This window comes from Nyctereutes procyonoides, unplaced genomic scaffold (assembly GCF_905146905.1).
Source record: "Nyctereutes procyonoides isolate TBG_1078 unplaced genomic scaffold, NYPRO_anot_genome, whole genome shotgun sequence".
NCBI lineage: Eukaryota > Metazoa > Chordata > Mammalia > Carnivora > Canidae > Nyctereutes > Nyctereutes procyonoides.
In genome coordinates, this window is record NW_026575155.1 from 15940149 (window position 1) to 16222524 (window position 282376).

A 282376-nucleotide genomic window follows, 5' to 3' on the forward strand; every position below is an offset into this window, starting at 1 on the left:
CCAATGTGACCCAGGGTGGCTCAGTGTGGTCTAGAGTAGCCCAATGTGACCCAATGTGACCCAGGGTGGCTCAGTGTGGTCTAGAGTAGCCCAATGTGACCCAGTGTGACCCAAGGTGGCCCAGTGTGGCCCAACGTGGCCCAGCATGGTCTAGAGTAGCCCAATGTGGCCCGAGGTAGCCCTGGCTCAGAGGTCACCTCTCCTGCCGGCTTGGGGCACCATCAGTGCATGCCTTGGCCTTGGGCCTGGTGGGTGTCCTGGGGCCCCCCTCCAGCCCACTGAGGTGAAGCCCCCACCAATGTCCAGTGCCACACCAAGCTCTTCCCAGCATCTTCGTCTCATTCACCCCCAAGGGCCTTCACTGTCATTGCCACTTTATGCAGGAAGAAACGGGGTTCAGAGCTCCTGGTATGCAGCAGGGGGCACAGCCAGGCTCCACACCCACGGGGTCTATAGTGGCCCGGGGGCCACTGTCCGCTTCCAGGCTTTGCCGCCTGTGTCAGAAACCCTGCATCGGGGGACACGCTGGATGGTGCAGGACCGCTCGTTCTGAGACCAGACTGAGTGTGGAAGCGCTGACCAAGAGCGTCAGGCCCGCTCAGATGACACCCGTCCACCATTCCGCTCGCCAGGCTCCAGACGTGGCTCGGCCACTGATGGGTGGTGTGACCTCAACATGGCTTCCCCCCCCGAGGTCCCCCCACTTCCTGGAGAGGTCCCGGCCCCCTCCAGCCCTGACCCAACCTGACCGGGCCAGCGGGAGCCCGTCAGAGGTGGGGGAGCAGCTGTCAGGAAGGAGCCCCCCACCGGGGAGCAGCCTGCGAGCATCCGGGACGCCGCTTCTGGGGTTCCTGGCGGGATCTGAGCCCCCGAGGCGGATTCCCGCCGTGCCCTCTCACATGCTGGGCAGCCGGCTTCCCACCGCAATCCTCTTCATCAAAAGTGCGCCGAGGGCCCTTGGGGGGACAGGACTGGGCCAAACGGGCCCCCACGGTGTCCTCTCAAAGTGCCACATGTGGCGACAGAAACAAGGATGAAGACTCTCCACGTGTGGACACACAGGATCGCCACGTGGAGACGCGGCCTGGCCAACCCTGCTGGGGACAAGCGGAGGACTCGGCCCGGGACCACCCCCTGCTCCCTCTGACATTGGGGGGTGAGGGGGGGACTCTTCCCAGGCAGAGCCCACACCCCGGGTGCTCCAGGCCACCATCCCCTGCCCCTCACCCCGGGGCCAGGAGCCAGACGGCCAGGGACAGCCCCGTGCCCCTCCAGCCCGCCCAAGTTAGGCAAACAGGCTGCCCCTGCCCAACCCTTCCTTCCCGTGGAAACCACAGTGAGGCTCCCGCCCCCGCTCACCGGCCCGCTGCTTCCCCGCGAGGGCATGTGCTGCGCCCCAAACTTCAGTGACCGGTCATCTCCTGATCTGCTGACCTCACCATGCGGGCAACAAATAAAAGCTAGATTTTATTTTATTTATTTTATTATTTTTTTAAGATTTTATTTATTTGACAGAGAGAACATGAGCAGGGGAGGCACAGAGGGAGAAGCAGGATTCCCTTCCCACGGAGCAGGGAGCCAGACGCAGGATTCGATCCCAGGATCCTGAGATCACGACCTGAGTGGAAGGCAGATGCTTCACTGGCCGAGTCATCCCCGCCCCCTGTACCCCAAAAGGAAGATTTTAAAACCCAGTGTGTGCAGGGCTGGCCCGACAATTCCTGCGTCCTGGGAGCTCGAGGTCAGGGCTCCAGGCTCCTCGTCCCTGACATGTGGCCCGCACTGCATCCGTGGGACCTGGGCCTGTGCCCTCGCTGGCTCCCCCACCCCAGGGCCCCACGGCCCACGTCCTCTCCTCATGGGGCAGCCTCCACCCCCCCACCCACTGGCCTCGGGGGCAGGACCCGTGAGGGGTCAGCTTCAGGCGTCCACAGAGACAGGCTGCCAGGGGGCAGGGGGGCTTCCTAAATACCCCCTGGGTCTGCCCCCTCCCCGGAGCCGCTGAGCGGCTGCGAGGGGGACGCCTGCCTCAGGACGGACCCCGGGACCAGGGAGGCAGCAGCATCGCCTGGGCCAGCCTGGCCGCCTGGGCTCGCTGCTGGAGCCTCGGGCTGGCCCGGGGTCCCGTCCGTCCCGTCTCGTCCCTCCGTCCGGTGTGGCGTCGCCCGTCTGCCTATGTTCCAGCTAGTGTGGCCGCAGCCCCGGGCAGCCTTAGCCCCGCGCTCCCTCGGGCCGTGCCGCCCTGGACCCAGCGGCCTGTGGCCCCCCGGTGTCCTCACCTGCCATCCTGTCCTGCCCCCTCCTCCCCTGATGCTGCGTGACTCAGCACCCCTAATCCCCAGAGCTCCGTCCTCCTGAGCGCCCGGGCTCCCTGCCCGTGCTGGAAGCCGGCGCCTGCATCTCCAGACTCCGTGTCGCTCATGCGGCGCTCCGACCTCCTGCGTCCACGCACCCGGTTCAGGGGCACCCTTGGGGCTCCCTGGGGTCGGAGGACTCGGCCCCCCTCCGCCTCCCCCGGCCCCAGCTGGCTGGCTCCCCACCGCATGGCCCGGGGACCATCTCCCAGAATGTGCCAGAACGGGAAGACAGCAGTGACAGAGGGAAGGGGTGAGAGACCCCAGCGTCTGCTTGCCTGGGCAAGGCCACTCCAGGGGGACATGGGGCCTCCCCAGGGGCAGGACAAGAAGGCAGACCTGGGGCACCCGGGGGGCTCACAGTTAAGCGTCGATTCTTGGTTTCGGCTCAGGTCACGATCTCAGGGTCATGGGATCGAGACCCGTGTCAGGCTCTGTGCTCAGCGAGGAGTCGGCTTGGGATTCTCAGTCTCCCTCTGCCACTCCCCCCACCGCGTGCTCTCGCTCTCTCTCTCTCTCTCTCTCTCTCTCTCTCGCTCTCTCTAAAGAAAAACAGAAGAGCAGGCCCAGAGGTTCCCCTTCCTAGGGGTTTTCCACAATCCTCAAGAGCAAAGAGCCGTGGCCTCAGGCAGGAGGGGTTGAGGTTCTTAGCTGGGGTCATGATGGGTCACGAAGATGCCCCCGGGGACCCCTGACTCCAGCGCAGGCAGGGCCACCCCACTCCACAGACCCGAAGGCGCAGCCCTGGACGCGGGCCGATGGGGATGGGACTTTGCCCTGTTGGTGTCCCTGGGGACGTCCCGGCCAGACACAGCTCCCAGGGAGCCAGCGTGTGTGGCGGCTTCGGTTTCCATGTGCGGATGTGACCTCAAAATGCTGGCAGCTCCCTTTCTGGTCTGAGTCCCCAGGACCTGCACCTGGGGCCCCAGGAGGGGTGGGAAGTGGATGACCCCAAGTGGAAGCCACACCCCAGCTCCGTGCTGTGGGATAATCCCCCAGGAGGGGGGGAGCTTGCAGCGCCCCTCGGAGCAGAGGCATTGTCTCCCCCGGAACCCCGGCCCCATAGCCTTCCTGGGGCAGCAGGTTCTGGGTTTGGCCCTGGACTGGGGCTCCCGCGAGTGGCAAGCCTGGGAGGCCGCGCAGCCAGACCCCTCACAGTCTGTCACCAGCGCAGCGATGTGGGCCAGGCCGCCCGGCACCCAGCTGGCACAGCACCCCTCCGCTGCCCCCTGCTCCTTCTCCGTCCTCCCCCAGGGGCGGCTACGTGGGCGCGGACGTTTGCCACACTCTTACGCGGTGGGGTGTTTGTCCTCGTGGGTGAAGTGCAGGGCACCGCGTGGAACAGAGTGTGCCGTTCTGCTGGACTTTGAGCCCACACGCCTTTTGAGGCACGTGGCTCTTTCGGTTGGGTTTTCGATCACATAATCCAGTAGGTTGGCCAGTGTCCCCGGCCCCTGCCTGGATACAGTCCGCGCCAAACCTCAGCGTGGGGACCTCGTCTGGAAACGGGGTCTTGGCAGGTGCAAGCAAGTTAAGAGGGGGCCTGGAAGGCAGACCGTGCCGCCGGTAAGCAGACCCTCCAGGACCAGCCAGGGAGGCGCGCTGGCCTTACTACGGGGGTGACTCCCCCTCCCAGGGAGGCTCAGCTGCACCAGCTAGCTGCAGGGCGGGTGGCTGGGGGGTGGGAGGTGGGGGGACAGCCTGGCCCGGCACCTCCCTCCGGGGCCTCCCCCCGTGGCTCCAGCAGAAGCAGGGCTGAGCCTGACCGCGGGGTGTGTGGTGGTGCAGGTGGTGCCGGAGGCTGTGGGCTCCAGGGACCCGAAGTGCAGGCCACAGCGTCAGGTGCCCACAGCCCCTGGGTGACAGTGACTGTGTGCCCGATTGGCCAAGGAGGTGGACTCGGGTGCCCCTTACCTGGAGGGAGAACGAGAAAGGCCAGGGCGCAAGATGATGGACAATCAGAAGCTAAGGAACAGCAAAGAGGAGGGAGGCGGGGCAGGGAAGCCATGGGTGCTCGAGGGGTGCGGGGGGAGGAACAAGGCCGCATGTGGGGGCTCCCACCCGCCTCCCCGGACGTGCCCCCTCCTGTAGCGAGCCTGCCCCCCGCCAGAAGCCCCGCCGGGTCCTCGCCAGCTGAGAACCCAGCCCTGATCCTCGCCGCTCAGACCCCATGTCCCCATCTGTAAAATCGGGGGATTTTGCTTCCGAGCCACCATGCCAGTCAGGCCGTGCGCCCCTGAGAAGCGTTTACGGGGAGCCCGCGGCCTCCTTTACAAGCGGGGAAATAGTGACGCGAAAGGTAACTGCTCGCCCGCCACCGGCCAAGCGAGCAGAGCCCGGCCTTCGGCAGAACCGTCTGGGTTTGTCCGTGTGCTAACGGCCCGGACGGAGCTGCAAGCCCTCCGTGTGCTGATAGCTGACCCCCCCGGAGCCGGGCCCCAAGGCAGGGGGCGCGGGGGACAGGAGGCCGCCTGGGCCTATCGTCCCGGGGTCTGGATGCCTTTCTAATTCAGGGCTTTCCTTAAATGGTCAAACGCGGCCTGGTGGCCACCGACCCCGTTATCAGCCCTGTGTTCGATCCCCTGCCACGTCCCGCTGTCCCCGGGGCACGTCTACAGGTGGGAAGGGCCGCTGTCCCCCAGCCCCGGGCGGCGCACGGCTGCACGACGTGGCCTGGGACGGAAACCGCTTCCTCTGAGCGCTCAGGGCCTGACCCCAGCCACGCAGGGCCCTGGAGCACACCCGGCCTGGCGGGGGGTGGGGTGGGGGGGACATGCCTGCTGGCAGCTCCAGCAAGTGACCAGACGTGTGCCCGTCACAGCGACAAAGTCACCTCCACGCCTGGGGCCCTGGGAAAGCAAGCACGTTTCTGAAATCAGGGAAGAGCCTGATTGGAAAGAGCAAGTGATCGATCTCAAGGGCTCGGAGCAGAGCCCGCGCAGGTGCGGCCAGTGTGAGGGGGACGGTCCCCCAGCAGCCCCCGTGGGGCGGTGACAGCGCAGCAGGGGAGGTGCCGACCGACACCGTGGGGCTGGGCCCGCGGAGCACTGGGTGTGGGTTTGCGTGTCCCTGGCCTCAGACGGTGCCGTCCCCCATCCTGCCCTCAACGACCCTCCTCTCTCAAGTGTCCCCGTGACGGCGCCGTCCATGCTGGACCTGCACACAGGCCGCCTCCCGGCTCTGGGGGGAGAAGGGGCCACATGGAGCCCCCGCCCCGGCTGGCCGTCAGGGGGTCCCGTCTCAGCAGGGCGCTCCCTGAGCTACGAGGGGCCCAAGTGTGGCCGGGACGGGACACCCCAGGCGCCCAGGGGGCTTAACGAACAGGGAAAGTAGGTCCCTATATTTATTTTTGTTAATATTTTATTTATTCTTGAGAGGCAGAGAGAGAGGCGGAGACACAGAGGGAGAAGCAGGCTCCCTGTGGGGGGCCCAACGCGGAACTCGATCCCAGGTCATGCCCTGAGCTGAAGGCAGATGCTCCACCACTGAGCCACCCGGGGGCCCCTAAGGTAGGTCCTTTTATGGGAGCTCAGGGGACCTCAATCCTGAGGAAGAGGTCAAGGTGCCCCCCATCCGGGTCACCCAAGGCCGGTTCAGAGCATCACCACAGCGGCAGGATCCTGGCTCCGAGGGAGCCCCTAACGCCGCCCTGCCCGTCTGCCTCTGCTGCTCCTCCCCGGCACCCCTCCGTCTCTCTCATGGCCCCCGACTCCCACTGGTGACCCCATCTCTACCCCTGAAGGGGAAGGTGTAGGCGTCTGGCTTCACATCACCGTGGGACGGGTTGCCCCGCACCCCCCACCTGTTGCCGTGAGTGTTGGGGGTACTGCCGAGCCTGGAATTCAAAGCCCGTCCGTCTGCAGTGGTGCCACCGGCCACCTGCCCCTCGTTCAGCCCCTGGCCTGTGCAAGACGAAGGTCCATGGGAATGAGCCGCCCCCACCCACCTGCACATCCGGTCGCCCGCCCACCTCCCCCCACCCCCTGCCATCCGCCCTCCAATCTGGGGCATGTGCCGTGGCCAGGGATGGGGAGAAGAGGGGCTGCATCGGGTGCCCTGGGGCCTCGCTCTACCCTCCCAGGAAGCCCTGGGAGTGCACCTGTGCAGAGCCCCGACTCGTGCCGTGCTAACTCTCTTGAGGTGCACCCTCCTTTCTGAAGAGGGCCTCCTGCCCAAGCCCCCGGGAGGAGGCCGCATCAGCCAGCTCCGAGGCACACTCCTGAAACAGCCCGTGCCCCATCTGCTGAGTCTGCCCCCAAGCTCATTCCCCTGGCCAGGGCAGCCCGCTGGGTCTTGACCCTTTACTTTCTGGAAGCATCTTCCCAGTGGGGAGGACAGAGAAAGCCGCGTTGGTCATCAAAGTATTAAGAAGGGAGAGGCCTCGGGACCGCCAGGGCTCGGAGGCTGGCCGGGCCTCGAGGGGGTGGACGTCCTTGCAGGTGTCCTCGCTCCATCTGCAGTGCCAGGCGCCAGGAGCCAATAGTCGGGCCACCTTGTGCCAAGCGCTGAGCTAGAGGTGGGGGGCGTCCTGGGAGAGCCTAGACACCCCGTGTCCTCCAGGAGCCTCAGCCCAGGAGAGGACACATGGGGGCCTTAGCTCCAAGCACGGGCTCCCGGCTGAGGACTAGGCCACGGCCCAACACCACCCAGCAGGTCTCCGCACGGGCCGCCCTGAGCCCCCACCTCGCCTCCCTGGCCCTCGTGCCCAGCCTAGGGCCTGCACGTGGGGGTCCCTCCTGGGACCTGCATCATGGCTGGAAGGAAGGGGGTGCCCGGGGGCCAGAGGCAGGAGCTGGAGAGAACTGGTAAGTGGCTATGTTGTCTGCTGCCCGTGGCACAAGCTCATCTCGGGCACGTCCTTAAACACGTGTGTCCCGGGAGCGCGATGGACACCATCCCAGGGCCCGAAACACAAACCGTACCAAGCGGAACCAAGAATGCTTGATGGGCACACACGCCAGGCACGTGTTTCGAGTCTCCTCCAGGCAGGAAGGGTCCCCGAGCCCCGCCTGGCCCTGGCCCGGCTCCCAGGAGAGGCGTCCCCTCCCAGCGACTCAGCGCCTCTCGTGGGCCATCCTGAATTGGTGGGGAGCGCATGGGGCAGGGGGTTCTGGCCCCACCCTGTGACCGGGGCCTAGGGCCGTGCTGCTGGGCGCACAGGGGCGTGCTGGCGAAGGGGGTCTGCAAACAGCACCGTCCCTCGGCCGAGGCGGGTGCTCTCAGGAGCAGGGGAGCGCCCCAGGAAGCAGCCAGCACCCTGAGGCCGTGTGCACCCCCTCCCCCGGTGTGGGAGTCCCCCCTTCTGGCCGGGACCTGAGCAGACCTGAGCGGGACCCCGGCAGAGGCTACGGGGACCCACCGGGGCGGGGTGGCCTGCTTGCTGATGATTCCCTGCAGGTGCCCGACAGGGACACAGAGCGGAGTTGAGGTGTCCGGGGGGCTCCCTGCCTTGACACCCCGGGGAGACGAGCGGAACCTGCTGAGGCTCCCGTGACGCGCGGAGCCACGAGGTATTCAGAGCCTTTCCCTGGTGACCCTCCCGCCACAGGCTCAGCAATTGCCAATTTTTCCGTCAGGGCTTCCCAGTCAGACACGCGGCGCTGCTGGAAGTGGCCCCGGGCCTGACGTCAGCCGTTGGCTCAACACGTGGGGCCGCTCGGTTGCGCGTGGCCCTGCGCCCGATGCTCCCGGTGCAGGTCCCCGCGGAGAGTCAGGGTCTGGCACTCCTTGGCTTGGGGGGCCCAGCTCTGCTCGGAGAGGGAGGGGGTTTGGGGTGCCCCATGCCTCGCCACCCAGCCCGGGGGTCCCCCGCACACGTGCACATGGCGCCAGTCTCTAGGCAAGTCTTGAGACCCCCAGCTCCGGGACCAAGGACTCGGCCCTCCAGACGCCCTGCGGGGGGACCCACACTGTCGACACCCCAGCCCTGCGGCTGGCCTCCCTCCTGACACTCCCCTCGCCCTAAAACCCTGTGTCAGTGGTTGCTGGCTGCATGGACGCACCCCTCCTTTCCGTCTACATCTGGAAGTGAGCCAACGAGGGCGCCGACCTCCAACCTCAGCCTTCAGGGTGTGTCTTGAAGGGTTTTTCCCAAATTAAAAAATAAAGTATAAGCATTTAAGGGTTACTTTATATTCTTGAGATTTTTTTTTTTTGAGAGAGAGAAGGGGGAGGGGCAGAGGGAGAAGCAGTCTCCCCGCTGAGCAGGGAGCCCGATGTGGGGCTCGATCCCAGGGCCCGAGGTCATGACCTGAGCCAAAACCAAGAGCTGGATGCTTAGCCAGAGGAGCCCCTCGGGTGCCCCAATATTTGACATTTACAACAAGTAACTGCTAACAGCAGATAAACTGAGTTTACTTGTTTTTTATTCTAAAAGGCACACTTTCCCCGGAGCCCTGGAACATTTGGGGTGCTGGTGGGACACTTGGGACAGAGGGGCCGATGGGCCTCGGGGCCGCGGGCAGGAGGGAGGGCAGGGAGGCTGGTCAGGGGCCTCGGGCCCCCCAGCGGCACCACTGACCGCTCCCAGGGGCCACGGCCACTTGCGTCCACCGAGGCCGCTCCCCGCACGCTCGCACCCTGCCCTCTGTATGGGGTCGTCCCATTTCCAGGGTTGAAGAAGGGATTCCTGGACCCACTTCACAGCCGGAGACACTGGGGTACAGGCCAGGTTCTTGCAGTGACCCAGGTCCCATGAGCAGTCAGTGGGGGCCGTTCCTCTCCCCTCTCCCGAGTCCCCCCAGCCCACGTCCCCGCAGGCCTCCTCCTACACCCCGGCCCCGGCCCCGCCTCCCTTCCCCCTCCACGCCTCGCACCCTGAGCTCTGGACTGACCTTCAAAGTGGAGGCAACTGTTTAAATATTAAATGGTCCTTGGAACACCCGGGCTTCCATTAAGACTGAATCAAAAGAGAAAAATAGGCATTTTAAAGATCGCTGCAGTTCTGAAAAGCCGAATTATCGATGTCTGTGTTCCGGGGCTGCATCCACGTCCTCCTCCCGTTGGCCGCGGGCGCCTGGCGGCAGGGCTGCTCCTGGGTGCTCCTCTCGGGGCGTTCGGGGCGCCCTGGCTGGGAGCGAGCGCGGGCAGGGAGGGGACACGCACCAGGCCCGAGGGGCGTCCAGCCGGCCTGCCTGTGACAGGCCTGGGGTCCCGATGTGCGGAGCGACGGTGCTGCCCGGGAGGGCCCAGGGTCCCCGCCATGCCTCCTCGGTCACCCAGGCCAGGAGCGGCTGGGAGCAGCAGGCCAGCGTCCTGCGTGGGGAGGGCCGTGGCCGCTCCGAGCACCCTCTGTCCTCTGCCAGCTGCAGGCCTCGCGCTTTCTGCACAGAAACGAGAATTTCCTTCATGAGGGACGTTTTGCTTAGAAAGTCCCCTAAAGGATGTCGGAGGAGGGTCCTGCACCCGGCCCTGCCCGACGGCTTCACCGCCTTCTGTCTCAGGTGCTGAAACAGGCCCAGGTGACGGCGCCAGAGGACAGGCCAGTGCCCTGCAGGTGCCCGTCGGCGCCCATCCAGGCCCGGGCTGTGAGCAGCCTCAGGGAGCCGCATGGCTGCCACGTGCCATGTCCCACCGCATGCGAGCCAGGGAGAGACGCAAGGACACAGGCCCAGCCGCCAGCTGGGAGGGACACCAGGATGGAGAGGACGCCTCCCTGTCCCACTGGCCACACCGGGGTCGCAGTCACCGGGAGGCCTGGCTGGAGAGGTGTCCCGGGCCTCGGACCTCATGACACCTGTGCCCTCGGCCTCCAGCGTCTCAGACGCACCCAGCACGTTGCGCCTGGCCATTCCTTGTCCCGTGAGTGACAAGCCCCCCTCTGTCTTCCATCTGGCCGCCTCTCCTTCCCTGAGCTCGGGACCCGGGGGCAGGTGGCCTGGCACCTCCTAAGGTCCTCTTGTCAGCTCCTCTTCTGTCCCTCGCAGAAGGATGTCCCTTCCCCAGACTGCTCCACCCAGGGGCTTCTGGGACCAGCTTCCGAGGCATCCCTGACCCTCCTGGGCACAGGGCAGCCAATCCCCAGGGCCTCCCAGCCAGAGGGAGGAGGCGTCCAGCCCACAGCCCTGAGTAGACTCTGTCCGGGGTGTGGGCAACCAGGATGCATCACTGGGCCGCGACTCTAGCCTGACCCCTATCGCCCAGCCCAGAGTGGCCAGACGTGACTCTGGGGCTCATCCAGGTCATGGGGCCGGGGCTCCAGGGCATGTCCACTGTGACCTAGTCGTGCACTGAGCCAGCCTGCTCACCCTCCCTGTGGCTGTGGCAACAAAGAAGATGCTTCTTTGTCCCCTCTAGGCCTTAAATAACTGGGTGACCCCAGATAGTTTAGGCTTGCTGGTCCAGCTAAGTCCACACCCTGCATATTCCTCCCCTCTACTGGGGTCAGTGGGCCCCCCAAACATCCCACCAATACCGCTCCACCACCGCCAACAACACCTACACCAACACCAACGAATCTACATCATCAGCACCAGCAGCAACATTTTGCCAACATCGCGGCCACCATTAACCCCACTGCCATTGACACCGCTGCCATCGCCACAACCCTCAGCTCCGGCAAGGGAAGCCTGGCACGCAGAAGTGCCCACCATTCATTCTCTCATTTGATACACGGGGTCTGCCTTCATTTGCAAGTCTTCGCGGCCAACAGCTAGCTCTACCACAGAGGCTCCAGACGGGCACCCAGCCCAGGAGCTGTGGGGAGCCCCAGGGAGCCAAGGGCCCAACCACACCCTGGCAAGCAAGAGGGTGACAAAGAAGGCTCCCTCCCTCCCGCTGCCTCGCAGGTTGGAAAGGCAGTGAGTCAGGAAGGGCTATGCTGTGCCCTCAGCTGTGTCGCTTCCTAACGCTCCTCCAGTCACTGCATTCTTCTGGCCAGCAGCCACCTGAGTGCCATGGCTTATCCCCCGGTGCCCCGGGGCCATCCCCACCTGCCACACACACAACATGCATGCAACAGCCCCAAGACACACACACACACACAAGATATGCACAACTCACACACACCACCCAGCACACACGTGCACACGTGTGCTATGATATTTTGTGCCTATGTGAATTGTGTTGTACTCTGATAAGCTGTCCTGTTGAGGCCTAGGACTAAGGCCATCCCCTCTGCAGGGATGGAACACACTGGCTCCACTGGCCAGAGGAGGGAGTTTTATCTGTCAGCCCTGGAGGAGCTGCAGACCCTGGAGAAGCTGCTGGCCCTGGAGAAGCTGTGACCCTAGAGAAGCTGTTGGCCCTGGAGAAGCTGTTAGCCCTGGAGAACCTACTGGCCCTGGAGTAGCTGTAGACCCTGGAGTAGCTGCTGGCCCTGGAGTAGCTGTGGCTCTGGAGAAGTTGTAGGCCCTGGAGAAGCTGCAGACCCTGGAGAAGTTGCAGACCCTGGAGAAACTACAGGCCCTGGAGTAGCTGCTGGCACTGGAGAAGCTACAGACCCTGGAGAAGCTGCAGATCCTGGAAAAGCTGCAGGCCCTGGAGAAGTTGCAGACTCTGAAGAAGTGGCAGACCCTGGAGTAGCTGCTGCCCCTGGAGAAGCTGCTGGCTCTGGAGTAGCTGCAGACCCTGGAGTAGCTGCTGCCCCTGGAGAAGCTTCAGACCCTGGAGAAGCTGCCACCTCTCACCCTTTCCCGTCTATCCTAGGAGGCTGAGACCTCTCCAGGTATAAACCTCCTTGAATGGTAAGCAGAAAATCACCCCAGGCACTAACTCCACCGCCTGAGGACAATCAGGACTGGTTTGTACAGACTCACGTGCAAGAGAGAAAAGCAGCGAAGCAGCCCGGCCTGCCACACCCTCGCCTGGCTCCAGGGTTTCATGCACCACATCCTCTGAAAAGAATCGGGTGGGTTGAGGGTGTGTGATTCCAGCTCTGTGACATTCTGGAAAAGGCAAAGCACAGGAGACAGCAAACAGATCAGGAGCTGCGCGGTGGGGGAGGGAGGGGCGGCTCCGTGGAGCACAGGCCTGGGGGGCAGGGCCTCCTCCGTATGATTCTGGAATGGGGCACACACGTCAGCCTTCATTTGTCAATATGGCCCGAGGAATGAACCCCGCGGGAACCGTGGCTTCGTAAGAGCGCACAGACCCGGGCTCAGGGATTGTGAGGAGCAAGGTGGGGCCCACAGGGGAGGGGTGGGGACTGCACTTTCCCATCAGATCCTCTGCAAAGGGAAATTCCTATAAAAGGAACTAAGTCCATTACTTTGAAGGAGGAGGAGGAGAACCAGGCTGCAGCCCGGCCACCCGCTGCCCCCACCCCACCGAAAACCTCCTGCACCCCCACAGACACAGCCCACCCCTGGGAGCCTGGGCTCAGTGCAGCGGAGACGCCAGCCTGTGAGCAGCCCAGCTCTAAGGAGCCGCCTGGCACAGTCCCGGCAGGCGGGCAGGCGTCCCGGGGACTCCAGGCTGGGCCTGGGCAGCCTGCCAGGCCGGGGCCCGCACGTGCACACACGTTTGCTTTGACAAATCGCCGCGTGGCTCCGTGGTGTCAGATCCTTGATGTACGGGGCGCGGAAGACTCCGGCTCCTACAGCTGGGCCCTTCCGTGATGCGCAGTGTTCGGGGCCTCGTGGGTAAGCCCCGCTCCAGGCTGTGTGCCGCCAACCAGGGCCGCGAGCTCCAAGGGGAGGCGCCGTGTGCCCCAGGCCTGCCCGCGGGAGCCCTGTGCCTGCAGTCCTGCTGACTGAGCCTATAGCCCGTGCCCACCACCGCCCCACCCACAGCCACCCTCGGCCTCGGCTCTTGGTAGCGGGGCCTGGGTCAGAAGACCTCCCTCTAGTGTGCCTAAGGCCCATCTTCCTGAGTAAGTTCATTTTCCTAAGCAAACAGTCCCCACTCCCAAACCTATTCTCTCTAGATCATTCCTTCAGCCAGCTTTTTCTCAACCAGGATTCCAGGACAGAAGGAGGCCCCTACAAAGAAATGACCTGAGTGGCCATGTTCTGGATTCACCCAGGGTGGTGGGGGACCCCCCACGGGGGCAGACGGTAACGCACGGGGGGGTCTCAGGGCCCGGGCTCTGCTCTCTCTTGGATCTCAGCGCAAGGACCTCCCACTCACCCTCGCCGCAAGAACTGCCCACAGGCCCCACCTCCAGACACCGTCCCGTTGGGACTGGGGTCTCCACGTGAGAATCTGGGAGACAGACGCCTTCAGACGGCAGCAATCACGAAAGCGTGGCGGCCCTCCCGCCCTCCCGGCACCACAGGTTCTGTCCCCTTCGGCCAAGGCCATCCTGCCCTGACAGGGAGTTCCGAGCCCACTGGCAGCCGCGGCCGCGGGGAGCAGGTGGCGGCCGAGCACCCAGGATGTGCGCCTGGTCTCCAACCAGCTCTGATCCGCTGCCTGCCGCCCGCACCGTGTTCTTGCACGGGTCACCGTCCTCCCAGGAGAGGAGCTGCCGGTGGCCCCCGGCCTCTCGGTGCCGTGTCCCCAACAGGACAGAAACGTATCTTTCAGTGGTGTCTCTTAGAAAATACCCAGCAACAGACGGCTGGAGACTAAAGCCCTCCGACACCCCATCTAAGTGACCCCCCTCCCCGGGGAGAAGCCCCAGGGGGACGTTCCTAACTCCACCCACAGCGAGAGTCCCGGGTTCTCCCCCGCTCCCTGCTGCAGAGGAGGCCACGGGGGAGGGGTCCGGGGCTCGCTTTTCCCGGGACAGGAAATTTAAATGTCTTTAGACATGGCAGGAATCACGGATTTCACCCAAAGGACACGCTTTCTTTGATGTCACGTTGGATCACAAATCACAAAGTCCACGCACGATCAATCTTTGGAAATATCCAAACACAAGAAGAATGCTGGGTGGTTTGTTTAACCCGAGTGTGGCCTGGTCTTCCAGGAATCCCTCGGTTCCGCGGGGCCTTGGGCGCGCAGCTCCGGAAGTGGACGGGCCGGCGGGGAAGCACGGAGCCACGGCCCCCCCACGGCGGGCGGCTGCTGGCGCCCCGCTCCCTCCCGGCCCGGAGCTGTGGGGCTGGGGTTCTGTTGACCTGCTTCACCCCGGGCTCGAGCGCAGGAGGCGGGTTAGAGAATCCCCGGGAAACAGCTCACGGGAGCGCCGCCCTCCAGAGAGCCCCCCCTTCCCAGGGACGCCCCTCTGCCCCCGGGGAGCCTGTTCGGGGAGCAGCGGGGCTCACCCCCAGTCAGGAACACACCCCTTTGCATTTCAGTCCCTGCTGAAGACTTCCTGAAATCTGCTCCCTGGCTCGGCAAGAAAAACAGAAAGCCGAGCTGACGTTTCAGGTGTCTGGAACATTCCAGAGCTCTGGTCCGACTGCTCAGGGCCAGAAACACATGCTGACCATATCCTGACCTCAGGACGGCTCCATGAAGTTAATATTGATTTTTTCTTAGCTAAATCCCTTGCATTAAAAAAAAAATTTTTTTTTGAGCTTTCCAATGTTTTCCCTCTTACTTCTGGAAGCATTTATTTCGGGGCCAAACTCCAAGCTTCCAGCCCCTGGGAAGCCCCCTTTGCCTGAACTTGGACCTGGCGGTCGCGAAGGCCCATCTCCGCGCCTCCATCCACAGGAGCTGTAAACCCGCACATGCACGTGCCACACAAGCGCACCACACACGCACACTCATGCAGGTGCCGTGCATGCTCATGTAGACACATGCCACACACGTGTACACACAGGCACACGCCCACCGCATGTGCCACACACACACTGCACATGTGTTGCTCATGCACACCACACAAACACACACAAACCTCGCCTGCACACTCACTCACACCCTCATCTCCCTCAGTCTGCCCCGAACCTGGAGACCTACCTCCGTGTGCCCACAAGAAGCCTCTGGCTCCGAGGGCACCCGTGTCTCTCCCCACAAGGCCCTGCACCCCCAGTCCAGCCCCGCCCATCCCACCCTATAACCTTCCCTGCACCCTCTGAGAAAACAGGTGTCAGCAGAGGCCCACAGGGCTGCCTCTTGTCCCTGCCTCCCGCCATAACGGGCCCCAGCCTCCTGAGAGCCTGGTTCCCTTGCACCCTCCCACCATGGAGGGCCCCTCCCTCACTCCCTCCACGGGACAGGGGTAGGGGCTCCTCCTGGCTCCTCCTTGCCACCCCAGACCCCGTTCCTCCATCCTCTCTGAAACCTTCATCCTGCCATGCAACCTTATAGACGATACTCTGTCCAGGTGACATATCTCTGGGATGCGTGGGACTGTCCCACCCCCAAGGCACTGGCACTTGTTTCTGTCACACTTGCCAACTCCACCCCGGTTCCTGAAGAAGCCGGTGTCCACCTGACAGCCGTCCCCACCCCACCTGCTAGCCTGCTGACCTCACCCTGCCTGCCGCCCTCCCTGCCCGCGGGGTCCTAGAGGGGTCGTACCCAGGCACCACCCGTCCCGTCCCGGTAGTCCTGTCTCTCAGGCTCACTCCCCCCGGAGCCCAGGACCATTGGTCCCTTCCATCCTGTGTCCCCGCCTCCCTCCTGTCCCAATGGAGACACATCGTAGGAAGAACTTGGAGGTGGACAGAGTCCAGGAGGGCACACAGGAGGGGGGACGAGAAAGGGCTGGAGTGTGTGTGTGTGTGTGTGTGTCTGTGTGTGTGGTGTATGCCTGTGCATGTGTTTGTGCTGTGTGTACGTGTGGTGTGTGCGTGAGTGTGGGCATGTGCCCTGTGTTGTGTGTGCGTGTGTGCGTGTGCACACAGGCTGTGTGGGCGTGGCCCACGGGGAAGCGAGCGCGGAGTGAGCGTCGCTGGGTGCTGGCTATCGGCCCCTCCTCCTAATGGGACTCGGGCTGCACCGGTGCCCCCAGGGGAGCGGAAGTGGGGATGCCAGGCCCCTGGGGGCAGCCGTTAAGCCCCCAGAGTGGCGTGGTAGGAGCACCAGGGATGTGGGTGGAGAGGACTTGGGCCGGGCCGGGGCAGCTGCTGCTGCTGGAGCAGGGCCCGTGAGTCCCCGCAGGTGGGCCTGGCTCCGCAGTCCGGCGCGCGGAGAGGCGGGCAGCGCGCACCTGCTGGGGGTCTGGGCCTGCAGAGCGACGGGCCATGGAGAAGAGCCCGAGCTGGAGGGTGACGGGGACCCGAGGTCGAACAGCCACCGCCAGCCTCTGCTTGGTCCACAGACACTGACGGCCTCCTGACGTCGCATCACCGTCCCCAGGACCCACTGGGGGAGGAGTCCCCGGAGGGAGCAGCAGACAGGACGATGCTGGCGGGATGAGGCGGGAAGGGGCCCCAGGGGGAACACACCTGCCCTGCGGGCAGAGGAGCCCCAGACAGGGGGACGGAGGGACTCCCGGGACACAGCGGGGAGCGCGGGTAGGCCGGTCCCCACCCCTCCCACAGCTCCTGGGCCTCGCAGAGCCCCTGTTCTTCCCTGCCTGTCCCCCCAGCCTGCTGTTCCCCGCGGTCCCATCACCCTTAATGTCACTGCCCCTGAGACACAGGGCCACGGAAACAAGTAAGAGTCAATCGACCAGTGAGCACACCGCTGAGCACCTGGGAGTCGGTGGGGGGGGGTCGGAGGAGGGGACGTGGCAGCTGGGCCAGGAAGGCGGGGGGGTGCGGGGGCTTGGGTGGGGGCCTGGGTGCCCAACAGACATGCAGGGGCCCCCGGGTGACAGGACTCCTCTGCTCACAGAGGGAAACCCAGCTCGGAGGGGCCTGGGCCAAAGGGAGCCCGGGGGTGCAGGCACCCCACTCAGGCCAGCGGGGCCACCACTTCGGGGTGCTGCACCCAGCCTGTAGCTGCAGAGCAACCCCAAGACCTCACATGTCCCACCTCCAGCCCAGCCATCTCCACCTGCTGGGGCGACCCCGCACACCTCCTGCCAACCTCTGACCCTCCAGGCCTCACCTGAACTCTACCCGGTGGCGTCGGGGAGACGCTCTGACCCACACCCAAACCCCGACCAAGCCTGGCGTGGGTCTCAGGGCTCTGGGGCGCCTGCCTGGAAGGGGTGCCGTCGCGGGGGTTCCCATTCCAAGGTGCAAACACGTGGACTGCACGTGCTCTGTGGTTCGAGGCACGCGTGCACACGTCTCAGTCCTTTTGCTCTCAGCGCGATGATCGGTGACATTCTTCACAGAAAGGACTTCCTGGGGACTTCATCCCAGCAAACCTCGCTTTACGGAAGCACGGCTCTGCGCGCAGACTTTTTACGATCTTTGTGTGGCCCCGACATAGCGAGCCTACTGTTGGCGGCTGAGGCCCTGAGAGGCCTGGAGGGAACAGGCCAGCTCCGACGTGCGCTTAGCAGCTAGCTGGGGGGTCTGACCTGTCCACTTCTCTCTGTGTGTAGAGCGGAGGGTGTGTGTGAGGGCTGATGTGTGTGCACGTGTGTGGTGTGCTGTTGATGGGCATACGTGTGACGGTGGGCTCATGTGCAAGCGTGCATGGCACATGCAACACGTGACCATGTATGTGAGTTCGTGTGTGACTGTGGGTACACATGTGAGTACATATGTGTGCACACTGTGGGGCATGTGTCCAATCCTAAGCGTGTGTGTCGGTATGACTGTGTGTGAGTTCACGCGTGAGCGAATATGGAGTGTGCTTGTGGATGCGACAGGCATGACTATGTGTGTGAGTTCGTGTGTGTGACTGGGTACATTCTTGTGTGAGCACACGTGTGCACATTGGTACACGTGCACTTGTGTGTGAGCATGTGCGCACATGCAACGGGGTGTGTGTATGTGTGTGTAAAGCACACTCAGGCTCCTTCACAGTCTAGTGTGTGTGTCTGGAGCATTTCTACTCAACAGCACATGAGCCGTCACACCCTTGGCCTCTGGCCCCGGGGAAAGCCCACTGGTGGGTGTGAGCCATGCAAACAGGGCCCAAGAGCACAGATCCCCCTCCTCTCCTGGGGCTCCCGTTGGCACCGGCCCGTCCGAGCCAGGGCACCCGGGTGACTTCGCAGCTCCTCCAAGACGGGCTGCCCTACCCCGGCTGTCAGGGCCCGGTGGGCAGCCCCCAGGAGGGCCACGGAGTCGGAAGGGCCAGGTGCCTTGCTGCCCTGTGTGTGGGAGGTCCAGAGCCCCCCGGGCACCAGCAAAGAGGTGTCCCAGAGTGTTCTGGGGTTCTCCGACTCAGGCAGCATGCTCGTGGCCACGTGGGTGCTTCCTGCCACGGCTAGGCCAGCTCTGTGTCCTCCCAAGGACGCCCAGCCCCCGTGGGTTCCAGGTTCAAAGTGGAGAGGTCTCTTCCCATGCATTTGTTCAGAACTTTAAGGCTTTTTTTCCCCTAAGAAAGTAAAAGGAAACAGGTTTTCCTCCCATTGTGCTGGCAGTTGGTGTTCCTCCGAGTTTTGCTCTGCCAAGAGGAAAGCTTGAGGCTTCGCCCCCGGATCAAGGCCCCATGGCCTCAGAGGCTTCCCACAGATGCCACTTCCTCACCACCCAGCTCGAGAACATGCCTGCAGGTCAGGGAAGGACCCAGATGGCTCAGCCGGCCCTGCACCACCCTTCTCGAGCGGCAAAACCGGCCTCTGGTGACCTCTCAGGGCCGTGCCTCACCTCCACCTCCCTCTTCTGCAGCTGCCTGACCTGCCCTACCCCGATCTGGCTTGAAGACCCTCCTCTGCAGCCACCAGCCACACCTGCTGTTGCCCACCCTCCTGCGAGGGCAGGTCTGCCACCTGGGTTCCGTCCTGCAGCGCCTTCAGCACCGCATGCCTGCATCCCCTCCCATGAGGGAATGAGACGGAGACCGCCCTGCAGGTTGACGTGTTTCCATGTCAGACCACAGAGCCTGCTTCTGAGTCCCCATCACTGACACCAACATGTGCTTAGTGTCCATGACACAAGGGCATCCTTGATGCTTCCAAGAGATCAGCTGGCTGGGGTGTGACCTCACAGGCCAGGGTCCTGAGCCAGCCCCATGGGAACCCCAGCATGAAGGCCGTGAAGCCCATGTAGACATGATCCTTCAGTCTGGAGCTCCCAGGGTATGGGAGGACTTGGGCAGGGATGGAGGGATTATGGGATTATGCAGGAATTTAACCACTATTTATATGATTTATATGAAAACACACACAGACCTTGAACAGCCAGGACAGACAGGTCACAGGGACAACCACAAGTCCCCCCAGATCACTTGACACACAGGGAGCCACAAAAATTCTCAAGGGAATGACAATCCATAGATGCCACCCCCTCGATATGACCCAATGCTGGAACCATCTGATAAAGACTTTGAAGCACCTGTTATAACTATGCTCCACACAGTAAAGGAAAATACATTTGAAGTGAGTGGAAAGATAGAAATCCTGTAGAGAAACAGACACTACAAAAACCAACTAAATAGAAATTTTAGAACTGAAAGATAAAAGATCTGAAATTAAAAAAAAAAAAAGCCACATCATTGAGTGGGCTTCGTAGCCGAATGGCAGTGGTTGGAAAGGAGAGTGAACATATGGAGAGATCCCTAGAAAATTCCAGCCTGTATGACAGAGGGAAAAATAAGCTTGAAAAAAGAAAATGGGCAGAAACTTAGGGTTTGATGGCACGATAGCGAGCAGTCTGCCATTGACACCACAGGAGTCCCGGGGGAGAGGAGGGAAACAGGGACACAGAAAAATATTTGACGTAATAATAGCGGAAAATGTCCCAAATCCGGGGAAAGGCAAATGGGCAGTTTTAACAAGCTCAGCAAATCCCAAACAGGCTCCATTTAAAGAAAACCACTCCCAGCTGCATCACAAGCTGCTCAAAAACAAAGCAAAACAAAACAACAAAAACCACGAGGATCTCATGAACCCAAGAGAAAAATGATGCATTACCCTGTAGGGAGGAGCAATTCAAGGGACCATCGATTTCGCCTCCACCTCATGGAGGCCACAAGAAGCCATCGTGGAGAAACCTGAAATGCAGATCGCTAAGGAAAAGAGGTTGGTGCGGAAGGCCACACACACACGGTACGCTTCCAACTCGGATATTCTGGAAAAGACAGAATGACAGAGACAGGAGAAAGGTGGCTGGGGGTTGGGCAGAGGGCAGCGAGCCTACTCCGTAAGATACTCTATGGTGGCCACGCATGGTCGTTCTGCATGTCTCCAAACCGCAGAAGCATGACACCAGGAGTGAACCCTACTGTCAGCCGCTGGCATGGTTACTAGTAATAATGGGGCAGCACTGGCCACCAGTTGTGACAAACATGCCCCGTTCCAGCCGGTGGGGTGACCTCCAAGCAGGGGAGCAGGGAGTGTCGGCACCTCCCTGGCTTTCCAGCTCAATCACTCTGCAAACATAAATCTACTCTAAGAAAGACCATTAATTAAAAAGAAATTAGGCACAAAGTAGACCAGAACAAACATCTTTTTTTTTTTTAATTTAAATTCAACCAGCCAATGTCTAGTACATCATGAGTGTCAGAGGGAGAGTGCGACAGTTCATCAGTTGCCTGTAACACCGGGTGCTCATCCCATCCCGTGCCCCGCTCGATGCCCTCCCCCCACCCCCGCCCCTCCAGCGACCCCAGTCCCGGAGTTCAGAGTCTCTCATGGGTTTTCTCCCTCTCTCATTCCTTCCCATTCACTTTCCCTCCTTCCCGTGACCCTCTGGGCTGTTTCCTCCAGTCCCCGTGTGAGGGAGGCCGTGGGATCATGTCTCTCCCCAGCCGACTCGCCCCCCTCGGCATCATGCCCTCAGCTCCCCCCACGTCGGTGTAAATGGCGAGATCTCCCCCCTCTGATAGCCGAGTGACACCCGGGGTGCGCAGGGACCACGTCTCCTCCCTCCAGCATCTGTCCGTGGATGTCGAGGCTCCTCCCGCAGCGCGGCCCCCGTGGACACGGCCGCTGGGAACGCGGGGGTGCAGGTGCCCCTGCAGCTCACCGCCTCTGGGCTGGTCGGTACCCAGCAGTGCAATTGCCGGGTCGGAGGGCAGCTCCGTGTCTGGCTCCCCGAGGCCACCCCCCCACCCCGTCCCCACGGTGGCCGCCCACCTGCGTTCCCACCAGCCGCAGAGAAGCTCCCCTTTCTCCACGTCCTCCCTGCACCTGTCGCCTCCTGATGGTGGCCGTCCTGATGGGCGTGCGGGGTGGGTGCACGTGGTGCTGGTGTGTGTCCCTGACGCCGAGGGATGGGGAGCATCTTCCCGCGTGTCTGGGGCCCCGTGTGGGTCTCCTCTGGAGACGTGTCTGCTCACGTCTTCACCCATTTCTCGACAGTCAAACGTGTCTCCCAACGATGTGGAGGCAGGGGGCAGTGGACAGTGAGTCTAGAGGAGGGGGAAGCGTCTGGGGGCTCATGCACATTATCCGAGGCAGCCTTCCCGGGGCGCGGGGGGGCGCGTATCACAGGCTCGAAGCAGCCTCCACGGCAGACACGCGGAGGTCAAGCAAGGAGCCAATTGCTAAGTTAAAATGGAAAACGACAAAATACTGAAGGAGGGAGCGGTGAGGAGCGAGGCAGGAGCCCGAGTGGACCAACACACCGAGGGAGGAGCCCGAGTGAGCCCGGCGCCCGCAGGCACCGCTGTCAGGGCCTCAGCTCAGGGCCCAGAGCACAAGGTGACCGGCAGCTCGGGCTCGTGGGAAAGCCCCTGGACAGCGCCTCCACGCTCACGTGACCCAGAGGACCTCGATGTCGGGACAGGGGACAGCTCTTGGCAGGTACGTCCTAGAAGGGGGGCCGGAGCCCCGGGAGATGGACGGTGAGCCTGCTTTAATCCAGACTCGGGTCACAGTGGGGGGCAGGGCTGTTTGGGGGCTGGTGGGTCTCTGGCCACTGCCCTGGGGGTGCCCTGTCACCCCAGGTGGGTTCACCTGCCATTCCCCTGTTGGGGGAGTGGCATCCTGGGGTCCCGTGCCTCTCCGCGGTGGTGGAGCCAAGAGTGGGTTCTCACGGCCATGGAGCTGGAAAGCACAGGTGGTCCCGGAGCACCCGCGAGCACCCCCACTTTCCATCCTGACTCATTGTTGGCTCCCTGAGAACATCCCATGTCTGGTCACTTGCTGGGGGTGCAGCTTCCGGGCTCCCTACCAGCCGTAGAAGGAAGCTGGGACCAGGGGTGGGGGGGCACCTGCTGGTGGGCTGGGGACAGGTCCCTGCACACCCGAGGCCAGGCCTGGGCACTACCCACCCTCAGGCCGCAACCCCAGGGCCTCTGGGGATGCAGGGAGGACTCGTGGGCATCACCTGGGTCAAAATACTACTCTAGAAGGTGCCAGCGTGAGGCCAGGGGACCCCAGCAGGTTCTCCGGAGAGGCAGCTGGCGACAGGAGCTCACAGGGACCCACGGCCGCCGAGGGCAGGGCACGGCCAGCGTGGACAAGCCACAGACCTCTGCCTGTCTGGGGGCTGAGTCCCAGGAAGCTGGAAGATGGGGCTCAGCTTCCCAAAAAGAGGCCTGTGGCCACTTAGAAAAATAAAACTATTTTTCTACGTCTGCCGTCCTGGGACAGCCCGGAGTGGGGGCCGTGGGGGCCTCGGAGCTCCCTGCTTGTCCAGGGAGCACAATTCAGGCAAAGGGCCAGCCCCCTCTGAGGACTGAGAATAAAACACAGCACCCCGTTCTCTGGGTTTGCGGTAACCGTGGGAACCGCTGGGTCCGCGTGAGCGCCAGGGGACCAGATGGGCCGGAGGCACAGAGAGCCTCACACAAGGGATGGAGATGCTCCCGGGGGTGGGGCAGGGGCGCCTGGGTGGGAAGGAGCCCAAGGAGGGACGGGGGGCGGGGCGTGTTTGGGGCTCGGCTCCTAGGGAGCAGCCCTGCTGGGGGACGCTGTCTGGACCCCACTGGTCCCACCAAGTTGGGAGACCTCTGGGAGCCTCCCCAGCACACAGCACAGCCAAGGGGTTCAGGGGGCACCTCCTCCTGCCAACTGGCTTGGAGGCATGCTGGTCCCCCAGGCTGTGCACATGTCCTGACCCCCCGAGCCCGTGGGTGAGGCCTCATGTGGAAAAGGGGTCTTTGCAGATGTGACCAAGTTAGGGACCTCAGGATGAGCTTCCCGGGACCCCCGTGGGCAGAAGAGAGGGGCCAGCGCAGGCCTCCCCGCCCCGGTTAGGGCAGGTGGTCAGCCGCGCAGGCGCGTGAGCCGTGTGAGCGCGGACAGCGGGACGCGGCTGGGGCAGGGCCGGGGCAGGGCCGGGGCGGCCTCCTGGAGGCTCAGAGCCTCCCTGGCTGAGCACTTTCTCCGCCAGGGCCGCCCCGCCCAGAGTCCCTTTCCTGCCAGCCTGCCAGCCGGGGCTTTCCGCCTTACTCACCGCGTTCCCGGGGCTCGGCCACGTGGCTCCCCGCCCGTTGGTGGCTGTTCCGACTTGCCCGGGGCTGTGCGTGTATCTTCACGCCGCTTATGTAAGGAGGACTTGATGCCACCAGCAGGCTCTGTGGTCCCAGGGAGGCTGGCAAAGCGGAAGCCTGCCCCCGGGCCCAGGGTCTGGCCAAAGCCCGGCACCCGTCAGAGCACCCAGCCCTCCCCACCTCCCGAGGCAGCCCCCTCCCTAGCTCTGCCTTCCTCCCCTGCCCTCGGTCTCAGGATGGGGGTGGGGGGAGGCCTGGCCAAGAGGCAGACCCACCGGCCGCCCTGGACTGTGATGCTCGAGGGGTCCAGAGGGAGAGGACCCCCGAGAGGCCCTACCCGGGCCAATGAGGCAGGAGAGGGAGGCTGGCTGGGGTGGGGCCCCCAGAGGCAGAGGCTGAGGCAGGATTCCTGTGTGGGAGGTGACCCTGAGCCCCAGGAGGTGAGTGGGGGAGGGCAGGACATGGGGTCCGCCCGTGGGGGCCTTGGGGACACCGTGGCCACATTCAAGGGCTGCCCGCCTGGAGAGAGGAAGGTGTTTCTGTCATGGCCAGGGGCTCCTGGGCCCGGGGGAGGCTTCAGGCGGCCGTCAGCGTGTCCGGGATGCCAAGCGCTCCGGGACCTACCCTCCCCAGGCTGCAGGGACAGAGGAGGAGGAGCTGCTCCAGCGGTGAGACAGCAGAAGAGATGCAGTGGGGACGGGAGCAGCTGCAGGGGGACGGGGGAGGGATAGCTGGCTCCTCCCGGGTTCTTGGCCAGGCCCCCACCTGCCCGTGAGATCGCCCAGGCCCTGGGCTTGGGGGTGGCTCTAGATCCCGGGACTGGAGCCCCAGAGCTGAGCTCAGGGCCGGGTCTGGCGCCCCACGTGGCTCTCAGAGGCCGAGAAGCCGGGTGTCAGGGGGAGGCCACGCCCAGGCCGCCGCAGGGGTGCGTCCAGGTGCAGAGCCAAGGGCACCTGGGCACATCTGGGGTGCCGGGGGGACCCTAGCCGGGCCAGCCTTCCCAGCTGTCCCCCGGACAAGCCCCCGCCCAAGTCCCCCCACCCCGTTTCCTATGGTCAGGGGCTCGGGGCCAGGACGTCTCGGCCCGGGACCGGCTTCCAGGGAAGGCCGCGCTCTGGCGTGGGCGCTCAGCGGCGCAGGCGCCGTGTCCCCGGGGTGTTGTCTTGCCCGCGGCTCCGGAAGGGGCTCTCCTCTTCCTGGACGCTCCAGAGGCCCAGCTCTGCTGCATTCCCCAAATAGGAAGTCTTCTGCGAGCCGAATCGACTCCATTTCGGCAGGAAGCGTCATTCCCTCAAGGGCCGATGGGCCGATAAGGAGCCAGGGGGAGCCTCCGCAGGCCTTGGCCCAGAGAAGCCGCAGGAAGGAGCCGCCGGCAGGGAGGACGGGTCCCGGAGCTCGGGCCACCACGCCGCTGGCCCTGCGCCCCCGCGGCCCCTCCGTGCTCAGCGCACCGGCCGATCCCCAAGGACAGAGAAGTCCCCAACAGCGGAACAAGAGCCCCTCCCTGCAACAGTCCCACTTGGAAATATTATGACGCCCCCGATCCTCCCACGACGGGGAAATTGTTCTAAGCAGGAAAGGTGTGAGGGCGTGTCCGTGACGCTCACCCGTCACAACCTCCCGTGTGGACTCCCTCCGTGGGCGCCACGACATGGGACCCTCGGCCTCCGGGGCTGTGGTCGTGTCTCGGACATTGTTAGCCCCACGCGTGTTTGGAGGGACTGCCTCCGCAGGCAAAGGCGGCTGTCCTCCATCCCGGGCACCAGGTCCCTCTGCCCACACGGGGCCCTGACGGGGAGACAAGGGGCCCAGCCCTCGGGCAGAGCCAGGCCGGCTCGTCCACGCAGACAGTGCAGTCTGGGGGCTCCCGGGGGGCACAACGGTGGAGCGTCTGCCGTCAGCTCAGGCCGTGACCCCGGGGTCCTGGGATCGAGTCCCACATTGGGCTCCCCGCAGGGAAGCTCCTCCCTCTGCCTGTGTCTCGGCCTCTCTCTGTGTCTCTCATGAATAAATAAATTAAAAAAGAACAGTCCGGGTTGCCGCGGCTGCTGCTCTGATTATTCCCCCGGCCCCTCCTCCCCGGTCCTGCTGCCCAACCTGGAGACACCACGGGCTCCCCGGGCAGCAGCCACGTCACCACGGCCTCTCGGCCTCGAGGGACGCCGCTGGGCCCCCAGGACGGTGGCAGTGGACACGAGTGGGGGCTCTGGGCCGGGGCGCTGCCGGGGGAGTGCGTGGGCTCGGGGACACCCCGGCCTTCCAGCCCCGGGCCACACCCCCGAGGTGCATCCTTGGGCGGGACCCTTGCCCTCCGCGCCCAGCGCCCTCGTCTCTGGAGGGGCCAGGGAAGCAAGCGCCCGCCCGGCCGCCCCGGGAGCCTCCGGCAGCGAGATCAAGCCCCTGCCCGGCCGGCAGCTCCGGTTTGTTGGCACCGTCCCCAAATCGGCCCCCGACAGCCATTTGTAGGTTTTGCAGGGTTTGCCTTCTGGAGCCCGCCTCTTTCAGGAAGGGGATGCCGGGGCTGAGGGGCCCCTCGCGGGACGGGTGGGGGGACAGGGGCGGTGTCGAGGCAGCCCTAGACCAGAGGGGGCAGAGGGCCAGGCAGCCCATGAGGGGGCCCGTGAGCACCACCCCGGGGCTCCGGGGGGTGGGGGCAGCTGAGAGCGGCCCCGGGCGGAGGACGAGGTCCCGGGTGAGTTCCCGCACACCCTCGGGCACCGCCCACAACTGCCCCGGGAGGAGGAGGCTGCGAAGTGGGATTCTCAGGGTGCAGGTGCTTGCCCGGGACCACGTCACAGAAAGGGCAGAACCAGGGGGCCTCGCACACGGGGCTCCTGCGCCCCCAGCACCTCCAGTCGGGTTGTCCCACGTCCTCAGTCACCGTGGTTTGCCCAGGGCCACACACCTGGTCGGCGGGGACGAGGCTTGAACATGAGCCTCTGGGACTCCCTGAAAACTGGTGGCCCAGGAGCAGGCAGGGCTGAGTGGGGAGGGAAGCGGGGGGGTCCCTGCTCCCTGGACGGAGGGAGGGCGGGGTGGGGTGTGCGGGTGTCCAGGTGCGGCCCGGCTCGCGGTGACAGAGCTCGGCCCGGGCGGGGGGCCGGGTGGAGAGAACCCAGGGGAGCACACGGCGCGGCCAGGGGCACAGGTGGGCAGGGGGAGGAGGAGCTCACCCTGTGAGGGTCACAGAGGCCCCTGGGCCAGGTCGGAGGCCGCGGAGTCCCACGGACGGGGCAGGCGAGGGACCCCAGCGTGGGAGGTAGCCCCCGTGCACTGTCCAAGGCCGCCTGGGAACCGCTCATGCCCGGGAGTGCCCCCGTGGGCCAGGCTGGGCCCACTTGGCATGTGACATCACTGCCGTCACCCATTTCCACATGAGGAAACCTATCGGCCTGGGAGTCACAGGACCCAGGACTTTCCCTTCATCCAGAGGGACAAGCCTGTGGGGCCCCTAGCGACATAGTCACACAAACCCCCCCGGGCCCGGAGCCCTGGCCAAGCCCCAGGACTGACGTGGAGCCGGGGTGGGGGGTTCCAGTGACTCTCAAACTCCCCCCGGTCCCAAAGCTCCGTCTCCAGGCTCATCACCAGGTAGGACAGGCTCCTGGGCCCAGGCCGGGTTGGCCGCTGGCCACGTGTGTGAGCTCCGGCCGGCTCTGTCCCACAGGCCCGGGTCCCTGAGCTGGGGCGCGGGGGGCAGGGGACGGTCAGCTCCAGACTCGGGCAGACACCAGACAGCCCGAGTGTGAAAGAGCAGGGCCATCGGGGTGACCTCGTGAGTCACCGTCTCCAGAGCCAGGCCTCTTGCCATCCTGGCCCGGCCTGGAGGAGGGTGACGCAGTTTCCAGGGAGAGGAGCCCCAGCCTCCGTGCCGGGAATGCCCACGCCCAGGGTACGCCGCGTGCCCGCGCTCCACCGCAGACAAGTCCCGGCCTGCGGGGGCCGCCCTGCATTCCCGGGGCCGGAGCGCCACCCCGCTCTCAGCACGGGCCGTGCGGGCACCCTGGACTCGGAGCCCCCACCCCGGGCGGCTGCCCTGGGCGCACCCCCACCCACACGCCGGGGGCTCTGGGCCCGGGGCGCTGGTGCCAGGTGCTGGGCTGGGGGCGCCTGGGGAGAAGAGCTGTAACCAGCCCGCGTCGGGCGGAGGGGCCGGGAGCTGGCACCTTCCCATCGGGCCTCCGCGGACCACCGTCCAGAGGACGACACCCGAGCAGAGCCGAGGTGTCTTCCATTGGCCTCCGACTGGACACGGATGGCACAGCCCGTGGGATCTGGCCCGCGGGAGCCACGGGCGGGCTGATCTGCCACGTGGGGTGAATCTCGGGGCCTCAACGTCCTTATCAGGGACGCGGGCGATGGAGTCCACTCTGGGGAGGGCGGCACGGCCCAGGGAGAGGGCCCGGGCCGGGGCGGGCGGTGCATGTACCCCGAGCCCCATGAGGGGCGCGGGGGAGGCGGTGCTCGACACCAGGCCAGGAGTCCAAGCGAGCATCCGGGTTTGTGGGCACCCTGGAGTCTCGGGGAGCAGCCCTGACCGTGTCTCCAGCCCGCTGCCAGCCCCGCCGAGTCACCCCGTCCACGTGCCCCCTCCCTGAGTGTCCACGCAGGTCGCAGGCTCAAGGTCATTCCTTGGCAGAGCTTGGCCGCACACTGGCAAGGCCTGAGGTCCCCAGGAGACCCCGTCAAGGGCAGGAGGGGGCCGGACACAGTGGGACCCCGGGGCCCGGGCAGGTGGTGGGAAGTGGGTGGGGCTCGGCTGCGCCCCCGCGTCATCAACAGCTTCCGATTGTTGCCTAGAAACTTTGTTCTACCTTTTCAGCCACCAACACACCCCTTGTACGGCTGCGATCAGTCCCGCCCTGTTCCACAGCCGGTGGCATCTGAGGCGTCCTGGCTGTCACCCTGCACCCGGTAACGTGTTGCCTGCCGCCCACAAAGGATGACGGGTGACTTCCTTCCGCCCCTGCACCTGCCGGGCGCTGCCCTCCTCCTGTCATCCCACCCTTCATTCTGCACCTTCTCCGGACATGCCGAGGACCCAGGCCCTCCTGCCTGCGGCCCCGTCCCTCGGGGACAGCCCGGCCTCGGCCGCCTCTGCCTCTAGAGGTCCGGCGAGTCCCAGAGCTGCCTGCAGCCTCCACCCACCGCTTTCGCCTTCCGCCAAACCAGCTCGGCCGCCTTCCTCGAGCCGCATCCACAGACTCGACAGACCCACTGAGCACCCCCACTGGAGACGGGCCCCCACGTGCCAGCATCGCGGGAGAAGAGTCTCGGGGCCGGACCAGGGTGGGCCCTGGCACATCTGCCTGGAGCAGGTGCACAGGGCGAGGCAGGGGAGCCACGCGGGGCAGGCCCCAGGCGCGGACACTGACGCCCCGCAAGCCCCAGCACCTGTCACCCTCCCGCAGCCCTGTCACAGGGTTCAGGGGACACAAGCCCAGGAGGCCGCGGGGTTCCCCTGGGCTCGGGCTGGGACCACAACAGGACTGTCCACACTCATCAGTCTCCCCGGAGGCCTCACAGACACATTCAAGACTTTGGGAGGGTCTGGGAAACGGTTCGGAGCGAGAGACAGGACATCTGTTCTATGAGAGCCAATGGCCTTAGTTGGCCGGGACGCCAACTCTCTAGACGATCCGTTCATCCAAAACGTCACAGGCGCCTGGGCTGGGGGTGGGGGGCTCAGTCGGCTGAGGGTGTCATTTGGGCTCAGGTCATGACCTCAGGGTCATGGGATCAAGTCCCCAGTTGGCTCCGGGGAGGCTGCTTCGCCCTCCGCCCCTCCCCCTCCTGTGTTCTCTCTCCCTCCTCCTAAAAAAATAAACAAATAAATACATAAAGAACAAAACAAAACAAAAACAACTTCAGACCAGTATTTAAACCCAGTCCAGGCAGTTGGCTGCAGCCCTTGGCCGGCAGGGGCAGGAGCCGGGGCTGAAAATTCTGGCCAGGATCGAGGGCACATTCAAAAGAAAAGACAGTGAGTCAGGCTGGACCAATGCCTATGGGCAAGAATGGCTGCCGTAAGGCAGCAAGAAAGAAAGTTCTGGGACGTTGTGTCATTCACCAAATAGATCTCTTGGGTTCCTGCAGCTCCGGGCAAACAGGCTTCAGCGGACGGACCTAATCCTGACGATGCAGCACACAGTAGGGTCCCCATGGTTCCACCTCTGCCAGCTGTGTGACCTCGAGCTGGTCACGCTCCCTCTCTGGGACTCAGTTTCCCCCTCGCAGGTGTAGTAAGGATTCAGGGACGTCACACAGCCAGGAAGTCCCTGGAGGTCAGTAATGCTCCTTGCAGGGCGGCTCCCCGCCACCCTGTTCCTTCTGTCCACCACCCCCACCGGCCCCTATTGCCCCAGTATGACATTCAGGGGGCTCGTGTGCAGAAGCTCCCCGCCAGCTGTAGGGAAGGGGTGGGCGGAGGGGGGCTCCCGGAGTCCCCAGAGCAGCTCTCTCCTTTTTCCCCCTCCCTCCTCCCTCCCTCCCTCCTCCCTCCCTCCCTCCTGCCCCCTCCCTCCGTCCTCCCCCCTCCCTCCCCCCCTTCCTTCCTTCCTTCCTCCTTTTCTCCCATTTCTGTCCCTACCCCGTCACCCGGTGCCCAGTGCCACCCTTCGAGCAGCTGTGCTGTCACCCCGGAGCACAGCCGGCCCCGTAGCACTGTGTCTCGCCGGCGTGGCCTTTGGAGACATGCAGTGGGGGCACCGAGGTGCCCAGCCAGGTGCTGGCCCGGAGCCGGCTGGAGTCCCACCTGTGCTCAAGTCCCCGTCCCCAGCTCTGCTTTCAGAGGGCCGCAAAGGAAGATCCGAAGATCCGTCTCTTCTACATAAAACAGTGATGGATGGGCAGCCTGGGGGGCTCAGGAGTTTAGCGCCGCCTTCGGCCCAGGGTGTGATCCTGGAGACCCAGGACGAGTCCCGCATCGGGCTCCCTGCGTGGAGCCTGCTTCTCCCTCTGCCTGTGTCTCTCTCTCTTTCTGGGTCTCTCATGAATAAATAAATAAAATATTTTTTAAAAAGTGAAAAAAACAGTGTTGGAGATGCTCTAAAAGTGGGTCATGGTTGTGGCTGCCTGACTTGGTAAAGTCACTAAAATTCATCCGCGACACCCCTAAAACAGGTGGATTTCATGGGATAGAAATCCCACCTCGATAAAGTCGTTGTTGAACCAAACGTCCACAATAGGCCAGAAGTTCAAGCAGGGGGAGCCCGCAGGGTGGGGGTGCAGGCGCCCCGGCCCTGCCCGCCTGGGCGACCCGCCGCAGCCCCCCTGCCTCGGCCCGTCCGCAGCCACAGGCCCTTCCTTTCTCAAGCGCCGTTCTGCAGCCCAAACAAGAGGAACCTAAACAAACAACACAAGCGGCCCGAGCGCAGCGGCGGCGGCGGGCTTCCGGCTGCGGTGGGGACACTGTGTCGGGGCCCCCGCGGCTCTGTGTGCAGGGAGGTGGCCGGCTGCCAGTGCCCGCAGCTGCACCCTGAGGCCCTCACCCCCGGAGGGGCCGTGAGCCCAGGGCGCCTCAGTGCAGGGGCCCGGCTGCCGGGCGGCTTCCCGCACCTCCCACCCTCTCCCCGGGCTGGAGGCAGCGCCCGGCCCGTCCGTGCCCCGGTGCCCAGCGGCGCCCACCCAGCGGCTCAGCCCCCGAGCCAGTAGGGGGACTGACGGGTGGCCACCGTCCCGGGGTGCGCGGGGAAGCGTAGGCAGGGATGCTCAGGGGCACCCGTCCTGTTAGCTCCTAACGCCGTACTGATCAAGCTTAATATAAAAGCACAGGGAGCCTCAGGATCGTTTTCTTGCCGTTCAAGGCTCCAGCGGAAGCCCCGACGGCCGAGCAGGAGCGGCGCTGCCAAGCGCGTCGGGCCTCCTGCACAGCAGATAAAACGGACACAAGCAGCATCGCCAAGACGATGGCCCCGGCCGCACGAGGACACCCTCCCCGACCCCCGTGTTTACTCTCACTCTGCATCTTCCTCCTCGCCTTGGTTTTAAACCTTCCTGGCAAAAATAAAAAATAAAAATAAATAAACCTGGCTTATGGCTCTGCTTGCTTTAACATTTCCCTGGAATTTGGGTGATACGAGGTCGATGCTTCCTGGGGACCCAGAAGGAAGGGGTGACCCTCTCAATGAAGAGCGACGATGGGAAGGATAACCCGCCTACCTGTTGGCTGATTGCCTGATTTTGGACTTTTTACTAAGGAGTTGTCAAGACAGACGCTAATGTGGAGACAAGGCTGTCACGCCGACGGCCAGTGTCAACAGCGACCAGTGGGCCATGGTGGCTCCTGCCCACAGCCCACCCACAGCCCGGCCCCGGGGGGACACCCCCACCCAGACCAGTCCCGCCACTGCACTGCACAAGCACCTCTAAGGACAACTCTTTTAAAAACTGATAATAAAGACTCCTCACTCTGGGAAACGAACTGGGGGTGGTGGAAGGGGAGGAGGGCAGGGGGTGGGGGTGACTGGGTGACGGGCACTGAGGGGGGCACGTGACGGGATGAGCACTGGGTGTTATTCTGTATGTTGGCAAATTGAACACCAATAAAAAATACATTTATTATTTAAAGAAACACTGATAATATTAACCACACCCAGAAATGAAACGAACAGTTTCTTAGTGGTGTCAGAGGGCGGACTTCCCGCCCGACTCACGGGTGCTGCAGGAGAGCCTCAGCGTGTCGCTACGCTGGGCTGATGGGAGTCGGTCCCCGGCAGGCCAGCGGCTGCGCTCCTGGCTCTGACTCCCGTGGATGTGGCCGAGGGGCCCTCGCGCTGCAGCCAGGACGGGCCTCTGTCCTCTGAGCTTCTGGAAACCAGCGGTCCCACGGGGAGCTCGACCCCAGCCAGGATTGGGGTCTGTGCCTTCCCAGGGTGCACGGCGTCTGGCTGGCCCTCGCCTTGAGACGGGCTGGAGGGCGGCCGGAGGGGGCGGCGAGCTCAACCATCCTGGCAGCGCCCACACCCGGGCCGCCTCCTCCCTGGGAGCCACTAGGACGTGGGGCACGTCCGGGTTTCACGGGAAGTTGCAAAACGGCAATATCTGAATTCCACGGTTCAGGTCATCGGTGTTTGCTGGCTTTTTTCTCTTTTTTAAGATTCTGTTTATTCATGAGACACACAGAGAGAGGCAGAGACCCAGACAGAGGGGAAGCAGGCTCCGTGCAGGGAGCCCAACGCAGGACTCGATCCCAGGACCCCAGGGTCACGCCCTGGGCCGAAGGCAGACTCTGGACCACTGAGCCCCCCGGCGTCCCTCTTGTGTGTTCGCTGATTTTTATGAAGAATTCTCTGTCGTCAACGTGTTGTTTGCCAGGAAAGACAGGACGGAGACTTGATTCTGGCGCCCGTTTCCAAATACTGAGTCGGCTCCCCGGCATCCTGCTAAGCGATTAACAAAGATAAATAAACAGGACGACGGCACTGGGCACTGGTGAGGGCTGGGAAGGAGGGAGGTCAGGCGCAGAGGTGCGTGCAGGGCCCCGGGACAGGAAACCTCACCTGGCAACGCGAGAATGGGGTCAGAGGGAGTGAGCGCGCGACCCTTGTGGAGTTCCAGAAACCCCGTGTCATGTGCAAAGGTCCTGAGGCAGCAGAGAAGCCCAACTGCTCCAGGCTCGGCAATAAAGACCGCGGGGCTGCAGAGAGGGGGCCGAGGGCTGAGGGCCCACAGTGACGCACAAGTTGGGCAACCGGGGAGCACACGGGTCCTGGTCATAAGTGTAGACGGAGGGAGGCCCCTAGACCAGCCCTGGAAGGAGTGGGGGAGGCAGGGCCAGACCAGCAGGCTATGGGACCCAGACACCTCGAGCAGGGGAGGGGGCGGCGAGGGGGGCAGGCTGGGTCAGCGAGGACTGGACCTCCAGCCAGGTGGGGGCCCCTCCTGCCCAAGGCTGGACAGTGAATGAAGGGGGCACACGGGGAGCATGGTATAGACGGCTCTCCCAGGACTGGGGGTGGGGGTGCAGATGTCCCTGGGGAAGCAAGGGTGGGAGCCAAAGATCTAATGGAGGGTCACAGGGACAGGTCACCTGGCTGCAGGCAGGGGGTAGTGGGGACGGGGGGGGGGTGACCAGACTGGGAATGGGGGGGGCGTGGGGTAGTGGGGACCAGGGGGGAACAGACTGGGGTGGACTGGGGGGCAGGGGCAGTGAGGCGAGGCCGGGGCTGACAAGAAGCAGGAACACAGGGGCGAGGTTTCCGGGGCCAGCCGGGCAGAGGGAGGGGGATAACGAAGTTTCCAGGCAGCAGGACCTCGACTGGGACCATGTTTGTGGCTGAACCGGGGAGCCGGCTGGCAGGGCAGGAGGGGGTCCGGCACCCCAGAGGGGTGCGTGGGGGTGGGGGCTGGGAGCCCAGAGGGGCACGCTGGGGGGGGCGGGAGCCCAGCAGGGGCCACTGAGCTGGGTGGGTGTCCGCGGTGCCATCAGCTTGAGGGCACCCAGATGGAGGGTGAGCAGGGCTGGCTTCAGGAAGGAGGGGCGGGGAAGGCCTGGGAGCCCCCACCCCACACAGTCCCGAGGGGACGGGGTGGGGGGCGGCAAGAAGGCCGCAGGTGGTGGCTCATGGCTCCCTGAGCACAGTCCCCTCGGGGGGCCATCGGGCCGTGTCCCCTGAGCCAGCCCGTCCTGCAGGCCACATCCCCTGAGCCCCGTGAGTCCCCAGCCGGGGCGGGGGCACAGTTGCGGGGGCCCAGCACCTGGGGAGCCCCGATGGTGTCCTCTCCTGCCCACAGCAGCCCCCCAGCCCCCGCCCTCCTGCCCGGCCTGACCCCGTGGTGCCCGCTGTACAGAGACAGATGCGGGGCTGAGCGGCTCCCCTGGCCCCGCCACGTGTTGCGAGCAGGAAGGCCCCGGGTGGGTCTGTGTAGGGGACGCCCCTCCAGCAGAGGCTGGCCTGGGGGCTCCCGGGGCGACAACACCCCACCTCCGGGGCTGGTCCCCCCCATGGCGAGGGTCTCTGAGCGGCTAGAGAGGCTTCGGGGGAGACGCCGTCTGGCACAGAGCCCCAGAACCCCTCGGGGTCTCCCAGGTGCTAGGAGCCCACCGAGGCTTATGCACCACAGGCCCCCAGGACCTAACCTGAGCTCTGTGTCACTGAGGTGACCCCCCAAAGCCCCTGGAGGACCCGGGGGGGTGGGGGACCTAACCCGCGGAGGGAGGGGTGAGCCTCAGGGAGGGGCTGGGGCCGGACTGGCCAGTAACTCAGTGAGTCATGCCTGGGCAAGGGGACCGCCACAAACCCCACTAGGACGGGGTTCAGAGGCTTCCAGGCTGGCGGGCGGGGGTGCTAGGAGGGCCAGGCCGTGAGAGGCGTGGGAGGCCCCCCATGCAGACCTCAGCCCCCGCCCCGGGCCCCATGCGCCTCCCCAGTCCTGTCCTTTATCATAAATCCAGCGAGCCAAGCGCTTTCCTAAGTTCTGTGACCCAACGGTGTACCGCCAAGTGGGACGGCAGCGTGGGGACCTGGGGACCCGCTCCTTGCACCTGGCATCACAAAGGGGCGTCCCGTGGGGCTGAGCCCCCAGCCGGGGGGCAGCACTGCGTTGACAGGTGGGACGCGAGAACCGACTAGAACACAGGAAACACGGGCCTCCCCTTGCGGGTCCGTCACCCGCCGGGAGTGCAAACGGGCGGCTGCAGGTCCTGCCCGGGAGAGGGCTCAGGGCCACAGCCCCCCCCGGCTGCCCTGGCCGGTGACGGGGAGCCCACCCCCCCAACCATCAGGGCCACCCCGCTTGTCCTGTCTCAGCCCGGGAAGGGCCCCCCGCCGGTGACCCACCAGAGCCTGGGGTCACGAGCCAGGCCGCGAGGGGCCGACCCCAGCCCCAGAGGACAGTCCACCATCCTGGACCCTACCTCCCGCCAGGCGCCTCCTGCGCCCTCTCTCTGTGTCTGCCGCCCCCCATGCACAGAGCAGCCCCTCCCGCGTGGGTCCTCTCACTTCAGGGCACATGGAAGGGGACACTGAGGCCTGGGTCACCCGGCCAGGTGCCCGCGCAGGGACGTGGGGGCTCAGAGCATTAGTCAGGGCAGAGCCCGACCCTGGGAATAGGCCCTGGAGGTCCCCGTCCCCAACAGGGGCCACATGCTCCCCGCTGGCTGGCTGGGGCACAGAGCGCAGGCGGGTCGGGACCCCGGGATCACGGCTGCCGTGGCTGGCATGGGGCTCTGGCGAGGGTGCCCTCGCCCGGGGTGGCGGGAGGTGGAAATCGGCACTCGGTGGAGCTCCTCGGCCGGGCGGCTGCGTTTCCTCCTCCCCACGGCCCTGGCTGGCGAGCTGGGTGACGGCCCCAGTTCGCAGAAGACCCGGCCCCCGGCCCGGCCTGTGGGTGGGGACAGATGGACGGCCACAGGCCTCGGCCCCCTCTCCTGGCCCTTGGTGCCTGCCCATGTGTGATGGCGGTGCTGGTGGCTCTCAGGGACCTCTAGAGTCACGGACGATGGGGTGGGACTGAGCACCTGCTCCAACGGGGACGAATGCTGAGGACACTGTGTGCAGGGACACCAGCCAGTCATGGGACAAGTCCCTGGAGGGGGGATCCAGAGACAGGGTGGGGGTGGCAGGGGGCACCGGGGGTGCTGGGCAGGGACGCCGGGGGGGGCGCCGTGGGGGGCTGCTCCAGGGTCTCCATCCCAGGCACCTCGCCCAGCCCCGTGTCCCCTAGCCCACCAGGGCCCTGGCACACATGCCACCGCAGCGGCCATTTGGCCTCATCCAAGGGCACCCAGGCTGGCCCCGCCACTGCCCCATAGGAAGGCCAGCTCGACCGGCCGACACACTGGCTCACTCGGGAAAGCCTGGCCACCAGGGACCAAGACCCGTCCACCCCACGCGTGCGGCCATGATCCCCCTCCCAGGGCTGGGTCGTCGGTGCATGTACCCGGGCTTCATGTGTGCGCATTTCTATGCAGGCAAGTGTCCCCTGCAGTGTGCGTGGGTGCAGCCTGTGTGCACAGCGTGGGAGCATGCACACTACATGCATGTGCTTGTGCACGGAGCACACATCATGGGGACATGGGTGTGTGTGTGTGTGTGTGTGTGTGGAATGGCCTCTGGGTTCCCAGGATGTGTGAATTCAAGCCCTCGCCTGGTGGCACCACACCTGCCAGTCTCCCGTCCACCCACTCCCACGGGGCCAGAAAGCACGGGCAGGGGCTGGTGGGGTTTGGGTGAGGGCCAGGCAGGGCTATGCAGTGCCCTGTCCCCCAGCAGCCATCCTGGCGGGGGGTACAGCCTCTGCCTGGGGGCGATGGGCTGCAGGAGGGACCCCCTTGACGGCCCTATGACACTGGGAATTGCCAGGCACCCCGCCTCCAACGTTCTGTGAGACTGTCGCGGGGGGCTTGGCCAAGGGCACAGCTTGGACAAGGATGTGACCAGGCCGGAGGCAGCCCCACCCAGGCCCACGGTCCCCTGTGGGCTCAGAACTGGGAAGCCCTGGCAGCGGCACCCGGCTGTTCCCAGGGGCAGGGAAGGGAGAGGCGGAGGCTGTCATCAGCCGCTGATAAGAGGATGGGGGCCTGGTGAGGTTCAAACAGCCCCCGGGGGTGGGAGGGGCTGGGCGCCCCTGGATGTGGGTGCAGGAGGGCCGCTGCAGGGCTGGGGCGGGAGGTGGCGGGCCGGCCCTCCCTGGACCCACCCGCACACGCGTGCCCTGCAGCCTGAGAGCAGCTGGCTCAGATGCGCCAATACGAGCGGAAGCCGCCGGAACGCGGACCCCCGTGTGTTCAACACGAGAGGCCCGTGAAGGTGGGCGGAGGGCGGGAGGCCAGCCCCGTGATCACCCACCCACGCGGGGGCCGAGCTCAGAGCGGGAGACAGGGTGGCGGCCACAGCGCCCGAGCCCGGGCGCCCTGCAGCTCTGCTTCCATCGCCGCCTCGCAGATGGGAAAGCGAGACCCACGTGGCTCCAGCAAGGGCAGTCGGGAGAGTCCCCCGCAGAGTCCTCGTGGGACCCCGGGCGGCCCGAGCACACCTGCCATGCGCGCCAGCGTCCCCGTCAGCAGGGCTGTGCCCCCACACGGGCAGGTATGTCCAAGGGCCCCGACCCAGCCCTGGCGGAGTGCGGGGGGCCCTCGGGGCCGTGCTCCCGCTGCCCAGGGCCCCGGGCCTCCGTCTGCTGTTCTGGAACGTGAGCGGCGGCCAGCGTGGCCGTCCCACGGCGCGAGGACACCGGAGCTGCCCACTTCTATTCCCCAGCTCCTTCTTGGGCACTTCTGGGGCAGGAGGAGGACGGGCTGACTCCGGAAACCTCAGAGGGTGGGACCCTGGAACCAAGATCCTTTCAAAGAGCAGGAAGTCCTTGGCCGGAGGGTGGGGCTTCCCTTCGGGCTCTGAGGCCCTGACCGCCAGGCCAGGCCCGGGACTGGTTCGGACCTTCAAAGGGACCCGGAGCTGCCCCGAGGGGTCAGCACCCACCTGGCTGCCGGCTGCCTCTCAGTCCCAGCGTGGGGAAGCCTTTGCCATAGGACGGGCACAACCAGACGGTGACCCCTGGCCCCCGGGGCCCCGTGGGGTCGCCAGGTTGTTAGGGACACACCTGAAGGCTCCGAGCGACCCTGGATACTGAGAGGCAGGGACCGTCATGCGCGCCCCGCCCCCGGGCTGTCCACCTGGGGCCTCTGCTGCCTGACCGCGGCCACCACGCTGGGCCTCCAGACCCTCGCACCGGCCCTAGCAGATGGCAGGTTGTCTGGCCTCCACGCCGCCCCAGCCGGAGCTCCCAGACTTTTCTGTGAGTGATTAGCGCCCCTCGGGCACCGTCTGCCGCACGCAGAGCTTCAACAGCATCTCACACCAGACCTTGCCCCTAAATGGCCAGTTTACAACAGTCTGGCTCAACCTCAGGTCGGGACCCTCGGGCCCGAGAGCCACTGTGTCTCACCCCAACTTCCCTGGACCGGGCAGGTGAGGGGCAAGGAGCCCCCATCCCGGCAGCTCCGCTGGGGCCACGGGCTCAAGGGCTCAAGCCCCCCCCCCCCGACGTTGCTGAGTGACCCGCACCCCAGCCTCCAGCAGCGGGGTTTTCCCCGCGGTGGTTTTCAAATCAATGACAAGTTTCCTGCAGCAGAGGCAGCTGGACGCGGCGACCCGGCGTCTGCAAGCAGGTGGGCGGGGGGATCTTTTCCTTCTCGCAGCCTCCAGCGTGGGGCCGGCGAGCCCCGCACCTCAAGGACCTTCTGGGCCTCCCACACCCTGCGCCCCACCGGCGTGGGCTCCCTGCGCTGCGGTGCTGCCCTGGGGTAACCAGGAGCTTCCGGAGCCACAAACCATCCTCACCGCTGCAGAGAACAAGCTTGTGGGGCCCCAACAGCTCCTGCTGGAGGGACCCGGGGCCCACACCCGTCCCAGCCGGAGAAGCAGCCACCTCCCCCTCGCTCCCCAGCACACATGCACATGTGCACACACAGGCACACACAGGCACACGCAAGGCAGGTGTCCCAGGGCCGTGAAGGTGACTGGGAAGGGTGGCCGTGAGCAGGGGTCTCCAGTGAGCGGCCTGTCTGGACGCCCTCCATTCAGCTCCTGGGAGTGGGGACCTGTGTCCGCAGAGCGCCGTGTCCAGCTAACGGAGCCCCAGGCTCGGGGGCAGGGGGGTGCCCTGAGCCTGGAGTCCCTGCACACCAGCACCCTAAGAGATGGCAGCCCCATTTTCAGGGAACCTATGGGGGCAGAAGGGGTCACCGAGAGACCCCTGATGCACAGGTGACAGGTGGAGAGGCCCTGTGTGTGTTCAGTCTGCAAACCATCACAGCGGGTCATGTCCCGGCTAGAGGCCAGGGCTCTCGGTGACATGATGGACGTGGTGGGTGCCCGTCCAGAGGGAAGACACGCGAAGTCACATGTCAGCGTTCCGGGGCGGCTGCGACTTGCAGCTCCAGGGATGAGGGTGTGGGCGCGGGGGGCATCTGTCTCAGGCTGTCCCCAGCTTCTGGTGCTGGCGTTCCGCGGCCTACGGTATCACCCCCACCTCGGCCTGCGTCGTCACATGGTGTCCTGCCTGTGGGCCTGTGTCCCAAGGTGCCCCGTTCATATGCACAAGCCAGTCCCATTGGATTAGGACCCCTCAGACGAACTCACAGCAAAGATCCTCTTTCCAAATCAGGCCATGTCCACGGATCCTGGGGGTTAGGACTTGAGCATCTTGGCGGGGGGGGGGAGACGTGACTCAGCTCTAACAAGTAATAAATTCCCAGGAAACATGTTAAGGTCAAATTCCCGTAAGTGCTTCGAAGAAAAATCTGGCGACCAGGGTGACCGGGTTCTGCCTGGAATTCAGGAGGCACCATCATTAACCTTGGTTGTTCTCCCCGCCTATGGCGCCCTGCGGCTTGGGGCCCCCCACGGAGGGCTGGGGGCACCTCGCAGGAGCCCGGGCTGGCGGGCAAGGGCGGGGGGCTCGTGCTGCCAAGCGGGGCCACGGCGCTGCGACAGCCAGCCTCCTGCTGCCCCGGACACGGGCACCCCTGGGTCCCTCCCCCAGGCCCCCTCTGACAAGCCACCATCCGCGCCGGGGACCGTGGCTTGGATGTCAGGTCCTGCCTGCAGTCCCCTGCCATTTCCAGCGACTGCCCCGGCCCCCTCCCGGCCCCTACCCCAGGAGCCCGCTCCGGGAGGCCCCAGACTGTGAGTCTTCCCGGGAGGGAGGAAGCAGGCCTCACACCGCCTTCTCCAGCTGCAGAGACGGGGCTCTGAGGTGCCGGGGGCGCAGAGCTCTGGAATGGGCCTTTTACGCAGCGGGAGGAGGTGCAGGGTCGGAGGGGAGGGGAGGGGAGGGGAGGGGAGGGGAGGGGAGTGGAGGGGAGGGACTGGCCGGGTCAGCTTGGGGAGAAACCTATAAGGCTTTGAATCCACTGTGTGGCCACAGGGCCCCGAGCCTGCACCTGCTCCTGGCAGCCCTGCTGGGCGTAGTGTGACCCCCCACCCTTCTGCACCACAAAGGCTGTGCTTTGCCAAATTCTTTCCCTCAGGATTTGTATCTCCTTGTAATAGCAATGTACCAAGTGGATGGAAGTTTCTAGAAATTATATATACAGCGGGAGAAAACTCGGAGTATTAGGAGCATCCCTTGCAAGGGCTTTTCCGGAGCCTCGGCACCCCTCCCTCCCCGCTCTCCTCCGCCTCCGCCCCGACCCCAGTCGTGTCCCCGAACCCACGACCTGCTTCCTGCCACCAGTGATGAGTGCGCACTTGCCGAACGTACACATGGCATCACACGGTGCACGCTCCGTCTGGCCTGCCTTCGCTTCATCAGCGGTCTTGGGCTCCGTCCCACCGTGGCGCCCCCTGGCCCCCTGCGCCTTCCCCCGGGCCAGCCCTTCATCTCCCCAGGCATGTTTGTTTGGTTCCTGGTTTGGGGCGATGACAGACGGAGCCCCTAGAGCACGTGTGCACGCGTCTTCCACGGGTCGGTGCTCTCCTTTCTCTACGAGTGCCGTGGTCAGATCCTGTGCCCGCCGTGTGCTCGGCTTCTAAAGAAACTTCCAGACCGTTTTCCTAAAGAGGGCATCCGTTGGTCCTCTCGCCAGCAAGGACTGCGAATTCCCGCTCAGTCCCAGCCGCGTCCGCCCTTGGGAAGGTCAGTCCTGTGGATCTTAGACTTTCTCATTAGTGCGCGGCGGCATCTCGCTGTGGTTTGCACTCGGTTTCCCGGGTGACCAATGACGTGAACCTGTTTCCCTCTTCGCTGTCAGTGTGTCTTTGGTGAAATGTCTATTCATATTTTTTGCCCTTTAAAAAAAACAACTGGGGGATTTGTCCTCCTGTTTGGGTTTAGGGCATTCTCTGCATACTCTGACGTAAGTCCTTCGTCACGTACGTGCTTTGCAAAGACTTGCCTCCCGGTCCGTGGCTTGTCATCTGCTTCTTAACGGAGGCTTCGGAAAAAGCAAAAGTTCTTAATTTTGATGGGGTCCGACTCATCCGCTTTCTTTCACGGCTCACGCGTTTGGTGTGGTAGCTAAGGAATCTTCCCCTAACTCACAGTTATAAATATTTGCTCCTGTTTTCCTCTAGAAAGGTTACAGTTTTAAGGTATATATTTAGGTCTACGATGTTGAGCTATTGTTGAGTACATGGCCAGAGGTACGGGTCAAAGTTCCGTTTGTGTGCCTTTGGACACGCAATGTGTGGGAAAGACCCTCCTTTCTCCACTGAACTGTCTCTGCACCTTTGTTGAAAGTGGTCCGTCTATTTCTGGGTCTGTTTCTGGACTTTCTATTCTATTCCATCCATATATTGTCTTCCCTGATGTCAACATGCACTGTCTTGATTGTGATAGTTTTTTAAATTTTTATTTATTTATTTATTCATGAGAGACACACAGGGAGAGGCAGAGACACAGGCAGAGGGAGAAGCAGGCTCCCTGCAGGGAGCCCGATGTGGGACTCGATCCCAGGACCCTGGGGTCACGCCCCGGGCCGGAGGCGGACGCTCCACCGCTGAGCCACCCGGGGGCCCCAATTGTGATAATTTTATATTAAGTCTTGAAACCGGGATCCCTGGGTGGCGCAGCGGTTTGGCGCCTGCCTTTGGCCCAGGGCGCGATCCTGGAGACCCGGGATCGAATCCCACATCGGGCTCCCGGTGCATGGAGCCTGCTTCTCCCTTTGCCTGTGTCTCTGCCTCTCTCTCTCTCTCTGTGACTATCATAAATAAATAAAAAAATTTAAAAAAAAATTAAAAAAAAAAGTCTTGAAACCAGGTGATATATGTCCTCCAAACTCATTCCTCTTTACCCCATTTAGACTAGGTATTGTAGGACTTTTACATTTCCCTAAGAACTTGATAGCCCACTTGTCAGCTTCTGCAAGAGTCTGATACGACGTTGGTTGGGATTGCTCTGGGGGAGCAGATCTATTTGGGGAGAATGGACATCTGAACACAACTGCATCTTCCCATCCATGAACATAGTTCATCTCTCCATTTATTTAATTCACCTTAACTTCCTTCTGCGATATTTTGTCAACTACAGTCAGAACTTGCACATTTTTTAAAAAGATTTTATTCATTTATTGATGAGGTACACAGAGAGAGGGAGAGAGAGGCAGAGACACAGGCAGAGGGAGAAGCAGGCTCCGTGCAGGGAGCCCGACGTGGGACTCGATCCCGGGACTCCAGGATCACACCCTGGGCCGAAGGCAGGTGCTAAACCTCTGAGCCACCCAGGGATCCCTGAGAATTTGCACATTTTTTTGACAAGATCTATCTCTAAATATTTCATATTTTGGGTGTTATCTTTTATTTAGATTTTGGATAGTCTTTGTTGCTTGTAAACAGAATACACAGTACTTCTGCACGATGATCTTGTATTAACCTTGCTACGTTCACTAGTCCCAGAAGTCTTCTGCACATTTTTATAGGACGGCCCAGACACTGGGTTCTTATTGCACAGAAAGACAACTAACTACTTCCTTTCCAATCTGGATGCTGTGTTTTCCTTTTTCCTTCCTGTTGCACAGGGTGGGATGTTCAGAATGATGATGAACCAAAGTGGTGAGAACAGACATCCTTGCCTGCTCCTGACCTCATGGGCTGAATCGTGTCCCCTAACGCTTCCTATTATGTTGAAGTCCTAACCGACAGCACCTCAGAAGGTGAGGCTCTTTGGAAATAGGGTCACCGCCGATGTTGTTGGTCGTCCTGGAGAAAAGGGACCCTAAACCCAGTATGACTATGTCCACGAGAGCGTGGACACAGACGTGCACACGGGGAGAAGGTCGTGTGAGGATGAAGGCAGAGGTCCTGGTGATGCACCTACAGGCCGAGGACCAGCAAACACTGAACGCTGCAGGGGATCCTAGAACAGATTCTCCTTCACAGTCCCAAACGGGGCCAACCCTGCCCACACCGGGATTTTAAACGTCCAGCCTCCAGGATGTAAGACAATAAACCACTCCTGCTTAAGCCTTCCAGGGTGTGGTGCTGGGTTACAGCAGCTCCAGCAGACTTAAGGTGGGAGAACATCCAGGCCTGCACCAGTCAGTGGGTATCAGCTGTGAATTCTTCATAGATGCCCTTCATCACGTTGAAACCCTTCTACTTGCAAATAAAATAATAAATGAAATTAAATGAAAAGTGGTGCTGATCCGTGTCCAGGTGGCATGGCCTACCAGGTGTGCTCACTCCTCTCTGCAGCTGCACTCCGGGGTGCTGCTCACTCCGCCTGCCCACAGGACACGGTCAGTGGCCACTGTCCTCCTGCCCCGCCCGGCCGTGGGGACACTGGGGCACAAGCTTGCTTTGCCCCGGGGGGCTCCTTGGCCTTGGGCAGGGCAGTCTCCCTGGCCTCCGCCACCCCAGCTATGACACGCCACAGCAAGGTGCTCTCCGTGGCACGAATGCAGCTCACCTGCCTGTCGTCCGGCCAAGGCAAAGCCGCCCACAGGCGCAGGTGCGGCATCTGCTCCCCCGGACTGAGCGTGGACCACGGAGTCAGCAAGCAGCTAGCTCCTCGTCCAGCGCACACTTGCGGGGAGCCCCCAGAGGCGGTGCAAAGGGCGCGGAGACCCGGGCCTGCGGGCCTGGAGCTGCTGTCCCCAGAGGCAGGCCTGTCAGGGTGACGGTGCTGGTGCTGGTGCTGTAGGGGCCGTGGTGGGCAGGGAATGAGTCTGGTGCAGGGAGCCTGAGGCGCCAGCTCTGGGGTTTCAAGCCTGCAGCGTCAGGGGCCCCAGGTTTCTGCAGTCTTTCCTGGGACACATCTGCCTTCCTGGGGGGCTCGACAGTTGGCCTGGAGAGTGTCCCCCGGGGCCCCCGAGTGTCAGAGTCCAGTGTGGCCCCTCTGCCAAGCCGCAGGGACCCTCTTGCCCTGACCCTGGTGGAGCGTGGCTGAGGGACACTCAAGGGAGCCTCAGAACGTGGAGGGGTGCTTCCCAGGCTTCCGGAAGTAACGTCCTCCCATCCAGCCACCCACCCACACAACCCTAACCCGAGACCCTGGGTGGTCCCGGCCTGGGGTCCCCCACACTCTCCCTCCCGCCCTCTCAGGGGGAAATGCTGTTGGTTTTGAAAGTAGCCCAGAGGCAGGCCAGACAAGCAGCAACATGCTGCGCAGAGGGTCCCGGGGCCCTGGCCCCCCACCCACCAGGGCTCCGAGACGCCCCGACCCCCGCTGGAAGCCCAGGCTTCTCTGCAGGCGTTCTCTCCGCCCTGGCCAAGCACACACGCCAGCGGAGCGGCTCCGGGGGGATGTCCGTGCGCCCCCGCCCCGCCGGTGGAGCTGGCACGTGGGGGCGCCGCCGGGACAGGCAGGGCTGGCTGTCTGCCCAGCCAGGAAGAGCTTCCTGCCCTACTGATGGCCCGGCTCCGGCGAGATCGCCTTTCAGCCGCGACAAAGGCTGGTAATGGAGGTGCTGGCCCAGAAATGCCCTTAAAAGGCCGAGGCCGGCCAGGCTCCGCGTTCCCAGGGGGAGCGCAGGGGGCCACGGGGGCGCCGACCAGGGCCGCCCCAGGAGCAGTTGCTGGTCACCATGGCGACGGCTGCGCTGGTCCATTTATAACTCCTGCTGGAGCCTGCGGCCCTGCCCACACCCTGCACACCTGGAGCCTGGTGGCCCCGCTTGTCACTGGCCTTCCAGTCGGAAAACAGCCACCTTCACCTGCCACTGACCACACTCCTGGTTGCCGCTGCCAACCGTGTGCTGGGGGCAGGCCAGGGCCCTTCCCTGTCCCGACCACCTGCTGGAGTAGGTGGGGTCAGGAGTGAGCTCTGGCCTTTATCCGGGTGAGATCCGGATCCTGAACCTTGCTCAGAGCTCCTCCAGCCCTGTGGCCTGTCTGCTGCGTACCAGCTCTCCTGCCCCCGGGCCTTTGCACAGCTGGAGCTGTCCCCTGTGCCGACCGCCCGTGCCCTTCATAGCTTTCACCCAGCAGCGAGGTGCCCTGCGCCGCCCTGGTGTTCACTGGGGCAGCCACCAAAGGACCAGGAAGGGGAGCGAGGGGGAGAGAGAACGGTCGGGGCCATGGAGGCTCCTCCAGAGAGCAGGGTTCCAGGTCGCTCAGAAGCGAGGCAGAGGCAAAGTCCCCACCTGGGCCCAGCCACGGGAGGGTGCGAGGGTAGCACCGCTGCTGCCGCTGCAGGGCAGGGGCGGGCAGGGCCTGCGCTCCCTGGGGCTCCCCTCACCCCCTCCCTCCCTTGCGTAGCCTGCACTGTGTCCCCAGGCTCCCACCCTCCTGCAAGCCTCCCTCTGTCCCATCTGGGCCTTCAGCCGATGCCCCCTGACCTCCCGGGGCCCCCCAGCGACCAAAGGACAGTGTCTCCTGGGGGACAACAGACGCCACCCACAGCAAAGGCCAATCCCACCGCCCCCCTCGGGCCCACGTGGTCTCGGCGCCCCCCGCCCAGCCCCGCAGGCTCAGGGCCGTCAGGGTGAAGCCTTGGGGCCCAACCCCAAGATCCGGAGATGCAGAGGCCACTCAGCGAAGGCCGCGGGGCTCGGGGGCTCGGGGGCTCGGGTCCCGGCCCCACCCCGCAAGTCCTGAGACTCGGTTGGTGTACGCGGGAGCCTGGGCGCCCCAGCCCGAGTCGGAGCGTCTCCTTTGAATCCGGTGCGCTGGGGAGAGGCCTGGGCTGCCTCCGGGGACACACTGCTGCCCGCGGCCTTGGCACCACCCCGCATCCCCGCCAAGCCCCCCACCCCCAGCCGGGCCCCTGGCCTCGCAGGCTCCTCCGGCCCCACCGGCCCCGCGTGCAGCAGAAGCCGCCCGAGCCGTGGCTCCTCGACCCTCGCGTGGACGCACCTCTCGGCTCCCAGGGCACAGCCCGGCCCCCACCTGGCCCCCAGCCTGGCCCCGTGCTTCCTGGCCGACCTTCCGCAGGAAGCCCGGACAGCGACCCCGTTTCCCCGGTTCCCGGGGGCGGCAGGGCGCACAGTTTGGGGCCCTCCCGGCAGCCTGGCCCCAAGGACGAGGACGTCGCCGCTGCCCTCCGGGAGCCGCCGAGGCCCCGCGCCGCCCGCGGTCCGAAACCTGCCAGAGAGGACGGCGGGGAGGGCAGCCTGCCCGGCTCAGCGCGAGGATGGAGGCTCCCCGCAGCCCCCCACAGCCCCCCGCAGCCTGCCCGACACACGGACACGCGGCTGTCGCTGGCAGGCAGGAGTCCCCGGGCAGACGGAAGACAGATGGAGGACTCCGCCCTCCCCCTGCCGCGCGGCCTGGGTGAGAAACAGAGGCCTGCGCCCCTACGGGCAGGTCATGGGGTGCGGGGGGCGCCCAGGCTGTCCCTCCTCCTCCCGCCTCTCCCGGAACCAGGGGCGCAGAGCCTCCACTGGTGCCACACCTGCACCTGTCCATGCAGGCGCCCTGCAGCTTCCGGGACACGGCGGCGGGTGCACCTGGTGCTCACCCAGGGCCCCCGACCCTGGCCCAGCCAGGCAACCTGCGCCCGCACCGGGCCATCAGCCCCTCTTTGTTCATCACGTGCACCATCCACCGAGGCCGGCTCGGTCCTGGGCCGGGCTGCGCGGTCCCGGCGTGAGGTCCCTCTGCTCTTCCCGTCAACCGAGCTGTGGGGCATGGGCGGGGCCGAGGCCACTGAGCACCCACAGGGCCTGGGGCAGCTCTCGGCCCCCCACACCCCCCCGCCATGGCACCGACACCTGCTACACCTGACAGGTGTGGGGACGACTGACATTGAGCCCCTCTTCCCGCGCTTACGTCTGCCCGCGACTGCCACCCGTGTGTCCACGGGGTTGTGGATCTGCCTCGGGTTTGTGGGATCTCTTTTTATGCACCGACCCTGTCGGCTCAAAGTGCTGTAGACCCCTCTCCCGGGGTGTGGCTGCTCCTGCATCCCCCAAGGGGGGCTCGGCAAACTGACGACTTTAGGGCGCTCCAGGCTGCCTCGCGGCCCAGCTCGGGCTCTGAGCAGCTCACCCAGCACCCCTCAGCGCAGGGGCAGTGCTCCCCTCCTCCTCCTCTGCAGATGTGGAGGCCCCTCCCTCCAGGGGAGAAATCGGTCCTAGGAGAGGACCCTCCCCGCCTCCACCACCCTCCCCACCCCACCCCCCACCCCCCCCCCCTGCAGAGAGGTCTGCAGCCAGACCTCTCCGGGGCGGCTTCCCCGGGGTGACAGCTGGGCTGGGAAAGGTCTCTGGGGGACATCTCAGAGGGGGAAGGGCACCCCAAAACAGACCAACCACACACGGCCAGGGCTCCTCAGCGGCCCAGGCTGGACGGAGTCCCCAGGAGCCGGGGCCACAGGACCCTCAGGATGGTGGCAGGCCGGCGGGGCTGACCCGGCAGGGGCTGGAGGCTGGGCCAGCCCAGGCGGCCCCCAGTGCTGCTGCCAGTGTGAGTGTGGGTGGCCCTCGAGGACACAGGCCCTGGACTGGCCTCCGCGCTCCACACTGCCTGTCCTCACAGCATGTGGCCATCGTCTCGGCCCTGCGAGCACATGAACCCAGGCCCGCGGGGTCAGCGTGAAGGGCAGCGGGAAGACAGGGCAGCAGCTGCAGCAGGAGAAGCCGGCTCCCGTGGGGCTCCCAGCTGTGCCCACAAAGCTCTGGTCCTCCACTCACCGCCACCAGGACAGGGACGGGACGGCCGCAGGGGAAGGGAACAGCACCTGTGGGGCCGAGTGGGGCTGTGGTTATGGTCCCTGATCTTCCTCAGTGCTGCCCAGCCCCTCAAACAGTGCAGCACAGTGTGGGGGGGAGGTGGGATGGAGGGAGGGGGTGATGGAGATGGAGGGTAGGGATGGAGGGTGGGGAGAGGTGGGGATGGAGGGTGGGGATGGAGGGTGGGGAGAGGTGGGGATGGAGGGTGGGGATGGAGGGTGCGGTGAGGTGGGGTTGGATGGGGGGAATGGAGGGTAGGGATGGAGGGTGGGGATGGAGGGTGGGGAGAGGTGGGGATGGAGGGTGGGGATGGAGGGTGGGGTGAGGTGGGGTTGGATGGGGGGAATGGAGGGTGGGGATGGGGGGTGGGGTGGAGGTGGGGATGGAGGGTGGGGATGGAGGGTGGGGATGAGGGTGGGGATGGAGGGTGGGGGGAGGGTGGGGATGGAGGGTGGGGGATGGAGGGGTGGGGATGGAGGGTGGGAATGGAGGGTGGGGATGGAGGGTGGGAATGAGGGTGGGGATGGAGGGTGGGGGGAGGTGGAGTAGAGGGTGGGGATGGAGGGTGGGGGGAGGTGGAGATAGAGGGTGGGGATGGAGGGGAGGAGGGAGGAGGGATGGAGGGGGGATGGACCACTGAGCTCTCAAGGCCTCCGAAGCCTGTGCTTCTTCCCAGCTCAGGAAGGGTGTGTCTGGGCAGCGTGTGGGTCGCTGGGGGGAAGCCGGGCAGGGCAGGGAGGGCTGTTCCCGCCTTCCCTGTCCTTGCCAGCAACACCCGCCTCCCACGCAGCCTCCCACGGCCTCCCCAGGACGAACTCCCCTAGTTCCAGGTGGGCAGGGCACCGGCTGTACTGCTGCTCCAAGCTCTGGGGGACAGCATCCATCCCATTCCCTAGCAAAGCCAGGAAGCCGCCTTGCCACCCTGGCAACCCCCACTCCGGGTGCTCTAGTGGAGACCCCCTGGGGAGGGTTCAGCTGGGGCTTGGACACAAAACCTGAGAAAGGCAGCAATCCTCGAAGGAGAAGCGGGGACAGAGTCCCCACCCCCCACCCAGTGTTGCACATGCATAAGTGTGGCCCATGCCCACCCGGGGGCCAGACACCTGTGGGTCCCCTCGGAAGCCTCTCCTGTAAGCCCAGCAGGGAGCAGTGGAGCCCCCGGGAGGGCATGCCCACCTGTGAGCAACCAGGGTTTCCAGGTCAACCTTTGAGAACCTTCTTCCTTTGCGTCTCCTAAGAAAGTCACTGTTGTCGCTCCGGGGGCAGGAGAAGAGGGGATGGTGCACTTCGAACTGCAGAAAACTGCCGAGCGTGGGAGGGGACGGATGGGTCTCTGCAGCGCCTGGCACAGCCTGGCACCAGCCAAGCCATCACACAGGAGAGGAGCTGTCGACAGGGCAAGCTCCACCAGCCTCCTCCAGAAGGTGCCTGGGGTGGATGCAAGGTTCACGGGCAGCTAATGCAGAGCCCGGGTGAGGCCCCACAGCACAGAGGGGCCGGGCAGGTGCGGCGTCGGCTGGGCAACTCGGGCCTGCCAGCCGCTCAGCCTGCCACCCTCCACACCCCACTCCATCCCTGCTAACGGAGAGGCGGGACAGGAGGGGGCTGGTGGGGGGGTCCCCAGGTGGCACAGCCCCATGGTGAGGTGGCCTGCCCCCTGGCAGGGTTCACTCAGCTAATATTCCGTGCCTATGGGTGCCAGGCAGGTCCCGGGCCGGAGGCCCTCCAGGCCCCTCTCTCAGACAGGACACAAAAGCCGCATAAGTAGCAAGAGCCGTGCGGGCTGGTGCAGGCATCCCCGGTGCTTGGGGCAGCGGAGCCCGGGCACGACAGGTGGGCCGCATGCCCGCTCCAAGTGCCACGGGACATCACCGAAAATGTCTAAGCAAGGGGATTACGTGGTCAGGTCTATGTTCCTAGAAGACGCGGCTGGCTGCTGGGTGGAGAGCGCACAGGGCACCGTAAGGAGGGACACTGAGTGGGAGCCCAGGAGGCCCTGACGCCGCCACACACGCGGCCCTGGGCCCGGGTCATCGCACCTGCTTTTCTGCCAGCTGCTGCCCCCAGCGTTGGGTGCGGCGGTCCCCCCGGGCAGCACCCAGCCACCGAGCTGGTCCAGCTCTGCCAAGGGAGTGTGGCAGTGGGGGAGCGGGTGAGGGCTTGCGAGGGGGGGAGGCCAACGCTGGCCCCAGAGGGGTTTTCTCAGTGGGAGAGTGGGGCAGGCTGGGGCGAGCTCAGGCCCCGCAGCCCTGGCTGGAGTGGCCAGAGTGGGGGTCCCCGAGCAGATAAGCAGGAGTGTAGGTGAGGGCGGGCAGTGACGCCTGAGGGGACCAGTCTTATGGGCGGGGGGAGGGGGTCCGGCTGAGGGTCTGGGTGACCTGGGTGGCAGGTGGGACTAGTGCCCGGGACCCGTGGCTGATGCTTTCGACGGCTGAGCCACGGAGACGAAGCGGTGAAGGGGCAGGGCCACGTTCAGACGGGAGGCTCCGGAGAGGCGGGTGGAGCAGGAGCTTTGCCCCCCTGCGGGACTCCAGTTAACACAGACACAGGCGCCCGCACCCCGGCCAGCCGCACAGACTCCTGGGCACGGGGCCCTCCCTTCCCTCCTGCTCCGGGCTCAGCTGTGCGCGCACCTCCGGCCTCTCTCCAGACTGCCCCCTGCCAGGACCGAGAACCCCCCCGGCCTCCTCCCGCTCAGAGGCCCCGTCCTGGTGGGCAGGACCCCGCGGAAGTGAATCGGGGAACATGAGGGACGGGGTCGGGACGGGGCCCCGAGATGTCGCCATGGCCCTTCCTGGCCTAACTCGGAACAGGTCTGCAATCCCACGTGTGAGCCCAGGACTAGGATGTTTGTGCGCACACGCGCTCGGCCCTCCCAGCTGTTCCCAAGAAGGGCTCCAGCCTGCAGGAAAATTCTAGTAACCAGCTTTCTAGGAAGTGGCGGGGGGTGGGGTGGGGAGGACAGTCTCCGGGAAGGACAGAGCTCAGGGAGCAGCTGGGCAAGGGCAGTACGCTGCTGGAACATTCCGCTGCCAGGGAGCAGGAAGGCCCGGGGTATCCTTGCTCAGAGCACCTTCCCTGCCGAACGCTGGCCTTCGTGCCGGCCCTCTCTGCCCTCCGACCCTGAAAGGCCTGAGGACCCGACGCCTGTGTCCGCCGGCTGCGCCACGGGCCGCCTCCCACCCGCTGTACCAGCAGGAAAAGCCCTGGCGCCAAGGAGACTTCGGCCACGAAAGAAGGGCCCGTGGGCCCATTCCTGCTGCTCCTGTCACTCCGACCCTGTCGGGGCGTGCCCGCCACGGTCCCCAGGCTGCCACACGAGAAGTGGGGGCTGGGGAGCGGGTCTCGGCAGGCTTTACCTTCAGGAGTGTGAGCCCTGTGGCAAGGTGACGTCCCTTCACTGGCCTGACCTCCCATGCAGGGTCACCGCAGGGCACGACCACCCACGTAGGCCCAGTAATTGTCCCCCGAACCAGGCCTCCCCACAGCAGCCACTGGCCGAGTTACAGCACGAAGCTCAGACATCCTCAGGGGCAGGAGAGAAGCGGGGGCCCCAGCAGGAGACCAAACGCTGAGTCCAGCGCAGTCCCCGCGTCCCCGACTTCCCCGGGACGTCCTCCCTCCAGAACGTCCTTTCCTCGGGGCAAGCGGCCCTCATGGGACGTGGTGCTTCCGTGGTCCACACGCCGGGCCCCGAAGGCAACGCCTGGTGGAGAACCCAGGACACAACCCGAGGCCACGCTGGGGCCCGGCCAGCCTGCCAGCACCTCGGGGACCCCAGCTGCCTGCTCCCCACCACCTGGCACCCCACCCTGTCCTCTGCTCAGAATCCGCCTTCCCACCTGCAGACTCACCCCGACTCCCCGACTCTGCGCCCCTCCAGCCCTGGCTGCCTTGGTCGAGGCAGCTGCCCCTTTCTGCTGTGCTGCTCCAACGTTACATGGTGTTCTCGGATCACGGAGGGACGCGGGCTGTGGAGGCCTGTCACCGTGGGAACGTGCTCTGGTCTTCCGGGCGGCAGTTCCCCCCGGGCCCCCATTGTCCCCGCCGTCCACCGCCCGCTGTGAGTACAGTCCCTGTTCACAGACTGCTGCGGTGGATAATTTGACCCCCGCCCCTGGGAAGACAGTACCTACGGATCTGTAAACAACAGAAACAAGATGAAATGTGGTTGGTTTTCTTGGTGTGCACATCTTCCAGCCCCTGGGAACCCGGAAGCAAAAACGTGGCCCCTTCACCCAGCCAGCAGCTCCAGCCCTGCTGCCCCGCACTTTCTGTTCTGGAAGAGGAAACTCCGGGGGCTACCCCCCACTCCAGCCCCCCCAGTCGGCGCAGCAGCCCCCCGGGGGAGGCCGAGCCCTCCCAGCACAGAAACATAGCTTCCCTCTGGGTCGAGGCTGCCTCTCCTGAGCAGGGCAAAGCGTAACCCGGAGCCAAATGTTCCAGAAGGACTTGGAAAAGAGGAAGCATGTGCTGCTGAGCAGGGCAGGAGTTGCGAATCTGTGGGACAAGCGAAGCCACCAGGCTGCCCGAAGTGCCGTTGTGCAAGCTCGGTGGCTGCAGCCAGACTGTCATCTCTGGCCTGGGGATTAACATCGATGCAGATGGTGTGTCTTGGCCCAGAATCCGTGTGACTAATTGCTCGACAAACAGGAAAGCTTTTCACCTGCCCAGAGCTCGGTCAGGGTTTCCTACCAGATGATAGCATCAGGAGCCCGAGTACAGGCAGTTTTGTTCCTTGCCGGGAGTCTCTCCTGCTGTTGACGTCAACAGAACAGAAGGCAGTACCCGGTCTGGATGGGTGCGGGGCAGGGAGCTGGTCAGCAGGCATCTGGGCCTCCGGGACAGGGACGCTCAACCCAAGGCTGGGGCCTCTGGCCTGAAGATAGGGCTCTTCTCCCGGCAATTTCCAGGAATGGGATTTTTTCCAGCACAGCAGAGAAAACAAGATAAGGTTGTAGGACAGCGGGGAGTAGAGGTAGCCGCAAAGAAGGCTGGTTCTGCCTCAGGTTGGCCTGCAGCCCAGCACCCTAGTCATTCTGTTGCCGGTTTGTTGGGTGTTTTTTTTTTTTTTAAAGATTTTATTTTATTTATTTGAGAGACAGAGTACTTGCATGCACCAGTGGGGAGGGGGAGAGGGAGAGGGAGAGGACAGAGAATCTGAGGCAGACTCCACACTAGGCGTGGGGCCTGATGTGGGGCTCGATCCCAGAACCCTGGAATCATGACCTGAGCTGAAACAAAGAGTAGGACGCTCAACCAGATGAGCCACCCAGGTGCCCCTGTTGCAGCTTGTAAGAGCAAACACAAGCCTGACCTAAGCTGGCCCCGAATGAGGAGGAGTTTCAGGTTTGTCCTGTAGAGCTCAGAGATGGCATCTGCCCCTGTCACCATCTCCTTAGGCCTAACCGATGTCAGACCACAAGTCCTCATGGTCTACAGCCAAAAATAAACAGATACACATCCCCAGAGATCGGGATGTAAATGACTTTGGTGTCATTAAGGGTCCTGTCCCCATGGAGCCTCTGTTGAGCACACAAACCCCAGACCCCTCCAACATGGGGACTCAAAGGCAGGGGAGAGAATGAGAGGGGTCCCCTCTGAACCCCAGTCCAGCCCCCTTGGTGGAGCCACATGTGCCCTGGAAAGCCTTACTATGGACAACCTTAGTTCTATGCACGAAATGCTTGAACACATCAGACAGAAAACCATGACCCCTTTGTGACCAACCCTCCACTCAAGACACAGGTCAGGAAAGGCAGCACCAGGCCAGCCCCGGAGGGGGACTCAGTGACCCAGCCCCCTTCTCTGCGCTGCCTGCTTGACAATGTGCCCGAAGCAATCTCCCAGGATGCTGCTGCTTCTGGATTTTTATTCTTATATGTGCTTGCCCTGTACTCCTGGAAAGAAACCTACACACAGAGGCTCGGGCTTTCGTATTTGCAGCCAAATTCCCACTAGGATTTCACAGGCTTGGAGAACAGACATAACCAGGCAACCCAGCTGGACCAAGGGTCAGGCTCAGCAGTGAAGGAAGGTACAACAGACGCCACACACGGGCACAGCTCCCCCCAGGCACAGGCTCCCCCACGGGCACAGGCTCCCCCCAGGCACAGGCTCCCCCCAGGCACAGGCTCGCCCACGGGCACAGGCTCGCCCACGGGCACAGGCTCTCCCACGGGCACAGGCTCTCCCACGGGCACAGGCTCCCCCCAGGCACAGGCTCCCCCCAGGGACAGGCTCCCCCATGTGCACAGGCTGCCCCAAGAGGCACAGGCCCCCACACAGGCACAGCCCTTCACACACCCCCTTGTGCACACACGATCTGCGGCCATATCCACTCACTGACCTGTCGGGACGTCATTACAGAGGCTGACCTATGTCCACACCTGAGTCGGGCACGAAGTGTGTAGTATGAGGGCAGGCTTGTGGGAAGGCCCCACGGCGGTGTGTACGTGGGAGGGGACGGGGAGAAGCAGGTGGCCGCTCAGCAGCAGGACCAGGCACCACAGGAAAGTGGCGGTTGTGGTACTAGCTGGAGCCACCCCCGGCCACCCAGGGGCTCAAGTGAGCACCACAGCATGAGGACCCCAGGAGCCCAGGGCCTCAGCCACCGCCCCAGAAAGGCCTCTCCCTCCTCTCTCCCAGGGAGCCTGGACTCTGAGAGAAGGGAGGAGGTGCTGGGCCTCACCAGTGGGTGTGGGGGCTCCAGTCCACAGGGGAGGGGGGCTGCCTCTTTCACCCAAGGGCAAACCTTCCAGCACAGCCCCCGGGGAGGGGCTCCCCCAGAGGCAGGCAGAGCCAGGCAGGGGCTCCACCCTGCTCCCCACAATGCTTCTCAAAGGCACCTCATTGCAGACCAGGAGGACCTGAGGAGAGAACCCCGAGGTCTTGCTCCCACACACCCCAGGCTGCTATGCTGGCAGGATCACAGCCCAGCTGGGGCAGAAGGCCCCGCCACCCCCTGTGCCCGGCCAGAACCAAACAGAAACCACCTCTGACCAACAGGGATCTAGGCCACCATATGTGCCCCTGCCCCCAACCCCGTAAGCAGGGGGTACACGTGGGCGAGAAACTCATCTCGATGTGAGAAACCACCTCCCACTCTCCTAGCTGGAGGAAGTATGCTCAAATGCTACAGCGCAGCTCTCAGACTCCCCCCCGCCCGCGGCGGGAGGCAGGCGGGGGAAACACTGATTCATCTAGAAGAGTGAACATGCCAAGTACAACGCATAAAGGCAGCCAGTGTGCGAAGTGTTTATAAAGATTGCCATGAAAACGGTTCACCTCAAAAAAGCAGCTTGGATGCTTAAGAGGTGAGTTTCCGGTCTCGGGAAAGTGTGCATTCTGTGAGTTCGGTGCCAGCAGGAGGAACCTGCCCCACTCTGCCCTAAGTGGTACCTTCCAAGCTCCCGCTGTCCTTCATCTCTGCTCCATGGGCATCGAGTTAAAGATGGGAAAGAAAAGCAAAAGCGCCAGCCCTTCTGCATGGGGTCTCCTCTCCCCGGCCCCCACCGCCCTGCCCATCAGCCCCAGCCCAGCCCCAGCCCGGCCTCCGGGAGCTGGCTCGCTGGCCTACAGCAGGCAGGAAGGTCTCTCTGCTCCAGGCCCGTTGGCCTCCGCTCTAGGGGATCTCAAACAAAGAATGACACAGAGAAATAGCCAGTGTTCCCAGCAAAGGTAACAGACTACAGTGACCCCAGGAACCAGCAGGCTGGAGACAGAAGGACATACTTTTATAAACTGACCTGCAGACACTGAACAGAACCTTTTAAAAATCAAAGTTTTCAATACTGATGATTAATCTAGGTCTCTCCCTCCGTGTTATCTGCCTGTTTCCATGCAATCAGGCAGCTACAGGAGCCTGTCATGGATCCCAATGTGTGGTCCAAACGCCACCTGGGTGGGTGGGCAGAAGGGGTAACTGGTGGCCATCACTGCAGTGTTCTATTTCCCCTGCCTCTCTGCCGGCCACAGGAGCCCCAAGGGACCGAAACCACTAGTCACCAGAACTGGGAAAACCCAGGAGCAGGATCAGACCCTGGCCTGGAGAACGGTGAGCACAGGTGAGCATGGACGCACACCCAGCGGGGAGAGGCTGCCATGAGGCTGTGATCTCATCAGCTCAACAGCCTGGGCTCCCCCTCCTACCTGCAGACAGTGAGTGTGAGGACTGAGCTGGAGCAAAGTGGACACAAGCCCCGGCGGCCGCCAGAAAACCAATGCGTCCAGCTACAGGGCCAGCTCCCAGGGCCTGTGGGAGGCCTTACAGTCTCACAGAAGTCATGGCGCTATCAAATGCCTGTCATGCCACAGCCCCATGTCATGTGATTCTCACACCCAGGGCAAGAGGTCACCTACCCGACACTGACGGGGTCCCCACAAATGTCGAGAGATTGTGCTTTCATACACATCTGTGGAGAGCAGCTCACTGCACTGGCTAAGCACTCCAGGATTCCTCCATTGCTAAAAACGTCTGCCGTGAGGTCTGCAGTCCAGGAGAGAGTGGACCCGGGACAGCTGAGGAGCTGACGGTGCAGGTGGCTGAGAGCAGAACTGGCAGTGAGCCGGCTGTCCTCCACCCCACAGGGACACATCCCCTCTGCTTCACCCATGCTCTGCACGACACACGTGCGGGGCAGCGAGTCAGGTGCCAGGTCCACCTCCAGCCTGGGTGTGGAAGTACAGGTACTGGCCCAGGGCACCAAGACTGCAGCCTGGGGAGGCATGTGTCTCACTGGTCTTGGTATCGTGAACCCCTGTGGCTTACGGTGGTGGGGCTGGCAGGTAACCACTAGGCTGAAGCCAGACAGTGTAGCCACCTACTGATCCTAAAAATTAAATCTATTCTTTTTACATCTTAAAAAGGACAATCAGATATTGCTCCTGCCCCCAACTCTCTAACAATGCACCATCACACAAAGCAAACCATAAAGTCTGTCCCATGCTGGTACCCAGATGCTCCCTGCTATCTTCAAACTCACCCCAAACAAGTGCTGCAGGGCCCTTGCCCCTTGCACCTACCCTTCCTGCTCCCTGGATTCTTCTCTCAGATGTCCAAGAGTAACTGTTTGCATAAAACCATTTATTCTAAAAAGCTGAAGTATGAATATGCCTTCATTTTTATTTATTTTTTTAGTCATTTTGGGCTAGGTATGTTCTAAGAATATTAAATATGCATCCTTGGTGGGAGAGTAGCTGCTGAGGAAGCTCTGCTAGGAACAACTTAAAATCCTTACAATACTCACGAAAAACACCAAAGGCTCCTAAAATATGAGTATAACATACACGAATCTTTGTGTTTTGAAAATCACACTTGTAAAAATATTTCCAAATGACAATCACAAAATTCAACAAATGGTTGGGAACACTGGAAATCCACAGGCAAAAAAATGGAAGGTGGGCCCTTACCTCACACCATATCCAAAAATTGATTCAAAATGGATCTAGGACCTAAACTGCAGAGAGAAAAACAATAAAACTCTTACAAGAAAACATAGGGGAAAATCTTCATGACTATGAATTTGGCAATGATTTCTTAGTTAAGGTATAAAAAGCACAAGCAACAAAAGAAAAACAGATTGACTTGATAAAAATTTAACTCTTATACATCACGGGACACTATCAACAGAGTGAGAAGACAACCCATAAAACGGAGTGAATATTTGCAAATCATCTATCTGACTAGGGATTGATATCCAGAATATATAAAGAGCTCCTGGAACTCAACAAGAAGCAGCAAACTGCACAATTCGAAAAAGGATAAAAGACTTGAGCAGACATTTCTCCAAAGTAGATATGCAAATAGCCTGTAAGCACATGAAGAGATGGCTCAACATCACTGGGTCATCAGGGAAATACAGATCAAAAGCACAATAAGATACCACTTCACACTCATAAAGATGGCTGTAACAAAAACAGAAAATAACCGGTGTTGGCAGGGACATGGAGAAACAGGAATCCTCGTGCACGGACACTGTTGGGAATGTAAAATTGTGCAGCTGTTGTGGAAAGCAGTTTGGCAGTCCCTTTAACAGTTAAACATAGGACTACAGTGTGACACAGCAATTGCACGTTTAAGTATACACCCAGCAGTCTTGAAAGCGGAGACTCCGAGACCTGTGCGCCAGTATTCACTGCAGCATTATGCCAACAGTCAAAAGGTGGAAACAACCTATCAACAGATGAATGGATAAACAAAATACGGCACAGGCGTACCTTGTTTTATTGCACTTTGCTTTATTATCCTTCACAGATACTGCTTTTATCCTTTCTTTTTTTTTTTTCAACAAATGGAAGGTTTATGGCCTTCACCAAGTCTACTGACACTATATTTCCAATAGCATTTGCTCATTTCATGTCTCTGTGTCACATTTTGGTAATTCTTGCAACATTCCACACTTTTTCATTATTACTACATTTGTTGTGGGGAATCTGTGACCAGTGATCTTTGATGTTACTACCCTACCTGTTTTGGGGTGCCCTGATCGCACCTATATAAAATGGCAAACTTAGCCAGTAAGTGTTGTGTGCATTCTGACCGCTCCACTCACTGGCTGTTCCCCCATCTCTCCCTCTTTCCTCGGGCCTCCCTGGCCCTGAGACACGGTATTGAAATTAGACCAATGAATAACCCTATGATGGCCTCAGAGTGTTCAAGTGAAAGGAAGAGTTGAACGTCTCTCGCTTTGAATAAAAAGCTAGAAATAATCAAGCTTAGTAAGGAAGGCATGTCAAAAGCTGAGACAGGCCAAAAGCTAGGCTTCTTGCACCAAACAGCCAAGTGGCAAATGCGAAGAAAAAGTTCTTGAAGGAAATTAGAAGTGCTACTTCAGTGAACACACGGATGATAAAGTGAAACGGTCTTATTGCTGATGTGGAAAAAGTTTGTGTGGTCTGGACAGGTCAAACCGGCCACAACGTTCCCTTAAATCAAAGCCTAATCCAGAGCAGGGTCCTAACTCTCTTCAATTCTGTGAAGGCTGAGAGGTGAGGAAGCTAGCAGAGGTGGGTTCACGGGGTTTAAGGAGAGAAGCCGTCTCTACAACGTAAGCATGCCAGGTGAGGCTGCAACTACTGTCGTAGAAGCTGCAGCAAGTTCTCCAGAAACCCTAGCTAAGATCATTATGAAGGTGTCTAAACAACAGGCTTCCCAGGTAGTAAAAACTCTCTTACATAGGAAGAAGATGCCATCTAGGACTTTCATGGCTGGAGAGGAAAAGTCAATGCCCAGCCTCAAAGCTTCAAAGGACAGGCTCTTTTGTCAGGTGCTAACACAGCTGGTGAACTTCATTGGAAGCCAATGCTCACTGACCATTCTGAAAATCCTAGGGCCCTTAGCAATTATGCTAACCAACTCTACTCTGCTCAGGCTCTATGGATGGAACAACAAAGCCTGGATGGCAGCACATCTGTTTACAGCATGGCTTACTGAATGTGTTAAGCCCATCGCTGAGACCTACTGCTCAGAAAAAAATATTCCTTTCAAAATATGACCACTCATTGACAGTACATCTAGTCCCCCGAGAGGTCTGCGGGAGATGTACCATGAGATTACTGTTTTTAGGCCTGCTAATACAACACCCATTCTTGCAACCCATGGGTCAAGGAGTAATTTTACCTTTCCAGTCTTATTAAGAAATCTATTTTGTAAGGTTTAGCTGCTATGGATAGTGATTCATCTGACGGATCTGGGCAAAACCAACTGAAGACTTTCTGGTAAGGATTCACCATTCTAGATGCCATTAAGAACATCTGTGATTCGCGGGAGAGGTCAAAATATCAACTTTACCAGGAATGTGGAAGAAGTTGATTCCAGCCCTGGAGGAGTTAGAAGGGCTCAAGACTTTAGCTGGGGAAGTCACTGCAGATGTGGTGGAAAGAGCAGGAGAACTAGGATCAGAAGCAGGGCCTGAAGATGGGACTGAGATGCTGCAATCTCAGGATCCAACCTGAACAGACGAGGAGCTGCTTCTCACTGATGAACAAAGAAGTGGAGTCTTGAGATGGGATCCAGGGCTGGTGAAGATGCTGTGGAGACTGTTGGAATGACAATGAAGGATGTCGAATATTAAACACTCTTAGTTGATAAGGCGGCAGCAGGATGTGAGAAGTTCTCCTGTGGGTCAAATGCTATCAAACAGCATCACAGGCTACAGAGAAATCGCTCCTGAAAGGAAGAGCTGATCAATGTGGCAAACTTGATTATTGTGTTATTGTAAGATGTGCGTGGCCATCCCACCCTTCAGCAGCCACCACCCCAATCAGTCAGCAGCCATCAGCATCGAGGGGAGACCTTCCACCATCAAAAAGACCACAACTCCCTGAAAGCTCAGATAATGGTTAGCGTATTCTAGCAATAAACTGTTTTTCAGACACAATGCTACTGCACACCCAACAGACTACAGTGCGGTGTAAGCGTAACTTCTACATGCACTGGGAAACCAGAACATTAGACTCCCTTTATTGCCATATTCACTTTGTTGTGGGCACCTGGAACTGACTCCGCAATATCTCCAAGGTGTGCCTGCATGCAGATACAATGGAATGTTATTTAGCCATGAAAAGGAATGAAACTGAGACATGATACCACCTGGCTGGCCCTTGAAGACTTTGCATCCAGTGAAATAAGTGGGCCCAGAAGGACAAATATTTTATGAGCCCACTTATAGGAGGTATGTAGAGGAGTCAAATTCATAGACAGAAGTGGAACAGAGGATACCAGGGGCTGGGAAGAGGGCAGCCGGGGAATGAGGGGATCTTGTTTAATGGGTACAGAGTTTCGGTTTCGTATGATAGAAAGTATTGGACATAGACGGTGGTGGTGGTTACACAACACTGTGAATGTACTTAATGCCACTGAATTCTACACTTAAAAACGGTCAAAATGGTAATTTTATGCTTATCTTCTACGTCTATGTGGTAAATCCTGCCACAATTAAAAGACACTTGAAGAATTACAAGTGAGAAAAGACAAGTCTTCATTTTGCAACGTGCACTAGCACATTCAAAGGACTCCTTATTCTACATCTGGAGACAATTTTAAATGTGCACACTCTCAGAGGAGAGGGACAGCTGTGAGCCTACAGACGAGCTCGGTGAAGACGCAGGTGTACCAGCTGTGTCTTGACCTCCCCACCTGAGCCTGGCCTGGAAAAGCATCTACTGGGTTCGTCACTCCACCGTCCGAGCCAGCATACTCCCGACAGGGTGCTGTATCCTGTACTGCGTCCCGTACTACACCAGGACATACACCCAAGACTCTACTCTGGTCAGAGGAGTCCTGCTCGGGTAGTCAGCATCCACGGCATAGGAGAAAACAGCAAACTTTGTCTCAGGAAATTAGTAAGTCTACGGGAGTATTCATCAACCTTTCCCCCTTCAAATTAATGTCATGGCAGGACAGCTCACAGCAGGACTGGTTAGAACCAGTGCAACAGGCACATTTACGACTCTCATTTGCACCCTTCTTTGTCCCTGGTCTGAGTGCCGGCCTTAGGCTGGTTTCAAGCCCCAGACCTGCGATGCTCTGCTTGGTGTTCCAATTAATTTTGAAATCCTCTGAAATAAGTTAAAGGCATGGGGCTATGTAAATATCCGGGATGAGGACTTCTCAACCCCACTCTGCGCCGTGCACAGACCCAGCTATGGAAAGCCAGCCTCAAAACTGCAGCATGGGTCTGCTTCTGAATGAGGATCTCTGAGCTCCGTGAGCAAGAGGGCTGCTCTGAGCACCGTCTCGGGCAGGATGGGGTGGCGTGAGGCCTGGCTGCTGCTGGCCTGACAGGCTCCAGGCCTTTACAGACAAACTGACAGCACCGTGGAGAAACAGTACCTCAACTTAACGCCAGAGGAATTCTTTAAAAGAAAATAAAATTAAAAATATATGTGCTATTTTACTGCTTTTGTTTCTGATTTTAAATTCACAAGAGACCCAAACACTGCCAAGCACAAGCTTTTATACATACTTTTAAACTGAGATTTCGTTAGAACTCATGTGTCCCCCTTGACCTTCACATGAAAAACAGAAATATTAGAAAGGCTAAGCCATTCCTTAAGACTGGCTGTAAGTACTTTTCCACTTTTCCTGTGATAGATACTCCACACATGGCGTTTGTCATGCGTTTCTCCCTGAAGGAGTTTTCATGAGGACTCCTGCTATCCCTATAACACTTCAAAATTAGGAGAAAAAAAAGTATCCTTCTTGATCACATCCATCTACTAATTAGCTAAGCTATACAACACTCATGTTTGGCCCAGTTCTGTGTCTCTATACACTGCAGATCCCGTTTTTGGCAGGAACAGACCCAGCATTTCTAGAGGCAGCACAAGCTCATTACACTAGTTTATCTCCCATTACCTTATCAAACAAATACCCGAAAAGAAAATACCATGCTCGAAAAAGTACAAACACACAACATCCTCAATTTTATTCGCCAATAGTCAGACCTACAGAACCACAGCACACAGATGGATGGATTTCTGCACCCATGAATTTCAAACTGCCTCTTACAACAGCTCTCTGGCTTCGATGAGCTAGCAGTGCTCCGCAATCTGTCGGCCTGAGAGTCAGCACTGTGTCTTCCTCCAAGCCTCTGGCTTCAGCTTCAGCCATAAACTACACATTGCCTATAAGATCCACTTCTAAGAAGAATGAAATTACTCTAACATGCCACACAGCAGAAACAGCTTATAAACGTATATTAGGCTGCCACCATCAGGGGATGACAGCTCTTTCCTTCACTCTGAGAGGATGCCCAGAGCCCAAGGGCCCGCAGCGTCACTGTGAGGGAAGCAGCACAAGGGAGGAGCGAACGTGTTCCCTAATGTGACTTTATAGGGTGATGTGGATGGAACTTGCACTCTGGCACGCACGGTGTCTGTGAGAAATGAAGTGGATCCCTCTGTCCTCTCTGCCAGTGGCCTAGGTGTGGTTGAGAAAGACACACATGGTGAAGGGATCCTGGGACACACCCACCTATGTCATGTGAAGAACTGCAACCAACTGCATGGACTCTAATCTATGAGGCCCTTTTCATGATATTTGTTATAGGAAAAATGGGACTTCTGAATGTATAGCCAAATGGCCCAGAACAATGGAAGGAGGGTTTTTTTTCTACCCACCAAGCACATGCATTATAATATACAACTTCCTAATAGCAAGTATACATTTCAGAAAACAATAGTAGTGCACATCAGTGACTCTTCTGGCTTTCTTTATTCAAAAATAAAACAGGCACAAAAAATAGAACTAAAATGTCCAATGTCACCTGAAATAGCAGGTTCACCAAAAGGTTTAAAGGTAAACTTGCATTTTAGGGTATTAATTATAACTAGAGAGAGAATGAATTGTTTTTCAAAAAAATGTATCTCAGGAAAATGCTGACCAATGGGGCAGATGGTTATTTCATCCCCTCTGTATGGGGAACCCACAGGTGTCAGAAAGTCTCCTGAGCAGCAGGAGCCACTCTAAGACGGCCCTCTTCTAGGTGCAGGACATGGGCCTTTCTGGAAGACTGCCCCTGGGCCAGGTTAGCCAGCCACCCACAGGAAGGAAGTTCTGTGGTTCTTCGCTTCCAGGAAATTGTGTGGATACAAACACGTTCACGTCCCTCTCGAGCACTCACATTCTACCATCTAGAACACATGGCGCACAGTGATGGTTTCAGAACACAAAGTGGGGGCCTGGGGGAGGGGAAGGGACACACCAAGCATCCCTACACATCACGCTCCAGGGCGCGGAGGTCGTCCAGGAGCTCCTGGGCCACGGTCTGCAGGTGGTGGTTGCGGCTCTTGGCCATGGCCAGGATGCGCTGCAGGGGCAGGGAGCTCCGGAACTCAGAGGCCGACTTGGATAAGACTTCCGGCTCCAGGACCAGAGACTGGACGAGTCGCAGTACATGAAGACACACTTCTGCGTCTGGGTCTGGGGGAGAGAGGGAATGCTTCTGGTTAGAATGAGACTCTACAGGAACGGAGGCAAAGTCTATTCCTCCAGAGCTCTTGGCCCTTCTGAATGACAGGTCTGACTCTCCAGCAACTACAAGCTGAATGAGAAACAGTGTTACTCCAATGTAAGAGCTCCACTCATAAGAGCAACACAATAAAACTCAATGACCATCTATTTAGTGACATCCTGTCTTCAAATATTACTCATAATCAGATCACTTTAATATTCTGAACTAAAAGCACAAGGGCCTTTCATGGTGTTCTAATTCTGTCCACATAAGATTGTTTGAAGAATCATTACTTCATTTGTATTCTAAGTACATCAACCCCTCAGAGGCCACGTACAGGTACGGCAGCTCTTGGGGCCCCCAGGTCCCACAGAGTCATAGGCTACAGTATGCACAGTGTTGCCATGTTCCTGAGGAATTCTCTCTGGAGTTCAGAACCTGGTACCCTGCATGGACTCTAGCACCACTAAAACACAGCTAGATGCAAATAGCACAACACAAAGCTACGCTCTTAACCAGGATGGATCCAACTCTCCTTACTGCTTACTCCTCCCTACTGGGAAACTTTAATATGCCATTGATCCACTTCTTGATTAAATATCATAATTGGATCCAGGCTCAACATCGGTACCTCTTTCTTAGCACTACACTTAAACCTTTTAAGAAGTAAGCGTGGGTTGTAAGAGCAGACTTAAGTCCTCAGTGGGAAGTGTCACACACCAAGGCCATCCACAGGCTTTTGCTGTTGACCCAGGGCTCCCAGGGCAGAGTGAAGACTGCTGTGCTCTACCCATGGAGGGGGCAACTTTCCCTAGTATGGGCTACCAAAGGCCAGGTGCAGAGTGTGGCTGTCACAGGGAGGAGGCCTGGGAAGGCCCTACCAGCCAGACACAGATAACAGGGGCTGAACTGAGATGACAAACAGCTCCCCTCGTCCTCCAGCATCAGCTCAGCAAACATTCAGCAGCCAGTAAGGACAGTCTACAACTGGGACAGGAGCAAAGTAAGAAACAGACACAGAGGGAAGGTCAACAGTGAGGGGCGAACTAGGGCACTGAGGAAACCACTCAGGCACCTCAGCCCTCACCCTCACTCAGCACAGGGGAAAGAGAGGTATTTGAAGCCCATGGTACATAGAAGGCAAGCACAGCAACAACAAAACCCACACTCATCTCATCCCACACCAACAGCCCAGCAGAATGAGGCATGGCCATGTCCACAAGTCAACACCAGTGACCTCATTCTCTGCTGCAGTGGCTGGTACACCGCGGCCCAGAGGCCAAATGCAGCCCAGGAACGGTTTCTATACAGGCTGTGAGCTAAGAGGGATTTTTACATTTTAAAGGGATATTTTTAAAAAGAGAGATAGAGAGAAGAAGAAGAATATGCAGCAGAAACCATATATGGCCCTAAAGCTTAAAATATTTACTCTCCAGACCATTACAGAAAAAGTTAACTCTACTGCCCTGCACATAATGTCCAACGTTCAATCAGAAATGATGATGACAAAGCAAGGGCGACAGAAGGCCCAGAGTCGAGCAATAAAGTAATCAACAGAGCCAGACTGGGAGATGACCAAGCCACATGAACATCTAGAAAAGGAATCTGAAATAAGTATGATTCATAGATGGAAAAGCACTGATGTAGGGTTCCTACAGTACACCCCAAGCAGTGTAGTATTATTTAAAGATTATATTGTAACCCTAGGGCAAATAATAAGAAAAGTTTTTAAAGTGATAAGCCAACAGTGTAGATAAAATAAAATATTCAAATAATCTATAGCAAACAAAAAAAAGAGGAAAAAATAAACTAGAGATATTTTCATATTTCTTTCTATATACATTAAATGAAAACTCTATAAACACACTGATTGGAAGACAGAGAGTGCATAAAACAGTAAGACCTTACTATACATTGTCCACAAGACACCCAAGATAAATATAAAGACAAAAGTTAAAAGTAAAAACAAATATTTAAAATATGCCGTACAGGGCAGCCCCCGTGGCGCAGCGGTTTAGTGCCGCCTGCAGCCCGGGGGGTGATCCTGGGGACTCAGGGCTCGCTGCATGGTGCCTGCTTCTCCCTCTGCCTGTGTCTCTGCCTCTCTCTCTCTCTAGCTGTGTCTCTATGAATGAATAAATTTAAAAAAGCTTTAAAAAAATAAAAAATAAATAAAATATGCCGTACAAATACTACTTAAAAGAAGGCTACAGAGCCTATATTACTACCAAACAAAGTAGACTTCAGAACAAGAAATGTTACCAGGACTACAGAGTGACACCGCTTAATTATAGAGAGGTCAACACAACATGAAGACATAATGGTCTCAATTATGTATGTACCCAACAAAAGAGCTTCAAAAGACACAAAGCAATATATGATAGAACTCTATAGGCAAATCTATTCACAATCAGAGTTGAAAACTTTAATGCTATTTCCATTACTGACATAAGAAAGGAAGGAAAGAAAATCAGTTAAAACACAGAACCCCTGAATAACACAAACTAATTGAGTTTAGCAAGGTCAGCATACAATGATCAATTGTATCCACATATCGGTAACAATACAATGGGAAAGGAGTTTTTTTTAAAAAAAGAATATCATTTACAATAGCACCAAAAACATAAAATATTTAAGTATAAATCTTACAAAATATGTGCAAGATTTGTATGCTAAAAACCATAAAACACGGACATAAGAAATTAAAGACAACCTAAGTAAACTGAGAGATATAACACATTTATGGACCAGAAGACCCAATATTGTTACAGTGTCAGTCTCTCCAGTGATCTATATATTCGGTGCAATCCCAATCAAAGTCCCAGTAAGGCTTGTTTGCAGAAATCAACAAACTGATTCTCAAATTTATTTGGAAAAGTGAAGGAACTAGGACAGCCAAAACAATTAGAAAAAGAAAAACTGAAAGATTCAGAGTACTTGATTTCAAGACTTAGTTATCAAGACAGTGTGATATGGTGAAGGGACAATCATAGAGACAAATGAAATAGGATTAGAGAAACCTGGAACAGACTGCAATTTTGTAAAATCTCAACAAACACATAGATGCAATTGATATATTTTTTAGAAATGCATTTTAATCGAAAAAATAGCAGCCTTTTCAGATTGCCTGTCTGGCTTAAGTCAGTGGAGCCTGGGAATCTTGATCTCAGGGTCCTGAGTTCAAGTCCCACATGGGATGTAAGCATTATTTAAATTAATTAATTTTTAAAAAGGATTCCTCGGGGCACCTAGGTGGGCTCAGTTAAGCGTCTGACTCTTAGCTTCAGCTCAGGTCATGATCTCACAGGTGGTGAGACTGAGCCACATGTCAGGCTCCACACTCAGCATGGAGTCTGCTTGAAGATTCTCTCCCTCTCCCCTGCCCCTCATGTGCTCTCCCTAAGATAAATAAATCTTTTATTTAAAAAAAAATTCCTTAAGTAACTCCTAGCTGCCTTAATGTTGATATTTCATTAAAGACTAAATACAACCTTATCTTGACAAATAGTCAGACCTTCAAGGCCCAGTATACCCTACTTTCAGCAACAGATTAGAAACTTACGTCATCTCTCCCCACCTCTTCCTTCCACAAACTTAAAAGTATATAATCAGTTGCTCTTTGTCTTCCCCAGTGTAGCTCCTTTAGTCCAGGGTCCCATCCCCATGCTATAATAAAAGCAACTTTCTGCACCATAAAAAAATAATTAATTTAAAAAAATAACAGCCTTTTCAACAAGTGCTGGAAAAAGTGAACACATGTAAAACCAGAATTCACATGTATGTGAATCCATACCTCACCTCACATATAAAACTTACATGAAAATTAGTAATAGACTTAAATGTAAAACCTAAAACTAAAAAACATCTAGAACACAAGACAAAATCTTTGTAACCTTGAATTTGGTAAGAATTTCTTAGATAAAAAACCAAAAGCACAATTCATGCAAGAAAAAAAAGAATAAGCTGTATCAAAATTGAAAACATCTGCTCTTCAAAAGATAGAGTTAGCAAATAAAAAGATGAACCTGGAGGCCAGGAGAAAATACTTGTAAAATACGTATCTGATTTATTTTTTAAAAATACCTGAATATAGACTATAAACTCAAATATACTCAATAACAAAACAAATAACTCAATAAAAATTATCAAAATATTGGAAAAGACACATCTTTTCATGTGCTTACTTCCCATTTATGTATCTTATTTGGTTAAATGTATTTTCAGATATTTTATTCACAATGTCTTTGCTCACAGTTGCCAAAAACTGGAAATAACCCTAACATCTTTCAACTGATGAATAGAGAGACCATGGTATCTCCATAGAGTAAAAAAAAAAATATGTAAATATCAGTAAAAGAAATTAACAACTGATACACACAAATACATGATGAATCTCAAATGAATTACACTGAGAAAAAAGCCAGACCTCAAAATCTACACACATCATGATTCTGTTTATATACGCAAAACTACAGGAAGAGAAAAGAGATCTGTGGTTGCCAGGGCTTGGGAGTGAGGAGGAGGTGATCACAAAGTGGCGTAAAGAAAATATTCTGCAATGATGAAACTATCCTGTGCCTTGATTACAACAGTGGTTACATGGTGTGTGCCTATGTCACAACTTCTAGAACTCTGTAGTAATAAATGAATTTTACTCTATGTAAAATTATAACTCAATAAGTCTGACCTTTACAAAAAGAAGCAATTACATCTCTGGACTCTTACCCTTTTCCCTGCCCCTAAGCAATTACTCTTTCCCTCAAGGACTGGGAATTTATTTTCTAAAGAATCAAGGGCAGGGACATTCAGCACAATTGAAGATGGAGGCTCTGTCTGGAAAACACATGAATTATGTGAAAACATCCACAAATTCTAAGATACTCTCTCTTCCCTACTCTGTTTCCAGAGTTTGTAGGCCTCTGCCCTATAGACAGACTAGATGAATCCTCTCCAGCCGATCTGAATAACCCAAGAGAAAACACCTAAGGGTGCTGACCTGCGGGTTCCCACTGAATGGCTGAACAAGCTCTCACTACAGTCAAGTTCCCAAGCCTCACCCACGTGCTAGGTCTCCCAATCAGCACAAATCCCTCCCATTGTTTTTTTTTTTTTTTTTCATGATAGTCACACACAGAGAGAGAGAGGCAGAGACATAGGCAGAGGGAGAAGCAGGCTCCATGCACCGGGAGCCTGACGTGGGATTCGATCCCAGGTCTCCAGGATCGCGCCCTGGGCCAAAGGCAGGCGCCAAACCGCTGCGCCACCCAGGGATCCCTTTTTTTTTTTTTTATGATAGTCACACAGAGAGAGACCCATTGTTTTTTCTAGTGTAGGTAGCATACAGTGTTATGTTTCAGGTATATAATATAGTGACCCAACACTTCTATACATTACTCAGTGCTCATCACGATAAGTGTACTCTTGAATCCTCATCATCTATCTCACCCAGCACCCCACCCACCTTCCCTCTGGTGACCATCCATTTGTTAAGAGTCTGTTTCTCAGTTTGTCTCTTTTTTATCCTTTGCTCATGTGTCTCCTTCCTGTTTCTTAAATTCCACATGAGTAAAATCATATGGTACTTGTCTTTCCCTGACTTCCTTCACTTAGCATAATATTCTCTAGTTCCATCCATGTTGCCGCAAATGGAAAGATTTCATTCTTTTTTATGGTTGAGTAATATTCCATTGTACAAACACACCACATCTTTATCCATTCATCAGTCAATGGACACTTGGGCTGCTTCCACAGTTTGGCTATTATAGATAATGCTGCTATAAACATAGGGGTGCCTGTATCCCTCTGAATTGGTGTTTTTTGTATATGGGGGGAGGGCTAAGTATCCAGTATTGTAATTACTGGATCATAGGATAGTTCTATTTTTAACCTTTTGAGGAAACTCCACACTGTTTTTCCAGTGGCTGCACCAGTTTGTATTCCCACAAATAGTGCACAAGGGTTCCCCTTTCTCCACATCCCCACCAACACCTGTCGTTTCTTGTGTTGTTGACTTTAGCCATTCTAAGATGTGTGAGGTGATATCTCAGTGTGGTCTGGATTTGCATTTCCCTGATGATGAGTGATGTTGAGCATCTTTTCATGTGTCTGTTGACCATTTGTATGTCTTCTTTGGAGAAATGTCTGTTCATGTCTTCTGGCCATTTTAAAATTGGATTATTGGGGTTTGGGGTATTGGGTTGTATCAATTCTTTATTATTTTGGATACTGACCCTTCATCAGATATGTCATTTACAAATATCTTCTCCCATTCTGTAGGTTGCCTTTTAGTTTTATTGATTGTTTACTTGGCTGTGCAGAAGCTTTTTATTTTGATGCAGCTCCAATAATTTTCTTTTTATTTCCCTTGCTTCAGTAGATATATCTAGAAAAATGTTGCTATGGTTGATGTCAGGGACATTACTGTCTGTGCTCTCCCCTCTAGGATTTCTATGGTTTCAGGTCTCACATTTAATATATTTTGAATTAATTTTTGTGTATGGTGTAAGAAAGTGGTCTAGTTTCATTCTTTTGCACATAGTTGTCCAGTTTTCCCAACACTATTTGCTGAAGAGACTGTCTTTTTCCCATTACATATTCTTTCCTCCTTTGTCAAAGATTAAATGACCATATAATTGTGGGTTTATTTCTGGGCTTTCTATTCTGTTCCATTGATCTCTGTGTCTACTTTTGTGCCAGTACATACTGTTTTGAGGACTACAGCTCTGTGATACAACCTGAAGTCTGGAATGTAGTATCTCTGGTTTTGTTTTTCTTTTTCAGGATTGCTTTGGCTATTCAGGGTCTTTCATGATTCCACACAAATTTTAGGATTGTTCATTCTAGTTCTGTGGAAAATGCTATTGGTATTCTGATAGGAATTGCATTAAATCTATAGATTGCTTTGGGTAGTTTAGACACTTTAACAATACTTGTTCTTCTGATCCATGAGCATGGAATGTCTTTCCATTCTTCATTTCATCTTCAATTTCTTTCATCGATGTTTAGTTTTCAGAGTACTGATCTTTCACCTCTTTGGTTAAGTTTATTCCTAGGTATTTTATTATTTTTGGTGCAACTGTAAACGGTATTGTTCTCTTGATTTCACTTTCTGCTGCTTCATTATTAGTGTATAGAAATGCAACAGATTTCTCTATGTTGAGTTTCTGTATTCTGTGACTTTACTGAATTCATTCATCAGTTCTAGCAGTTTTTTAGTAGTCTTCAGGGTTTTCTAATATAGAGTATTATGTTACCTGCAAATAGTGAAAGTTTTCCTTCTTCCTCACCAAGTTGCATGGCTTTTATTTATTTTTCTTGTCTGATTGCTGTGGCTAGGACTTCCAGGACTATGTTGAATAAAAGTGATGAGAGTAGATATCCTTGTCTTGTACTTGACCTTAGGGTAAAAGCTTTCAGTTTTCCTCCACTGAATATGATGTTCACTGTGGGTTTTTCCATATATGGCCTTTATTATGTTGAGATATGTTCCCCCTAGATCTATTTTGTTGAGAGTTTTTATCATGAATGGGTGTTGTACTATAAGTCCCACCCTTAAACATGAGAAGACAATGCACATCATCAGACCCCTGAGAAAAAGAAGGTCATTATTTTCAGCAGAAACAAAAGGAGGGAAAATAAAAGACTGTGTACTAAGAAGAGAAATTTTTTTAAAAACATTGCTGATACTTTCCTCAAGGAGATAAAAGAAGTTATATCATCCATTAAGCAAGAATGAGATGTTATATTTTTCAATCCCCCCCTAAAAAAAAGGCTGTTAGAAATTAAATGCATGATAGTAAAGATGAAGACCTCAATAGGAAAGACAGAAAATAAAGTTAAGGAAATCTCTTAAATGTGGTGCTAAAAAAACAAAGAGATGAAGAATAGAAGAAAAGAGGACTAGAATAGGAGGCTCAACACCCAAATAACAGATATTCCAGAAAGAGAAAACTGAGTCAACAGAGAAAGGAAATCACTCAGTAATGATTCAGTAATTCAAAATAACTGATAAAAGGTTGCTAGAATTAAAAGACAAAAGTTTCCAAACTGAAATGGGACCTTTTAGTTTCCACCAAAATTAATAAAATATACATGTAATAGTCCAGGCATATCAGTATAAAATTTCAGTTCAGAAAATGAAACAAAGAGGGGATTCTATAAGCTTCTAGAGGGAAAAACAGACCACATACAAAGAATTAGGCATCAAAACTACTCAACATTGGACATTACAGGATAATGCAATAATGTCTTCAAAATTCAGAAATAAAAAATAATTCTATACCCAGCCAAATTATGACTATTATAGGTGAGGGTAAAATAAAGACATTCCAAACATATAATATCTCAAAAGTTTTGTGTCCCACACACCCATTCTCTGGAGACTCAACAGGACATGCTCCCCCTAAACAAGGAATATACCAAGAGAGAAGATGACATAGGATACACAGAATCAGGAAGGCTGACACACACAGGAGAATCAGCCTGGTGACAGTCTTGGAAGGGAACACAGACTAAGAGAAAGGTAATCATCTTACGTACCAAAACTGTGCAGGGAGGAAAGTAACAGAGAATTTGGGTCTGTTCAGGCCACAGATCAGCAAATTCTGGTTATAAACAATCACGGAAAATTTATTACTTGAGACAGAGACTGTTCCTGTAGATGGCTCAATTATGGGTTTGGAGATAAATGAATCAACTAGAGTGTGAAAAGGCATTTACCTGACCCCCACACAAAAATGACATAGATATGAAGATTATATGATGAGAGTTTTCAAGCAGCCAATATAAAAGTTATTCAATGAGTAACAGCAATCTGCTGGAAGCAAATAAAAAACAGAAAGTCTCGGCAAAGAAATCAAAGATATAAAGGACAACAAAGGGGAAAATGTTAGAACTGAAAAATATAATAACTGAAATTAAAAATTTGATAGAGAAAAAAATGGAAGGGACAGAGGAAAGGTCAGTGAACTGGAAGATAAGAAATAGAAATTATCAAATCTGAGTAACAAAAAAAAAGACTGAGAAAAAAATAAACCTCCTGGGTCCAGTGAGACTGTAAAGAAGATCTAACATTCATATGGCTTCAGGCTGGAAAATACTCTAAGAAGCAATGGCTGAGATTTTACCCTATTTGGCATAACACAAGCATACAGATCCAAAAAAGCTGAGCAAACTCAAAGTGGGACAGACCTCAAGAAATCTATGCCAAGACACATCATAGCCAAACTTCTGAAAACTAAGAACAAAGAAAATAAATATTTAAAGCTGCAGAGAGAAATGACACATTGTTTACGGAAGGAAAAACAATCCAATGATATTGGATTTCTCACCAGAAACCATAGAGACTGGAATAACATGACACAACACTTTCCACATGTTGAAAGAAAAGAATCATCAACCTAGAATCCTATACCCAGTGAAAATGTCCTTCAGAAATGAAGAGGAACTCCAGACATTCTTAGATGAAGGAAAATTAAGAAAATCTGTCATCAGCAGACTACACTAGCAGCAAGGCTACACCACACAAACTTGCACAGGAACATTTGCTACAGCACTGCTCAATAACAACCTGTTGAGAGTGTAGCTCAGTTGCATCCTGGGATTGTTACCTCACCGTGCATTTCATTGGTCAAATGGCCTAATGGTAGCCTCTCAAGCACAGCCCGCAGAGTCACAAGCGAATGTTAAGTCCCTGGTATGACTTATCCCACAGCCCTTGTGATCAACAACCCCCCACCTCACCTCCCAGCATCTTCCCCTCATGAGCCCTCTACTTAGATAAGATCCCCACAGGGCTTCCCTGAGTCCTAACTCTTCTGGTTTGAACTGATCAGTCCAGCCCTAACCCAGGAACCCCAGACCCTGATAAAGGCACTTGGCCCCCTCCTGCCCCTCCCCCCATCTGCACTCCACCTTCATCTCCCAGTGTGGCACCTCAAGGTGTCCTCTAGGACCTCTTTTTCAATTCCTCTTGTGGCCTACTGTTGAACCATAGCTCATCATCCAGCAACCTGTGCTCCACTTAATAAGTGTTGACAATTTATAACACGGCCCCAAAGTGGAAATGACCCAAATGTCCATCAAGTGGCAAATGAATAAACAAATTTTGGTATATCTACACAGTGAAATATCATTTGGCAATGAGAAGGAATGAAGTATTGTTGTACACACTACAATATAGATGATCCGTGAAAACACACTACATGAAAGAACCTACAAATTATAAAATTCTAATTTTATGAATGGCCCAGATTAAGGTAAATCCATAGACACAGAAAGCAGATTAGCAGTTTCCAGGAGCTAGGTGAGGAGAATGGGGAGTGACCGCTAATGGGCATCCTGGTTTCTACTAGTAGTGATGAAAATATTCTAAAATTAGGTAAATGGTAGTCATGCTTGCACTACTCTGTGACTATACTAAAAACTACTAAATTATACACTATAAATAGTTGAATTTCATTTTTTGTGAATTACATCTGTTTTTAGAAAAAAGAAGATTAGTGAAAAAACTGGCAAAATTCTAATGAGCTAAAGATGAGGTTCTAATAGTGTACCAATGTGGGTTTCCTATTTCAGTAACTAGTCTATGGTTATGGAAGGTATTAACATTAGGAAAAGCAGGGTATCACTGAATTATTTTTCTCCTACAGTTGACATGCCATTTTTTCTCACATGACTTTCAATATTTTTCTTCTTTGTACAATCTCACATGTACAACTTCTGCGACTTTTCTGAAAATCCGGAAGAATAAACTGAAGAGACAATTGCTAAACGACATTCTCTAAACAGGAAAAAAATGATAAAAAATAATTTTGGAGCACTAAGAAAAAAATAAAGAATGAAAAAATAAAAATAAGGGTACATATGATATTTGCTGGTTGATGCAAAAATTATCCTAATGTCTGATATGGTTCTCAATGTAAACAGATGGAATATTTAAGACAACTGTAGAACAGGGATCCCTGGGTGGTGCAGCGGTTTGGCGCCTGCCTTTGGCTCAGGGCGCGATCCTGGAGACCCGGCATAGAACAAATGGGAGAAGATAAAGGGAGGGAAAGCTTGCACACTGCACTTGAACTGAAAAAAGGTTGACACCAGTAGATAGGGGTTAGTTATTATAATGAATGTAAAAATACATAATAAAAAGCATTTTTCTTGGATGGTCTTGTCAAAATGAAGTTAAATTTTACATCAACTGCACAAATCTGACATGTACAATTCAAACCTTTTGACAAACATATATATCCATATAATCCTAATGGGGTATGGAACGTTTCCATGACCACTGAATTCCCTCATCCCCCTTCCCTCCTAGTCAAGCCCTACCCTTACATAACTGATGTTTTGATTCCTATCAGCATAGATTTGTTTTACCTCCTCTTGAAAATCATACATGTGAGACCACACTATTCTTTTAAGCTCTATTTCATTATTAAAGCTCAGGGAACTCAAAACAAATGAAATAATATTCTCCTTGGAGTTTTCCTATATTTTTACCCTTTTTGACCTTCTGGGGATATTTTCTTCTCACAAAGTCCTATTGAGCAGTGTGATGGACAAGAAACCACTGCATCATACCAAGTTTCCTTCTAAATAGTACATGGATTTCTTTGTAAATGTCTTTTACATTTGGGAGTGAGGAGGACATGGTAGGAGAGAAGTGCACTAGGAGAGCTACTGGCAATTATAACCCAGCAGTGCGACTTTCCTGGTGACATCCCCCATAGCACTGAGCTCTCACGTCACTGGTGTCTGTCACAAACGCCTCTGAGAAGCACGCAGCTCACACAGTCACATCTGTCCCCAGCAGCAGCATCTGGAAAGAGCTGTGCCTGTAGCCAGGCTAAGTAATGCATCACATCCATGCTGAGCAGCTGAGAAGGAACTGGTGCTGCAAGGTGTGCCAACTCAGTGTGCACTGCCCACGTGGGGAAGGAGGATTGACTACCGGCCAAAGATTCAGTGGCAGGCAACTTCCCTATTACTCTATGCAGGGATTTGGGGAAAAACCCAAACTGGAAGGTTAGGATATAATCATATTTCAATAAAATAATAAGGAATTTTAAAATTGCAGTTCTTTGAACACAAGCAGAACTGAAAAGTTTAACCCAGGTTCCTTAGAAAGAAGGCCCTGACAGGCGCACCTTCCCTCTGACACCAAGGAAGGTCCAAGAACTCCCCTCGCCCACCTGCCCCCTCACTATCCCTTCCCATTCTACACACACACTCATCATCACCATCCAGGTAGCTCTATAGCCCCAAACTGTGTCCCCAGGACACTAGCTCCCCAGATGGTGACAGGTGTTTCCATCTACCCCACACCCACCTCACTGAGCAGAGGGAGGAAGGACAAGGACATGTGACTAAGACATCCCTACCTCCACACACCCTATCACAGACCCTGTCACAGGCACTGACTCCCAACACCACATGCCTCAAGCCATAGGCACTCACATGGACGCAGAGAAAGCTCACCACACCCAGCCCAATGGATTTCTTGACAGCTGAACTGGCTCCTTAAAGCACAGCTCCCACACACACTCTCACACACCTATTCACATGCACACTCCCACACATGCTTCCACACTCCCACACGCACTCATGCACACACACATGCTCCCACATACACTCGTACACACATGCTCCAACACACGTGCTCATGCACACACACTCCCACACTGCAAGCTCCCACTGCTGCAAGCTTCCACATATACTCATGCTCACACACACCCACACACACACTGCCACATGCACTCATCTGCACATGGTCCAACACTCATACTCACACACATACACTCCCACACGTGCTGTGAGCTCCCATATATACTCGTGCACACACTCCCACACATGCTCCCACATGCATTCATGCACACACACACATGCTCCCACATACTCTGACATGCACTTATGCACACAGGCTCTCACACACAACGCTCCCACATACACTCATGCACATGTGCTTCAACACACATGCTCATGCACACCCACACACTCCCTCATGCACTCATTCACACACACTCACACATACATGCTCCCACATATACTTGTGCACACATGCTCCAACATACACACTCCCACACGTTCCCACATGTACTCGTGCACATAGGCTCTCACACACATACTCCCACATACACTCGTGTACACATGCTCCAACACTCATGCTCACGCACATACACTCCCACACATGCTGCAAGCTTCCACATATACTCATGCTCACACACACTCCCACATGCACTCATGTGCACGTGGTCCAACACTCATGCTCACATACACACACTCCCACATGTACTGTGAGCTCCCATATATACTTGTGCACACATTCTCACCCACAGACCTGTTCCCACATATACAGACATGCTCCAACACACATGAACATACACAACACTCCCACACATGCTCCCATGAGCTCCCACATACACTTGTGCACACATGCTCTCACATACATACATGCCCCAACACATATGCTCATGCACACACACTCCCACATATACTCCTATGAGTTCCCATATATACTTGTGCACACATGCTCCAACACACATTCCCACATCCCCCCCACACACACACACATGCTCACACATACATTCAGGGGGTCCTTCTGTTCTCAGGCATATATGAAATTAAACACATTTGCTGTTCTTTACTTACCTGGTGATTAACTTTGTTTTTAAAAATTCATACATTAAAAGCATAAACTAAAATCTGAGGTGAACTGGGAGTTAGCTCCATGACAAGGGTGGCGGCAGCACCACTGTCATCTTAGCAAAATTATTTAAACAAAGGCTGGGTAGGCATTTGTTTTCTCAGCTGTAAACTGAAGGTTTAAATCATCCACATCATTACCGTAAAGACCAAATGAGGACACACATGAAAGTGTCTATCAAAATGCTCAGACATAGTTGGCATTCCATAAATAGCAATTTCCACACCACAGGGCACAAACCTCACCCCTACTCTCTCCACCAGTGACCCATTCTTGCCACGTGGGCCTTTGGTGTCCTTCCAACAAAGCAGGACACTCTGGCCCTGGGCTCTCGCACTGCTGGTCCCTCTAGTGAGAACACACTTTCCCAGATATGGGCCCAACAATGACACCTGACTATTTCAGATTAAGGAGGCACCCACAAGCCCTTACATATAAATGTAAATGCATATTACTCCTGAAACACCACAAAAGATTTCTCTAAAATTAATTTTCTGCAGTGGAGGAAAAATTTATATTAAAAAAGATCCCATTAAAATAAAACCAAAATCCATCTTCACAAATCAACCAAACTTGATTCTCTAATTCTCTAACCAGGAGAGAGTTACTAAGCCTTAAATATTAAGACAGATCAAATTCACAATGTTTAATACTGCCATAGAAGCCCTCATATTATAATAACAGTCTGAGTAGATTTAGCACTTCGATATAAAAACAGTGAGCAAATACTTTGATGGGCAGCATCTAAGCCCAGCCATGCATCTTGTCATCCTTCAATGAACGGCCCCTTGGCCAGCTATAGTGCTCTTCTGCTACCGGGGACCACTGGGGATGAGTTCCAGAGAGCCTAGCACCTTGCCCTATCTTCTCTCAAAAAGCCGATGAAAGATGAAACCAACACAAAAGGGCAACACACCGGGGAATGTAGCAATAATCACAACAGGTGAGCATGGGGAAGGAGGGCAGGTGCACTCCATCCTGTCTGGAAAACTGTACAGAGATTGATAAAACCCATGAATTTCAAGGAGACTACAAAAAATTTGATCATAGAATCCTGGTTAAATTACAAAAACAATTAAAATACAATTTTATTTTTAACTTTTCCCCACAAAAATAAAAATCTACTAAATGAAACAAAACCAAACCGAAGCAAAGTAGTCTGTCCATCAACAGTTTGCTCTGGCAGAAGAAGAGGGAGGGGGTTGGCGGCTGCCCACACCCCTCCTCCAGGCAAAGGGCTCTTCAGCCTGGAGGGTCCGGCCAGGTGGCTAATGAAGAAAACAGAAACGGCCGGGGGCGGGGCGTGGGGTGTCTTCCGGACACTTCCATCAGAGTTCCAGAACTGCCTCCAAAGCTATCAGAGATGAAGACTACATCCTCATTCTAATGACACCGCCACTGCCCAGGATGTCATTGGAGACTCTCCTGGAACCGCCCTCAGAGCTGATCTGTGAGCCACATGCAAACATCAGTGTCACTGCCTTAGATTCAGAGCACACGTCCTCGGTAGGCGCCCAACGCTGAGTGTATACTTCAACAGCCACGCTACATTAAACCAGCTTATCTGAGCTTTGCGCATGTACCACTAACAAAGGGAAGGGACTGAGCGGCTGGGCTTTAGCCCCCAACCCACCCAATACCCACACAGCGAGCCCCTGGCCTCCCCAGCCCACCAGCTCACTGACCACGGCTGGTAGTTCGGGAGCGCAGTCAACTTGCTGCATCTGCCAATGCTGCCTTCTCTGGGCCTCAAGGACACCACCCCTCCTGGGTTTCCTCCCACCCCATCTCCCTTGTGTGCCCTCCTCCTCTTCCTCCTGCACCGAAAATGTCAAGGCCTGGAGACAGCTGTGAAGATCCTGGGCAGTGCTCGGAGCGGGGGCCAGCCCTGCTCTGACAGGCGGTTTCCCAAGCTCATCCCGGCTCTCCTGGCGCTCTCTCCAACCCTTGCCAACCACACAGGCCTTCTCCATGTCCACATTCTCATTGCCTGTGGCTGCCACAGGGCCTTCCCGCTGCCCTTCCTCGGCCTGTGAGGCTCTGCTCTCAGACCTCTGCTCGGCTTGCCATTCCACTCACACAGGCCTCACCCAAACACCTGGAGAGCACCCTCACCCCATTACCCACTAGCCCCCCATGCCGCCCCACCGTTATCTGTATCATGTGACATGGGTCATTCTGTTTGTCCTCATGTCTCTCCACCTGAATATAAGTTCCATGGTGAAGAACTCCATCTCGTTCACTTCTGACCCTCTGGTTCCTAGGACAGGGCTCAGAGCTCAAGGAACACCTGTAAGTGAGCTGCCAGAGTGCTGCAAGCTGCCAGGTGCCCTGCCCACAGCACCGGCCACCACTGGACAGGTAAAGCTCCCCAGCTCAGCAGCAGGGCCTCCAGAGGGGATGCCGAGCCCAACAACGTACTGCATGGGAAACAAAAGAAATACAACCTCCAGTCCTGCTTACCTAGAGATTTTTTTTCCTTAAGTAAAATAATTCCCAGCCATTAATATGTAAGAGATAAGAAAGTACAAATATAAGTCCATCTGTAATATTTGCCATGGGACACTAAAGAAGGAAATGATCAGACATGGGGATGGGGCATGTGGAGAGACTCCCTAGACAGTGCTTTCAAGTGGATTTTTCAAGGTCTGCGAACATAATGCCTCAACCATTAGATGACTATGAGATGGGTTAGTGAAACTTTATGTAGTAGGCTACTTCATTTACTTCTAAGTTTTTCTTTAAAAATCCAAAGAGAAATTATAACTTCTACCTTTATGAATTAAAATGCCCTCATAATGGATGTGAACATCTTGGCTTCTTCCATTAGCTCATCTGTTTCTGAATTACACTCTAGCAACAGATTCCTCACCTCCCTCTTTCCAAAATCACTCCTCAACTTTTTCAACACGACACTTTAGACAACAGATCACACACAGAGGGAAGTGGGAAAGGTGTTACTTATCCCAAGTAGGAATTTGCTCCCTTTCTAAAATACTCTTGCGTGGCAGATGAATCAGCTCTGATACACAGGCAGAGCCTGAACCACAACCAAATTAGTCCCACTTTAACACATGTCAAAACACATTAAAATAAGCAGATGTCAATAAGCATAACAGAAATACCCCTGGCAAACACAGGAGTCTCGGAATGGCATGTCATCGATGAAATGAAGGCAACACATAATTTTTACATTTCAAATTCCATGTCGGTTGAGCTTATGGATTCAGCCCGGCCCAGGAGAAAACGCACAAGCTCAGGCCGAGGGTTTGCAGTCAGGAGGCCAGAACATGACCACCACGTGTGGAGCTTCCCAACTGCCGGGGTGTGACAAGTAAGGCAGTCGCATCTCTGAGCCTCTGTTTCCTTGTCAGTAAACAGGAGCACGCAGCCACCCCCAGAATTTTTACTGAGCACAGAGGATCGCATGTGTAAGGAAGTGCTGGGCAGGGACTCGAACCAGAATTCCTACTGGGTGCTGTGCTTCTCCTGCAGGCCGACAGAACTTGGGCATCTCATCTGAAACACCTTTCCAAGAATTACCTTTTGGTTTAGTTTTCTGGGAAGTTTAGTCTACAGGTAATACATTTTAAACACGGGTTTGTGCCAGCAGATATGTTTCTGTTTACTGGTAGAGCACAACGTGGGAAGAAATGGTGGCAGGAATGTGAGGAGGTGGTGAGCACAGATGGCCTGCTTTACATGATTTTTGAGGATGGTGGTGGCTATCACCCCAAAGGAAAACATGAAGCTACCACATTTCTTCATATTATAATTTTCTTCATTGGACTTTTGCCCTCACACAAAAAGGAAAAAAGACTGAAAGAAAAAAAAAGCCAACAGCAGCAGGGACCTGCAGGACATCAAGCATGTCACTGGGGTCTTAGAAAGAGAAGAGGAGAAGTCATAAAATTCTGAAGAAACGATGGCCTAGAATATCCAGATTTCAGGGAAACTATAAACCACAGACCCAAGGAGATAAAACCCCACGGAGACATGTCATTATCAAAAGGCTAAAAACCAGTAATGAAGAGAAACTCTCCAACAAGAGATGTGTTCGGGAGACAGAAAACCAGTAATGAAGAGAAACTCTCCAACAAGAGATGTGTTCGGGAGACAGAAATGAAGGCGAGCAGGGCAGTGGACTCCAAGTCTGAGACCACGTGGCCCAGAGGGCAGCTGAACAACCTCGTGAAGGGATGAAGGAAAACATCTGTCAACCACAAACCCTGCACCCAGCACAAATATCTTCCGAAAATAATGGTGACTGAACACCGTGTAAAACAAACTCATGGAATTCACTACCAGTGGACCTGCACCTCAAAAAGTGTTAGAAGTCCTCCATGCAGGAAGAAAATTATACCAGGTAGAAGTCAGGATCGTACACAAGGAATGAAGAACACCAGAAATAGTAAATATGGAGACAGTGTCCCGCATATCTTTTCGGGTTCTTTAAAAGGTAGCTGTTTAGTGGCATCTAGCTGGCTCAGCTGGTGGAGCATACTACTCTGGATCTCAGGGTTGTGAGTTCAAGCTACACACTGGGTACAGAGGTTGCTTAAAAAAAAATCTAAATAAATAAAAGGTAGATGTTTAAAGTAAAAATAATAAAACTGTATTTGGGGGTTTTCCACATATGTATGACAATTGCAAAAGGATGGAAGGGGGAAAGGAAGTTCAGTGTTGTAGGCTGCTTGCACTATACATGAGCAGTATAGTATGTTTTAAAGGTTAACTAAGATAAATTAAGAATGTATGTTTTATATCCTGGAATAACCACTGAATATTTTTTAAATAAACAGGTATAGCTAATAAGTCAAAAATGGAGATAAAATGAAATCACAAAATATTATGAAATTAATCCAAAAAAAAAGAGCAGACACTGAAGGGGAAAAAAAAAAGAAAGAAAACAGGACAAATAGAAAACAAAGAGCACCACTACAGATTTAAACACACACAAGTTTATAATCATGTAAAAGATAATATATATGTAAAAGATAATACAATTTAAAAAGTAGACTGTCAGATTAAGTATTCTTTCTTTTTTTTTTTTTTTTTGAGAGAGAGAGAATGCACACATGCAAGTGGGGAGGTGGGGCAGAGGGAGACAGACTCTTAAGCTGACTCGATGCTCCATCTCACGACCCTGAGACTATAACCTGAGCCCTAATCAGGAGTGGGACGCTCAACAGACAGAACCACCCAGGAGCCCCTGTCAGATTAACTTTCAAAAGGCCCAACTATAAAGAGTTTGCAAGAATGAACGCTAACAAAGAGAAACCTTGTTTAGAACCAGAGGCCAGCAGGGGGAGCTCTCAGCCCTCCTGGGCACCTGCTGACTGCTGGAAGAGACCATCCCAGTAGGAGGAAGGTTTCCTCCTCCCCTGGAGACAGCTCAGCCAATGAGAGGCTAGCACAGCTCAGCCAATGAGAGGCCAGCACACTTCCAGCCCCGTTTACTTCAATGGACATTCCGTTTACAACAGCCCCACCCCCCCTTTCCTCTATAATATAAAGAGCCTCCTTGGTACGGGTCTCCTGACTTGTCTATGGTGGTGTCCTGCTGGCTGCTTGTGGGCTGCAGTTCCCTGTTATTCCCAAATAAACCCCTTTCTGCTGGTAAGATAACTGGAAGTTTTATATTTAAGGTTATCACAAGGAAGTTGCAAAAAATATAAAGGCCGGGTGGGTTAAAAACATGGAAATATGTTTTTGATGTATTATATTAAAATATATATTATATATTTCTATATGTCTTATTTTATTTATACATACGTATAAATAGATATACCAATACTAATCAGAAGGAAGCTGCAGTGGCTATACTGACCTCAGCAAAGTGGAACTCAGAGGAGGAATCATGACCAGGGATAAGGAAGGACTCTGAAACAATCAAGGAGTCAGTTCCGTTAGCAACATTAACAGCCCTAAACGTGCATGCACCTACTAACGGAGCTGCAAAACACATGAAGTGAAAACTGACTGAAGTGAAAGGAAAACAAAATGCAGAGATGGTCACAGATTTTGGCATCCTTCTCCTGATAGCTGACAAGATAAGTAGACAGAAAGCCAGGAAGGATAGATTAGATCTCACCAGCATTATCAACCACCTTTAAAGTACTTCCACATCATTCCTGGGCCCTAAAAGAGGGAGGAGGCCCCGGCCATGGGCTGCGCAGGTTTCTCAGCAGATTGCCATCAAGCCTTCCTCTGGAAAATACTGCAGTCACTTCCATGTCCTTTTAACCCATGAGCCTATTCAGCACTGAGATCTGACACAAACCAATCCAGCATCCTCTCCATCGGCTGCCACACATGGGCCCACTACTCTGAAGACACCCAACAGATCTACAAGTTGGGTGTTTACCTTGAGAGCAACAGTTCTCAATCCTCCTCCCCAACATACACGCATCCATCCCTCAAGGATCCCAGTGACAATTAGTGAGGAAGGCAGCAACCCCCCAGCTGCATCTCCATCACTACCCCGTCATTTCGCCCTCAAGACTGCTGGGACATGACCAAGTCAGAGCTGCTGGCCCTCCTCTCCTGCTTCGGGGTGGCTGAAGAGGGCTGGCCAGACCAGCCAACAGACCCACGGAGCTCTGGCATGCCTCTCTACTCCCTCTGCTCCTGGGCCTGAGGAGCCCACAGTGCACGTGAGGGCAGCAGAAACGCAGGAGTGCGTGAGGCCTTCCCTCTTCTTCCTTGCTTCTAATAGAGCTCCCACTATACTTTTAAAACAGCCTGTTTATATTTGCTTCTGACTTCAGAATTGGAACTCAAGCCGTTTGGATCTCCAGGGTTTGGTAATTTTCAAATGCTACTGTGTGCTTATAACACAATCCTGCTAACAGGCAGTCAGCCCGTTAGGTCACAGCCCGTGGACACGCAATGCCTCGTTCCCATGCACGCCCACTTCATCTTCCTAGGGGCTGCAGTACTGGTCCTTCCCAACTTTGTTCAAAGCCTGTGCATTTCCACACAGAAGTCATAAGCCTTTCATGAGAACGACACCCTTCATCTGGGTTCTGGACTCCTTTAGGAACTTGGGAAAATGCTGCACATCTCCAGCTGCAAGATGGGAGGAACTGCCACCCGACTACTGCAGGACACACTGTAGTGCTGGACACCCTCTGAAGGACTGATTCTTCCCAGAAGACGGTGATAAAAACTTGCATGTGACCAGCAACTTACCACTTCCAAGTGCTTTCACACATTTACTGCAGTTCTACCACAGGGAAAATCTCTTTAGGCCAGAAGAAAATGAAACACTGCTGTCAAGTAACCCTGCCAAATAAGTCACCTCTGCTGACTCAGTAGGGATTAAAGAAATGGACCGTTAGGATCCTGCTGTGGAATAAGAAAATCCCTAAAGGCATGTTGACAGTTGAAAGAGCAGCCAAAATTAGGGCAAACTGAAAGCCAGTGGCAGGTCCTAAGGGGATTTACATCATAACTCAAAAGTCCTTTCCAGATTCCCATGTCCGGTTTCATGTAAGGATAGCAACATCGGATGTGGGCTGCCGTCCTCCTAGGCCCAGAGCTCAGTGACTTAAATTTCTACGTGGATAAGAAGTTGAGGGTTTGCCACTTGCTTTGTACCTTCATGACTGTCCACAGCATTCACCTTGCCCCCAGCCATGCATGTGAGTCAGCTCCACTAAAGCACCATACTCCCAGGTGTGGCCGTGAAGAGTGCCCACACCTCCGCGAGTCTCAGTGTCTATGTGTAAAACAGACCTGTTGTAGAGACTACACGGTGTGGGGAGTATGGCCTTTAGTCCTGTGGCTGCCACACACCAAGGGCACAGGTGAGGTGCTGTGTTCATATTTGCTTCCAGTGCTGTTCACGACAGAAACAGGACATGGGGTGCCAGGGATTAAAAATTAAGCCAGTCGCACATATTTTACATAATATAGAAGGCGGTACCTCCCCTATCCCACCTCACATACAACAGCCTTGCCTTAGTGATGCTAAACTTTTAAAAGAATGATAATTATGAATGACATAAAGAATGACAATTGTGCTAAGAGTTAAGCGCTCTGTGCACAGTCTTGAAAAAGAATCATGTAAGTTACTTTTCTGGCTGATGTTTACAGTCGTGCAAAGTGAAGTGAAAGATTGCTAACTTAGCTTAGAAATTTCACTGAACATTATTTGGAGCCAAAATTATGCTTTCATTTATCCTGATGACATTCTCATTCCCAATTTTCACTCACTTTTGATAACAGCTATCAGTATTATGGCCTATAACGGACAAACCCTGGTGACTCTGTGTGGCCACTCTAGGTCCAAGGGCTGACAGCTCTTATGGGCGTTCCGAAGCTCGCGTCAACATCACTGTTTTACAGATGGAGGCTGGGAGCACAGGCTGCTCACCAAACCTGACTCAAAACCAAACTAATAAGTAGGATTTACACCCCATCCTACCATCTCCACTTCGCACACATGGAGGCTCTACGAACTCTATTTGGTTCTGCACTGCACATTTTGTCAAGAACAGAAAAGCAGGTAAGATGGTGCTGGCAGGATGTGTTTTCAAGCAAATGCAGATGTTACCTCCAACTATCACACCTTCTGTGCCTTCCTTCTGCATATTGAGAAACTTGGACCTGACTTAGGAAATTTTACTGGATTTACTACAGAACAGTGAGTCAGAACAGTTCAACTGAAAGTATAAAACCAGCTCAAACTGGCTTGAGCAGTAAGAATCCATCACTTCTTGTCAAGTGCAGAAGCAGGGCTGGATTCAGTGGTTCAGATACATCATCAAAGGCCTGGATCTGTTCTTTCTGTCCTGCCCTCCACAGCGTCACCAATAAGGCTGCCGTCCTCACTCACACGGAGCTACAATGTGCATCCCTGTTCGTATCCGGCGAGAGAGAAGCTTCTCCACCAACTTTGGGGTCTAGATGGGCCTATTAGCTCATGCGTCTACCTGTGCATCAGTGACTGTGGACAGATGGGTGCCACGCACTTGTCTTAAGCCCCAAAGCTGAAACCAATCAAGGCACAATGACGGGATCCCTACGACTGCCTCATAACACTAACCTTCAAACCTGCCTTACATATCAAAGGGATCTGGACAGATGTGAAAACCCAGATGCCTGTGCTCCATTCCCAATCAACTAAATTACAACCTTTAGGGATAGACACCTAAGTGTGAATATCAGGGCACAGGGGTATGTGTTTTCTTTCTTTTTTTCTTCCTTCCACAAAAGGCTTACTCTAAGGAGTTTAGGCTCTATTTCTCTATGTCACATGGTCCATAAAAGGGAGAGTGAAGCCCTGAACAGATATGAGGAAGAAGACAAAGGATAAGCTGTCCACAGAGTCCTGGAGACACAGACACAACCAAACACATCACAGAAGAAAGGCACCGTGGTTCCTAATCCCAGCTGCACCAGGCTGGGGAGCAGTGTTACTCTCAGCCCCGCCCGCCCTGTACCCAGTTTTAGGTTATGCAAAGACGGATAGTAATCTCAGACGTTGACGAGTCCTGTAACCTGCAGGAATGTGAGCAGAGCTCTAAGGGGCACCTTCCCAGATTAAACTGGCAGGGCGGTGCGGGGAGGGGGTCCCTGCCTTCTGGGCTGTTCCTGAGTGGAATCACAAAGGTCTGTGGTGCCTTGGCAACTTCTCTACTCAATATAGGTCTCTGTGGCCTGCTGGGACAGTCTGGCTGGGAGTGTAATGCCGGCAAGACTAGAGGACGCTCCACCTGAGCATCTGCCGGTCCAGCCAGCACCTGTCTTGAATGGGACCATGTGACCTTGGGACAAAAACATTTATCCTCTGTAAGTGCAGCACTTAGAATGTTATATTTGTGTCCAAGAAATATAACCAACAAATATTTGGTAAACACTAACTCCCCAGCTTTTACCTTCTAAAGGGTTTTTCTTTGGACTTCTGAATAAAAATGGCTTCCACAAGGTTACATGACTAATGTCATCAACAGGTGTTCACAGCTAGAAGGCCTGCAAATCAGGTGGGAAATCTCATCAGCTGAGGTTTCGTAGTCTGATCAAGAGTAATAACCCTAAGCACCAGATCCCTCATGAGAGAGCTGATGAAGAATACTCAGGGGTATTTTTTCTCAAAGACAAACACAGAATTCACAGAGAGAATCATCATGAAAATTATTCTAGTGTTAGGGGCCTATTGAAACAAACCACCAAAAATGAAGATTTCACATTTTAGTAACCTACTTTTATGCCAGAAAAGAAGTCACTATGTAAAGACAAACTGCAAGGGGTAATGACTCCTGACCCAAGATGTCAGGCTGCTGTGTGCTCAAAGTGAGACATACTAATGTTTGTTTTTAATTCTTTTCTATTTGAAAGGAGAATCTGATTGCCCTTGGCACAAACACCCAAAACTCCCATCCTGCCAGCCTGGCCCAAGCAGCACCCACCTCCTCATCCTTCTGGGCAGCTCCAGCTCCTGACCCCATGCGCCACAGGAGCTCTGCCCCTAGATCACCAGTCAGAGCCTTGTTTACATTCCTGTTGATCTTCACGTTGTATCTGACCTTCCCAGAGAACTGTTTCCCCCTTTTTTGAAAATTTGTGCATTTTCATGTACTCTTCCACTGAATTGTCATGGCCTCCCTTTGACATGACATACAGCATCTGTCTGTTTTGTAGATGACAGCCCAAGCACCACAGAATCACCCCACACCCGAGGCCTCTGGCCTATTACACAAACTCCAAACTCCTAAGTTTCTCATAACCAATGACCTTCTGGATAGTTCCATTTGGATATAAAGTTTCTTTCTTTCTTTCTTTCTTTTTTTTTTTTTTGGATATAAAGTTTCTACTGTTACTTCAAACTGAGCATGTCCCACACCAAACTCATCTCCCCATGTACACTAGCTCCCCTTTCTAAATTGTGACTGTAAGTCAGTTGTATCCTGATCAGACGACAGTAAATCTTAGATGGCTTTCAACTTGCTGGATTTGACATATGTGAGCCAAATGTTTTCTGACATCCTTCAAGATATGAAGCAGTCATCCATCCACTCAATTCTATCAATAGCTGAAAATCAAACATTTAAATTATGTTTCTTATTAAAAGTGCAATGTAGGGGCACCTGGGTGGCTCAGTCAGTTGAGCACCTGCCTGCGGCTCAGGTCATGATCTCAGCACATGATCTCAGGGTCCCAGGATGGAGCCCCCATCAGGCTCCCTGCTCAGCAGGGAGTCTGCTTCTCCCTCTGCTCCCTGCTCATGCTCTCTCTCAAGTAAACAAAATCTTTTTTTTTTTTAAGTGTTATGTAAGTTTTGATTAATCAAAGAGAACAGGGCCCACCATCACCTGTAGAAAGGTTGACTTCTTTGGCCTGTTGGACCTTCTGAAGGCCAAGTATCAAGTCAATGATGTTTGAGGGGTTTTTGTTGTTTTTCTTAAAGACAAATACCACACTTACTGCATTAACAGTTTGGGCACTGGGCTAATGCAAAAGTATTAGGAGGAATATTTAACCAACATAATAAAACATCTTTATCAAAAAACATTTGTAAATAGGGGTACCTGGCTGGCTCAGTCAGTGAGCTTGCAACTCTTGATCTCTGGGTTGTGGGTTCAAGCCCCACACTGGGTGTAGAGAGTACTTTAAAAGAATAAAAAAATCTTGGGGCACCTGGGTGGCTCAGTCAGTGAAGTATCTGCCTTTGGCTCAGATAGTGATCCTGGGGTCCTGGGATCGAGCCCTATGTCAGGCTCCCTGCTCAGTGGGGAATCTGCTTCTCTCTCTCCTGCCCCTCCCCCCACTCATGCTCTCTTGCTGTCTCTCTCTCAAATAAGTAAAATCTTAAAAAAAATCTTTGTAAATAAAGGCCATAAACATTTTTTAATCACATGGTTATCATCACTGTTCATGTACAGAGATGCAACCTACCAGAACCACAACACAGACAGTGCTCTTGCAACACCACATACCCAGGCCAGCAGGGACCCTGAAGTCACACAGCCCAACTTGCCTAGCCTCCAAACCTCTCAGCGTCCTTCTGTGTATACAACCCTAAGACATACAACCAAACCCTTCTCTGTGATATAACCAAGTTTCAAACAATGGCTTCTCATCACGGAGATGATATACAGCTTCAATCCTTCACTTAATATGTATTTTAGAGGACCATCTGTGTTAAAGGCACTGGGTTCCATCTGTGAACCAAATGAAGATCCATACCCTCCGGAGCTTTCATTCCAGTGTGGCAGACAGACAGCAAAGCACCAAGGAAACTAGGAGGGAAAGTGTACATTCTGCCCAAGGTGACAGGTGCAATGGAAGATGAAGTGGAATCAAGGTGTGGGCGGGAGAGAGATACACAGCCCCAACAGAAAGGAAAACAAGGTTTAAACTAACTGAAGAAAAACAAGAGTGATTCACAGAAGCTTCCAGAGTAACTTGAAATTTGAGAAAAAGCTAAAGAACCAGGACATGGAAGGACAAGATGAACTGACCAACTGCAGGATTCCTTCTGGAGTCTCCTGTCTCAGCACCTACCCTGGCTTCAGTGATGGACAGCACAGGTCACCTTCCTCCAGGCAGCCGGGAGCACCACCACAGGCAGCCCGACTCATGCCTAGTAGTAGGTCCATGGCCCAGAGTGGGAAAAATTCTCTTCTTTATCAGCTGTAGCCAGAAAAGTCTACAAGGAAGCCTCAGGTCCTGCTCCACGCATACACCCATCACCGAGACCATCACTTGGCACTGCTGGGTCCCTCAGTGACCTGTGGTCAATGTAGAAGGCCCGCGCCAGGGGAAGAGGACAGGAGCATAGTGGGCAACCAGAGTGACAGCCCCAAAAAGGCTAAGTCAAGCGCTAACTCGCCCAGTCCAGAGGCCAGTCACGCCACCAAAGGTGGGGATTTGGTCTCAGACCAAGCTGTGTGATCCATCAATCTGAGGATCACCCCAGGAGTGTGCAGAACAGGAGGGGTCTTCGGGCAGTGCTGGGCCACATGTGGGTGGCTAATTGCCTGCAGGCCATGGCAAGGAGCCCCAGAGGCTGGGGGAAAGGTGGCATGGATTCATGAGGTCCAGTCAGGGCTCAGGCCGGTGGAGAACTGGAAAGCAGATCCTAAATGGAGGCAAGATGAGCACGGTGGTCAGTGCAGCCATGGCCTGAGGGAAACCAGACATCAGCACCCAGCAATGCTGCGCTGTGCAGGGCTGCTTCCATGGTTTGTGGCCCCCAGGCCACTGCTGACAGGCACTTGGGGAGGCAGGCTTGTGATCACAAGAATTCCAAAGAAACCTAAGAGTTGGTTCCTACCAAAAAGAATTTTATGGTCTAGTTAGAGATAACTGGCATTTGTGAAACAAAAGAACAAGAAAATGTTAAACTGTTTCTAGATAAAATGGAAACCAAAGGGAAGCGAGCCCAATGTGGGCCAGGTGGCTGCAGAAGGCTCCCAGGAGGTGTGGCCTGAGCGGAGCCTGCAGATGGGCAAATGAGGGGGGTCAAAGCTGTGGGGATGTTTTACTACGCCATTTCATGGGTGCATACATATGATAAACTGGGTCATATGTACACAGTTTGGGGCAGCTATTTTCTCTGAGCAACAAGATACTACAACTATCTTCCCATGTGGCTTTATTACACTTCGACAGCTGACACGTCAAGTGTTTTATTTTTTTATTGTGATAAAACTTACATAAAACTTACCAGGTTAACCATTTTCAAGTGTACAGTTCATGGTGGAAGTCCACTCTCACAGCTGTGCAACCATCCCCACCGTCCATCTATCCATCTCCAAGACCCTCTGCTTACCTTGTAAATCTGACACTGTATCCCCATGAAACATTCTCCTTCCCCTGCCCCTGGCGCCCCTGGTCTACTTTCAGCATCTGTGTGCAACTGCTTTACGCACCTCTTATGAGTGGACTCATGCGGTGGGATTGGCTTTCCTCACTCAGCATAATGTCTTCAAGCTTCAACCATATGGCAGCAGGGGTCAGAATGTCCTGTTCTGTGGCTGAACAGGGTCCCCCTTGTGGGTGCCCCACCTCTCCTCTTTCCATTCAGCCACTGATGGGCATTCTGGTGGCCTCCATACCTTGGCTATTGTATGTAAGGCTGCCATGAACACGGCTGTACAAACAGCTCTTCAAGATCCTGTTTTTGAATTGTTTGGGGTAAATACCCAGAAGTGGGATAAGCCCTCTCATTTTTGCTACAAGTCTTTGAAGCAGCAGTTTCTGAAACCCCAACCCTCCCCGTGTGAAACTGACAGCACCCAGCAGGGATTGAGGGCATCGTGTTCTGGCACGTTCTCTCAGGTTGAAGAACTTCTTTCCTGGTAAAGGAGGTCTGCTGCCAATAAAATCCCCCCATCTCTCTTTATCTGGGAGTGTGTTATCACCTCCACATCTGAAGAACAGTTTAGCTGGACATAGAATTTTTGGTCCACAGTCTTTCCTTTCAGAACTCTGAAAAATCATCCCCCTGCATTAGGGCCACTGTTTCTGACGAACAGAGAGCTGTTCGCCTTATTGTAGATCCCATGCACGTGTTTCTCTCTTGCTGATTTTGAGATGTTTTCTTTGTCTCGAGTATGAACAGTTCGATATGATACGTATAGGTGTAGATGTGTGTTTAACTGGGAGTGCACTGTACTTCTTGGATGTCTAGACTGTTCTTCATCAAAGTTATCAAGTTTTCAGGCGTTCTTTCTTCAAATAATTTTTTTCTGTTCCTTTCTCTCTTATGCTTCCTTTGGGACTCTGCACACACTGATATACTCAACAGTTCCACAGCCTCTGAGCTTCCAACACTCTCCATTCTTCAGACCCCATGGTCTCTGTTGGTCCAGATGCTTCCCACCATAGCTCAAAGCTGCTGTGGAACCTGCTAGCAACAGCCTGGTTATTTCTGCTTTTTCCTTTTATTTTCCTCCGTGTACTTTGTTTGGGTTGGTTCAGTTTTTTTAAAAAAGCTTTATGGTAGATGTTTCAGATCATGAACATCCTTCCTCCTTAAACTAATACAATTTCTACTAAATACTTATTTAGATGCATTTCATCATTTTTGATATGTAATATTTTTATTGTTTAGTTCAAAATACTTGATTTCTCTTATGATTTCTTCCTTCACTTATGGGTTACTTAATTTCTGCATGTGAGATTCTACTAATTTTTTTTCACTCATTTCCAGCTTCTTTGACCACTGCACTGTGGTCAAAGAAAATATTCCACATGATTCTTATCATCTGAAATGGTTGAGACCTGCTTTATAACCCAAAACTCTGCAGTGTTTTTTTTTTTTAAAAGGTGTGCATTCACACATTACCCTGCACCCACATCATTGAAGTCCAGAGTCAGCTGTCCCTGCTTCCCCCTTCCTGCCCACTCACACAGCAGCGCCCCTGCCTCACTGGCACCCAGGGCTGGTGCTGCTGTGCTGCCTTTGGCGCTCTAACCCCATTGCTTCATACAGCCCACGTTTCCTTGGACTCACCCACACACCCGCTTCTCCCTCTGTCCCTCATTCTCTCCCACATACTTGCTATCTGAGATCACACTCCTCCCTAGGTACATCCTGGGAAGGGCTCCAGAGACAGAGCCTCAGTTCCATCTCACCCCTGCTCTGAAAAGTATTTGTGGGAGGAGGAACATGCAAACAAGGGTTGGCAGCTATTCTAAGCATAAGATAGGACACTGTTGCCAGGAGGGTCAGTTCTAAGAGCTACCCCCCTGAAGCCATAACTTTGCTGTCTGCCTACCTCTAAGACCATCTCTATCTCTAATATTCTGTGGTTTTCATTACAATGTGCCCAAGGAGAGAGTTTTCCTCAATCTTCCCACTTACAAGCAGGCGGACTTCTCACATTAAGTAACCAAGTTTGGCGAACTTCTCAGCCATTCTCTCTTGCAATATGGTTCCTGCCCCACCTGCTCTCCTCTAGCCCAGAACTCTGGTTACCCATGGGTTCCATTCTTTGTCTCTCCTCCACATCCCTATCTGTTATCTTCCAACCCTCTCTGTGCTTTATTCTTGATCATTTCTTTAGATCTGTCTATATCAATTTAATTATCTCTTCAACTATGTATATAATCCGTTTAATAAATTTATAATCGCAATCATGACACTGTTCATCTCCAGAATTACTATTTGGTCCTTTTTCAGATCTGCCTGGCCATTTCTATAATCTCTTACTCTTTACTCGTATATTAGTCCCTTCTTTTATTTCTTGAAACATATTAAACAAATTTATTTTATACCACAAGGAAAGGTGTATTTTATACTACCAAGGAAAGACCATAGAAAAAGGTTGGCTGCTGGCAAGTTTAATAAGCAAAGGGAACATACACAAGGCTTGTCTTGGCCAACCACAAGACCTGTGAGTCCTCACACTCACCCACCAGAATAAAAAAATTAAAAATAGAACTACCCTACCATCCAGCAATTATACCACTAGCTATTTACCCAAAGAATACAAAAAAGGATACATTTAACATGCACCCCAATGTTTATAGCAGCATTATCAGCAATAGCCAAATTAGGAAGAGGCTCGATCGTCCATTAACTGATGAATGGATAAAGAAGAGGTGGTACATATATACAATGGAAATTACTCAGCCATAAAAAAGCATGAAATCCCTCCACTTGCAACAATATGGATGGAGCTAGAGGGTACTATGCTGGCAAAATAAGTCCGTCAGAGAAAGACAAACAGCATACGAGTTCACTCATGTGGAATTTAAGAAACAAAACAAAACAAAACAAAAACAAAGGAGGAAAAAACAGACAGTAAAATAGACTCTTAAGCTTAGAGAACAAACTCCTGGTCACCAGAGGGGAGTGGATGGAGCGATGGGGGAAACAGGGGATGAGGATGAAAGAGGGCACTTGTGATGATGAGCACCAAGAGTTGTATGGAAGTGCTAAATCACTATCTTGTGCCACTTGAAATTAATATAACACCCTGTGTTAACTGACTAGAATTTAAATAAAAACTTTGAAAAATAAATACATAAAAACACTTCTATCTTCAAAAAAAAGAAAGTTTACATAGAAGCCCTAAGTGGGTTCAGTCACGCATACCGTCCAGAAGGTCTCCACACCACATCCCTATCTCAAGGCTATGTCCTTGGGACGACTTGTGGGAGCAGGGAAGACAGAAGCTCAAACATCCAAAGGATGGGGTGCAGAGTGAGAAGCCTCCAATTGCTGGGTCCAGCTCACAAGTCTCAACCAACCTCATGTCCTCTCAATGACTTCCCCTAAAAGCAATTTTCCTGCAGTCCCCAAGGGCTGGAGGAGTATCCTCAGTTTACCCCTGCAATGTTGGTAAATGCCTTTGGGAGTCCCTACAAGGCTACTCACCTGGGGTGAGGCATGGGCTTCGTTTCCTGTCCCCACACTCTGTGAGGCCATGGAAACCAAAAGTCATTTTGAGAAATGCCCTCAAAGCAGGTGTTAGTTCAGGTCTCCTAACTTCTCTGGCATCCCACTTTCACTTAGTTTTTGGGCTTTGGATACAGTTACTCTTTTTCTAGCTCAGAGGAGCAATTTTTGTATCTTTTTTACATCTCATTCAACATTTTGACTGCTTTCAATAAGGAGAGTTGGTCTTGGATTCCTTCTGTCCTATCCTTGGCTTCTAATTCATGCCCTGCAAGGATGGACAATAGGGAAATCTATAGGAGGCTGGAGTTCTTTAAAGGAAAGATGATGGAGGCTCAAGACCAGCTGGGAGTGGTAGATGGTGGTCAGATTCTGGACAGATTTTGAAAGTGGAGCCATTAAGATTTCCTAACAGATTGGATGTGGGTGTGAAAGGAAAAGGAGATGAGATTCACTCTGAGGTTTCTAAAGGCCTGAGAAATCAACATAGAGTTGTCATAGGAAGGCGTGAAAAGAGGTCAGTGTGGGAAAGATTAGGAACTGAGTCTGAACATACTGAGTCTCACTGTCCCTTAGGTGTCCATGTGAGGCTGTATGGATACCTGGTAGGGGTCATGCATACAGAAATATCTGAATGCTGTTAAATGCCTATGTGGAGATGGCAAGGAGATAGTGGGAGATGTGCTTTTGGAGTTCAGGACAGAGATTTGGGCTACAGATACAATTTTGGTAGGACTACCAAAGTCTCCCACTGCTTAGACAACCTGAATAAGTGTAAGGTGGGAGGCAAATGCCTTCCTATCCAACATAGTAGGAAATACAGCACTAAAAAGTTAGCAGTGTGATCAAAATACTACTTTGCATTAGCAGTTCCGTAACATGTGGTCATCATCCCAGCACACCCTATCCTCATCAGCCATCCACTGGTATTCCACGTAGTTCTGCAACCTATGAGGAATGTTAAGAATGTAGAGAAGGCCTGGGGAAAAGCCAGCCACATAGATGAACAAAGGGAAGGAAAATGAAATCCAACAAACATTAAAGGAAATGAAGTTATGAAGTCAGGGATGATTAACAGCAACTGGTCCTATACTCTGGATCCAAGTACAGGTACTTGACAGCAACTTGCCACCTTCAGGTCAAAATAAATAAAAGAAAATGAGTTTTCATTACAGCATGAAAGGTTTAGATGAGGCGTAAAAAGGGAAACTGACACCTATTTAACACTGACTCTGAGGTGTTGGCTGCATGTTAATACGCACTAAGACCCTTGAGGTAGAAATCTTCACTTTGCAGATCAGAAAATGGGATTCTGAAAGGGTAGGTGAATTCCTAAATAGAAAATCTGCAATTTTAATGAGTCAAACGTGTCCAAAGTCAATACGCTTTAAAATACATCAAATCCCCTAAGAACTGATAAAAGAAGGACCCAATTACTGAGAGAAATAATGAAATCTTTTTCCCTAGATCTTCTAAAAAAACTAGAAGAGACTTTTGTTTCTCTAGTATATTTCATAAAGCAGAGCTACCCAAAAGCAAAGTGGTACAAGAAGCCAGTTCTCAAATTCTCTCCTAGCTCTAAGCAGTTACAAGAGTCTGGAATTCTGAAAACAAACATACCATCACCACTGGGCACCAAGAAGCAAGGATTACTATTCAGAAAACTATTTTTGCTCCTATTTCTCTATAACATAATAAAATACATACTCATCCTCTCAAAATACGCACCAAATTCTGTAACAAATGTCAATTTTTAAGCTGAAGTAATTCCATACAGAATTCAGGGGTCAAACATCCTGGGCCTACTAGACCTTGTCTTTGTTTGACTATGATAACAGCTCTAAAGATATCAGGCAAAATGACCTTGCAAAGGATTTATGAGGGTTTTGGCTGTCCTCACTGTTTCAAAAGAACAAGCAATTATTTTCATGGACAAGAATGCCTAATGCCACAGTGGGAAAAAGTGTCATTAAGGCAACTTCACCACAGTTTCCTATTGTACGTGACCCAAAGTTTAAACAGGAACAACCATGATGGTAAAAGAACAGCACCTGTGGTGAAAGTCAGGAACTGACACTCTTGGGCTATTTGTACCTAGGGAGCTATATAAATTAGAGACTCATTACAATTGTCACTTCAGCCCAGACAATTTCTGGAGCACCACAGCTAAAATGGGCCCTACATTTAGCATACGGCCCTGTTTTGATGAGAAAGTAAACAGCTAGCAGAAGGTGCTGAGGGCTCAGTGGCTGCAAGCTAGCATAAGTGAAGGGCATCTGGTTTCAGGATAACCGTCTCTGAGGACAAGCCAAGCCGACCTACAGGCAGGCAAAGGCGGGAAGTCACCCAGGACTAAAGCTTCCATGTCTGAGGTGCTTTCTACAAAGCAGCAATCCAACAAATTGGCCAGGAGATAGGGTCTGGAGCCCAAGTGGGACAGAGGTCAGCAGGCTATAGTTTCACGACTGCTGGCAAGAGACACATCAGCTTCCTGAGTCCAAGACAAAGAACTGCACTACTCACCAGCAACAGCCATACCCACACTTCAGCCAGTTCAATGAGACCCAATTCCATAGGGCCAAGCACAGGCCATGAGTTGCATTACACAAGCTTAGGAACCCCATATCTTTCATAACGGGTGGTAAGCCTACCTAACCTTTGCCCTAGAGGGAAGCATTATCCTTACTGCATGCTTATAAACAAACTCACCCTTTGCTCTGGATAGAGATAGTACCTCTACCTACAATGGGTGCTCACTATATAAGCATCCTTGCAAAGATAGTAAGGAACAAAAGAAGTCAGTTCCTCTGCTCTTAAGACATAAAGAAACATGAGAGACCCCTGTCTCCCAACAATATCTAAATAAATGGACATATATACCATGTTCATGGATCATGAATATTGGAATTCATGAATATTGGAAGATGCAATATTGCTAAAATGTCTCCTCAAATAAAATGTCAATTCAACATAATACCAATAAAATTCTCAGCCAGGTGTTTTTTTGGTAGAAAGTGACAAACTGATTCTCAATATATCTGGAAATGCAAAGAACTTAGAAATAGCCAAAACAACTTTGAAAAATTAAAACAGTGTTGGAGGATTTACAGTAAATGACTTTGGGGAGAAGAAATGTGTGGGAAATATCAGAAAGGGAGACAGAACATAAAGACTCCTAACTCTGGGAAACGAACTAGGGGTGATGGAAGGGGAGGAGGGCGGGGGGTGGGGGTGAATGGGTGACGGGCACTGAGGGGGGCACTTGAGACGGGATGAGCACTGGGTGTTATTCTGTATGTTGGCAAATTGAACACCAACAAAAAATAAATTTATTATTAAAAAAAAAGATTTATTATAGAGTATGGTATTGGCATAATGATACAAAAATGTATCCATGGAACAGAAGAGTGAGCCAAAACCTCACCTCACATACACTGGCATGTGATTTTCAACAAAGGTGCAGAGGTTATCGGGTGGAGAAAAGAGCCTTCACAACAAACAGCATCACATCAGCCAGGCAGCCTTATGTAAAAAAACAACTGGGACTCCCACCTCTTACTACATGCCAGTATTAATCCAAAACAGATCATAGACCTGAATGTAAAATGTAGAACTATAGAACTACTGAAGAAAAACAAATTTAAGAAACTTTGTGATCTTGAGTTAGACAAAGCTACCCCAAAAGCACAATTCATTAAAGAAAAAGAATAAGGTAAGGGGCACCTGGGTGGCTCATTAGGTTGAGCATCTGCTTTCATCTCAGGCCATGATCCTGGAGTCCTGGGATCAAGTGCCACATTGGGCTCCCTGCTCAGTGGGGAGTCAGCTTCTCTCTCTCTCTGCCCCTCCCATTCACTTGTGTACTCTAAGAAATAAATAAAATCTTTTTTAAAAAAAAACAATGTTAAACTTCATCAAAATTAAGAAACTGAGCCTAGGTGGCTTAGTCAGTTAAGTGTCCAACTCTTGATTTCAGCTGAGGTGATGCTTTCAGGGTCGTAAGATTGAGCCCCACACTGGACTCCGTGCTCAGTGGGGAGTCTGCTTGAGATTCTCTTTCTTCCTCTCTCTCTGCCTCTCTCCCTACTCTTGCTCTTGCTCACTCTCTCACCCTAAAATAATAAATAAATTAATAAATATTTTTAAAAATTAAGAACCTCCATTCTTTGAAGATGCTCTTAAGAAAATGAAAAGAGAAACCACAGACCAGAAGAAAATATTTGCATATGTATCCAATATTTGGATTTGTATCTGGAATACACAAAAAAAACCTCTTGATATTCAATTAAAACAACTCAATTTTTTTTAAGATGGGCAAAAGATATGAAAAGATATCTTATCAGAGAAGATACGTGGGTGGGAAATAAGCACATAAAAAGATGCTCAGCATCATTAGTCATAATAAAAATGCAAATTAAGACCACAATAAGGTGCCACTATGCCCCTGATGGAGTGTCTAAAGTTAAATAGAGGCCACACAAGCCCCAACAAGGACACGCATCAGCTGGAACACTGACACACCACTCTAGGGTGTGCTAAATGGTAGCATACACCACATACCCAGACATTCCACTCCTAGGTATTTACCCAAGAGAAATGAGAGCATATGTCAATGTAAAGACATACTAGAATGTTCATAGCATCTTCACTTATAATAGCTAAAACCTAGAGACAATCCAAATGTCTATCAACACCTGAATAAGTAAAGCAATTTGGTATACCCACAGCATAGAACACTATTTAGCAATAAAAAATGATCAACTATTATCCCAAAATAACATAGTTGGATCTCAAAATAAATATGTTGAATGAGAAAAACTAGGCAGACAGAGTACAAGACATATGATGTCAGTTATATAAACACATGGAAAATGAAAACTAATTTATAGTACAGAAAGGGGGTGAATAGCTGTCTGAGAAGAGAGGAGCAGGAAAGTAAGGGAGAGGCACCACCAAGGAGCACAAGGTACCTTTTGGGGCTGATGCTCACCTTCACTACCTTTATTGCGGTGATGATTTTACAGGTGTATATTTATATCAAAACTTAATCAATTTTTTGCCTTAAATGTGGGCAGTTAATTGCATATCAATTACAATTCAAAAAATCTGTTACATAAAATAAGCATTCATCACCAAGTGGAACTGAAGCTCAAACAGAGATCAATCCAAATTACGAAAAAATAAGGAAAGTCTATTTTTTGCACACCTAAGTGAAATATGTACCTACTGAATACATAGTGTTAAAAGTTATCATGAGCAAATTGGGACAAAATCAGGTTAAATTTGTGGTCAGACACTGATTCTAACATTTTTGATATGTCTCCTGAGGCAAGGGAAACAAAAGCAAAAATGAACTACTGGGACTTCATCAAGATAAAAAGCTTCTCAGGGCAACAGCCTGAGATGTAGATAATTTGGCTAATGTACACAATAGCCAAATTATGGAAACAGCCCAAGTATCTATCAACTGAAGATGGATAAAGAAGTTGTAGTATATATACAATGGAATATTAGCCATAAAAAGAATGAAATCTTACCATTTGCAACAACATGGATGGAGCTAAAGGGTATGATGCTAAGTGAAATAAGTCAGTCAGAGAAAGACAAATACCACATGATTTCACTTATATGTGGAATTTAAGAAACAAAACAAATGAGCAAATGGGGATAAAAAGAGACAAACAAAGAAACAGACTCAACTATAGAAAACAAACTGATGATTACCAGAGGGGAGGTAAGTAGGGGCTGCGGGAAAGAGGTGATGGAGAGTAAAAATACACTTATCTTGATGATGAGAGAAGTGCTGAACCACTATACTGTACATCTAAACTAGTATAATATTGTATGTTACTTACATTGGGATGGAAATTTTAAAAAATAAAAATAGATAAATAAATTGGTGGTCACAGAGAAAAGATACAGTAGAAAGAACTTTTATTTTAGAGATAACAAAAAACCCATATACAAATAACACATATGGGACTTCAGAGGTGCAATCTCAGATTTTTTTAAAGATTTATTTATTTAGCAGCAATGTCCACAATAGCCAAACTGTGGAAGGAGCCTCGGTGTCTATCGAAAGATGATGGATAAAGAAGATGTGGTTTATGTATACAATGGAATATTCCTCAGCCATTAGAAATGACAAATACCCACCATTTGCTTCAACGTGGATGGAACTGGAGGGTATTATGCTGAGTGAAGTAAGTCAATCGGAGAAGGACAGTGTATGTTCTCATTCATTTGGGGAATATAAATAATAGTGAAAGATAGTGACAGGGAATATAAGGGAAGGGGGAGGAAATGTGTGGGAAATGTCAGAAAGGGAGACAGAACATAGAGACTCCTAACTCTGGGAAACGAACTAGGGGTGGTGGAAGGGGAGGAGGGCCGGGGGTAGGGGTGAATGGGTGACGGGCACTGAGGGAGGCACTTGACGGGATGAGCACTGGGTGTTATTCTGTATGTTGGTAAATTGAACACCAATAAAAAATAAATTTATTATTAAAAAAAGATTTATTTATTCACGAGAGACACAGAGAGAGAGAAACAGAGGCAGAGACACAGGCAGAGGGAGAAGCAGGCTCCATGCAGGAAGCCTGATGTGGGACTCGATCCTGGGATCCCGGGATCACACCTTGAGTCAAAGGCAGAGGCTCAACTGCTGAGCCACCCAGGCATCCCTCATATTTCTTTTTCCCCACATTCTTTCATCTGACATTCAGAGCCCCAGACAACCTACAGCACTGTTTTGTCCACAGAAAAAGGGACAGCTGAATGTCCTTTGCCAGCTGTTAAGACAGTTTCTCTTTTGGAGTGTCTGGGTGGCTCAGTTGATTAAGTGTCTGCCTTTGGCTCAGGTTGTGACTCTAGGTTCCTGAGATCAAGCTCCGTATCAGGCTCCCTGCTTGTAGGTAATCAGCTTCTCCCTCTGCCCCTCCCTTATGCTTCTGCGTGCATGCTCTCTCTCTCTCTCTCTCTCTCTCTCTCTCTCTCTCTCTCTTACTTTCTCAAATAAATAAAAATATTTTAAAAAATTAAAATTAAAAAAATTTTTAAAAGATAATTTCTCTTTGTGTCACAGAATCATAACTAACTGAAAGCAATACTTCAGAAACAAAACTACAAACAACCTAGCATACCACTGAGTTCTCTCTAGTTTGAAATCTCTTAAAAAAACACTAACAGGGCAGCCTGGGTGGCTTAGCAGTTTAGCGCCTGCCTTCAGCCCAGAGCCTGATCCTGAAGATCCAGCATCGAGTCCCATGTCGGGCTCCCTGCATGGAGCCTGCTTCTCCTTCTGCCTGTGTCTCTGCCTCTCTCTCTCTCTCTCTCTCTCTCTCTCTCTCTCTCTCTCTCTCCCTGTGTCTCTCATGAATAAATAAATAAAACCTTAAAAAAAAAAAAACCACTAAAACCTTAGGACAATCAACCCCTATTTCTAATACTTTACACCTTCCTCCAGCCACAGCGGACCAGGTACCCATGCTGTATGAGAAAATGTACAGGGAAAGCCTGTCCTCACCACTCAAAAGCCACCACAGCAGTGGGATGAATCCTGGGCTCTCGCTGATGTACTTCAAGCCTTTCAGGTTGATGCTCACGTTGTACAGGGACATCAGCAGTAACCTGGAACATAAAGAAGACAGATTGAGGTGACGCCCACGGGAAGTCTCACCCTAAATACAGCTCCTGGTTAACAGGGCTTTCCGACACTCTGCAGGCTGGGTGATGCACGTCAAACAATACTGATCTCCGGGACACTATGGGAAAGTGGGAAGCTCCAGCAACACAGCCCCATAAAACCACCTTGTGAGAGCACACAGGACCAGGGTACACAATCACAGAGGGTCCCACAGGAATCTCAGGACCACATTTACTGAGTGATCTCTTTTATGACTGGTCCTGCATTTACACACAGGCAACCCTCAATGCAGAAGTATACTGGGCTCAAACAGTTCAATTCAGCTGCTGAAAATGTAATCCTATCTTTTCACTCACTGAACATTATCTATGATGTCTGGGTAGCCGGCTCAGGCCATACAAGTGTGTCTACCCCACAGCACAGGGGAGGAAGAGCACCCCAACCCTGACCATCTCTAACAACCGACAAGACAGTATCCAGAGTCACACAAGATCTTACAAGCTACCTTGCGAACTGACCATAACTGGTAAGTTAAGAGTCCAATGAAAACTGGAAAACTGTTGGACAAGGGGGTTGTTTTTTTGTATATTTTTTTATTGGAGATCGATTTGCCAACATATAACATAACACCCAGTGCTCATCCCATCAAGTGCCCCCCTCAGTGTCCATCACCCAGTCACCCCATCCCCCTGCCCACCTCCCTTCCCACCACCCCTTGTTCATTTCCCAGAGTCAGGAGTCTCTCATGTTCTGTCTCCCTCTCTGATATTTCCCATTCATTTTCTCTCCTTTCCCCTTTAATCCCTTTCACTATTTTTTATATTCCCCAAATGAATGAGACCATATAATGTTTGTCCTTCTCCAACTGACTTATTTCACTCAGCATAATACCCTCCAGTTCCATCCACGTCAAAGCAAATGGTCATCTTCGTCCTTTCTGATGGCTGAGTAATATCCCATTGTATACACAGACCACAGCTTTTTTTTTTTCTTTTTACCACAGCTTCTTTATTCATTCATCTGTCAATGGACACCGAGGCTCCTTCCGCAGTTTGGCTATTGTGAACACTGCTGCTATAAACATCGGGGTGCAGGTGTCCTGGCGTTTCACTTGCATCGGTATCTTTGGGGTAAACACCCAGCAGTGCAGTTGCTGGGTCAGAGGGTAGCTCTGTTTTTAACTCTTTGAGGAACCTCCACACAGTTTTCCAGAGTGGCTACACCAGTTCACATTCCCACCAACAGTGCAAGAGTGTTCCCCTTTCTCCACATCCTCTCCAACATTTGTGGTTTCCTGCCTTGTTAATTTTCCCCATTCTCACTGGTGTGAGGTGGGATCTCATTGTGGTTTTGATTTCTATTTCTCTGATGGCAAGTGATGCGGAGCATTTTCTCATGTGCTTGTTGGCCATGTGTAGGGTCTTCTTTGGTGAAATTTCTGTTCATGTCTTTTGCCCATTTCATGATTGGATTGTTTGTTTCTTTGCTGTTGAGTTTAATAAGTTCTTTATAGATCTTGGATAACAGCTCTTTATCTGATATGTCATTTGCAAATATCTTCTCCCATTCTGTAGGTTGTCTTTGAGTTTTGTTGACTGTTTCTTTTGCTGTGCAGCTTTTTATCTTGAATAAGTCCCAATAGTTCATTTTTGCTTTTGTTTCCCTTGCCTTCATAGATGTATCTTGCAAGAAGTTACTGTGGCCAAGTTTAAAAAGGGTGTTGCCTGTGTTCTCCTCTAGGATTTGATGGATCCTTGTCTCACGTTTAGATCTTTCATCCATTTTGACTTTATCTTTGTGTCTGGTGTAAGAGAATGGTCTAGTTTCATTCTTCTGCATGTGGATGTCCAATTTTCCCAGCACCATTTATTGAAGAGACTGTCCTTTTTCCAGTGGATAGTCTTTCCTGCTTTGTCGAATATTAGTTGACCATAGAGTTGAGGGCCCATTTCTGGGTTCTCTATTCTGTTCCATTGGTCTATGTGTCTGTTTTTGTGCCAGTACCACACCGTCTTGATGATCACAGCTTTGTAGTACAACTTGAAGTCCGGCATTGTGATGCCCCCAGCTCTGGTTTTTTCAATATCCCCCTGGCTATTCAAGTTCTTTTCTGGTTCCACACAAATCTTAAGATGATTTGTTCCAACTCTCTGAAGAAAGTCCATTGTATTTTGATAGGGATTGCATTAAATGTGTAAATTGCCCTGGGTAACATTGACATTTTCACAATATTAATTCTGCTATTCAACATAGTACTAGAAGTCCTAGGCTCGGCAATCAGACAACAAAAAGAAATAAAAGGCATTCAAATTGGCAAAGAAGAAGTCAAATTCTCTCTCTTTGCAGATGACATACTGTACATAGAAAACCCAAAAGACTCCACCCCAAGATTGCTTGAACTCATACAGCAATTTGGCAATGTGGCAGGATACAAAGACAATGCCCAGAAATCAGTGGCCTTTCTATACACTAACAATGAGACTGAAGAACGAGAAATTAAGGAGTCAATCCCATTTACAATTGCACCCAAAAGCACAAGATACCTAGGAATAAACCTAACCAAAGAGGTAAAGGATCTATACCCTAAAAACTACAGAACACTTCTGAAAGAAACTGAGGAAGACACAAAGAGATGGAAAAAGTATTCCATGCTCATGGATTGGACAAGGTTTTTAACAATACTGCAGAATACAAAGATCCCAAAACTTCACACTGCAAAGCAATTTTTTTAAAAAAGGCAACACAAAGATTTTGCAAACCCCTGAAAGAATAGATGAGCTTGTGAGAAGTGAAGGGAAAACATCCCTGATCAGGAACTGGGTAAGAGTGCAAATTCAGGGAGGCGTGTGCTTGAGAGGACAGATTCCAGAAGCACATCGCTCAGAGCAACACAGTGGCTTTGTGCAGAGTGACAGAAGGAAAAGCCTCAGACCAATGTAAGACAGGGACTCAGGTCACAGACCCCCACACTAAGCCAGGGAAGAGTAAGCTTTCAAGCTTGGCATGAATCCATACTTTATGGCCTGAAAATCCACAAGCCAATTATTTTAATACAAAGGAGAGTTGGGAGGGGCACCTGGGTGGCTCAGCCAGTTACGGTCTGACTCCTGGTTTTGGGCTTGGATCATGATCTCAGGGTTATGAGATCAAGCCCTGTATAAGGCTCACACACTAGGCATGGAGCCTGTTTAAGATTCTCTCTCTCTGTCCTTCCTCACCTCTCTCCTAAAAACTAAAACAAAAGTTAAAAAAAGGAGAGTTGGGATAGGAGCTCCTTCAGCTGCCTAGCCAAAGTAAACATCCTCTTGAAGGAAAGGTTCCTCAACCTGGTCTTCAAGGAATTCCCACAAATAGAGTACTGACAAACGTGGGTTCATAACAAAAATCACAAAACCGTGAAAAACAAGATCCCATAAGCAACAGCACAAAGAATCAATGAGAGCCAAAACTAAAAAAAGAACTGTCAGATAATAGAAATATCAGTTACAGAATAGAAAATGGGTATGTTTAGTAAGTATAAATAATATAAAAAGAAATTCAAAATACCATCAAGGAGCTACTATTATAAATACCCAGTGATTCAAAGGAGAACCTAAAACTTAACAAAAAAATGAAACTGTTAACAATCACAGAGTCAAAGTTCAGGGTAACTGACACAAGGGCCATGAGGCAAGGACAGGTACCCAACAGAGCCGAACAGAGCCAGGGCAGAGGGAAAGAGGGAGGCCAGACAAGAGGTCCCAAGGAGTGGGAACTGGGAAACCAAGGATGGGACACAAATTTGATCGATCACCTCAAGGGAGCCAGGGTTGAAGAGTCAGGTCAAGCTAACTACCTGCTAGGACAAACAGTCATTCTCTTCAGCAAAAGCTAACAGAATCCTGAGTCCAACAAAGACCTGCAATATCAGGGTACAATGGAATACTTAACCAGCAGGGCCCAGTAGGGTGTGGAGAGTAAGACACTTGCTTTGGGGGCAAATGTAAGGGGTGCCAAAACATTCAGTTCAGTAGCCAGGATCTTTTAAATGTATTGTAATCCAAATGTCTAAAAACAAAAACAAAACTACTGCAAAAATCCTATAATAAGCAATACAATCAAATTTTAAATAAAGATGGGATCAGTAACAGTGTCATGCCAAGACACACTGGAGCCTGAGACAGAAGAAAATCAGTAACAGCCATTCAGTCCATTAACAAGGGCCTGATTAAATAAACTGTGGGAGGCGCATCCATGCACGCCACAGAAAGTGCTTATTACAGTTTTCTGTTAAAATAGCTGGCTTCAGGGCGCCTGGGTGGCTCCGTCGGTGAAGCATCTGGCTTCAGCTCAGGTCATGATCCCGGCGTCCTGGGATCAAGGCCCATCCATGTTGGGCTCCCTGTTCAGCAAATCTGCTTCTCCCTCCCCTCTCCACTCATGCTCTCTCTCACACACACAAATAAATAAAAACAGTCTTTAAAAAAAAACAAAACAAAAAAAACAGCTGGTTTCTAGGCTCCATGGCTTATTCAGGACCTGGGACATGGTAAGCACGCAGGTTAAATATGGAAAAGTGAACCAACCCCCAGTGACTGAGAGCCTCTGCCAGGCAAAGCATGCAGAGACGGTCTTTCTCTCCCTGTATTTAGATGAGCATTTTCAAAGGCAAGGCAATGCTACCAGGTTCAAGAAGACAATGCTAGACTAGCACCCGCGAGAGCAATGATGCCCGCTTCTCAGACTATGATCCTCAGCCTCCTCACAGGCCACAGAATGAGCCAAACTTGCAAGTCCTTTCAAGTTTTCCTGACGATTTTTATACATATCCAAAGTCTATTCACTAGTAATCTGTTTAATGAGTTATTAAGAGCTGTTTAAAAGTTGTACTCATGAGGAAAATTCAGCACTTTAACTACAACTTTCTGGAGCCTCCAATCCAGGATTCTAAAAGTGAAGTTCTTACTTCAGATCACACCAACACAGGTAGTTGGAAGTCCTTAAAATTAAATGTGCTGCCCATGTTGCTTCCATGCTACAATTCAGGTGAGTCAGAGTTACAGAGATTATATGGCCCACAGAGCCTAAAATATTTTCTATCTGGCCTTTTCCAGAAAAAATTTGCAACCCTTGCCTTAGAAAATGAAAATAAAGTTAGCTAATCTTTAAATCTTAAAGGCAAAATTAACATCGGGGTGATAACTAGAATATAGGGCAAATTCTAGGAAATACATTCAGTTGAAATTCTTTACCAACTGCCATTTAACTTTAAGGCAGCAAAAAGGACTCACCAAATTGATAAATGTCTTTAAAATTCATATTTGGTCAAAGTCAGCCATTGTTAAGAAGCTAGAGTGGAACAGATGTCATTGCAGTGACCACAGAACCACCTGAGACCTCATGCCATTGCTAGGCTACATCTCACAGAAGACCAGAGAGTGCTCCAAGGTCACAGAGGACTTAGCAAACAATAAACCCAGAAAACTTTCGTTCCTTATGCAAGTGCTTTCTGTTCCAAGATTTCTATCCTAACCACAAATATTTTGTAAATAATGTATCATGTTTCCAATTGCAAACTCAAGAGAAACTGCGCATTCAATCCACTCTTCTGGCATTGAGGTATTAAAAGTAAATGTCCTTCCCCAAACTACCATAGAATTAGGAATCAGACTTTTTATTCCAGTGACAAAAAAGGTAGGCAAATTTTGCTTCCTACCACAAACCTAAGCAGAGTATTTGTTATAAATGGACTTACAGGCTCGAAGCAGCAACTGGCCAGGCTCTGCAGCCTTGGAATTACAGATAAAGCTGACATTGGCAATGAAAGGAGAGAAAGAAAAAAAAAATTAAAAAAAAAAAAAAAGAAAGGAGAGAAAGCTAACAGAGATACCGGCAAACTTGAAATGCTACAAAAGCAACACAAGCAGCTCTCTTTCAAGAAGGACACGGTCTTCACCTAGCTACAGCAGGCCTGGGGTTGAGGAGGCTGGCCTGGTAGGAAGTCAGAAAGCCCTCCCGACAGTCTGATGGACAGCGCTGAGTCATTAGAAGTAAAGGTGATGCAACTCAACTATTGTATTCATCTCGAAATTACAACCAGAAGTAACAAAGAACAAACATACCCGGTACTTCAAAACAAACCAGCAATGAAAATAAACAAAAAGGCACGACTGTGATGTCCACCCTCCAGAAACAAAAGCCACCAACTGGGCATCTGGAGTAAAATCTAAAGTAACCAAATTAGCACCATCATGTAATGCTAAGGAACAGTGAGCAATAAAACTCTTACAGATGACTGCATATGCAGTTTCAGAGAGAGGCAAATAGTACAGCAATACAGTCAGACATTTCAGACCAAGAGGCCTAATTTTTTTTAAAAAAACATTTATTTACTGGGGCATGTGGGTGGCTCAGCTGGTAAAGTGTCTGCCTTCACCTCAGGTCATCATCGCAGGGTCCTGGGATTGAGCTCTGCATTGGACTCCCTGGTTTGAGGGAAACTGCTTCTCCCTCTTGTCCCTGCTTGTGTTCACTCACTCTCTCTAATAAATAAATAAAATCTTGAAAGAAAAAAATATTTAAGTGAGCAAGCTGGAGAGCACATGCACAGGGGTGTGGGAGGGCAGCAGGAGAGGGAGAGTTCGAAGCAGACTCCCCATTGAGCATGGAGCCCAACATGGGGCTCAATCCTAAGACCCTGAGATCATGACTAGAGTCGAAACCAGGAGTCAGATCCTTAACTGAATGACCCACCCAGGCATCCTTTTTTTTTTTTCTTTTTAATTTCATTGAGCATTTACTAGGGGTCAATTGCAGGAGCAAGTGCCTGTCGAATGACATTTTTTAAAGTTTTAATTTAAATTCTAGTGTTACCATACAGTGTAATATTAGTTTTAGGTGTACAATATAGTGATTCAGCACTTCCATACATCCCCTGGTGCTCATCACAAGTGCACTCATGACTCCCCATCCCCTTTTTCCCCACCCCCGACCCCCTCACCCACCTCCCCTGTGGTGACCATCAGTGTATTCTCTATAGTTGAGTCTGTTTCTTGGTTTGCCTTTTTTGTCCCTTTGTTCATTTGTTTCTTATATACCACATATGAGTGAGATCATATATTTATCTTTCTCTTACTTTACTTAGCATAATGCCCCCTAGCTCCATTCATGTCATTGTGAATGGCAAGATTTCATCTTTTTTTGATGGTTGAGTAATATTCTGTTGTGTACATAACCATTATTATCCATTCATCAGTGGATAGACAGTTGGGCTGCTTCCATAACTTGGCCATCATGGATAATGCTGCTATAAACATCAGGGTGCATATATCCCTTTGCATTCTTTGGGTAAATACCTAGTAGTGCAATTGCTGAATTGTAGAATGACTCTATTTTTAAATTTTGTGACCCCTCCATACTGTTTTCCAGAGTGGCTACACCGGTTTGCAGTCCCACTAACAGTAACACAAGGGTTGGGGCACGTGGATGACTTCATCAGTTAAGCATCTACCTTCGGCTCAGGTCAGGATCCCAGAGTCCTGGGATGGAGCCCTGTGTCCAGCTCCCTGCTCAGTGAGGAGCCTGCTCTCCCTCTGCTTTTCCCCAGCTTGTATGCTGTCACTCAAATAAATAAAATCTTAAAAAGAAAACAAAAAACAGTGCATGAAGGGTTTCCCTTTCTCTACACCCTCACCAACACTGGTTGTTCCTTGTGTTGATTTTAGCCATGCTCACAGGTGGGAGGTGATATCACATTGTAGTTTCAATTTGCATTTCCTTGATGATAATTGACGTTGAACATCTTTTCACGTTTGTTGGCCATCTGTATGTCTTCTTTGAAGAAATGTCTATCCATGTCTTCTGCCTATTTTTTAAGTTAGATTGTTTTTGGGGTGTTAAGTTGTATCTGTTCTTTATATATTTTGGATACTAACCCTTTGTCAAATATGTCATTTGCAAATATCTTCTCCCATTCCATAGGTTGCCTTTTAGTTTTATTGACTGTTTCCTTAGCCATGTGAAAGCTTTTTATTTTGATGAAGTCCCAACAGTTTATTTTTGCTTTTGTTTCCTTTGCCTCAGGAGACATATCTAAAAAGAAGTTGCCACAGGCAACTTAATGTCAGAGAACTTACTGTGTCTCCTCTGGGATTTTTATGGTTTTTGGGTCTCACATTTAGGTCTTTAACCCATTCTGATTTATTTTTGTGTATGGTGTAAGAAGGTAGCCCAGTTTTATTCTTTTGCATGTTACTGTCCAGTCTTCCCATTTGTTAAAGACACTGTCTTCTTTTCCATTGATTGCTCTTTCCTTCTCTGTCGAAGATTAATTGACCATATAGTTGTAGATTTACTTCTGGGTTCTCTACTCTGTTCCACTGATCTATGTGTCTGTTTTTGTGCGACTACCATACTGTTTTGTTCACTATAACTTTGTGATATAACTTTGAAGTCTGAAATTGTGATGCCTCCAATTTTGTTTGCCTTTTCAAGGTGGCTCTGGCTATTTGGGATCTTTTGTGGTTCCATACAAATTTAGGATTAAGTTGTTGTTGTTGTTGTTGTTGTTTTTAAATACAGTAATTAACTACAGAACCTACTTGTTTCAGATTCTGTGTCCCCCTCATTGAGTTAGAACCTAAAAACCAGTGTATGTAACCCTAACCAAACATCGTAACTTTTTATCTACTATGTAACATTAAAGGCCCACAAAAAGATATAAAGAATACAATACCCACCTCCCTGGTTAAGAAAGAAAATCTTATTACCATAGTCAAATTCCCTTTGTGAACCATGTCTGAACATAGCCATAGACGCTCCAGGGAGGTGGGAGCCAACAGCTCCATTTGTCATGTGACAAATGGACCTAGTAGTGCAATTGCTGAATTCTAGATACTTTCTCACAGCACATGTGTAGAGCTCAACAACTCCATCTTCCATGTCTGTCTCAGTGGCAGCATACCATATGTAATCTTCCACACCATGGTGAGATATTTGTCTACAATGACTTGTATAGTAATCATATATTTTCGCCGATGCATCCCAACTTTAACTGATCACAATCTATTTACCTATTCTGCAGGTGACAGAGGCTTAGGTAATTTCCTAGCACATGCTACTACAAACACAGATGCTATGACGTTTCTGCACAAGTGTCCTAGTGTTTGTAGCTAAAACTTGTTCTGGAGTACATATGCAAAAGGGGATTACCTGTCCCAGGCATGAGCATATTGACCTCAACAGATGCTGCCCACCTGCCTCCTTCCCCCTCCCATCAGCACAGTGGAAAGGTGTAAGCTTTCTCTGGGCCTCACATCTCTCTAAAGCTCATGACTTTTTTCCAGTGAAATAGAATGAAAAGTTATTTCATTATGGTTATAATTTGCAATACAATTGAAGAATCTCTTCCATACTTATGAAGCTTGCCAGTGTTTCCTCTATGAACTGCCTGATCTTTCTTTTACCCATGTGTATTAGATTATTTGCCTTTTTCTTAATGAAAATGCCAAATACAGATTTTTTTTGTTTTTTTTTTAAATGTACACAGAATGATCAAACTAGATAGGCTGAAACCCTAAAAATACCTTTCAGAAGAATCAAAGTTATATTCAAACCACCACCTACCAATTTATAACCACTAGATGAATTCACTGGATGTTAAATATTTGTGGCTCAAAAGCTCTACTGACTGAAAAAGAATAATACATAGTAGTTCCCAGAACCCAAATGTCAGAGAGAAACATTTTAGAAGGTTGGTTGACCTTTGTTAATACCTGGAAATGCTACCGACTCTAAGGGATTTGAACATAATCTAATATTTGTCCTCAGAATGTACTTGCCTCTTAAAATATTAAACTGTTAACCAACATCCTATAAATGTGTTATAATGTCCTTAATAACAGCTTTCCTACTACCTAGGATTAATAAAGTTTTAATTGGAAATGATTAAGAAAGCCCAGTCATGTTTGAAGATTTCTTTTCCACTGGTATTAAGCTGTTCCTTATGTAAGGGTTTCAGGCCACCCAAATGCAAGGTAACACTTTGCATGACTTTTAACAACAAACAAGGTATAACCATAACCCAGAAGATGAATGTCTGCATCTCATTTGCTCACATAGCATCATTTACTGAGCACCTTTCTGTGTATTAGACCTTGAGAATACAGAGCAGAAGCACAGTCTGTGCCAACTACAAGTTTACAGTGAATGGAAGAGAGGCAACACACCCACTGAATGCACTGTGGGGTACACTTAGAGGTCCAAGCTTAGTGTCCTAAGTGTAGTTCTAAAGCACTGACATGAATACATTTTGTGGAAATGCTTCCAGAATCACCTTTATAAAATACAGTCTGAGTTCTGACTATCCCAGACAAGTTTCTCTTCTTTAGAAGCTAGGATTCTGTGGGGAAATTCAGCCCGCTGGTCCTTATGATGGTGAATCATCACTCAAGGAGGTTCAGCTCTGCAAATATAGCTACAACCACTCAGAGCTACATCTGTTCAAAGATGTAATAATGCTGGTTTGGTTATAAAGTATGAACTGGTTTTCCTGCAGAGCTCACAAGCTGGTTCTGGGAAATTTCATGTGCAGGACTTCTCACTGACTAAACCCTGCTGATGACAAGTGGAAGTTGTCATGTAGCAAGGCCAAGTACATCCCTAACTCCAGGGGCATTTCTTTTCTTTTTTTTTTTTTTTTTTTTTGGTTTTTTTAAAGCAGACTGTCAGGTCCATCTCAGGACTACTGAAACAGGTTCTGCATTTTTTTAAAGATTTTATTTATTTATTCACGAGAGACAGAGAAAGAGAGAGAGAGAGGCAGAGACATAGGCAGAGGGAGAAGCAGGCTTCATGCAGGGAGCCTGATGTGGGACTTGTGATCCCGGGACTCCGGGGTCACGCCCTGGGCTGAAGGCGGCAGTAAACCGCTGAGCCACCCAGGGGTCCCCAGGGGCATTTCTATAATCTTACACCTCTATGTGCCTGGGCACGAAACACCTTTGCAAATTTACTGTTCTCTCCGGCCTTCCCTGATTATAAACACCATATACTCCCAGGGCCCTGAACTATGAAATGTACTGGGTCAATAGCCTATGGTTGGCACAGAGTAAACATAGTCCATTCACAGAGCATGCAGCTCACCCCAAATCTGGGGATAGTGTTGCACTGAGAACCAGCGGTCTTCGTTCAGGAATGTGGATAAACCCTCCCTGGCAACCTCCTGGTGTCCTCTCCAGCTGGGCCTCCAGGAAACCCATCAACAACATCTCCAACAGGTCTGACCCTAAGCAGCAGCTAGAACAAGCTGCTAAGAGGTCTCTCATGGTCTGCTCAATAGGGTTGGTAAAATCATAATGAAGAACAGGCAATGAGAAACAATTAATGAGAAAATTAAAGACAAAAAACAGGGGGTACTTAGAAAGGCTGGGGTTAACCTGATTCCCAAAATCCAGATCTCCCACATGAAACAAAAAGTTTCTTTGTCCAGCCTCAGGTGTCAAAGACCAGGGCAACAGCGGTGCATGTTACAGCAGTAGGGAAAAATACCAGGAGAGGATCAGGGTCCACCATACCAGGCTCAGCATCAGCATGAGACACACTGGCCCTCTGCAACCCCAAGGTTGGAGTGCAGCCCCAGACACAGCAGAGACCTTGCCAACGCCAAATGCTGTGTGCATGCCTGGGTGACCTGTGGCTGGGGGTGGAGAGCAAGGACTGATGCCAGTGGTGACAGGGAAGCTCCTGACATGGCACATCCTGACTGCTGGGTAAGAACTAGAAGTGCATGGAGAAGAGGCAGACAGGGGCTTGCTATCAGCTGGTGGCACTGAACTTGGCGGATGGAGCCTGGCCTAGGGCTGGTCCGGGCTGTCCACAGGTACCTGAGGGGCTATTTGTGAATGGAGAAGTGCTCACAGAGAGTGTAGCCCTAGCTGGTGTGGTAGGAAGGTGACCCCCTTGGAGGCCTGGAGGCCAAGGCTTACGAGATACACCACTGCAGCAGACAGCAGTCCAGCCATCCTGCTGGCAGCACAAAGCACCTCAAGAGGCCCAGCATCAGCTGGTGTGTCTGGCCACCAGATATTGGAAGTTTCTATATTTGGAGAGTCTTCCCCAAAAGCAAGCATATAAACCAGGGCAATTGGGAAATTATAAAGCCCAAGGGGACAGAACAGTGAAAGAACTCACTGAGGCTGAGCCACAAGAATGTCCCACTTGTCACCCTGTGGGTGTGTGCCACCAAAGAGATGGCCCTGGGTCACACAGCAGAATCAAATCTATTACAAGGCTGCTGGCCCATGGGGACTTCAAGAGGAAGCAAAAGGAACCTGGTACCATGAGCCACTCTTTACCCTGGGAAATGTGTCATGTCATGTCATGGTAAACCCCAGGCTGCCCAAACTCTAGCAGAGACAGCAAATGGGCCCCAGTGAAGGTTGTCATAGCACAGCTGGGAGGTAAAGGGCTGAAAAGGAGCCAGTAGAGAGGGAGAATTTGAAAATGCTGAAGGAAGAGATGACAACTCACTGAGCAAAACCCCAGAGGACAGCTAATCAAAACCAGAGGTGCCAGGACCACTCACCCAAGAGTCCCAGAAGACCACAGGTTCCTCTGACACACGTAAGATGAAAGGGAGGATGGGAAGGTACCAATGAGGCAGCCATGATGAGTAAGCTCACACTCACATCCCCAGTGCTCCCTGGGGAACAGGAAGGAAAGCCTCTGCTGGGAGCCCATCTGCAGAGGACGGAGGAACAGCAAAGTGGCCAAGGTCAGAGTCTGAAGTCTGGCATTGCTACTGTGAGGACCAGAGTGGAGGGCAATGAGGACATGGAGAGGGCTCTGACAGGGGCTTCAGGCCAGGAGAGGGTCAAATGGCATGGATGGACTGGGAACCACCTTGTCCAGCATCACTGGGTAGCCCTGGCTGCAGCAAAGGAGAAGGCCAATGGCTGGTCCAAGGCTGCAGGAGCGGGAAACAGTGGTGAGGGATCTGAGACTGCCGACAGGCAAACAGAAACCCTGGTGTAATCCACAATTGGGTCCAGGTGAGCTAGACAAAACGGGAAGCCGGGGAGGTCGGCAGGATGGTCAGGAGAGAAGACTGGTGAGCAGGAGATCTCAGCAGGTTTAAGGGAGTGACGAGGACAAGGTACAGAGAGAACATGCACCTATGAGCGGCAGTGAGGTCTGCCATTTCAGAGGCTGAACAAAGGCCAGGGTGTGGCTGCAAGACTAGATTATTCACTGTGTAGAGCTCCCATCCCTGGACCCGAGAAAGGCAAGCAACCCTGACATCAGAGTATTGAAGAATCAACCACAAACATGATCAAGTCATTCAAGACGGCAGGGAATGGCATACAGGAGAAGCCAAAACCCCAGTGCTTGCTCAGTGGACAAGGGAAAGCAAGGGTGGATGGGGAGACAACTGGCTGCTTGAATTCTGAAGAAGGAAAAAGTTTTATATGAAGTAGAAGAGAAAGAAGGCCCCTTTAAAAATGGACTTTAAAAATGAAAGCTAGGGGACCCTAGGGTGGTGCAGTTGTCAAGTGTTTGCATTTGGCTCAGGTCATTATCTCAGGGTCCTAAGATGGAGCCCCACACTAGGCTCCCTGCTCAGCGAGGAGACTGCTTCTCCTTCTCCTCCTCTGCCCTTCCCCCACTCATCCACAGGCACACTCTCTGTCTCCAAGAAATAAATAAAATCCTTTAAAAAATGAAAGCTACAACTTTCAGTTTCCAGTTCTACATGTTCAGGAGCTCAATACGCTGAAAGTCCTCCTCTCTTAGATCCCAAGGAGAAGGGAACACACAGGGAAAATTGCTGTCCCAAGACAAGAAAGACAGGTGAGTACAGGGGGTCACAGCTCATTGGAGCAGGGGGTTATGAATAGACGTCACCGCAGGAGCACGAGCAGGGGCAGGGGCAGGAAACCTAAGCTGGACTGGTGAACCACCAGAGGCTCAGTGTAGACAAGTGTGAGAATTAACACATCCAGGAGGACCCAGTCACAGAAGCCTCCACAGTACTGCAACACATACCTCCAGGAGCTCAACCAGGCTTCTAGAGCAGATATAGGGGAAAAGCACCCACAGTGAAACATACCCAGGTGTCTGTTCTTCCCAACGAGGCCTGCCCTCAGCAGAAACCAGTAAACCAGAGCCTAACTGACCTAGGGAAAGGAAATAACCAACACCAGCTCACTCCAGCCATCCTCTTCCACTTAAGGGCAGCAGGGGAAGTAAAAAACTGAGAAACTCTTGAGAAGACATATTAGCTCACTGGAAGCCTGAGCCCTGATCAGAGGACTACAGAACGCGTCCCTCCCTGCCAACACCTCACCACCATGGTACTAAAGGTTATTTACAGCAGTTCCTTCGACTCAGGTCATCGTGTCTGGCTATCGAGAAAAAAAAAAAAATCACAAGGCAAAAGGCTAAAAAACACATTTGCAGCCAGAGCAAGCGACAGAAGCAGACATGGCCGACATGTTGGAATGATCAGACCAGGAATTCAAAACCACTCTGACGCATGTGCAAGGGCTCTACGATGGATAAAGCAGACAGCAGGCAAGAACAGATGGGGAAACGTAAACAGAGAGATGGAAAGAACCAGAAAGAAACAGAAATGAAGAATGCCTTTGATGGGCTTCCTAGTAGACTGGACATGGGTGAGAAAGTATCTCTGATGCTCTCTGATTTATTGGCAGAAACCCACAAAACTGAAATGCAAAGGGAACAAAGACCAAAGACAAAAAACCAGAACAGGACACCTGAGGAGCAGAAATAATGACTGAGGCTCCACTAAACTACTGTAAGACACCAAACCACAGGCCAGGAGGCTCAGAGAGCACCACCCAGGTCAGTGCAAAAATCAGTACATCCAGGCACATCATTTCTAAACTGCAGAAAATAAGAGATGAAGAAAAATCCTGAATGAGGTCAAAGGAAAAAAAAAACCCACCTTACCTACACAGGGCCACAGGCAAGGATTACATCAGATTCTCCTCAGAAGAAGATGTGGTGTATGTATACAATGGAATATTCCTCAGCCATTAGAAACGACAAATACCCACCATTTGCTTCAACGTGGATGGAACTGGAGGGTATTATGCTGAGTGAAGTAAGTCAATCGGAGAAGGACAAACATTGTATGTTCTCATTCATTTGGGGAATATGAATAATAGTGAAAGGGAATATAAGGGAAGGGAGAGGAAATGTGTGGGAAATATCAGAAAGGGAGACAGAACATAAAGACTTCTAACTCTGGGAAATGAACTAGGGGTGGTGGAGGGGGAGGAGGGCGGGGGGTGGGGGTGAATGGGTGACGGGCACTTAAGGGGGGCACTTGAGGGGATGAGCACTGGGTGTTATTCTGTATGTTGGCAAAGTGAACACCAATAAAAAATAAATTTATTATTAAAAAAATGCACACATACAGAAGTCAAAAAAAATGCACACACATACAGAAGTCAAAAAAAAAAAAGAGAAGCCATGTGAGGAGAGGAGAGAGAGACAGATTTATTTTTTTTTTTACATTTTTTAAAATTATTTATTTATGATAGTCACACAGAGAGGGAGAGAGAGGCAGAGACACAGGCAGAGGGAGAAGCAGGCTCCATGCACCGGGAGCCCGATGTGGGATTCGATCCCGGGTCTCCACGATTGCGCCCTGGGCCAAAGGCAGGCGCCAAACCGCTGCGCCACCCAGGGATCCCGAGAGAGAGATTTAAAGTGTTGCGAGGGAAAAAATAAAAAACAACCTAGAATTCTGCACCCAGTGAAATTATCTTTTAAAAAATGAAGGAGAAATGAAGACTTTCTTAGACAAATAATAATTGGAATTTGTTGCCAGTAGACCTGCCTTGCAAGAAATGTTTAAAGCTCTTTAGAAAAAAGGAACATAAGTCAGAACCCAAATCTACTTTTAAAAAGGAAGAGTATGAAAATAGAAGTGAAGGAAAAGTGAAAACTTGATTCTTACTTGATCCATCAGCAGTTCATTTAAAATAACAGCCACGATAGCAGTCGATGATCACAGCTTACAGAATGGACACGAGGCCTGGGAGGGAGGAATCAGGGTAACCACATGACCACAAGGCACTCCTACCACCTGGGAGCTGATACAGTGTTTTTTGAAAGTGGAACTGGATTAGTTGTACATGTACTGCAAGCTGTAGGGCAACAACTAAAAAAAGTTAAGAAGGTGGTATAAGCTGATATGCTAAGAAAGGAGAGAAAATGGAACCATTTAAAATGCTCAATTAGGGACGCCTGGGTGGCTCAGCGGTTGAGCGCCTGCCTTCGGCCCAGGACATAATCCTGAAGTCTGGAGATCAAGTCCCGCATCAGGCTCCCCGTGTGGAGCCTGCTTCTCCCTCTGACTGTGTCTCTGCCTCTCTCTGTGTGTCTCTCATGAATAAATAAATAAAATATTTTTTAAAAATAAAGTGTTCAATTAAAATCATAAAAGGCAGAAAAAGAGTGGAAGACAAAACAGGACAAAGACCAATGACAACAAAAAAAGAACAGTCAGGAGTATGGTAGACAGCAGTCCAACTATCAGTAATACTGTGACCATCAATGGTCCAGATGCATCTACCGAAGGACTGACACCAGAGCCAATCAAAAGACACGGCTCAACTATACGTAGTCTACAGGAATCCCACTTTAAATATAAACATAAATATATATTAAAAGTGGGGCACCTGGGTGGTTAAGTCAGTTAAGCATCCAACTCTTGGTTTCATCTCAGGTCATGATCTCAGGATTGTGAGACCGAGCCCTGTATTGGGCTCCACGCTGGGCATGGAGCCTGCTTAAGATTTTCTCTTGCTTTGTTCCTCCTCCCCCCTTTAAAAAAAATATAGATTAAAAGTAAATGGATGGAGGAAAATATACCATGTTAACACTAACTGAAAGAAAGTAAGAGCAGCTATGTTAACTTCAGACACAGTAACTTTAGAACAAAGGATGTTACCAGGAATAAAGAATGGTATTACATAATGACAAGAGGGTTGATCCTCCCTCCACACAGGAAGCCTGCTTCTCCCTCGGCCTATGTTTCTCTCTCTCTCTCTCTCTCTCTCTCTCTCTGTGTGTGTGTGTGTCTCACAAATAAGTACCTAAAATCTTTCTTTACAAAAAAGTATAGGGGATCCCTGGGTGGCTCAGCGGTTTGGCACCTGCCTTTGGTCCAGGGCTTGATCCTGGAGCCCCGGGATCGAGTCCCGCGTCGGGCTCCCTGCATGAAGCCTGCTTCTCCCTCTGCCCGTGTCTCTGCCTGCCTCTCTCTCTCTCTCTGTCTATCATGAATAAATAAATAAAATCTTTTTTTAAAAAAAGTATAAATACAATTATACACCATGACCAAGTGGCATTTATCGCAGGTATGCAAGGCTGGTTCAATTTGAAAATCAATTAATGTAATCCATCACATCAACAGACTAAAATGAAAAATCACAAAATCATATCAATAGATCCAGAAAAACGCATTTGATAAAACCCAACATCCATTCATGACAAAAACTTTCAGTAAACTAGGAATAGTTTGCTGGACAAACTTGATAAACTAATTTCAGCTCAGGACATGATCTCAGGGCTATAAGACTGAGCCCCACACTGGGCTCCATGCTAGGCATGGAGCTGCCATGGAGAGGAGAGGAGAGGTCAAGATAAGAAAGGAATGAAAGAAAGATAGATTGGGGCATCTGGGAGGCACAGTTGGTTCAGCATCTGACTCTCGGTTGCAGATCAGGTCATGATCTCAGGGTCAAGATATTGAGCCTCGCATCAGGCTCTGAGCTTTGGGAGGGAGGGAGACTGCTTTTTTCTCCTGCTGCCCGCCACCCCCTGCCCCCGGCTTACAGACATACATGCACATGCGCCCATGTGTGCGCACTCTCTCAAATAATAAATAAATCTTTTAAAAATAGGTATACAGATTGAGAAGGAAGAAATAAAACTTTGTTCACAGATGACGTTTAATTGTCTATGTAGAAAATCTAAAAGAATCAACCACAAAAACCTAGAACTAATAAGATTATACCAAGGCTTCAGGATACCAGGTAACCATACAAAAGTCAACTGCTTTCCTATATACCAACAATGTACAAGTAGAATTTAAAATTAAAAATGCAATACCATTCACATTAGCACCCCCTAAAAATTAAATACTCAGGTACATATTTAATAAGACATGCATAAGATCTGTATGAAGAAAACTATAAAACTCTGAGGAATTAAACCAAAGAACTAAATAAATGGAAGACAGAAAGAAAAACAGGAAGGGAAGGGAAGGAAGACAGATTGGAGCCTCTGGATGGCACAGTTGGTTGGTTAAGCATCTGACTCTTGGTTTCAGCTCAGGTTGTGAGATCGAGGCTTGTGTCAGGCTCCAAGCTCAGTGCTGGAGTGTCTCTCTCCCTCTGCCCCTCCTCACTCATTCTCCCTCTCTAATAAATAAATAACTCTTAAAAAAAATAAAAAGGAAAAGATAAGATAGCTTGATTCCACTTTCATGGATAGGAAGACTCAATCTTGTCAAAGTGTCGGCTTTTCCCAACTTGATCTATAGGTTCAATGCAATCCCAATCCAAATCCCAGCAAGTTCTTTTATGTATATTGACAAACTGATTCTAAGTTTATACGGAGAGGGAATAAACCCAGAATAGTCAACACAGTATTGAAGGAGAACATAGTTATAGGACCAACCTACCTGAGTTCAAGACTCACCATAAAGCTATAATGATCAAAACAGTGTGATACTGGTGACAGAAGAGACAAACAGATCAACAGAACAGAATACAGCTCAGTGACAGACCCACACACATATAGTCAACGGATCCTTAACAAAGAAACAAAGGCAACACAAGGGAGCAAAGAGAGTCTCTTCAACAAGTGGCACTAGAACTGGATGTACACACACACACACACACACACATACACACACACAAATGAATCTAGACACAAACCTTACATGCTTTACAAAAATCACCTCAAAGTGAATCACAGACCTAAATGTAAAATGCAAAACTATAAAGCTCCCAGGAAATAATACAGGAGAACATCTACGACGCATACGGTGATGCCTTCTGTAGACACAACACCAAGATCTGTGGGGAAAAAAATAACTGATAAGCTGGACTTCATTCAAATTAAAAACTTCTGTTCTGTGAAAGACCATGTCAGGAAACTAAGAAGACAAGTCACAGCATGAAAGAAAGCATTTGCAAAAGACACATCTGTTAAAGGAATATTATCCAAAATATACAAAGAACTCTCAAAACTCAAAGCCACAAGAAGACATGGAGGGACTGTGAGTGCATGTGACCAAGTGACAGAGGAAGCCAGTGTGAGAAGGCTGCATACTGTGCGATTCTAGCCACATGACTCTGGAAGACACACATCTGTGGGGACAGTGAAGGGTCAGGGGTGGCCTGGGGCTGAGGGAGGGAAGAGACCAACAGGCAGAACATGACAGATCTGCAACGCAGTGAAAACACTCTGTATGGTACTACACTCATGAACGGTATGTTATGACATATCAGTTCAAATCGACGGAATACGCAACCATAAGAGTAAACGTAAAGCATGGTCTTTGGGTGATTACGGGATTATGACGTGTCAACATAGGTTCATTGTTGGCAAAAACAAAACAAAACATTCTGGTGAGTGATGTTGATAGTGGAAAAGGCAATGCATGTGTGGGGGTAAAGAGTATATAGAAAATCTCTGTATCTTCCTCTAAATTTTGTTGTGAAACTAAAACTGCTCCAAAAAAATTTAATCTTTTTTTGTCTTTCTTTAATTTATATCATCACTGTTTTTTAATTTAAATTTAATTAGCCAACATCTAGTAGTACATCATTAGTTTCAGAGGTAGAGTTCACATGCTGAGATCCCAAATGGGGTCTGAGGAGAACAGTCCATACATGGGCTCTGCTCCCTGTCAGATGGAAAAGCCAAGAAAGCAAGCAAACATCTCTGAACCCAAGTCTGCCTATCTCCCACTGCAGGTCAAGGACTTCCTCAGATGCAAAGGCACAGAGCTCCATGTGCTGGAATCACAAAGACAGAGACGAGACGCAGCCCCCAACAAAGCCTTGCCTCGGAAGTGCAGCAGGGCGCTGACTGGCCCCATAAACACTGACTTTGTACAGACCACAGAAGCGAGACAGACAATGATGTAATATCCAGAACACATCCAAAGCAAGTCATGAAAATTACAACCCAAAAGAAAACAAGCAACAGACATGAACAGGTAATTCACAGGGGAAAAAACTGTTATGAACATGTGCAAAGAGTGTCAACTTCACTGGTAATATCCATCTAGAGACAGGCAGACAGATGGATGTACACAACACAAGCATTCTTTATAAGACGGTAGAAAATAACGAAGCACCGAGGAGGCTGTGGGAGACCCAGAATACCACTGCCGTGTGGGTGGAAGTGCACACTCTGGAGGCCCATTTGGCATCTTACCCAACCTGAAAGTGTTATTCCTTCCTTCTCAAATATCACACTTTAGGGACAACTCCTGGAGAAGCACTCACACAGGTTAGCAAGGAGATCTCTGCCACAGATGTTCTACACACTGTTACATGTGACGAGTAAAACCTGAATGTAAACTAGTGTCCAGGGAATCCCTCGGTGGCTCAGCGGTTTAGCACCTGCCTTCAGCCCACGGAGTGATCCTGGAGACCCCGGATCCAGTCCCACGTCGGGCTCCCTGCATGGAGCCTGCTTCTCCTCCCTCTGCCCGTGTCTCTGCCTGCCTCTCTCTCCCTCTCTGCCTCTCAGGAATAAATAAAATCTTAAAAATAAATAAATAAACAAACAAACAAGCTAGTGTCCATCGGTCAGGGATAATTCATGTTACGCCTCCTTTAATGTAAAATACTTAAAAGAAATTAACAGAAATTAGATTATTAACAGAAATTAGATTAATTGATTTAATCTAATTAAGTTAGATCCACAATGTGTAAAAACATACATAAAACTATATAAGCTATATGTTATGGTATATTACAGATTGCTCATGGACATGTATTTGTGTGTACAAAAAATAAGAACAGACTCGAGAATCTGGTTCCAGATAAGATGGGAAAAAACACACCCCACCCTCTTACTCCCACTGAATGTAGCCCTGAATTCTGAATGGAATACAGGGAGCAGCTACATGAAGCCCCTGAAGAGTAAACAGTAGCAGGCAGCCTGGGAAGTAGTCCAGAAGTCTAAGAACCAGCAGCCCCACAGCAAGTTTACCACTCAGCCCTGAAGCCCAGGAGTAGCACTGGCTCGCACAGAGCATGCACCAGGAGAGCAGTAGGAAGGGGCTCTGCAGCAAGAAGGGCACCTACGTCATCCCCACTGTGTGGGAAGGAAATCTCCCTCACCTCTGGAAGCTGCAGAAGCACAGGATAGAGCAGGGCACATGCCAGCACTCCAGGTGAGGGGCTGGCAGGGGGCCCTGGGTGACTAACATGCACCAAGCACACTGTGGGGAGTTAAGAGATCATGCAGGTGACCCCACAAGGCTGCTGAGAACCCCTGGCCTCACGTCAAGCTGGGCATGTGTGATTCTCACCACAAAGAGCACATCCCAGCCAGAGAAGTAAATTGGCAGTGGTGACCCAGGTCTCTCAGGCTGGCACAGATGGCGCAGAGGAGGGGCACAGCCGGCGAAGGCTTTCTGAAACTGGAAGTGACACTGGAAGCACAATGGCTACTCTGAGCCTGTGACCTGGACCCAACCAGGCTGACTGCCTCATCAAACAAAAACATCAGCCTTTTTCACAGTTCAAACATGATCCAGGGGCTCAAATGTCCACGATACAACCCAGAATTACTCAGTCCACGAAGAGATGGGAAAAATCCCAACTCACATGGGAAAAGAGACACCTGCCCAAGATGTCAATATCTGACAAAGACTTTAAAGAAGCTATTATTATAAGCAATCTTCCAAGGAGGAAACCAGCCAGTCAGAATGAACAGTGTGGTAGGCAGAGGCCTAAAATGGCCAACATCTCCCGCCCTAATCCCCAGGGCTGGACACAGAACATAACACCCTGGCTGTGCTAAGTTATATGGTAGGGAGTCATTGCAAACCTAACTGAGGTCACTAATCAGGTGAGTTCATCAAAAGGGAGTTTATCCTGTGATGCCTAACCCAAACCCATGAGCCTATCAAAAGCAGAGCCTTTTTTCCAGCTGGTAGCAGAAAAGAAAGTCCAAGAGTTTCCAAATGGAAGAAGGATTCAGTGGGCGGTTGGAGCTGGAAGATGGGTGGCTCCTATGATCAGAAACTCGATCAACCCAGAAGCTAAGCAAGCCCCACATGACAGCCAGCGGGGAAACACGGCCTCAGGTGGGATCTGCTAGCAACTGGAATGTGCCGGCAAGCACAGTTTTGCCCAGAATCTCTGGAGACGAACCCAGCATGGACAACCCCTCGATCTCAGCCATGCAAAACCCTAGTCAGAGAACCCAGGTGAGGAACCCCCCCCACCACCAAGACTTCCCACCTGTAGAACTGTGAAGGAGGTGTTTGTCAGCCACTAGGTTTGCTACCCAGTAGAAACTGAACACAGATTTTGTTATGTGGAAGCAGGATGCCGTTATAACAAATACCTGTAAGTTTGTTTTCAGCTAACTAATATAACCTAAGTGTCATATAATAGCATTTCGGACTCACTGATTGCTCTAAGGTGAGAACATTCTTTTTGTTTCTTACTATTTTTCTAAAATAGTACTGAATAAAGAGTGCATCCCACAATTCTCCAGGTAATGTATTTCTTCTATTTTTTTTTTAGAACTATTACCAAATTAACTGTGTTTACTTGAAAAAGAAGCCCAATCAGCAAATTCTAACTAATAAGTAAACAACCATGAGCTTTTTAATATCATCCACCGTACACTTTGAGTTTGGTACACTGTCCTGGCTTCAAGTCTCCCAGAAGCTGCAGTATGGTGTCCAACAGCACCCGACTTGAGTTAACCAAGAATTCTCGACCACATGCTATGGCAGCAACATCTGCAACAAAAAGATAAAACAAAGCATCAAAATCAATGTTAACTTCAGAGTTCAGAAAACCCTGAGTATTTTTTTTCTGCCTGAGTATTTTTTGCTATTTTTCTCTTAACAGACCTAATGAAAATACAGAATAGCCCACAAGGTACCATCAAACAGTGTCATCCACAGAGCTGACAGCCCAGAGAGAGTAACTGACAACCACAACAGTTACTAGGACACTGAGTAATGTCCTCTGTGATTAGCAGATGCCTTGGGAGCGGAATAGAGCACGGAATCTAAATTTGTCTGCAACCTGACCACAGCACAGCAGATGGATACCATGCTCCAGAATAGTGGATTAAACAGCTACGGGTAGTCAGGGTTCAAACAGAAGGTGGATGCATGTTACTTTATCTGGGACCAAAGACACTAAAACCCACTTTCAATCCTGGGAGAGAAATCCTTAATGACTTTGAACCACAATAGTAAATTGAAATCATGAGATCAAAAAAGAATATGAACACTAATCCTGAAAAGGCTCTTTTTCTAAATTTTACGTTCTATTATGGGTCAGCAAGTATCATGTTTCTTCATGCCTGAGGGCCTGAAAAACCAGCATGGAGATCAGACCAGGTAATCCCACTTGCTCCCATGGGACACTGCTGCCGTTAATACAGGCTCTATCAACGCTACCAAACACCCGTAAGGTTATAGCAATGCTCCAAGTGTATTTATGTGCATGTTGGTAAGACTTTTCTTTAGCTGGGTCTAACAATAAAGCATGATTCACAGGAACTAAAATGCCTAACTCAGAGGAGCAGGCCAAACTGGAAGAAAAGCAGGGCGGCAGCAGCCTTTTCATCCTCCGGATTTCAACAGGAATGCTTCCAGGAGTTCACAGGTCAACCTGGTGTCTGCTGTGTGTGTGATCCTCGTAGATACCCTTTACAAGTTTAAGGAACTTTTCTTCAACTTTCAGTTTGCTAATAATTATCAAGAATGGAGGATGAATTTTATCACTTACTAGTTCTTTTATTAATTATAATTTGATGGCAAAATATAAACTTTTATCTATGCTACCAGACTAAATTTATGAAATCAATGCTCAGCATGCCTATTTATTTTTGACTATCTGGACTGAGAAGAATAAAAAGAGGTATATTAAGTCTCTAAAACATAACAGATTTTTTCCCGCTTCTGTTTGCCTTTCCAGCAAATTTTGCCTCATAAATCAGTGCTGTGTTATTTGGTATATAATTTCACAACAGCTATAATTTTACTGAAGATGGGACCCTTCACTGACATGATCTTACCTTCTTCAATGAACTTGAACCTGATACTTATATTTTCTAGTATATGACACACTATAATTTTAAGAAAGAAACACTTGCAGGGAAACTTAACCTTTAAGCATTTGGCATCATAAACCCATAAAAGTTATTTTAAGGCAATTTTTCAGAGGAAAGCCTTCTTCCTGTAACTACAGCAGACCACCTCCTGGAAACCCCACAGAAAAACCTACATCTAGCTACGTCCTTTAGTAGCCAGCTTCCAGAGATGACTTCTCCACAAATCATGCCTCCAGCAAGCAAACCCTGGACTGGTCCCTGTCACACTCAAGTGTGACAGCAGAATGCAGTGGAACTAACACTATGACTTTCAAGGCAAGGTGGGAAGAAGCCTGATGGCTGCTACCTTGGTCTCCTGCCACTTTCTCTAGAAGCCCAGAGTCACTAAGAAAGAAACCTAACTATCCTGAGGCTGCCATGATGCAGAGACCACAGTAAGAGGATACAGTGAGAAGCCCTGAGACTACGTGAGGGGAGAGAGCCTCCACCAGCCCCCCCGCTGTTCCAGCCCTCCATACTCTGAGACACCCCAACTGAGGCCCCACATGCTGCAGAGCAGCAGCAAGTCACCCCTGCCAAGCCCTGAGCAAACTGCAAGAGCATAAGCAAAGTAAGTGACCATCCCAGGTTAAAGACCTCAAGTTCAGGTGGTTTGTTATAATAGAGAACAGGACATCACTAAAGTATCACTGAAAGAAAAGTTACAGAGTAAAAAACCTACTGTATCTCAACAGGCAACAGCACCCAACAAAACACAACAAAAACACAACATGGTACAGGTAAATAAAGTCCTGTACCATGTGCCCTGTAATCAGATAGCAAATGCCAAGCCTATACTTCACTGGGTATCAATAACTAAAGAGAAAACTACAAAGTAAAATAAATATGACTAAATTCCTGCACAGCCCCCCCATTCATCCATCTGTTTGGAACACTTAGGAGGCAACTCCAAGATGATCAAGGATTGCCAAAAAATGTACTTATGTTTTCTAGGTTTATTTTTCTTTAAAATTTTTACAGATATTTCTATAAGTTACCACAGTAATTATATAATTTAAGAAATGAATCTGGTGTCAGTTATGTGTGGTGTTAAAGATACAAAGAATTGAGGAGCACTCACTGGCTCAGTCACAAGAGGATGCAACTCTTGATCTCAGGGTCATGAGTTCAAGCCCCAGATTGGGAGAAGAGATTACTTTTAAAAGAACATTGGGGGATGCCTGGGTGGTCCCCCAAGGGAGAAGTCTGCTTCTCCCTCTCCCTGCTCATGCTCTCTCTCTCAAATAAATAAATAAAATCTTTACAAAAAAAAAAAAAAAAACAGTAAGATCCCACTTCATGCCCACTTGGGCATGGCCACAATCAAAAAGTTAGTTAAAAAAATACTGATTAGTACCTGGAGCAACTGATGCCCTCAGACACTGCTGGTCAAGTGGTTAAAACCATATGATCATCTGACCCAGCAAGTCCACCCCTACTGCACATCCAAGAGAAATGAAAACACATGTCCACACAAAAGTTTGTACACAAATGTTCACAGCATCATTATTCATCATAACAAACCAACAGAAACAACCCAAACATCCATCAGTTGATAAATGAATAAATGGGTAGAGCCGTACAGCCATACAAAGGAACGACATGGACACACCTCGAAACCACCACCCTAAGAGAAAGGCACTGAGGACCACATACTCTCTGTTTCGACCATATGAAATGCCAAGAACAGGCAAATCCAGAGGCAGAAAGCCAATCAGTGGTTGCCCACAGCTTGGGGAACAGCAGTATTGAGGAGTGAGGGCTCAGGTTAGTGGGGTTTCTTCCTTTCTTATCAGGGTGATAAAAATGATTCAAAATGGACTGTGGAAATGGAGGCACGACCCTATGAATATATTAAAGCCATCAAAGTGTATACTTTAAATTGGCGAATTGCAGAGTGCATTATTTTATCTCAGTAAAGTTGTTTAAAAATAAATTAACAACAACAGTAACAACAGGGTTACAATTTACACGTTCAATACATTAGTCTCTACTGCTCATCCTGGACCTGTTTTCTATGAACATCTCATCTACAGCATGAACGCTACAGCATATTATAAATAATACACTCAGAAGACTATACTTTCAGGGATCATTTCTATAGTTTGTAAATAATACATACCAAATTTTCTGAATTAGCAAGACTTCTGTGTTATTGGACTAAATCAAACATGTCAGAACCATACCCGTGGAATACAGAAACAAAATATGTCTTCAATGATCCTAAAATCTCTTTTAACAATTACCTCTAATATCACAGATTATCGTAAATCTTTCTGTATATGTACCTGAAAAGTTAAGTTCATGATCTAGAAAGCTAGGGAAAGCTGACTGTCTCCAGGAGATACTCGGCAATATCTGGAGACATTTTCGATTGTCACACTCGGCAGGCTGCTACTGGCCTCTCTAATGGGTAGAGTCTAGAGTTGTTAAACTCCTACAACACACAGGAAGGCCCCCACAGTGGAGAATTCTAGTGCTGAGGCTGCAAAGTGATGCTCTAACCAGGTTACCTCAGCGACAAGGTATGCATCAATGACCCCTGCCTCTCAGAACCTGTCTCATGATCCAGAAGGCAAGGCTTATTGCCTGCTTGTCTCAGAGCAATTGCCACTCAGCCAAATTCGATAGTCTGCAGGCCTGAACTAGGATCACCTTTTAGCCAGACGGCACCACACACAGTATCATCCCAATCACTAACTAGAAATACCAGCACTTCTCTTCCAGTCAATTAAGTAATCGTGAAACGGCGCTCCTCCCTCCTTCTCATATGACAGTAGGTCAATGGAACACCCTCAACCCAGCCCCCTTAGTCCACCTGTCTGATGACAGAGAACCTCCTGGTTATCTCTCTAGTTAACAAGTGTCCATGTCAGAAGAGAACGGAGGAAGGACACTCCTGCCCAGACCCTGCCTTAGTGCTGCTTATTGCTGGGTCCTCTCCCACCAGGGGAAGGGGTGATTCTGAGCTGCTTATCAAGTCATGTGAGTCATGGTTTCAGAGTGTCTGTCTCCTTCTAGTGCTTCCAGTTACATCTGTTGCCTAAGTCTTAAATGATTCTGTTTGGCTATTGTCCTGACAGCTGATTCAATAAATGATTCAGACACAGAACCAAGATAAAATGACGGTGATCACTGCTCACACTGGAAATCAGCTTTCTACAAGCCAACCTCGCCTTTCAAGAGGTCCAACAACAGTGGTGAGGATGTAGACAAGAGGATCTGATGATTGCTCTTACATCTCCACCACCTCCAACACCACCAAAGATACACACACACATACAGAAAAAGATGGACTGTCCTGAAGACACAGGAAAAAGTAGCCATCACAGAGTAAAATGGCACAGCTGCTGTGGAAAATGGTCTGGCGGTTTCTCAGAAAGTGGAGCACAGAGCTATCACGTGATCTAGCAGTTCCATGCCTAGGTGCATGCCCAAGAGAACCAAAAATATACATTCACACAGAAACTTATCCACGAATGTTCACAGCAGCATCACCTGTAAGAGCCAAAAAGTAGAAACCACCTAAATGCCCATCCACGGACTCTTCACTGCAGACTCGGACTGGGTGACACAAAACCATATGTAGGTCAAGGTACAAAACTGGCACCTTTTTCTTCCACACGCACAACCACTCAAGCCTAGGGTTGGAGCAGACCTCAGGCACCAATAGTCTTCTTAGGAGATGAAACTCAGGGCCACAGACATAAGAACACAGGGCTGGTCAGAGGCAAAAGCTGAACTGGACACTGTGCCTCAACTTCCAGCCCATCTTCTCTCTCACACTGCTTGCTTGAAGTAGAAGTGATGGTCACGGACACAAGGGTGCTATGCTATCAATTCTCAGGAGCTCTTATGTCCATGAGGGACAAACCGGATCCATTTCTGCCTATAAATTACTAACAATCAGGTAGCCTGAGTGGCTCAGCAGTTTAGCACCGCCTTCGGCCCAGGGCCTGATCCTGGAGACCCGGGATGGAGTCCCATGTCAGGCTCCCTGCATGGAGACTGCTTCTCCCTCTGCCTGTGTCTCTGCCTCTCTCTCTCTCTCTCTCTCCATATCTCTCATGAATAAATAAAATCTTTAAAAAAATAAAAATAAAAATAAATAAAAATATGGGATGCCTGGGTGGCTCAGTGGTTGAGCACCTGCCCCCTGGCTCAGGGTACGATCCTGGAGACCCAGGATCAAGCCCCACATTGGGCTCCCTGCCTGGAGCCTGCTTCTCCCTCTGCCTACGTCTCTGCCTCTCTCTCACTGTGTCTTTCATGAATAAATAAATAAAATCTTAAATAAATAAATAAATAAATAAATAAATAAATATTACCAACAATCAAAAAGCAATTTTGATTCTTTAATTATTATGTAATATTGTTTGAATGAATAAACCAAGAATTAAGATGCAAGGGGTACAATTATAACTGTCGAATAATAAAAAAACAAAGAAAGTAGTTACAACTAGAGCAATAAGTTTTTTCCTTGCAAGCTAAGCAAGTTCGTCCCACAGGACTGTGATAACAATTGGCCATCTGTATTTGTACTCCTATAAAAGTTACTGAGGGGCGCCTGGGTGGCTGAGTGGCTAAGCATCTGCCTTCGGCTTGGGTCATGATCCCAGGATCCTGGGATGGAGCCCATCGGGCTCCCTGCTAATCAAGGAGCCTGTTTCTCCCTTTCTCCTCTGTCCCTTCTCCCTGCTCGTGCTCTCTCTCAAATCACTAAATAAAATCTTAGACCTACACCTCCATTCTTTAAAAGGGGTGAAGGAGGGATCCCTGGGTGGCGCAGCTGTTTGGCGCCTGCCTTTGGCCCTGTGTCTCTGCCTCTCTCTCTCTCTCTCTCTGTGTGACTATCATAAATAAATAAAAATTTAAAAAAAAATAAATAAAAGGGGTGAAGGAGATAATATGCAAAATCACAACTTATCTTGGACATTATCAGAGAGCTGATGCCAGAGATCAACCAACTACTGTAAAATCAGAAAAGGCAGGTGCTCCAAGGAGAGATATAAGGCAAGCATTTCTTACTTGAAGCAAACACTGGATGTCATAAGGGCCAGTAAGAAAAATTTGGCTAGGGGATCCCTGAGTGGCTCAGCACTTTAGCACCTGCTTTTGGCCCAGGGTGTGACCCTGGAGTCCCGGGATCAAGTCCCGTATCGGGCTTCTTGCATGGAGCTTGCTTCTCCCTCTGCCTGTATCTCTGCCTCTCTCTCTCTCTCATGAATAAATAAAATCTTAAAAAAAATTTTCAGCTAAATGTTAAAAATACTGCCAAATCAGCAGTTATCTGGGGCTGACAATGGACAGAGGGCACAGTGACAAAAGGAAAGGTGGGGGAGGTTTGAGGGAGGTAATTGGAACTGTCCCATACCCTAACTATGGTGGCTACAGGACTATATGCATTTGCCAAAACTCACAAAACAGCAATAAGGTAGAAGAACAATCTGTAATGGGGGAGTTTACTATATGCAAAATTTAATTTTTTAAAGTTTTTTTTTTTTTAAACTTTTGCACTTTTTTTTTATTTTTTTTATTTATTTATGATAGTCACAGAGAGAGAGAGAGGCAGAGACACAGGCAGAGGGAGAAGCAGGCTCCATGCACCGGAAGCCCGACGTGGGATTCGATCCCGGGTCTCCAGGATCACACCCTGGGCCAAAGGCAGGCGCCAAACCGCTGCGCCACCCAGGGATCCCCAATTTTTTAAAGTTTTTATTTAAATTCCAGTTAGTTACCATACAGTGTAATATTAGTTTCGTGTACTATAGAGTGAATCAACATTTCCATACAAAACCCAGTGCCCATCAGGACAGGTGCACACCTGACTCCCCATCACCTATTTCCCCATCCTCTCCCTCGCCTCCCCTCTGGTGACCATCAGTGTGTTCTCTAGACTTTGGGTCTGTTTCTCAGTTTGTCTCTCTCTTTTGTACCTTTGCTCATTTGTTTTGCTTCTTATATTCCACATGAGTGAGATCATATGGTATTTGTCTTTTCCTGACTGACTTATTTCACTTAGCCTCATATCCTCTAGCTTCATCCCCATCACTGCAAATGGCAAGATCTCACCCTTTCTGATGGCTGAGTAATACTCCATTGTATATATAGACCACATCTTCTTTATCCATTCACCAGTTGCTGGACATCTGGGCTCTTTCCATAGTGTGGCTATTATGGACATTGCTGCTATAAACATCAGGGTGCAGGTGCCCTTTTGAATCACTACATTTGTATCTTTGGGATAAACACCTAGTAGTGCAATTGCTGGGTCACAGGTCATAGTTCTATTTTTAACCTTTTGAGGAACTTCCATACTGTTTTCCAGTGGCTGCACTGATTTCATTTCTACCAGCACTGCAGGAGGGGGTTCTCCTTTCTCCATACCCTTGCCAACACGTGTTGTTTCTTGTGTTGTTGATTTCAGCCATTCTGATAGGTGTGAAGTGGTATCTCATTGTGGTTGTGATTTGTGTTTCTCTGATGATGAGTGATGTTGAGCATCTTTTCACCTGTTAGCCATTTGTATGTCATCTTCAGAGAAATGTCTGTTCATGTCTTATGCCCATTTTTTAATTGGATTATTCATTTTTGGAGTGGTGAGTTTTTTATGTTCTTTATATATTTTAAATACTAACCCTTCATCAGATGTGTCACTTACAAATACCTTCTCCGAATCCATAGGTTGCCTTTTACTTTTGTTGGTTGTTTCCTCCGCTGTACAAAAGCTTTTTATTTTGATGAAGTCCAATAGTTTATTTTTGCCTTGGTTCACTTTGCTTCAGGAGACATATCTATAAACAAGGGCTATGGCCAATGTCAGAGAGGTTGCCACCTGTATTCTCCTCCAGGATTTTGATGGTTTCAGGCCTCAAATTTAAGTATTTCATCCATTATGACTTTATTTTTATGTATAAGGAAGTAGTCCAGTTTCCTCCTTCTGCATGTGGCTATCCAGTTTTCCCAACACTCATTTGTTGAGGAGACTGTTTTTTTTTCCTCCCAGTCGATATTCTTTCCTGCTCTGTCGAAGATTAACTGACCATATAGTTGTGGGTTCATTTCTGGGTTTTCTATTCTGTTCTATTGATCTATATGTCTATTTTTGTGCCAATACCATCCTGTCTTGATGACTACAGTTTTGAAATATAACTTTAAGTCAGAATTGTTATGGTTCCTACTTTGTTCTTTTTTTTTTTTCTCAAGGTTGCTCTGGCTATTCGGGGTCTTTTGGAAAATTTGTGGTTCCATACAAATTTTAGGATTGTTTTTTATAGATCTGTGAAAAAATGCTGTGATATCCTATATAGAAAACCTGAAAGACTCCACCAAAAAACTGCTAGAAATAATAAACAAATTCAGTAAAGTCACAGGATACAAAATCAATGTGCAGAAATTTGCTGCATTTCTATACACCAATAATGAAGCAGCAGAAAGAGAAATTAAGGAATCAATCCCATTTACAGTTGCACCAAAAACAATAAAATACCTAGGCATAAATCTAACCAAAGAGATGAAACACTTGTATTCTGAAAACCATAAAACACTTATGAAAGAAACTGAGATGACACGAAGAAATGGAAAGGCATTCCGTGCTCATGGATTGGAAGAACAAATATTGTTAATATGTCTATACCGCCCAAAGCAATCTACACATTTAATGCAATACCTATCAAAATACCAACTGTATATAAACTTTTTTTTAAAAGAATCCTTGTTTTAGAAGGCAGAAGATCTGACAGCTAACCCAAGGTCTCTACTGTTACTGCCTACTCCTCCCATAGGACAGAAGCTTGGTATTGGCGATGCACAAGCCTCCACAACCTCTGTGAAGCAGCACTTTAATAAAGTACCACCAGAGTAAGTAATTTCCCAGTAAAATTCACAATGCCTAAGTGAAATGTAAATGTGCACTTTGCGACTCTTTGTGAGTATCCATGTAAGCCACTCCCAGGAAGAACAAACAAGGCCCAGCTGATCTTGTGTCAGGCAACAGGCTGCTTTACCCGCTGGCCAACCACCTCACTGCTCCACACTAGTCAGCTACTCAAGTGGCTCAGACTCACAATCTGGCGGAATGACGAATCATATTTGTCATAGGCCTGTGGCATCCTCTGCAAACAGCAGAGAATCCAATCATCAAGTCTGCAAATGCCATAGAAAAAAGACCTTAAAGCAATTTGAAAAGTTGGAGCAGGGATCCCTGGGTGGCGCAACGGTTTGGCGCCTGCCTTTGGCCCAGGGCCTGTGTCTCTGCCTCTCTCTCTCTCTCTCTCTCTCTCTGTGACTATCATAAATAAATAAAAAAAAAAAAAAAAAAGAAAGAAAAGTTGGAGCAGTGCAAGCCCCCTCCACCTGAAGGTGTGATGTCTGAAGCATGCCACACCATCCTGGGAAAGGGCTGGGCTAAGTTAGGACTTGCCCCGGCCACTGTCAGAGTCTCAAGAGCCACCTCAAAGAAGTATCACAAATTTTTAAGGGATTATGAAGAAAATGTCTACACAGGATCTACCTCGTTAGGATTTCAATAGATGAAGGATAATGCCATGAGGAAAAATAAGATTTCCTCTCTTTAATAGCAGAGAATTACCCTAAGAGTAGCATAGGATAAAGCAGAGAAGAAAGAGCAACATAAACAGAGTAAAAACATAAAGAGCAAAACTCACAGTCGTGGCAATGAACCGAACCACTTCACTGACCTCAGAACAATACTACTCACTAGTATCCACCACCTCCCACTACACTAAGATAGGATTTATTAATTATATAGTCATTTGGCTTTATCGCTTACAGCAGTTTTATCATAGAATTCTATCATAAGAATACCTATAATCTTTGGAAGACAATTTAGGTTTTTGGAATTCCTTAATTATTGTACCAAAACAAGAGCAAGGGCTTCTCTCACTCTTAGCTTAAGGCTTCTATTTTAGCTAGATGTTAGTAAAATGATTCCAAATAATGAGTAGCTAAACTTCCAGTTTTGACTTTTTTCCATGTACAGAACTGAACAGAACATGCAATTCATCCTGTGTTTTCTAGATCAGTCTTCTTACTCACTGATGCTTATCAGAATCGCCTGGTGGGGGGATGCTCCCCAACACACACACACCTTGTACCTATCCCACACCCACTGAATCAGATTCTCTACAGTAAGAACCAAAGGACATTTAAAAAGCTCCTGGGAGATGTTCCTGCACACACACACCTGGCTGTAATCATCACTCTAGACACACTTCTAACAGTCACTGTGCCTAAAAAGAATTACTTACTTGTTACAATCCCAGCCAAAGCAAACACAAACTGATTTTCATCAGAATCAAGCTCCTTGACATCCCCATCCAGTGACTTCACAAAACTCTCCATTGTTTGACCGGTGATACTGAAAAACTTCAAAGCTTTATCCTGAAAGTTTGGAAAGGAAAGTATCACACCCCTGCACAAATACTCGTACAATACTTTATAAGAGTACAAGCACACAAAAGGAAGACTCTGTTTTAATTACAGAAGCAGTATTTAAAAGTCTGCTCCTTCATTACAAGTTCCCATATCAAAAAGAACAGAAAAAGGAAGTTTGGAATCTGTAGAAAAATTACCCTGCAGACAGATAGAAAGAGCAAAATAAAATATATGTGAGGGAACAGCACAAATTTATACAGTGGTGGAAGTGTTAGGGTGAGTTCACCCAAAATACTCTAGGAATATGCTAGAAAAATATGTTCTCTGTTGGTTCTTGGCATGAAACCACAGGCTTCAACCATGGGAGAATGGATTTTCAAACAAAATCTTAACAGAAACTTCAACATGTCAAGAGATGAAGGCAGTAAGCAGGCTTCTTGGGCAGTTTAAATCTTCATTACTTAGGAGAAGTCCCTCCAAGTATGTAGAACCTCTGAAGCACTTCCTGGGGTGTCAGGGTTCTAAGGAATAGCGTAAAAGCTAACACATTTACAAATGGAACAAGGCAACTTCATGGGCTGATATAAATGAACTAAGACTGGGTTGTGGTGATGATTACACAGCTCTGGAAATGAGCTAAAATCACTAAATTGTACGCTCACAGATGGGTGAATCTTATGATGTGTAAATTACACCTGAATAAAGCTCAATAAATGTTAAAACACAATTTCTCCACCTAAAGTCACACACAATTATTTCTCTACGTCATAAGTAATTTATTGCTGGCCTCGTATCTGTATCTCTGTCCACAAGCACACCCCTCTCCTAGAATGCAGCCACAAGCTCTCTGGCCCCTCTCGTCCTCTGGCACCACACTTGCCTTCCCTGCCCCCCACAGCAGGGTACTGCGTGAGCCACTCGGAGGGCCTTTCAGTTAGTCTTCCTGTCTTGTCCCCATGCCCACACTGCTCCTACCTACCCTCACTCGAGGTCAGGACAATCTCCCTGAAGTCTCTCTTTCCACCGTTCTTTTACTCAAAACCCTCAGAAATCCAGCCTTACCACCTACCAGATAAAATCAGCAACCTAGCATCTGAGGTCTTCCAAAATCACATTCCATCCTCCTCCTGGATCATTATCTCCCCATAACTTTACCACACTAGCCCTCCACTCTCTGTCAGCAGACGTGGGCACCATCCCTAAAACTAACTTCAGGATTCTCAGCCCATGCCCTTGATTATGCTACCTCTCCCCTCCCCATTTTCTGCCCTTGCCACCTATTCAAGTTAATCAAAGCCCATTTCAAATCTCTCTTCTTCTGGGAAGTTTCCTGAGTGTGGATGTGTGTGGATGTGTGTGTGCACTATTAATACATATGTTAAATAACACGTAACTTTAAACAAATCAAGTATTATGGTACCTGTGGGGTAACATACATAGAAGTACTTTAAACTTTGTTAAGTGTGTGTAGGTCAAGCAATGATATGGAAGCGGTACTATCTCCACAAATACCATACAGGTTCTGGGAGAGTAGGTGTCTTATTTCTTCCATTTTACGCACCCCCTAGAGCACCAGCTTACAGTGGACCCTACATACTGGTATGCCACCACTGTCTGATGAACGAACGTAAGACATGGATTTCATCTGTAAATGCCTTCGTACACACTGTACCCTCTGTGTCCCATAATCACTGATCAACAATATCCAGGGAGCCCAGCAGTCGTGCTTACTCCTCCCAGAATGGCTTTGACGACGTCCTCACTACTGGAGACACCCCACAAAAGGGTGCAGGCTGCTGCTCCCATTTCTGTACAGTATTCTGCTTGTTGCAGGAGCTGCTGCTTTGCTTCATTCAGCTGCTGTCGAAGAGCAAGTTTCTCCTAAAATCAAAACAAAATGAAATCAGCAAAATGAACAGCATTCAACTTTAAAATACCTCTATTGTGTTTCTTATACAAAGATTTTTTTTAATGCACATAGAATTATAGAAAACATGTTGGCAAATGAAAACTCATCCTTAGCCACAATCTATGTATTTTTTTAAACTTCAGAAGGAAAATTACACTCTCGAAAAAGAACACACTGCTATGTTAGAGTTTATAAGTATCGCCAAAGACTTGAATTCATCTTCTTCAAGTAAAATGAAACAGAAGGCACCTCAGGTCCCAAGTGGCTACACCTAGAATCAACCCCAACTGGGCCACCTGAACAAAGTAACAACCAAACACGGCAGTCCACAGAGCAACACTTGTAGTACATGAGACCCTGCCACCCCCAAGTGGCTCACCCCGCTGTACAGATGTCAGACGACACAGCTAACCCGGCTAGGACATATGGGGCAAAGACAAGAAGTGCGAAGGAGGGCCTCCCAGGCGTGCGGAGCGCAGTCAAGCTGAGTGTCCGTGTGACAGGAAGATAGAGGCCAGCGGGGCTTCTGAAGAATATAGCTGGCAAATCCCAGCCAGGGTTCTCAACAGTGACTTGTCCTCCCGATGTTCCTTCAGACCACACAAACAATCCTAAAGGCTCGCTGCAGGCGGCTCTTGGGCAGTATGGGGATTCCTGATCCCCCACTTTCACCACTGGTTGCACTACTCTTGTTACCTGAAGTTCCCTTAAAAGGTGAGAGCATTTCCTTACTTAACAAGAGATAAACTTAAGAAATACAGAAACCTGGTGCAACTGGGTGGCTCAGTTGGCTGGGCATCTGACTTGATTTTGGCTCAGGTCATGATCTCAGGGTGGCGGGATGGAGCTCTACATCAGGCTCCAATGCTCACTGGGGAACCTGCTTCTCTTGTCCTCTGCCCCTCCTCCCCCACCCCATTCATGTACACACACTCTCACTCAAATTAATGAACACATCTTTAAAAAAAAAAAAGAAATACAGAAATCTACTTAAATTCATTTATAACAAAGTAAAATTAGAATCATAATAACAGTTCTCAAAGTTAAAGTATTTTATGGGCACCTGGTGGTAAAGTTGATTAAGAGTCCAACTCCTGATTTTGGCTCAAGTTGTGATCTCAGGGTTGTGGAATCGAGGCCCACATCAGGCTCTGTGCTCAGCAGGGAGTCTGCTTGATACTCTCTCCCTCTACCCCTCCCTTGTTTGCACACATGCACACACGCATGGTCTCTCTCTTTCTCTAATAAATAAATCTTTAAAAAGTTATAGTTTTTTTTAAGTTATATTCTTTTAGATGTTTTCGTTTTTTCTTTTAGAGAGGTGAGTGCAGGACAACTAGGGGGAGAAGAAAAGGAATCAGTGGGCCACAAACCAAACTTTGGTGACTTCATAACTTGGTCTAGGGTGGCCCATTCACATCTAACCAGGGATGATGTATTTGGTATAGAGAATCTCTTACACATTCAGACATATATTCATACTCATTTTAGGAGAAAAGATGATCACTAATCTATGACACATGCTAATAACCATATACTCACCATATGACCCAACAATTTCACTCCTAGGTATTCCCCAAGAAAAATTAAAATATATCCACACAAACACTTGTACCCGAATGTTCACAGTAGTGTTATTCGTGAGTCAAAAATTGAAAATAGCTAAATGTCTATCAACTGATGAAAGATTTTTAAAAAAGTGTTACAACAGACAGGAACAAACAATTGACACATGCTAACATGAATGAACTTCCAAAGCATTACACCAAACATAAAGGACTGCATATTGTATTTCTATATTTCCATAAAATATACAGAAAAGGCAAATCTATAGAGAGAGACAGAAAGCAGATCCATTATTGCCTAGGGCTGGGCAAGGGAACAGGACTAACTACAAACAAACATGTGATGGAAATATTCTAAAAATTGGACATAATCCAGCACTCATTTGTGAGAAAAATTCTCAGCAAACTAGCAACAGAAAGGAACTTCCTCAACTTGATAAAAAGCACCTATGAAACACTACAGCTAAAATCACACTTATCCGAACAATAGGGAAGGCTACAAATGAATGGGGTTTGGGAGCACATGGGAAATCTGTATTTTCCACTCAATTTTGCAGTGAACCCAAAGGAATATAACATAAAAACAAAATCTTACCATTTGCAATGACATGGATGGAACTAGAGAGTACTATACTGAGTACAATAAGTCAGTAAGAGAAAGACAAATACCATACGATCTCATTCATATGTGGAATATAAGAAACAAAACAAATGAGCAAAGCGGGCGGAAAAGAGAGAGAAGCAAACGAAGAAACAGACTCTTAACTACAGAAAACACACTGCTGGTCACAAAAGGGGGGGTGGGAGGGAGGCTGGGTGAAACGGGTGATGAAGATTAAGGAGTGCACTTGTCATGATGAGCACCAGTGATATACGGAAATGTTAAATCACTCTACTGTACATCTGATACACTAAGATAACACTGTATGTAACTAACTGGAATTTCAGTTAAATTCTTTTTTTTAAAAAAGGCTCTTTTTTTTTTTTTTAATCATACTTACTGGTAAAACACTGCTTTCCCCCATGATCAGGAACAAGGCAAGATTGTCTGTTCTTGCCACTCTTACTTAACACGGTGCCAGAAGTTCCAGACAGTGTAATCACACAAAAGAAAGAAACAAAAGGTAGAGAGAGTAGAAGGAAGAACTAGAACTGTCCCTACTTGCAGATGACATGATTGTCTATATTAAAAAAATCTCAGGGGAAAAAAAATCTCAGGGAATCCAAAAAAAACTCCCAGACCTCATGCATGAGTTCAGCCAGGTCACATGTTATAAGATCAACACACAAAAGCAATCATATTTCTATATGCTAACAACAAAAAAGTGGAAACTACAATTTAAAACACCATTTAAAAGTGTTCCAAAGAAAACAAAATGCATCCCGGCTGCTGGGCCCATGTGTCCTGTGGCCAGTCTGCAGACCATGCTGAGTCAGTGCTGCTAGGCCTAAGCCTCGCGAAGACTCTCACCACCGTCCACCCAGCTCGGCCCCAAGATGCTGGTGGACCTCAGAAGGCAGCCTGGGCCCCTGAGACCACAGGAGGTAGAGGAGCAGCTGCAGCATCCACTGCAGGTCAAATACAGCAGGGCCAAGGTTGGTACACTGCGCAACGTACTGACGCCCATCCAGGTTAAGAACCAGCCCATCAGTATTGCACGGGATAGCCTTGATCCAGGTAAATGCTGCACCTTGGTCATGACAGACTCAGATGCTCCCAGCAGGAAGGCAATCTGCCAGGTGCCCAAACACAGGCAATGGGACTATTTTCTGGGGTCAACACACGGGGCAACGACATGAGTAGTGGCACAGTTCTCTTCCATTACATGGGATCTGGACCTCCCAAGGCCGTCACCCTTTACTTCCGGCTGGTTTACATGCAGGATGGGCCACTGAAGTGTGATAAGGCCATTCTCAGCAAACAATATGGAGACCACTGCAGTAAATTCAAAGTGGCATCTCCCCACAAGAAGTATGAGCTCAAATCCCTGGCAGCCTGCACCTGTTATCAGGTTGAATGGGACAGCTGTGTGACCAACTCTGTGAGCAGCTGTCTGGGAAGTGGACGGACACCAGGAGACAGAGACAGGCAGTGCCCAGCATGCTCTCAAGCTCAGTGATGCATGTAGATTTCTCCCCTTCCCCGCTCCCATTCTCACAGGCAAGACCTGAGCCATCAGATAGTGGTTTAGGGTGACTTTTCCTTCTCCCTGTCCTCTGTGATTCTACACGGTCACACTCCTTATGTTTTGATCAAATCTAATCCTCCATTTTGGAGGACTAGCAACCCAGAATTTTTTTTTTTAATTTTTTTTAATTTTTATTTATTTATGATAGTCACACACACAGAGAGAGAGAAAGAGAGAGGCAGAGACACAGGCAGAGGGAGAAGCAGGCTCCATGCACTGGGAGCCCGACGTGGGATTTGATCCCGGGTCTCCAGGATCGCGCCCTGGGCCAAAGGCAGGCGCCAAACCGCTGCGCCACCCAGGGATCCCGCAACCCAGAATTTAAAGAAGAAAAAATTCAGGTGAAAAGACCAGGTCTACAGTAATAGAGCAGAACATCAAAGAATCTTTAAGGGAGGTTTAAAAAAAAAAAAATGGATTCACTGCCTCTGTCTTTATGAGCCTGAGTCCAGAACTGTGCATAATGGCATCTTGTGGGTCACGTTTTCTCAACAGTGTCTCTCACACCACTAGCCCCCAGTGTGTTACATCTAGGACTGATTACTGGGGGCCAGTGTCTCTGGTTCCTTTAAAGAGCGGTACTGGAAACAGCAATAGGGAGAGTCGCTTTGTGGTTCAGGCGCAGCTATCTAGATAAGCTGCAGGCCTGGGTGAAAGGCGGTCAGAAATCCCCAAGCCTGCACCTCTTAAATTGATCACTCTTTACTCGTGGAAAAAAGCCAGTTTGGGGTTTCAGAAAGTTGTATTAATTCTGCTACTTGCTTATAGTCGAATAAAAATGAAAACATTGTGTAGAACCAAAAAAAGAAAGAAAGAAAATAAAAGGCTTAAGTAAAAATCTAACAAAATGTGTACAGGATCTGTGTACTGACAATTACGAACCACTGATGAAAGAGATTAAAGACAACTTAAAGGAGTGGAAAGATGTGCTTTGTTTATGGGCTGAAAGACACGACACAGACAAGATCACAGTTTTCCCAAAACTGACCTACAGACATAGCACAATCCCCATCAAAACCTCAGCATGTTTGTAGACACAAATGAACCTATAATGAAATGTATGTGGAAAAGTAAAGGGCCTGTCTAGACCATTTGGAGGAAGAAAAAAATGGGAAGAATCTCTTTAGCCAATGCTGAGGCTCACTACGTGGCCACAGTAACCATGACAGTGAGCTCCGGCGGACGAACAGGTAGAGGGGCCAAAGAACAGAACAGGCCAGGGGAATGTGCCCAACTGATCAGTCACAGAGTGCAAGAGCAGGTCCATGGAGGAGATGTCATGTCTTCCACAAAGTATAAGATCAACTGGACAAAAACAACAACAACAACAACAACAAAAAAAAAAACAAAGCTCGTATCTTGTTCATGATCATGGAAGCAAAAATCAACAAACTGGACCTCACCAGATTGAACATTTTTGCTCTGTGAAGACCCCATGAAGATGAAGCGACACGCTCCAGCCTGGCAGAAACTATCTGTAAATCACATCTCCAATAAAGGAGTTCCATCTAGCATATATTGAAAACTCTCTAAATTCAACAGGAAAAAAGAACAATCCCATTAGAAAATGGGTAAAACATATGCAGATATTTTACAGGAGAGGATACACAGACAACAAAAGAGCGTGTTAAAAGATCTCAACATGATTAGCCATGAAAGAAATGCAAAGTACAGTCACCATATATCTACCAGAATGGCTAAAATAAAAATGGTGATAACACCATTTGCCAGTTAGGATGTGGAAGAAATAAATCACTCATGGACTACTGGAGGGAACATAAAATGGGGCAGCCACTCTGCAAAACAACTTAGCAATTTCTTACAAAACTAAATGTGCAGGGGTGCCTGGGTGGATCAGTTGGTTGGTCTGCTGATTCTTGGTTTCAACTCAGGTCATGATCTCATGGTCATGGCACTGGTCCCCCCATCAGGGTCTGCACTCAGCAAGGAGTCTGCTTGGGACTCTCTCTCTCCCCTCTGCCCCTCCCCCCCTGCTTGTGCCCTCTATAAAATAAATAGATAAATCTTTAAAATAAAAAAAAAAACTAAACATCATTAGTACACACAATCCAATGACCATACTCTTGGGCATTTATCCCAGAGAAATAAAAACATACAGTCACACAAAAACCTACACACTGATGCTCACAGTACCTCTATCATAATAATGAACAACAGCAAATAACCCAAACTGCAATGGGAGAATAGTTAAATGAACTATATTTCTATACTATGGAACATTACACAGCAATAAAAAGGAACAGACCACTGATTCAAGAAACAATTTTGATGAATTTGAGGGATAAAAGTCATTTTCATGACATTCTTAAAATATAACTATAGAGATTAATGTGTAGCAACTATGTGTTAATAGATGAAAGAATTCAGTATCTTGAATGTGGTAGTGGTTACATGAATCCATGTATGTGACAAAACTGCACTGAACTAGGGAGCCTGGGTGGATCAGTTGGTTGAGCATCTGACTCTTGGTTTTGGCTCAGGTCATGATCTCAGAGTTATGAGATCAGACCCGTGTTGGGCTCGGCTCCATGCTCAGCACAGAATCTCCTCATCCATCTCCTTCTGCTCTTCCCCCCTCCCTGCTCCCTTTCTCCCTCCTTCGCTAAAAAAAATAAATAAAATATTTTTTAAAAAACTGCACAGAACTAGTCTCTCACACACACATTCCGCCCCCCCCCCCATGCACACACACAGGAGAGCATCTAATACTGGTGAGATACATCACTAGATAAGACCAGTGGACCCAAATAAGCCCTGTGGGTTATACCACTGTTGGTCTCCTGGCTCTCACCATGTCCTGCAGGGATTCCAGACACCCACCGCTGGGCAAACTGGGTACAGGGCACAAGGGGACTCCTGTCGATTTTTCTGTACCTTCCTGTGAATCTATCATTCTTTGCTTTTTTAAAGATTTAATTTATTTATTCATGACACATAGAGAGAGAGGCAGAGACACAGGCAGAGGGAGAAGCAGGCTCCATGCAGGGAGCCCAATGCAGGACTCGATCCCAGGACCCCAGGGTTACGCCCTGAGCCAATGGCAGACGCTCAACCACTGAGCCACCCAGGTGCCCCTCTATAATTCTTTCTAAAAATGTTAACCAAAATCAAAATGGACTGTGGTGAACACTGGACAACTGCATACACTCACTAAAACAGTCAAACTTCACTTTTACAACAGATTATTCTGTTATGCAAAATATATCTTAACAAAACTGCTTTGAAAAAAGAAACAGTAACCGAGTCCTGACATGTTTACATACTTAAAGTGAGTGTGGATTCCTTCAAAACCCTCTGTAGTTCATCTCTGTAACTAAAATACACTATCAGTTAATTTTTTCTTTAGAAGGTTTCCTGAAATAATATACAATGTTTACAACAACTTCCCTTTTACTATCTCAAAAGTAGCAACTCTTTCCTAACAAAATCACAGATAGCCATACATGGGCAGTCTTGTGCAAGTTAGTAGTTAACTCTGAAAGGTACGTGCACAAGAAAACGTGCAGAGAGGGCGAAGGCAGAGGCCGGCAGCTGAAAGACCCCCCTGGAGAGCAGGACTGAACTCGCACATCATCCAGGACAAGTTCACACAGGCGGGAAAGCCAGGTCAGACACTATAAAAGCTCTGCTGGCAGACCCTTTGTCGAGAGCCTCACGCGCCCTCACAGTGACGGCACGGGCCTCTGATGGTGTCACACACAGGGGAAGCCAGGCCCTTTCTCCTCTGGAGTTCAGAGGCTGCCCCTCCCAGGAAGACCCACTCTCCCGGCCAGCCCCCGCGCCCACAGCAAGGCCCAGCTGGCCTCCCCTGATCTGATTCCACTACTGCTGGGGAAACCTCTCAATTAAGCAGAGAACCAAGCTTTCCTTGCCCGATGGCCATTCTCCCGGGGTTTGGGGTGGCTGCTCATCCAGCACACTTATTTATGATTTTGAGTCCACACTTTTTGTCCTCTCTTCATACATACTGGATCCAGTAACTTCTGTCTTTCCCAATGACTTCTACGCATAGTGTAGTACTTACTAGCAGTGCTCTAATTTGGGATCTAGCCCCTGCATTCTTTCCTGGTTCCTCAAGTCTAAAATAAGCCTCCAGAGTCCAGCCTCATGAGCTGTAGAGATCTGGACGGAGACCACAGAAAAGGCTACGGAAAAGGCAGCTGTCAGTTCTCTACAACAAGAAGAGATGTGGCCTTGTAACAGCAGACTTGAAAGGGCTCCCATCGGTATTAAATTGGCAGGACAATTAAACAGGAAACGTGACTGGAAATAGGAAATAGTTTAACCTAAAATATTCCCACATTTTAACTGAGGTCAAATTGTCAGGGCAAAAACACACTACTGATCTGACACTAACTTCACCAGGGCCATCTCATCCTCTATACTGGCACTTTACCAGAATGGCTTATTTTTTTTGGATTTTATTTATTAGTGAGTGAGTGAAGGGGAAGGGACAGCGAGAGGAAGAGAGATGGAATCTGAAGCAGACTCCACGCTGAGCAGGAGCCTGACGCAGGGCTCAGTCGCACGACCCTGAGATCACAACCTGAGCCAAAATCATGAGTCAGATACTCAACTCACTGAGCCACCCAAGTGCCCCATGAATGGTGTATTAAGCATTGCCTCTAAAATGTCCACAAAACATGCATTTTTCCTATGCTTATCTACTAAAAAAAAAAAAAGGACATCTAAGATTCTGTCCAATTAAGTTTTAACCTTAACAAGGACATCTCAGCAAATTCAGGAAGTACAGAACCTAACAAGTGCATTGTTAACTTTTATCAGATCCTTCCTGTCTGTTGGTCAGCTTCTTTGAGACCATGAAACTTTCAGGCCCAGACAAATTAGCCACCGTCATCTTAAATTACTGTGACCTAAACATACGACAAAGCTAAAATTTCAACTTTGGTTATGTGACTGACACTCAACCTAACTCAGTTTTGAGACCGAAACTCTTTCCCTGACCTTTCCTTCTTGCTCAATGTTAAAGTCCATACAAAACCCACCAGTTCTGGAAAACCTCCATAGCAGCCACAAACATTCAGAATTCCTTCACATGAGGCAGCAGTGGACCTGTGACCAGCTACCTAACCTCCTTGAGGCTAACAGTGCCTACTGACTCTGCTGTGCTAGGAGACGCACAGGAGATGTTCGATGCACAGCCAGTGGCTGGCCACCTGCCAGCACACAGGAAACAACAGATACTAGCTACTGTTACTAGTACTGTTAGTGTTTTACTACTTTAAAATAAAAAATACACACACCCTGACTTTTATCAGAAGTGACAGGATAGTTCTAGCTTTACAGAAGAGAAGGGGAAATCATTTATTCTATAGAAAAAGAATGTGTAATTTTTTTTAAAGATTTATTTATTTATTCATGATAGACACACACACACACAGAGAGAGAGAGAGAGAGAGAGAGAGAGAGAGAGAGAGAGAGGCAGAGACACAGGCAGGGGGAGAAACAGGCTCCACACAGGGAGCCCAATGAGGGACTCAATCCTGGGACTCCAGGACCGCGCCCTGGGCCAAAGGCAGGCACCAAACCACTGAGCCACCCAGGGATCCCCAAGAATGTGTAATTTTTAAGAAATACTATTAGTCTCGTCAAATATTAAAACACATTAGTTGTTTCTTAAAAGATTAGTAAATGATCCCCTAGGTTTATTACAAATATTTCCAGTTAATACATCTCTGATTATAAATTATTAAGTGCATTTTTCAGAATTCTTATTATACCATGATTTTTAATGTTCTGAAGTGGTCTTTTAGACATAAAAATTAGAGTCATCTGTGTGGCTAAGTTGGCTGAGTGTCCAGGTCTTGATTTCGGCTCGGGTCATGAACTCTGGGGCCTTGAGAAAGAGCCCTGCATCTGGCTCCATGCTCAGTGAGGAGTCTGCTTCTCTCTTTCTCTCTCTCACTCCGCCCCTCCCTTCCCTCCTCACCCCCTGGCCCCCCACTTAGGCACATGTGAGTACTCTGTCAAATAGATAAATATTTTTTAAAAATTTTTTAAGCTGGGGCACCTGGGTGGCTCAGGGGTTGAGCACCTGCCTTCAGCTCAGGTCATGATCCCAGCTTCTTCCTCTGTCTCTGCCTCTCTCTGTCTCTCATGAAAAAATAAAATCTTAAAAAAAAATTTTTTTTTAAAGTTAACAGGAAATCATAATTACAAGCCTACCCAGTAAATATTCTCCACATTAAATGGTCATAAAATCCAAATGTTCGACTATTTTCCAGCCCTTATTATTTTTTAAGATTTATTTTAGAAAGCGCACATGTATGCACACGCACAAGAACACCAGGAGGGGGAGGGGCAAGGGGAGAAGGAGAATCTCAAGCAAACTCCCCACTGAGTATGGAGCCCAACACAGGGATCAATCTCAGGACCCTGAAATTGTGACCTGAGCTGAAATCAAGAGTTCGACACTTACTGACTGAGCCACCCAGGCGCCCCCAGAATTACATACATTTTAAAATACAATCTCTTGAGGCTTAAGGGCTAGGAGGGCTGCCGGCCACTCGGCTCTGCGGGGAAGCAGCCCGGACACTGGTGTGCTAGCATCGTACCTTCTTGTCTCTCATGCTGTCAGCCTGCATGGTCTCTAGGCGGGCTTTGAAGTGCTCACAATCCATTCTCAGTTGCTCTAACTCTTGCTCTTTCCTTTCCAGGTCTAGAAGAAGAGAGACACAACAACACTCAGCATTTCAGACCATGAATATCCTCTAAGAATCCAATGAGCCAAATCTCTCAAGAAAATGGGCATGGGCTGCTTAGGTGTGATTATTCACAGAACCAGTCCTTCAATGACCAATATTCTAAAAGTTCTGCTTTTCAGGTTTTTGCCAGTTTTTAGCCCATACCCAAAGGCACTTTTCTTGTTGTTGTTTTCAGTCTTATGCTTTTAAGCCCTGATTTTACTGCCAAACTCGTACTGGAGGCTCTAAGAAAGTGGGTTACGTAAGGGACTGACGGCAGGGCTGAGAAACCCGACTGTCTCGTGGCACAGACTTGTATCTGCTCCATAAAAAGCAGAAGGCAGCTCGGTGAGTAGACGGTGCCAGCCAGGGCTGATTCACAGTGCTCGTCTCACCAACTGGCAGACTGACTCAGGAGGAAGAGCCGCAGCGGCCGTCAATGGAGGGGCGGAAGCACTGGTGATCAGACAAGAGAAGGCCGCGGTGAAGGCGGGCAACCGTGGCAACTCCCCACCACGTTCATTTAGGTGGTGATTCAAATAGCCAACAAAATCCCCAAAACATCCACGTTAGTAAGTCTGGAATCACAGGTATGGTCAACTTTAAAGAAAAGATATTATGGTGCAGAAATACTGACATTTAAAAAGCAAAGTAATGAAGTGCCTTGACCTCAGGAACGAAGAAATCATCAGTGTCTATGCTAACACGTACCCAGATCTGAGGTGGCATACAGCACTCAGAGCTAATGCAGCAGTGCTTGTGGACACGGACTCCCAAATGTTAGTCCGCCAGTATCCCCTACAGGGCTGGTTCAACACAGGCTGCGCCCGCCCCCCCACCCCTGCCAGCGTCAGAGTCAGAGTCTCCGATTCAGTAGGCCTGAGGTGGGCCTGAAGAATCTGCCCTTCCAGCAAGCTCGCAGGTGAGGCAGATGCTGCTGGTCTGGGAACAGACTCTGAGAAAGACGGCTTCAGGACAACAGCCTGGTCCCTGGTCATGAACAAAATGAAAACAACACACAACCAGTGAGAGCCAGTGAGGGAGCCCAGCCACAGGAACCTGGGGACAGAAACAGCAGGTGGTGGGAGGCAGCAGCCAGCGGCCTGAAAACTGGCGCCCCCCCCTCCACCTGGGGAGGAGATGGCAGGACAGCGCTCCCTCCAGGGAAGTGCGGACAAGCCCAGGGGGTCGCTTGGTGGCCCAGGGCTCTGAGAAGGCAGGGGACTGCCAAGGACAGCAGGGGCATCCCCAAAGAGCGGGAGAAATGAAGGGAGTCAGCAGTTTCCAGGCACCCTTTGCCCTAGAGGGAAGATTAGCACCTAAAGCCAAATATTCGGTTACAGATTATGAAACTGGCTGGCACAACATGTCTTAAACGGTGTTTCTCAGAAACCATGTAAAGTGGGACTATTTTTTCTAGCTCAAATCAGTTCTCCTCTCTGCCCCCTCCTCCTACAATGCATCACGCCACAACAGGACTCTCCTGGAAGTCTGTGCTCTGCACGGCAAATCCTGGCCACCCAAGAAATCAACTGTCAGTCAAGTGCTAGGCTCTAGAAGCTACACAGTTGCCTTCTGTGACAGTGTTAAATGAAAACTTATGTCATTTATAATTATGAATGAACTACGAAATGCATATGCTCATAAAAAGAAACAAAATGAAAAAAACTAAAATAAATCAGTGGTACAAACTTTTTCTTCGCAGTTCACTCTTAAATTTTCTTGTATCATCAAGCTGTACGTCACTCAAAGGTGGCAAAGATAGAAAATTACATCTCTACAAGCCTTACCACGTATAAACACACATGGGAATTCATCCTGGCCCCACAGATTTTCCTTAGGGTAACCTCACAGTCTCTGGCCCTGTGTAGCCGTACATCCATAGGCTACCACAACAAGGGGACGGGGTCAAACGTTCCACTCTCCCACGGGCACCCCACAGAATTCAAAGTCAGCATGGTGGGGGGGAATGCCACACCTGCCCACCGGGGCACCCGGAGGTGGCAGGTGCCTTTCAGCTGTACAAGGCCGCCACCTCGTGGCCAGATGGGAGCACTGCCGCCTTCTCCCAACCAAACCCTCACCCTGCTTTTTCAGCGTGGCCCCCAGCAGTGCCAACAGCCCTGAACACACCCCACAAGGGCAGGCATTTTCATGTTTCGTTTTCTGATACATCCCAAATCCCTACAACGGTACATGGAATTTTATAAATATTTGTCACACAAATGAATTTTACTTCTCTGTAAGTTCCTTCTGCTAATCCTTGAAGAGAGAAAAATATACAGCCACTTTGATTATATGTCTCATCCTCATAATGAGAATATACCACTTCTATGATTTTTTTATATTTTAAAAAACCAGGGACAGAAAGAATATGGACAGTGAACGATACATTATCTTACCCAGCTTCGATGTCAGAATAGGGAAGAAGCTGCCACCCAGCCGAGGCTGTCTTGTAACTACTAATCTTTAGCATTCATAAGGAAGGAAATCTCCCTGTAACTGTTAACTGAATGAAATGGCGGCTAAGACAGACTACTAATATACAGAAATAATCTACATCACAGGTCACTTCTGAAATTCACAATCCTTTTTTGATAGTTGTTTTTTTTTTAAGATTTTATTTATTTATTCATGAGAGACAGAGAAAGAGAGAGAGAGAGAGAGAGAGAGAGAGGCAGAGACACAGGCAGAGGGAGAAGCAGGCTCCATGCAGGGAGCCCGACGTGGGACTCGATCCCAGATCTCCAGGGTCACGCCCTGGGCTGAAGGTGGCACTAAACCACTGAGCCCCCCAGGCTGCCCTGATAGTTTTAATACCATGAGAAAGGCTGTATCTCTCACTGCTTAACTTATCCACGGGAAGGGTGCAGAGAACTATTACCAGCAAGAGGCAGAGCTACAAAAGAAAAGCAGCATTTCTGAAACCCTGAGCAAAGAAATGTAAAGCATACATAAGGGATCAATTTCTCTACCCTTCATCGCCTGGCATGCTTAAAATAAGAATAAACTTACACTTGTTGTTTCATGTTAATATGAAAGTATCGTTTTTGACCAAAACAGCTAAAAGTCTCAAACCCAAAATAAATGGTCTTTCATAGCTAACCTCTCCCTTCCTAGCACTCCGTAATAGGTTTAGAAAAGAATTCACGATTAGCTGCTAATGGACCCCATCTTTACTGTGAACTGAGATCTGGAGGGTATGTAACAAAGCACCACAGACTGGACAGCCAACAACAGAAACATCCTGTCCCCCAGTTCTGGAGGCTGTGGGCCCGAGACCAAGGTGTCAGCAGGCCCACGCTCCCTCCGAAACCTGTAGGCGAGGGTCCTTCCCTGCCTCCTCCACCTTTCAGGAGCCTAGATCTTCCAGAGTTCCCATCTGCCTCCGCTGTCACTAGGCCTTCTCCTGGTCCCTTCATATCAGCTTACCTATACACGTGTGCTCTATGTCCAAATATACCCGTTTACAAGGACACCAGTCATACTGGATCACGGCTCACCCTAAAGACTTCATTTTAACTTAATCAGCCTGTCAACAATATAAATACCTAAAGTAAAAAAAAAGGGGGGGAAAAAGTGAAAAAATGAGAGTATTTCAGGATTCATTGAAAAAAAACAACAACACCTTCAGTCAAAGAGCTTAAGTGCATTTGAAATCCTACCCACTATAAGCCAGCCAAACAACACTTTAATTAGCTGTCAAACTTTTAAAACAAATCAAAGGGGTTGGGGAAAACGAGTTGGAATCAGAACATGGAAATAGCATTTTTTTTTCTCTCCACTGCCAAAAATCTGCTCCCCAAACCACTCTTCTTTTTCTAACTTAAAGGCCATTGGCGTTATCTTTTATAAGATGAAGAAAACGTGTGACTAACAGGAATTTGTTCTATACTGGCATTGCCAAATGGACTTGGCAGTACCTTGTATCACTAACTTCAACATCTGAGTCTCTTGGAGCTCCTTAGTCTACCTGTAAATTACTAAGGAAGAGGGTCAAATTTTGCCCTTTGAATATCCCGACATTACCTAGCAGTGCTTGACAGATGCCAGGCAGATGGTGAACACCTCCCTGACTCACTGACTAAATTCGCTGGGCACCTGAAAACAAATACCATCACAGAAACCTAAGATCAATCTTACTGAATTCAGATGAGTTCTGTGAACGTATTTCTCAAACCAGAGTCAGGAAATGTTTTCAGTTATTGGCATACGAATACTACTATTTTTTTAAGATTTTATTTATTCATGAGAGACACACCGGGGGGCGGGGGAGAGGCAGATACACAGGCAGAGGGAGAAGCAGGCTCCATGCAGGAAGCCCAATCCCAGAACTCCAGGATCACGCCCTGAGCCGAAAGCAGACGCTCAACCGCTGAGCCACCCAGGCATCCCTTAAATGTTTTTTTAAAAGATTTTATTTATTTAGAATAAGATGTTAATGGTGGGGTGTCAGGAGTGATATATTCAAATAATGTACCTCTCTACTTTCTCCATCTTGGCTACCTTCCCACTTCCTCTGTCCATAAACCCTGTTTCTCTCCTTTTCTCCCAGGCCCCCGTCTGCCAGACCGTCTCCACGTGTCCTTTGGATCCGTACTCCACCATGCTCAGTGCTCCCAAGAGGCTAAAGTCAACATCCACAGCAATCGGGCTCCTTGGCTTTTAGCTTCCTGTTAGATTTGAACAGCAGCAGGCTCCAAAGGGACCGGGGACGAAAGGAGACCTGCTGGGACATCTACTTCCCCTCTGTGTCATCCCTGACAATCTTCCAGTAACAGTAACTTCACCTTCTGTGCAGCTGGCAGCTCTAAGGGAAGCCCTGGCACCCCACTCCTCCAGTTCCCGTGGCTTTGTGATCCTCCTGTGGATTCCCCAAACTCTGTCCAGTCCTGTCTGTCCTCTACATTATACTCCAAGATTCCCCCTTTCGTTCCTGCCAAACATGGACATGAGACACTGATATTGTCTCACTTGGGTCACAATAAACTTTTGGTTCAAATGATCTTTTTTTTTAAGACTTCAAGTAATCTCTACATGCAATGTAGGGCTCAAACTCATAACCCCAATATTGAGAGTTGCACACTCTCCACTGACTGAGCCAGCCAGGTACCCCAATAATCCCTTCTTGGGATTCACTCTTTCATCATAAGCTTCATGATTCTCTCTCTTGGTTCAGATTTCTATAGGCTAGAAATAATAATGTTTCTCTGAGCTGAAACAGAGGTCTCCCCTTCTCAATAATACCAAACTCTTGGGAAATTAATCTCAAAACACCCACCAACACTTTTTTTAAAGATTTTTATTTATTTATTCATGAGAGACACACAGAGAGAGGCAGAGACACAGGCAGAGGGAGAAGCAGGCTCCATGCAGGGAGCCTGACGTGAGACTCGATCCCAGGTCTCCAGGATAATGCCCTGGGCTGAAGGCAGCACTAAACCGCTGATCTACCCGGGCTGCCCCCACCAATGCTTTAGAGACAATGTAGTACTGTGGTTTTCAAACCCCACTGCTAACAACCCAAGAGTGCCTAAAGGACACATGTGTTCTATAGACAGCACTTTATCCATTTTACAATGTTTTTCAGACTTTTTATTTGGGAACAATTTCAAACTTACAAAACATTGCATGAAAAAAAAAATACAAACAATACCTATATTCCCAGTACCCAGACTTACGTGCTGGCAACGTCTCGCATTTGTTCATCGTTTGTACCACATACAGACACACACACACAATACGTGTTCTGAGCCCATTGAGGGTAAGTTACATACATCGTAAGTACTTCAGTATTTCCCAAGAATAGGGATAACGTCCTACATGCCTACTCTATAGTTATCAACTTCAGAAAAATGAATACAATAACTTTATCTAATCTGCCACTAACATTCCAATTCTGTCAAATGACCCGAAACTGCCCTTTATGTAGCATTTTTTCCCTTCCAAGTACAACCACCAGTCTAGGGTCACGTGTGGCCTTCAGCTGTATCTTTAGCCTCCTTTAATCTGGGACATTTCCACAGCCTGTCTTTACTGTATGACATTAAAATGTGTTTTTTAACAACTTAAAAGTCACAACCACATATATGAAGGACTCCCATTTCCAGCTATGATGGTGAGGTAGCAGATCAATCCTCCCTTGAGAACAATTATGAAACTGGAATTTAAACAAACTAACTCCTTTGAAGGTATGTGGGGACCACTGAGTCACAGAGGCCCTCAGGCCAGGACCCAGAGAGAAGGAGCATTCATAGCGGTACAGGAACCCAGCCTCCCACCCCATTCCTCCTGGGGATCTTCGCATATTCCAAAGCAGCACAGGCAAAGAGGCAGCAAAGCTGGGCAGAGCCGTCAGTGGTAGCACAGAGCTTGGGAAATGGAATTAAACCACAGAGCTGTTGGACAGCCAAGACTTAGGGTGGGTCATGATCCCAGAGGAGATGGAAGCACAGAAAAATGAGCTGACGTCAGAGCCAACTCCCTCTTCTAGGCACTCAGCAAGGCATAAGCAGCACACGACAGCTGCAGAGGCGAGCAGACAGTGCATGCAATGAGGTAGGGGGTGGTGAGGAGGGGCACGGCTTGCCAGAGAAAAATACTATCATCCAAAGTCTCTACAAATTTTCACTTTAAATAGTCCATTAGTCACTTAAAATGACCAAGATTACCAAGAGGGAAAATAGACACTACAAGCAGACCAATAGCTGATCCAGATACTGAATTTGCCAGATTCAGACTTTAACTGTGATTAATGTTCCAGCAAAAAGACAATTTCATCAGGGAGCTAGAATAAAACACAACCAAGTAGAAAAGCAATATAAAAACTAATAAACATGGGATCCCTGGGTGGCGCAGCGGTTTAGCGCCTGCCTTTGGCCCAGGGCGCGATCCTGGAGACCCGGGATCGAGTCCCACATCGGGCTCCCGGTGCATGGAGCCTGCTTCTCCCTCTGCCTATGTCTCTGCCTCTCTCTCTCTCTCTCTCTCTCTGTGTAACTATCATAAATAAATAAAAATTTAAAAAAAACTAAAAAAAAAAACTAATAAACACTAATAATGAACAATATAAAAATAAATAAAACTAATAAAGAATTCAGAATCAAATCCCCACATACACAGCCATTTAGATCATAACTAATCCTCTTGGGCAGCTTCAGTGACCCAGCAGTTTAACAACGCCTTCAGCCCAGGGTGCGATCCTGGAGACCCAGGATCAAGTCCCATGTTGGGCTCCCTGCATGGAGCCTGCGTCTCCCTTTGCCTGTGTCTCTGCCTCTCTCTCTGTGTGTCTCTCATGAATAAATAAATAAAATCTTAAAAAAAAAAAAAATCCTGTAGAGGGACGCCTGAGTGGCTCAGCAGTTGAGCATCTGCCTTCGGCCCAGGATGTGACCCTGGAGACCCGGGATCAAGTCCCACGTCAGGCTCCCTGCATGGAGCCTGCTTCTCCCTCTGCCTGTGTCTCTGCCTCTCTCTCTCTGTGCCTTTCATGAATAAATAAATAAAATCTTTAAAAAAAAAAAACAAAACAATCCTGTACAACAGGAATAGGAGATTGTCTTTTCAATAAATGGTGCTGGGCCAATTGGCCATATATAGCTAGCAGCTGTTTTTTAAACATTTAGGGAATCACACAGTACCGTCATCATCACAGAAGGTTCTACTGGACCACGTAGACAGAGACAAGGTGCTGCTGAACAAATTTTATTTTTTTTTAAGATTTTATTTATTAATGAGAGACATAGAGAGGGGAGGGGGAAAAGGAGAGAGAAGGAGAGGTGGAGGTAGAGGTAGAGGTAGAGAGGGAGAGAGGGAGAGGGAGAGAGGGGGAGAGAGAGAGAGAGAGAGAGAGAGAGAGAGAGAGAGAGAGACAGGCAGAGGGAGAAGCAGGCTCCATGCAGGGAGCCACGTGGGACTCAATACCGGGTCTCCAGGATCAGGCCCTGGGCCGAAGGTGGCGCTAAACCGCTGAGCCACCCAGGCTGCCCTCCTGCACAAATTTTAAATTGCACAAAATAATTTTTTCTGTTGCTACAGAAAATTAGACAAACCTCTCCCCAGTATATCACGGCTACACTAGTTTCTGTTCATTACTGACGTTTAAGGAACAAAACAAGGCTGGTTCACAATATGAACACTTAAACATTTGTATTTAAATAAATAAATTTTAAAAGGTTAAAACTAACGTTGCAGATTTAAAGTCATCAAATGAGACTGCAATTTATGTTTGGTGTCAATAGGAAATGTTACACAATCCCAACTCCAGACGCCTGCCACTAAGATGTCCAATTGTTTCTAAATTATTTCATCTGACATCTCAAAGGCAGCATAGGTGTTTGACAAGTGTTCTACAGGACAGGCCGACTGGCTTTTCCACCATCTTCCTCCAAATGAATCCATGCCAGTAAGACAGGCAAAGAATTATCAGACCTTGTGACTTCACCATGAAACAAAAACATCTGACCCCACTGCCTTCAAGCTTCCAGATCAGTTTCATTGAAAAGCATCCTGATGCTGCAAAGTGAAATGTCTAAAAACTCACCATTTGCAATTCTTTACCTTTGTGATTTATGTCTTTTTCTTGTAACTTAACAGCCACAACTAAAAACAGAAATTGGACACTTAGGATGGCACTGCAACTGATTTCCAAAATCTAATATTGACTGTATTTTGTTTTCATCAAAACATTTCTTTGTATCGACTTTACAAGTAATGTTCTAAAACAGAATTTTTTAAATATGCAGAAAATATAACTTTCATCTATTTTACATACTGAACCACATAATATATAGGATTTTATTTTTGAAAAATAAATTAGTTAAGTGACCGACTCGTGATTTCAGCTCGGGCCATGATCTCAGGGTCATGAAATGGAGCCTCATGTCAGGCTCCGTGCTCCGCATGGATTCTGCTTGGGATTCTCTCTCTCCCTCTGCCCCTCCCCCCACTCACACGCACATGCCCACACTCTAAAATAAGTCCTTAAAAAACAGGATTCTAATTTAAAACAAACGTTTTTGACACACATTGACACAGGAAAACTCCATTATTGTTAGATGAACACACTTGGGAAGGGGTGAGAGGCAAGGGAGCGAGCTTTTACCTAGTACTTCCCCATCTCTGCTTTGCCAAGGTCGTCTGTGGAGGCCTGAAACACTGTGGAGCCCCATTTTACACAGATTAAGAAAGGACAGAAACAGAATTCAAACCAGGTCACTCGTACTCCAAGCCTCCCTAAACCTTTTTCAAATTCGCAGAGTGATGTTGTTTAAGTCAGAATGCAAAGTGCTGGGTCAGGAGCGGAGCTGTCTTCAGTCCACCAGGTGTCCAGCGGCCCCTCCACCTGAAGAGGTCCTTTCCCGAGGGCCCCCCGAGCCGCACGCTAAGCGCCTGTGCTTCCCAAAAAGTCGTCTCATTTGAAGCCTTGCCACCTCCTGTGGTAAACATCACTGTCCCCCCTACAGGCAGGGAAACATCTGAGAGCTCACAGAAGCAGTGCGCCAGCACTCCGTACTTCCACTGTCAGGCTCTGCCCTCACTTCTCCACCCAGACGAACCATTTCTTCATGTGTCCCTTCCAGTCCACCCAGGCAGCCATAATCCTGCTCCCAAATGGAGTCCAAGACCTTCCTTGGTGAGTACTCTATCATTAATTCTCCTTTATCTTCCACTCAATTCCTCAAGCTTATTCTACAGGCAAAAAAAAAAAAAAAAATCATACCCCTGAAAGTGTCATTTTAGTCACTATTTTGACATGATTTCCATGGATAACTTCCACCTGCCTCTCATTTCAAAATAAAAATAATTTATTATTATTTAGTCTCCTATCAACTACTGACATTTACTGACCTTGACTCTGCTATACCCCAATCCTTGCTCCACGTATCAAGCTGAAAAATTAGCTTATTAGTGGGCAATCAACTCTACTCTCATCTGTGACTTTCATACCATCTGTAACCATCACCCCATCTGAAAACACCTTCCTCTTACCCCTCAAAGCATGCCTGGCTCCTCAATGCTCATATATTCTCAGGGATCCTCAGAGAACACCCTTCCCACGAAGACTCCAAACTCTACCACTTACCTGCCCAATTTCCTAAAGGGAAGTAAAGATTTACTATGCTAAAATCAGAATTAAGTCCCATTCACTACGTGACACTCATTTTGTCAACATGGGTTCTTTATGGCCTGAGCCCAACCAAGCCAACCCCCTAGGCTCCAAAAGCAGCTTCCCCTCGAATCAGGTATAGTTGCCCTCTACACTCTTCCTGTCTGCATTCGTTCCTCCCTCTGTGTTGCTCTTTGTCATTCCTTAAGCTGACAAACGCACACCCACTGGAGAAGCAAAAGAAACCCTAATACTGCTCTAAGACCACAGGGCCAGGAGGGCAGATAGATCAGCATGTCCATCAGCTCTTGCTGTCACCTTGTGATCCTTGGATCATCTCTCGGGGAGCCATTCTCGGGGCCATGGCTCACCAGATTTGTCTCAGAGGGCCCAGGGAAGAGCCAGCAGCCTTCCTCCTCATAAAAAGAAAAGGGAGAGAAACTTTGTTTCCTTCATGTCACCCAAATAGTAAAAATTCAACAGCCAAAACTAAGTGAAAGATGCCTTAGACGGACCTCCTGTAGGCCAGGCCTCAGGCCAGAGATGCAGAAGCCTTCAAGGGCCAACTCAAGTTCAGAGTTCATAGTCAAGCCTTGAGGGTGAGCATGACACCAAATCCACTTTGATCCTCCCTTTCTCTTAACGCCCAGGTACCTCTAGCTCTAGCTTTGTGATACTGAGCAATTCAGAAAGAAGAGCATGCAGAAAAGGGGTGGGTGGGAAGTCCCTCGGGACCAAATATTTGGGCACAGAGAATACAGTGGGAGGCAAAAAGAGGGGCCCTGCCCTCCCACTGATCTACATCATAGGATGACAATAAAAAGGACTTTATCTGAAGGAAAAGTGTGGTGTGCTGCAACACCTGACAGGACCAATGGGAAGACAGATCTTATCTAGGCAGACGAGGAAATGAGACTGCGCCTGAGGCTAAGTCCAATAATACAAAGTGTTTTGGGCCATGGTACAGTTTTGCTTAGGTTTTTGGGTGGTGGTGCTTTTTTGGAGAGGGGGTGTTTTTTGGTCTGTGTCCTAAAAGCAAGGAGAAGCCACTGAAGATATCAGCAGGGAAATGACATAACCACACCTAACTATTAAAAACTACACAGGCGGGCAGCCTGGGTGGCTCAGCAGTTTGGCGCTGCCTTCAGCCCAGGGCGTGATCCTGGAGACCCGGGATGGAGTCCCACGTCGGGCTCCCTGCATGGAGCCTGCTTCTCCCTCTGCCTGTGTCTCTGCCTCTCTCTGTGTGTCTCTCATGAATAAATAAATAAAACCTTTAAAAAAATTAAATAAAAAAAATAAAAACTACACAGGCTACACAGTCTGGGGCAGACTGGAAAGTGACAATGAGCAAACAGAGAAACAGGAGGCAAAGATAGGGGCCTGGGCTCAGAGGTGGCAGCAGACGCAGGCTAGTGAATCCAGGATGCAGCCATGAGGAAAAAAACCTGCTTGTGCCCTGAGGAGACTGAGAAAGACCAGTGTGAGGTGGGCTAGGGGGATGGACGGCACGAATGAGTCAGAGGCAGGAAAGGAGAAATCTGTCCCGGAGTTCGCCACGCTGGGCCAACAGACATATGAAGCAAGCTGCCAAGTTAACAGGAAACAATGTTTCTCCCAAGAACACACTGTGACAACGACCCCTTTCAGTGACTGCTGATTTCTTATTCACAAAAAGCCTATTTTGTAAAATCTCAGACTGTCAGAAATTTTGCTGTTTGGAATTACACCAGTAAAAAAGGAACATCCCGCTGTTCCCTACAGGATCAAAGTCACTGGGACACAGGGCAGCAGCCTTGATTTCTAGCTAGTTGCAGAGCTTCAAATAAGGAATTTCCAGACACAACGTTCTACACGATCTAAACTTTGTACTTCTCAGGACGCCTGGGTGGCTCAGTGGTTGTGTCTATCTTTGGCTCAGGGTGTGATCCTGGAGTCCCAGGATCGAGTCTCACATCACGTTTCCTGCAGGGAGCCTGCTTCTCCCTCTGCCTGTGTCTCTGCCTCTCTCTCTGTCTCTCATGAATAAATAAATAAAATCTTTAAAAATAAATGAAATAAACTTTGTGCTTCTCAAAGACATGAGGCCGCGATCCATTGTAGTAGGATATGGTGATGCCCCCACACACGGCCCTACTCTGCTTGGAGGCCATCAAAACACGATTTAATGTGCACTTCACCTAAATTCCACCCTTCCCCAAAACCCACCGTGGCTCTAGCCTCTTGTTGGCAAGATGCCCATGGTTCTTCTGGGGTGTGGCCTTTCTTATTGCAAGAAGCCAATAAGCCTGACCGAGGACCCATGGGTGCTTCCTGATGGCTGCAGGCTGATTAGGCTGGGACAAACACTGAGAATTTGAAATGATGGTGAAATACACAAGGAGAAATGCCAAGTAGGAGTTGACTCAAGGCCCTAACTAAGCCTGGGGGTCTGGGCCAAACCTAGAAGGCACTGGCAGCAACATGGGAACTGAAGCTGTGTGTGCATGAGACTGCCCATGGAAAGGCCGTGGAGTGAGGCGACTCCACAGGAAGCTCCACTAGCCGAAAGGCTGCTGCAGAGGACGCGTCAGCAAGGTAGACCAAGACAAAACAGCCAGAGCAGGAAGACGTGACTACAGGGTCTGGGGACGGCGAGGCAAGAGCTCTTAAAGTCTAACTCTGATCACGTCACCACAGATTCAATTTTTGTGCCCCTCGCTCTCATATATACATTTTTGATTTTGTGATCTCCAGACTGACTCGTGCTAACCAATTCATGAGACCCTGATGTCGTTTTCAGAATGCCAGTTCATTAATTTGCCGAGACGTAACCACTCAGCCCACTTGCACGCTCTGCTATGGGTCAGGACTTTCCTTCCCTGAAGATAAATGCACTCAGGTGACTGACTGCTCTCAGAAGGTCACTGGCTGAGCACGGGATCAGAACAAGGGACTCCGAAGCCAATGGTCTGGAGCTACGGTATAACCAGGGACCTAGAGCACAGCCGACAGGGTCTCCATGGGAGACAACATCCCAGACGGTGAGATGTGTGGTTGGTGAGACACCCAGAGACTAGCAACAGCCCTCCAGATGGAGGAAGGGGAGACAAGCGGCTACCAGCGTCAAGTCCAGCAAGAGCTGAGACTGTCAAGGAAGCCCTGGGGAGGAGTCATGGCCATGGAGGGAGTAGGAGGACGACCAATCTCTCTGCCCATGATGCCTTCCATGGCGAGCCCTGTTGGCAGCCAGCAAGGAAGTCAGAGGCAGGCAGTGTGCAGCTGACCTCGCCCAGAGCAAACCACAGGGCAGATCTGAGGATTCCAAAGAGGAAGTAAAGACAGGGGACTGCAGTGGTCATGAGCATTCTCCCTTCTAACTCTGTATGGCTGCCCCCTTGGCCAGGTACATCAGCCCACGCCAGAAATGCGTACTGTTGAATTCAGGTAACTTCTTGTCTGGACCAGTACTAGAGACACACTCTGGGCCACTCAGAAACACTTGTCCTGGGCAGCCCGGGTGGCTCAGTGGTTTAGCGCCGCCTTCGGCCCAGGGTGTGATCCTGGAGTCCCATGTAGGCTCCCTGCATGGAGCCTGATTCTCCCTTTGCCTGTGTCTCTGCCTCTCTCTCTGTGTCTCTTATGAATAAATAAATAAAATCTTAAAAAAAAAAAGAAAAGAAAAGAAACACTTGTCCTAGAGACCACTCAGGGATGGTGAGGAGTCCAATGCATGGCGTTAGACCAGCCTTAAGCACCAAAGACTCACTTAACTAACTGTAATTTAGTATGTTAGTTAAGCGCAGAATCAGTCCCAGAATCTTAGAACTTCGATAAGGCTCCCAGACTGACACCTGATGTCAGAGCTCAAGGTGAATCTCAATCTCTGAATGGACAAGTCCTGGCAATCCCAGACTTAAATCAGGGCTGGAAACTGACTGGTGGCAGCTGGCAGGGCAGCATCTGACTCTGGATTTCAGCTCAGGGCATGAGCTCAGGGTCGTGGGATCAAGCCCCACACCAGGCTCAGAGCTCAGCACAGAGTTTGTTTGGGAGTTTCTCCCTCTCCCTCTAAAATAAATCAATCGGATCCCTGGGTGGCGCAGCGGTTTAGCGCCTGCCTTTGGCCCAGGGCGCGATCCTGGAGACCCGGGATCGAATCCCACCTCGGGCTCCCGGTGCATGGAGCCTGCTTCTCCCTCTGCCTGTGTCTCTGCCTCTCTCTCTCTCTCTCTGTGTGACTATCATAAATAAATAAAAATTTAAAAAATTAATAATAAATAAATAAATAAATAAATAAAATAAAATCAATCAATCAATCTTAATAAAAACAAGAAACGGGCTGGCCTGTTCACCTAGAAACAAGTAAATACACACGTATCTCTACCGAGACTTTTAACTCCATGCAAAGTTTCCACAAGGCAGGATTTTTCACTTATACCAACGCCTAATCTTTAGAGTGGAGCTTTCTAATTCTAAGAGTATGGAATCTTCACGCCGAGGATGAGAGGCAGGTAGAAACAGGAGCCATTAAGGGAGACCCCAGGGAGCTGGCCACGTTCCCCCCAGCCAGCTTACTAGGGATGTGTGAGCTCTGAGCCCCAGGGCACCTCACCCTGAGTCCCCACCGACTCTCCCAACTGCAGCCACAGTGGCAGTTCGTGGAAGGTCAGCCGTGGGCGCAGACTGCCGTCCCATCCCTGCCTGCTCACTGCAAGTCAGACTCACTTTTCTCTACAATCTTCAATTTCTGGAAGCTTTCCAGCACCTCCCCATTGAGGATCCGAGGTAAGAAGTCCCGGATCTGCATGACTTCAGTGGTCAGCCGCTCGAGGTCCTTCTTCCGGACTTTAACGAATTCCTCTTTAGTCCCCACGTGCTAAAAGGAGGAGCAGATTTTCCCATTATTACACGTCTTTCCCGGCGACTGCTGCCCGAGTCGGCTGGCTTCCTTCCTTGGACACCTCCTGCTCACAAAGCTTTCAGAAGCTCGTCGTTACCCACCGTGCCCTCTGCTCTGCACACTTCAAAGGGGGAGCCGGTGTCTCCCTTCCCATCCACCTGCCAGCCACCCCCCACCCCCCCACCCCCGTCGAGGCTGAAAATCGGGCAGCTCTCTGGTCCCCCACCCAGAGGGGCTGAGGCCAGCCAGACAACCACCCCCCCCCCAAGGCCGAGGCCAGCCCCAGCTCCGGACAGGCTCTGGTCCCCCACCCCCCACTTCCATCCCCCGAGAGCCGAGGCCACCAGGGCACTCGTTCCCCTACCCCTGGGGGGGGGGCGAGGCTGATGCTCTGGACACGCTCCGGTCCCACCCCCCACCCCACCCCATCCCCACCCCCGGAAACCGAGACCTACACCAGCCAGACATGCTCTGGTCCCCCACCCTCCCCCCGGGAGCCGAGGCCGACACCAGCCGGACGCGCTCGGTCCCCCCTCACCCCCGGGCCCAGCTGCCCCGGCCGTCTGGGAGCGCCCCCTGCACCTCCGCTGTTCCGTTCACCTTCCCCACCCGCCCAGGCCGTGGGGGGGGGGGGGCAGGCCGGGTGACCGCTCCGGCCCTCACCGTGAACCCGACGCTGCCCGGCTCCGAGCCCGGGTCCCCCCACCTCCCAGCCCCCGCATGACGCCCCGGGGCCGCACCGTCCCCGCCACGCCCGCTGCCCCCTCCCGGGCCCCCTGCGCGGGTGGGCGCGGCCCGGGCGCTCCGGGAGCACCACGCAGTCAGTCACGGGGGCGCGGCCTCCCCACTGACCCCGCAGGCCTCCTCGGCGCCGCCCGTCTCGCCCATGGTGCGGCCCGGCTCCCTGCGCCTGCGGCCGGCCCGCTCCCTGCTCCCTGCGGCCCGGCTCCCTGCTCCCTGCGGCCCCGCTCCCTGCTCCCTGCTCCCTGCGGCCCGGCTCCGTGCGCCTGCGCGCCGCGCCCTCTGACCCCGCAGGCCCCCGCAGGCCCGAAAGCGCGGGAACGCGCAGCAGCGAGGCTCGAACCTCCAGGAGCTGGCGCAGCATCCTCCGCCCGGCGAGCAGCGGTGGGGCTCGGCGAGGTTCCGCGTCGACTCTGCTGCCTTAACCGGGCTTTTAGACTCGGTGCCTGCAGAGTAGAAGGACAGGGGGGTGCAAGGGTGAGCGAGGTAAACAGTCCCGGGGACCTTCCCGACCCGCGGGGGGCGCTAGGCTAGGGGCGGCGCTCAGCGGAGCCGAGGCTCCTCGAGGGTCCGCCCCGGATTCGGAGGGCCAGCCCAGCCAGCCGCCTGTGGCCCAGAGGACCACCTGCTCGGGAAGATGCCACCTGGTCCATTCACCTGCCCCGCGGGCCGCTTGTGCACCATCGGTGTCGCCAGGGCGGTCCAGTGTACTGCGTCCTGCACAACTAAGACCTCGTCTGTTTGCGAGGCCAGCAGGTTGCCAACAACGCCCAAGTCCCCCGAGTGTTCTCCAGGCAGGAGAGCACACTCGCAAACAACCACTCTAAATCCGTCCCCATGCCAGGACCTGTACCAGCTCATTATCCCCTGCATCTGTCCTGTACCTAGCCCCGGCATCCCCTGCACTGGGACCAGACCTCGTCCCTGCCCCTGCCATCCCCTGCACAGGAACCTGACCCTGACCCTGCCACCCCTGCACTGGGACATGACCTGACCCTGACCCTGCCATGCCCTGCACTGGGACCTGACCCTGACCCTGCCATACCCTGCACTGGACCTGACCCTGACCCTGCCGTCCCCTGACCCAGGACCTGACCCTGACCCTGCATGCCCTGCACTGGGACCTGACCCTGACCCTGCCACCCTGCACCGGGACCTGACCCTGACCCTGCCATGCCCTGCACTGGGACCTGACCCTGACCTGCCACCCTGCACCGGACCAGACCCTGACCCTGACCCTGCCATGCCCTGCACTGGGACCTGACCCTGACCCTGCCATACCCTGCACTGGCACCTGACCCTGACCCAGGACCTGACCTGACCCCAACCATCCCTGACCCAGACCTGCCCTGACCCTGCCACCCCTGCACCGGGACCTGACCCTGACCCTGCCATGCCCTGCACTGGCACTTGACCCTGACCCTGCCGTCCCTGACCCAGGACCTGACCCTGACCCCAACCATCCCCTGACCCAGGACCTGCCCCTGACCCTGCCACCCCTGCACCGGACACCTGACCCTGACCCTGCCATCCTCTGCACTGGGACCTGACCCTGACCCTGCCACCCCTGCACCGGGACCTGACCTGACCCTGCCACCCTGCACCGGGACCTGACCCTGACCCTGCCATGCCCTGCACTGGGACCTGACCCTGACCCTGCCATACCTGCACTGGCACCTGACCCTGACCCAGGACCTGACCTGACCCAACCTCCCCTGACCCAGGACCTGCCCTGACCCTGCCACCCTGCACCGGGACCTGACCCTGACCCTGCCATGCCCTGCACTGGCACTTGACCCTGACCCTGCCGTCCCTGACCCAGGACCTGACCCTGACCCAACCATCCCCTGACCCAGGACCTGACCCTGACCCTGCCATCCTCTGCACTGGAACCTGACCTGACCCTGCCATCCCTGCACTGTGACCTGACCTGACCCTGCCACCCTGCACCGGGACCTGACCCTGACCCTGCCACCCCTGCACCGGGACCTGACCCTGACCCTGACCCTGCCATGCCCTGCACTGGGACTTGACCCTGACCCTGCTATCCCCTGACCCAGGACCTGACCCTGACCCTGCCTCCCCTGCACCGGACCTGACCCTGACCCTGCCATGCCCTGCACCGGGACCTGACCTTGACCCTGCCACCCCTGCGCCAGGACCTGCCCCTGCCCCTGCCCCCAAGCATCCTCTGCACTGGGATCTGCCCCGGGCCCCGACACTGGGGCGCTGGGGGGCGCTGGCTCCGAGGCCAGCAGGGGCTCAGACCCGGCCCCTCAGGGCGCCCCTAACGCCCGCAGCATCCCGCCCGCAGCATCCCGCCCGCAGCATCCCGCCCGCAGCCCCCGGACTGCCGTCCGTCTCGGTCCGGCGCCCAGCACGCGGACGCAGGGGCTCGGCGGGTGACCGCCCGGCGCACGGAGCTCCCGCGGAGCGGGCCTGAAGGCTCGGGGCCGCCTCCGCGCCCAGCCGTCCCCTCCAGGCGGAGACCCGGCGCTCGCTAACCTCGCCGCCAGACGCCGGCTGCCGCGACGCCCGCCAGCCGAGGCCGAACCGCCGCGGGCCGCCCTCGCCCCCGGGACGCGCTGCGAGCGGCGGCGCCCGACCCGGCGCCTTTGTGACGCCATCAGTGCGCGCGCCGCCCCGGCCCCGCCCCGCCGCCTTCTGCGCAGGCGCGGCCCCGAGCTGCTCGGCGGCGGCGGCGGCGGGGGATGGTCCAGCGGGCGCGATGGCCCCCGCCATGCAGCCGGCCGAGCTGCAGTTCGCCCAGCGGCTGGCGTCTCACGAGAAGGGCATCCGGGACCGCGCGGTGAGGAAGCTGCGCCAGTACATCAGCGTGAAGACGCAGAGGGAGACAGGTGGGCGCCGGGCGGGCAGCGGCGCCACATGGCGGCGGGGGGGGGGGGGGCGCCCGCCGGGGGTTTGCGCCGCGCTCGCCCGGACGAGGGGGCGGGGGGGGGGGACGGACGGACGGACGGACCCGACCTCCGGGGGGCGCCGGTGGACGGGGGGGGGGGCTCGGGGAGGTCCAGAGGGCGGGGAGGGGATGGGGAGCGGGTCCGGGAAGGCCTCTGCGGTGGCGAGCGGAGCGGGAGCGGGTGCGGGTGCGGGGCCGCGCTGCGCTCCAGGCCGTCGGGGCTGCAGCCCGAGGCTCCCGGGCCCCGACATGCCCTGCAGCCCCCGGGGGTGCGGACCACCGCCCACGGCGGAGGCTCTGCGCTGCGCTCGGATTAATTTTGATGTGTTGACTGCTAACACTACTGCCTTGCGAGTGTACTCGACAGAACAGGTATTGGGACACCCCCATCCCACCCCCACCACTGGGATCCAGTGACCCCGGGGTCCTGGGATCCAGCCCCGCATGGGCTCCCCCGCAGGGAGCCTGCTTCTCCCTCCACGTCTCTGCCTTTCTCATGAATCAGTAAATAACCTAAAAGAAAGAAAGGACAGGCGTTATCCGTCTCTGTACTGATTTTCTCAGTTCGATTCGTTTTGAGGAGAGATGGAAAAGGACCACCCCGGGAAAAAGAAAATACAGTTCTGTGGGACGTGCCCCAGAAAGGAGGGAAGACCAGATTCCTGACTTCCGTTCTGCTTAGGGATCTCGCCGAGAGGCGACGTTTATTATTCACGGCTTCGAGTCCCGAGTGCTCGAGTTGCCAGAGCAGACCTGGCTGCTCCCGGCGCAGATAGGATGCACGGACAAGGCGCTTCCACCTGGGTGTCCCCCATGGGCACCCCAGACTCGAATGCCCCAACGTGATTCATTCTCCTCCCCCCCTAAAACCTGTTCTCTCTTGCTTCACTTTTGCCGCCTGTGTTCTCTCATCTTAGGTGCTAGTTCCCGCCCTCCCCTCAGAGCCAGGCTGGACGCACCGTAATGTCCTGGATGGCTCTTCCCGGTCTTCTCCTCCACCCCTCATCCATGGTCTCTTGCTGCTTCTACCTGTTTCATCTGCTGAGTTTCTCTGCCCTCACCGTTTATCTCATCTAGACTCTGAACTTGCTTATTTCCTAGCCAATCTCTTTAAGTCCATTTGACCCTCTATTGAACTTATCGTTCACAAACCAGCCCGGGTCATCTTCTAAAAATGGTTCTGATCACGTCACCACCTTCTTGGATTTCCAGGTCTGCAGGCAATGGTCTGTCCTCCCTTCTCTTGCCACTTCGGCTGACTCTTGGTATACATGCATCGTTTCTCTCCTCTCCGCCTTTGCTTCTCTTGTGCACTCCTAGCATTCAGTTCAACATCACTTCCTCCAAGTGCCTTCCCTACCATCTCACACCACCCCTCCAGGATTCCAAAATATCCAGTGTGTGTCTGTCATGGCACTTAGCTGTGTGGCTTCTTAGTTCTCTGTTACTGTATCACTCTTCCCCAAACAGTCTAAACTTCCGTCTGTCTGCTTAGCTGGAAGTGGGAGCACATCCAGGCATACCGGGCTTGCCTCCACACAAGAACACAAGAAAGGCCAGATGCAGTACATATGGGCTGAGATGGCCAAACAGAGCTTGATGAGCGGGCCCAGGATCTGCAGGGACATGGGCATGAGGCCACTGGGTCTGCACCAGTGCCCCCAGGTCCTGTTTGGTCAGTGCCCATCATGCCAAGAGAGACTATCTATCTTGTTCACCACCACGCCCACGTTGCATGGAGTATGCTGGGCCTCTGAAGAAGGAACTGCATGGTGAATGTCACAGACGGTGACAGTGAGACATAATAAGCCGGGCCTCTGCTGCCACTGTCCCCCGTGGCCCTGAAATGCAAGTTGGGGAGTAATTTGACCTGATGTGTGTGTCTCCTTGACAGGCTCACGGTTTGTTGTGTTTTGTTTCGTGTGTAGTAAAGGAAATCTGAAATCTTAGTCTTACTGGTATGAAGAGCTGCCCACCAGCAACATAAATAACTTTGTGGGGGTTTGTTTTTTTGTTTTAAGTGATCTTGGGGCACATGGGTGACTCTATCGGTTGAGCATCTGACTCTTGATCTCCCCTCAGGTCTCAAACTTAGGGTCATGAGTTCAAGCCCCACCCTGGCTCCACACTAGGCATGGAGCTTACTTAATAAAAAATTAAAAAAAAAAATAATCTCTACACCCAACATGGGGCTGGAACTCACGATCCCAAGATCAGGAGGCAGATGCTCCACTGACTGGGGCAGCCAGGAACCCCAGAAGGTTTGTAAACAAATAGGGAACTTTTGTAGTGCTTAAAGCAGCTAAATGAAGCTCTGGTGTTGTAACTTCACACAGAGCACGTACAGAATGATCGCTATCTATGGTTTTACCCATGAGAGCTCATTTGTACCGTTCATTCACGTCTTCAGCAAACACAGAGCACCTACTGTGTGCTCTTACTGTTGTTGGCACTGGGAATAATAGAGCAGCGAATGAAAAACAGACACACACACACACACACACACACCCGGCTTTATTGATTCTGCAACTGTAAACATGTAACACCTGCAGAAACTGGGATGGATCTTAAAATCAACCTTGTGCCCTCTTGCTCTCATTTGGTGCCACATAAGAGAACCGTACATCTTACGGCTGATGGGGCTTCAGATTCAGTATTGGAGGAAGTATTTCTTCATACTAACAGGCTTAGGGGTCCCTGGCCCCTTGTAGGTAGAATAGATGAGAGCTGCAGGTGTTTTGACTGACCAGGTGTGGACTCACCCCAACCTAAAATGCTCCTGAGCTCATTTCATCCCGAGAGTAGCAGTCAGGGTTTTCTCATTTCACAGTTTGTTGAAATTTACTCTGCCCATGTCTCACTTCATGTTCGCCCCCATTTGCTGTGAAATAACTAAACCTATATTGTTGCCAGAAACCTGGTGGCATTGGTTTAGGAAGTCAACCCCAAGAAGACAGAACAAAAAGCCCCCGAGGGCTGAACCTGCTTCAGGTACATACTTCACCCTCAGAGTGAGAGGAAATTAAATGAGCATTTCTCTGTTTCACTTTAAAGCCTTCAAAAATGGGTACGTTAGGCCCCCAGTGATGGAATGAGTAAGTCATGGGATGAAAGGTACAGTGGTGTAGAGAATATAGGCCATGGTAGTGTAACAGTGTCGTGTGGGTGACACATGGTAGCTCCACTTGGGGTGAGCACCTGACACTGATGTAACACTTGAGTGTCGGCTGTAAGTCAGTTTACAAAAAATGGGGGGTGCCTGGGGCTGTCAGTGGAGCCAGGGACTCGATCCTGGGGTAGTGAGTTTGAGCCTCATGAGGGTAGAAAGTACTTAATAAATAAAAGTTCTAAATTTATTTTTTTCAAGTCTTAAATAAAAACTAAATTCCTGGGCGAAAACAAGTGATTTTTATACATATATTGAAAATATGTGTCTTAAAAGGGGAGAGAGCTTCAGCAGCCTGTGGGTGGAGAACACGAGAAAATCATACTACCTACCAATAGCACTGAAAAGCGCTTTACTCTTACAAAGTGCTTCTCGTACATGCCTTTAATTTTGACTGTGACCCTAAACCGTACACATATCATAGGTGAGAGAACAGGCCCAGGGGCTAGCTGATGGTTTTCTACATAGCACGGCTAACAAGTAGCGAGCTGGGGCCTGGCCATGGGTTTGTGTCCTCTGCACTCTGCTGCCTCGCTTAGGAAGAAGCAATCTGTTTTCACACCTGACCCCCTTTCCTGCGCACTGCCTAGGAGCTACTGTCACCCTGTGACTGTTGAAATCCATAGTTTTCCATTACATAAACCTCTCTAGCATACATATCCTTTGCACCTTTGCACATTACAGGTGTGGGGTAACCACAGATACTTGGTATGTCACAGTATCACTTAGAGTTGGTGTGACACACTAGTGCTCTTAGAACCATCTGGAAATATACGCTGTGCTGCTTTTAAGTGAAAAGGGCCAGAACGTGGAATGTGTAGAACCTGCGACGCTATCTAGGTTGCACACACACAGCTATGTGTCTGTGTGTGTCTGGACTATATGTAAGCATTATGTCAAAGCACAGGACGGATCTGTAAAGATGCCCAAGTGCCCCTAAGCCAGACCAGTCTTTTTGTTTGTTTGTTTGTTTGTTTTTTTTATTTTTATTTTTTTTTATTTATTCATGAGACACACACAGAGAGGCAGAGACACAGGCAGAGGGAGAAGCAGGCCCCATGCAGGGAGCCCAACATGGGACTCGATCCCGGGACTCCAGGATCACACCCTGGGCTGAAGGCGGTGCTAAACCGCTGAGCCACCCAGGCTGCCCAGCCAGACCAGTTTTAAGGGGAAAAACCAAAGCACAGCTTCATGAAGGAGCTCAGCTGATGGCACCAGACTCTTTTTCTTCATGGCAAACCTGGCTCCTCTAGATGGGCTCCCTTCTCACACAGGCTCCCCAGCAGCTGGTGAGGTGGCCGAGTGCAGGTGCACACTACGTCCTCTTCAAGGCTGCTGGCGAGAGCAAGAGCCTCTGAGATGGGGTCATCTGTCCAGCCTGGCAGCAGCCCTGTAGCTGAGGGAATTCATGCGTATTCGACATAAGTGCAGCTTGCTGGCTCCCCTTTCGGTGGGCCGAGCCCCACACAGACCACTGTCTCCCTCCCCGAGCCCTGCCTAGAAGGGGGGAGCGCTGGAGGGGGCCGCAGACCCCGGGACTGCCCAGCGCCAGGCCTTACACAGGAAACAGCGTCATCCAATCCTGTTTGCTGTTAAGTTGGCCGGCGTTCTGGTTTTCTAGTTTCGTTATGAAGAGCTTTCTACACAAATGGAAGAACAAAAACGGCCCTTGATAACACCTTAGTGACCTTGTGCAGTACTTTTTACCTTTCAGATAAATAGAGTACTCAGTACTCCGCTTCAGGACCAGTTAGTACCTGCCTGGTCTGTCCCATTTGTCCACATCCGCCTCCCACTGACATCTCCACGCACCTCATTATGGAGCCCCAGAAGACGGGCTCTTTTTAACATCACCACAGTACCATTATCGTACCTTTTTTTAAAGTTGCTTCACGTGAAATAACTAATCCATTGAGTTTTCCCATCATTTTGTGAATTTGTGACACATCAGAATCCAAGCAAGAGGCAGCCGTTGCATTCAGTTGGTCTGTCTGCCGTTCCTATCTTTTCCCTTTGCTGTTTACTTGTTGCTGGAACGAGCCATTTGCCCTGGTGACTGTATCCCGTGGTCTCACCTGACATATTCCTCTGTCCCCTGTGTTTCCCCACAAACTGGTTAATAGTCAGATTTGACATGTCAGTTAGTTTTGGTTTTTGTAAGAATACTTAGCAGGTGGTGCTGTGGTCTTCCTATTGATAGGTGACTCTGCAAGCTAAGGTGGATCAGTAGGTTCGGGTGTTACCGACATCTGATTTATCCATTCTAAGTTCCCCCCATATATTTTTCATCCGATGTTTTCCCAGCCAGCCATGGGTGATCCTTGCCCTGCTCACTAACTCAGTAGTCTTTTATTTTTTTAAGATTTTATTTATTCATGAGAGCCACACAGAGACACAGGCAGAGGGAAAAGCAGGCTCCTCTCAGGGACCCTGATGCTGGACTCGATTCTGGGACCGGGATCGTGCCCAGAGCTGAAGGCAGATGCTCAACCACTGAGCCACCCAGGCGTCCCTAATTCTTCATTAGTCTTAGCATGATTGAATATAAACACAGGTCACTTTGACAAAGTTACTGTGGTCCTGATTGCAGTTGTCTCAGCTCCAGGGGAATTTATCACTCACTGTAGCTGTGCTAGCAATAGCTAGGCCCCCAAGGTGTGGCTTATAACAAGGTGCCCGAGGGTTGGGGGAGCCCGTTGCCATGCCATGAGGTTTGCCCAACTCTTAAAGGAAATGCATTTTAATAAATTTTACTCTTTAGCATACTGGTTTTAAGTAGAAACTAACAATCAAAATGCACCGTAATAAAATTGTTGATATGAAAAAGGTCTTTGGTAACTTGGAAGTCAATACCTATATACCTCTAAAGGTTCACTCTCACTCTGAATACACTACACTTCAATACATCAAAAAGGATCTGTTTGCCACCTTTTAATTATTTTTGGTATATTGAAATTACATTGATGCCCAGTGTATACGTACTTGTATGCATTCACCTAGTTTGTCCTTCCTTGATATTCCAAAAGATTTTTCCTAGTACCCCCTGATGAAGTATTAACACAGACCATTTGTAACATGCACCAAGACTCAAGGGTTGTTTGTTCTCCATCGACTTGGAAACTCCAAGAATGTATACTCACCTGGCTTTTGAGATCCCATATGTCACTCAGCAATTATGACATCTGGGGTCTGCCCAGGAGCTAGAAGGCTGTGCATGACTTGTGGCTTAGTCGGAGGTAGTACAGGGCTTAAAAAGGAGTCCAAACGAGGCTAACCAAGGTGATGTCACTTAAAACAAAGCTAATATTGCCCAGGAAATGAAAACTATAACCAGAAGGGAAAGAAATCCAGATATAGCCAAGTTTGACTTCTTGCCAGGATCTTTAAAACAATATTTTTGCAAGGGCACCTGGGTGGCTCAGTTAGTTAAGCATCTGCTCAGGTTGTGATCTCAGGGTCCTGGGATCAAGCCCTGCATCAGGCTCCCTGCTCAGTGGGGAGTCTGCTTCTCCCTCTGTCCTTCCCCCTGGCTCATGCTCTCTGTCGCACACTCTTTTTCTCAAATAAATAAAATCTCTAAAAAGCGGTGGGAGGTTATCTTTGCAAAAATATCTCGAAAGCTCTGCCAGTTGTATGGGACTTAAGCAAATCCTGTATCTTTTGTAGGATTTGCAATTTCATTTTGTAAGAATAATGCAAATGTTGGTATGCAGAGTGATATGCTAGATTTGGCAGAGAGGAGCACACAGAGGGAGCTATTTTTATAAATGACTACCTCATTAATAATTTTGTTGTAATGACATGTACTTCCTTACACTCCTCAGATGGTGAGGACACGCCACCACTACCACCTGCACCATAGATGATAAAACTACGTGATCTATATGTGTTTATTTTGTACCACAAGGAAGTGTATGCTTCAAATTAAAAAAAAAAAAAAAGTGGGTGAGAGAATGAAGATGTTTGTGGTGTTGTTCCTGTCACGTGGTAGTTCTAGACCCTGCAACAGGATATGTGAGGACTCTAAAGTAAGATGTCTGTGCTGTTTTGTCCTCTAGGAGGTTTCAGTCAAGAAGAACTTCTAAAAATATGGAAAGGGCTCTTCTACTGCATGTGGGTGCAGGACGAACCCCTCCTACAGGTAACATACAGTTCCCTTTGTCAGATGACTGGTGCTTTGGCCCAGATGGATAAAAAGGGCTTGCTCGTTTTATGTGTCTGTCTCCTGTGCACGTAAACAAATTGAAGTCGCTGCTCAGGGCTCAGTTGCCTGCCTCTTGTCCATCAGAAAGGGATATACAGTGACCAAGCAGAGAAGTTATCTTTTCAGATAACGAAGAAGAGGCATAAATTAGAAGTTTCTTGTTTCTCTGTCATATTTTCATAGGTTGGTTCTGTGGAAGATTTTACATATTTTGAAGCTTCTGTTTAGTATGTTATTATTTGTGGTCAGTAATGTCATGGCTCTAGTCAAAGAGCCCTGGGCTCCGAGCCTACCTCTGGCATGATCTGAACGGCTGCCGTGACTGGGGAGTCACCCTGCTGAGGGTCGGGAGCCTAGTAGAGCAAGCAGTGGACCTGCCTCTGACAACCTCTACCCTTAGAGTCAACGGGAGACTTGGCACAGATGTGCATGTGCTTCTAGACCCATCTGCCGAGCATGCTGAACCCCACCACCAAAACAATTTAAGAAAATGACTTTCGCTGTCTACAGAGCTTTGTTCTAGTGCATAAAAGCAAACCTGCCAATGTCGAAGTGGAGAGTAAGCCTTGAGGAACGCTATTTGAAGCCCTTCGATACGTAAAAGATTATAGATTTTACTTGTCTGGATTTTGGTGTGCAACTTTACCACTTTCCCCAAGCCATGTAATAGCCTGCTTTGATTTATTGCTTTTACTTCACTGAACATATTTTGAGTAGGACAGCAGGGCAAAATATTTTTAAGTTACATTCAAAAGTAACAAACCAAACGACAGCTTTAGTGGAGGAAGAAAACAGATGAACAGGGGCATCATTTTCATTTAAAATGGGTGAGGAAGACGTGAGCCCAGGTAAAGTAAATGCAAGTCATACCAAGGATGGCTGTTCTTTTTTTATGTCACTTGTGAACAGGATTCTATTGACACTTCCCAGGGCAGGTCTCTTCTTAGACCCAGACCACCAAATTCTCCCCACCAGTGATCTTGCTGCATTGTAGCAGGACTTATTCTTCCCATGGCCCTTTTGCCCTGGACAGAGCCTGGATGGGTGCCATTGACCTTGCTTCTGGCCCACCCCCTGCACACACACCCCCCATCACGGCCTGGCTCCAAGCGAGTGAGCCTAGGATGGGACTTTCTGGTTCCACACACACCCCTGAGGAGTGACAGTCCCCACATCTAACCACCAGGGATCCCCTTGCTGCCATCTGTATGCCAGAATTTGGTGGCCTAGGGTAGGATGTCCACGTCAGTTACGTTTTTTTTTCCCAGCTATGTACTTTTAAAGCCAAGAATTGACAGTTTATTTCTGTAGGTCATTTGAACTGAAACTAGAGATACTTTCTTAAACCTACAGCGTGATCCTCAGAGGCATTATTACGTTGGCACAATAGTCCACTGAGATTGGGAGTTTCGCATTTGCTAAAACTTAAACAGTGATGTAACAAGAGGCCCAGACCCCAGCAGATGCTGTGACATCCGGTGCTGCTGCGTAATAACCCTGCTGTCTCTCCCTGACCCCACCTTTGCAGGAGGAGCTAGCGAACACTATTTCCCAACTCGTCCACGTTGTTAACAACTCAGAGGCCCGTAAGTCCTGATGTTTTCATAACTTTCAGAACTTCCTCATTCATCAGCTTGGGTAACTTGCATAGGAAACTAGGCAATATTGTTTGTTCTTCCTTCAGAGTTTCCTCTTTCCAGGGGGCTTGTTGAACTTGTGCCCAGGGCTGCCAGGGTGTAGATGTCGGGCGACAGACCTTCCCTGTGAGAAAGCCATGAAGAGCTTAGATGTTGACCCCAAAAGAGGGCCAATGAAAGAGGCATATTGTGCAGTATTGTGTGACCTCTGAAAGATTTCAAAAATAAATGAATATATATATGTATACATTTTTTAAAGAAATGAAAATCTCCTGAGTCTCCACATTTTGAGTTGCTTTAATAAAACTCAGAGGTGGGACGCCTGGGTGGCTCAGTAGTTGGGCATCTGCCTTCAGCCCAGGGTGTGATGCTGGAGTCCTGGAATCGAGTCCCATATCGGGCTTCTTGCATGGAGCCTGTTTCTCCTGTCTCTGCCTCTCTCTGTGTCTCTCATGAGTAAATAAATCATTTTTAAAAATAAAAATAAAACTCAGAGCCTGGGCATGCATATGCCACTGTTTGCTATCACCTCTGGGTACCAGGACATCCTGAAGACTGGAGCCACATAAGGGTATCACTGGTAGTAAGCCATAAAGTAAGACTTTTTAACCAAAAAAAAAACAAAGGGAGAAAATGAATTATTTCTGAAACATTCAGGTTTTGATTGTGCTGACAAAGGAAGAAAAAGAGCAGAATTGGTTGGATCTGCTTAGCGCACTTCAGAGCAGAGCCATCCCACTGGCCTTAGAAACCCCAGTGGCTCTGTGTTTCAGCCGGGTCCCAGCTGACCCATAATGAGCAGAATTCTACACATGGAATATTATCTAGGTTTTCAGATATCAAGAAAGAATTGTGCAAAAAGAAGTAAAACCAAAAAATCCAACAGTTATTTTTGGATGGAAAAGTGGTAGATTCGTGGCTCAGAAGAGAAAAATAGAATGTTTTATTAGAGCTCAACCAGCTGACATGGAACATGAAACAAAAAGCTGAGTTTCTATGCGGATCATCCAAGTGTTCATCAAAATTAATGGCTTTGGATTGATTGTTAGGTGTAGGTGGGCGGAAAGGGCCCATGGATGTGGCTCAGAGAATTTTTGATTTTAATAGAAACAAGGCTTTGCAGTGGATAAAGAAAAATGCTTCATAGAGCATTACAGTTGAATATCAAGATATTATCAGCCTTCCTGTTATAATAGGCTTTTGTGGGAATGGAAAAAAAATTACTGAGCATATTTAATTATGGACCAAATTTTCTAGCTGCCAAAAAATTCTTGGAAAAAAGTAAACAATCAATAATCCTAGTTTTTTCCCTTTGTTACTTTCTTGCTTTATGGCAATATGTGAATCTGAAAACCAAGTATTCAAAAGCTTTTGTTCACTGCAGAACACCTGTTCATTCAAACCTTTTGGCAAACAATGAATCGAGAGTGGAAGGGGATAGACCGGCTGCGCCTGGGCAAATATTATATGGTAAGATCTGAAGGCCCTTCCCCCAGTGCGCTTCCGAAGCCTGTAAAGGAAGGATGTTGAGCTTCTTGAGAGCAGTGGGAGGGCTTATCTGTGAAGCAGAGCAAGCCTCAGGCTTAGTGTGGCGAGAGGTAGCGGGATCACGGGACGGCGTTCGACTAGGTCTCGCAGGCCGCTCTGTTTTCTCTTTCAGCTGCTGGGGGTGAGTCTGGGGATCCTTAGTTAACACTTCCTGGTGAAAAGTTCAATGAGATGACTGTGACTGTGTTTTCACTTTGGAGACGCAGGCTGTAACCGATTTCGTTGGTCTCTTCAGTCTGCTGACTGACCGGCATTTCTTACTTTCCCTTTGGTAACAAAAGTTGTCTATCTTTAGCTGATCCGCCTGGTCCTGAGGCAGTCCTTTGAAGTTCTCAAGCGACATGGCTGGGAAGAAAGGTTGGTAAAGTATTGGGGTAAGCATTTGGTGGCTTTAAAATGTTGAAAGGGATAGTGTGACTTTCAGGCGTTCCAGTTAGCGAGCTAGTAGGAGTGGCGTGATTTCTGCCTTCCCCTCCGTCGACTGAGACGCAGAACCTCCTTAGGCGTGAAGAACACGAAGCCCAGGAGAGGCTCCTGAGGGCGTGGGGGCACATGCGTGTTTATACCGATTCCAGGGATTGCTTTTCCCTCCTAGCACGTTCTCAGCCTTGCACTGTTACACATTGTAGCACAAGAACAGACGTGACTGTTTTCTTTGGGGGAAGAGGGAAGGAAGAGCTGGCATATGCTGCAGTTAATAGGACCGCGTGTGTTGTTTTCTTCAGCCGAATCAAGCTCTTCCTGGATGTCCTGATGAAAGAAATCCTGCATCCTGAGAGCCAGTCTCCTAATGGAGTGAAGTTCCACTTCATTGATATTTATCTGGATGAACTATCCAAAGTGGGAGGGAAAGAGGTAAGAAGCAGTGAGACATCAGGCCCGGGGTGTAATGAGACCACAGCGGACCTGACCGGGGACTCTGGTTCTCCGCATGTTCCTGGAGCTGGGGAGAAAGCGCTGTGGTCAGCACCGGCCTTACCAGCGACAGGAGCAGCATAAATTGGCTCAACCTGTCTTTTGACAAATCCTTCCCCATCTGGGAATGTGTCCTAAGCAGCTAATAGGACACGTGAACAAAGATTGTGCACTAAGGATGTTCTTGAAGTCCTGCTTATAAAACAATTGAAAGCAACTGACACAGTCCAATAGTAACGCAAGGACACACTCACCATAATGATTTTTTGTTATTTCATCTTACAGTTTCTGACAATATCTCTGTCGATTGAACCTGTCTCTAGAGCAGGGAATGCAGAACAGCATGGGTTAGTGGGGTGGTTTTCTCTGGTCATTGCACTTTGATGCCCATGTGGCTGGAAGATGGCCATGAGCTGGCTCCGAGCATCTGGGCAGTTCACACAGAGTGCGTTTTCAGCATTGACAGGTGTTTCCCTGATCTAACCCTATGTGAAAAATGTGAACGGCTCCTTTTTCTAGGACATACCAAAAAATTGTGTTTTGTTCCTAAATTTCAGCTTTTGGCAGATCAGAATCTCCAATTTATTGATCCATTCTGCAAAATTGCTGCCAAAACTAAGGAGTAAGTGAATCCCATGCTTGTTTTTCGCTGCTTCATTTGGTCCTTAATTGTGGGTAAATTGTTGAGAGGCTTGATGCAAGACACCTGTGATAGTTTAGCCAAACCCCGGAACAGCTGAACTCTGAATTTCTGTTAGCAAGACTTGTGATGCTTTGAGTCCTACCCGTGCTCTGCTGACTTGACCACAGACCTTCAGGAGACACACCCCCCCCACACAGTCGCAGTTCTGTCTGCCTTCAGCATGCGGCGCTCCACTGGCTCTGCACAGCCACAGCCGGCTGGCGTGGGAGTGTGGTCAGGAGAGCCAACACTGTGGGCCGGGCGATGGGCCACATTGTGCCCTGGGGAGGCTAGAGTGGGCCGTGCACCATGTGCCCCATCACCTCTGCTAAATGACCAGGTCTTCTGTTGTCATCACCTTCTCTCTGCTGTACTTCTACCCCCAGCCAGACACTGGTACAGACTATAGCTAGGGGTGTGCTGGAAGTCATCGTAGACCAGTCTCCTTTCGGACCAGAAGAGACCCTCGAGGAACAGAAAGCCCAAGGGGGGGAGAACGAGTTCTCCGAAGATGAGATGCCTGAAAACGAGGTGGCGTGGAGAAAACCAGTCAGTAAAAAGAAGCCTGGTAAGATGATTCCCTTGAACAGTCTGTCTTTTTAGATAAAGTTCTCCTCAGGTGAACACTTTAGTACATACATTGGAGTCTCACTGAGATAACCTAAGACCTCATCAAAGGGAGCCCTGCCGTGAGCTCCCCGAGAAGAGAAGCCAAGGGGCGCTGACACACAGGAGCCCTCCGCGGCGTGCATGTGCTGCCTCCCAGGGTCACGGGAGTCCCTCTAGGGTTTCACTTTACCATTGCTCTTGCTTTGGCTTTTGTTTATTTTTGTTGTTTGGATTCTTAATGTATTTAAACATCCTGATGTGGACTTGTATCTCCAAGAGGGTCCTTGGTGCTCACATGGCGAACACACGCTTATTTCCATAGCGCTGCCTCCTGATCTCTGGGTCCCTCTTTGGGTGAGTAACACCCGCTGTGGGCTGCGATGGCGGGGGCCAGTCTTAGCCCGTAGGGACTGCATGTGGAGCCCACATTTCCAGTTGCAGACCCCTCCCACCCCAGCAGTGGTTTACAGCATTTCAGGGCTCAGCATTAGGTAAACGTTCAAGTCCGGGTGTGCGCATGCTTTTAAAATGTCACACAGACGTTAAAAAGCAAAGATTTCAAAAATTAGTGGCCAGAGGAAATTTAATTAAACATTTTTTTATAACTAGACCCAAAAGTCTATGGAGCCTGGTTTGGTATGTGCCTTCAAAAATCTGGAAGGATATCAAAATGTTAATAGTGGGCTGCGTGAAGCAGAGTTAATGGGTGACTTCTGCTTTGTACTTCTGTCCTAAATTTTCTACAGCAATCATGTGTTATTCCTTAACTGGAAAAATAATTCTTTTCAAAAGAAGAAAATCTTTTATCTTAAATTCGCTGTAGATGAATTAACCAGCTGACCCTGAGCAGGTTTCATGCAGTCGTGGGGGCTGTCCCCACTCCCTCCTGCGCGCCCGGCCTTTGTCTCAACCAGCCACCCTCTCCCAGCTCCTTTTGTCGTGCTTGTGGCCCTGGACCTGCACATGCATGCAGGGCTCTGCTGCGTCTTCTCGAGGCTGTGCCCAGAGGCCCCACCACTAACAAGCAGATAAGATTTGAAAAGTTGTGAGTTTTCCTTGGTAGTTTTATCTGCTTCTTCATGGGCATTAGTGCTCTTTGAATTATTTTCTAAGTGTTAATAGTTGTATTAGCATTAACTTGTGTCTGCTGCGACAGCCCCCTGAGACGTGAGTGTGTTATCTGCATAGATTTCTACCCCGGCCTCAAGTTTTCCCGAAGCCGGGACAGACTCCTGAGTGAGCTCTGCTCCGCTCGCCCGGCCTCCAGCCCAGGGCCTCCCGTCCCCCGCCGCCAGTGTTAACGGAAGGCAAAGCTCGCCGGAGGGCGCTGAGGGCAGCAGAGGTCTTGTCTGTGATGTAATTAAAAGGCAAAATGTGTGATTTCTGTGGGATTTATTTTAACAAAACTGCTTTGGAAGATGACATGTATTTGCAGGGGTTTTCTCTTTGAAGAGACACTGAGACAGTGGCTCCTCTGGAAGTAGTGACTGTGTTTAAAGAGCTCTGTCTCTGGGTGTGTTTCAATAGCGCTGGGCAAGCAGCACTGCAGAGAGGACGGGGTCCACGGCGACGGGGAGAGAGGCGGTGGGCGCCTGGAGGACGCTGGGCCCCTGCTCCAGGTTGGTAGAACAGACTGGCTGTGCAGTGGCCTGGCTAAGTGGGAATTAGGGTCAGAGTGCGTTATCCCCAGGCCCGCGGCTCCCGTCGTCTTTAATCCCTTTGCTCGCTGACGTCACCTTCCTTACGATGAGCTTACTGGAGGCACATTTAAACGTGACAGAGTTTTGAAAGCTGTCAGTCTTCATCCCGGCGTGCGCTGTTAGGATCCATGCGCTCCCTACGACAAAGGCAGCTCAGCGCTTTTCCAGTAAAGGTGACTGTGTTACCAAGCACAGGTCAGCTTCTAGATCACACTTCCAGAGAGCCACACCCAGGCCAACTCTGTGCTGTGTTCTACCACAGTTTTTCTTTAAAGAAAGAATAAACAGGATGGATGAAGAATAGCATCCCCCAAGAACAAATAGAACAGGCTTCTCAGAGATCGCACTGAACCTTTTGGTCACTGAGTCTCAGCACTCCCTTGTTCCACCAGCCTGCTGCCGAACGTGCCTGGGAGCCCACACCGCTGGTTGCCGTCACCTGTGGAAGTGACTTTCTAAGTCAGTGTGGCTTGGCTGCGGGCTTACGTTTTGTTGTTCTCGCGCAGTTCGACTACAAGGCTGTTGCGGACCGGCTCCTGGAGATCACCAACAGGAAAAACATCCCACCCTTCAACAGGAAGCGTCTCTCCAAACTCATCAAAAAGTAAGTGGCTGTGGGCGCAGTCTGTGGACTCTCGCAGTGGAGGCTGTGTCCCCGGCCCTCATCACGTCTAGCCGTAGCCTGGGCGTGCACACAGCAGCAGGAAGGTTTCGTGGAACAGCTGCTCCCCTACCCGCACGTGTATGCTTCACATGCCCCTAAACTCAACTCTGGCCACCACGTCCTCGTGGGGCAGCAGCAGCACATCAGTAACGGCCGTTCATACCGCCAGCGATTGCCGCGTAAGGGTCCCACTGAGTGTTGTCGGCTCCCTCACCTCCCACTGTGGTCACGCCCGTGCCGGTCTGCCACACCACTCATTGAGCGCAGAGCACCCTGGCTTCTCGCGGTTGGTGACCAGAAACTGAACACCCAGTGTGTGAGCAGGCTTTCCTCCGAGCACTTGACATAAGTTAGTTCCTGTGAGGAGAAGCCCTGCAAGGCTTTTCTAATGTCCCACCTCACTGATGGCTCAGCCAGGGCACGAGGCTTGCCCGAGGTCCCCGCTGGCAGGTGACAGAGCTGAGCTGGACCTGCTGTTGGCTCCCCTGGTGCTCTGCCCCCCACCTAGCACTGCATGGGGTGCTTCTCCACCAGGTGAGCAGAGAGGACAGTGGGACATAAGCAGAGACATGGGCTGCTTTGGCCTTGAGAAAAGTTTTAATTTCTTCTGTTACACATGAACGAACCACAGTGGACGCTCTAGATCGCCACGTCCTTGAGAGCAACGCGTCCTTCACTTCAAGCCTTCATATCACACCACCGTTAGCCTCCCCTCCTAGAAGGAAAAGAAAGTGAACTAACACACACCCAAGTAGCACATCTGAAAACTGGTGTGTGTGTGTGTGTGTGTGTGTTTACAGAACACACAAAGAAGAGGTTTTTTTCAGGGACTTTTATTCTCTGTTTCAGGTTCCAGGATCTTTCTGAAGGTGAGGGCATCAGGATTACAGCTGGTGATGTTACATGAACATGGCCCAACTGAGGCACTTACGGCAAATACTGACAAACAGGATTAAGAGACATTGGGAACATAAGACAGCCTTTACCTGTGAAGGCCGTCAGCTGGGCAGAGCTTGTGGGAGGCCTCTGCGCCAGGGAAGGGGGTAGACTGGGCTGAGGGGTCATCGTCGTTTTAGGAAGATACCAGTTCGATTCTTTAGGAAGAAAAGAGTTGACCTCTCAGGCTCCCTTTCCTTTGCCATCATGGTCAGGTGTGCCCCAAGGGAAAAGCTGTTGTCCGTAGCCAGGGACATGTGAGCAAGCCAGCACACCCTGCTCCCCATGTATGCCTGTGGGCTGCTGAGCCCCAGGGGGCGTGCTGTCAGGGTGTCCCCCATGGGGTACAGTTCCTGCATCCACCGCAGATTTGGGTTGGGAAGGTAGCAAGGTTGCAGAAGTCAGGGTGGAGAATGCCAGTGTGAGGTGGGGACAGAGTCGTGCCATTTCAGAAAGCTGACTGGATGCGGTTTTGGTGTCCAGCAGGCAGTATATCTCAGCTCACTTTTGCCGAGGACATTTCTGCTGATGAAGAGGAGCAAACCCTCAACCGAGGAAGACACAAGAAAAAAGGAAATAAACTTTTAGAGAAAACCGAGCTGGAAAAAGAGAGAGGTGAGCCTCCAAGCTCCACGTGGGTGAGGGAGGAGGAGGGCGCCTCTGCACTGCTGGGAGGCTGGGCACAGGGCTTCCGGGGTCAGGGCAGAGCCAGAGCCTCAGCTCAGGTGGCTGAGGAGGAAGGATTCTCACCCGCAGCCTCCCTGTTTCCTTCTGGGGCCACCTTCAGCAGGTGAGGGTGTAGCGGCTGCTACACAGACTGCGCCCTCTGGAGCAAGTGTGGTGTGTCTGCCCTGCAGCTATGGTTTTCACGGGCCTGGAGACGCATAGTCCTGAGCGTGGCTGTAGTTCCGTCTCTGTGGGAACCAGCATCGGGAGGGTCTGGTCCCAGCTGGGCAGGGAAAGGACGGCACCTGACGACAGAGCCAGCAGTCAGTCCCATGTCAGGCGCTCCTTCATGGGCCTGGGTGTCTTTCTAGGAAACAAGTTCTTTCTTGCTGAGGAAGAGGAGGGTGAAGCCAGTGTTCAGAAGAGGAAAAGGAAGAAGAAGAAGAAGAACCACCTCCAGCCTGAACATTTAGGGCCGGGCGCTGAAGCCATGCCCCCAGAACAGAACGGAGGTGGCGAGCCGGAGGCCGGTGCGAGCAGAGCCCCGAGGACGCCGGCAGCAGAGTCCAGGCCGGCAGCCACCCCAGGCCCCCAGGAACAGGGCGGCACGGGGCCCCCCGCAGCCCACAGCAGGAGGAAACGGCCCAAGAAGAAGAGCTCCAGGGTCCAGGCCGGGAGCACGGAGTCCACAGCACTGCCGCCCCTGGAGGACGCGGCTCCTGGCGGCCCCTGCAGCGCCCGTGCTCAGGACCCGGCTCCGAGAGCCACCCCCGCTGGCGGGGCCCCGGTCCCGAAGAGGAAGCGGAAACTCGGAGCCCTCCCGGTCAACGGCAGCGGTCCCCCCGCATTGGCCTGGCCCCCACCTCCGGGCGGGAGGCTGAAGAGAAAGAAGGCAGAGCTCGGCAGCCCCGACGTACACAGCCCGTCCAGTCAGAAAACTGCCATCTTGAAAAAGAGGAAGAAGGTGAAGGAGACGTCTGACTTGGCAGCGCGTGGCGCGGTGTTGGAGTCCGAGGCCACACTCAGGCAGGCTCTGGTAAGCCAGCCCCCTGGGGGGGCGGCCGAGGCCCCGATCTATAGGGGCGGCAGGGCGAGGCCAGAGCTCCAGGCCGAGGGGCGGCCCTGGTTTATAACAGCCTGGACCAGGAGGAAATAAACAGGTGCCTCTTCTTGGCGGCCGGGACCATCATCCTGGATCCCCCACCCCGCCAGGCTGCTTCCTGGGGGCTGCAGAGGGCTGGCAGGAAGCCTGGGAGTGTCCCCCAGCTGAGGCCCCCTGCAGTATGCACAGGCAGGCGGGCGTCCCCGTCAGACGCTGCTCTGGTGTTCCTTCATCAACGCGCCTGCGGCCAACCTTTGGCCCTTTGAGGGCCAAATTTCTTCTCTTTTTTGCTTATTTTTTTTAAAGAAAAGCCTGTCTGTGCTTACACGTCTAGAGTCAATTAAGCAAGGAGTGGGCTGTGGATCTGCTTCCCACGTCGCCTGTGGCCCTGCAGCGTGTCTGTACTAGTGTCAGCAAACCGTTCAACCGTGACGCAGAGGCACGCTGGTGGTGGGGGCTGGCCCAGGCAGCCTTCCCTCCTCAGCAGTGGCAGCAGTACTTACAAAACCTCATGACCCCAGGGCGCCCGGTATTTGCTCCCCAGCCCTTCCCAAACGGGCCTGCTGACCACGTGCAGCACCCGCTCGGGCAGACATGTGGGTAACGGGCACCCATGTGCGCTCAGCCAAGTGCTCATCCCAAGCTGATGGTGTCTCTGAGTGGTTGAGTCCGCTTGTGGCCAGGAAAGGTTTCAGCTGGGGAAGCACCCGGAGCTCTCCCCTGGGCTCCGGGAAGCCTGTTGTAACCTTAGACCTTCCCCGAGCACCTCTGCGGCGGGTACCGCTTCCCTTGGGCCTCCACGCCCGTTCATTTGGTGCCCTGTCTTCACTGAGCATCAGGGGAAATCTCCGCGTCTCATTTCTCAGGCTCAGCAACCTTCCTTGGCGTTGGAACTATTGCTCATAAGCCGCAGGGTCAGGGGAGCTTTTCCTCCCAAAGGGGGCCTGGTGTCTTGCTGGTGGGTGAAGGCGTGTGAGAGAGGCCTCCTGGGTCCACCCCTCGCTCACACCACCGGGGGCTCTCCTGGGGGAAGGCCTCAGCTTCTAGGCCAGGAACGCCAGGACCTTGCAGAATCCAGCCGTGTGACGTTAATACATTGGGCTTCCAGACCCTGGGACCCCAGAACCAGAGCAGGGGCCTTGCTGGGGGCATCAGGCAGCTGTAAAACCCCCGGTGAGGGCCCTCTATCTCCCCACAGTGGACCTGCAGGTCCTAACGGTGTGCTCACTCTCTCGCACCAAATTTCTTGGTGGACGATGAGGTCTTTGGTCAGAAATGAGAAAGTGCGTTCAATTATTTAACAAGTGGTCTTTGAAAAGCAGAAATCTTCAGGAGCCCTAAGCTTGAAGATCCATGAAAGTGGTTCTTGTGGCTAAAAAGCTAGGAACCCTGTGGCCCTGTCGGCGTGGTGCCGCGTGCCTGAGGTCTGCGCCCTGCCGTGTCCAGGAGGTGTTTGCAGACCCGGTGCAGGAGGGGCTGGGGCATGGGGTGTCTGAGCCAGAGACGCTGTGGCCCATGGGCCCCACGTGGCCTCCCTGCACACACGTGTGACCTCCCCTCGCCTCACGCAGGGAGACGGGGGCGCCTTAGGCCCCTCGAAGAAGCAGCAGCTGAGGACGGAGAACGACTTTGTGAGGTTCGACACTGCCTTCTTACCAAAGCCGCTGTTCTTCAGAAAAGCCAAGAGCAGCGCCACTGCCACTTCTGCACACCCTGCCCTGCAGGTTTGTGACCCCACTGCCGCCCTCCTGACCCTGACCGCGCCGCCTGCGTGTGCCAGGCCTCTGCTCCTGCCCGGGGCCTGCAGGTTCCTGTCGAGGGAGCCCTGGTCTGCCGCCCTGGGGGCCCCTGGGGCCGGGTGGCTCTGGGGCTCTCGCCTCCTCCTGGTAGCACAGGCTCATCTCTCGGTGATCTAGGCCGGCCTGAGGGGTTGGTCCGCGGGAATCGAGAGTGCAGCGCGTGATGCCTCATCTTAGTATCCCCGGGGGTGGTCAGGGTGGGGGAAGGAGCAGGCGCTGCTCCGGGCGCCCATGGGGTTACAGGGTGAGGCGCAAACTGAGGCTGACAGGGCCTACCGCCAGGAGGGTGCTGCTGGGCCACCCTGCCAGGAGGCCACAGGGCAGTGGCTGTTTTGAGAAAGGAGGGGGTGCTGTGTAGGTACCTGCTGGAACTAGCAGAGGGACGGCTGCTGTGTTAATACACACACGTGCAGAGTCTCAGACACACTCGCCGATGATGCCACAGACAGATCCGGCTTCTCTTATAAAACGTTTATGGTCTGAAAGCAAGTGGTGCAGGGCAGGGTGACGGGGTTCACATGGAAAAGCACATGGGTGCTTTGTCATATGCAGAGTGCAGCCACATCCAGGAATCTCCCAAATAGGAAACCGCTAATTCTGATGAATTGTTAGATTATCTAGAGGAGTGTGTGTGGGCACCACTGAGAAGCGCATGTGCCGCCCTTGAAGCCAGAGCCCGTCCTGGGTGTGTGGGCCCATCGTTCCGTGCACCCGTAAAACTATAAAGCTCCTGGTGAATGGGAGTCCTAGCGTGGAAATGGCGAGCCTTTTCCTGTTACATTGAGGGGTTCAGGCATCACGGGGTACCCGGTCTTCCTCCCCAGTCCTAACGGACGACATGGTTGCTGTCTTATTCCCTCTGTTGTCCTCCCTTTGCAGCGAGACAAGATGCCGTCCACCTCCAAGAAGGTCACCTTCGGGCTGAACAGAAACATGACCGCGGGTGAGTGTGGGGCCAGCCTCCTGCAGGGCTCCTTCCACGGAGGCGGCTTGCGGGGGACACGGGCCCTGACCCGCTCCAGAGTCAGAAGTCCAGAGCCGAGCTGCCAGCGGGGCATCCAGGGCCGGGTGTGGAGGGGTGTCCTCGGGGCCTCTGGAAGGGGTCTGTCTGGCGGGGGATGCGTTGAAAAGCCGTGTCCTCGAGCCTGGGCACCCAGACCGCTGCAGGCCCTTGTGGCCTGGGGACCACTGGCAGCCCCCAGCCGAGCTGCGTCTGCTAACATTGCGAGCCGCGTGCCCAAGAGAAGATGCTTTTAGTATCAGTGCCTTTTACTTGTTCTGTTTTAATAGAAACCAAGCTTTTTAAAAGGATGTAATGTGTTTAAGATCTGACCTTTCATAAGGCCTACATGTAAACGTACGTGTGAAGGGGGGCAGACCATGGGGGAGCCTGAGGTGCCCCTGGCCTTGCCAGGCCTTGTTTCTGGAGCTGGAGGGAGTGTGGGGAGCAGATCAGCTGGAATGAAAGGCTCTTCCCGCCTGAGCCTCAGGCTCATGCGCGTTCCCTCACCCCCCTGCCCGACGCCCCCTCCTGTGCCGTCCGTGGACGTTTGTTCATTCGTTCTATGAAGCAGGATAGTGAGTCCGTGACCTCTGGAAGCTCGGGGCCCGCTCTCTCCAGGGCCTCGTGACTGCACGGGCCTGGCTGGGCTGCCGGCAGTGGGAACGGGGGACGGCACTGACGGGGGACAGCACTGGGGCGCTGGGCAGGCCAGGAATGCTACTCCGCTAATGCGTGGCCTTGCTTTCATCCGGGGCAGAATTCAAGAAGACAGACAAGAGTATCCTGGTCAGTCCCACGGGCCCCTCCCGAGTGGCCTTCAACCCTGAGCAGAGGCCCCTCCACGGAGTGCTAAAGACGCCCACGAGCTCACCTACCAGCACCCCTCTGGGGACCAAGAAGCTGCTGACCACCACGCCAAAGAGAAGGCCGACCGCTATGGACTTCTTCTAGGATAGTAGCAGGGTCCTTTTAGAGACTGTTTTTGTACAGATATTCTATAAATTATAACTTTAAAAAGGTGGGGCCTTTTTTTATTGTTTTATAAATCCCCATAAATTGTATAAACAAGGTTCTGAGTGGGAGCTGCTGCTGCTCCATCCTTCTGTGGGGGCTGTGGGCATCTGGCTGAAGGTTTTACAACAGATGCTGTTGGCACATGAGCCCCTCAGGTGTGCAAATGACCTCTGTGACCCCCACCGGGGTGGGAGCCTGGAGATGCCGTCCCCGTCCGCAGACTGCAGAGCTGGGGTGCTCGGCGCCGTGCCTGCCGTGCCGGGTGGCTTTCCGGTGGCCTTCCTCCCCTGTCCGTAGGTGTCCAGCCAGGTGCCTGTCACCGGGTCAGCAGGAGGCACGTAGCCCTCCCTGCGGCAGGGGCGGGGAGAGAAGAGCCTCCGCCCTCGGGACGCCTCCTTCCTCCCCTGGGCCTTGTTCCCCTCCTTGTGTTCCTACCTCTCAGGCCAGCCCAAAGTGTCTTCCCTGGTGAGCACCCCTGGCGGCGCTCACCCGGGACTCCGAGCACACTCCTCCTTCCGGGTCCTGTGCTCCGCCTGCCCTTCTGACCTTTCTCCGTAAGCCTTCGAGCCAGCACCCTGGTGACTGGCGTGCCCAAAAGCAGCTTTCCTGACTTAGACTAAAAATCATTTCTTCAGAGGTGTGGCTGCGGTGTCCGAAAACCTGCGTTCCTGCTGGAAGGTGGAAATCAGCCGTTAAGAATTGTTCATATTTATTTGTTCGTAGCTACCTTTTATCTGAAATGCTGAAGCTTGCACTTAAGGTTCTTAGAGACTTCTGATTTTCGTTAATGACAGACGTTGGTGGCAGGTGCTCAGACATGAGCGGGGGAAGCAGGGACAGAGCAGAGGGAAACCGCACCAGCCCTGAGCCCCCGTGATGGACAGGATGCAGATTCCGAAATCAAGTGGTCACCTCTGGAAGGCCCCTGGAGTTTACGGCGCCGTGTTGAGTTTACGAGATAACAAATCGCACACCTAAAGAAGAGGTCTGCGACGTGGGGGCTATGGTGTTGGCGCGCGGGTGCTCCGTGCTTTTCCAGCCCGCCCTCCACTCGGGACCTCAGGCCTCCTCGGACGAAGGCTGCCTCCGCCCCATGCAGGGTCCCCAGCGTCTCCCCAAAACCCAGGCAGCCCCCTTGGCTCCTCCCCACGAGAGGGCCCCAGCACTGCCTCAGTGAGACCAGCCAGTGCCTCTCGTGACAAGGGAGGCCGAGCCGCTGGGATCGCAGGGTTGTGTTGATTCGACTTTGGTTTCTTAATCACGTCATCAGGGCGGGGCCCTGCGTGCAAATACCGCCCCTGCAGGGTCAGGTGGGCCAGCTGGCGATGGAGGCCCCCCCAGAAGGAGGGATGAACCTTGTCCTTTTCCTGCTCTGTAATAAAGTTTTGTCATGATTAGTCCACGAGAAGAGAAATAACTAACACTGAGCTGTCAAATAGTCGTTGTACTGAGAAGTCTTATGTACGGGATGGTTTTGTGGTGCTTGCATGGGGTTTATGTGCTGCATCCCGTAAGATAGTTAAATCACGTTCAAAACCAAATCTGATAGTGTGAGAAGATGAGATTTGAACATTCAAATATTTTTAACTTTTTGTTTTAAAAAAAAAGTTTCATGATCCTCAGCCGGATTATTTTTGTAACAGTTTTCATTTTAGCTTTAAAGATGGAGCACGTAGTCCAGCGGCGTTAAAGGTGTTTCATCAAGAGGTTCGAGGGCCCGGTGGGCACGGCTGCCCCCAGGTGCATGCTGGACGCTCTCCACAGAGCACACGCCCGTCCCTGCTCAGAGGCCCTGGAGGAGTGTTAGAGACGCCCCTGCCGCACCGCCGCGCCTCTCGATGCCATCCCTCCCTCCCTCCCTCCCTAAATCTGTCCCAACTTACTCCATTTTGTGGGTAAGTTCAGTGGGTTTACTGTGGCTTAATTTTAATGCCTACATTTTGGCAGCAAAGAGAGGGAAAAAAACTTTTTCTTAATTCACATTATGTATCCACGCAACAAGAGTGTGTCACACAAAGAAAACGTATTTAGAATACCAGTTTTCTACTCGATGCGTGTTCTTTTCTTCGGCCAAGTTGCCAAGGGGACTTGGAGTCCAAAACTGGAAATAACTCACATCAATGCTGGTGTTCCTGCGGTATTCTGTAAAACGGTCATCTTCCCCCGACCCCACACGCCTGGTTAGTTTTGTACAATTTGGTATCACAGTTTATAAACGTACAATCCTTTCTGACTCCTGTTTACCTGAAAGCACAAAGGAGGGTCCGGGAAACCCGGAGGCGATGATTAGTGTGGGAAGGACATGACACGGAACCGTCCTCTGATCCGTTCGCTCTGAACCGACCTGGCTCTGCCGGCAGGGACGGTGTGCTCACCACCAGCCTGTACGCGCGCCTGCAGAGTGCCTGTCGCGTCAAAGCCAAGTCCAATAAACCAACCCTGTCTTTGCACTCACGTCTGTACCTGATGTTGGCTGTCCGTGCGCATGGAAATACGCCACTGGGGGTCGACGGGAGCGCAGGGAGGCAGAGGGTGGCGGCCGGTGGGCCGGACCCCAGGGCTCTTAGGCCCATTTGCCCCGGAGCCAGCAAGGGGCTGCCAGCCGCCGCTCCCGGGTGGGGGGAGCGGGAGCAGAGGTGCCCTGCTTCTCGTGCTGGGGACCAGCGACGGGCTCCGTGGGTGGGCGGGCAGGAGGCGGGCACTGTGCTCTTGACCCTTACCTGCAGGTGTTCCCACACAAACTTCCTCGGCTGTGGTGTGGATCCAGCACCGGTTCCCCAGAGGGCCAGTAACCCACAGAATAACAACTGGGATACCAGTGAGGCCTGTCCCCGCCACGCGCGGTCCTGCCTTCCCCCACGTCTCAGCACCACATGCACGTCCCTCCGTCTGCTTCTGACAGCGGGCAGTTGGGATTCGGGCTCTTGCTGCTGTAAAATGTCAACCTGGGGCTTCCGTTCTACGCCTCGTGAATGTGAACTCCCAGAAGGAGCTCTAAGGGCCCCGGGCCTGACTGTGCTGCTGCCCGGTCTAGTTCTCCCTTCGCCCCGGTGGGGCAGCACAGGGCCTCCGCCCACACCCACCGTGCTGGCCTCGGGGAGCAGACCTGTTTCTGGGGCCTCGGGGTCAGGAGTCCCATCACAAGGCCACCACAGGCCGGCAACCACGCACATCAGGTTTGGTTTGGTTTTGTTTTCAAATATTTTATTTATTCATGAAAGACCCAGAGGCAGAGGCAGAGGGAGAAGCAGGCTCCCTGCAGGGAGCCCAGTGCAGGACTCGATCCCAGGACCCCAGAGGTCATGCCCTGAGCCAAAGGCAGATACTCCACCACTGAGCCTCTCAGGCATCCCAGGATCTTTTTATTCTTAAAAAAAAAAAAAAAAATTAAAAATTACGGCAGCCCAAGTGGTGCCGCAGTTTAGCGCCGCCTTCAGCCCAGGGAGTGATCCTGGAGACCCGGGATCGAGTCCCATGTCAGTCTCCCCGCAGGGAGCCTGCTTCTCCCTCTGCCTGTGTCTCTGCCTCTCTCCATCCCTCTCTCCCTCTCCTCTCTCTTTCTCCGTGTCTCTATGAATAAAATCCTTTTTAAAAAAATTAAAAATTATGCATTTACATCAAAACGTTGACAGTGGGTCATAGAATCACACCGATTTTTATTTACGAACTTGACTTATTTCTTAAATTAACAGATCTTACTTCTTAGGACAGTCTTGAGTTTACAGAGCCCCCGAGCAGGTAGTGCAGGGCGCCCGCATAGTTTCCCCACCTGTTGACGACACCTCCCCCGAGGGAGCTACACTGGTCACAACCAAGGAACGGGCGCTGTTTCATCATCGTTAACTGACGCGCCCCGCGTGCAGCAGGCTGACTCTTGGAGGTGTGCGTTCCCGGGCTCGGACAGATGGGTGATGACTGGGCCCACCCCCACAGGCTCCTGTAGTTTCGCTCCCTAAACACCCTCGGCGCTCTGCCCCCGGAACCCCGGCAACACTAGCTTTTCGTTTGATTGCGTTGCTCGCATAACCCTTTCCGGAACGTCGCATCGACGGAATCCTGCGGCGTGCAGCCCCTTCAGATTGGCTTCTCTCCCTCGCGAAAGGCATTTACGCTGCCTCCGTGCGTTTTGATGGCTCATTTATTTCATTGCTCGATAGTCCCCCATTGTCTGGCTGTGACACGCTCGGTTTATCCATTCGCCTGCTGGAGGACGTCTCGCTTGCTGCCCTTTGGGGGCAATTATGAACAAAGCTGCAATAACCATCCGTAGGCAGGGGTTTTGTGTGGTCACGAGTTTGCAGCTCATTGGGCGAATACCAAGGAGCATGATTGCTGGATCGTATGGTACAGCCGGCTGTGCTCGGCTTCCGAACAGCGCCAGACCGCTCCCGAGGCGCCTGCGCCGCTCTGCGTCCCCACCAGCAGCGAAGGGGAGCTCCTGTCGCTGCACCTCCTCGCCAGCACGTGATGCTGTCAGTGCCCTGGACTTGAGCCACCTCAGCAGGTGTGTAGTGACATCTCGTTGCTGTTTTAATTTGCATTTCCCTGCCGACATTCGCTGCTGAGAACTTCTCATGGGCTCATCTGTTATCGGCACATCCTGTTTGGTGACGAGTCTGTTCAGAGTTTTTGCCCTTCATTGCGCCTTTTTTTTTTTAGAAGTATAGTTGATACAGGATGTTATATTAGTTGCGGGTGCACAGCATAGTGATCTAACGATCCTGTGTAATATGCAGTGTTCACCGTGAGAAGTGTGGTTAGCACCTGTTGGCACACGACGCTAGTACCATATTATTACCATGTTCATTTATTGAAAACTGGGAGTTTGGGCTTCTGCATCCCCCTCTCCTGGTTACCCCCCATCCCCTCTGGCAACTACCTATGTGATCACTGTATTTATGAGTCTGTTTCTGGTTTGTTTGTGCATTTGTTTTGCTTTGTGGGATTCCACGTAGAAGTGGAATAATACAGTACTTGTCTTTGACTGACTTATTTCACTTTACTCTCTAGGTGTGTCTGTGTCGTTGCAAATAGCAAGATCTCATTTGTTCTGGGGTGTGTGTTTTCTTATTATTGACTTTTTTTTAATTTTAAGAAATTTGTTTATTTGGTAGAGAGAGAGAACACAAGCAGGGGGAAAGGGGAGCAGGAAGGGGAGAAGCAGATTCCCTGCTGAACAGGGAGCCGATGTGGGGCTTGATCCCAGGACCCCGAGATCATGACCTCAGCCGAAGGCAGATGCTTAGCCGACTAAGCCCCCCAGGGGCCCCTTTATTATTGACTTTAAAGAATTCCTGGTATATGTTGGACACAAGTGCTTTATCAGCATTTTACAACAGAGATTTACAGATTCTCTGTGATGCTGGGACACATGCAGTGACACTCAGACCACTGACAGGGCCGCACAGAGGCTGAGCTGGGAATATCCGTAAACTGGACACCACCAAGGAAGGATTCAGTGAACTTAAAGATATGTCAATAGAAACTTCCCAACTGAAATGCAAAGAGGAAAAAAAGTGAAAAAAAAAAAAGAATGGAAGATCCAAGAACTACAGGAGAATTACAAAAGGTGTAGCACACCCACGATTGGAGTCCCAGAGAAGAAAGAGGAACAGGAGAAATATTTGAAGTCATAATAGTGGATAATTTCCCAAAATTAATGCCATACATCAAACCACAGATCCAGGAAGCCAAGGAAACGCCAAATAGGATAAAATACGATAATCATCATCATCATCATCATCTACACATAGGCATATCACATCGAAACTGCAGAAAATCAGAGACAAAGAAAATCTTGAACGAGGCCAGAAGAAAGGCCAGCTTACCTGCAGGGAGCAAAGGTAACCGGGCAAGAGAGAAGACGGAAGTGAACCCCCACCTAGAGTTCGCTCCAGTGAAATCTCCCTCCAAATGGAAGGGGGAATCAAGACTTGCGGACAAAGCCAGATGGCACATGTTGCCCACAGACCAGTCCTGCAAGAAATGTTCAGAGAACCGCCCCCCCAGGCCATGACATGCGAAGCCCGTCTCCCCGCTCCCCGAGACGGAAGCCTAGGGGCGCTGGTCAGGCGTCTGGTAGGGTGACCCCCACCAGGCCCGTGACGAGCTGGCTCTGAGCACATCAAACCGGTTACCTCCCTTCCTGCTGCACCAAGCATGGGGGATCCGCTCTGGTCCCCACAGCTGGATCCAGGAAGGGCTCCCGGAGGTGAGCCCACGAGGGCCCCCACCCCACGAGTGTAACTCTCAACCTGGTCCACACTCAGCCCCCACTAGGTTGTCAACTACAGTTTATCTGGTGCCACAGTTAGCCCTTCTGGAAGCTTCCACCACCACCCCACCCCCGGGGCGAGCCAGCCACAGCTGTGACCCTGTGGTCTCATCCCTCCAGACTTGAGGGTGGCGGTCTTCATGGGCCCTCGGTGCCCTGCCAGGTCTAAGGAGAGTCGCACTGTCAGCCCGCTCACCTCCTCTCGTGAGGACCAAGTGATGGCAGCCGAGTTGAGGCTGGGGGTCCCGGCCTGGTCTGCATCTGAGCAGTGAGGATACAGACCCTATTCTGAGTCTAGACTTCCTCGAAGAATTCGGTTTTCTTTTTTTCCTTTTCCTTGCTTTGAATGTCCTTTTTTTTTTTTTTTTAATTTTTAGAACAGCCTAATTGGGATATATTTATACACCCTAGGGTTCACCCGTTTAAAATGTACAGCTCCATGGTTTTTAATATATTCACAGAATTGCACATCTATAACTGTGATGCAATTTTAGAACATTTTCCATATGCCACCCCCCTCAAGTCATGTGCTTGCTCTCTATTACTCCCTGTTCCCTCCCCACTCCCCCCACCACCCTTCACCACTCCCCTACTTCCCTTTTCTATGGATCTACCAATTTTGGACATTTCACATAAATGGACGCCTACCCTCTGGGGACTTTTGTGACCTGCATCAGTGTTTTTTGGGGAAGAAAAAAATCATCTACCTGCCTCTTTTAGCCTGTGCTGGAGTTCAGGTCCTCACTGGCTGAGTGCACGTCTCAGTCTGATCCTCATCCAATGGTAAGAGGCACCCAGGCTCCCTCTCCCCCTGCACCCCAGCTCCTGGCTCACCTCCCCCACCCCTGGGCAGTGTCCAGCAGAGCCTGGGAGTCCTGGTCACAGACACGTCAGCCCCCAAGACACTTCTCAGGTGCTTTTCTCTAGTGTTTGATCACGTCTACTGTTACGGAGCACCTGCCAGGGAGAGCACCCACACAGGATGCTGGCCCTGCCTTGGGTGCCATGGCATCCATCATGTCCAGCCACCCCACAGGTCCATGGTGTCCATCGCGTCCAGCCACCCCACAGGGTCGGACAGGAAAAGGCAGACACAGCAGAGCAAGAAAGCAGAAAGGCTGAAGGGCCAGACTGGAATGCTAGAAATGGGAGGAAGCCACCAGAAGCCACTGGTGGATAGGGGGAAACAGAGGGAAGAAGACTCCGTGTGCCCTGATGGATGCAACACCACGACAGCATCCTGTGTCCTCTCTCCACCCTGGCAGCCGCATCCCGGGGTTGGGGCAGAAGGTGCAGGCACCAGCGACCTCCCTGCTGGGACTATGAACCCTCTGGGGACTGGCTGCCCAAGGGGAGCAGACATTGTTTTGCACGGGCTGAGTACCAGGCCACCCTGGCCCTGGGGACCTCCGGGGACAGCAGGCTCAGACACGGTCATCGGGGTGGGGCATCCAGGCCCTTCCCTGGCAGGAAGGCTCATCATCTGGAATGACCCAGAACACCCAGTCACACTTGCAGTTTTGTGTTTTGTTTTGTTTAAGATTTTATTTATTTATTCATAGACACAGAGAGAGAGAGAGAGGCAGAGACACAGGCAGAGGGAGAAGCAGGCTCCATGCAGGGAGCCCGATGTGGGACTCGATCCCGGGTCTCCAGGATCACACCCCAGGTGCCAAACCACTGCGCCACCGGGGCTTCCCTGTGTTTTGTTCTAAACGAGCGTCTTATCACCCCCTTGGCTTATCACTTGTGCTTATTTTGCTTGATGTGATACGGAAGCTCTCAGAGTAGAGGGAATTTGCTTTCATCACATTTGATCTTATATCAAACATGCTCGCCTTTTTTTTTTTAATTTCATTTATTCATGTGAGACACAGAGAGGCAGAGACACAGAGGGAGAAGCAGGCTCCACACAGGGAGCCTGACGTGGGACTCGATCCCAGGACCCCGAGGTCACACCCTGAGCCAAAGGCAGACGCTAAACTGCTGAGCCACCCGGGCATCCTCTGCACTCACCGCTTCTTCCGTTCCAGCGGGGAAGGATCTCCGTTGCTCCTGGACCTCATTCGGGCAGAGCCTTCCGCAGCAGCTGCCTTTTGGAGTGGTCAGACGTGGTGGTGGGGTTTCCCCTTCCCCTTCAGCCCAGGGCGTGACCCTGGGTTCCTGGGATCGGGTCCCCCATCGGGCTCCCTTCATGGGGCCTGCTTCTCCCTCTGCCTGTGTCTCTGCCTCTCTCTGTGTCTCTCGTGAATAAATAAATAAAATCTTAAAAAAAAAAAAAAAAGGCAGCAGCAGTGCGTGCCGAGAGCAGACCCGGACGGGCCGGAGGCCTTATCCCCACCGCGCACCCACACGCTCCCTTCGCCCTGGGATGGTTCACTTACGACGTCCTATCCTGCCTCATTTGTTGTGCGGCCTGTCTCCTGCTTCGCTTCATGGGACGGGCAAGAAGCCAAGTTGCGCACGTGGTGAAGTGTCCCTGAGTTTGGAATCCTGGACCTGCTTCATCGTCACGTGCATCTTGCTTGAGGACCGAATAAAGCCGAGGCAGCCACACCTCGCGCGCTGGTGACGTCTCAGCCAGGGGGCGGTGGGGTCTGCCGGCAGTGCAGGGCACCGAAGAAAGGTGCGGTCCCCAAGATGTCCACCGTGATTATCCGAGCTCAGGCCGCGACAAGATCCCACAGGCCGGGCGCTCACACGGCAGGTGCACCCTCTTACAGTTCCGGCCCCTGGGAGGCCAACCTTGCACGGGGACCCGCACCCATTCTACCCGGTCGAGCTCTCTTCCCCGCCTGTGGGTGCCTTCCCCTGTCCTCAGGCCTGCACGCAGACACAGCCAGCTCTCTGCTGTTTCCTCTTCTAAGGACCCAGACCCATCAAATCAGTCTCCGCTCCATACGACCCCAATTAACCATCACCCCCCAAAGGTCCATCTCCAAAAACCATCACTTGGGGGGTGGGGCTTCCACAGCCCACAGAACGGGGCTTCCACATTCTGGGGGGATACAAGCATGTCGTGACAGTGGTCGAGCGTCTGGAGCCCCCCATCCCTTGTTGCTGACCTCAGGCCCAGCACCCCGGCCGGGAGGAGCCTGGGGACAGTGGCGACTGTTTCTGGGACTATGATTAGTCTTCAAGGTCTGCTGGTAGGACAGCACACTGACGCTGGGAAAGCCTCGGAGAACCTGGGACGGGAGATACGAGCTGAGCCCAGCCAGCTTGTCCTTCCATGGCCGCCAGCGTCTTTGGGACCCATGCCGGTCGCCTCGGACCATCAGAGGGCGAGCTTGGTGGCCACGGGGTGGTGTCCCAGGGGGAAGCTGGAAGCCTGGCCCACGTACCAGGGCAGCCCCAGAAAGAGCCACAGACCAGGGAGGCTTCACCAGCAGAAAAGGATTCTCTCCCAGCTCTGGAGGCCAGAGGCCCTAAGGTCAGGAGCGAACAGGGCTGCTTCCTCCCGAGGGCGTGGAGGAGCGTGTGTCTGCACCCTGGCCTTGGCTTAGATGCCCGTCAGCTCCCCGTGTCTCCCTGGGTCTCCCCGTGCCACGTCTTGTCTTCCCTTCTTCCTAAGGACACCAGTCATGCTGGACTTGGGGTGACCCTAACGATTTCACTGTAATGTGATTACATTTGCAGAAAGCCCTAGTTCTTTTTTTTTTCAGACTTTATTTATTTATTCATGAGAGAGAGAGAGAGAGAGAGAGAGAGAGAGAGAGAGAGAGAGGCAGAGACACAGGCAGAGGGAGAAGCAGGCTCCATGCAGGGAACTGGACATGGGACTCGATCCCAGGTCTCCAGGATCACACCCCGGGCTGCAGGTGGTGCTAAACTGCTGAGCCGCTGGGAAAGCCCTAGTTCTAAACAAGGCCACACCGCCACGTCCAGGGGGTGGGGGTGGGGGTGGGGATGATGACATGTGAGTTGGGGGGACACAGTGAACTCGTAACAGGCAGCAAGGATGTCAAGTTCACCTCCAGTGGGAGATGACACTGTTCTGGGGCTGGAATCCACCAGCCTGTTCCCAGGTCAGGTCACAGCGCCCCTGTGGCATGGGGGCGGGAGGGTGAGGCATGAGGGTGGGCACAGGCCCAAGTGGGGTTCCAGCTGCAGAGTGCTGCTCTGCAGGTATAACCACCAGGGCGCAGAGGTGCAGGAGCCCCTGGCTCTAGGGGGACCCAATCAGACCGGGCTTGGCCACATGCCGCTGACAAAACCCAAAGGCAGAGACACGAGTGGCCGTAAAAGAAGAAAGGGATTTATTTCAGGGAGGCCAACGCTGGGAAGACAGCGGACAGGTGTCCCAAGGCCTGTCTCCGGAGTGCTGGAAAGACTCCCAGGTTTATGGCAGGAAAAGCGGAGCAAAGTCAGCACGTGCAGGCAGGCCTCGAAGGTGAGGTGCAGCGGTGTCTTGGGGTCGGTCCCGGGGGTCTCGCCTGCAGTCCTTACCGCCTGAGGCGGTAGTTTGGGTTCCCGTCACAGGGTGCTTTGCCTGAGTTAAGGCTTGAGCTGGAGGGAAGGTAAAGGGTTAGAAAGTCCAGCTCGAGGTCAGAATGAGGTCATTCCGGAATGTTGGTGGAGTCGGGAGCCGACGGCCAAGAAAGAATTCTTGAGATGTCTGGTGCAAAAAAGGTGGTTTTATGAAAGCCGGGGGTCAGGACCCGTGGGGACAGCGAGCTGCCCCGGGGCCAGGAGGGCTGCTGGTCCTCTACTCGGGAGCTGGGGGAGGAGAGGGGGAGGGAGGCGGCCTGGAGGTCTCTGAGACTCCAGAGGACGCTCAGGCTGCTGGAGGCCCTGCCGCTGTCACGCGGGGCATGTCTCTGTCTAGGAAGTCACTAGGGTTAGGACACCTGGGAGTTTCCTGGGGGAGTGGTGCACTCTGCCCGCCCCAGGCATCTCCCCCCCTCCCGTCCCCACCCCCCCCCGCCCCCGCAGGCCATGGGTTATAAGAACATTTTACTTTATTTGCATTCCCTTCCACCTTTGTTTCCCACATGTGGCCCTGGGGCTCCTGGGGCTCCGGGAAGTTGAGTCTCTGGGTTTCTGGAAGGGAGGTTATGGAGTAAGAAGGCCTGTAAGTCACGAAGACGTCGGTGCACTGGTGGACGCTTGTGTCCTGCAGGGCCGTGGGCTCCATCCGTTTGCCATGTGTTTTCCCTCCCCGTAGTTTGGGGGCAGCCAGGAGGGCCTGAGGACTGCCACACGCACCCCAGCTGGGAGCGGGGAGAGGGCCGCGGGCTGTCGGCTTGCACTTGGCCCTCAGCTTGCTTTCTGCTCCCTCATCAAGAATGGAGGGGGTTGACGTCGTTCAAAGGTCTTAGGCGCTGGGCTCTCCCGGTCAGCAGGGCAGAGGTGCCCACCCAAGCTGCTGGCCGACCACAAGACCCGAGGGCCTCCCATTTCGTTAAAGAAAACCGTTTCTAGCGCCCTTTACACAATGAGCCTCTGCGATCAGAGGCCGCGGCCCAGACTCCCTCCGGGTGTGCCCTCCCAATCTGGGCATTTCAAATGCCACCAGGGTTTAGGTGAAAATGTGCTTACACAGCTTATACGTAATCGCATCCAAGTGGAAAGCTTTTCAAAAAAAAATTACTAATCTCTGGCATATGGTCTCCAAAATCGGGCTCAGCTTCCAAGGCTCCAAGTCCTTCCCGGACACACTTTGCCCCCAGCAGCTCAGAGGGGCTCCCAAGAGCTCTCTTGGAAAGCAAGCTCAGAGCAGGAGAGAATTCTCAGTTCTTTCTGGGTGAACTGCCTTCTGGGAACCTCCTGGACTTGCCCCCGCACACCCCTTGCCTCTCCAGCCACGCTCCCCACAGGGGACCCTGCAGTCAGCTGCCTCCTCCTAATCAGCGAAGAGCGACCCTGCAGGGCATCTGCTCCGCACTGGGGACAGTGTCCTCTCCCAGGAAGGGCAGGCCTGCCTCAGAAGGACACGGGAGGTGGTGCGAGGGGTCCTAGGGGGCCCCGCATCCATCCCCCACCCCCCGACACAGCGGTGAGGCGCCAGGACTGTGAGACTGGCGTCCCCTGGCCGGCCAGGACTGTGAGAATCTTTTCAATGGACTTGTGGTTTCTGAAGGTCTTTACTATCCAAGTCATCGGGAAAGAGGTTCGTTTGTGGACTTATAATTAGCAGCATAACAGTGCTCATAAAATCCCAAATTCACTCACCTGCCCAACCTGAGTGGCCCCAGAAGCACCTGCTGAAGTGAAAGAGCACCCTGGGGCCAGGTTCAGTGAAGTGGGACAGGGCTGGGCCTTGGGTGGTCCACCAGCTTCTCCAGGTGACTCTCCCGGGACTAGTTTGGGAAGCAGGGACACGGGGAGTGAGGAGCCTAGATTTCCAAAGCCCAGGAAATTCACCAAAATGTCGTGCCCAGGGAGATGACCTCTGCCCCCGTCAAGGAAGAGGGTACCAGAGCCTGAGACCCCTTGAGGCCGGTTAGCCTCTCCCCGCACCCTTTACTCTTCTGGATTTACCTGTGGCTCACGGTGTCAGGGGTGGGGATGAAGAAGGGGGAGGGTGCTCATGAGGTTTGCGCAGGAAAGCAGGGGTCAGTAGGTGAGAGACAAGGTGGCCTGGAGGGGTGACATGAGCTGCAGAGGGATCATCAGGCCCTCCTAAGAGCCAAGGGCCGCTGACCTCAGAAGAGGACAGAGAAAAGGCAGTGAGGCCAGCGGCTACCCTGCTGGGCCCTGCCGTCCGTAGGGCTCTCACCAGCACCTGTCTCTGACTCTGTAACCTGTGACTTCTCCTCTCTTGTCAGGTGACACTGGATGACCCTCCACCGCACGAGGTGTTGAGGATTTTAAATGTTAACAGGTGAAATGGGCTTGGCACATGGTAAGGGCTCCATAGACCTTAGGCCTTACTAGCTACTGTTAGGATTAATTAGGATCTAGTTCCTCCTGAAAACCTGGACCGCTGAGGCGCAGACCCCCCCACCCAGCAGGGAGCCCACGCAGGACTGGATCCCAGGACCCCCGAAGCATGATGCGTACTCAACCCAGGGAGCCCCCCAGGCGCCCCGCTGCAGAGGTTTAAACACAGGCCGCCTTGGGTGGCCACAGGGACCCAAGTCACCCAGTCCTGAAGTCGGAAGCCCCCCAGGGAATGGCTGGGCCCAGTGGAGCTGAAGCCCCAGGTAGTGACTCCAGGGCGGGGGTGGGGGGGCTCTGAAGGTGGAGATGGGGGGTGCAGGGGCGCGGAGCACACAGCCGGCCCGGGGCGCCCCGCGGCAGGCAGGAGGGTGGGCCACGTGTCCGGGAGGGAGGGGGGGCACCTCGAGGTCCCCAAGGGTCTCGGGGCAGCGCGGGTCTCAGCGGCCGGCGCCCCCTAGACCGGCGGGCGCAGGGCCAGGGATTCCCGGCGCCGCGGACCCCCCCCCCACCCGCCCGGAGCGCAGCGCGGCCGCCGCGGGGGCCCGGGGGCGCGGCTTCGAGAGAGGCCCCGCCCCCGCCCGCCGGCCCCGCCCACCGGCCCCGCCCACTCCCGCCGGCCCCGCCCACGCCCCGCCCCGCGGGCCCGGCCCGGCCGCGCTGAGGTCACCGGGAGCCGAGCGCCTGCGCCGAGCGGGGCCGAGCGGGGCCGAGCGGAGCCGAGCGGAGCCCAGCGAGCGGCGCGCACGCGGACGGTGCCGGCCCGGCATGGAGGCGGAGTGCCGGGTGCTCTCCATCCAGAGCCACGTCGTCCGCGGCTACGTGGGCAACCGGGCGGCCACGTTCCCGCTGCAGGTACGCGCCGGCCCGGCCCGGCTTACGTAACCGGCCGGGGGTCCCCGTGACCTTGGCCCGGCCGCGGCGGGCGGCGGGGGGCGGGCGGCGGGGCGGCGGGGCGGCGGGGCGGCGGGCCGGGCGTGCCCCCCCCCCCCCCCCCGGGAGCTGTGGCGCACTCGCTGCCCGTGCGGGCCCGGGGCTCCCGGGGGTTCCCGGGGCTCCCGGGGGCGGTGCCCTCCGCCGACCCCGCCCCGGCCCTGCACCGGCCCTGCCCCGGGGGCGCCGGCGGTGGGCGGGGAGGCAGGTGTTTGCAGCGCGCACCTGCGGGGGGCGGGGGGCGGGGGCGGGGGCAGGTGCGCTCCCGCAGCCCGGGCGGGCCCCGCCTTGCCGAGGACTCTGGGGGGAGGTGGTCGCCGGGGGGGGGGGGGGGGGGGGGGCGGGGGCGGACAAGGCCTCCCTGCAGGTGTCCAGTGGGGCCCCGACCCCTCTGGCTTTGGAAGCTGCTCGTCGCTCGCGTCGCAGCCTGTACTTGGTGGCGGGCTTCCCCCCGCCTCTCCCGCCTGCCCTTGATGGGTCCCACGGGCCAGGCACCCAGGCTTCCTCTCGCAGCCCCAAGGTTGTGGCTGGGCGGCCCTTGGAGGGGCTGGAGGACGCCTGGATGCGGTGGGGTTTCGTGCCAGGCCAGAGGCAGCACCAGGGTGATGGGCACCTCCTTGCCTTGTCCGCCGGCAGGGGTGCTGGGTGCTCGGGACAAGGTCGTGGCTCCCCTGGACCGCCCACCGTGGCCTGTTGTCCCTGACCTGCTCTCCCTGCTAGAAGCAGGTGGTGCGCGCCCCTAGCTCCTTGGGGGTAGGGGGAGCTCTGCCGCCTGTAGGGATTGCGTGGGCAGGGTCCCTGGGTGGTGCTGTGCTTGGGGAGAAGGGTGCAGGGTCTCTAAGGCGGGGGCCCTGGAGAACAGCCCCAGGAGGGTGGGGGCAGCCCTCGCCCCTCTTGGCCAGGGAACCTCAGGAGCTGCCCCTGGTAGAGGTGTGCAGGGCACCTGCTGGCTTCCCTGCGTCCGGTGCCCAGTCCCTCCTCCCTGTCCTCTGCACACACTCCCTTCTCGCCCCCTGCACCGGGCAGATGTCCCCCTCCTCGGCTGGCCTGGGTCCTCCAGTGATGCCCCTCGTTCCTTCCGGGCACGTGCTCTCGGCTTCCACGCCAGTTACCCTGGGGAGGGGCTCCTCCGGGCAGCCCACCTGGGGAAGAGTCCTGCTAAGGTCAGAGCTGCGGTTCTTACCTGTGCCCAGCATCCTCGCCTGCGTGCAGGGGCTGTGGGACCTAGGCTGGGGGGCGGGTGGTATATGGTCATGTCATCTGCCACCTGTCGTGGGGGGCGGACGGGCATCTCAGCACTTCCTCCCGGGGTTGTGGGGCCCAGGAGGAGCGTGGCAGGGTGTCTCTGAAAGCAGGGGCCATTTGTTCGGTTCGTGAACCTGAGGGGGCCATCTTCCACACGGAGCTCAGTTGCTTCACCTGTAGAATGGGCGCGATGGCTGCTCCCAGGGAGATGGGGTATGTGGACATCTCTTGGAGGTGCCAGCTGCTGAACGAGGTGTGCCAGCAGTGCCCAGGGTGCCGTGCTCACCTCCCACCGCGCAGGAGGACCAGACGGCTGGGAGGGCTGGGTGGCACATAGGTGTGTCTGGAGCATCTCGTCGCAGCTGGGATCCCTGCCCCGAGGGGATGTGGGTTGGGTCTTCAGTTGCTTCCCGTGTATGTGTTTTGCCCTCATTACCTCCCCTTCCTCCTAATTACCCAAACAGGATACAGTGTTTGGGGATGGAGCTGGCTGGCGAGGGGAGAAACCAGGGGTGCTGGTCCTCCAAACAAGCTGGACCCCAGACGCAGCAGTGTCGCGGTGTTTGGGCGGCTGTGACAAAGCACCGCAGACCGAGCGGCTCGCACTCGCCGAGTTTATTCTCTCAGTTTTGGAGGCTGGAAGCCCAAGACGAAGGTGCCAGCACGGCTGCGTCCCCCCGAGACGGCTCCGTGTGCCCTGGGGAGGTGTCTTCACCTGCTTCCTCTGTGCGTGTCTGTGTCCCCATCTGGGCGCCAGGGTCTCCACAAAGAAATTTGGGGAACACAGTTCAGCCCCTAACAGGAATCATTTCCAGAAATTTCTTCAGTTCACTGGACACAGTGCTTCCTTGAGCAGAGTCTAGATTTCTTATCAGTCCACAAACACTCGTTTTGGCCCCTGGTTGCTTAGCTCTGGGAGGATCAAACAGCTCCGCAGGGTGCCTTGCAGGGTGCACCACAGTCCAGGCTGGCATTTTGCCCCCGGCCCCCACCACCTGCATACCACTGGAGCAGACTGGGAGAGGGTGGGGATGGCCCGCCCACTGGCCGTGGACCAGCCTGAGCACAGGCTGGGCTGGGCCAGATGGAGCCGGAGCAGGCTGGGGCCTCGCACTTGCAGATTCCAGCAGGGGCTCCGAGGGGAAGCATTGTGTGTCATGGGGCGGGGGGGGGGGTCCTTCTCAAGTGGGCTGGCACCTACTGTACGGCTGGGCTAGGGTGCACTGGGGCACACAGCTGGGCACGGGAAGGGAACACAGGAGGGCAGCATGAGGGGGGACTGGCCCGCTGTCCCTTGTCTTGGGGTCTGGCTCTGGGACCGGCCGTGGCCTGCCAAGCCTTCCCAAGCCTCGTGTGCAAAGTGAGACGGGCCCTTGGGGCATTCGGGGCACTGGCTCCCGCGGGGGGGTGTGGCGCACAGGCCGGAGACTGGCTGCAGGGCGGTGGCGGTGCCGGGTCCCCACTGTACACGCCTGCACGCTCAGGTGGGCAGCCCGTGGACGGCGCCCTCCCCGCGCGAAGAAAAATGTGCAAAAGAGGACCAGAACCTTGCCCCTGCCTCTGGATTGGCTTCCAGGCCCGAGTCCAAAGTATATTTTCATGAGCAGAGACGGGAGGGAGAGCCCCCGGCGGGGTGATCCCACGTACGTGGCCCCCGCGGTCCTGGGGAACTGGCGGTGAATCGGGGGCGCCTCCCTGGACGGGACGGGACGGGCCTCCCCGCGGCTCTGGCCTCCCTTTCCGGGGGCAGCAAAGAGCAGGGAAGGACAAGGGGGTGAGCTCAGGTGCAGCCGGCCGCCTGCTGCCTCCCGCCAGGCACTGGTGTCAGAAGTTGGAAACCTAGACTCCTCCGGGGCGGGGTACGGTCCCTGCGAGCCCCGCGGTGCACGTCTGCACGATGACTCAGCGGCACCTCCTTGCGGGGGGGGGGCAGATCCCAGGATCCCCCAGGCCCCCCCCACCTGCTTCTGTGCTGTTTCCGTGAAGGCGCAGCAGGCCCTGGAGGCCCCAGGTGGTGTGAGGCCCTGGGGCCGCCACGCTCCTACGTTGCAGATGGGACGCGGGGGTTAAAACCACAGATTGTTGCGCCGCGATGGGGCCTGGAAGTGAAGTCGGGGTGTTGGCGGGGCCGCTCGCCCTCCGAGGGCTCCAGGGGAGGAGGATAAGTGTGACCTCTGTGCTGGGGAGGGGACTCACTGGGGGGGCCCAGCGGAGGGGCACAGCCTCGAAGGGTCGCCTCCAGGAGCTCTGAGGATCTGACTTGGGCCTTCGCTCAAAACTCATTGAAACCCCACGTCACCGCCAGGACGGGAAGACAAGACCCCGGGAGTCCTGGGAGCTCATGCGGGGCCTGCCGCAGAAGCCAGCCTCGCCCTGACTGCGGCCCCAGGATGTCTCTGGTGGCGGTGGACACCTGGCTTTTGGACGGGGGACTGTTGCCCGCGCACCGCGGCCCAGGCCTCCTTCAGGACGGGCTGGCGGCAGCAGGTGGTGGGGAGAGGCCCCTACCTGGCCAGTGACATTGGCTCCATCAGCCGGGCAGACGGATGGCAGGGCCACCGCCGCTGTGGACCCGCGCCAGGCCGCACAGCTGCGGGGACCTGGGCACAGCAGGGTCTCCCAGAGACGCAGGACGATGTGGGGATGGGGGGGGACATCCTCTATTTCCAGCCTTTCACCTTCCAGAGCCCCCAGAGCCTCAGGCAGCCTTCCTCAGCGGAAGATCTTTACATCTTTCCCTGAGCCCCCCGGGGTAGACGACGCCTTCTGCAGCAGAAGTGCGTTTGGAAAATACCAGAAGCACGTCACCCGGCCCTTTCAAAGACACGGTTTTTGCCTTAACGGTTTTCCTGGTGATGCGTGTTGGCAAACAGCACGAGGGCCGCGTCCAAAAGTGCACATCCCTCCTGCCCCATGTGGTCATTCACATCCTTGGGGGTGGCGTGTTGGGTTTGGAACGCATCTTCTGGAACGTTCCCTCGTGCTCCGGGCCATGTAGCTCTCTGCTTGCTTCATTCCCTGCCCCTTGTGACGATTCCCGTTTCCCTGGCCTCTGGAAGTCCCCGGTCGGATCCGGAATGTTCCAGTCCTGCGACATAGGTGTTACTTTTGCTGTGTCTCCAAGAAGGTCCAGAGTTGCTCAGTCTCTTCATTTCCTAACTCTTTCTTGGATCCGGACGGTGGTTTCTGTTCTCCTTGCTCGTCGTGGGGAAAGCAAGAGCTCAGTCGGCCCCCTTTTCTGATTTTTTTCTCAATGTGTCCACGTGCGAGTGTGTGAGGAGCACGTGGGCATGTGTGTTGTGTGTGTCGCCCTGCTCCCGGTGGCGCCGACTCCTCGGTGAGCGCTCCTCTCTGGGGCCCGGGGTGGCACCCTGGCTCATGGCCTTGGTCATCCCCAGTGCGCGCCTGCCTGCATGGGGCCCGTTCTGCTCCCAGGGTGCCCTGGAAGCGTGACACCAAGGAACGGAACAAATGACGGAGTTTCTGGAGAAGGGAAGCCGGCAGGGGGCCCCGGGACATGTGACAGCATCTTGCCCTTGGCCGAGGGGGCGGCGCCTCTTCTCCCTGCCACCCAGAGCGGCCACCCTGCTCTCCATCCATACCTGGGTGCCGCTAGCAGGGACCCCGAGCAGGGTGGGGGGCTGTGGTCCTGGCATTGAGCGCTCTGTGAGCCCGGAGGTCAGGGTGTGGGGTGTGCTGGGAGCAGGGCCGGGGCCACGGGGGGCACACACGGGGCACACACGGCCCTGGGCCTGAAGGCAAGCCCCAGGCCGCCGCGGGATGCGGGGCTGTTTGCAGTACAGGTTCCCGTTGGGGGTCTGAGGACAGCAGACGTGGGTAGCGCAGGGTAGTCACGGGGGCGGGCAGGACACCGGGCACTCAGTCCCGAGCCTGGTCAGGATCCCAGCAGTCATGTGACACCCCGGTGGCCCCTCTTTCTTAATTCTGATTTCCTGTGGGAGCAGCTAAAGGTCTTGCAAAACAAGCCGTGGTGAGGATTCTTGAGGACCCTGGTCCCTCTCCCCCTGAGGAACCAGGGTGGTCTGGACAGGAGGTGGGAGCTGTGCTGGAATATTCTAGAGCTTCCTCTCTCCTGTTCTGAGTCCCCGCGAGGGCGGATCGCCCGCCGAGCTGCTGAGTTAATGACCGTGTTGTGCGTGGCTGTCAGCAGAGTGGGCTGATGATGCGGCAGGAGGGGATCGGGCCGCGGAGAACATGCGTCAGCCGCCCAGGGCCCCCCCACGCGTAGCCGCCCTCGGGAAGGGCCTCGGGTCTGCCTGGGGCAGAAACGGCAGCCGTGGGGGGCAAGCCCCGGAGCTGGAGTGCGAGCCGGGGTCCTGGCTGTTCTCGCCGGTGGCTGGTGGCCGGACAGAGTGTTTGCGAGCCCCCTCCCCCGATGAGTCGCTGCAGGTGTCACCCCCCCCCCCCCCCCCGCCCTGCACCACAAGAGCGTGTCGAGAGGCACGGGAAGCAGGAGCGATTTCCAAGCTGCCTGTCCAGTCTTGCCTTGGCAGGACACGGAGTGCTTCCCGTGCCCCGTGCGCACGTCTGCACCCCATCCTCTAGCAGGTGGAGGGGCCGCTTCCGCGGGCAGGGTGCCCACCACGGGACCGTGCCAGAAACGCCTCTGGTTTGGGCCGATGTGAACCTCAGTGGTTCTCTCGAGCCCGAGACCCTCACGTCCTCAGCGTGGCTGTGCTTCGTGGTCACGGGGCTGCCAGGTCTTCCTGGCAGCTGTGCAGAGGGGCAGGGGCTGGTGGGGGATGGGGGGCAGGAAACGGGCTGGTGGGGCACGGGGGCTGGGCTGGTGGGGGACAGTGTGCAAGGGTGGGGGGGTGGGAGCAGGGGCTGGCGGGGGACGGGGGTGGGGGGATGGGGTCGGGGACTGGCGGGGACCAGGGGACAGGGGCTAACAGGGGACGGGGTGGGGCAGGGGCTGATGGGGGACAAGGGGGCCTGCTGCTGCGGGGCTTCCTGGTCAAGGTTGCAGGTCTTTTCTGAAATGGGAGTGGGTTTGCTCGTGGAGCCCGGGCTGGGGCCTTGGCCACGCCAGCCTTTGTCCAGAGGCACAGAAGACAGTGGTCACACCTTAGGGGCTCAGGTTGGCAGGCGGGGAGCCCCAGAACCCTAAAACACCCCAAAGGGCAACCCCAGTGGCTCAGCGGTTTAGCGCCGCCTTCAGCCCAGGGAGTGATCCTGGAGACTCGGGATCGAGCCCCACGTCGGGCTCCCTGTATGGAGCCTGCTTCTCCCTCTGTCTCTGTCTCTGTCTCTCTCTCTCTCTCTCTCATAAATAAATAAAATTTAAATAAAATAAATCAAACACCCCAAATCCAGGGGCTGCGGCAGAGGCGGAGAAGGAAGGCGAGGTTTGGAACAAGGTCGTGGGGGCTGAGAGGAAGGTTGTCTACATTCAGATTTGCTCACAGAGGCGCGAGGTTTCAGAGCTCTTGAGGGGCAGAAGGTGGGCAGCAGCTCTGCGGCCACGTGTGGAGTTCGTGGAGCCCTGGGGCACGCAGCCCGGGGGCCCCAGGCCTCCTCCTGGGGGCAGGGCAGGCCCCGGTAGGTTGGGGGGGTGAGGAGAAGAGGGCCCCAGGGTGGAGTGAGGACCGACCTGCTGGGCTGCAGCGGAGCCCGGGCGCTGCTGGCCCCAGACTGGGGCTCTGTGGGGTGGGGGGCAGTGCTGGGAGGGGGGGCTGGGCTCGTGGGGGGTGGGCAGCCAGCGTGGGCGGAGGTGGTGCTCCCTCTCCTGCCACGAGGCTCTTCTTCCACTCGCGTTCCTCCGCCCAGCAGCATTTCTTCCTCTTTTTTTTTTTTAAAGTGTCTGGTGACCGACCATGTGCTGCGCTGGTCGATGTGACCAAGGGGTGGGGTGGGGGAGGCCGAGTCCTGCGCGTGTGCCCGTTTCCGTGGTGACCACACTGCGCCGTGGGTGGAAGAGGTGGGCGCGGTGGCCTCTGGTGTGGGATTCGGCCATAGGCCCCTCGCTCGGAGCCGCTCGTGGTGAAATGCAGGGAAGTGTGGGGGCGGGAGGCTAGGGGAGTTGTTCTGTGTTGTTCTGTGTTTTCATCTTACTTCGCTAAGTTCCCGTGAGACGGGCTGGCACGACCGCCGGTGGGGCAGGTGCCCCGGGCCACACGCCTGCTTCTGCAGCCCCTGAACTGAGGGTGGACCCCCCCCGGGTGGTGTCCCTGGTGCCCAGACCGTGGTCGGGGAAGGTGACCCCTCCGCGGTGGTGCCCACACTCACGGCGGGTGCACGGGGTGAGCAGGCCCCTCGGGTGAGCGCTCCAAGGCTCCCTGCAGGCCCCGGGGACTCCCACCCCCAGGGTGCATGACCCGGGACTGTCCCCCACCCCATGCGGGGCAGCTTGTCCATCCGTGGGGTCCAGAGTGCTCGGGGCCCTGTTCCCAAGGACCGAGACTCCTGAGGCCTCTGCAGAGACGGGACCTGGTGCGTGTGCCTGAGGAGAACCCAGGTGCCTGTGGAGTGCGTGCAGGACGCTGCACCAGCCACTGGACACAGCCTGTCGCTGGTCCCCCTGGGGACAGGAGGATGAGGGGCGGGCAGCAGGGTCCATTCCCCCAAGGGTTTGCTGGGTGCTAGCCAGTTGCCAGGGTCCCCGCTCCCCGGAAACTCTGGGTCACCCCTTGCTTTTATGGCAGGCCTAGGTCGGTACCCGTGTGTGCCAGCCGTGGGACCCCGGAGCCGATCCTTGCTCTGGAGGAAATCCTGTTCCTGGAAAAGCCAAGTGAGCCGCGAGGGCTTCAGGAAGGCTCAGGGGTGGGTGCAGGGGGGTGGGGGGTGCAGCCCACTGGACGGGGCAGGACCGAGCTCCTGGCGCCTGCACGCTGGGCCCGCGCCTGCGCAGTGGGGCGCCCGCGGTGGTGCATGCCCTGCACGCGGCCCGTGCACTGAGTAATTAGCCCGGGGGTGCGGGGCGGGGGGTGGGTGGTGGCCTCTGCTGCTGTCGTTCAGAAGCGAGAAATGGGGACTTCGTTCCTGGATCAGCTCGCCAGCTTCAAAGGATTAGTTATCTACACATCCAGGGGCGGCGGGGTCGGCTTGTTGGCGGGTTTCCGGGATTCGTGTCGTGGTTTCTTCGGACTTGATTAGGATCCCAGGGGATTTGAAGCAGCGCAGGCCGAGTCTGGGGACGCGGGGCTGGCTCAGGCAGGCGGATTTGCGAAGGGCCACTTCCAACCGTTGAGTTCAGTAAGACGGGCGAATTTTGTTTTATTTCTCCAAGTGCCGATAATCCCCGCTTAAATATTTTGGAGAGGGTTGTTAGGTAGGATCGCAAGTGTGTAACTCAGGGAACCTCACAGAGGGCGAGCTCGCCTGTGGGACCCCCCCCAGCCCTGCACCCCCCGGGCAGCCCAGTGGGAGCAGCACCCAGCGCCCGGGCAGCTCCTCCTGACCGTGGGGGTCGTGCTGCGTGTGTCTGAGCGTGGGGAGCCCTGGGGGTGGTGGGTGGTGTTGGGGTGAGTCAGGGAAGAGGCCGGGTGGTCCCTGGTGTGCGGGCGCGTGAGGACAAGGACGCCCGGGCCGGGCCACCCGCTCTCCCCGCGTCTCCCACACGCCCAGCAGTCCTTGTCCTTCTGTCTGTCCCCCCTCCTGCTCTCTCCCTCCCCAGCACATTTCTCAGACCCCCGCCCACCCCCTCTTGGGACCTGAGGATTTAACGTCCCTGTGCCTGGGTATCAGTGCGTCCCCCCTAAAGTTTGTTGCAGTCTCCCCGCCGCTGGGTCCCCTGTCCTGTCTGCAGCCATAAAAGGCTCCTTGTTCCTTCCCGTTTTCCTGAGGTTGGGGAGGGAGAGAGTCCGAAGGTCCGTGGGCCATGTGGAGCCTGAGGGCGCTCGGTTTACGGGGTGGAGGCGCTGAGGCCCTGGTTGCCCTCGTCCCACTGGGGTCGCATCCACTCCTCCATCAGCAGCGGGGCTCATGGGGCTCCAGCTTCCCACCCCCCGCGGGGCCGCGGTCCCGGTGCTGGTGTGGGTGCCTCCTGGGGGCCCACCACGTGCATGTGGCCTGTGTGGTTGGGGTCTCCCCGCAGCCTGTGGGCGGCCTCAGCCGTCGCCGAGGACGGAGCCCCGGCAGGAAGAGGGGAGACACCGTGCCTGCTGGGGTGGGCTGGGGGCCAGGGCTGGGGCGGGGCGCCAGTGGGACGCACACAGGACAGGCATGGGGGGTCATGAGCATGGGCTCTGTGCCTGTGTGTCCTAAAGAACAGGCTCGTGTCCTCCTGGAGCCCCAATCGTCACGGAGCGCAGCGGTGGCCCACCTGCCACCCGCTGCAGTTGTCACCCGCCAGGTTGACGGCAGGGGAGATGGGGATGACATAGCTGGGAGTGCCGAGGACAGGGGACAAGGGGCCCCTTCCAGGCTGACAGGCGGCCCCTCCGAGGTCTCATGCAGGCGGTGCTGGCAGGTGGTGTGGGCCCAGCGCCAACCCCAGAGGGAGCCGTGTGCGGGGACGGAGGGGTCAAGGGGGGCTGTGCTCTAGGGAAGGGGGACACGAGGGTCTGAGAGGCCATGTGTGTGGCCTGAAGCAGACAGATGGGGAGGGACCCAGCAGGTGCCCCGAGAGCTCTCAAGGGGACCATGTAGCAGGGCCAGGGTCCTGGGTCGGCCTGCAGTGATGCCAACTGGGGCCAGCCCGGAAGGTCAGGGGGACGAGGCCAGTGGGTCTGGCAGGGTCCCAGGGTCAGCATGGGACACAGGGGCTGAGGGCCGGGCCGGGAGGGTCCTGATGCCCACCGAGACCTCTGACGGCCCAGGGTTGTGGGGAGGGCCCCACGGAGAACAGGGCTCGTCCCCCGGAGGGCTCTGCAGCGTCCCGTTTGTCACGTTGCCTGAGTGACTCCGTACCTACCTGTTAAACATGGAGCAACGGGAAAGATGAGCTAAAGGAAAGACTGGCCTGGGATCTGCCATTCTGCGGGCACGCCGCTGTCCACATGGGCTTGTGGGGACGTCTGGCCATCGTGGACGCGGCCTTTCTTCCCCTTCACTGAAAAAGGAGCTCTTAATTTTTTTTTTCTCTCCGTCCCCACCAAAGAGTTCCTACTTCTTATAAACTTCATTTCTAACTCCGTGGCCTGGCCCCAGCTCCTGTGCGCAGGCACCTGTCCCTGTGCTGTGAGCAGCAGGCCCAGCTGGCCACACGACCCCAGGCTGGCCGGGGCTGACGCCGCAGCGGGGGCGCGAGAGCCAGGCTCCCGGGGACGGGGCGGCCGGCTGTGCCACCAGCGGGGAGCCCTGGGCCCTGCCCCCCAGAAGGGCGGTGGCCTCGCACCCACACTCCCGGAACAAAGACGGCCTCAGTCCTCTCTCCGCGTCTGAACAGATGGGCGCCTCGCTGTCTTGCACTTTCAAATATTTTCACTTGGCAGGACTTGCAGCGTGAAATCGGGGCGTTGCCGCGGGTGGGGCCGTGGCTCCGAGGCTCAGCCCTGCAGGCTGGCTGCTCCCCGACGGACCTTGCGAGCGCCGCCCCTCAGAGGCCACACGCGGCACCGATGCGCGGCCGTGACCCCGAGTCGGGGAGGGAGAGCCGCTCGCCTGCCCCCGGGTCCTGGCTCTCTTTCACCCGCTCCTTCTCTGTCTTGCAGGTTTTGGGATTTGAGATCGACGCGCTGAACTCTGTCCAGTTTTCCAACCACACAGGTAAGGCCTCGGCGGGGAGCTGGGCGTGGGCCCGAGGAGCGACCTTGGGCCATCTGGGGGCCCTGCAGAGGCCGCCCGGCACGTGAGGGGCGGCCTGACCTCGGGTGTGGACGGCGCGTCTGGATCTCGGCCCGGCTGCTTGGCCGAGTGACCCCGGGGCAGGCTGGCGAGCGTCCCGGCTCCGCAGGCTCCTCTGCCGCAGGGACGGGCTCTGGCCCCTGCGGCGGGGCCGTACCCTCTTCCGAGGGAGCCCCGATCCCGCAGGATCCTGACTCCCCGTGTCAAAACCCAGCGCCTCGGGAACTCACGCGGTGCCTCTGTCTCCACGCAGGGGACCCGGGGACTTCTGTGCCCACAGGCTTTGAAACAATTGCTAAGTCAAGGGCACGAGAGGGACGCTGCCCTGGAAGGACCTCGGGGTGTCCAGACACGCTTCCCGAGCCCGCTGCCCTCGCCGCCCGACCCCGGGCCTCGGGAGGCGCCCTGCCCTGGGACCCCATGCTGCCATAGAGCCTGGGGAGCGAGGCCCCTCCCTTCCTGGAAACGTCCCCACATCACCTCTTCTGAGGTGACTGCACGCAGACAGAACCCAGGAGCACAGAGTGTCCCGGAGCTGGCCTGGCAGGGCACCCACAGGGGGCAGTGGGTGCTGGGCTCAGCCCACGGGCTTGGGAGAGGTAGCCCGCAATCCTCTTGGTGCGGCTTTTCTTGGAAGGGCCGGGGTATCGTGAGTCACGGATGGAGGGGAAGAGTGACACTTGGGGTTCAGAGGAAAAGCCTCCAGTTCTCAGCGAAAGCCTGTCCCCGCCGTGGCTGTGACATTTCGAGAAGCCCCAGGAAGCTTAAGTGGATTCAGTGAACTCACCTGAATCATCCCGCGTGTTCTGTTACGTGTCTTAACCACCTTCCTGTTTGTTTAAATGAGCCCGACTGGCTCGGCCACTGAGCGTTGGAACCGTGTTGGCTGCTGAGTGTCCCGTTGTGTCGTAACCAACGTGAGGCCAGCGGAGCAGCGACCCAGCTCAGCAGCTCCTGCTGCCCAGGGCGCAGGTTCCGGGATAAGGGGAGGGGGCTTCTGGGGGCTTCAGTGGCGGCTGGCTGCCTCCTGGGCTCCCACAGAACCTCCGCAGGTGCTGGCCTGGCCGTCTCGAGGGGTCCAAGCCCCAAGGGCGCCTCTGGCCTGCCCGGGAGGGGTGGGTGGAGGCCAGGTCCCCGAGGCCTCCCTGGGGGGGGGGTGTCATTAGGGCCAGAATGCAGCAGTGAGGCCGGGGGCTGACTTCCAGCGTGGCCGGCTCGTGTGGTTCCTGGCGGGGCCCCGACCCAGCCTCCAGATGCCGCGGGTGCCTGCCTGGTGAGGGGAGCACCCCACCCGTGGGCTCGGCGGAGCTGTCTGTGCAGCCTGACCACGAGTCTCCTGGGCTCAGTCCTGGGCTTTGGGCTCAGAAGAGCTTAGGGTGTTTTTTTTGTTGTTGTTTTTGTTTTTTTTTTTAAAGAGAAAGACAAAAAGTATGTGTAGAGTTGGGGGGCAGAGGGAGAAGACAGAGAATCCTTTTTTTTTTTTTTTAAAGATTTTATTTATTTATTTGAGAGAGAGCACGAGTAGGGAGAGGGGCAGAGGGAGAAGCAGATGCCTCGCTGAGCAGGGATCCCAGTGCAGGACTCCATCCCACGACCTGAGCCAAAGGCGGATGCTTCACTGACTGACCCCCCCCCAGGTGCCCCCAGTCTTACCCTTTTATTCTATTCATATTTTTAAAGGTATTTTATTTCTGTATTTGAGAGTGAGCGGGAGGGAGAGAGAGTCCTCAAGCAGACCCCCTGCTGAGCACGGAGCCCGACGTGGGGCGCGATCCGATGACCCCGAGATTGTGACCTGAGCCAAAACCAAAAGTCGATGCTTAACCAACTGAGCCACCCGGGCACCCCGTTACCTCTTTTTTAAAAGAGCTGGAAGCAAGAAGCACTCACTGCGGGTCCCTATCAAGGCCTGCGTGTCCGGGGACAATGATGTGGCTCCCGCCGCCTGGCCAAGGCCTCACTGTTGGCCGTTTCCCCCACGTGGTCCTGCTGCGTACTCAGCCCTCGGCTCACAGCACACGTGACGGGCCAGGACGTTCCAGCCACGCGCCGTCTGTGCCCTGCTCAACAGGTGGCCGCGTGGACCGAGTGTGGGGACCCCCCGAGCAACGCCCGATCGCTGCAGGGGCTTCTGAACGCAGCCACCCAGATCACTGGTTTCCTGGGGCCGTGACCATGGGGCACATCCGGCAGCTCTGTTCCCACGGACACGGCCCCACTAGCAGTAATCCACCTCTTTAGGGTCAGGAAGCTCTTCTTTTCTTTAACAATGTCTCTGCGATGGCGTTTATGTGCCTCGGGGCTGTTGCACCTGGTGGAGTGTGTAGTTTGGTGGCTGCGGGTTCACTCCCAGAGCGCACGTGTTCACCGCTCCCGTGGAAGCTGTACCACGTGACTCCCTGCGCCTCACCGTCGCCGTCCTCCTGGCCCCTGGCCCCGCGTCTGCTCTGTCCCCGTGGACTTGCCTGTTCTGGAGATTGCACAGAAGCAGAATCACAATAGGTGACCTTAAGAGACGGCTGCCACTGAGCCCGGCGTTTCCTTGCTCATCCGTGTTGTAGCCAGTGCTCCTGTCCTGTTCACGGCCAAGGAATGCTCCACTGCAGTATGGACGGACCACATTTTGCTCCGTGTCTGCTTGGTGATGGACACGGGTTTATGAATTGTGGCTGTTCAGCACGCTGCTGCTGGGGGCGCCTGGGTCTCCTCCTTGATCTCTCAGCGTCGTGAGATCAAGCCCCCACGTCGGGTCTGCTTGCAACTCTCTCTGCCCCCCACATAGGTTTTTGTTTTTTTTTTTTTTAGATTTTATTTATTTATTTATTCATGAGAGACACACAAAGAGAGGCAGAGGGAGAAGCAGGCTCCACGCAGGAAGCCCGATGTGGGACTCGATTCCAGGTCTCCAGGATCAGGCCCTGGGCTGAAGGCGGCGCTAAACCGCTGAGCCACCCGGGCTGCCCTTAGATTTATTTTAGATCCTGGCCACCTCCAGTGCCAGGATCTTACTCAAATGTAATTCTTTTTTTTTTTTTTTAAGATTTATTTATTTATTCATGAGAGACACAGAGAGAGAGGCAGACAGAGGCAGAGGAAAAAGCAGGCTCCATGCAGGGAGCCCAGTACGGAACTCGATCCCAGATCCTGGGATCATGACCTGAGCCAAAGGCAGATGTTCAACCGCTGAGCCGCCCTGGTGTCCCAATAAATACATTTTTAAAAAGAAATGAATGCGGCTGCTGTGAGCATCGTTCTGCGCCCATTTCTGGGGCCGAGTTAGTTTTGTCCAGGTCCATGTCCCCAGCTGCACGCTTGCCGGGCCAGACAGTAACTGGTGTGTGATCGCGTGGACACCTGCCAGGCTGCTCTCCGCGGTGGCGGCACCACTCTTCAGCCCTGCCAGCAAGGTCAGAGGGCTTCCGGTCTCCGCCTCCTCATCGGGACTTGTCCTTTGACTTGTCTCCGTCTTCTTCATCGTAGCCAGCCCGGCGGTGTGAACAGGATGTGTTAAAAAACGAAACTCAGCCAAGTAAATCTGCACATCTAATTGGTTTTGTTCAATGATTCATGAATCGGGCGGTGGCGTCCCATCTGGCAAGTGGAGGGGAGCACCAGTGAGCTGAGTGAGAGGGTTTTGAAAATTTATTTTAGAGAATGAGAGAGAGGGCAACGGGGGGCGGGGGGCGGGGTCCAGAGAGGGAGAGAGAATCCCAAGCAGACTCCTCGCCGAGCACAGAGCCCGATGCGATGCGGGGCTCAGTCTCACGACCCTGAGCTCATGACCTGAGCGGAAACCAAGAGTCAGATGCTCAACCGACTGCGCCCCCCCAGGCGCCCCTGAAGGAAAGGTTCTTAAAGGCGGAGAGAGAGCATTAAAAAGACAAAGAAAGGAACCGAGTAGCAAGGGATGCCTGGCTTGGGCAAGGTCGCCCCTCTGAGGGGAGCAGGAGAGTCTATGGGTCAGTTTCCCAGGATTGACCCGGAAAGTCCATGTTGTCGGGTTAAGGGGTTCCCCTCCAGGGGTGACACTGCAGTTAGGTTCAGCAGTAGGTCTTGGTTTACTCACTCGGGGCCTTCGCACAAGTGACACCATTTGGGGCCTGTTTCCTTTCCACAGAGCTCGTTGTGGCTCAGTCAGAAACAACTGTAGGGATCCCCGGTGGCGCAGCGGTTTAGCGCTGCCTTCAGGCCAGGGCGTGACCCTGGAGACCGGGGATCAAGTCCCAGTCGGGCTCCCTGCATGGAGCCTGCGTTTCCCTCTGCCTGTGGCTCTGCCTCTCTCTGTATCTCTCATGAATAAATAAATAAACTCTTTAAAAAAGAAAAAGAAACAACCGTAGGTTGCGGCCGGCAGCCTCCTTCCCGGGTGAGCAGGTCTCCCAGAGCAGGGCTGGCCGACCGTCCCCGTGGAGGGCCAGGCAAATAACTGAGGCTGGGCACCTGCTGTGCGCCTGTAGTGTGGAAGCAGCCCGACACCCCCTGTAAGGACGGGGACCCGCGAAGATCCCATGAAACCTGCGCCTTGTGGATGAACGCTGAAAATGGACTTTCTTCTAATTCTCACAAGTCATGAAGTGTCACCCTCCTTTCTTCCCCCGACCATTCTCGGCTCCGAGGGCAAAAGCGTGCAGCAGGCTGGGCTTGGCTCACGGGGCCTGGTGGGTTGGCCCCTCCTCTGGGTCTGCGTTTCTCAGATTTGCTGTGGATAATATCCCGCTGGGGCCTCACTAATAAAGCTGTGCTGGGCTCACCCCCAGAGACCCACTCACCTGGCCCGGCCCGGGCCTTGAGAGAGAATCCGCACATCAGACGAGCCCCCAGGCTGCTGGTGCTGCCAGTCTGAGCGGCCCCGCTGGGGAGGAAGGGTGATGAGCCCGAGGTCAGAGCAGCGTTCCTAGGGGTTATGGCTGGCCGCAGGGTGCTGGGGGGTCCCTAGGACAACCCCCGGGTTTAGCAGTTTGCCGGGGGACCCCCCAGGACTCAGCACAGAGCGAAGTCCACCCAGGGCAAGGGCCATGGGGGGAAGTCAGGCACCAGGCCTGCGCTCCCAAGCCACACGACCACGTTCTCATGGGTGGGACGGGGGTGGCCACCTTAGCCTGTGTGGCCAGGGGTCCTCTGCACGGCAGCAGCGTCCCCTAGGAGTCCTTTTGGCTCCTCACGTGCCCGTGTGCCTGGTCACACTTGGCCCTTGCTCAGATCTTGACCCGGGAGCGACTCTGGTCGCAGCTCGGTCTTGGGGGGCTGCAGGGCAGGATGTGACGAGCCCCGCCTGCCGGGGTGCCCGGGTAACGGTGGCTGAGCCGCTGGACCGGGATGGGGAAACATGCGCAGCACAGGCTGCAGAGCAAGTGGCCGTGACATGGGGGGCGGGCCGGGCACCCCCACACGCCCCCTGGATTCAGGGAGAAGGCACGCAGCCACGTGGTGTCATGTGTGTCAGTGTGATAGGTTCCACAGCCGTCCACAGGCAGCCTGGAGAGCTGACTGTCCCTGCGGCCCTGGATTGACTCCACACGGAGCGGGCCGTGGAGGGGGACCCTGGGGTCAACAGTGAGCACCCGGCGGTGTAAGAGCCAGGGGTGCATGCAGGGGGCCGTGAGGCTGGTGCTGTCGGGGACCCTCCGAAGGCGTTGCATCGCCCACGGGGAAAGGACTATCCCCTGGCATCACTGAGGGCGAGTGAGCAACTGTCTGGGCCGCAGAAGGCCAACGGGTAAGGCCGTGCCCTGCCCACGTGCCCTGGGTGTCCCGGCCCTGAGCGTTCCCCTCTCCCCACAGGCTACGCTCACTGGAAGGGTCAGGTGCTGAACTCGGATGAACTCCACGAGCTCTATGAGGGCCTCAAGCTGAACAACGTGAATAAATATGACTACGTGCTCACGGGTAAGAGTCCAGGGATGCTGGGTGCTGGTGCCGGGGGCCTCGCACTAGCGGGGCGTGGGCTCGTCCCTGGTCCCGGCGTCCTTCAACGAGGGATGGCCCCTGCCGCCGAGTAGCATGACCTTGGGGGTCCTGGATGCATGGTGCTCACTCAGATGGGCCGTGCTGTGTCACCATAGTTCTGGAGGCGTGTTGGGGGGACACGGGTGTTGGGAAGGGGCTGGGGGTGAAGACACCCAAGTGAGGCGACGTACTGCACCTGGTGCATTTAATCATTAGGTTTGTGGTAAAAATATCTATTTGTGGGGCCCCCGGGTGGCTCAGCAGTGGAGCGCCTGCCTTCAGCTCAGGGCGTGACCCCGGGGTCCTGGGATCGAGTCCCACGTCGGGCTCCCTGCATGGATCCTGCTTCTCCCTCTGCCTGGGTCTCTGCCTCTCTTTCTGTGTATCTCATGAGTAAATAAATAAAATCTTTAAAAAAATACGTTTACTTAGAGTTACATACACAGGAGTGAATACGCTTGCTATTGACAATGGAAAAGACAGAAGGAGGACACTTCCCCATACACTGTCACCCGTGGCCTTGTCCCTTCTTTTAAAACTTGACGTTCCTCTTGGGAAATGCCCAGTGTCCCCGCAGTGACTACAGAGGGTGGGGACGCTTTGTCTTAACCCCGGCTGCGGGATTGGAGAGCTGCCCGCCGCGCTCTGGTGCGTGGGGTTTTGATGGTGCGCTTCCCCCGGGCCGTGGGCCGCTGATGCGAGCCTTCTGGCTTCTGGGGGGCCCGGATTTCCGTCCCAAAGGTTACACGAGAGACAAGTCCTTCCTGGCCTCCGTGGTCGACATCGTGCGGGAGCTGAAGCAGCAGAACAGCAAGCTCGTGTATGGTAGGTGCTGGGCCGTCACCCCTGGGGTGGGTGGACCTGGGGCCCTCGAGTGGGTGGCTCGGCGCTCCCCCCTCACAGTCCACCTCTCCCGGCCCTGAAGCGTCTAGTGTGCTGGGTGCGCAGGGGCGTGTGCCCTCAGGGCTCTGGGAAGGGCTCGGGACGTCTTCACGGCCGCCCTGGCGTCTGCGTGGGGCACTTGAGAGAAGCGGGTCGGGTACGTTCAGTAATCCGCGTCCGCGTGTGAGGCCTGGGGCGGCCAGGCCCTGCGGTTGGGGCGTGTGGGCCACCGTTGGCCCTAGAGAGGGCGGCGGCAGGTCTGGATGTCCCGAGTGGGGCCCAGCTGTCCCGGGCGAGGCCGAGGCCCCACTGAGGTGCGTGCCAGGCCCGTCTGTCCCTAATCCCAGGCAGCAACCCCAGCCCCTAGGGTGTCCCCAGCCAGAGGCCTGTGCAGGTAAACGACACGGGAGACTCGGGTTACTCTTTCCCCTCTGGGACTCAGGCGTGTGCATTCCGGGCCCTGCGGGGTCCTTCCACGTGTGTGACGCTTCCTCCGCCCAGGGGGAGCTCCAGCGGCCTGACATGGGGGCCCCGCCGTCGGGAGCGGGAGCCGGGCTTGCAACCCACGCAGGACCAGTGCGGTCTTGTCGCTTCGGCCCTGCAGGCTGGGCCTTCCCAGCCGTCCACGCCGGCCCCCGCCCTCGGTCCCCACCCTCAGTGGGAGCACCCGCACGGCCGGTGGCTTTGCCCACACTGCGGCCTGCGGCCCGAGGGGAACGTGCTTGTGTGGGGCAGACGACACTGAGGCCACAGCAGGTCCTGCCGCCAGGACGAGCGCACGGGCTGCTGGTCTGTGTCACTGTCCTGGGACAGGTGCAACCGATGGTCAGATAGAAATCAGAGCCCTCGGTCGTCTAGGACGACAGCCGCCGGGCAGCGGGGGCGGAGGCGGGAGGCCGGGCTTTCCCGGGCGGTTCGCAGCCGGAGGGCGCGGCGTGTGCTGGTAGCTGTGCTTTGTGTCTCCGCAGTGTGCGACCCGGTGATGGGCGACAAGTGGAATGGCGAAGGCTCCATGGTTAGTGACTCCACGCAGGACGCTGCGCACGCCGCGTGTCAGCCGTGCCGGGGAGCAGGGCTTGGCCGGCGGGGCTTCCGTGAAGGGCCAGACCCCCACCCCCCGGGGACCCCACGTCCCGCTGCATCAAAGAGCGGTGCTGGGGCGCGGCCGGCTCAGGCCCTGGAGCAGCGGGCGGCTCTTGACCTTGGGGTCATGCGCTCCAGCCCCACGTTGGGCGCAGAGATTACTTAAAAAAAAAAATCTTTCAGAAAAAAAGTAGCCACACTCCGCAAACGAACAGACGTGGCTGTTGCTTAATAGAATTTCACGTGCGGACACTGAAATAGGAGTTTTCTGTGGTTTCTGGGTGTCCCACAGCGCCGCGGCTGCTGTTGGGTTGGCTCTGCCCCAAGCACGTGAGGGCAGGCGGCCGGAGCGTCGCGACCCTGGCGGGGCAGACAGCGGGGTGCCAGCCCGTGGGGAAGGCGGAAACCCGCCCCCGAGGGTCACCCTGCGCCCTCTGAGCCGGACTGGGGCGCTGGCAGGGTCAGCCCCGGTCTCGGGCCCGCGGCCTGGGCCACATGGCTCCCGTGGCCTCCCGCGTGCGCCTCAGCCCGCGCCCCTTGTCGCCCTCAGTACGTTCCGGAGGACCTCCTTCCCGTCTACAAGGAGAAGGTCGTGCCCGTGGCGGACATCATAACCCCCAACCAGTTTGAGGCTGAGTAAGTGACTTGAACTCAGTTGGGCTTTTAGATGCCTGCCGGTCAGGTGGGGCCGTGGGGTTCCTTCTCGGGAGGCCCCGCCTCAGGTGGGGGCAGGAACTCGGCACCGGGGGCCCTGGGCCCCGTCCTGTGATCGTGCATCTTCTTGGACGGCGAGAGCTGGGGGACACGCAGGGGGCACGCTGAGGCAGGGGCGGGGGGCACAGGCCCTGGGTGGAGCTCCCGACACCACGTCCCAAATCCTTGCATGAGGTTAAAGGGAGCCAGTCGGGCCCTCGCGGACGCGGGTTTCGGAAGGCCTTTCTGGGGGCGGGGGCCCCGTCTGATGAAGAACCGGTGCCGGGGCGGGGCAGTGGCACTGAGCGTCCAGGCGGGTCGTCTACGCCCTGGGGTGTGGACCTGGAGCTCCCTGACCCGGCCCGTCCGTCCTGGGGGACCCCGAGCCCTCGGGGAGCGATGTTAACCGTTTGCAGTCTGTGTTTCCAGTGTCTGTGGACGTCGGTCACTCTCACTGGCCACGATGCGGGGCCCCGTGCTCCTTGCCGTCGTCACGTTTTACTCTCCACTGGTCTTTACGCATGTCACGGTGGCCACTGGGTCTGTGATGGCCACAGACGCAGGGTTCCTGCAGGGATGGGAGGAGGTCACCGGTGCCACTGTGGCTTTGGGGGCATTTCCAGTAGGACGCAGAGAAGCAAGGCCTCACCTGTGCTCGCTTGTCTTCCAGGTTACTGAGTGGCAGGAAGATCCACAGTGAAGAAGAAGCGTTAGTGGTAAGACCCCCCCCGAGGCCTGGCATGGGACACGTGGTCCCGCGCACGGCAGGGAGGGGACAGCCACACGCCCCGGGGGTGGGAGCTCCCGCGTCCTGGCTCCCAGCCGCCAGGGCCTGAGGACGTGTCGTGAGCCCCTGTGGGCACCACATTGGGCGCCTGCAGCCCTCGTGCTTGTCTGGGTGCAGGTTCACCTGCTGCCTGGTCAGGGGAGCTGGGGGGCGTCCCTGGGCGGCCGTGGCAGTGCCACAGAGCAAGGGGCCAGGGACAGCACTGATTCCCTGGTCCTGGGGCCAGGAGCCCAAGATCAGGGTGTTGGGGGGACCGTTCTCCTTCTATACCTGTAGGGAGGAACCCGTCCCTCACTGTCTCCCGGCCTCTGGGGTCCTGGGTTTGTAGACCCATCACCAGGCTCGGTCTCTGCCTGCCAGGGGCATGCCCTGTGCCTCTGTGTCCTCGTCTCTTACTAAGGACGCCAGGCAGATGGGATCCAAGCCCCGGCCGGTGACCTTGTCTTAACTTGCTTGCATGTGCACGTATGTGGGGTGTTGTGCGTGTCAGGGCGCACGTGTGCAGGTGTCTGCGTGCGTGCATGAGGGGCTGACTACAGCAAGTTGGTGTGCACCTTTGGGGGCCGGCTGGGTGCACCCGGGACCCTCAGGGACGGCTGACGGGGGCGACCGGTGCACCCAGGACCCTCGGGGTGGGGGGACCGGTGCACCCGGGACTCTCAGGGACGGCTGACGGGGGAACTGGCTGGCACCGAGGCAGGCGAGGTTTCTTCTTTGAGGTTCTTTTCACCTTTCTGCCGAGGAGCTTGTTGCTGGTTGGTCGTTTAGCCTTCTATGGGGTTCTGGGCCGTGTGTCCAAGCGGCAGACACCAGGTCCCTTGCTCCGTCCGTGGCTGGGCCTCAGAGGGGTGCCCTCTCTTCATCGCCCAGGAAACAGATCCGAGTAGCAGGTCCCGTCACGGCCATAGCAGGCCCGAGGGGCTGTGGAACCTCTGTTTCCCCAGCGTGCAGAGGGCTCGCTGTGCAAGGTTACAGAGGCGTCCTCCCCTCCGCTCGGAGCTGGCCCAGCGCCCTGGGGCCTGCGAGTCAGGTGACCCTCCCCACCCCGTGATGCACCCACGGGCTCTGAGAATTAGGGGAAGGTCCTGCGTGGTGCCCGGCACAGGGTGGCGCTGGGTGGGTGGCACGCCCCACGTGTGTGACCACCCGCAGCCCGTGCTGGGCTCCGGAGCAGACGTGCCTGCCAGCGTGATCACAAGCCCTGGTCTGAGGCCTTTGCTCAAGGACAGGCCCTCTTCCAACAGTGAAGGAAAAGCCACTTAGAGAGCGGTCACTGCCGTGTGACCCTCTGGCCCGTTTCCTCCCCGGCTCGTAGGCCCTGGGCTGAGCCTAGTGGCGCAGCCACACGGGGTGACTCGGGGGAGCCTTCTGGGCCAGGAGACGTGGCTTGGGATCACGCTGGCCCCAGGACCAGAAAGCCGGATGCATGCACCCACTTCAGGGTCAGCATGGGAGCCCTTCCCGGGGCCCAGAGTGACCCCCAGCAGGGCGGGTGACCTGAGTGGCTTCCCGGGTGCTGCCCCCACGGAGGACCGTGAAGCCACCTCCTCCTGGAGACGAGCCCCCTTCCCTGAGCCGAGCACGCCCATCTGGCTGAGCACCCCGTTTACCCAGGCATGTGTTCTGGGAGGGCAGGACGCCTGCACCCCCCCACCCCCACCCCAGCGTGTCACCGGGCACACAGCAGGAGAGCTTCGCTGAATGAATAAATGGGCACATGAGTGGCTTCCCTGAGCGGCTGCCCCGGGGGAGCCACGGCTTGATGGGCTGAGTGGTTTTGCTGCCCTGGAGCCGGATGAGCCGGGTTGGGCCGTCCAGGGCCTCTTGCCCCCCACCCCGCCCCGCAGTGTGAGTACAGCAGGGTGCAGGGTCCGCAGGTGCATGGCTTCGGGCTTCAGGCACAGGGACTCGGCCTGGTGGCTCTAACCTGACGAGCGGCACTCAGCACGCACGGACTGGGTGCTTGTGTCCTCCACCTCCGGTCTCCACCCCACGAAGCCCAACCCCCGTTACAGGGCGTTCGTGGTGCAAGTGCCGGTCGTGCCTGGCTGCTTGGGGTGCCGGGGGCCCTGGCACAGGTGGCCAAGCTGTGGCTGACGTGCTCCCCGTGCTCCGGCAGGTGATGGACGTGCTGCACGCCATGGGCCCCGACACGGTGGTCATCACCAGCTCCGACCTGCCCTCCTCGAGGGGCAGTGACTACCTGATCGCACTGGGGAGCCAGAGAACTCGTGAGTGGGCCTGGGCTCCCCCTGCCTCTGCTGCCCGTCCCTTCAGGCCTCGGGCTTTGGGTTCAATACGAAAAAGAAGAAATCCCTGCCCCACTCGGGTGGTCAGCATCCTGAACGCTTGTCTCCCCTGAACGATCACATGGGAACAGAATCCAGAGGTTCCTGTGAGTCGGGGTGCAGAGGAGCTCCCCACGCTCGCCGAGCCACTCTCACGGCCAGCGTCCATCTCACGGGCTCAGGGGCACATGGACAGCCTGGCTGAGCCCAGGACCCGAGAAACCACACACACCCCCTCCCACGGAGCAGGAGGGCCCGTGGGGCCTCGTGCGCCCCTTGTTAATCGTGTAAATACCGCCCAGGTTGGCGTTTTCAGTCCGAACGACACACGGGGCCGGGGGCAGACCCACTGCCGCAGGGGGCACGCAGCCTGGTCAGCACTCCCTCTGTGTCCGTGGAGAGCTCGCCCCGCACCCCCACACACACACCCCCGTTTCATCAGTTCACGGTCCCCACGGCCGGGGACGCCATCCGCGTCCCGTCACACGCCCTGGTGTGTGCCACTGCGCCGTGCTCCCCGCCCCTGGCCACCCCGCTAGGGCTTGCATCCCCATTCTTCCTGAGGACGGCGCATCTGTCCCGCGAGCCCCTGGTGGGCAACACTGGCCCTCCCCGCCATCCCCGGGCAGGGAGGAGTGGGGAGGGGGACGAGCCCGGGTCTCAGGGGCCGTCGGCCGTGCTGTTCTCCAGGGAACCCCGATGGCTCTGTGGTGACGGAACGCATCCGCATGGAGATGCACAAGGTGGACGCGGTCTTCGTGGGCACCGGGGACCTCTTCGCCGCCATGCTCCTGGCGTGGACGCACAAACACCCCAACAACCTCAAGGTCAGCAGGACGAGCCCCCTCCACCCCTGCCCCCATCGGGGACGCTCTGGGGGCCGCAGAGGCTTAGACAGGAAGACTGCGCGTGCTGTGCTGGGGTCGGCCGTGTCGAGGCCCACCGTGACCACTGTGTCGAGGCCCATGGTGTGCAGCACGTCCAGACTAGGTCGGGGGTGTTAGCCGAGCCCCGGGAGGGGCCTCCGTGAGTCTGTAGCCGGGAGCATCTCCCTGGAGAGCAGCCCAGTAGACGTTGGCCCTAAAGTGTCATCGCCCCAGTGACTCGATAGACTCAGAGGCTGGAGCCCCGGGGGCGTGAGGGACAGGGCTCCGAAGTCACACTTGCAGAGAGGCTCATGCTGGGCGCTGTCCGTGTGTCCATCTGCCCCCCTCCCCCTGCCCCTTTGTGTGTAAATGTCCACACATGTACCGTGTAGACGTTTTACGTGGACACTGCCGGGTGAGGGGGCAGTTGCTACCGATCCGGGGTATCGGGGTTCCCTGTGTGCCTCTGGTGGAGCAGGCGTCCCCTGGCCGCCTCCTGTACCGCCAGGCTGTCCCGTCCGCTGGCCCTCTGGGTACCGTGGTGGGGAGGAGGCCGGCGGCCCCGGGCAGGCGTGAGGGGCGGTTAGGAGACAGCAGCCAGCCTCCACCTGGGCTGTGTCCGTCAGGGAAGGAGGACCTCGCAGGGGGGCTCTGGAAGCCGGTCCCCCTAAAGCCACCGTGAGGGCCCCGTCCCCCCGGGGGGCAGGCACATGCCCTCCCTGTCACTCAGTGCCCTTGTGAAAGGCAGGCTTGCCCAGGCCCGGCCCCTCCTGCCTGCGAGGCTCAGGGTCGGGCCGCGGGTGACCACACACCTGCTGCCTTGGTTGGCGGCCCCGGGCGTGTCATCTGGTGCCCTGCAGGGGGCCTGCTGCTGGGCCGCTCAAGGCCACGTCGGGCTCCCGCAGGGCCCTGCGTCACGGAGCTGGGCGGGAGGGGTTCCGCGCGCTGCCCCAGCTCCTGCTGAGCCCCGAGTCTTTGACTGTGAGACGCCAGCAAGGGTGACCTTGGCCGACTTCGGGGTAGGAGCTCTTTTCCGTGTAGATGCTTCATTCCAGAAACACTTCCTAAGCACCGACTCCTTACCAGACACCACGGGCCGGCCCTTCCTTCCCCAGACTACGGGGGCCAGAGGGGGCCCGTTAACTGCCGTACGCAGGCATCGGCCCGACGCCCCGGGACCTTTGTGGCGAGCTGTCCCGGGGGGGGGGGCACGTGCTGGTAGAGCCAGGGCCCTGGCGCCTCAGGGTGGACACTGCGCTCGCAGACGCCGGAAACCCCATCCAGGCTGCGGGCGTCACAGCCGTGTGTATCCCCCCGCAGGTGGCCTGTGAGAAGACCGTGTCTGCTATGCATCACGTTCTGCAGCGGACCATCAAGTGTGCCAAAGGTACCTGCCACCAGGCCCAGGCACGCGAGGTGGCTGGCACTGAGTGCGGGGAGGGGGCGGGGGAGATGGCGCCTGCCCCCCTGTAGTGCTGGCAGCGGGTCCCCGAGGCTCCCGCCGCCTCCTCTGGCCCTGGTGTCGGGGCGGGGACTCCAGAGGTGACACGGGCGACCGGGGCCGGGGGGTGGACACTCGGGGTCTCCGCTGCTCCGTCCCCGTCACTGATGCTTTGTCCTGCAGCCCAGGCAGCAGGAGGGCTGAAGCCCAGCCCGGCGCAGCTGGAGCTCAGGATAGTCCAGAGCAAAAAGGACATCGAGAACCCGGAGATCGTGGTCCAGGCCACGGTGCTGTGAGGCCCGGGCGCCGCCCCCACCGCCCGGCGTGTGCTGTCGCCCTCGTCGTCCTGTGAACACGTAGCGTCTGCCTTAGAGCTGTGAATGAAACTTGGTCTTTTTTGCTTTCATGAGTGTCCAGCAGCCACTGGTCTTAGTTGTGAAAACGTGCTGGTCGTGCTTCCCAAAAGTAACAAAACAATCACAGAAATCTGTAACTCGGGGGCCGCGGCTCCCCGGCAGCTCTCCTGGCTCGGGGCGTCCGGTCCCAAGCGGGCTAGGGCTGGGAAGCCCGGGGTCTGCGTCCCCCAGGAACCGTTGAGGTTTAACCACTTGCGTCTGGAAGAATTTTGCCAAATCTTTGTGTTGTCGCTCTGACCCGACCCTCTGCTCCTGCTTCAGACGTCCTGTTAGTCACTGCGCTATTGGGTAGGTTGCCGGGGATCGTTTCACCACGGGGACAGGTCCGTACCAGCTGGCCGGCGCCGTGGGCACTGTGCGGTCATGCTGGGGGGCACCTTTCCGGGACCCCGAAAATGCAGGCCGGTCTGCAGGCCTCACCCCCCTCAGTGGGACCTTCCCGTAAGTCATGAGTGTCCGTGCTGGCGTGACGGAGACGAGGGCAGGTCCCGTGGGTCGAGGACAGCTTGTGGGAGGATTGGCACGTTGTGTTTCCCTTTGGAAAACTCCCCCGGGTCGCGGCACGGCGGGTCCCGTTAGCGCAGTTTGCCCCCCGTTGGGACCTAATGCACGTGTGGCGGTGCCGAGACGGGTCCAGAGGGCAGCGGGGCTGCGGCCCCAGCATTGGCATCTTTACCCGCCCGGGCCGGTGACCTTGTGCCCTCGCCCCTCCCTGCCAGTCCTGCATTCTGTGCATAGCCGGGAAGCCGGAGGCCCCTAGAGCCAGCCCCGCTGCGCCCACTCCTCAGAGGGGGTGTTGGGCATCAGGGAGGGGCCGGGCCAGCGGAGCAGCCCCCGCGTGCCTCTGGTGGAGACCCCAGCCCAGGCCTCGGCACTAGGCCGCTTGTCCACTGCGGGGGGGACCTCTCTGGCCCCACAGTGTCCAGAATTTTGAGGACCCCCCGGGCGTGGCTGCAAGCGGGGAGGGGTGCCCATCCTGAAGACAGCCTGCCTCGGTCTTAGTACCCGGCCCCGGCCCCAGCCCCACTCCGGGGGGCGCAGAGGTTTGCCTCTCCCAGGAGCCCGCAGCCTGCAGGGGGCCTGGGGACCAGATGGTGGCTCCTGGGAGAGCAGATCCCCCAGCTGCGGCAGTTCCCGTGGCCTCCTCAGTGGGGTGTTCTTCACGCTGGTGAAGACCCCAAAGCAAGCAAACGCTGGCCCCAGACGCTCCCACGTGCTCTTTCCCCCATTTCCACATCCTGTGTCTTAGTGCTCCTGCCTCCGTGTCCCTGCGGGCTCGGTGGTCGGCGGCTCCTGCAGTGGCCACGGGTTGGTGTCGTGTCCTGGTTCTGGGGCCCGGCCTCCACTTAGCCCCGGGGGACAGAGCCCGGCCACCGGTCCCTGCAGGGCCGCCCCCTCCCCGGACCAGGAGGACAGGGGACCCGTGGCCGGCAGCCTCCCCGGCAGGGTGGGCGCAGGGACCAAAGTCAGCCTGGGCCTGGAAGCACCTGTCACTGCCAAGCAGAGCTGGGGAGCGGCCGCGCCGCCAGCCGGCAAACGGCTTCCCCCCTCTTTTTTAATACCGAGAGCACGCGTGGGACTGCGAGGGAAGCTCCGTGCGTGTCTGCGGCGAGGTGGTGGGAACGCCCCCCGGCAGCTTCGGTGTCCGGCGTGGGGCCCGCTGTGCGTGTCCGGCGGCCTCGGGGGAACGCGCACAAACAGTTTGACTCTGTTCCCCACCTTTTATTTCCAGGGCTCAGCCTTTGTGGCCCTGCCCCCGTCCTTTACTTCCCTGTACCGTGCGCAGGATGGAAGTGCTCCACGCTTCCTGGCACATCGCGAACGTCCTGGTGGGACCTGGGACCGTTTCCTCTGTCTCCTCCGACTCCGAGGCCCCAAGCACTGGGACAGGTGGCGTCCCGAGCTCTCTGCACCCGCGGCGGGAGCCGGGCGACCTGAGAGCGTCTGCAGAGCGCAGGGCTCCTGCGGGAACAGCGTGCGCGTCCCCGGGAGACCGTCCCACCCGTCCTGGCGCGACCCCCACCGCCCCCCAGCCCCCATGCCCCTGGAGGCCCCGGCTTGTCTGTGCTTAGAATTTCCCATCCCCGAGTCCACTGTGGTCATTAGCTGTGGTTTTTTTATACAGGTTGGGTCCAAATTAGAATTGATCTTTGTTTCTACTCTCCGTAGTCTAGTAACGTGCAAAGTAATAATTATATATATTTTAAGACGAGAGATGTATTATTGGTCCTAAATCGCCTGCTTGTGACCAGAGTACAGATTTCAATAGTTTTTTCGAAGCTTCCGTAGACCTCAGAAGATGAATTACAAGATACCCTTTTTTTAAAACCATTTTCAGATCATTGCCAAGTCCCGCTAAGGTAATCGTGTCGACCTGCGTTATTTTTGTAATATATGTCAGCGATGGTAAAAATGATGCTGTGTCGTCTTGTTCTTACACGTGTCGCAACCAGTTTTTAAACCGGGAGTGGTTTGGCGTCCCTGCCCCGATGAGTAAGCGGGGGGTACGTCTCGGGTTCGGCCCGAGGCCCTGCCTGCCCCGTGACACCCGTGAGTCCCCACTGCAGGTGCAGGGTCCCTTCCCAGCTGCGCCATCCAGGAGTCGTGCTGGGGGTGGAGGGCAGGGTGACTCCTTGCTTCTGGGGCGGAGGCGGGGGGCGGGGGCCAGGCCAGGGCCCTGGCATTACTGGGTGTCCCCAGGCCGCTCCCGACTCTGCCCTCCTTGCTTGACCTCACGTTCACCCTCAGTTGAAATGGACAGTAAAGGAGGTGACCGTTTTCTGGCTGCTGGTCCCGCCCCCTCCTTCCCCTCCTGCCCTTTGGTGGGACCCCCTGCCTGGGGCTTCGGGTCGTATCTGCCTGAACCAGAGGCACCCTGGGAGCACTCCGTGTCCCGGCACCAGAAGAGCTGGGGTCCCTGTCTTCTCTGCGCCCACCTGGTGGCTTGGGCATCCCTCTCACGTCTCCCTGCACGACAGTCTCATCAGGAGACCCACCCCAGCACCTGCCTGAGACAGAAGTTGGGGAGGGACGCCCAAGTGGGCAGAGGGGATCACCAGGACACTCTGAGTGTGGCCCTCGCCGACCGTGTCTTGGGGGGAGGCATGTGGCCCCCAGACTGCTGAGCCCACCCGAGTTCCCTCCACTCCACCTCCCGCCGCTGGGCTGTGGGGGCCTCCCTTCCCACCCCGTCACCCCACGCAGCTCTTGGCTCGGACGATTCCTGTGGAGCCGGGTCCTGTGTGCTCACGGAGGGGGCGCGTCAGGTGTATGTGCCGGGTGGGCACTCGGAAGGCCCCCCCATCCCTGGGCGGGCAGCTGTGGGATGCCAGGTCCGCTGCCCCAAGCCAGGAAGCCTCACACTCGAGCCCGGTGGGTCTGGAGGGATGACACTCCGCCCCCCCAGGAGGACGTCCTACTTCATTGCTGCCCCAAGGGCGCTGGTCAGGCTGGACCCTCGCAGCACAGAGACCAAGCACCTGCCCACGTGTGGCCACAGAGCTGATGTGTGCTCGTGTGTGGGTGTGTGCACGCGGTGGTGGGAGGGGCTTCGCAGGTGAGAAGGGTCCTGCCCCCCCTGCGGGTTTGGGGCCCCGCTGTGGTGGCCCAGTCCAGCCGTGCACTCGCAGTCTCGGAGCTTGCACACATCACACGGGGCGCTCCCGTGGTGCGGGGGCCTTGGGGCTGTGCTGGCCTCAGGGCTGGCCCCGGGCTGGCCCGGATTCAAATCCCGGCCTTCTAGTGCGCACGTCGCCCCATGCTTCGCAGGATCCTCTCGGTGCAAACCGTTTTCTGTTCTGTTGTGTGAAGATGCCGATTAAAACAGTGTCTTGGAAAAAAAAAATAATAAAAAAATAAAACAGTGTCTTGGGCAGCCCCGGTGGCTCAGCGGTTTAGCGCCGCCTGCAGCCCGGGGCGTGATCCTAGAGACCCGGGGTCGAGTCCCCCGTTGGGCTCCCTGCATGGAGCCTGCTTCTCCCTCTGCCTGTGTCTCTGCCTCTTTCTCCCTCTCTCTCTCTTTCTCTCTCTCTCTCTCTCTCTGTGTGTGTGTGTGTGTGTGTGTCTCTATGAATAAATAAATCTTTTTAAAAAAATAAATGAAAGTGTCTCACGGACCGACTTCCCACTTGTCCCAAGAGGTTGTGCTCGCAGATCCCCCGTGTCTTCCTTTGCTTAAGACAAGAATTTTTGAGTGACTCTAATTCTGACTTGGAGAATATCTTCAAACTTTCTATTAACGGAAGTTCTTCCCGGAATTTTCATTTTAAATCCTGGCGGGGGAAATGGGTGGTAAAAGCCTGGCTGCTGAGGGAGCCCCACAGAGCCCTGCGCCTGAGCAGGAGACTGTGAGCCCGGCCGCAGCTGCGCCCTGGGAGGGGGTGCAGCCTCCCCCCGCCCCGGCCCCGCAGCTCCTCACCCGCGAGCCCATTCTGGTGGGAACGGCCTTCCTGAGGCCACGGGCCACGCACCTGGCCTGGGTGTCACTCACCAACCCACACCGTCCTGTGAGGCCCGAGAGCAAGGGTCCCGGCCCTCTGCCCTCTGCAGAGCAGAGCCGGGCAGTCTGGGGAGGGAGCTGGGGTGCCCCCAGCGTCCCCCGCTGTGCTGGGCTGAGGAGCGAGTCCCTGGCTTCAGAGCTCACCCAGGCCCCAGCTCGTGGCACAGGGGTGGGCAGAAAAGGAGAGTTGACGGGCTTGGCAGCGCCTTCAGCACATCCCATAGAACAGAGGGAAGTAAAACGCACAGGGAGACTTGATGCCCTTACTGCACCCCGCAAAATATCCGGGAGCCCTGTCTTGACAGGCAGCGTAGATGGTACTATTTTGGGAGCTGGTGGCACATCTTCATGTGCCACCCGGAGCCAAGGATGAGGCTTGTGTGTTGACAGGTGTCTTGAATGCTTTGGACTTTACAGCTGCGTATGCTCTCTGATTTAAAATTTTATTTTATTTATTTATTTTTTAAAGATTTATTTATTTGTTTATGATAGACACACACACAGAGAGAGGCAGAGACCAGGCAGAGGGAGAAGCAGACTCCATGCAGGGAGCCCGACGCGGGACTCGATCCCAGACTCCAGGATCGTGCCCTGGGCCAAAGGCAGGTGCTCAACCACTGAGCCACCCAGGGATCCCTGATTTAGAATTTTAGTCGGGATTCTGGCCAATGGTTGCAAAACCGGACGGACAGGGGGACTGAGACGCTGACTCAGAGCCCGACCCGAGCTGGCCGGGCCTTCCCGGAAAGTAACTCCGAGGTCAGCGGCTGCAGGGAGGGGGCGAGGGGCCACGGCCCCGGAGCAGAGCCCGTGGCGCCCCCCCCCCCCCCCCGGCCCAGCTGCTGCAGCTGCGAGGGAGGCGGACAGAGGGCCTCTGAGGTCGGGCTGCGGCCCGGGCCGCTCTGGGGCCGCAGCCGTGCGTCCGTGCGTCCGTGCGCGTGTGGAGGTTTAAGGCCTCCAGCAGCGCTGTGCAGGCCGTGTCCGTGTCCTCTTGACTCGCGATTATCCACAAATAAATCTCTTTCTGGCCATGGTGTCTCAGGGCAGTGATTTCTTTTCCTGTCGGGGACTCCCTGTTAATTATCCCCTAGTACCTGAACCCCCCAGCCAGCCCCCCAGCCCGGTCCCCAGCCCCCCGGAAGAGCCTGCCCCACCGCCAGCGCCAGGAGGCCGTCCCTCTCTCCCACCTGCTGTGCCCTGAGGGCAGGGCCACCCAGGAGTGGGGGGGTCCCTTCCCCACCCCCGCAGGCCAGAGTCTGAGACGTGCTTCAGTCACTGCTCAGGTTCCACCGCCTGGGCCCAAGTTCCTGCATCCCGGGGGGGGGGGGGGGGGGGGGGGGGAGGGCGCTGGTCCTACTGGCCCAGCGGGTACTGCGCTTCCACTGTGACTCACCCACACTTTGTGAATAAGGCCCCGGGCAGCCTCCAGGAACGCCAGGCTCCTTGCCGTGCCAGAAAGGCAGGAGAGGGTGGGAGAGAAGGGGGGGATTGCTGTACCTCCCAAAGGCCTCAAACTCCACCTCTCAAGCCCCCTGCTGGCTCTCCTGTGCCCCTAGCTGGCCGGCGAGGCCCTCCTGGTGGGCGACTTGGTGGCTGCTGTAACCTACTCCCACAAATGTGGTGGCTTACAGCAACGCAGAGTCACTCACAGTCGAGGAGGTCAGACAGGTAAAGATGGGGGCGCAGGGCTGGGTCCTTCTGGAGGCTCCAGGGAACCTACCCTCTGCCTTTGCCAGCTGCACTCCTGGCCGGTGGCCCTCCCACGTCACAGCCAGCAGTGTAGCCTCTCTAGTGTGACTCTGGCCCCTGCCTCCTCTTATAAGGACCCCAGGATGACATCGGGCCCCCCGGAGAGTCCAGGGTCACCCCTCCAGCTCCAGATGCTTAGCGTAATCATCTGAACCGTCCCCTTGCCGCGTAAGGTTACATCCGCAGGTTCCTGGCGATGAAGTCTTGGAATACAGGTGAGGCCCGGAGCCGACGGCCAAGAAAGGATTCTGGAGACGTCTTTGGTGCAGAGTGGGGGGTTTATGGAAGCCCGGGACGGACCCGTGGGCAGGAAGAGCGGGCAGCCTGGGGCCTCTGAGGGGAGGCGGGTTACACACCAGGGAGTCGGGAGGGGTTTAAGGATGGCGTCCTCTCGAAGGAAGCTTGGAAGCAAGGTTTCCAGGACCCTGAGGGGCAGCTATTGTTGGGAAAAAGTCACTGATTACCCTCTAATAAATCTGAGGCATGAGACCCTTCAGATGTGTATCGGTGGGCCGTGTGCTTGGGGATGATCGTCAACACATATCTTGGGGGTTTGTTTATTTATTTATTTATTTATTTAATTTATTTATTTTTTGATAGTCGCAGAGAGAGAGAGAGAGACAGAGAGACACAGGCAGAGGGAAAAGCAGGCTCCATGCACCAGGAGCCCGACGTGGGATTCGATCCCAGGTCTCCAGGATTGCGCCCTGGGCCAAAGGCAGGCGCCAAACCGCTGCGCCACCCAGGGATCCCCTATCTTGGGGGTTTAGAGATAAAGGACATTTCTAAAGGAATTTTTATATGTTAAAGTAGATCTACAGGCTCCTGGGGGTCGGGCTGAGGTTGCCTTCTGCCCTTAGCGAGGTATGAACATCCAGGCAGCTGAGTCCGTAGAGGAAGGTCCCTCTGCCTGTTTTGAGGACTTGTCGATGTGCCTTGTCCTCAGCTAGTCCTCCGTCCCCCCATCACCGGCACATCCCCAGGGACATCCTTCAGCCCTCTGTGTCCTGTGATGGGGATGGGCGGGCACCTGGGTCCTCACACGGTCGCCCGTGTCTCTCTGAGGCTCCGCAGGAAAGGTCCAGCAGAGGACCACGCATGGCTGTCAGACATCAGCTGCAGAGAGGATTCCTGGTGCCGGCTTCCCCTGGAGGGTGGGAAGACTGGCCTCGGGTCCAGGCCCCACCCTGGAGACCATGCTGCTGCGGGCTTTCCCAGGCTGGGTTCCTTGAGCTACGGTAGTAGGGAGGGAGCGGGGTGCCATCCGAGGGCGGCAGGTGAGGCCAGAAGAAGGGACAAGGCAGGGGGAGGGAGAGAAGATGCATGGCAGGGTGTGACCACGACCAGGGCTTCCAGGTCGCCCATCTCCCCCCATCTTCTCCAGTGGATCGAAGTCCAGCCCATGGGGGTGGGCGACTCTGGGCTTTTGGGGTGTGCTGCGTAGCTTCAGGGCAGGTGTGGGTCCCGCTGGGTTGGACGTTGGTGCCAGAGCAGGTGGGGACAGACAGCCTAGGGTGGCCTGTTCCCAGGGCTGCGGAGGTGAGCTGGGTAGGGTACGATGGGAAGCCCTGAATCCGATGAGGAGTCCCCCCTCCTCCAGCGTCTGGTCACTGTGGACTCTGCTCGTGGTCACCATGCCGTGGGAGTGCCTGCTGGAAGCCCACGTGCCTGTGTAGTCCCAAGAGGTCACCAGGTCCCCGCACGGGGGTTGCACCTGTTGGCACTCCCAGCCCGCTGGGGGTTAGCAAGCTTCCAGACGTCTGCCGGTGGCGCAGGACGGAGACAGGGCCTCAGCGTGGTTTCACTCTGCTCTTCCCTCTTAATTAGGAGAGTTACAGGGAGGGGCATCCGGGGGGCTCAGTCGGCAGAGCGTCTGCCTTCGGCTCAGGTCATGATCCCGGGTCCTGGGATCGAGCCCCTTGTTGGGGTCCCCCCTCAGCAGGAAGCTTGCTTGTCCCTCTGTCTCTCCTCGCTGGTGCTCTCGTTCTCCCTCTCCTTCTCTCTCTCTCAAATAAATACTTAAAAAAAAACCACAAGTCTGTTCTCCGAGTTTGTAATCTGTCTTGAGTTGTAGATGAAGAGCCCGTGTGCGGACCCGGACCACGGAGAATTCACCCATCCCCTGGCCCTTGTGTGCTGGAGCCATGTCCCTGCCTTTGCAAGGGCAGAAAATGCCTTCGGGCCGCTTCCCAGCAGCTCGGAGTCTCGCAGGCACCCCACCTGGGGATGACGGCTGACCCACGCCGACGATCGTGTCCAGTGCACGGATGCCGTCCATCCCTTGTCCTTCTATCTCCAGGACAACGTGCATCCGATGCCATCTGGGTCCGTGGGCTGTGGTTTCCGCCCCCACCGCGTCCCGGGAGCAGTTAGGGAACAGGTGCGGCGGGGTGTGCCCCCCCGCCCCCCCGAACTGGTGAGGATGCTGGACCAGGGCTGGACCAGGGCATGGCCCGGTGCTCTGACCCGTGTGGCCCCAGGGGGAGGATGCAGGGTCTGGCTTTGGGAAGAGTGACATTGGCCGAGGTTTCTGAGCAGAGGAGAGGAAACTCACCTGAGGGCAGCTGGGAAAGGTGCCCACCTGCCTGGGGAGCTGGAGATTCGGGGTCTGTGACTCTCAGGGCTGGGCCTGGTCCCTGTGTTCTGGGTCCCAGAGAGACAGATGGCACTCGCAGGGGCGAATGGCGCTGATAACAGGGCCATTCCAGGCGGGGGTGGGGGGCACGACTGGGGGGCGTCACCAGCCTGGCAGGGCGGGCTAACAGTGGGTGAGCTGCAGAAGTGCAGGACAGTCGTGTCGCAGAGACCACGGGCAGGACAGGAGCTCCACGGTCCCTGCGGGGGGCGGGTGGACGAGCTCCAACCCACCGGTTGTCTCCCAGACCGGCTCCGGGTTGCTGTCTCCGTGCTGAGCCGCCGACAGGCTACACCTTCGCTTCGGTGCAGAATCAGCCACACCAAGGGGTCGAGCAGGTCACGAAAGCTTTTACCCTTCTCGTTCCAGGACAGAGGGTGGACGCACATGGCTCGCACGGGGGCTCTCTCCCTCAGCCGGGAAGCTGCTCGCTCACGACCCTGGGGCCCTCTCCCTTCCCTCGCCATCCAGACAGCCCGATCCTTGACGCCGAGTGGTTTGGGAATCGGGAGACCAACTCGAGCCCCTGACAGCTTTCTGCCACGACCCAAACCACACGGACCCCTCCCCAGCCCTTGCTCTCCCCATAACCGTGCGCTCTTTATTGACGGGATGCAGACACGGGGCAAACCAACCACAGGACCGGCCACTCGTGGCAGGGCCCCTCTGTTGAAAACCGGAGCTGTGCTGTTGCCCAGGTGCCCCCTGGACGAGCACACGCAGCTCAGAGGGTACACTCGAGACCCTTCCAGGGGGAAGGCTCAGTGAGGCCGTATGGTTCTTCTACACGTACATATAATTTTTTTTGAAGATTTTATGTATTCACGTGAGAGAGCAAGAGCGAGCATGGGCAGGGGACGGGGAGATGGAGCAGACCCCCGCTGAGCAGGGAGCCCGACACGGGGCTCGATCCCAGGACCCTGAGATCACAATTGGAGCCAAAAGCAGACGCTTCACCGGCGGAGCCACCCAGACGCCCCTTCATGTACATCCTTGTTATGTGAACTGTTGTGGCCTCTTGCACGCACATCTGTGTGTTTCTACCAGGGTGTAGGCTGGTGTGTGAAGGCGTCTGAGTACACGAGAGCTAATGCTCTAGAATCAGATTTCCCCAAATCTGGTCATTAAATGGGGGAACTAAGGCCCAGAGACAGGACGGAGTCGAGGCAGGTGTGGGGAGCCGTGGTTAGAACACAGGCTCCTGGATCCTGGGCTCCCCACCCACTCGCCATGACCTTGGGCGGCTCCCCCGGGGCTCAGCTCTGCGGGCGGAAGGGGTGGCCGGCCAGCTCAGGCCAGCGCGTGACCCAGGAGGGGCCCCACACGGCGCAGCGGTCACGAGGCTGTAAAACAGCCACATAAACACGTCACTCGCACATCTTGATGCTTCTGGATATGATTATGGTTTCAGATGAAAGAAAACACCAAAACAAAGGAGGAAATTCGCAAAGATCTACAAATATGTATTTAAAGGGACTATAAGCCCTCGATGAACGTAATGAAGGTCAGTGACTGTGCTGACTTTGTCTCGCCCACGGAAGTTAGGAGCAGGGACCAAGACAGGTGCATGACAGCCTCTCCCTAAGTGGCCCCGTAAAGCAACGGCATTGGCTTTTGATCCCAGACACGCCCAGAGAGGACGGAACCACATGGAACCACATGGAACCACGTGGACGGGCCCGCTCAGAGCGGAACTAGAAGTACGCCAGCTCGTCGTGCTTGGCTTTGTTGGTCTGATAGCTGGACAAGGCCAAGGGCTTGTTCTCATGCGGGAGACTCTGAAATACTCGAAGGTGCACAAACTCGTCATCGTCAACTTGGACCTGGAATGGGGTACGGTCGGGGGAGGGGAGTGAGGGGCCGGCAGGACCTCTGAACCCACGTGCCCCTGCTGGGCCAGCCTGCATGGTGCAGGCCCTGGAGTCGGGGAGGGGGAGCCCTCCAGGTCATCCCCCCCCCCCCAGGCCGCCCTCCGTCCCCACCGCGGCTCTGACGCTCACCTTGATGAAGTAGTTTGTCCCCGCGACCACCTGGCTCCTGAATGTCACGGCCTTAAAAGTAGTGTACTTCTTATTTTCCCGCTCTTCCAGCTGGGCCTTCACCTGGGGGCCGGGAGAGAACGTTAGCGGCCTCCCTCCCGCGAGGGGAGCTCACAGCTTACCTGCTCACGTTAACACTGTGAACAGTTCCCGTGCGGCCCGTTAGGTTTTCTCCACCACCACCGACTGTTCTTGATCGCGGAGGGACGCGTTCCGCCGTTAGCCCGCCCCACGAAGCGCAGAACTCGACTCCCTCGATCTGCCCGTTTCCATGGTGGTGCCTCAGCTTACCTCCGCCCTTCCAGCTCCACGAACGTCACGGGGTCATTTAACATTCTCACCACGACAGCACTATATGCAGGTTTCCACCCGTCTTCCCTTTTACTTAACCCTCGGACGGGTCACTTGAAAGGCTGTGTGTGATTTTTTTTTTTACTCTTAAAAATGGAGTAAAATGTTTCAAAATTTTCAACTAAATACAATCTTTAGTTGAAAGGTCTCTCCCGCCTGGTAGATGTGCCCCGGTTCTCTGCACCATTCCCCTACTGGGGCCACTACAGCTGTTCCTCAACGTCTCCCACAACACAGGATGCAGCGGATTCTGGGCTCTGCAGGTATAAAGCACTTTACTGATCTGTAGAGGATTTCTTTAAGAAGCAGAGCCTTTGGGCACAAGCTGATCCTGATCGTTTGTGTCAAAGAGCAATCATACTTTTGGGTCAATGTGGTTTTCCAGGGCTGTGACCTTTTAGGAACTGAGCATCTTTATGGCAAAAGGAAAAGAGGTTTGCCTTTTTTTAAAAAATACTTTTTTAAAGATTTTATTTATTTATGAGAGAAGAGAGGGAAGCAGAGACACAGGCAGAGGGAGAAGCAGGCTCCCTGATGAAGAACTTGATCCCGGGACCCTGGGATCACACCATGGGCCAAAGGCAGATGCTCCACTGCTGAGCCACCCAGGCGCCCCCCTCACCCCCGCTTTTAAATTTAAAATCTAAGCTAGTTTACAAGTGCTCTAGCTGCCTACTGGGTTGACAGTAGGCCCTGGAGGGCACAGACTTTGTGTTGGAGGGACAGGACTAGTTCCAGAGGGTTGTGGGGTTTCGGGTCATCGGGCTGCAGGGCACAGGCTAGCTCCTGGGAGACGGGGTCGGGGGTGTGTGTGTGGGGGTCACCATCATGACACAGGTGAGTCACCATCCAGTCCAAACAAAGGCTGTGTGTGTGGCCCTCAGGGAGGTGCCCCTGCTGGGACAAAGGGACAGGAGGCTGGCCGCCTCTGGGCAGCATGGGGCGGGCCGGTCACCGTCCTGCTGCTCGCTCCTGTGCTCTTTCTGTGTAACCACCTCCCCACCTGGGCCTACCTGCGTCTGAATTCTCACCTGGAGCCCCCTTGTTTGTGCAAAGCACCATGCTAGCTCTGCAGGGAACGGGCTCTGCAGGCAGCTTACAGAGCTGGGGCCCAGGGGTTTGGGAAGGAATCACCTGTCCCTTTCTTTGCCTGCTTCAGGGGGTGGCGGCAGGAAAGCCCTGCTGCGGGGAAGGGATGGTGAAAACCCCAGCGGAGGTGAGGGAAGGGGCAGCGTGGCAGCCTCGACTGCCAGGCCAGCCCCAGCGCAGAAGGGCAGCTCCGGCACCGGTACTGACCCGGGAGGGGGCTCGGAGGCCCGGCTGGGCTGGGGGGCTGCCAGTCAGCAGCCTGCAGGGGACGGGCCTGGGCGGAGGCGGGGGAGGGCACCGGACAGGCACAGGACAGGACCGGGACGCGGGACGCGGGGCGCGGGGCGCTCCTGGGCGGGTGCAGAATGTCCCCTGACCCGGGTCGGGTGGCCGTTCGCGCAGGCCGGCCCGCTCGGAGGGCGCCTGGCTGCCTCAGTTTCTCCCAGTGCCAGCACCGCGGCCGGCCGCAGGCCACTGTCACATGGTCAACACGGGCGGAGGAGCGGCTGGCCTGAGAGCAGGCGGGGGAGGAAGGGCAGGGCCTGGGGCCGGGGCTGCGGGAGAGCGGGGGCGGCCCAGGCGGGGCTCGCGGCAGTCCCGGCAAATTCCTCATTTTCACGGGTCCCGAGGGGGTGATTCACCGGCCTGGGCGGCGGGGAGGGGGGAGGGAGGGTGCGGGGGTGGGGAGGGGTGGGGGGGAGGGTGTCGGGCCGGGGTCCCGCCTTCCCCGGCTCTGCACACGGCTCCGCGCCGGGCTCTGCACCTGCGGCGCTGCGGGAGGCCCCGGGGCCCAGCGGGTCCGGCCCCGCGCGCTGCCGCCTACCTGGTCGGCGATGGCCTGGGTGTCGGCCGTGGCGGGCTGCGAAGCGCTGGGCGCCCCGCACATCATGCTGGCGGCGGCGGCGGCGGCGGCGGCGGGAGCGCGGACGGAGGCGCAGTCGCAGGACCGAGCGGCGGGGCCCAGCGGAACCCCGAGCCCCGGAACCCGCTCCTCTTAAAGCGGGCGGCGGTCACGTGGTGCGGGGCGGGGCGGGGCCAGGAGGGGCGGAGTCGGGGCGGGGCCACGAGGGGCGGGGCCACGAGGGGGCGGGGCCACGGGCGAGTCGGGTCCCCTGCTGCCCCACCCCCGCCCCCGCCGCCCCCGTGCGCCCCAGGCGGCCGCCCCCGGGGCCCTCGCCGCGCTCACCGTGTGGGCGCTCGTGGTCCTGCCGTGTAGGGACGTCCCCGAACCGCGGCCTCGGTGTCCTCCGGTGGCGGGTCGGGCGCGGTGGGGGCGGTTCCCCCTCGGGGTGGGCTCTGCAGGGGACGGTCTGGAGGCGCCCCCCGTGCAGCGCTGGGGCGGGGTGGGGGCGCCCGGGGGAGCGGGGAGCTGCACGGGAGGTGAGAGCTTGCCCCGGGCCCAGGGGAGAGAAGCCCGCGCGGCCGGGAGCTGGGGGAGCTGGGGGGGGGGCAGGAGCTGCAGGGGGCGCCGAGTCCAGGGTGCGGCCTCAGGGCGCTCTGCGTTCAACCGGCCCCGCACCCCGCTTGTGCCAGCGGATCTGGACAGTCACCCGCATGTGACCCAGAGGCACAGGGAGGGCGGGGGGGGGGTTGGACACAGGAGGCTCCAAGCTGTCCAGGGAAGGGAGGAGCTGGCTCTTGGGGCTTCGGCCGGGCTGGGCTGGGGGCTGCAGGGTTTGTGGTCAGATCGAGGGCATTTAGGGCAAGATCTGGGTGAGAATTAGATTCAACCACCCAGGGATGGGGGAGGGTCCCACACTTTATTCGGGGCGGGGGTAGGGGCCGTGCTAGGAGCTGTCAAGACAGGACTGGTTTTTGAGAAAGGGCCGGACCCCTGCCACCCCTTGACCCACCCCTCGGTGGCCGCGGGCGTCCTCTCCCTGAGTGCTGGCTCTGCAGGAGCCCACCCGCCCCGCCGGGTGCTGGGCTGACCTGGAGCCGCTGCCAGAGCCTCCCCGAGCAGGTGTGTGGGGAGACAAGCCTTTCTGGTACCTGCTGGGGCAAAGCCCGGTTTGTAACTTTAGGAAAGGAGGGAGGACAAGGTGGGAGGACAAGTGGTTGAGCCCGGGGCGGGGGAGCTGAGGAGGAGATGGACCTGTTCACAGCCACATGAATGCGCAACTGAGTCAGATTTGACTCCATAAAAATAGAAAGCAAAGCATCAGAAATTAATTGTCAACGTGGGGAAAGGCAGGCGGTTCTCTGGCTTTTCCTTGTCACACAGCTCAGTGGGCTTGGCCCTCCTCCCCTCCCCCTCCTCTCTTCACCCTGCCCAGCAGGTTTTGCTCCCTCTTGCATTAGGTTAAAAAGAAAACCACAGGCCCAAAATGGAGCCTTTAGGTCACGTCACCAGGCCAGGACCTCATGCCTAACCTAGCCACAACCTGCCCCAGAAATGTAGTCTTAACTGGCCAGTAGGAATCTTCTAGTGGCACCAAGGAGATCATCTGTCCCATGGGTTCTCCTCCTTCCCCCAATGGAAGAGGAGGGAATCTGCAGGATCAGGCCCCTGTCCGCCCCCCCCCCCCCCCCGCCAGGGAAGGTGACCTTTTCCAAAATAATCTTCTCTTCTGCTGATTGTCCTCCCCTGTTTCTGTCTACACTACCCCTACACTCTCTCTGCAGCTCCCGGAGCACCTGTGTGCTTGCTAGATGGGATGCTGCTCTCAGTGGATCGTTGAATCAAGCCAGCTAGCCCTTCAAATGCACACAGTTGAATTTTTATAACACAGGCCTCCTCGGGACGGGTCCTCTCTCCCTGCTGGACCCTGCTCCTCATGCACTCATGCTGAGACAGGAGAGCCAGGTTCTCGTCTCACGGAGTTGAAGAAGGACTCTCATGGACAAAGGAGAGTGAGTAAAGCGATAAGAGTTTTATTATTATTTTTAAAGATTCTATTTATTTATTCATGAGACACACAGAGAGAGAGAGAGAGAGGCACAGGCACAGGCAGAGGGAGAAACAGGCTCCACGCAGGGAGCCCAACGTGGGACTTAATCCCGGGACTCCAGGATCACGCCCTGGACCAAAAGCAGGCACTAAACCACTGAGCCACCCAGGGATCCCAATAAGAGTTTTATTAAAGAGGATTCAGAAAAAGCTCTCAGGACTGTTAGGGATCCCAACAGGGCTGCACTGGGGGCCCGTAGGATTGGTCTTTTATTGAAATCCAACCAGGGAACTTTTAACATCTTTATTGAGAGCACCATGGAGTAAGTAAGGACTGGTGATGACATCTTTAATGGACCATTTCCCTTTTAGGGTCCAGTAAGTTCTCTGTTGGATCACAAGTTGCTGTTAGAACAAGACACCGAGGACCAGATGGTCCTATTTGTTTCTTCCTCTCTGGTTACCTTACACCTCCACATTTTTGGGATTTTTGTGAGCCTCATCCCATGGCCCCCTACTTCTCTCTCCCTACCTAGCCTTCCCTTTCCCCTACTCAACATTTTACAAATAGGGTAATACCCTGGGAAGTAAGTAAAGACCACCCAAAGGACGGCGAGCAAAGGCTGTTAATTCAGAGCTGGCTTGTGGCTGGGGGTCCCACTGTCACCTGGGTTTGGCAGAGACTCACAGCAGGCAGGGGTGGGGAACAGCTTGATCATGGAAAACAAGGAATACTCGGGTGTGCTCCATGGGGTCTGTGGGTGGGCTCACTACGAGCTGGGAATCCTGTGGGATTGTTTTCAGGGCTGGATTCGGTTTTCTCTGGCTGTCCTGAGCTAGAAGGGGAAGAGAAGCTGGCAGTCACAGCCGCCTCCTAACTGGTCCGGGCTTGAGGCTGCAGAGGCCTGTGGCCATGGTCTGGCTTCTAGATGGTGGTTGTAGAGGTTGTGTGTGGGTCAGAGTTCTCTGCTCACACCTGGTTGCAGACAGATGTTTTACAGCAGCCACAGCAAGGAGGCTCTGGAGGCCAAATGCTCGAACTCAGATGCAGGCAGGCCTCCCTCGTACCGCTCTGTGGCACAGGACTAACTGCTGAGCATCTCTGGCCCTCTCTGTGGGGATAATACTCATAAGCAGCCTCAAAGGGTTTTGAATTTTGTTTTTGTTTTTGTTTTTTCCTAAGTACTAAATGAGGGACCCCTGGGTGGCTGAGTGGTTGAGTGTTTGCCTTTGGCTCAGGGCGTGATCCCGGGGTCCTGGGATTGAGTCCCGCATCGGGCTCCCCGCAGGGAGCCTGCTTCTCCTTCTGCCTGTGTCTCTACCTCTGTGTGTGTGTCTCTCGTGAAAAAATAAATGAAATCTTAAAAAAAAAAAAAGTACTAAATGAGTTACTAAGTGTGAAACATTTGGGGCAGCGTCCGAGCCCCCAGGGTGAACTAATAGTGTTATTACTATGACTGCCTATAATTAGTACACTAACGTAAATCTCTCCCATAATTAGCATTACTTTTTCTGTCCAGAGGCTCTGGAAGACTGACTGACACTTATCTCTCATTCCTTAATGCCCCGGGGTTCTCATGTTGCTGGAGCTGGAGAAAAAGACCAAATATCCTGTCTGCCCAGCCAGGGTCCTGGAGCCACTCCAGGGCCTCGGACATTGCTTCAGCTTGAAATCTGTGAAGTCCCTGATTTTCCCCGGCGTAGGGAAGCCAAGGGCTTTTTTTCTCAGCGTCTCGGGGCCCTTTCTTCCTCAGCAAGGTGCTCATCTCTTTTGCTTTCCTCTTGGTGCTTGCAGGCAAGTGATCCACAGACCTGCTTCTGCAGCTAATCAGTTGTGGCTTGTGTTCCCATATGCAAAAAAATTGTCATCAGAATCGGTTGCTAATTCCTTTTTTTTTTTAAAGATGTTATTTATTTATTCATGAGAGACACAGAGAGAGAGGCAGAGACACAGGCAGAGGAAGAAGCAGGCTCCATACAGGGAGCCCGACATGGGACTCGATCCCAGGAGCCCAGGGTCATGCCCTGAGCCACCCAGGCATCCCAAATTGGTTGCTAATTCAATTCTAGCCCAAGAAACCCTTAAAAAAAAAAGAAAAAGAAAGGAAAAACAGGAAGAAAAGGAAAGATGGAACATTTACACAGCTAAGCATTTACCGGTTACCAGTTCATCTCCGTTCACAAGGGGAGGAACAGTGAAGCTAAACCTAAAGCCAGGGGCCCCACGCGGGTACAGCGCGGTCCTGCCTCCCGCATTAGTGCCCATCACACGCCTGGCCACCTGCGCTTGCTACAAACCAAGTGGACCGTGGCTTTAGCTCTGAGCCAGGGCCCTCGAAGGGAGCCAGCGCCTGCAGAGGCAGCCCTGAGCCCCCTGGAAGGGTGGAGGGAGCTGCAAAAATCGGGGCGAGTCAAAGGAGGGAACAGATGTACCATCTAATCAACTAATGCAGGCAAGGGGTGCCCTAAGCAGAGAAGCCTCAGCACAACCCAGGGGATGCCCGGGGCCCAGGTGGGGGGCAGTGGACTCTCTGGGTCCACCTGGTCCACCTGCCTGGGCATGCCAGAGGTTCTCCCTACATGTCCTAAGGACCTGCGTCCTGGGTGGGGTCCCCGGCGGGCAGACAGGGCATTGGGCCTATTCCTCGCCGTCCTGTCACACAGGAAGCACTGAATAAATATTTGCTTCTCACACGCTGCTGTGAATCAGAAATAAAACCACGGTCGGAGCCATCAATACCAGGAGTTAAGGACAGTTCTTGGGTGGAGAGAAAGTTTATAAAAATTTCTATCCCAGAATTTAGAAGCACGTTATGGTCAGCCCCTGTCCATAGCAGGGGGCTGTGCGGTTGGAAGGGCTTCTAGAAGAGTGTTTCCCCCGTTTCCCTGCCGTCTGCTCCACCAGCTGCTTGTTGAAATGCGAGTTTTCAGCCTGTCCCTGGAGACTCGGGTTCCTGGGGGGCTCGGTGGGGCCCGGGCACCTCGGGATTGATGTATTCACTGAGCTGTTGACGCCTCTGAGGGTGGGATGCAGGCATTTAATAACTTTGCTCCCTGTGATCTGCTGTATTTAAAAAAAATTTTTTTTTAAATTTATCTATGATAGTCACACACACACACACACACACACACAGAGAGGCAGAGACACAGGCAGAGGGAGAAGCAGGCTCCATGCACCGGGAGCCCGACGTGGGATTCGATCCCGGGTCTCCAGGATCGCACCCTGGGCCAAAGGCAGGCGCTAAACCGCTGCGCCACCCAGGGATCCCCTGATCTGCTGTATTTTTCCAAAGTTTTATTTAAACAACTATTTTTGTTTTGTTTTTAGGAACAAGAATTGTTTTATGTTGGAATACTGCATATTCTTGGGAAGTTAATAATATCACGGGGGAAATGGTAGGGGTGTTACTGAAAAGCAGTTGCAGGGGCCCCTGGGAGGCTCTGTCGGCGAAGCGTCTGCCTTCCACTCAGGTCATGATCTACGGGTCCTGGGTTCGAGTCCCGAGTCGGGCTCCCTGCTCAGCAGGGAACTTCTGCTTCTCCCTCTCCCTGCCCACCCCCACATGGGCTCTCTCTTGCTCTCTCTCTCACATAAAATCTTTAAAAGAAAAAAAGAAGAGCAGTTTCGAAACTGTCGATCTAGTGTGATGAATATAATTAACAAGTTACATTAGTAAATGAACGTGTAATGAATGAAAATCTCATACACCGAAAAGACCGAGATGCGTGCAAAGTTGTTCCTTCAGCCCCCGAGGCTGTGTCTGGCTCCTTCCTCTAATTTTTCTTATTTCCCTAATTATCTATAATGAAAAATCGAGAGCATCAACATGAGGAAGAGGCCACCGTGCGATCCGAGTGGGTGAGCTGGAGGTTGGAGGGAAGGTGGGCGGCCGCAGGCGCGGGGATCGGGGCCCGGAGCAACGTGAATCTTTGGGCCCCTCATTCAGAAAATATGAAGGATTTCAAGATGGTGGTGACAAAGCCACAGCAGTCCTCCTGAGGGTGGGGACCCCGACGGGCCATCTGCGACGCGGCCCTGGCCGGCTCCCCGGCGCCCGGGCTCAGCCTGGGCGCACCCTCTGCTTTGTGTCTTGCAGGCTCTGGGCAGAAATACAAGCTGGAGCCTCTTCGCTCCCCCACGAAGTGGCAAAAATCGTACCCCCCTCCCTGGCAGCGTATTTTGGGGGTTTCCTGAGAGTCCTAGGTGCGGGGAGCCGCCCGCGAGATGGTGGTGCGAGTCCGGGTTCCACCTTCCATACCCCGGGCCCCGACCACCGGGATCTGCAGCGGCTCCCCGAAAGTCACGTGCACCCGGAACCCGAGCCAGTGACGTTGGTCTGGAAGTGGGGTGTTTGCAGATGTCAGCAGTTAGGAGAGGCTCCTAGTGGATCAGGGAGGGCCCTAAACCCAAGGGCTGGTATCCTTTATAAGGAAACCAGAGGACCAGGGAGATGGGCAGGAAGGAAGCCGGGGTGCACGGGGAGGGGCCGGGGCCCAGACTGCAGGCCGCGGGGAGCCCGGGAGGGGGGAAGGACCCCCCAGAGTCTGCGGAGGGCACCTGGCCCCGCCAACATCTGGCCCCGAGGGAAACCGACATCCCTCGCCCCACACCCCACACGCTTCCACACCTGCACACACACACACACATACACACACACACACTCTCTCTCTCTCTCTCTCTCTCTCTCTCTCTCTCTGGGGCCTGCCCATCTGCATCAGGGCGAGCCCGGAGCCAGGAGGCCGAGTCGGGCAAACACACAGGATCCGCGAACGCAGAGTTTGCTGCGCTCTAAAAAACCAAGACACAAGCAGGACGGGGATGAGAAGCGGGTCTGCGTGATACCCGGAGGAGTCCGTGGGCGCCTCTGTCATTACTCGCACCCCCTGGGCAGGTGTCCCTACGCACTGGGACCATGACGCCTTCCTGGGGACAGACGGCACGGGGTGATGTGCGTGGAAGTGGAGAGAGACATCTGTTCCCCTAGTTCCCACCAGACTCTCTTAATACTTAGAACGTTTTCTACTGAACTAACTTCAGGCCCCAAAGACGGTGTAGCTTCCGCAGACTCTGCATCCAGTTGCCCTGCATGTGGCCCCGTACAGAGGCAGGGGCGGCAGCGATCGGGGCAGGAAGGGTCTGGGTTTAGGGCAGGGGACCCGACCCACAGGGTGACTCATTGCTCTTCGTCCCCGCAAAGTCATCCCTCTGGGCCGCGCTCCTCCCACGCTGCTTGTGCACACTCAGTTTCTCAGCCTTTGTCTTTCAGGACCTTGACCTTTTCGAAGAGTATAGATCACCTGTTTTGAGGACTGATGGTCTTTGGGGCTTCTGGGATATTGCCTCATGATCAGATGGGGGTGATGCAGTTTGGGCAAGAATGCTGCTGTTGAGGCAAAATGAGTAGAGATTCTCATCTCTACAAGTCAGAACGAGAGTTTTCTTCGAGCCCGTTATGCTCTGGAGCGTGGAGAGTCTTCACGGGGCCGCGTGCTCCTTACATCCTGTGAAAGGACTAAGGAGTCACAGTCGTGCGGACGGACGGCGGGAGTCACAGTCGTGCGGCGAAGGAATGTGGGAGCAGGAGCACTTGATCCCCTCGGCTGGGGGCCCCAGGGGGGCGGGCCACAGTTGGGCTCTGGGTCCCGCGAGGGTCGCGGACAGTCACGCCGACTTGGAAATCTGAACGGGCTCCCCTCGTGTATGAGCCTTCACAGAGGTTTGCTCGCGTCGCCGCCACGGTGAGGCTGTGTCCTCTTGGCGCATCTTACTGAGGGTGCCTGGCACCCGTGGGTCTTACCGCTGGCGATGTTGACTTCCGTCCAGAGTAAAGAGGTGCCCGCCGGTTTTCTGCACCCTGACTTGCTGCTTCCCTATTGGAACCAGTAAGGACCTTTGAGACTCTGCAAACACCAGAGTTCCTGTTGTACTTCGGCCACACACTGGAGCGTCCACTGCCGTTCTTGCCTGCAAGGCACAGCTGACTTTGAAAAGTTTCCCAAAGAGGGATGATTTTGCATTCAGGACAGAGCACGTTTATTTATTTTTGAAAATATTTTGAGAGAGCGAGAGAGTGTGAGCACGAGCAAGTGTGAGGGAAGCGGCAGATGGAGGGGGAGAGAGAGGATCTCCAGGCGCCCTGCTGAGCACAGAGCCCGACAGGACAGGGGGCTCGATGTCATGACCCTGAGACCACGACCTGAGTCAAAATCAATCAGAAAGGGAGACAGAACATGAAGACTCCTAACTCTGGGAAACCAACAAGGGGTGGTGGAAGGGGAGGTGGGTGGGGGTGACTGGGTGACAGGCACTGAGGGGGGCACTTGATGGGATGAGCACTGGGTGTTATTCTGTATGTTGGCAAATTGAACACCAATAAAAAATAAATTTATATATATAAAAAAAGAGTCGGAAGCCCAACCGACTGAGCCACTCAGGCGCCCTGCACATTTATTTCTTAGATACACTGCATAGGATGCAAGTATTTCATTAGCTGCAAACATCCAACCATTGTTTATACTATAAGGCATATTTTAAGACTATATGTTGGTCCATTTCATTGACTTTTTTTGTGAAATTTCATGTCACAGATTCACTGTGATTATTAAAATTGCTCTTTTCTTCAGGCTCAGTTGTCTTCTGTCTTCTTTCTCCTGCTTTCGGACTGTTCCCAGCCTCACCTGCTGCCCTTTGTAGAGACTGACCTTGGCTCATTCATGGCGTTGCTATTTATGGATGGCACTTAAACAGTTGGTCAAAAAGTTCATTCTGCTGCTAAAACCAGTTTCTAAAATGTTTCCCAACATTTTGTCATGGAAATCTCCAAACATAGAGACTGTGGGAAAAACAGGGCAACGAACACCTGTGCTCCTGCCACTAGGGTCAACCTTTGCTAATATTTTGCCATATTACGTGATTATTTATTGCATTAACTTCCAGACATTAGGAAGAGCAGAGTCGTGGAAGTCAGGATGGTTCACTGTCACCACTCTGCAGTTGTCTCCTAAAACTTTCCTAAAAGTGGGGATCCCTGGGTGGTTCAGCGGTTTAGCGCCTGCCTTTGGCCCGGGGCGCCATCCTGGAGTCCTGGGATTGAGTCCCGCGTCGGGCTTCCGGCATGGAGCCTGCTTCTCCCTCCTCCTGTGTCTCTGCCTCTCTGTGTGTCTATCATAAATAAATAAATAAATAAATAAATAAATAAATAAATAAATAAATAAATAATTTTTTAAAAAAGTAAGACTTTCCTAAAAGGACATCCTTTGACAGCTGGTATTGGCAAGCTACCATCCATGGGCCACATCCATTGCATCACGTGTTTAGTTTTGTTTTTTTTTCAGTAAGCTCTATGCCCAACATGGGACTCGAACTCATGTCCCCCAGATCAAGAGTGGTATGCTCCACCGGCTGAACCAGCCGGGCACCCCTCATTCCACCTGGTTTTGAAAATAAAGTTTTATTGGTACACAGCCATGCTCGTCATTTACATATGGTCTGTGGCTGCTCTTGCACATCTGCTCTTGCATGATTCTGAAAACACTATCTTACCTGTGTTGTGGAAGAGGGTTGACACAAGTCCTGACTGCTCTGCTCAGAACCTCATGAAGTACACTGGTGTCTGGGAATGTGGGTGTCCAGAGGGTTCCCACCACGTGATAAGGGTGCCTCAGTGGGCCAAAACCATTTGCACAAACAATGTGGCTTGTTGGCCTTAAAAATAAAAAGTTATTGTTACCAGCTACAATGGGTTTATTCAGGAATAGCGGAGAATCGTAACTGGAAATAAGCAAGCTACCGAAAAAACCGCTGGTCCGACGAAGCAGAGAAACTTTATTTTGTGGGGAAGAAGGAGGAAGTTGGAAGAAGCAGCTTTGAACAGAAGTTCCACTGGAGAAAAGCATGAGTTTGGGGTGATGACGGTTTCTCACAAGCTACGTTGCAGAAGCGGCTAGCTTCTTATAGGATGTGCGGTGTGCGTCCTTCCCCGTCGGGACCTGTCACTGCCGAGTCTCCCCTGCGGAGGGTCCTTCTGTTGGGTCTGCGATTGACGATTCTCCCCATAATTGGGGCTGAGTGGTGGGGATCCCCCTTCCAACTTCCCATCCCCCCTACGGTGAGGTTTCCCTGCATTGTCACAGGCTTGTGCTGAACACTTGCTCTCCTGCTGGGAGTCTGGAATTTTGCTAGGAGCCAGGCAGAGAGCTCCCGGGTGACTGGCTCCAGGTAGGAGCCTGGCGCTGACCTCTGACCAGGTTCCTGGTACATAACATCTCACATGTGTGTACAGCTCTTTGCTGGGGAATTAAGCAAGTTCTATGTAACCCCCACTGGGAGAAGCTTCTGGAAGCTTCCTCCTTGACTCATTCCACAAATCCTTTTCCCTATGCTAATTTTGCTTTGTATCCTTTTGTCATAATAAACCACAACCATGTGTCCTCCTAGCACATCAGGGAACCTGGGGATAGTTGTGGGGACCCTGGACACACACAGAAAAAGCCTGCTGAATCCCCCTCTAGGTAAACACCACTGTCACACCTAAGAAACTATTCTGCGGGGATCCCTGGGTGGCTCAGCGGTTGAGCGTCTGCCTTCGGCCCAGGGTGTGATCCTGGAGTCCCGGGATCAAGTCCCACATCGGGCTCCCTGCGTGGGGCCTGCTTCTCCCTCTGCATGTGTCTCTGCCTCTCTCTCTCTCTCTCTCTCTCTCTCTCGTGAATAAATAAAATCCTTAAAAAAAAAAAAACCATTCTGCGCTAAAACGGAAACATAGTCTGTATGAAAGCTTTTTCAACTATTTCCAAAATGACTTTTTAGCTTTTTCTTTGAACCAGGATCCAATCAAGATTTGTAAGTTGCACTCCCCCCTCCATTCAGTCAGTCCTTGTTTACGATGTTAACTGTGAAGACATCAGGACAGCTGCCCTGCAAACTGTCCCAGACCTGGGTTGGTGGTTTTCTACACACTGTGGGTAGACAGCTCTTACGTCCTGAGACCTGGGGTGCAGCCCTAGAGGCTGGGCAAGGTTCAGGCTAGACTGCCCCACAAGTGATGCTGGCGGTGGTGAGCACTCTCGCTCCAGTATAGATGCTGGGGTTGGCGAGTTCTCACTCCACTGTAGATGCTGGGGCTGTGAGCTCTCGCTCCAGTGCAGATGCTGGAGTTGGTGAGCTCTTGCTCCACTGTAGATGCTGGGGCTGTGAGCTCTAGCTCCAGTATAGATGCTGGGGTTGGCGAGTTCTCACTCCACCGTAGATGCTGGGGTTGTGAGCTCTCGCTCCAGTACAGATGCTGGAGTTGGTGAGCTCTTGCTCCACTGTAGATGCCGGGGCTGTGAGCTCTAGCTCCGGTGTAGATGCTGGGGTTGGCGAATTCTCACACCACCGTAGACGTTGGGGTTGGTGAGCTCTCGCTCCACCGCAGATGCTGGGGCTGTGCGCTCTCGCTCCACCGCAGATGCTGGGGCTGTGCGCTCTCGCTCCACCGCAGATGCTGGGGCTGTGCGCTCTCGCTCCAGTGCAGATGCTGGGGCTGTGCGCTCTCGCTCCACGCAGATGCTGGGGCTGTGCGCTCTCGCTCCAGTGCAGATGCTGGGGCTGTGCGCTCTCGCTCCACCGCAGATGCTGGGGCTGTGCGCTCTCGCTCCACCGCAGATGCTGGGGCTGTGCGCTCTCGCTCCATGCAGATGCTGGGCTGTGCGCTCTCGCTCCAGTACAGATGCTGGGGCTGTGCGCTCTCGCTCCATGCAGATGCTGGGGCTGTGCGCTCTCGCTCCAGTGCAGATGCTGGGGCTGTGCGCTCTCGCTCCAGTGCAGATGCTGGGGCTGTGCGCTCTCGCTCCAGTGCAGATGCTGGGGCTGTGCGCTCTCGCTCCAGTGCAGATGCTGGGGCTGTGCGCTCTCGCTCCACCGCAGATGCTGGGGCTGTGCGCTCTCGCTCCAGTGCAGATGCTGGGGCTGTGCGCTCTCGCTCCAGTGCAGATGCTGGGGCTGTGCGCTCTCGCTCCAGTGCAGATGCTGGGGCTGTGCGCTCTCGCTCCACCGCAGATGCTGGGGCTGTGCGCTCTCGCTCCACCGCAGATGCTGGGGCTGTGCGCTCTCGCTCCAGTGCAGATGCTGGGGCTGTGCGCTCTCGCTCCAGTACAGATGCTGGGGCTGTGCGCTCTCGCTCCAGTGCAGATGCTGGGGCTGTGCGCTCTCGCTCCAGTGCAGATGCTGGGGCTGTGCGCTCTCGCTCCAGTGCAGATGCTGGGGCTGTGCGCTCTCGCTCCAGTGCAGATGCTGGGCTGTGCGCTCTCGCTCCAGTGCAGATGCTGGGGCTGTGCGCTCTCGCTCCACCGCAGATGCTGGGGCTGTGCGCTCTCGCTCCAGTGCAGATGCTGGGGCTGTGCGCTCTCGCTCCAGTGCAGATGCTGGGGCTGTGCGCTCTCGCTCCAGTGCAGATGCTGGGGCTGTGCGCTCTCGCTCCACCGCAGATGCTGGGGCTGTGCGCTCTCGCTCCACCGCAGATGCTGGGCTGTGCGCTCTCGCTCCAGTGCAGATGCTGGGGCTGTGCGCTCTCGCTCCACCGCAGATGCTGGGGCTGTGCGCTCTCGCTCCACCGCAGATGCCAGCGGTTACTTCCTATCGCGCTTTCTTGAATCAACGACCAGGCGGCTGTAAGCACCGAGAAAATCCCGACGCCACAGGCCCCCCTTCCCTGCGCGGTCCTGGGCTCTGCACACCGCGGACCCCACCGCGGCCCCGCCGTACCCCCGCGCCCCCTCTCCCGGTGCTGCCGGCGGTGGAGAGGCCCGTGGTTGCGGCTGGAGCCTGCAGCTCCGCCGGCGTCTCCCGGGGGCCCGGGCCTCCCCCTGCCTCCCTCCCGCCAGCGGCTGCGGCCGCCCGTCCGCTGACCCGGGGGCACGTCGCCGGATCAAGGGTTCACCGGGCGGCACGGGGCCGTTCTCCGATCCTACCGACCCTGCGCTCGTGGCGAACGGCAGCCCCGCAGCCGCCAGGCGCACGCTCAACGGCTTGTCTGTAATCACGCGTGTCCCGGGCCCACGCGGGCTCCGGCAGGACCAGGCGACGCGGTCAGCGCCCCGCCCGGCCGCTAAGCGGCGGTGTCCGCGGCCGCGGCAGAGGCCGTCGCGCCGTGTGACGTCACGGGCGCGCCCCAGCGACACCGCCGCGCAGGGGGCCGTCTGCGCACGCCCGAGGGCGACCGGCGCCGTCGAGTGACGTCGCACGCGCCGGCGCGCGCAGGTGACGAGACTGGGTCCGGAAGCCGAGGGGTCGGCGGCGGCCGCCATGGCTCCGCGCGCGCAGCTCCCGCCGGAGATCCAGCTGGCGCAGCGCCTGGCCGGAAACGAGCAGGTGACCCGGGACCGGGCGGTGAGGAAGCTCCGGAAGTACATCGTCGCGAGGAGTCAGGGGGCCGCAGGTGGGCGCGGGCGCGGGGGGTGGGGGGAACCTCGGACCACGTGGGTCCTCCCCGCGGCCCGGGGGTGCGTCCCCTGCCGCCCGCCGCCCGCCGCCGGGCCCCCGCGGCAGCCTGCTCGGTGGCCGTCTGAGCCCCGCCGGGGCGGGGGCCGTGCTTGCGAGCGCTCCCGAGGGCGTGGCCGCCAGCACCTGCAGAGGCCGCAGCCCCCCCCCCCCCACCTCCCTGGGGCTGCAGATTGCGGAGTCCCGCTCCGGCCTCGTGGGGCGGAAACCCGGGCTGGGCCTGCACGCCGCTTAAGGAGCATCCTCCTCCGCCCCAGGGGAGGCCCATCCTGGTGCCAAGGCACCCGGCACCGTGGGTCGCATCTCCGGAAACATTTCAGGTGATTTACTGGTTTGAATTGACTTTTCGTGCATAACACGGAACAGCGCGCGGACCCCGGAGCGTGAAGCCGGAGGAGGCCTCCCTCGCCCATCCACGCGGCGTGCAATGTCCAGAAACGGGAGATCGGCGGCTCCGAGTCGGATACTTGGACAGTCTCAGTGGTTACTGAATAATGAGATGCCTTTTACCTGCAGGAATACTCAGAGCCGCAGGCGCAGCGGGTTCTGAGTTGAGAGGATGGCGGGGAGGCCCAGGTTCTCTAACGGTCAGAGTGTTTAACGGCTCTGATCTCATGGAGGCAGTCACGCTTCCGTGGCTTTGACCCTGGCGCCAAGCACTTGGGCTGGCTTTGAGTGCTGCTGTTTTCGATACAGGTGGTTTCACTCACGACGAGCTGCTGAAGGTATGGAAAGGGCTGTTTTACTGCATGTGGATGCAGGACAAGCCGCTCCTCCAGGTGAGTGTATGAGGAGGTCGCCGAGGTAGTAGCTGGAGCATCACGTGGTTCACCCTCGTTTTAGCGCAGCCAGAGCCGCTGAGCGGAGGTTTACAGCTTCAGTGCTTTATATTTTTACGGTCAGAGGGCCGAGGCCGTTGGTAGGAGTGTGTGTCGTGCTGCTGAGGTGGGCACCGTGGTGACAGGCGATCGCCAGCACAGGTGACAGGTGCAGACCTGGGCTGTCGTGTGTGTCCACGCCGGCAGACAGCGCTGAGATGACGGAAACGGAGGGACAGGACCCACGTCTGCTGAGAACAGGGTTCCGCTGGGGTTTTTTTAGAATTATTATTATCTTTTTTAGATTTTTCTAAAAAGTAGACTTTTTATTTTTTAAAATATTTATTTATTTACTTATTCATGACAGAGAGAGAGAGAGAGAGGAGGCAGAGACACAGGCAGAGGGAGAAGCAGGCTCCATGCAGGGAGCCCGCCATGGGACTCAATCCCAGGACTCCAGGATCATGCCCTGGGCCGAAGGCGGTGCTAAACCGCTGCGCCACCCGAGCTGCCCTAGACTTTTTAAGGAGCAGTTTTCGGCTCGCAGCAAAATTGAGAGGAAGGTGCAGAGAGTTCTCGTACACTTCCTCCCCCCACACGTGCACAGCCTCCCCCGCCAGAGTCGTGTGTCTCTTACAGGTGATGAACCTGCCTGACACGGACCACCCCCTGGAGTCCCCAGTGGATGTGAGGGTTCACCCTTAGTGTGCATGTTCTGTGGGTTTGTACGGGTGTGTGGTGACACACAGCTGCTAGGACAGGAGCTCACATGCAGCATCATTGCCCCCCCCCTTTTAAAAGATTTTATTTACTTATTTACAGAGCATGCATGGGTGGGGGGCAGAGACAGAGAACCCCAAGCAGACTCCCCACTGAGTGCAGAGCCCCACACAGGGCTCCATCCTATGACCCTGATCATGACCTGAGCTGAAACGAAGAATCAGACCCCCAGCTGCCTAAGCTGCCCAAGCCACCCAGGTGCCTTTAATGCTAGCTTTTTTAAAACCATATTTCTCAGAGTGAATTGTTTACTTTTTTTCAGTTACTTGAGTGGTGAGGGTCCTTACTTAAAATGCAGATTCTTGTGTGGTATTTGATGCCTCCTACGCTAGGATCTCTCAAGGGCAGGCCTTGGGATTGTCTATCCAACAAGTGCACTTGGGGACGCTTCGCACAGTGACACAGTCGGCAAGTGGTTTCTGGGGTCTGGTCAGTCTCTTGTGGCTGGTTAGGTGACCCTGTCTGTCCTGTGCCCTCCTTTGACCGTTAGCCTCTTGCTTGAGGCTCAGCCTTGGTGTCAGGGGCAGTGTCTGCCCTTGCTTGTGGTGAGCATCTGTTGGTTCTGGCTGCAGGGAGGTTGGGGGGGGGAGGGTCTCGAAACAGTGCAACTTGCAGACTTGAAGCACGCACAGTAGAAGGGCTGGTGGGAGTTGGTTCTCAGTGAGTGAGTGTGGATTTACTGTGTTTGTCTTTCTGCTTTTGCTTCTTGTTGTAAGACCACGTTTCTTTGGGGTCTGAGAGTTTTTTACTGTTTACTACCCAGGAAGAACTAGGGAGGACCATTTCCCAGCTCATCCATGCTTTTCAGACCACAGAGGCACGTGAGTATCCTCATCCCGGGTAAGCCCTTTGGGAAGGACAGAGCTGCCCTACCAGACGTGGAAGGCTTGCGATCTAAGACCCTAAAGCAAGAGGGAGGTCCTTGTCCTGGGTGCTGTCTGCTGGTACTTAACGTGCGATATGCTGTCCTAAGTGTCCAACAGTATTAACTGATCCAGCGTGGACTGAACGAACTCAAGGCTGAAGGGCCACTAGCTTATGTTTTATTCTTTTTTTTTAAATTTTTTATTTATTATTTATGATAGTCACACAGAGAGAGAGAGAGATAGAGAGAGGCAGAGACACAGGCAGAGGGAGAAACAGGCTCCTTGCACCGGGAGCCCGACGGATTCGATCCCTGGTCTCCAGGATCGCGCTCTGGGCCAAAGGCAGGCGCCAAACCGCTGCGCCACCCAGGGATCCCTAGCTTATGTTTTAAAATGAGAATGGAAACTTGGGGCGGTGTTGCCAAGTTGCCGGATTGAGTCACCTGACGGTCATGGTGTTCCCTCAGTGCACTTGCATCTGTTTTGGTCCTGCCCAAGATCCCTAGTTCTCAGCCCTGCTGCCTGCCTGCTGTAATCACTTGGGCATCTTTAGAAATCTTGATGTCTCCACTCTAGGCCCAGTTTGATCAGGCTCTGGGGGTGAGGCCCGGGCACCTCCAATGCTCGGGGTGGGGACAGCCAGGTGGGAAAGCGTCCCTAGCGTAGATCGCTGTGGCTGTTACTGGGGAAACCTTGGTTACCTGGATGGGTTTAGTTTGGTTAGAGTAGGTAGGTTAGTCATAGTTAGGGAGGTGCACAAGGAGGTACGGTAACCACTGTCTCCGTTAGGGAGAGTCATTAGCATCTGAGTAATTAGCGGAGGCCCGTCTGCTGTAACTTTCACCTGAAAACCTGCAGAAGAGTCGCTGTGCTCAGCAAAGGCCAAGTATAAAGCATTCACTTGGTGACAGTCGAGTGAGTTAGTGAACTGGGGCTTGCCTGTCGTTGAGCCATCGGACCGGCCCTTTGTTGTAGGAGAAACTTGCAACAGGAGATCAGAGAGGCCACACTTGTTCGCTGAGGTCCAGGCGTGGGCAGGGCTGCTTCCCCGAGGCCCCTCTCCTGGGCATCAGGACTCCGTCTTCCCCCAGTCCTCACACGCTCATCCCTCTGCGTGTCTGTGTTCTCATCTCTTAGAAGGACCAGCCAGACAGGTGTAGAGCCCACACCAGTGACCTCATTTTGCCAGAACTCTTGAGAGACCTCATCTTCAAATAAAGTCTTAGTCGAGGTCTTGGGTTTAGGGCTTTGATAGAAGTTTGGGGGACACAGTTTAGGCTGTAGCACCGTGTGTCTGATGTAACGTTGGGAGGGTTTGTGCCTGGTTGGGTTAGTGGATGTAGTGGGGCCAGGTGTGAGTGTCAGGCAGGGATCCCGGCCCGAGCAGGAGGGGGAAGAGCGGGCCCGTGGGCATCAGGCAGGGACCCCAACCCGAGCAGGAGGGGGAAGAGCGGGCCTGTGGGCGTCAGGCAGGGACCCTGACCCGAGCAGGAGGGGGAAGTGCAGGCCTGAGCAGCTGCTTCTCTTGCTGGTGGCTTTGCCAGCTGCTCTGAACTCGTTCTTCCGAGACCCTGGCTGCAGAGGTTGGAGCTAGTGCTGCTCTTCCAGAGGTGCCTCCTAGCCCCCATTCTGCTCCTGGTTTGTATCGTGGCCTCTGAGTGGGGCAGACTGGGCCGCACACGATGTCCTGAGCAGGTTTCTCCATAATCTCTGACCTCCCTTCCAGAGCTGCTTCGGTGTTCCCCTGTGATTCTCTTTTGGTTTGTTCTCCTTCAGAGCACCTGTTCCTTCAGACGTTCTGGCAAACCATGAACCGCGAGTGGACGGGCATCGACAGGCTGCGGCTGGATAAGTTCTACATGGTGAGGAGACCACGCACTCCTCTGCGGGGCCCTCGGGTGCCGGCGGCGGCGTGGGGGCAGGGCTGGGGGGGTCACGGCCCAGAGCAATGTGGCCTCTGAGCCTGTCCTGCCCTGGCAGGTGGTGCCCCTGAAGACTGAGCAAGGGCTGTGAGGGAAGCCCAGGCCTTGCCTGGTGAGCGCAGGCCGAGGGTTGCCGAGCAGGCACAGACCTCTACTTCAGCAGTGCCCAGATTTCCATTTGAGGAGGGGGTTAAAATGGCCCATCTGGGGAACTCAGGGCTGCAGCCATCGCACCCCTGCTGGAGGAGCCTTGAGCCCATGAGTGCCAGCAGACCGGCGTGCAGTGCGAGCCCTGATGCAGACCCTCCATCCATTGACAGCTCTGGGTGGTCCGCTATGGGCTTTGGGCCCCGGAGTTGTCCGGGACGGGGGATTCTGGGGCAGTTGGGGCTGTGTGCCCCCTGACGAGGGTCTCCGTCTGTGTCACAGCTCATGCGGATGGTCCTGAACGAGTCCTTGAAGGCCCTGAAGACGCAGGGGTGGGAAGAAAGGTGCGTGCTGGAGAGCGGCTCTGCGCGGTCCTGGGGGTGGGGCCGTGTGTTTCTCTTGCTGTCATGCGTCGTGAAGAGGGGTCAGGTGGGGAGCAGGAGGGGGACCCGATGGTGCTTACGGTGAAGCATGTTTCAAATTAGTTTGTGCGTGGTTCCCAGAAATGAACGTTTTCAATCTCGGTAAGTTCTTCCTATGAAACCAAATTGATTTCTCTTGTTATTATGATATCATTTGTCAGGTGATTCCCAGCCAGGTGCTGTGTTTTTGGTGTAGCGTGGTATATTCAGCTGTCAGCAGTGCTATTTGTTTTGGTTCTAGAAATATTTAATTCATCCAGACTTGTCACTTTTGGCAGGGGTGCTTGCGATAGGGGCAGTCTGTGTCCCCCAGATTAAGAGGGGGACTGTGTTTTGTGGCCAGCCTTGGGCTTCCCCAGGCCTCTGAGGCCACTGAAAATGGCGTGTCGGGGGAGGACGGGTGGCCGGCCCCAGGCCGAGGACTCCATGTGGAGGAACCCGGGAAGCAGCTCTTCCCTGTCTCAGGCCTCCTGGCTCCTTTCTTTGCCTTCCTGGGCAGTTCCCGTGAGCACGGTCCCGTGAGACGTGCTGTAGCCTCCTGTCACGCCAGGCCTTTGTCTTTCCACTTGGGGTCCGAGCACAGAAAGGGAGCCTGTGTGAATGTTTGCACGCCTGGCCCTTCGTAGCCGAGACGCCTCTTGCCGCCTGTGCTGGTGCCAGCAGTGGTCACGAACCTGTAACCATGAGTGCTTTGTGCGGGAACAGACCCGGGCCCAGGCTGCCTCCCGTGTGGGTGGGAAAGCTGGGCGCTCGCCTGTGATGGCGTCCTGTTGGAGCTCCTGTGACGTGGAGGACCGTCGCTGGCTCGTAGCCTGGTGTGGCCGCCTGCCCTACTGGCCTTCTTCCTTCCTCAGGCAGATCGAGCAGCTGCTGGAGCTGCTGACGACCGAGATCCTGCACCCTGACAGCCAGGCCCCCAGCGGGGTGAAGAGCCACTTCCTTGAGATCTTCCTGGAGGAGCTGAGCAAAGTGGGCGCCGCTGAGGTGAGGGCAGGGGGCTGCGGGTGGCGGCTGAGCCCCTCCCCTTGCGCCCGCACGAGAGACTGACACAGCCCCCCCTCGTCGTAGCTGACAGCAGACCAGAACCTCAGGTTCATCGATCCCTTCTGCACAATCGCTGCTCGGACCAAGGAGTAAGTGGCAGGGGGCTTCCTCCTCCCTGGGCCCCCAGGAGGACTGCCCGTGGGAAATGGCTGCTCCCTCTTGGGAAGAGAGAGTTTGGGTGTGTGCAACCAGGTTGCCGGAGGGGCTGCTGCCAAGGGCAGGAGGGCAGGTCGCGCCCGGCCTGACTGGCCTGCCCTGGTGCCTGCTGCCCCTCAGCAACCTGGTCTTGCATAACATCACTCGGGGCATCTTTGAAGCAATTGTGGAACAGGCCCCATTTGCCATTGAAGACCTTCTGAATGAAGTGGACTCACAGGAGGAGGAGGAGGACGACGACGACGATGAGGACAACGAGGATGGGATGTCAGAGGATGATGAGTGCAAACAGGATGTGCCATCCGGGAAGCCAGGTAATGGGGTCATGGCACATCCCATGTGGTGGCGCCCGTCCTGGCCCAGCAAGCTTCAGGGGTCCCCTCTCATCTGGTCCCCTTGTTCCTGGGCCTGTCCCCAGCATCTCTCCTCGGCTTGGCAGCCTGGCTGACCTTTAAAAACAAGCACATGTGTCCTCCATCTCCCAGTTCCCCCTGCCCCCCATGCTTCCTGACTCCCTGGCTCCTTTCTGACCTACGGTTCATCCCTGGTGCCTCTGCCCCCGCTCACCCCTCCTCTCCGATCCCACCCGGACCACCTGTTTAAACACAGCCTCTCTACCCCTTCCCTGTCTCATTCGCTGGGTTTCTCTACAAGGTATCTTTTCTGGCACAAATCCTGTAAGGTTACTTAAGTTACTTATTCACTGTTTGTGGCCCTTTCTCTCCCTGGATGTCGGCTCCCCCAGCACAGGGAGTTCTGGTGATCACGGCTGCGTCCCTGTGCTGGGAGCAGCATCTGTACTGAGGTGCCCATGGTGGGACTCAATCCTGGGTCTCCAGGATCAGGCCCTGGGCTGAAGGTGGCGCTAAACCGCTGAGCCACCCGGGCTGCCCATCCACTGGGGGTCTTGATGCTGATAGGGTCCTTGTGGGACATCCCTTGATCTCAGGTGGGCTCATGGACTGTGTTGTGGCCCATGGTTGTGAGGGTGCTTCTTCCACCAGTTTCCGGATTCTTCCCTGCCTCCGACTCTTTTTCTCTCGTGGTGAAACCCACGTTACGTAAAGTTTACTACGTTAATCTTTTTTTTTTTTAAAAACACGTTTGTTCAGCGTCGTGATCAGACTATTATATTTGGCAATCAACAGCCTGGGTGCAAAAAAAAACCCCTACGTTAAAAACCCTTCTTGGAACGCTTTATGCTTTCCACAGAAGAGAAACTAAAATACTCTGTTGTACAGTTAGTCCCAGATCTGGTCTCTGAGTTTTTGCCCACACGCTGGAGTGTCATCCAGAATGTGTTCTCTTGGCAGCGACTTGGCCCTGCCGCCACGGTGCGCGGCTGAGGACACAGGTCCTCGTAACCCACAGCTTCCCCGGCTCTCCCCTGCTGCTCCCCTGGCGCCCCCAGCACAGGGGCCAGGGCTCTTGCCTCCAAATTTCCTGGGTCCAGAGGTTTTTTTTTTTTTTCGAGATTTTATTTATTCATGAGAGACACAGAGAGAGGCAGAGACACAGGCAGAGGGAGGAGAAGCAGGCTCCCTGCGGGGACTCGATGTGGGACTCGATCCCGAGTTTCCAGGATCATGCCCCGGGCCGAAGGTGGCGCTAAACCGCTGAGCCACCAGGGCTGCGCCCCTGGGTCCAGTATTTGAAGATTGTTGTAACTGTCAGACTCCTGCAGCTTCCGCCGGCTGTGGAGCTGCTCCCGTCGTTACCAAATCCTGTATAGCCGGCCCCACGGCCTCCGCCGCCACCAGAGCCACCTCACCCACGGAAGGGTCCTCCACGACCAGAGTGGTCGTTCCCATCAGACCACCTCCATGGCCACCACTGAAATTTCCAGAACCTCTCTGACCTCTGCCTGGAGGAGGCACCGGCCGTCTGCTATTAGGGCTTCCCTTACCTCACGGCAGGAGCCGTTCACAGTGTGGTATTTCTGAGTGACGGTCTCATGTGCAGAGTCATGGTCATCAGGTATTACGGAGCTGGGTGGCCTCCCACCGCGTCGCTCGGTCACGTCAGTTTTCCCACAGCACTTGAGGGGATCTCGTGGTGGTCTTCAGTGGCATCTTGCGTGCCACCAACAGAAACCTGTCTTGGCTAAGCGGGCGCCAGGCCTTTGAGAATCTTCTCTTGAGACAGTCGTCTCTGGTTCCACAGCTCTTCCACCGCCCCCGGGTGGCCTTGTGTTCCCAGTGGCGTCCCCCTCCTCCGTGGTGGCGGAGGCGACAGACCCAGGGCCTTGGGTACACTTGGTTTCTGGGTCTCGTCACCACGCAGCCCGGTAGCGTTTGCCGTTGCTCAGGCTCCTCGGTGGTTAGAGCGCTCAGACTGCTGATGAACGGCCCTGCAGCTGTCTGACCTGGACTTAGACGTGACAGCGCTGGGTGGGGGCCTTGACCGGGGCTTCCCCAGCGGCATCGCGGGCAGAGGAGAGTTAGGCGTGTTTAAGTGTACACGTTAGTGGTGTTCAGTGCGTTTGCCAGCTTGTGCAGCCGCCGCCACCATCGACCTCCAGAACTTTCCATCCTTCCTCCTGACACTGTGTCCCTGGTAACCCCCCCCCCCCCCGCCCCGAGCCCCTGGCGCCCACGCTCTGCTCTCAGCATGAGAGATGGGACTGCTCTGGGTCCCTCTCAGCATGTGTCCATTGCTTTAAGGTTGAGGAATAATCCACTCGTCACACTTACCCTGGGGACCCTGGGGCTTCTTCCATGGTTTGGCTCTTGTGAGTAATGCTGCAGTGCGCGTGGGTGAACGAGTATCTCTTGGAGACCCCACTTTCAGTTTGGGGCATATACCCAGAAGTAGGATTGTGGGGCGACACACGATTCTTTGTCTAATATTTTGAGACCCCTCCCCCCATGCTGTTCCACAGCAGCTGCACCATTTTCTGCACCCACCACCACCAGCAGCGTCCAGGGGTTCCAGTTTCCTGGTTCTTTGCCAGGAGCCGCCCCAGGGCTATGAGGGGGTCTGTCTCTGGTTTTGGTCAGGATGTCCCGGATGATGGGGGACGCGTCCGCTCCATTCCTTTGCTTTCAGGCGAGTCGTGACCTGCTGAGCGTTAGACACTCCCTCTGCCTCGGGAGTGAGTCTAGGACACTCACGCCCTGTTGGGCCTGATTTGCACACATCTCGCCCCATTCTGTGGGCTGCCTTGTGGGTAGTGGCTTTCAATGCACAGAAATTTTAATTTTCATAAAGTTCAGTTGGTCTCTTGTCACACATGCCCCCAGCGCCCCATCTGAGAGTCCTTGGTACGTGCAGTCTCGTCAAGGGTCTGCTCTGTGTTTTCTTCAGAGTTTTATTATTGGGAGTTCTTACGTGTAGCTCTTTTATCCTCTTTAAGTGAATTTTGGAAATGGGTGGAGGGCCTAGTCTCATGGTCTTGCCGGCGGATGTCCAGTTTTCCAGCTCCCTGTGTTAAAGAGCCTGTCCTTCTCCGGGGAGTGGTCCTGGGGCTCCCACAGAAAGGCTGTTTGACCATATAGATTCAAGGTCTAAATTCTCTTGCTGCCAACTCCCCCCCCCCCCCCACTGGAGTGCTCCTGGGTGGTTTTGTTCACCCCACCCCCTGCCCCAAGTGTGCTCCTAGCACATTAGCCAGCCCACCTGTGCATCTTGTCCATCTCTTCTCAGCAGCTGGAGTCCCCCCAACACAGGCAGATCCAGGGGTTCCTGGCGGCCCTTTGTGCCTGCGTGTGGCCCTGCCGTCCTCATTCTCTGTCACACTCTCCTGCCTGTTGCCCAGAACCATTCTGTAGGTGGTGACATCAAAGCCCCGAATCCCCTGCAACCCTGTCTTTGCGGCCCCTTGGTCAGGCCTACCCTGTGGCTGGACTTAGCTCCCCTTCTTCCCTGATTAGGGAATTTCTGATGCTATGTTGGCTTTGTAAGATGTCTACTCGTGATTCCCTCTTAATTTTGCTTTAAGGAAGAGGCTCAAGCCCACCTACCCGGGGATGTCTTGTTCCATGGCACCTCGCCCCCAGTGTGAGGCCGTCCATACCCCAGCCCGCACCTGCATGCCCCACCTGGGTCCTGGTCCCGGCAGAGAGGACTCTTGGTTCCCAGGTGCCTGGGTTGGGGTCCTCTGCACACCAGGCACGAGTCTTTGAATTGATGGGTTCCTTTCGTTCCAGGCTCCCTCCGTGGAGCTGCCTGCGACCCGAGCGATGAGCCAGCGGGAGATGGCGAGGACAGCGTGGGCCCCGTCCTCCAGGTGGGTGGACTGGGCTGGGGCCTGGCTCTGCCTCTGCACTCTAGGAAGGCAGGGAGTCCTGGAAACCGGGGCTGGGGGTTGGCCCGCGGGGCTCAGGCTTCACGGCCGGCCCACGTGCCCCTGCTGGCCTTGTGGAGCACGGGGCAGGTAAGAGCATTGTTGAGAGGTCACCTCTGGGTGCACCTGTGTCGGAGCCCAGTAGAAACAGAACGCTTACTAATTGGTGAATTTGGTTGCTCGGCAAATTAGAATTAGGTATATTGGCTTAAATGACGTCTGTTGAGATTAACGTGACTAGTGTTGTTTTTCCCTGTTCTGATGTGACTGCCCAGTTGCAGAGGCTGGCCGGGACCGTCCCTTCACAGGGTGGTGGCCACGGGGAGCGTGTTCACTGCCTCCTGCGTTGTACAGTGTTTGCAGAGGGGACTTGGGAGGGCGTTGGGGTGTGTCCTTGTGACCCCACCTGGTTCGTGCACTCCCCCTGCTGGGTGCACGTCTCCCGGACACCTGGGAGGTGACTGGTGTCTTTGTGCCGCAGTTTGATTACGAGGCTGTGGCCAGCAGACTGTTCGCGGTGGCCAGCCAGCAGAGCACCCCTTCCCAGAACAGGAAGCGCCTCTACAAAGTGATCCGCAAGTGAGTTGCCCGGAAGGTGGCTGGCAGTGCCCTTGCCCCTGCCCTTGGAGTTGCCCTCACCCCCATCTCAGGTGGCCTCAGTCCTGCCCTTAGAGTGCAGGTGGAGGGCTGTCCTCGGGGGAGGGCCCACAGGGCTGCCTGCTGGGGGGCCCCTCCCACCCCCAGCAGAAGCTGCAACCATGGTGAGCCCCTGTCTTTTCAGGTTGCAGGACCTTGCTGAAGGTGAGCATCTCATGCTGGGACCCTGGCTGGCAACTCCCCCCTCCTCCCCTCCCTGGATGCACACTGGCTCCCAGGGTCGCCCTCACAGTAGGACTGGTTGCTGTGGAGGCAGAGCTTTCTCTCTGGGAGAGGGGGCCTGAGGGCTTCTGCTGCTCCTCCTTGCCAGCCCCCGCTGTGTGCTGGCTCCCAGGGTGGGGCGGCCCGAGAACCTGCATTTCCGGTGAGTTCCCTGGCTGCCCTGTTGCGGGTGTGCTGTGTAGCAGACGTGGGTGCTCAGTGTGCTCCCAGTGCAACTGGTGATAAGGCTTGAGGAGAAGACAGGGGCGTCTCTCACGTCACCACAAGTTTTAAACGTAGAGTGACGCCAGGAAGATTTACAGTGAACACTTCCACGGCCCCCACCTTGGTTCTACTCTTCGTATTTTGCTGTTCTTGTATTGTCACGTGTCTTCCCTCCCTCCCCCCGTCAGACTGTTCCCGCAAGTATTTCGTGCTCACCGTGAGCTAAAGTTCAGTATTTTTAGGTAAAATTTCATACAGTGATGTGTGTTAATATCGTGTACATGTGGGCCCTCCACACACAGACCCCTGTCGACATGGAGAGTTTGGCCATTGGCCCAGAAAGTGATCTTATCAGCCCCTCCTCAGCCTAAGCTTTTTAGGGAATCCATCGTGATGTATTGGAACCGGCCCAGGGCCCGGCTTTCACTGATGTCCTACTGCCAGCACCGTCTTGGACTGGTCGCAGCCGTGATGGGCCTGAAGATATGCAGGGCACGAGGACGGGGCCTTCTTGCACCGTGGGCGTGGGCGTGGGCGTGGGTGGTGCCTGCACGGTGGTTCGCAGCCCTGCACATGCACCCTGAAAACACCCTAACCTGCCTTCAGCCTCCTGATGGCCTGCTTGATCCTTAGGCCTCTTCCCAGAGGATGATGTGCCGGAAAAAGCCTACAGGAACCTGCAGGAAGAGGGGCGGGAGCGGAGGACAAAGAAGCGTTTGCCCACATCCATGTCTCACAAGCCAGGTAGGACTGGCGGTGTCTGCTGGTGGTGGGGCTTTCGTACCTGCTGTCTGTGTCCCTCCCATCGCCTCCTCCCCAGCTTGTCCACGGGACTGTGGTTTGGCCCAGTGGACACACTGGGGTGGGGGTGGGGGCCTGCCCCGTGCTCCTGCACCCTGCACCTAGTGCCCACTGCAACCCCGGGGCAAAGGGATGCAGAAGGGGACAGGTGGTAGCCCCACCCCAGACTGAGCCCTTCCGTGTTTACCCACATGTCCTTCAAGGTCTCAGGTACTGGCGCGTCTGCCCTTTGAAGCTCTTCTGATTCACCCTGGTTCTGCTTTCGCCTGTCTTGGCTTACATCTGGGCCCTTGCTGCATGGCCTGGCTTGTGCCCTGGTCCCCAGAGCCTGGCTTGCTGTGTCGTGCACCAGCTTTGGTCTGCTCCATCTTGTGCTTGAGCCTGCCCACCCCCCAGGTCACACTTTACAGGCTTCTTTCTCCTGGGTTGGCCTGCCTGCTGGCCCTGGAACCTGACATCCACACAGGCAGGATGCTCTGGTTGGCTGTGGCGGGTCTGCTCCTGAGGCTGTTAGGTCCCCTCATATGCCCTTTGTGCGGCCTTGGAGCTGGCATCTTTAGTCAGCATGGAAGTGGAGTAACCAGGCCTTCACAGTGCCTTGGTCACGTGGCCCTGCTGTTTTAGGGAAAGGCAGGAAGGAGGACTCGTGTCCAGACCTGAGCTCCGGATCTGAGAGGATGACGAAGAGGCGGCGGCGGCGGCGGCGGGGCTCAGGGGCTGAGCCCACTGGGCCGCAGGAGCAGCCCGGGCTCCCAGGTCAGAGAGGGCCTCGGAAGAAGAGGCGGCGGTGTCGGGCGGGGGCCAGAGTGAAGGTGGCCAGCAGACCACGGACCAAGCAGACCAAGCAGCAGCCGGTGCAGAGCCGGAAGTGACTCCAGCAGGCCCAGCATGCGGGGAGGCGCTGTCCCTGTAGATCCTCCCGGTTTGCGCTGAGTTGAGTGGGGACAGGACTGTAGGCTCTCAGTCACAGACTGAGACTGTGGACGTGGACACTCACAGCTCCCTGGCGTCCTGAGTCAGCAGGGCTCTGGCCCCTTGCTCCGTGGCCGGGCCCAGGGAGCGCTGACGCTGTGCTGACTTTGGTCAGGCCAGGAAACCTCCCGAGAGGTAAACCTGCCTGGCAGGCAGCCCTCCTGGGGTCGGGGGCTGGCTGCATGCTGTGGGTGCCTGTGAATAAAACGCTGTGTGGTTATTAGGAACGAAGTCCTGCTTCTGGCGCGTTCCTGCGGGAAGATTTTCAGGGGTGTGGATTGACAGGTGCTGTTCCTGAGTGGTGTTTGTATCTTGGACCCGATGTGTGGGGAAAAGCTGTTCGTACATGTCTCAAAATTTGGAAGAAGACGGCAAGTGGTAGCTGCGGTTGTCAGGACGTTGGCTTCATAACCTTGTATTCAGAGCTGACCCTGAACCTGAACCCATTGCACAGGGAGGCTCGTGTGACAATGGGCAGGCCCACTGTGCCCCTCATGCCTCCCTGAGGCGCCTCTGATTCCGTTTCCGCCCTGCTGCTCGTCCTGGAGGGTCCAAGGCAGTGGCACGTTTGCTGGACCCTGACCAAAGGGCCGTGGGAGGGGCCCCTGGCCCACGAGTGCGGGTTATGAGGACAGTAGGTGTGAGCCAGTTCTGTGTGGGTTCTGGGTGGCTCCCAGGTGGCACTGCGTGTGGTCAGGGCTGCGCAGGTGACAGGTGGGCAGCGTCTGGTGCTGGCCTGAGGTGTGTGGGTGAGCCCGGCGAGAGGCCCCTCCAGGCTTCAGCTGCACCCCGGTTCCTAACGCCTGCTGCGTGCTGGGGGAGGTGGTGCTTGGTGATCTTTACGTCCGCTCAGCTGGGTAGGCAGGGGCGGGGGGCTGGCTGGGGCTCGGGGGTGCAGGCTAACTCCCCTGGAGGTGACAGTTCCTGCTCTCCAGAGTGACCTGGGGGGACAGCACAGCCGGGGGCAGAGCTCAGAGAGGCGCACAGGTAGGTGGCCTGGCCGACACCCCTGAGCCCTTCCGCCTTCGCTGGGGGTCCCACTGCCACCCCTGCTGCTTTGTGTGTGTGTCTGTGTGGCAGGGATAGGCTGTGCTTTATTTTTTTCGGTGAAATTTCTTTGGTCAAAAACTAAGGAAACAAGCACATCCTAGAAGTTTCTGAAAAAAACGGAAGTCCTGCCTGCCGTCTTCAAACTGGTGTTGGCAGCCTCCTGAGCGCTGGTTTCCAGGCTGTTCTCAGGCCACGGTGTGGTCCTTCCCTCCTCGCTGTGGCCTGTAACTTCCTACTGCATTAGCCACAGCCAGGAGGGCGTCCAGCCCGGCGGGGTAGGGGGGCAAAGTGGGGGGCGGCTTTTGCCCAGGCTGGAGAGACCGCAGGGGTGCCAGGGGGTGTCTCATGGGGTGGGGGCCTGCGTGGTGAAGGTCCGGCAGGGGAGTGCCCGGCCGGCAGTTGTGCACCTGTCCCTGCGCTAGCGGGATGGAGGGTGGACTTAGGGACAGTCTTGCCAGCAGCCCCAGGTTGGGACGCTCTGGCCAGTGCCTTGGGAGGCTCCAGCCTCTTCAGACTGCCTGTGAAATAACCTCTCGGTCACTAGGTGCTGACAGCAAGGGGCTGCTCCTCAGCCCGGAAGTTGTCCAAATAAATGCACCCGACTCCCCATGGTCTGTGGGCTGCCGGGGCAGAGGGGCGGCGCAGTGGAGGCCCCGTCCCGTGCCTCGTACCCCGCAGAACAAGGAGGGCCCCAGGGGGCACCACGCCTGCCCACCCCGGTCAGGCTCCCAGCCCGGCCTGTGGGGACCGGTGGAGTCTCTGATGGGAACGTTTCCTCAAATGACCCTTCTGTGCTGACGCACAGCCAGCTGACCCCGGCGGGGCCGGGCTTGGGCGCCCCACCGAGAGGGGCCCCGCAGCTCGTAAACTGGGCCGGTTCGCTTCCCAGGCCTGATTTGGCGACCCGACGCCGTGTCAGGCGGTGCCTTGTGTCCCCGCGGCAGCCGTCCCGGAAGTCTTGGGGCACCCCCCCCCCCCCCCCCGCACAGTCTCCGGCGGCTTCCCTGCCCCGAGCCATGATGACCAGACGTGTCCACTCGAGGTCACCGTGCAGGGCTGCTCCCGCAGCGTGGCGTGTGCGCGAAGGTGCACCTCTCGAGCTCCTCCCCACCGGTACCCTGTCCCCAGTCCTGGCTCTGTCCATTCCCCCCACCCCCCCACCCCGCCAACTCTGCAGGAGGGACAGTGGGAGAACCATGCCGGTTCTGTCAGTAACCGAGTCCCTCGGCGTTACCCCGCGGGTGTCCTCTCCCCACCGGGCCGACACCCGAGGCGGCCTCCTGTGCTTGGAGCCCTCCGTCCCGGGGCCGAGGGGCAGACCAGGGCTCAGGGAGGGCGGAGGCCCAGCCCCCTCGGGTGACTGCTGGGGACACTCCCCCACCCCCTCCCCGTGGCCCCTCCCTCACCCCTGGGACCTGTAGTCTCACCAGCTGCCCCTGGGGGCGCCCGTGGTCCTCGGATGGGATCCCTAGCCCCTCCCCGCCAGGTCACCCGGGTGCTGTCCCTGGGCCCCCTTCAGCCCGAGGCTAAAGCCCCATCTGGTCCTGCCCCTTGCCTGGAGCCCCAAAAGGGGCCCCGCGGGATGGACCCATCCCACCCCCGCAGTGGGCAGGGCGTGGAGCGTGTCCCGGGGCATGGCTCCTCACCCAGCCGCGCAGCCCAGCGGCCCGCCCCGTCCTGGCCCCAGGTGGCTCCTCAGCCCACGGGGAGCCGGCGTGGGGGGCTTCCTGCCTGAGGGCCCCCTCCCTTCGGGGGCTGCAGGAGCGGCCGCCAGAGCTCCGGGTGCTGGACTCCCCGCGCTCCCTCTCCGGGCCCCCGCCCGTGCAGGTGGCTGGGAATCAGGCCCCGGGAGGAGCCTGCACCTCTACCACGGCTGCCCCGGGGCCCTGTTGGCTGGGGCTGCAGACCTTGACGGCTGAGTGGAGGCGGGCCGGCCCCCACCCTTGGCAGCTAGGCCTGGGGAGGTCTGTGGGGCCAGATTTGCAGCCCTGCCTACCTCTTAGAAGCTTCTAGATTCATGGGGTCAGAGGTTGACAGTGCAGGCAAAGGAGAAGTGTGGCTCCTAGGGCCTGTGGGAGGCCAGGTTGGGGGGCGTGTGCTCGAGTTCACCTAGCCAGCACTCTCCTGTCTGAGGGGGGCAGAGGGAAAGGGCCCCAGTCCCTCATGTGGGTGCCTCACTGCCGGGAGCCTCAGTGTCCTCATCCGCACACAGGGCAGGGAAGGCTCCACGGGGCTGTCTGTCCCTGCGGCTGCCGCCACCACGTTTTTGGAATCCCTGGAGTATGGACGGAGTCCCAGCCTCACCTCCATCCTCTTCCCCGGAGTGGGCACCCTAACCGCAGGGCTGGCCAGTGTGGCACAGCCACGGCCCCTGCCACGCATTTGCACACCCAGGCTGCCCGGTGTGTTTGTCAAGAGGCACAGGAGACAGGAAGAATGGGGAGCACAGACTCGTCAGCCCCGGGAGTGTGTGTCAGTGGCACCAGCCATTGCGCCCAGCACCCCTGCCCCAGCTCCTTTGCGTAGTTGGAAGGGGCCCTGGGTGGCATTGGTGGGTCCTCGCCCGCTGTGGGGCCTGGCTCATGGGGACACTGTGGACACGTCTTGCACACCTGCTCTCTTCCGTACCTCGGCCCACCTCACCTAGGAGCCTGAACTGTGGAGTTCTGAATTAGGACCTGGGTGGTTCGCAGTGGCCACGCTCCCCGCTGGGGCCCAGGGCCTGGGGGTGTCCTGAGTCCCCGCAGCCCGACTTGCCCCTGTGCAGTCAGCCCTTCCCTCTATGTCTTCCTCCCTCCTGCTCTCTGCTCCTCTCTGTAAATGCTTATTCTGTCCCGTGCAAGCTGACCGGCTGCCCGGCACGTCCCCGCACGTCCCCATGTGTCCCCGCCCACCAGGGCCCCACGTGTCCGCAGCCCCCCTGCGGAGGTGGGGAGCCAGGGTGCGGCCGGCAGGCTCCTGCTCAGGGTTTCTTGGGGCTGTAGTGGAGGTGAGGGCAGGGCTGCCCCTTCATGTGAGGACTGGGGTTCCCCCCCCCCCAAGCTCGCTGGTTGTGGGCACAATTCAATTCTTGGCAGCCGGGGTCCGGGGCCTCTGTGTTCTTGCTGGCTGGCCGCCTGGGTCACTCGGCTCCCGGGGCTGTCCGCAGCTCCCGGTTGGGTGCCCGGGGCCCTTCCGCTCCCATCAGAGCCGCCCCCCTTTCTCAGCACCCCAGCCTGCTGGTTAGGCCCAGCCCACCCACGCTGGGGCTGGGGCTGACCGCGTCCTGCCTCCCACAGCCCCTAGGTCTGGGCATTGTTTCCCGGGTCTTACACTCCACGGCTTGGCCCCCATCCCTTTCCTGCCCCTGGAAAACTTCCTGCTCTGGGAGCTTTGCCAGAGAGTGAAAGGGGTAGAAAACACTGGAATGTGGGGATGGGGGGCGCAGTTAGAATTCACTAAAGCCAGAAAGTGGCCCCAAACTCCTTGGACACCCAAATGGCTCCGCCTTGCCTGGCAGCACTGCTCGTGTCCCTGGCCAGGATCCTGGGGTTGTGGCGCCGGGCAGCGAGGCAGGGGGCGGGGAGGGGCGTCCTGGGTCACCTCATCACCCCACCTCGTCCGTAGCCCAGCTTCCCCGCCTCCCCAGCTGCGTTGCCCTGTTTACTCTCACCCTGCGCAACTCCCGTCTCCAGCCCCAGAGCACCTGGGGTCAGCAGCCCTGGGCTGTCAGGGCGCAGGTAGGAGGTCATGAGGGCTGGTGCATGGGCCTGTGTTGGGCATGGGCCCCGGCCACCTGGCAGACGGGACGAGCGTGTAACCAAGTGCCCGTGGCTGGCCCTGTCCTTTCTTCTGCCGGCTCAGTCCTGGGCGAGCTCCTTCCAGGTTGGAGGGCCAGGCCGCTCCCAGGGGCCAAGCCTCAGTCCTCGGCCCCCGGCGGGGATGGCGCTGCTCCCTGAGCCACCAGGCCCCCCAACAGCCCCTGGCGTCCCCTCAGGCGCACCCCAGAGCCCCATTTCCTTCATGGCACTTGAAGGGATGTGCCTACCCCGGGAGGGGCTGGGACGGTCTGGTCGGTGGGGTTCTTGGCAGTGCTCCTGTGGGAGAACAGAACGTCCCGTCCTGCCCGGAGGCCCCGGGTCACCCAGACATGGAGCAGCAGTGGCCTCCCTGCCCCTGCCAAGGGCCCCCTGCCCACCAGGCCAGGCCCCCGCTCCTCTCAGCCCTGTGCTACCCAGGAGACGGGGCTCCCAGATCAGCCCCGGCCTGAGGCCTTTGCTCAGAGCTCCTTTGTTTGGCGCCAGTCTGGACTGCGGAGCCTCCTTCAGGTGGACACGCACCCTCTCTTCCAGATCCATCCCGTCGGGTGGATGGGGGCTAGCGGGCTCCTGCCTTTGTGTCCCGTGCAGGGGCTCCTGGGAAGGTGGGGCAGGCCTCCCGTCCTCTCCCGGCCCCAGGTCCCGGGCAGCTTGCTGGACAGTCGTCGCGGTCTTCCGCCTGTAGCTACTGCAACAAGCTCCGCCTCCGTGAGTTGGCGGGGCGCTCCGTGGGCCCGGGTCAGAAGTGGGGATGTTTTGATTCAGAATGTTCCCACTCACTGAACCCCGACGGGGGCTGGATTAAGCAGGAGAGGGGTTCAGTGGCCCTTGCCTGGGGAGCTTTGGAAGTGGTGCTGGCCTCCGCCGAGGTCGCCGCTGCAGGTCCTTCCTTGCTCAGCCCTGCGTGGCTGCTGCCCCTTCACCAAGCGGCAGCGCCGGGGCTCCCTGGGCCCTTGCCGCCTCCGAGAGGCTGTCCCCGAGGGGGCCTTCCCGTGGGCCCACCCGGTCACTGGCTCGGAACTGGCGGGCCCACGACCCGCGGATGGAGGGTACTGGGCAGGGAGGGGCGGCTCGTCCAGTCCAGTCTGCTGATGTGAGGTTTCAAAGCAGGAAGCAAAGTCTCCCCCTTTACGTGGGGTAAACCCTGACGCGTGGGGAGCCCAGGCGAGGCGGCTGGTGTGCGATCGACGCCTGGCTGGCCGGCGCGGAAGGGTCGGGGCCCCAGGACTCCCGCAGGCTGGGTCTACTCCAGGCACCCGGTGTGACTAAAGGAGCTGGAGGCTGGGGTTCCCCAGGGCTTCCCACGAGTCGGGGAGGGAGGAGCCGGGAGGTCAGGACTGGAACCTGGGGCCGCGAGGGCGAGGCATTGGGGCCTCTGGTTGTTCTCCTCGTGAACTGGTGCCTGCAGCCTGGGGCAGACGTGGCCTCGGCGTCTGCCCGCAGCGGGTCGGGGTGCTCCCGTCAGGGCGATGAGGTGGCTCTTCGAAGCAGAGCCTGAGTTGGGGATTCTCATCCCCCTGCTCCCCGGAGGCGGCAGGGGAGTGGGAGGGCAGCCAGGAGAAGCAGGGACGCGGGCTTGGCTGGCGCAGCCCCCCCGCCCCCCAGCTCCGGAGCAGCATGAACCATGGCCGGGCCCATCCCGGTCCCCCCCACCCATCCTGGCATCCGTCAGTGGCCATGAGGTGGGGGTGAGGCCTTGGTGAGGCTGTTTAAGGCAGGGGAGGCCGTGTCTGGAAGGGGTGGGGGTCTGGAGGCAGGGCCGGCTGCAGCATTTGGGGGGCCCTATCTCTAGAATCATTATGAGTCTTGAGCGGGCGACAGCCGGGGGTTCACTCAGGGGCAGGACCCTGTGCATAGGCCCTGGGCGCCTGCTGGAGCCGAGAGGGCCGCTGCCCGGCGGAGCTTGGCGCTGGCCGCACCAGGGGCTGTCCCCGGGACGGAGGCCATCAGCCTCCGCAGAGGGCCCACCGTGCGCTGGGCCTCACGGCCCAGGAGCTCCTGTTCCAGTGGAAGTGGGGCAAGGGGAGGGGCTGGGCTGTGAGTCGGGCACAGGTTGGGGGCAGTGCTCTGGGCCAGGGAGGCCAGCGCAGGGGCGCTGAGCGGGGAGGGACGAGTCCCGTCTGTCGGGGCTGTCTTCACCGACACACGGACCCAGCCTCCAACAACTGTGTTTGCTCCCAGGGCCGGAGGCTAGAGTCCGACACCCCAGCTCCTCCTGGGGCCTCACCCGGGCGTGAGGACCGTCTCCTCCTGGGTCCCTACACACCTGCCCCCCCTATGTCTGCCCTCAGCCCCTCCTCTCACGGGGACGGGTCCGATCGGGCTAAAACCCACCCTGTGACCTCATTTTAACTTAATCCCCTGGACCTCCAAATGCGGTCACATCCTCCAATGCGGTCAGGACCTGGACCTGACCTGTGAACTGGGGGGCACACAGGTCAGTGCGGGGCAGGCACAGCCGTGGGAGGAGCGCGCCCGGAGGCCTGCAGGACCCAACAGTTCTTTCCGGGCCCTCGAGTAAAAGTGCCTCCTGCCCCGGCACGGATTGTGAGAACAATCGTGTGCTTCCCAGCGTCCTTCTGGGGATGGTTTTCCCTTTTCTAGCAGTGATCAGATGGACGCTTGCAGGTTCTGACACGAAGTGGAAGGCAGTTTATTTTGTGAAACGCTTGCGTCCCCAAACCCCAACACACCTTACACAACCTGTGCCACGGTTTGCGCTCCACAAAGCTCGACTTTTTTTTCCTCCTTGGAGAACAGCTATGAAGTGGTGGGGAGAGGAGGAGCCTCGATCCCACGCCCTGGAGCCGAAACCGAGTCGGACGCTCAACCGACTGAGCCATCCAGGCGCCCCTCAACATTTACCTGAAGATACCGGGCAGTGTCCGTGTGTGTGGGGCAGAGGAGGGGTGGTCTCCCACATCCCAAAGCCCCTGACAGCCCTGCGTCCCAGAGCAAAGAAAGTAGGAGATGAAGTGTCACCAGGAATTAGCTTTGTCTCCGGGTTGCAATAGGAAGGAAGAGGTGGGGCAAGCTCCTGGGGGGACCGGGTGTCCCTTCAGATGCCAGCTGCTGGGTGGCCACTAGCCCTGCTTTGGGTTTCCCCAGGGGTTGCCCTAGAAGTCACCCAGATCCTGTTGGGGTCGGTGTGGGGGGGCACACAGGCTGCCACCCGCTGGTTCCCTGGGGCCTGCCATACTCAGGGCTCTGTGCCAGCACCCAGGACAGAGCCCAAAGAAAGAAGGGTCCTCGCTAGTGGGCGTGGGTGCAGTCACTGGCACGCGACGTTCAGGTGGCATCAGGATGCGCCGGTGAGACATTCAGCAGAGTTCTGGAAAGGGGCTCCACGTGTGACAGCGCTCCCACTCCCACTTGGTCACCGCAAAGGGCCTGGGACTGGATGGTGTGGGGTCCCAGCTCCCCCCAGCCAGTTGGGTCTCCCTCGGGGCACCCCCCCCCCGCACACCCAGAGCCTGGGGCTTTTGGTAACTGAACCAAAATGCACATAATAGAAAGTGAAAAGTATACGCCCGAGAGGCATCTGGGTTGTCCAAACACCAACTCTCCCTGGTTCTGGAACATTCCTGTTGCCTTCTCTTCTACTTTATAACCTGGTGTGAGATCCTGTCCAGACTTGGTGGTCACGTTCACGGTGTGTGCCACACCTGGGACCCTGAGGTGCTGGCCGGGCCAAGTTACCTTCTCTCCCCTGTCCTTAGAAGGGGGGCGGTCTTTGTTGGTGGGACGATTTTGTTTCCCTGGCAGGCCTGGGAGGCGCTTTCTATGCTCATCCAGGAGGCCCTATATGGGGGGACTCCTGCCGAGGGGTGGGGGGTGAGTCAGTGCCCCGGGGGCCATTTGGCCCCTCCCCACACCCACCACCAGCTTCCTGTGTCACATAAGAGACCTTTTATCACAGGAGCCTGAATGCACATCAAAGCCCTGGGTACCCAGCACCCGGCCTCTGGTTCCTGGCCGCCCTAGGGTCCTTTTGAATCGGTGCCCGGTCACTGGCTTGCACGTTTCAGCCCCATCCCCGCACATCTGTCCCCAGCAGTGACCTGGGCTCATCCCCGTCATCACAAGGCAGCAGGAACAGGTCTGGTCTTGCCGTCTTGGGAGCTGCTGGAGCCTTGGGTGTGGCGTAAGCGCACCGTGGGACGACGGGGAGCGGACAGTGGGCTGCCGTGCCACCTCTGCAGGCCACCAGCCATTCCTGCAGCCGAGCAGCTCTCCAGGGGCTGGGCCCCCACGTGCCCCCAGCAGAGGCTGAGGAGGGAGGCTTGCTGGTGAGGGTGCACGCGATGGGGGCTGCGACGCCAGCCTTGTGGACAGGCTCTGCTCTGGCACGTGCTGGGGGGGTCACTGGGTCCCTTCCGTTCTGCCCCAGGGCCCAGCAGCTGGGATTGCTGCCGTGTAGACCCTGCCTGGTGGGGTTGTGTGCGCACAATGCCCAGCAGGGGACCCACGTGGCCTGTATGTATTTCCTTGGCTACTCTATCCTCCACCTTCCCTGACTTCCCGCCGTGGTGCTGGGAGCGCTAATGCCAACTTAGGTACCACGTCGTCACCACCTGGCCTGTCCTGGCCTTGCCCCCGGGGACCCCTCGCTCCTTGACCTGAGGCCGCGGGCCGAGGCCAGGGGGCGCAGGCAGGGGACACGTCTGGAGGGTCTGGGGGATCACTGCCAGAAGCCAGTATGAGAACAGAAGACGAGATGGGGGTGGGCCAGAGCAGCCTGGGGCCGACCGGGGGGCCCAGCTTTGCACCTCTGAGGAGTGCTGGGCCTGGCCTCCCACCCCCTCACGCTGGCCTTCAGAAGGGGGCTGTGCAGCTGTGTCCCCGGGGCCCCTCTCCACCCGGCCACCTCCGGGGTGAGCCCAGCCACCCTTCCGAGGACACCCTCGTCTCCCCAGGGGCAAACTCGAATGCTCCAGCTTTTCCTTTTGTGCCTTCCTGGCCAGTCTGAGCCTGCCCTCCCTCCTCTGGGAACCCTGCCCTGCTCGGGTGGGCAAATGCAGGGTCTTCTCACCCTCCTCTGGGCCCACACAAGGGAGTGTCCCAAAGGGCCATCCTGGAGACCTCTCCAAAGGCCCTTCCAGGGGCTCAGGGCCCCCACGGCCCCACTCACACTCCAGCTTCCTGTCATCGTGCAGCTTCCTGGCCGTCCCCCAGGTCTGGAGGGTCCCCTGCTCCTGAGAGGACAAGCCATGCCCACAAAGGCTTCATGTCCTTGCGCCTCTACTACACTGACCCTGGTGCTTCCTGGCAAGTGGCTTAAGAGTGAAGCCATGCTCTGGCCTAAGCAGGGGAGCTGCAGGGCTGGCCAGGGCCCGAGGAGCTTGCCCCGCTGCCCTGCTGGTAGGTGCTGGCCTGTAGGGTTCCAGGCAGGGGGAGGGAGCCAGGCTCCGTCTGCCCCACCGGGATTGGCAGTAGCACCTGCCTCAGGTTGTTTGAGGATTCAGTAAATTAATTCGTGTAAAGCATTGACAAGCGTGCGGCACAGAGCAGCTGTGGGCAGGTGTTAGCCATCTGACATTTTGTGCTTTTTTTCAGTCTGCTGGTGCAGGCTGGAGGCCGGCCTCCACGCTTTGGGAGGATGTGGGCAGGTGGACGTGGAGTCAGAGACGCTGCCGCCGAGGGGGGTCCTGGCCTTCTGAGCCTGTGACAGAGCCGGCCTGCCTTCCCTGGCCACAGTGGCCTTGTAGAGAGGAGAGCTGCGTCCGCCCGCAAGGAAACGCGACTGAGCAGTTTATTTAAAGGAAGTTGTATTTTTGGAGAGGCCCTGAAAGTACACTCATCACTTGGGAGAAGAGAGGCAGTTTTATTGCAAACCCGCCAGAGACATGAGGTCCATTAGCGAGCGCTGCAGCCCATCGTGTTCTCCAGCGTCTGAGATGGAAGGGCGGCGTTACAATAGTCATTTGTGTCTCTTAAGCAGCCAACTATAAATAGTGGGACACACTGAGCTGGAAGCAGTGAGGAGCCTCGCAGGCGCTTGGAATAGCAATTAACTGGCACAGCGAGTCCCGAGTCCCGGTGGAACCGAGTGTGGGAAGGGCAGGCAAGGGCCGACCCCGGGGTCCTGCAGGACTCCAGCCCCCAGCCGGGCTGCTGCGGTGACCAACCCAGTAGGGACACTGCCCCTGACCCCCTTGTGCTCTCTAAACCGTCCTTGGCCTCAGGCCCCTTCGGAGTGGCCCCACCCCCGTGCCCTCCCTGCCGCCCAGAGAGCCACCAGCCCTGTCCCAGAGCACAGCCCACCCCACCTGGTGGGAGCTCCACAGAGACCCCCCCCCCAGTGTCATTCGTTCATTCACTTTGACCGCGGGCGTGCAGCTGAGCCAGGGACTGGACAGGGCCGGGGGCGGCACCCAGGGGCGGTCACCGTCCAGGTGGGGCTGCCCGGGCTCCGTGCTGCCGGAGCAGACGCCCGGTGTCCGGCCGTGTCACCCACTCCGCCGCAAGGGGCCTCGGCTTCTGGCCGCCCTTGCCGTGTGAGCACCTGTCCCTCCGCCGCTCTGGCCCACGGTCAGCCGGGGGAGCTCCCTGCAGCGGCCGCCGTGCGCACACGTGTGTGCCTGGGGTGCCCTCGGCGACACGGCTGGGGGTCCGGGTGACCTCCCGCTGCGGGGGTGCGGAGCCCTGGCCCGTCCTCCCGCCGACGCTTTGGGGCTCAGGCTGCTGTCATCCCTGAAAATACAACTGCCAGTTGTCTTGCCTGCAGAAAGGGGTTTATTTGGGAATAACAGGGAGCTGCAGCCCACAAGCAGCCAGCAGGGCAGCACCATGGACAAGTCGGGCACGGCGCGGAGGAGGCTCCTTTATAGAGGAAGGGGGCGGGGCTCTTGTAAGCAGAACGTCCATTGGAGCAAACTGGGAAGTGTGCAAACTGGAAGTGTGCTGGCCTCTCATTGGCTGTGCTGTGCTGGCCTCTCATTGGCTAGGCTCCCGCTGCCTTTTATTGTGAGCCATGACAGTCCTTCATTGGCTGGGCTGTGACGTCTCTCATTGGCTGAGTGAGTCACGACAGTCTCTCATTGGCTGAGCCATGACAGTCTCTCATTGGCTGGGCTGTTGCCAGGGCAGAGGAAACCTTCCTTCTTTTGCTGGGCTGTGAAGTAGCTACAGCAGTATCCGCCTGCAAAGTGTGTCTTTTGTCGTTGGTTCAGCAGGTGCAGACAGTGGTAGGAGGTGACGGCGCCTTCCGCGGGCCTCCAGAGTCCATTCTAAGCGGGTTTCCCCATAATGGTAGTGGTGCCCCAGAGCAGGGCCGCGGTCAGGGGGAGCTGAGTAAGAAGGGACGGCTAGGCCGGGACCATGCCCTGGTTTCATTTAAAATTTTGATACTTTGTTCATTAGGGTTTTTTTGGCATCTGTTTGACTTCCTAAATATTGAAATAAAGTATTATTCATCTCAACTGCTGCGTTTTTGGCGCCACCTTAAATTTTTTGTTAAGATGAAGGCCTCCCCTGCCCCAAGAGGACCTGGGGCAGGCCCAGGCGATGCCCTTGGCATAGGGGGTGGGAGGGGCAGGAAGAGAGGACTCTGCAGTGGGGCCTCACCCCTGCAGACCCGGGAGCGCCTGGGCCGGCAGAGGGGGAGGCCTGCCGTCACCGATCCCCCTGGGGAGCGGCCAAGACTCCTGTCCTCAGATGCCTGTCCTGGCTTCCGTGCCGAGCTAACGAGTTTTATTGCCTAAGAAGCAAAAATAAAGCAAAACAAAAACCAAAGGACTGCCTCACCAGAGTCACGGGCAAAAGAAGCAAAGATGAAGCCGGGAAACAGCAGGCAGACAACGGACTTTGCTTTTGTTTTTGTCTTTTCCTGCCTCAAGCTCATCTTTGAGTGTCAAAAGCCAGGGAGGGTAAAGGGATCAGGGTGTGAGCTCAGACCCTAATGCGTATGTGAGCATCAGGTGTGTACGTGTGTGCAAGTGTGAGCCTGAGCATGTGACCTTGGGGGTGTGTGTACACATATGAGTAAGAGTGTGTGCAAGTGTGAGGGCGAGCCGGTGTGAGCACGAATGTGTGTGTGTGTGTGATACACAGCCAGCTGGACAAGTCTCCAAAGAACAAAACTGAATAAAAAAAAATCAGTCCTAAATATTATGTATCCTTACAAACATCCTTACAATGACAGAGTTATGGAGACAGGAAGGGTGGGTGCTTGGTGGTTGGGGAGGGTGGCCCTGGGGTTGAGGGGGTGTGGCTGTGGGAGGCCGGGCCACCCCAAGGTCCACATCCTGTGTGTGACTCTGTATTACAGTTGTGCAAGCTGTTGCCATCGGGGGGCCGGGTAAAGGATGTCTGTTATTTCTGATAAGGGCACGTGAACCTACTGTTTTCTCAAAATGAGAAGTTCATTTATTTTATTTTGGGGCGGAGGAGAGGCAGAGGCTGACAGAGAGTCTCAAGTAGATTCCATGCCCAGCGTGGAGCCCAACATGGGGCTCGATCTCATGACCCTGAGATCATGACCTGAGCCGAAATCAAGAGTCGGGCACTCAACGGACAGAGCCACCCAGGTGCCCCTCAAAATGAAGAGCGTAACAGTAAAGGACACCAGGCGGGCAGGACCGGGGCAGATGCCACTGGGTGCCCGGTGCTCTAGATCCTTCCTAGCGCCAGGGCCCAAAGGCTTCCCTGGGGCAGGCTCGCTGTCCTGCCCCATAACAGACGTCTCCTGGCCAGAGGCTGGGGGTGAGCCCGGGCCAGTGGCACCGCCTCCCTTTCCCTGGCCTCGCCAGGACACCTGTCACCCCTCT

The 282376-nt window shown here is 54.4% G+C and overlaps 5 protein-coding genes, 1 long non-coding RNA gene and 1 pseudogene across 12 annotated transcripts; 5 read left to right on the forward strand and 2 right to left on the reverse strand.

Moving 5' to 3' along the window:
- The first annotated feature begins 3712 nt into the window (after positions 1-3712).
- Positions 3713-8496, forward strand: LOC129501982 (uncharacterized). Of its 4 annotated transcripts, none has more exons than XR_008662868.1 (3): positions 3713-3920; positions 5176-5296; positions 5732-8495. It is a non-coding gene; the product is annotated as an uncharacterized LOC129501982 (long non-coding RNA). The 4 variants fall into 4 exon arrangements; XR_008662867.1 differs by having other exon boundaries at positions 3734-3920; positions 4143-5296; positions 5732-8496; XR_008662865.1 differs by having other exon boundaries at positions 3737-3920; positions 4143-5296; positions 5736-8496.
- Positions 8497-63330: 54834 nt separating this feature from the next.
- Positions 63331-167304, reverse strand: HSF2BP (heat shock transcription factor 2 binding protein). The gene is made up of 9 exons (XM_055313542.1): positions 167193-167304; positions 165031-165133; positions 163772-163922; positions 148825-148928; positions 138297-138446; positions 136439-136571; positions 125685-125802; positions 102669-102772; positions 63331-64057 (listed from the first exon to the last, which is right to left on the reverse strand). The coding sequence occupies exons 2-9, from the start codon at positions 165049-165051 to the stop codon at positions 63849-63851; spliced, it is 990 nt and encodes a 329-aa protein (XP_055169517.1). The 5' UTR covers positions 165052-165133; positions 167193-167304; the 3' UTR covers positions 63331-63848.
- On the forward strand, positions 141537-142236 carry LOC129502001 (phosphatidylethanolamine-binding protein 1-like; annotated as a pseudogene).
- A 63-nt stretch (positions 167305-167367) lies between the features above and the next one.
- RRP1B (ribosomal RNA processing 1B) lies at positions 167368-191706 on the forward strand. Of its 3 annotated transcripts, none has more exons than XM_055313473.1 (16): positions 167368-167545; positions 174832-174914; positions 176506-176563; positions 177999-178084; positions 178458-178519; positions 178888-179017; positions 179635-179699; positions 180146-180327; positions 181896-181987; positions 182575-182672; positions 183582-183601; positions 184152-184283; positions 184706-185370; positions 187008-187160; positions 188115-188178; positions 188996-191706. In XM_055313473.1, the coding sequence occupies exons 1-16, from the start codon at positions 167416-167418 to the stop codon at positions 189187-189189; spliced, it is 2214 nt and encodes a 737-aa protein (XP_055169448.1). In that variant the 5' UTR covers positions 167368-167415; the 3' UTR covers positions 189190-191706. The 3 variants fall into 3 exon arrangements, with proteins under 3 accessions (XP_055169448.1, XP_055169449.1, XP_055169450.1); XM_055313474.1 differs by having other exon boundaries at positions 184155-184283; XM_055313475.1 differs by lacking the exons at positions 174832-174914; positions 176506-176563.
- An 11368-nt stretch (positions 191707-203074) lies between these two features.
- Positions 203075-228723, forward strand: PDXK (pyridoxal kinase). Its single transcript, XM_055313545.1, has 11 exons — positions 203075-203263; positions 214201-214255; positions 220115-220219; positions 221021-221104; positions 222130-222176; positions 222795-222880; positions 223608-223653; positions 225844-225955; positions 226703-226839; positions 228199-228265; positions 228503-228723. Exons 1-11 carry the CDS (start codon positions 203177-203179, stop codon positions 228613-228615), a joined length of 939 nt encoding a protein of 312 aa, XP_055169520.1. The 5' UTR covers positions 203075-203176; the 3' UTR covers positions 228616-228723.
- Positions 228724-239055: 10332 nt separating this feature from the next.
- CSTB (cystatin B) lies at positions 239056-242084 on the reverse strand. The gene is made up of 3 exons (XM_055313321.1): positions 241920-242084; positions 239618-239719; positions 239056-239440 (listed from the first exon to the last, which is right to left on the reverse strand). The coding sequence occupies exons 1-3, from the start codon at positions 241983-241985 to the stop codon at positions 239312-239314; spliced, it is 297 nt and encodes a 98-aa protein (XP_055169296.1). The 5' UTR covers positions 241986-242084; the 3' UTR covers positions 239056-239311.
- A 13158-nt stretch (positions 242085-255242) lies between these two features.
- Positions 255243-268992, forward strand: RRP1 (ribosomal RNA processing 1). 2 transcript variants are annotated; one of them, XM_055313679.1, is made up of 13 exons: positions 255243-255403; positions 256162-256244; positions 257827-257884; positions 259706-259791; positions 260281-260342; positions 261275-261404; positions 261489-261553; positions 261741-261934; positions 265769-265848; positions 266387-266484; positions 266687-266706; positions 267622-267732; positions 268414-268992. In XM_055313679.1, the coding sequence occupies exons 1-13, from the start codon at positions 255271-255273 to the stop codon at positions 268659-268661; spliced, it is 1368 nt and encodes a 455-aa protein (XP_055169654.1). In that variant the 5' UTR covers positions 255243-255270; the 3' UTR covers positions 268662-268992. The 2 variants fall into 2 exon arrangements, with proteins under 2 accessions (XP_055169654.1, XP_055169655.1); XM_055313680.1 differs by lacking the exon at positions 255243-255403 and adding an exon at positions 255432-255785.
- The last annotated feature ends 13384 nt before the right edge of the window (positions 268993-282376 follow it).

Bases quoted from the DNA above. Each gene is read 5' to 3' on its own strand.
- HSF2BP (XM_055313542.1), bottom strand. From the start codon at position 165,051: ATGCTGCGCCAGCTCCTGGAG. The intron at 138,447-148,824 runs GTACGATGCTAG...TTTTGATTTTAG, and splicing joins ACAGCATGAGAGACAAGAAG to GAGAAACTTGCTCTTCGACA. The intron at 102,773-125,684 runs GTACGGTGGATG...TTTATGTTCCAG, and splicing joins CAGTGTACCAAACTCAAAGT to GTTACTGCTGATGTCCCTGT.
- RRP1B (XM_055313473.1), top strand. From the start codon at position 167,416: ATGGCCCCCGCCATGCAGCCGGCCGAGCTGCAGTTCGCCCAGCGGCTG. The intron at 178,085-178,457 runs GTAAGATCTGAA...GTCTATCTTTAG, and splicing joins GCCTGGGCAAATATTATATG to CTGATCCGCCTGGTCCTGAG. The intron at 185,371-187,007 runs GTAAGCCAGCCC...CGCCTCACGCAG, and splicing joins CCACACTCAGGCAGGCTCTG to GGAGACGGGGGCGCCTTAGG.
- PDXK (XM_055313545.1), top strand. From the start codon at position 203,177: ATGGAGGCGGAGTGCCGGGTGCTCTCCATCCAGAGCCACGTCGTCCGC. The intron at 220,220-221,020 runs GTAAGAGTCCAG...TCCGTCCCAAAG, and splicing joins ATATGACTACGTGCTCACGG to GTTACACGAGAGACAAGTCC. The intron at 221,105-222,129 runs GTAGGTGCTGGG...GTGTCTCCGCAG, and splicing joins GAACAGCAAGCTCGTGTATG to TGTGCGACCCGGTGATGGGC.
- CSTB (XM_055313321.1), bottom strand. From the start codon at position 241,985: ATGATGTGCGGGGCGCCCAGCGCTTCGCAGCCCGCCACGGCCGACACC. The intron at 239,720-241,919 runs GTAGGCGGCAGC...CCCGGCCCCCAG, and splicing joins CCCAGGCCATCGCCGACCAG to GTGAAGGCCCAGCTGGAAGA. The intron at 239,441-239,617 runs GTGAGCGTCAGA...ACCCCATTCCAG, and splicing joins GGACAAACTACTTCATCAAG to GTCCAAGTTGACGATGACGA.
- RRP1 (XM_055313679.1), top strand. From the start codon at position 255,271: ATGGCTCCGCGCGCGCAGCTCCCGCCGGAGATCCAGCTGGCGCAGCGC. The intron at 261,405-261,488 runs GTGAGGGCAGGG...CCCTCGTCGTAG, and splicing joins GCAAAGTGGGCGCCGCTGAG to CTGACAGCAGACCAGAACCT. The intron at 266,707-267,621 runs GTGAGCATCTCA...CTTGATCCTTAG, and splicing joins GTTGCAGGACCTTGCTGAAG to GCCTCTTCCCAGAGGATGAT.